Below are 214,311 nucleotides of genomic sequence, written 5' to 3'. Positions count from 1 at the left end.
GGTTTAAGCCATCCAAAACAGTACCACCTTTTCTCTGCCCCACCACCTTTTTTCTGCCCCACCGTTCTCCAAAGCCTTCCTGCTGAGTTTATCCCCTCCCCTCACATACACCCAGCACCCCTTCTGTCCCCCGTTTCTTCTCACAGGCACAGCCATCATGGGTGCTGCCACCTAGCACCCTTCATCTGGCAGACAGGGATCCTGGGGCTCAGAGAGGTGGTGGATCCCTCCCTGGCTTCCCACGCAGCCGTGGTGGCTTCATGGCGGACCAGCAATACAGAACCCCCGTGGGCAGCCCCGTTGTCTACAAAAAACAAACCACGTGCCATTCACAGGATCCCCATGAGAGGGCAGCTGCCAGCCTGAAACAGACACTGCACCCACCTCTCCCCTCTCCGTTTTTGTTAACGTGACCCTGGGGCTGGATCTGGGGCTTCCTGACTCCAGGGGTCCCCGTTTTCTCCAGCTCACCTCTCCCCACGTGGATGTCTTCACACACTCCTTCCCCCGCCTCCTTGCCTGGGAGGGGAGTTCAGCAGAGATTGAGAGGCGGAAGGGGAAAGGGGAACACTCTCCCTCCTCTTGGCCCCAGTCAGGATATGGCCGCTCTGGGCCCACCCCTGACCCGCTGGGTGGAAACAGGAAATATGTGAGACTTGGTGTGCGCTGGGTCTCTGTGCCTGGCTCCACGGCTGATAAGAAGCCATTGTGTGGCCGCCAGGGATGAGCTGCCCTGGATAGATGTGCTTCCCGGAGGAAGGAAGGAAGCCTTGCCGGCCTTTCCTGGGCGGGGGACACTGGGGAGGGAGGAGAGGGCCCCTGGCTGGCTGCACAGGCCCCCTGGGCGGCAGCCCCTCCCGTGCCAGCCTGTTTCCCCAACCACTTCCCCGTCCTCACTTCCTATGAGGAATGGCTGGAGACTGGAGGGCTCAGGCCCAGGCCAGGAAAGTGTCAGCTATGATTTAGCAACAAGAAAGATGGAAAAACAGGAACACTGCGGGGGTGGGGGTACCTGAGGGGACCGCTGAAAAGTGAGGCAAGAACAGGGTGTGAGGTGGTGCACACCTAAGGAACTCAGCAGTGAGTCTTCCAGGCATTCGCGGCTCCAGAGGAGGGGAGGGTGGGGACCTCCCCACAGTGCCCCCTGCCTCTCCTAACGATCCCTCTGCCCAGTATGGCCATCCATCAGCAGCCCTGGCTCCTCAAATGCAAGGGGCTACCTGCTGCCCTCAGGCAGCCAAGCTACAGGGACAATCAAGAGGGACAGCGCCTTTTGAAAGATCCTCTTGGCTCAGGGGAGGCTGTGCCTTCTGCTTTGGGGAGTGGCCACTGTGCCCTCTGCTGATACCAGAGAGTGGGCAGCGGGGAGAAGTCCAGCCACAGGGCTGCCTTCTTACCTATGGCCTGGAGCCCAGGGTCCCCCCCACGGGTGACTGCCTCAGCTCCCCTGGCTACCTGGGACAAGAGGCATTTCCTCCACCCCTCAGCTCCTCCTCTTCCTGCCCCAGCCCTGCGGGCCAAGAGGCCTTCCAATCAGACCTGGGCTGCTCCAGCTGTGTCCTGAGGAGCTGGACCAGCCACATCCCCTGGGGCCGGAATTGAAGCAGAACCAAGTGGCCATCCCAGCCTGAAACCACAGATTCCTGGCTCCGGGAGCGGCCAGGGCAGGCAGCTTCAGCCCAGGGGCTCAGCACTCTGGCTGTCCACAGGGCGGAATGGCGCTGCAAGTGGAGCTGATCCCCACGGGGGAGATCATCCGCGTGGTTCATCCCCACAGGCCCTGCAAGCTTGTAAGTGGGGCGCTCTGGGCTGGGAGGAAGGGTGGCACTGTCCAGCCAGGGCCTGGCAGCCCCTCAGGAAAGAGGTGAGCGCTGCGAGGGTTTGGGTCCTGGCGTAGAAACCAAAGGGGCAAGAAGGCGTAAGGGGAAAGGAAGGGATAGAGTGTGCGGGATTAAGGATCAGTAGAAGCACTTTCTAAAATGGAGATCAGGGTTTCAGTCGCTTCTCCAGCTTGCTGGTCGGGGACCTGGGCATGACAAGCTACTCAGGGCGAGGGACTAGTGCACGTAGAGCACCAGGCGCATAGTACAGGCTCAGCTGATGCCCCTCCTTTCTCGTTGGCCAAGGAACTGAGGTCTCCCGGCTCAGAGCAGTAGCATGGGCGCAGAGGCGGGTGAAGGGAGAGATAGTCAGACCTGGGGAAGAACTGCTCTGGCCTGGCGGGCAAGGGAGGGAGAGTCCGGTTCACTCTGGGGGTGAGGAGGGAGAACCCCCAACGGGCGCGCCCACCCACCCACTCTGCAGAGTGGACCGCTTCCTAGGTGGGAGGCGGATGCGTGTGTGCGCGCGCGCGCGCGACTACGACGACGCGCCTTGTCCCGGGAAGCGGTGAAGGAGCGCGCTGGGCACAAGTCTCCCCTGGCCGGGGCCGGAGCCTGGGCCGGCTGGGGCGGGGCGGGGCCGGAGGGCGCGCGCGCGCGCCGGAGTCTGGGCCTTGCCCGGGATGACGACAGGCGGCGGCCCGGCCCCCGGCGGGCCCTGGGCGGGGAGAGCGTGCCGGGGCCGCGGACTCCCGAGCTGGTCACGCCGCCCAGCCCGGCCCCCGCCAGCGCACCCCAACAGCCGAGCCGGTGGGTACGCTGGGCAGGGCGGGAAGCGGGCGCGTAGCTCCGGGAGGCCTCTGCTGGCTGGCGGGTTACGGGAAAAGGCAGGCGGCCAGCTCGGGGATACCGTACAGGAGGCGGGGGTCGCCGGCGGGGGAACGCTGGGACCAGGATCAGCTCGACCTGGCCCGTGTGGGATTCCCCCCAGGTCCCGGAGGCGCGGGGACCAGGCCTGGTGGGACTTGGATTACTTGCGGGGAACCTGAAGGCGGGGAAGAGCGACTGGGGTTTGGGCACCTAGCGCGCTCTTTCGGGCCCCTCCCGCAGCCCTGCTCTGCCTCTGGGTTCCGGAGAAGCCGCCGGAGACCCGCCCCTTTCCGTTCTCCGCCCCCAGGGCCCGGCAGCGCTGGTGGCCCCTTGCGTGCCTCTGCGCGCGCGTGCGGTGGGTGGGGGCTCCGAGATGAATGAGACAGGGAACGGTGGCTCCCCGCTTTATTCAGCTCCCGGCAAGCTCGGGCCGCCGGCTCACCCTCCCTGTCTCTGAGAGTCATTCATTCACTCGTTCATTCATTGATTCATGCGGGAGTCTAGGAAGGAGTTTGGGAGCCCCCACTGTACCTAGCAGGGTGTGCGCCTGGGGCAGTCTGACCAGCGATAAGCTGGGGGCTGTGTGTTGGGGATAGGCAGGGAGGGGTTCTGCAGAACTTGATACCTGAGCCGAGTCTCCCAGGACCACTGAGAGTCAGGGAGGTGGGCCAGGGCAGCTGCAGGTGCAAAGGCGTGGAGGCTTAGAGAGCCACGTGTGGCTGCTGGCAGAGGCACCGCGGCCCCGCCTGGCTGTGTGTGGCTTAGTAGAGGCCTGGGGAGAGTAGGGACTGGAATGCAGGGGCAGTGAGTTACACTGAGACCAGTGGGGCCTGCAGAGCAGCAGTGGGTGTGAACCACAGGCCTGGCGCATACAGGCTGCCCTATCAACCTTCACTCTCCGCACGGGAGATGTTCCTGGGCGGCGCTGCATTTGTAAATAGCACAGCCTGCTGTGGAAAGTGGACTGGTAGGAGGAAGGCGGGGTGCGGAGTGAGGGGCTGCGGTGCTGGTCCAGGAGAGAAGTGGTGGAGAAGCAGAAAGAGGTTTTAGCAGGTGGTGACTGCTTGGTGTGGGGCGGGGAGGGGGCAGGGCAGGCCTCTCCGTGCCCACGTGATGGCCAGCTGGAGGTGCCGCCTCCTCTTCATAGAGGACTCAGCCAGGAGAACAGGGTAGGAGGCCAAGTGCTCTTTTGCTTTTGCTGGCCCCCAGGCAGAGACGTCTAGCTGGCCAAAGGCCCCTGGTTCTGGAGTGAGGGCACAGCCCTTGACTGGGCCCTGCGAACCATCAGGGTAGACCCCCAAGTCCCCATCTTCTCCCCACTCCCCAAGGGTCCGTGAAGCCCAGAACAGTGCTTGGTGGGGCAGCCTGGTCCCAGGCCCAAGATTTGTTTGAGAAATATACATAAGTTGAGTACCTGCACTGTGCGTAGCACTGCGCCGCCAGTGAGACCTGCTGTGTCTCCCCTGCCCCAGGAGGCCCTCCGCTCAGAGCCTCAGAGCGGGGAGCAGCTGTCTGCCCCTCCCCCAGCCCGGCCCGCAGGCCCCTGACCCACAATAGCTAAAGGGCAATGGATGGCCCACGTGGGCTGGGTCCTCTCCATCCCCTGCGCTCACAGCAAACAGCCTCCCCAAGGCAGGGGCCGAGAGACCTGAGGCAGCCTAGGGAAGGAAGTCCGGGCCTGGAAGGAAGCCCCAGCACACAGCCAGCCCTTAGACCCTACCCCCAGGGCTAAGTCTCACAACGCCGAATGGACGGTGCGCCTTGGGGACCTGGGGTCCCAGCACCACTCCTCCATTTACAAGCCTTTAGACCTTGAACAATTCATTTCCTCTCCCCAGTCCCAGTTCCCGCTCCTAAGATGTAGTTATAATACAGACCTCCTGGCTTGGCCGGGGGCACTGTCCGCAGAAACCTTAGAGAGCGCTAAGAACGCACCGGGTGCCGGAGCTGCAGCCTGGGTCGCGGCGCCCTTCGCACCCGGGGCTCCCGGCATCGCTGCCCCCCGCCCCAGACACGCGCTTCGGTCCAGAGCCGCGGAGCCAGCCGGCCGGCGTGGGGCGGAGGGCCGAGGCCGCCCCGGGCAGCGGAGACGCCCCCTCCTTCCGCAGCCGGGCGGTGGCCGCGGGGGCGCCAGCGGGCATCCCGGGAATGCGGCGGCGCGGCTCGAGACTGGGGGAAGCCGGCTCGACCCCTCCGCACGCGGATTCCCCTCATTCCAGGAGCCTGACGCGGCGGCGGGCGGGGCGGGCACTGCGGTGCCGAGGCTCCGCCTCCCCTCCCGCCCCGGACCTGCAGAGCCCAGCGCCGGCTCCTCCACCGCGGAGGGCCGGGCTCCTGGCTGGGGGCCCTCTCGGCCCTGTCCCCCAAAGCCTCTAGGGCACTCCCTGCCCCTTCTAGATTTAAAACCTGGGGACACTGCGGAGGGTGCCCCCTCTGCCCTGAGCCTGCCTATGCCAGGAGGCGTGTAGCCTGCCGCACTCCCACCTGCCAGCTGCGCCTGGCGGCACCCGGTCCCTTCGCCCCCTCCGAAGGGCCCGGTTGCCCAGCTGCCGCCCCCTGCGGGGCCCCCGGGCCACGGGCGGGCGGGGCTGTTGTTCTCGAGGTAATGAGCCTTTCCCGAGAGGCTGCAGCCCGCACCTGCCGCAGCCCCAGCCCTCTCCGGGGAGCCCGAATCCGGGGGTGGAGGCCGGGGGGCACGCCGGAGCTTTGGGACCCGGCTCTACCTCTGCCCTCCCGGGCTAGCCAGTCTGCGCAGTCGTTTGCGCCTCGGGCTCCTTCCCCGCCAGGTCGGGGGCAGGTAGAGGACTTGAGAGCTGTTTTTAACTGGCAGACGCGTAGTGGGCCTGGCAGCCTCCAAGGCCCACCCCAAGCGTGTGTGCAGCGAGTACCCGCAAAGAGGGGGCCTGGGTTTGGAAGGTCCCGGCTGGTGCCTTAGCCTCTGTCGCGGGCCACCCTACAGCCCCGCTGGCAGGTACCGACCTCACCGTAGGGACCCAGGGCAGGTTCTGAGAAGGGGCCTTTCTCGAACTCCTGCCGGCCGTCCCTGTCCGCACCCACTCCAGCGAGAACGCGCCCCGCGGGCAAGGAAAGGGCCCGGCGAGGGGGGCGTGGGCGGCCGAGATGAGGGACTCCCGGGGCTGAGGACCCCAAGAAGCGCGAAAGGGCAGGAGCTCTGGGGCGCAAGGGTCCGAGCGCTTGGCGCGGGTTGGAGGCGGAGGGTGCGGGCCCCAAACGCTGGCTGTGGGCAGCGACTTCCCAAATGAGACCGGAACAGGCGCGGTAGGCCCTGCACTTGGCCGGGGCGCCCCGGGGGGGCAGTCCCAGCCCCTCGAGCGCGCCCTCCGTGCTATCCAGGGACCCGGCAGGGATTTCCTGGGGACGCAGACTCGGGGCCCGCCTCCCAGAGTGTGGACGGCGGGGACCGGGCCCGCGCCCAGGCTCCGCCCGCCCGGGCGCGCCGGCCGTATTTGGACATTTCGTTCTATTTTTAACTTTCCCGGGACTCGAGGTTGGGGTCGGAGTGGGGGAGGGAAATGCCGCTTCCTCCGGGACCTGCGGTCTTAGCCGTGGTCCCAGGCTGGCAAGCCGCGCGGTGTAGACACGGCCCGGAAGTGAGTTCCGGGTCGGTGTGGACGCGGCGGCCGCAGGGGTTCCGGGCCCCACCCTGGAACCGACGAAGTCCCTCCTGGAAAACCTGACTCAGGCGGAGCCCGGCCTGCGGGCCCCGCCCCACTCGCCCCCGCCCGCGCCCCCCGCAGCCCCCGCCTCACCCACCCCCAGCTTCAGAGGGACCCCGAAGTGCCGGCGCGGCGGGGCCGTGGCTGGGCGCGGGGTCCCGTGCTGCGGGGGCCTGTGGAGGGGGCGGTGCGGGGGGCGGGCCGGCCCCTCCCTCGCTGACGCCGCCGCCGCCGCCGCCGCCGCCGCCGAGCCCCGGAGCGAGAGCGCGGGCAGCGGAGAGGGCGCCAGGCCGGCCGGGCAGGATGCGCTACCGAGCGTCGGTGAGCGGGGGTGGCGGTGGGGCGGGGGTCCCAAGAGCCCCTCCCCGCCTCGTGGCGCCGCCCCGGCCCCGCCGGGAAGCGGGCGCGGCCCAGGAATTTCGGATGGAAAAGCGTCCCGGAAAGTTGCAGGCGCTGGGCGGGGTGGGGGTGGTGCGGGGGTGGGCGGTGAGGCCGAGGCCGGGAGGGCCGCGGGACGTTCGGACCCAGGGCCGGACAGGCAGCTTCTGGGGACCGCTGAGAACGCTGAGACCCTTCTCCCGAGGGCAAGGGGGCGGAGACTGCGGCCTGATTTGGCAGCGGCTTGGGGCAGGCCAGGAGCAGGGGTGAGGGCCGGTCTGGGATTGGCACGCCCGGCTGGGCCCCGGGGTGGCCCCCAGTTCCTGCGCGCCTGTGGTTGGAGGAGACCTGAGGGGCCCTGGGCTCAGCACCCACCTGTCCACCACCTTGCCATTTTTGGCCCCTTGTCACTGTTGGTGTCAGTTTCCTAGAGGACACTGTGGTGAGGGGCTCTCTGAGGCTGTCAGGCCCCACTCTCCCGCGGGACCCCTGGGGCCTCTGGGCTTTTTCTGGGGAAAGCCCCACTCCAGAGGCAGGACGGCCCGGGGAGGAGGTGGCTGGGGCGGGCAGCAGCTGCAGGGGAGGGAGCGGCCCCCTCTTTCCGGAGAGGGCGGCCCCCCTGCTGGAGTGGGTGCCGTGCCCAGCTGGGCCGGGAGGCCCTCTGGGGGAGTCCTCACGGAGGCGGGGGTTCTGGCCTGCTCCCTAGACTGTCTCCACCTTGGAGGCTCCGTGGGTGGGGGGTGGGGGAGGCGGCCCCGCCCTGGCCACAGAATTCACACTGAGCTGTTTGTCCTCCCAAGTACCTGTCACACGTGGCCCAGAGCTAAGGGACCTGAGGTCACCTGGTCTAACTCAACTCCTCCTCCTCCCCCCCTCCTCTCGAGGAGGAGGAAGCAGCCCCAGGGGAGGGGATTTGTCCAAGGTCAGCAGAGCATTCTTTGCGTCATCTGAAAGTGTCGCTCGCTTCTCAGGACCCTCCTTTCCCTCGCTAAGCCGGTGCCTCCTTGGAGTCTGTGGCCTCGCTCCGTGTCCGCTGGGCCCTGTGGTCTCTGTGCTGTGTCCTGTGTTCAGCCCCCCCGGGGCCCTGCAGGTGGGGGAGGAGAGGTGGCCTTGCCCTGCCCTGCTGGCTCTGAGCTCTCCCATGGCTGCTTCCCTGCAGGCCCTGGGCAGTGACGGGGTGCGGGTGACCATGGAGAGTGCACTGACCGCCCGGGACCGGGTGGGGGTGCAGGACTTCGTGCTCCTGGAGAACTTCACCAGCGAGGCGGCTTTTATGGAGAACCTGCGGCGGCGCTTCCGGGAGAACCTCATTTACGTGAGGCTCGAGCGGGGCGTGGGGTGGGTGCTGGCCCCCCCCCCCGGGGCAAACCTCTGACCTTGCTCTCCCAACCCCCAGACCTACATCGGCCCCGTCCTGGTCTCTGTCAACCCCTACCGGGACCTGCAGATTTACAGCCGGCAGCACATGGAGCGGTACCGGGGTGTCAGCTTCTACGAGGTGCCGCCCCACCTGTGAGTGACCCCACCCGCCCCCACTGTGCACACCTGTGAGGGTCTCCAGGCCCACCCAGCTCGACCTGGGCGTGGCCTCCAGCCTTAGTGACCCCCAGCTGAGAGGGGCTAGCCCCTAGAAGTGACCTGCATCTTCAGGGGTTACACCTGACTCCCACCCCCACGGGCACTCCAGCTGTTATGGGAGTGGCCCCCCAGTCCTACCTGTGGGGCTACCCCGTCTCCCTGAACTCCCTGACAAGCCCCTGTCGCAGGTTCGCCGTGGCCGACACTGTGTACCGGGCGCTGCGCACGGAGCGCAGGGACCAGGCAGTGATGATCTCTGGGGAGAGCGGGGCTGGCAAGACCGAGGCCACCAAGCGACTGCTGCAGTTCTACGCGGAGACATGCCCCGCCCCCGAGCGAGGGGGCGCCGTGCGGGACCGGCTGCTGCAGAGTAACCCTGTGCTGGAGGTGGGGTGTGGCTGTGGCACGGGGAGGGGGAGAGCCGAGCCGAGAGGGCGCCAGGCCTCCCTCACACCCGTGTCCACACCTAGGCCTTCGGGAATGCCAAGACCCTCCGGAACGATAACTCCAGCAGGTTTGGGAAGTACATGGATGTGCAATTCGACTTCAAGGTACCTATGGGCATGCCAGGGCCGATGGGGGGGACTGCCGCATGCAGGAGACGTGGTATTTCTTGAGCAACTACTGTGTACCGGACATGCTGCAGTGGAACCCAGCAGACAAAAATCCTGCCTCTGGGGTGCTAGACTGAGAGCAGAAACAGTTACAACTTAGATGGTGCCAGAAAATAACAGGAGGGATGGGGGGGGCAGTTGGAATTTTTAATAAGGCAGCTTGTGTAGGCCTTGCCCGGAAGGTAGCATTTTAATGAGGGTTGATGGAGACTGGCAGCCAGCTGTGTGGAGACCTGGAGGAGAATCCAGGCATTGGAACAGCTGGTGACAAGGCCCTGGGCAGGAGGGGACTTGGCAGGTTCCAAGGCCCAGCGACAGGAGAGCAGACGGCGGGGCGGGCCTGCGGGGTCTTTCCAAGGGGAAGGGGGCTTGGCGGAGGATTCTGGGCAGAAGCGTCTTGCTCACCTTTCCTCTCAGAAAGATCGCTCTTCTGTTGGGAGTAGATGGCGGGGGAACCAGGCCAGGCGAGGAACCGGTTGGGAGGCTGATGTAATAATGCAGGTGACAGCTGACAGGGCTCAGAGCAGTGTGCTGGCAGTGGAGGTGCTGCGTGTGGTTGGACTCCGGATGTGTTGGAGGTGAAGGCGGCACGGTTGGCCGTCTGATCAGATGTAGGCTCTGGAAGAAATAGGCTAGACTTCTTGGCTGAACACCTGCTAGATGGGTAGCACTGCCCTCAACCAAGACAGGAAAACGAGAACAGGAGCTGGTGTGAAGAGGGGGAGATCGGGAGTTCGGGTTCAGGCGTGGCAGGCATCCAAGCGGAGCTGCCAAGCGGATGGGGTTGAATCTCCCCATTTCGCAGGTGAAGTTGGTGAGGCCAGAGGGGGTGATGGGTATGAGCCCACACAGCAAGTGGCGGAGCTGAAATTCAAGCCTCTGTGCAGGGGAGGGGAGGGAAGACGGGTGTATTCCCCAGCCCCTGTGACCCGTCCCCTGTGCCTGCCATCCCCGCAGGGGGCCCCTGTGGGTGGCCACATCCTCAGCTACCTCCTGGAGAAGTCCCGTGTGGTTCACCAGAATCACGGCGAGCGCAACTTCCACATCTTCTACCAGCTGCTGGAGGGGGGCGAGGAGGAGACGCTGAGGAGGCTGGGCCTGGAGCGCAACCCCCAGAGCTACCTGTACCTGGTGAAGGTGCGTGGCTGGCCCAGGGGGCGGGGCCGCCCCGGGAGGGGGCCATGGTGCCAGGGCTGGCAACCCAACTGTGCCCTTCCTCTAGGGCCAGTGTGCCAAGGTGTCCTCCATCAATGACAAGAGCGACTGGAAGGTGGTCAGGAAGGCACTGACAGTCATCGACTTCACCGAGGAGGAGGTGGAGGTGAGGCCGCCTGGGGGACTGCGCTCCTTCTGCTCTTTGTGTGTGTGCTTATGTGTGCACGCATGTGTGCATGTGTGTATGTGTGCGTGTGTGCATGTGCGCATGTGTGTGTATGTGTGCGAGTGCATGTGTGTGTGCGTGAGTTGTGTCGTCTTTATTATCTCTGTGTCTTTTATTCTTCCCCTTCTACTCTCAAAAACCATTTCCCCTTTTGCTCTCCAACACTTTGCACCCCTGCCCGCCTCCGGCCGGCCATCCAGTTGCCCGCAGGCTCTCTCCCTCCCCAAGCCTCACGTGCCCTCCCTGCTCCCCTAGGAGCTGCTGAGCATCGTGGCCAGCGTCCTGCACTTGGGCAACATCCACTTCGCTGCCGACGAGGAGAGCAATGCCCAGGTCACCACCGAGAACCAGATCAAGTATCTTAGCAGGGTGAGCGGGTGTGCAGAGGGCGAGGGGAGGGGCCGATGGGGGAGGGGGCGTGTGTTCCCAGCCACACGCACCCCCCTCACACACCCCCCGCAGCTCCTCGGTGTGGAAGGCGCGACGCTGCGGGAAGCCCTGACACACAGGAAGATCATCGCCAAGGGGGAAGAGGTGAGGCGGAGCCTTTGCCCGAGTGTAGGGTCAGTGCAGCTCAGCCCTGCTCTGGCCCTGGTGGTCTTCTGCCCGGTGCTCTGCTCTGCCCTGGTGGTCTTCTGCCCAGTGCTCAAGGGACTTAGGGCAGGTAGCTCAGAGAGACACTGTGAGCTGGCCCAGGTCACACAGGAAGAGACAGAGTCAGGCTGAGACCCAGACTCCCACCTCCAGGAATGAGGCCTCTTGTGCCCCCACCAGCTGCCCCGTGGTGTGGCCACCCCCACCCCGTGTCCTGCTGCTGCTTTCCCTCCCCAGCCCCAGGCTCTCCGGCGCTGAGAGGGAGGGTGGGGTGCTTGGGGTTTGCTGGTCTTCTACCTGAGCCCGAAGGGAGGGGGCATGGAAGAGGTGTGTGTGGCATTGGTCTCCTTGCCTGTCCCCACGCCGACAGCTCCTGAGTCCGCTGAACCTGGAGCAGGCCGCGTATGCACGGGACGCTCTGGCCAAGGCTGTGTACAGCCGCACTTTTACCTGGCTGGTTGGGAAGATCAACAGGTCCCTGGCCTCCAAGGTGAGGGCTGCATGCACGCTGGCCCAGGGCAGGTTGGGGGGGGGGGGAGCTGGGAATAGGGTCAGCCCCGCACATTGGGACCCACGCCCTGGTTGACTGATGGGCCCTAGGACGCCGAGAGCCCCAGCTGGCGGAGCACCACGGTTCTTGGGCTCCTGGACATCTACGGCTTTGAAGTGTTTCAGCACAACAGGTCAGCGCCAGCCACACCCCTGCCGGTCCCTGCCTCGGTCCTCCCGCTCCTGCCCAGCGACTGCCCCGGCCAGCGTCAGTCCCACTCTGCCTCACCTCGGCTGCCCGGGGCCCAACTCCTGGCCCTCTGTCCCCCTTGAGCCTCTGCGGGTGGTTCTGTTTCCCTCCCAGCTTTGAGCAGTTCTGCATCAACTACTGCAACGAGAAGCTACAGCAGCTCTTCATCGAGCTCACACTCAAGTCGGAACAGGAGGAGTACGAGGCGGAGGGCATCGCGGTGCGTGCTGACCGAGGGAGCCTGGGTGGCGCAGGAGGCCGGGCCACGGGTCCCCCCCGGGAGCTGCAGGCCCCGCGATGAGGCTTCCCTTTCCCTCTTCACCTCAGTGGGAGCCTGTCCAGTATTTCAACAACAAAATCATCTGTGACCTGGTGGAGGAGAAGTTCAAGGGCATCATCTCCATCTTAGTGAGTCCTTTGTGCCCCCAAACCTCACCCTGGGGGTTGGGTGGGGCAGTGTTGCCCCCTTCCTCCCCTCCTACTTTTTTTTTTTTTCCCATTTTTATTTGAAAAGCAAAGAGATCTTCCACCTTCTGTTTCACTCCCCAAATGCCCACAACAGCCAGGGCTGGGCCAGGCTAAAGCTAGGAGTCCAAAACTCAGTTCAGCTCTCCCATGTGAGTGGCAGGGACCCGTATACATGAGCCGTCACCTGCTGCCTCCCGGCATGTGCATTAGTAGGAGGCTAGAGCAGAGGCAGAGTAGCCGGGACTCAAGTGGGGGTGTTCTGATATGGAGCGCGGTCTTCCGAAGCGGTGACTTAGCCGCTACACCAAAAGCCCATGCTGCCTTCCCTGTTCTGGGCAGGCAGCTCCACTGAGGGCTGAGTTCGGGGCTGGGCAGGGATGGGCAGGGCTGCATGTGCACGGTGAGGTTCCTTTCCCTTGCGCTGTGCCTCCCTGGAGTCTTCTAAGTGCCCCAGCCTCTCCCCTGCCCCCTAGGATGAGGAGTGTCTACGCCCTGGGGAGGCCACGGACCTGACCTTCCTGGAGAAGCTGGAGGACACGGTCAAGCAACACCCGCACTTCCTGACGTGAGCGGGGCGAGGGGGCCTGGGGTCCCTGTGCCCCGCGGTGGCCCCAGTGGGCTGCACTGAGGATAGCGGCTTGGAGCCGCAGCTCGCGGGCACCGGGAGTGGCGTGGCTTCCTCTCCTCTCTTTCCTGAGAATGAAACTCGCGCAGATGGTCTCTAGCTTCCTTATTTGGAAATCGCTTTTTATTGAATGACTCCCCTGAGCGGGGTGGGGGGGCAATGCAGAAACCAGCCCCTCCTGCCCAGCTGGGTCCTGCGCGTCGGGGGCGGGGCGTGTGCTGCCCTGGGGTGACCCTTGAAAGAGCTCCTCTCGGTATTTTCTCCATTGTCCTGAGACTCGGCGTCATGAAACCATTGCCCAGGGTCCTCCCACTTCAGGTGGTGGAGCGGGGACCGGGTCCCAGGGCTGCCACACACCGAAGCCCTGGGCATTTTTGGCTTGATAGTACATTAAAAACTTGTTGCTGATCGTAAAAGTCACACTACTCCTTAGAGAAAGGCTGGAATTGTGCAAAAGCCACTTAGAAGCCCGAAACCCAGAGGTCATTGCTGTTAACAATTCGAGGCATTTCCTTCCTGCCTTCTTCTATACCTTTTTTCCCGCATAGTCGAGCACTCATTGTGTATGAGGCTCGGGATGGTCTTATATCCTGAGTATTTTCCTGTATCATCAAACAGGAAAATTTCCTCAAAGCACTTCCTGCAGTGGATCTGACCCACAGATACGCCGCTGCCTTCCCCTAGCCTTGGGGGCCGTGGCCAGCTCCCAGGTCCCTGCTGAGGGACGACGCTGCCCCAGGCACCTCGGGGACCCAGTCTCTGCCTGTGTCTCTGGGTAGTGCTTGGAATGGCTCTCAAAAGGAGAAAACAGGAGAAAGGGTTTAAACATGCTTCACACTTGAGCAATCTCTAGGGGCAGATTCCATTGCTCTTTAAAGAGAGGAGACTTATTTTTTTACTTGAAAGGCATAGTTAGAGAGCAGTCTTCCATCTGCTGGTTCACTCCCCCAAATGGCTGCAATGGCCTGGGCTGGGGCAGGCCAGGAGCCAGGAGCTTCATCAGGTCTCCTTTGTGGGTGCAGGGGTCTCAGCACTTGGGCCATCTTCCCCTGCTTTCCCAGGCACATTAGCAGGGAGCTCGACCAGAAGTGGAGCAGCCGGGACTTGAACCAGTGCCCATAGGGGATGCCGGTGTCGCAGGCCACAGCTTTACCTAACTCTGCACCATGACGCCAGCCAAAGAATCCATTCTGAAAATGTAGTGGGGTGGTGACCAGCCTCAGTAGAATCCCGCAGAACCCAAGGCAGGGAAAGAAGCCCCATCCTTTGTGCCTGCCCGCGTCCCGGAGCTGGCCCTGTGCGATCCTGGGCGCATGATCCCTGCGCGGGGACCTGATAGCCCTGCCTGCCACGCAGACTGTGGGCTGTGGGACAGCCCTGGGCCACACGTGCTGCTTCAAGTGGCTGGTTCCTGTTCTCCAGCAGGCGAACCCACGGTTTCCTCTCTCTGTCACCCCCAGGCACAAGCTGGCTGACCAGCGGACCAGGAAATCCCTGGGCCGTGGGGAGTTCCGCCTGCTGCACTATGCCGGGGAGGTGACCTACAGCGTGACCGGTGAGGGTCCTGAGACTGCGTTCCCATGGGAGGCGGGGAGGGGGGCTCTCCCTCACCTCACGTCTGTCCTCGCCTGCCAGGGTTTCTGGATAAAAACAATGACCTTCTCTTCCGGAACTTGAAGGAGGTAAGGACACAGCGGGGCTCAGGTGTGGGGCTCCGTCCGCACCTCTGCCCAGGAAGCGGCCACCCTGACCCCTGCTCTGCCCTCACAGACCATGTGCAGCTCGAAGAATCCCATCATGAGCCAGTGCTTCGACAGGAATGAGCTCAGTGACAAGAAGCGCCCAGAGACGGTGTGGAGGCTGTGGGACCCCAGCGGGCGTGGGCGTGGGCGTGGGTGTGGGTGTGGCCAAGTGCCCGTGAGCACTCGGGGGCTGCCTGTGAGCTGCGTGTGCCCGTCCCTGCTGTGTGTGCCGGCACTTGCGTGTGGTCACCCACTCGGCAGCCGTTTGTAACCCACATTGCTGAGCCCTGCGGATACAAAAGGGAACAGGTGCTCTCATCGAAAAAGGCACAGTGTGCTTTGGGGACTTAAAAGAGGGAGCAGCCAGGGAGTGGAAGGGGTGAGAGGGTCTCCCCGGAGGAGGAGGTGTTTTACAGAACGTGGACCTATGGGAGGGCGCTGTAGGCAGCAGGAGGGCTCAGCAGCCAGGAGGTCGGTAGGAGAGCACTGTTGTTGAGGAGAGCGGCTAGGAAAGCGGGTGTGGTGCCAGGGCAGGGAGAGCTCTGGCGAGCTGGGGCAGAGGTGTGGCTGTCGGGCTTCACCCAAGGGGTTCGGGCTGGCCCTGGCCAGTGGGCAGTTAGTAAGGGGTGGAAGCCAGAGCATTGCAGGTTGGGACACGCCTGCCAGGGAGGGCACGGTCACACTGTGTTGCCCAGTGTCTGGCTTTGCTGGGCCCCGGCCTCCCCTGCTATCTACCCTAGCCATTCCACGGCACCCTCGTCCCCCTGGCCTTGAGATGTCCCTGCCGAGGGTACCTGTACACCTACCCCTGGCTTCCAGACCCCTCTCCGACTCCGCTGGTCTATAACGAGTGGGCCCTTGGCTGGCCATGGTCAGCCCTCCAAGCTCACTCCTTCTGTGTCCCTCATCCGGGGCAGGGATCACCCTCCACCACCGCCACCCCAAGCCAGGACTGGGTCTGCTCCCTGGCTTTTTACTTTCCCCTGTCTCCATCATCTGGCCCCTGGACATTGCCTGAGTACTTCCCAGTTCCCTCCTGCCAGCACCGTCCCCGGAGCCACTGCTCAGGTCCGCCCGCTCACTCTCCCCGAGCCAGCTGCCTGCCTGGTTTCCTGGCTTCCCACCTGCCTCTACCTCCCCACCCTGCACATTGGCGCCACAGATGTGTTCTGAAGTGCAGGTCTCTCTCCCTCACTCCCTCCAAATTCCTCACTGGAGGAGAACACCCGGTCTCCCTAGCGGGACTGTCCCTTGGTGCTGCCTCTCTGACAGCCTCCCAACCTGCATCCTTGCACTGCTTGTAGCTCCCTGTGTATATCAGTACATCAAGCTATTGCTGAGATTGTCCCTCTGCCTGTCCTCTCTGCTGTCCAGCTGTCTTCTTATCTTCAAGTCTCACCCAGGGTCGCTGTCCTGACAACCCTAATGCGCACCCCCTCTGCGTGCACCCAGGACCTCCAGGCATGCAGCCCTCTTAGTAATGGACCCTGAGGGATTGCAGACCGTTGCTGAGGCATCCGCCTCCCCCATGGAGATGCTCAGCAGCCCTGCAGGGCGGTGCCCAGAGAGCTTGGTTGGATGCACAGGTGCAGGGCCCGTGTTGAGGACCATGGCCCTGGAGACAGAGTGATTGCTAAAGGAGTTGTAGGATCAAGGCTCCAGGAGCCCCGAGCAGGACTTTCAGGCTTTTCTAAGCTGAGACCTCTGGCCCAGCCAGAGGGATGCAGGGGCAGAGACTGGCCCCTTCCTCTGTTCCCACAGAAAGGTGGGGGGCGGAGGGAAGGGCCGCTGCAGCATGGGGCCTCAGCCCCGCCAACCTTCCACTGGCCTTTGGCTTGCCCAGGTCGCCACCCAGTTCAAGCTGAGCCTCCTGCAGCTGGTGGAGATCCTGAAGTCCAAGGAGCCTGCCTACGTCCGCTGCATCAAGCCCAATGATGCCAAACAGCCCGGTAGGCCCCTCTCGCCCTGTGGCCTGGGGGACTGGCCATCGGTCAGTGCGAGCCCAGTGACCACCCCGCTACCCCTCCCCCAGGTCGCTTTGATGAGGTGCTGATCCGGCACCAGGTGAAGTACCTGGGGCTGATGGAGAACCTGCGCGTGCGCAGAGCCGGCTTTGCCTACCGTCGCAAATACGAGGTTTTCCTGCAGAGGTGCGGTGGGGCTCAGCTCACTGCCGGGAAGGGGGCAGTGTGGCGGGAGCCTCTTAAACCAGAGGAGGGAGGACGTGCGTTCTTGGGCCCTGAGCTGCCATGGGCCTACACTAGGGACCTGACCATGCTGCAGGCCTAAGGCCAGCGCTGGTGGAAAGAACCCCAGGCTGCTCCTAGGTCCTGCCCTCCTGGAGCACTGGGCTCGGATGCAAGAGACATGCATGCACCTGCCCATCACAGTGGCAGATGGTGCTGGGCCCTCAGGAGGCAGGAGGACAGGCTTCCCAGGAGCTCAGGGAGGACAACTGTGTGGGGATTCAGAGTTGGGGCCTGGCAAGTCATGCAGCGTGTGAATTCCATGTCTGTCACTCTCCAGTCCCTGGGCTTAGGCAGATGAGATTGTCTTTAAAGTGACCGCAGTGACAGGCCAACTTGGTGGGCCTTCTGTGAGCTTCGAACCAGTCAGCTGGGGCACCCGGCAGGTGCGCAGAGAGAGTAGGTTGGGGCTCTAGAGCGGAGCGGGCTGACTAAGTGGAGGCCGGGTGAAATCCTGCCGCTCCTGCCACCAGGTACAAGTCGCTGTGCCCAGAGACGTGGCCCACGTGGGCAGGACGGCCCCAGGATGGGGTGGCGGTGCTGGTCAGACACCTGGGCTACAAGCCGGAAGAGTACAAGATGGGCAGGTGAGTGATGTCCATGCCTGGTGTCTGGTCTTCATGCCAGAAAAGAATTTCAGATGGGAGAGAGAGCAGCAGCGAGCCAGGTAGCAGAGTTTAATGAAGGGACGACCCCTAAGAAGCCAGGCGGACGTCTCAGCCAAGAACTGAGAACTTGGTCTGCGTGCACAATGGGGTCTGTTTTGGAGACGTGGACCCACCATTCCTGCATCCCTCCCCTGCTTCTGGGACACCGCTGGGCGGAGAGCTTTTTAGGTGTTATTGGACCTAAACCCCAGCTAGGGACAGACGATTCCCCTGAGGTCCTCCCGGGGAGGGCTGAAAGCCACCTAAAGAGCAGGACTTTGTGCATGTTCAAGTGCTGTCTGCTTCCCAGCGTCTGCCCCCATCCCACCTCCCAGAATTCCCGTTTGTGTTCCTCAGCCCTCTCACACACACAGGCTCATGTCTGACTTCCCACCTGTCCCGGTGGGGACAGTCAGGGGCTAATTGCTGCTGCCCTCCCAGGACCAAGATCTTCATCCGCTTCCCCAAGACCCTTTTTGCTACAGAGGACGCCCTGGAGGTCCGGCGGCAGAGCCTGGGTGAGTGACACCCGCCCCTTCTGTCCCACTGGGGTCCGCTCTGGGGAGTCCTTGCATTTGGGCTGCCTCTCCAGGAGGTCCCCCCACCCACAGCCTCCTGCCAGCTGTGGCCCCAGTGCCCTCTGTACCTGCCCTGTCCATTCACCCTGCCCTAGCTCACCTGTCCTCGTCCGCGCCCCTCAGCCTGCTCTGAGACAGCCAGGCCCCCGAGCTCCGACTGACCGACTTTCCTTCCCCGCCACAGCCACGAAGATCCAGGCTGCCTGGCGGGGCTTTCACTGGCGACAGAAATTCCTCCGAGTGAAGCGTTCAGGTCTGGGGCTGTGGGGAGGGGGTCCAGGGTCCTGAGGAGGGACGGTGTCTGGGGCTAGAGGGTGCAGCGAAGAGCAGAGATAGAGATCAGCCAGCTGTGATCCCCACAGCCATCTGCATCCAGTCGTGGTGGCGTGGGACGCTGGGCCGGAGGAAGGCGGCCAAGAGGAAATGGGCAGCTCAGACTATCCGCCGGTGAGCACTGGGGGCCTTGGCAGGGCTGCAGAGGCCCAGTGGCAGGCTCCTCACCCCCAGCCTCGTGCAACCCTGCCCGCAGGCTCATCCGCGGCTTCATCTTGCGCCATGCCCCCCGTTGTCCCGAGAACGCCTTCTTCCTGGACCACGTGCGCACCTCCTTTCTGCTTAACCTGCGGCGGCAGCTGCCCCGGAATGTCCTGGACACCTCCTGGCCCACACCCCCACCTGCCCTGCGTGAGGTCTGTGGGCTCTCTCTGCTGAGTTAGGGTCCTCAAAGCCCTTGGCAGAGCAGTCTGATTGTCTTACAGCCCAGTGAGCAGACAGGGAGGGCTTGTGGGGCGGGGGGACCAGCAGTGGGCATCGACCAGAGGAAGGGCCTTCCGCGCTGAGCCGTGTTGCCTGGATGCAAGGGCCGGGGCTTCAGAGGGAAGGGAGCCAGGCTGTGCTCGTGTGCTCCAACCCCGCTCTCCCTGCAGGCCTCGGAGCTGCTCCGGGAGCTGTGCATGAAGAACATGGTGTGGAAGTACTGCCGGAGTATCAGCCCTGAGTGGAAGCAGCAGGTTCGGAGCTCAGCAGGCAGGGAACGGTGCTGGCCTGGGGCAGCGTCTCCCCCCGGCTGCAGCCTCACGGAGCCCAGCCCCTGCTGGGCCCTCTCTGCTTGGCTGGTGGAGCCCCAGGTCGGGAGGCTGCAGCTTCACTCCCATCGGCTGGCCACGTCTGCTACGGTCACGGACACAGGCGCGGGTGATTGACGTGCCTTGTCTTTGCCAAATCTGTGTTGGATGATGCTCAGGGCTCTCCCAGCACAGATGCACAGCCGCCTACAGGATCCCATGCTGGTGCTGAGTGTCGGGGGCCCCAGGGCCCAGCAGGATGGGGAATTGTTCCTAGAGTCAGGGCTGGCACCTCTGGGGAGCTCTCTGTCTTGGCCACAGGGGCATGCAGGGAAGCAGGAAGGGGAGGGGCTGATGGGAGCGACGGTGGCAGGGCTCAGCCTCCTGGTGCTGGGACCTGAGAGTAGGTGAGGGAGACTCCCTAGTGCCGGCTCCCCTTGGTGGTCACCCCGCTTCGGACACTCGCCCTGCTTGTCTCAGCTGCAGCAGAAGGCCGTGGCCAGCGAGATCTTCAAGGGCAAGAAGGACAATTACCCTCAGAGCGTCCCCAGGCTCTTCATCAGCACGCGGCTGGGTGAGCCCCTGGCTTTGCCGTGCTCCAGCCCTGCCCTCCTGTTTGCCTTCTCCCCAGCTCTGACTTCCTCTCCCCATCTGGGTTGCAGGTGCGGATGAGATCAGCCCCAAAGTGCTGCAGGCCCTGGGCTCCGAGCCCATCCAGGTGAGAGGTGGCCTGCATCCCCAGAGCTGGGTGGGGGTGAGGCGGGGCATGGCAGAGGCTGAGGGTGTGAGCCCTGGAGCTCCTCTGTGCCCCCACTGCCCCTCGCCCTGCCCTCTGCCCCCAGTATGCCGTGCCTGTCGTCAAATACGACCGCAAGGGCTACAAGCCGCGCTCCAGGCAGCTGCTGCTCACACCCAGCGCCGTGGTCATCGTGGAGGACGCCAAAGTCAAGCAGAGGATTGATTACGCCAACCTGACCGGTCAGCCAGAGTCCAGGGCTGCGCGGGGAGGGCCCCTGCTCTGACCTGTGCTCCCTGACCCCGGCCCCTCCCCCTCAGGCATCTCCGTCAGCAGCCTGAGTGACAGCCTGTTTGTGCTCCACGTGCAGCGGGAAGACAATAAGCAGAAGGTGCCCCTCTGGGATTGGGTGGTGGGCGGGGCCTCTAGCTGTGGGCGGGGCCTGAGCTCCCTCCCGTGTGGGCCCCTAGGGGGATGTGGTGCTGCAGAGTGACCACGTGATTGAGACACTGACCAAGACAGCCCTCAGTGCCGACCGCGTGAACCACGTCAACATCAACCAGGGCAGGTGAGGCGGGGAGGGCTGCTGAGTGGGCCGCGGTGCGAGCGGGGGCTCGCCCCGGGAAGAGGGCCTCACGCACTCCTCCCTCCAGCATCACCTTTGCCGGGGGCCCCGGCAGGGACGGCATCATCGACTTCACACCGGGCTCGGAGCTGCTCATCACCAAGGCCAAGAACGGCCACCTGGCTGTGGTGAGCGGGGCCATTTGAGCCCCACAGTGCCCAGGGCCCATGGGACGAGCCAGGGTTGTGGGAGGCTCCCTGCAGGGGGAGGAGGAGGAGGGCCAGAGCCTCCAGGGCTGAGGCCGCTGGACCCCCAGTGCGCAACTGCCTGTACCTGACCCAGCCGAGGAGCACCTGGCGTCTGCCCCCACTCACCACTGGGCTTCTCCCCTGACCTCACAGGTAGCCCCACGGCTGAACTCCCGGTGATGAAGGCGCCCGCTGGACCCCTCCTAACTCCCAGCGCTTTGCTTCCCCCTCTTCCCCTTCCCAGTTACCAAAGACTCGAGCTTCCAGACAGGGACCCAGGGACACCTCGGAGCCCACCTGCAGACTCCTGCCACCCGCTCAGCCCTCGCTTGCGGGAGCAGCAGGAGCCGGGCAACCACCCAGGAGCGGGCCGGGCCGGGCCACAGCAATAGGAACAGCAGGGCCAGAGCGCGCCGTGCCAGCCCCACTGCTGATGCCAAATATTTGAGAGAAGGGAATTTTTGCTGAGGTTTTCTCTAAGATATTTTAATGCTTTATAGGAAACTATTTTTTAAAAAAGCCATTTTCTCACCCCAAGACACACTGGATGTGTTCTCCCTGACTCAAACGGGGCAAGGAATGTAGGTGAGAGGTCGGTGGGCAGGCCCTGGGGCCCTCTTCCCTGGCCGGGCCACCCTCTCCACCACATGCCCTTGGCACCTTGTCTGTCTGTCTGTCTGCCCATGCACCTGCACCTTTTCCAGCCCACTCTGACCACCTGGGGGCTGAGGCCTTCCTCTCCTGCCTCCTCCCTTCCAACATCAGCATCCCGGCCGGAGGGCGTCTGTGGAGGACACGAGCAGCTGGTCTGGTGCCCTGGCGTGACACAGCAGGGGGTGGGAACCAGGAGAGGAAGGGACCTGCCCAAAGTCGCAGTGAGCAGCTGGGGCCCAGCCCGGCCTGCAGCCCTGTCCTCAGGAAACCACACTGCCGCTTCCAGACGGGGAGCCCCAGCACACCTGGCTCCCCGACCAGCAGTCACTCTGGGGCCACTGTAGGAGCAGCACTTCTGCCCGCGTCTGTGCCTTAGGATGACACACACCCCACCTACACACGGGGGCCCCAGTTCGAGGATGTGGGGCCCTTACTGGTCTCTGACCTTGGCTGGCCTGGGAACACGGGGAGGGGCTGCAGGGGCATCACCTCTTTCTGCCGCTTCCCCTCCACCCCAGAGGGCCTGGGGGCCGCCTAGCTGCCTCTGTCGGCTCCTGGGGTTCTTAGCCCACAGCTGACACATCTGCAATCCAGAGAAACACTAAATAAAGCAATATGTGTTTGCCAGTGTGGCCTCTCTGTGAATGTTTGGAAAGGCGGAGGGGCTCTAGAAAGCAGTTGCGTTATAATCTTTGCCTTGTCCCCACCAGGGCTCCCTGCAGGAGTGGCCGGGAGCTGCACTAGGGACTCGCACCTTCACTGACCGACCCCCCCCTGCCGGGGGTGCGCAGCCTGAGGACTGGGGGCCAGGAAGCATCACACACACCCCTGCCTCGCAGTTCTCTGCCCAGGGTGGGGTGTGTAGGCACCAAGGGTGCAGAGGCTGGTATTCGAGGTGGATCTCAAAAGGATCTTCCCCTGTCCAAATGCGATCCCTTCGTAAGGGACAGACCCGCTCCAGAATGGCTTGGGTGGGAAGGGGCACTTAGTGCCCACAGCACGGGGGGAGGACGCTGCCCCCTGGGCTCCGCCTTCACTGCGGTGGTTTCCTTCAGAAACGGGTTTTTCCCTTGTGGGGAGGTGGCAGCAACAACCACCCGCAGTTCCAGGCCTGCGTTCTAGAAAATGCCTCCTTCCCAGTCGTCTAAAAGTCTCGGAGTGTTGCCCAGTGTCCCAGCCTGGGTGAGGTGCTGTGCCCTGACTGGGTCCTCGCAGCTGGGAGGAGTGGCACATCCTGATCGCTTAGGCCTGGGCGGGCTGCCTGCCCTGTGGACAGCAGCCATGGAACCACGTATGCCCAGGGGCCACAGGTTCTTTCCCCCAGAAGAAAGGCAGAGTGTGGTCATTTTCATGTTTTTTTTTTGTTTGTTTTTTGTTTGTTTGTTTGTTTTTCTTATTTGAAAGACAGGGAAAGATCTATCTAGTAGTCTATTCCCCAAATGCCCACAACAGCTGGATTTGAGCCAGGCCAGACCCAAGAGCCAGGAACTCAGTCTGGGTCTCCCATTTAGACGGCAGCCACCCAAGTACTTAAGCCATCATCTGCTGCCTCCCAGGGTTCGAATCTAGCAGGGGGCTGGAATCAGAAGCAGAAGAGTGGCTGGTTCTGTGGCATAGCGGGTAAACCCGCCGCCTGTAGTGCTGGCATCCCACAGGGGCGCTGGTTCAAGTCCCGGCTGCTCCATTTCCAATCCAGCTCTCTGCTATGCCCTGGGAAAGTAATGGAAGATGGCCCAACTCCTGGGGCCCCTGCACCTGCATGGGAGACCTGGAAGAGGCTCCTGGCTCCTGGCTTCTGTTCTGGTGCAGCTCTGACTTTTGCAGCCAATTGGGAAGTGAACCAGTGAAATGGAAGACCTCTCTCTTTCTGCCTCTCCTTCTCTCTGTGTGTAACTCTGACTTTCAAATAAAGAAATCTTTATAAATAAATCTTAAAAAAAAAAAAAAAAAGCGGAGGAGTCAGAACTCCAACCAGACACTCTGGGACGCAGGCATCCTGACCACTGCACTCAGCCCCTCCCCCAGAAGCCAGAGCATCTTCCCCAGAACAAAGAGGCAGCAGAGCAAGCACCAACCACAGAGCCTCCCCCCTCCCCCCAGCAGGCGCTCAGGGTTTCAGAGTTGGCCAGGCTACCCTCCCAGGCCTCCAGAGCTGTCACCTTGGGGGCAGAATTGCCACGCAGTGTATGAGCACCCTGGGCTTGACTCCGGCCTGAGGGCATGGCCCAATTCTCATCCCTCCGCCTATAATCAGGGCAATGAAAGCCTCACAATCATTTCTTCCACACTATCAGTAGCGGGTAGATAAGATAGACACTGGGTCAGGTGCTGTTACCAGCTTTATAACCATACCAACACTCCTCTCTGCAGTGAGTTGAATGCGTGGGAGAGTTACGTCACAGTTGTAACTCAGGACTCTCTGAGAGGTGGCCAAGAACAGTTTGCACCCTCGGCTCCCAGCCTCCAGGGGAGACCCCAGATTGCAGGCAGCTGATCTTCGCTGTGGGGGAGAGCTCCTGCCAGGCTTTCCATCCATTCATTCCCTCACGGCTCAGTGCTGTGTGCTCTCTGCTAGGCACGTGGGGTATGGCAGAAACAGCAGAAAAGACCAAAGCTGTGCTGTCCTGGAGCTTGCAACGTATAGGAGAACAGAGACAACACATAAAATCAATCCGCAAAAGACATAAAATGCAAGTACCAGAGGGAGACACAGGGGTTGGCGTGGTGGTCCCGTGGGTTAAGCTGCCACTTGCAACCCTGGCATCCCATATAGTGTCAGTTGAAGTCCTAGCTGCTCTGCTTGTGATCCAGTTCCCTGCTGATGTGCCTGGGAAAGCAGCAGAAGATGGCCCAAGTGCTTGGGTCCTGCCACCCACAGGAGAGACTTGGATGGAGTTCCTGGCCCTGAGCTTCAGCCTGGCCCAGTCTTGGGTGTTGCAGGCATTTGGGGAGCGAGCCAGTAGATGGGCAATGTCTCTTGTCCCTCTCAGTCTCACTGCCTTTCAAAAAAAAAAAAAGTGTTTTTAGAATGAGCTAAGTGCTAGGAAAATAAAGCAGAGAAAGGGAGAGGGAGCAATGATATAGAGTTTGGGTTTGAATAGGCTTGGCAAGGAAGGCCTCAGGGAGGAGGTGACCTGGAGTGGGAGAGGGCACAACAGGGCTCTCTGGCGCACCAATGGTGCAGGCAGAGGAGCAGCGCGTGCACAGCCTTTGAGGAGTTGGGGGAGGGCTTGGAGGACATGGAGGTCAGGTCGTGGAGCCAGAGAAAAGGGAAGGGAGGTGTGAGTGCCCCTCACTTCGGGTGCTCCTGATGTCTCCAGCTCCAGTGAGGATGGGAGCAAGGGATTAGAAGGCATTGGCGGCCGGCGCCGTGGCTCAATAGGCTAATCCTCCGCACCCCAGGTTCTAGTCCTGGCTGGGGCACCGGATTCTGTCCCGGTCGCTCCTCTTCCTGTCCAGCTCTCTGCTGTGGCCCGGGAGTGCAGTGGAGGATGGCCCAAGTCCTTGGGCCCTGCATCCACATGGGAGACCAGGAGAAGCACCTGGCTCTTGGCTTCGGATCAGCGTGGTGCACCAGCCACAGCGGCCTTTGGAGGGTAAACCAATGGTAAAGGAAGATCTTTCTGTCTCTCTCTCTCACTATCCACTCTGCCTGTCCAAAAAAAAAAAAGAGAAAGAGAGAGAGAGAGAGAGAGAGAGAGAGAAGGCATTGGAACTGGCACGTGTGGCTTGGGGCTGCACAGGGGCTTGGCACTGCAGCGAGGCGACCACCCCATTGTTAGCTGCCCCACCGCTGTGGGCACAGATCACTCACTCTCCAGGGAAGGCCCAGGCTCCTGACTGCCCTCCCCAACCTCTCTGCACCTCAAGACGGCCTTGGAGTCCCCTCACATGTCCTCCAGAGCTCACCCCCAGTGTCTGCCTCCAAACTTTTCTTTTTTTCTAAAGATTTATTTATTTATTGGAAAGGCAGAGTTAGAATGGCCTCAGCAGAGTGGCTTGGACTCAGAACCAGGAGTCACAGGCCAGCACTTAACCCACTTTACCACAAAACCGGCCCCCACTGCCTGCTCTGTTTTCAAACGTGAAGGTTGGCGCAGGTGCTGTGGCGTAGTGGGCAAAACTGCTGCCTGCGGGGCCTGCGTCCTGTATGGGCACCGGTTCAAGTCCCGGCTGCTCCATTTCCTATCCAGCTCCTTGCTATGGCCTAGGAAAGCAGTGGAAGATGGCCCAAGTCCTTGGGCCCCTGCACCCCTGTGAGAGACCTGGAAGAAGTTCCAGGCTCCTGGCTTCATATTGGCCCAGCTCTGGCCTTTGCAGCCATTTAGGGAGTGAACCAGTGGATGGAAGACCTCTCTCTCTCTCTCTCTCTCTCTCTCTCTAACTCTGACTTTCAAATAAATAAATCTTTAAAATATAGAAATGAAAAGTGAATGTTGTGTGGCACAGTGGTGAAGGGTCCTGGCTATTTCTTCTACTTCAGCTTCCCGCTAGGGCACACCCTGGAGGGAGCAGCTGATGGCTCACGTCCTTGGATCCCTGCCACCCGTGGGAGGCCGGGAAGAAGTTTCAGGCTCCTAGCTTTGGCCTGGCTGAGCCCTGGCTGTTGCTGGCATTTGGGGAGTGAACCAGGGCTGGAAGATCTCTCTCTCTCTCTCTCTCTCTCTCTCTCTCTCTCTCTCTTCTGCCTTTCAAGTAAAATGAGAGTAAGTAAATTTTACAATAAATAGAAGGGTAAGTAGGAATAAGTAGCCTAACTCCAGAGCATTCTATTTGCATCTATCATGCAGCGCAGGTCAGTTTACGAGACACAGAACAGGCGAGCGGGCAGGTGGCTGCTGCTAAAATAAGCACCGCTGGCCCTTGGCCGGGAGAGCGATGAGTGGCGGCCGTGGTGTGTTTGTCTTCCGGACGGGGGCAGACTTCCACATCCACGCTGCTCCTCCTTCACGGAGCCCCCTCCACTCCCTCCCTGCCCCGCCCCTACACACACCAGGAGCTGAGAGACCATTTGCTATTTTTAAAAAGTGTTATTTGGGGTCAGAGTTGTGGCACAGTGGGTTAGGCTGTTGCCTGCAGTGCCAGCATCCCGTATGAGTACCAGTTTGAGTCCTGGCTGCTCCACTCCCAATCCAGCTCCCAGCTAATGCACCTGGGAAGGCAGCGGGAGATGACCCAAGTGCTTGGGGCCCTGTCACCCATGTGGGAGACTCAGAGGGAGTTCCTGGCTCCTGGCTTCGGCTTGGCCCAGCCCTAGTTGTTGCAGCCATTTGGGGAGTAACCAGCAGATGGAAAATCTTCAAATTCTTATTGAAAGGCAGAGTTATACAGAGAGAAAGACAGAAAAACAGAGAGAGAAAAACAGAGAGTGCTTCCAACCGCTGGTTCACTCCCCAAATGGCCGCAACGGCTGAAGCTGGGCCAATCAGGAGCCAGAAGCTTCTTCTGGGTCTCCCATGTGGGTGCAGGGGCCTAAGCACTTGGGCCATCTTCTGCTGCTTTCCCAGGCCCATTAGCAGGGAGCTGGATTGGAAGTAGAGCAGCCAGGACTCCAACCGGTGCCCACACGGGATGCTGGTGTTGCAGGAGGCAGCTTTACCAGCTATGCCACAACGCCAGCCTCTGGACTGGCTACTTTTTCACTAATTTTTTAAAAAGGAGTTTGTTCATTTGAAAGGCAGAGTTACAGAGAGAAGGAAAGAGAGAGAGATCTTCCATCTGCTGGTTCACTTCCCAAATAGCAGCAACGGTGGGGGCTGGCCAGGCCAAAGCCAGAGCCAGGAGCTTCCTCCAGGTCTCGCAAATGGGTGTAGGGACCCACACACTTGGGTTATCTTTTGCTGCTTTCCCAGGCCATTAGCAGGGAGCTGGATAGGAAGTGGAATAGCTGGGACTCCAACCAGCACACACATGAGATGCCAGCACTGCTTACCCACTGTGCCACGGCATTGGCTCCCAAATAAATAATTCCTAAAAACAAGACAAACTTCCTTCCCATAGCCATGTACCCCAGGAAGAGGGCATGGATGTCCAGCTGTGGCCCCTTGCAGGCAGTGTCTGCGTGCGATCCTGGCTCTGTCAGCCCAGCCACCCCGGTTAAGGAAGAGCAGGCATTCCTCTCTCCCACAGGGCCAGAACTCACTGGGATGGCTTCTGCTGCTGGCGCCCAGTGACATGCTGTGACTAAGCCAGGGTCACAGTGAGTCACCCCTAGCCGGGAAGGTGCCCTTGTCCCACTCCTCCCAGAGTAGTCCTGGGGCAAGTGAGGTGGATCCTGTCTACTTCACTAAACCACAATCCACGGCTGATTGCCTTTGTAAAAAATTTTAACTAGGGCCAATGTTGTGGCTTAGTGAGTTGATCTGCCCCCTGAGATACAGGCATCCAGTATGGGTGCCAGTTCTAGTCCCAGCTGCTCCACTTCCTATCCAGCTCCCAGCGAATGTACCTGGGAAAGCAGCAGAACATGGCCCAACTCCTTGAGCTCCCGCACCCACATGGGAGTCTTGGAAGAAGCTCCTGGCTCCTTGCTTCAGTCTGGCCCAGTCTTAGCCATTACAGCCCTTTGGGGGTGAACCAAGAGATGCAAATTTTTCTGTCTCTCTAATTGGCTTTTCAAATAAATAAATCTTTACATATTTTAATTAATTTATTTGAAAGAGTTACAGAGAGAGACAGAGGGCTATCTTCAATCTGCTGGTTCACGCCCCAAACGATTGCAACGGCCAGCACTGGACCACATCAAAGGCAAGAGCCAAGAGCTTCTTCTAGGCCTCCCAAGAAGGTAGCAGGAGCCCAAGCACTTGGGCCATCTTCTGCTGCTTTCCCTAGGCCATTTGCAGGGAGCAGGATCAGAAGTACAGCAGCTGGGACACAAACCGGCACCCACTCCAGATGCCAGCTTTGCAAGTGGCGGCTTTATTGCCTATGCCACGATGCGGGTCCCCAAATAAATCTTTAAAAATTTTAATTAATTTTTATTTGAAAGGCAGAGAGAGAGAGAGAGAGAGAGAGAGAGAGAAGAGAAAGCAATATTTCCCATCCACTGGTTCACTCCCCAAATGCCTGAATCAGCCAGGGCTTGGTCGGGCAGAAGCCAGGAGCTCAGAATCAGTTGGGGTCTGCCATGAGGGTGGAGGGATCCAACCACTTGAGTTTCCAGCTGCTGCATGCATGGTGGGCAACAGCAGGAAGCTGGAATTGGGAGCCAGTGTGTGTGGGGGGGGACTTGGGGGAAGATGCTGGGACACAGGGTGCATCTACCCGAGTCAGAAATCGGAGTCTGTGACAGAATGACCACACCTCTCATTCCAGGGTTTGGATCCTACTTCCTCATTCAGCAGCCGCGTATCTCCAGACAGGTTTCTTACACCCTCTGAGTTTCGGTTTCCTTATCTACAAAAGGGATCCTTGTGAAATACCGGCCCACAAGGTTGTGGAGGGGATGAAATGAGATGCCCATGTAAAGGCGGTTGGCGCCGTGCCTGGCAAGTAGTAATCCTTCGGTTATCTGAGCTGTTATCATGGGACACGAATGGGTACCTCCTGGACTAGGTGTCTGACCTTCGAGGAATTCCGGCACGAGCCATAAAGGAAAAATGACAGTACAACGGGTAATCGCTGTCATGAAAATGATAAGGACACAGCTGTGGTCTATGCAGAGAGGGAGTGTTGGCCCACGCTGCCCACCTCTAAACGGAGCGTTTTAACACCCGAAGACTGGAGGGCAGCAACAGCAAACTCTCGCTGGGCGCTGGGAGCTGTGCAGGGAGGGGCAGCCGGACTCAGGAGTGCTGGAGGGAGAGCAGGCTGCTCACGCGGATGCGGCCAAGAGGCCACCACACAGGCAGTGGCCGCGACTGAGGGGCGGGAGGAGCCCCAGCAGGTGGCCCGAGTGCCTCAATAGAGAGAAGAGCCCCATAGTCTGAATCTCCTACGTGGGCGCCAGGGGCCCATCCACTGGAACCATCATCTGCTGCCTCCTGGTGCGGGTATTAGCAGGGTGCTGGAATCAGGAGTGGAGCCGGGACTCGAACCCAGCACTACGGTACGAGATGTGGGCGCTTTAACCCCTGTGCCAAAGTCCCACCTGGAGAACCCCATCCTTTTACCAGGCTTGGCAGTCTCTGAACTCTTTGTCTTGAATGTCCTCCCCTGCCACGCGCTCACCCTTTAGCCCAAGTCACCTCTTCTGGGAAGCCCTCTTGGATTCCCTCATAGTCTGGCTAAGGAGACTGCTCTGGGTCTTTGTCATTTTCCTCACACCTGTGTCAGGGGCCGTCTCCTGGTTCCTCCTACTGGCCTGTGAATTATGTGAGAGCAAGACCCAGCCTGGTCACCTCGTGTGGTGTCAGAGGTTGCTGAATGAATCAGTGAAAACAGAATTCAGTGGGGAAGCTGGGCTAACTAGCAGAAAAAGACAACATGTTAGGGAGTCTTGTCAGGGACCACATCCATCTTTTCTACTCCAGGGCTAGGCCAGGCCAACGCCAAGAGCTTCATCCGGATCTCCCAGGTACGTGGGTGCTCATTTCCCTAGGCATTTAGCAGGGAGCTGGATCAGAGATGGAGCAGCCGGGATTTGAACCGGCGCCCCGGCGCCCCGGTGCCGGTGTCGCAGGCAGCGGCTCTACCCGCTACGCCACAAGGCCGGGCCACTCTACTTCAGCTCTGGATGCGAGTCGCTGTCTCCAAAGTCCTGGGCCTTGCGAGAACCTGAAGCCTGGTGCCGGGATCCCGGAGTCAACGGCGCAAACTCAAAACTCTGCGGACCACTGGGCGACGCCCCGCCCCTCAGCCCTACACCCCGCCTCTCCAACCTCCGCAGTCGGGGTCGGGGCCAGGCGGCGACGCCCAAGAAGCCGCATGCGCAGTGCGCGCGCGTGGGCTCCCTTGCCCTTCTCCCAATGGCGGGCGGTTGTCGCCTTCCCGGCAGCCTCCCTCGGGCTGGAGCGCGTCATTTCCGGTGGGGGGAGGCCCGCGGCAGCCGCCGCCATTTCGGGCGCTGCTGTGAGGCTGAGACCCTAGCCGGTCCGCTGGGCGGCGGGCGCCGGGGCTGGAGGGGCGCGCGCGGCGGCGGCGGCCCAGCGTGTAGGCGCGGAGGCGGCCATGGCAGGCAACTTCGACTCGGAGGAGCGGAGTAGCTGGTACTGGGGGCGGCTGAGCCGGCAGGAGGCGGTGACGCTGTTGCAGGGCCAGCGGCACGGGGTGTTCCTGGTGCGGGACTCGAGCACCAGCCCCGGGGACTATGTGCTCAGCGTCTCCGAGAACTCGCGCGTCTCCCACTACATCATCAACAGCAGCGGCCCGCGCCCGCCGGTGCCACCGTCGCCCGCCCAGCCTCCGCCCGGTGAGGGACAGACGGGACGGGAGGCCCCGGGCGGGGGGTGAGGGCCGCGGGGCTCCCAGCAGGGCCGGCTGCCCCCCTCGCAGGCTGACCCCGGACGAGGGCTGTGGGCAGCGGGCAGGGGGGCAGAGCCTGCCGCGCCGGGGTCGTTCCCGCCGGCGAGCCGGGAGTGCGTGGGGGAGGCGAGCGACTGATCCAGGCCTCTGGGTGTGCCGTGGGAGGACAGCCCAGGGGAAGGGGAACTGCTGCGGCCCCAGGGTGGGGCCGGCGCCCGGGCCAGGCGCAAGGGCAGGGCAGGGACAAAGAGCTGAGGGGGGCTGTTGGCACTGCGGGGGCATCCCTTGGCAGCGGCGCCCAGAATGAATCCGATAATCCTACAAGTGGCTTTTCGGCTTGAGCCATTTCCTGCAGTGCTGCAGAGTGGGGTTTGGCCGCACTCCCCTGGTGGCCTTTGGTAGGAAGTCACCGCACGCCGACTGGGAGGGATGGAGACACCCTCAGGAAGCCGATCAGCTTTTTCCTTTCTTGGGCATTTTTCCAAAATAGTTTTACCGGCCTCTTCCCTTACGGAGGACGAAGGTGGGGAAGCAAGCCTTCCAGGGCCAGCCCAGGATAAGTCCGTGCCTGGCTGGCCTTGACCGGGAGGTCCCAGTGTGTAGAGGCTTCTCCGCAGTTAGGGCCTTCTCGTTTTCAAAGTGTTTAGCGGGGGGAAGATTTTTCTTCCCCGCCCCCTCCCAAAAAGCAGACCAGAAATAAGCAGTGTAGACAATTGCCTCCCCGAAAGTGAACGGACCCTCATTTTTCTTGGACGTAAACATTGTCAGGCTTCGGCGTCAGGACCTCCCCTTGCTCAGCGGTTTGGGACAGGCCGGCATCTTCCGGATATTGGGGGCAGGTCTTCCAAGAGCATAAGTTACTTGCAGGGAGTCTTCCTATTGAGATGTGACGGTCTTCCTTACTCCATTGGAATTGTTCGGGGAGCATAAGACAATGTAGGCGCTTGTACCTGGGGTCGGCGAGGGCCAGGGAGATTCCGAGGCTGACAGTGTGTGTGTAGCAGCACCGAGAGTCCCTGTACCTTCTCCCAGCTCCCCCAGGCCAGCCTGATGAACGAGGAGGCTCCCAGGCAGCCCTCAGAGCCTTGCCGTTTTAGGATATCCTCATTCAGATTGACTCACCGTGACCAGAAATGGGGAGATGGACAGGCGGTCTTTCTGTCCTTAACACCTACCAGTTACAAAGAAAAAGGAGGCTGTGTCTCTAAAAGGCCACAAAGTATCCTTTCCCCGTCTGGCAGTTTCTAGCCTTAGAACACGTGCAGGAATACTGGTGGGAGGGCTTTGCCCCTGCGCTGCTCCCAGGGCATCTGCCTGGTGTCTAGGTCGTGCAGTTACACATGCAGTGACATGGCAGTTGTCACTGGCATTGCCTTCTCCCCCTTGTTCCTGCTGTGTACATTGTGTCTGCTGCAGAACTTGCAGATGGCAGCAGGCAGGTTAGTTTGGTGTTTCTTCACTCCTTGGTTCTATCTTTACGTTTACCTTGTTGAGCGCCACCTTTTCAAAACAGATAAGAGTTGAGATCTTTGAGCCGGGAGAGAAGGTGAAGACTGCTAGCGTTTGTGAATGGGGTGTGGAAGTTCAAGGGCGTTGCGCTCACCGCCTCAGATCCCATTTTCCGCTTAGGGCAGTTGAGTCAGGTGCTGATTTGAAAGATTGACTGAATCTGTTCTCCCTCTCTCCATCAGGCTTGTTTTTTCTTTGGAAGCCACTTGATTTCTTGGATTTAGAGTGGCCCGATGGTATTAATAGCTAATGTGTATTGACTGGTTATTGGGTGCCAGCTACTTTGCTGAGTGCTTGATGTGCTTTCTCTCATTTCCTGTCTAACAGTCTAGTGAGATGAGTGTTATGATCTCTGTTTGTGAAAGCAGCTCCATTTTACGGAGGAGGAAAGTGGGGCTAGATTGAGGTCACTCAGCTGGTCAATGACTGAGGCAGGCTTTGCAGCTCAGAGCTGACCCTTGACACTGCCCTTTCTGTCAAAGCTTCCTTCTGGGATCCCCGCCGTCCTCACCGTTCTGTGTCTGCCCTGGGCCCTGGGTTCTGTTTCAAAACCAGGAGGAAAGGGGACAAGAGGAAGGCTGGCTTCAGCACTCAGACAGTAGACTGCTGCGTGGGTCCACGAGCAGGAGGCCGGCGAAGACTTTCCGTGCACTCGGATGTGGACAGCTTTTTGCGTAGGCTCACGCAGTGTGTTGTGTGTGTGATGCACGGGTACCCTGTGGATGGCATAGCCAGGCCAGGATGTTCAGCCTTTTCCAGGGAGCCCATTTTTAACTTCCCTTAGGTGTTCAGCCCCCGCAGGCTTCCTATGCTGTCATGGCCCAGGAATGCCCTGGTGTGCCCTGGGGCCCTAGGAAGGGCTGGTCAGTCGACCTGTCACCTCTGTCAGGGCTGTTTCAGGATGGCCCTCTTGGGAAGACTGCCACGACTGCAGTTGAGCCTGCCTCTGGAAACACTGCGGGACGGCCAGACCTTGCCATGTGCGTGGCAGCGAGGAGAGCCGGCGCAAGCCTGGGCTCTGGAGTCTGGGTTGGAATCTCACTTACCTGCCACTTGTGTGGTTTGGACGACTTCTTCAGCTTCTGTATCAGTTTCCTCCTCTGTGAAAGAAGGAAGATGAAATGAGTTTAAGTGTATCTGATACTTAGGAATAAATGCCCAGCGAGTATTGCATACATTAGTCTCGTGGACCGCGCTGCGAGCTGTGGGGGAGTTGAAGCAGAGTGGGAACTCTGTCAGCCCTGAGAGCCCTGCAGGCCTGGGTGGCGTGGGCTGGGGAGCGCTGATGACAGCGTGTCCTGAGGAGTAGGGGCTGGGGTGCATCGGGAGCTGAGGGCCTTGGGTCAGTACACGGCAGTAGGACGGTCAGCTCTAATCTCAACCCAAAGCCTCCCACCTGTTGCCCTAGCGGATGAGGGAAGCATAAAAGCTTGCCTCATCTCGGAAGTGGGGAATAGAAGCTAGTGTGGTGATTGTGATGCCTCTCTTTCAAAAAAAAAAAAAAAATTTAAGCTTTAAAAAAGTGACAGGAGAGACAGAAAGAGAGCTCATCTGCTGCTGCATTCCCCAAATGGCTGCCACAGCCAAAGCTGGAGCGGGCTGAAGCCGGGAGTGAGGAACCTCCTCCTGGTCTCCCACGTGGTGGGGGTGCAGGGCCCAAGCACTTGGGCCATCTTCCCACTGCCTTCCCAGGCACGTTAGCAGGGAGCTGGATCACAAGCAGAGCAGTGAGTAGTTGGCCAGCAAAGGCATGCTCACCTTGTCAGCCCCCGTGACGCCTCTGTGAGGTAGTGCTGGGTTAAGCCCCTTCTCCTCAGAGAAGTGTGGGACTGACCATTGCTCATGCCAAGTAATTCACCTGTAGTAGGTTGTTGTTTTTTTTTTTTTTTTTTTTTTTAAGATTTATTCATTTATTTGAAAGGCAGAGCTACAGAAGAGCAGAGGCAGAGAGAAAGATTTTCCATCCGCTGGTTCATTCCCCAGATGGCTGCAGCGGTTGGAGCTGAGCCAATCTGAAGCCAGGAGCCAGGAGCTTCTTCTGGGTCTCCCACACGGGTGCAGGGGCCCAAGGACTTGGGCCATCTTCTACTGCTTTCCCAGGCCACAGCAGAGAGCTGGATAGGAAGTGGAGAAGCCAGGACTTGAACCAGTGCCCAAATGGGATGCTGGCACAGCAGGTGGCAGCTTTACCTGCTATGCCACAGCGCCGGCCCCTTCACCTGTAGCTTCTGTCTTTGATGTGCTTATTTCACTTTTGCAGTTCACACGCCTGGTTCTCATCTCTTTCTGTTCAGTGTAGAGCGCTTCTCCACCCTAGGTTCAGGAGATCTGCAGTGAGTTACTTGGAGGTTTTATACCAAAACTAAATGAGTAAATCAGACTCTTGGGAAAAGGAGGCAGGCTTATTTCCTGCAGGCCTTTCTTATACTCATGTGAATGACAGCCTTCCAAGTGAGGCCCTGGGTTTTTCAGACATGTTTGACTCCAGAACTTTTGAGAAGCTTCTGGAGATTCTGTGTGATCTCTGCTGCAAACAGTGCAGCGGAATCTGGATTCGGGCGTAAACCAAAATGTCTGAAGGCATTCAGATGGTTGAGAAGGGCTTTTTGTGTTTTAATTGAACACTATGATGTACCAGCCACTTTGAGGATCTTCACTAGTTGGGCCTTTGGCCCCACTTTACAGAGTGAGGGGCGGAGGCACAGAGGAATTGGGTAACAGCTCCTTTAGCCGATTAATGACTGCTAGAGCTCAGTCTGAACAAGACTCTTGCCTTAGGTTATCTTCTCAGGGCCTGCCGAGTCCTTTGTACTGGCCATGTGGTCATAGATGTTTACCTAAGCAACGCCTGTAAATAGTTTCGGCAGAGAGAGAGGAAGACAGAAGGTCGGGATGCGGATGCGGGAAAGAGGAAGTGCTGTGAGATCAAGGAGAGACCGATGATGGAGCCAGGAGTGATCTGGCCTGTTTCAGCCCACAAAGCCCTCAGGTGTCTTCATGAAATCATCGCGGAGTGGCATGCAAAAGTTGATGTAACCTGCGGGCTGAAACCCTTCCAAGTACTGGGCTGAGCAGGTCCAGAGAGACCAAAGGAGTAGCCGAGTGCTGCTGTTGACTTTGATTTCGGAACGTGTTCATTCAAAACTGCCATTCAGAATCCAGCACGGGTTTGATGTTGGAACAAGTTGAGTTTTTCCAGCATCCAGATGGCTGTGAGAATTCTCTTGTTGGTTCTGTTCTCTGGATGGCATGACTATATCTCCTTCCTTTCCGCCCTTCTGTTTCCTGCCGTTGGGTGTTTGTGGTTGGAAGGAGACGAAGCAGGGAAAGGAACATGTAGCTGAGGTGAGGTTTGGGTTTATCTGGGACTTATGTCTGTTCTGTTCCCCCTCTTGCCTTCTGGAGTTTGGCTCAGTGAAGCGTGGTTGCCCCGTGCAGCTAACTGTCCAACAGTACACATCAAAAGATTCTTTACTGGCCGGTGCCAGGGCTCACTAGGCTAATCCTCCGCCTTGCAGCGCCGGCACACCAGGTTCTAGTCCCGGTCGGGGCGCTGGATTCTGTCCCGGTTGCTCCTCTTCCTGTCCAGCTCTCTGCTGTGGCCCGGAAAGGCAGTGGAGGATGGCCCAAGTGCTTGGGCCCTGCACCTGCGCCTGGCTCCTGGCTTTGGATCGGTGTAGCGCTGTCCGTAGCGGCCATTTAAGGGGTGAACCAACGGAAGGAAGACCTTTCTCTCTGTCTCTCTCTCACTGTCTAACTCTGTCCAAAAAAAAAAAAAAAAAAAAAAAAAGATTCTTCCCTGGGATTATTATAGTGGCAGTAGAATAGAAGAATAACTTAGAGGTAAAGTGTGTCAAACGTTTGCCTTAGTGCTTTGTTTGTGTTGTATTGTCTGTGGGGAGTGCTAAACGCCCCCTTGCCCCCAGAGTCATAGCCCAGTTCACATCATGGGCATTCGGACAAGAAATGGTTAAGTCACTGCCTACCTTTGTGCCAGATGAGCTGCCAGTTTTCCTTACACTGATCTTTGGAGGTGACCTAAGTTAGTAGTCTTGTTCCTCTAGCCCCTTCCCCCCTCCCCACAGAAAAACAAAAACCATTTCACTTGGCTAGTACAGTAATAAAGGAACCAGAACAATGGGTGACAGGGAGTGGTTGCTTTCCTTCTTAGAGTGAAGAGAGTACCTTGGGTATGTTCAGGGGCCAGCATTGTGGCAAAGCCAGTAAAGCTGCAGCTGGCAACACCAGCACCCTGAGTGGGTGCCTGTTTGAGTCCAGGCTGCTCTGCTTCCCACCAGCTCCCTACTAATGGCCGGGGAAAACCAGCAAAAGATGACCCAAGTGTTTGGGCCCCCATCCTGTATGCGAGAGACCCAGATGAAACTTCTGGCTCCTGGCTTTGGCCTGGCCCAGTGCTGGCCATTGCGGCCATCTGGGAGTGAACCAGCGAATGGGAGATATCTTTCTGTCCCTCCCTCTTTCTGTAACTCTGACTTTCAAAATAAATAAATCTTAAAAAAATTAAGTCCGGGGTGGGTAGTCAGAGTGGCTTTGTTACTGTGATTTTTTGTATCTCGAGACACAGTTTAGTTAGTTTTTTTGTAGGAATATGCCTCCAGTGTGGCTGGAGGGATGTCTTTCTGACATGCCAGTTTGCTCCTTGCTCACCAGCCACATCTTGGGTGCCTCTGGGTCTCTATACTGTGAGCTTCTCAGAGCTGGGAACAGATTTTCATGTAGCTTCTTTGCCTCACTTCAGGTTTATATTCTTTAAGAATAATATCTAGGAGCAGACATTTGGAGCAGAGGTTAACATGCCACTTGGGGCCGGCGCCGTGGCTCACTAGGCTAATGCTCCGCCTGCGGCGCCGGCACACCAGGTTCTAGTCCCGGTCAGGGCGCCGGATTCTGTCCCGGTTGCCCCTCTTCCAGGCCAGCTTTCTGCTGTGGCCCAGGAGTGCAGTGGAGGATGGTCCAAGTACTTGGGCCCTGCACCCCATGGGAGACCAGGAGAAGCACCTGGCTCCTGCCATCGGATCAGCGCAGTGCACCGGCCGCAGCGGCCATTGGAGGGTGAACCAACGGCAAAGGAAGACCTTTCTCTCTGTCTCTCTCACTGTCCACTCTGCCTGTCCAAAAAAAAAAAAAAAAAAAAAAGCCACTTGGGATGTGTGTACCCCATATCAGAGGACATAGTGGGGAATCCCAGCTCCACTTGGAATTCCAGTTTTTGTTCATGTGCACCCTGGGATGCAGCAGTAAAAAGACAAGTACTTGGGTTATTATTGGGAACATCTGGGGAGGAAGCAACAAGTGAGGATTTCTGTGTCTCTCCCTTTGCCTTTCAAATAATTAAACTTTTTAAAAAAGATTTTATGTATTTGAGAGGTACAGTTACAGAGAGATAAGTCTTCCATCTGCTGGTTCACTCCCCAAATGACCACAACAGCTGGAGGTGAGCCCATCTGAAGCCAGGAGCCAGGACATTAAGCTGAGAGCTGAATTGGAAGAGGAGTAGCCAGGACACGCACCGGTGCCCATATGGGATCCTGGTGCCGTAGGCCGGGGCTTAGCTTACTACACCACGGCACTGGCCCCTCAGATAAATAAATCTTAAAAAAAAAAAAAATTTGGCAGGGGGGGAGCCGTTGGCATTGTGGCCTGCCAGGTAGTCACCGCCTGCATCCCATATGGGCACTGGTTAATGTCTCAGCTGCTCCACTTCCAAGCTAGCTCCCTGCTAATGGTCTGGGAAAAGCAGTGAAAGATGGCCCAAGTGTTCATTTTCTGCCATCCATGTGGGAGACCTGGCTGAAGCTCTTGGCTTTGGTCTGGCTTAGTGCTGGCTGCTGCAGCTATCTGGGGAATGAACCAGTGGATGGAAGGTCTCTGTTTCTCCCTCTCCCTCTGTCAAAATAAATTAATCTTTAAAGAATGTTCTTTTAAAAGAATAACACTGCACAACTACTATGATTTGACCACTACCGCATAGAAGACCATTAATAAAAACCATTTTGGCTATTATACCTTGGCATGTAGTTGGACAGACTAAGCAAGGGAGCCATTTTCTAAGCCTGAGTGCTCTGCTGGTGTGGGCTGGTCATCCCACCATCCTCCCAACAGCTTTCTTCCAGACAGGGCTAAGTAGGTGTCAGCTGCCACTGACCCTGTTCTTAACATAGCTGCACCATGGCCTGCAGGAACATCCTGAATTTGAATGAGCCTAGCTATGATAGAAAAGTCTCCTTGTCCATCGACTTGAGTAGGAATAATCCTCCATCCTTCCTCAGTGAAGAGGAACTCTAGAATATTGCACTGCCATGCTCTGGGGCGGTTATAACCAAATCAGCAGTGCAGTCCTGCACTTGGGACTGTTGCAGTCACATTGTGCTGTGTCCATGCAGGATTTGCCATCGATGGACAGTCCTAAGTCTGGGCAGCTCTTTCAGTGCCTTAAATTGTGAGACCATCAGCATTTCTGAGTCTGGACAGTTAACGTGTTTCAGTGTACAGCCTTGAGTTCCACAGATGGTCTGTTTGCAATACATACTTTTATATATATGTACACACACACATATTTGTCCTTCAGTTATGTCTTAGTCTCAATTTATTTGATGGGGGGTGAAAAGAGGAGGCAATCAGTCAGGACTCATTCTGCATTGAGGACTGGGACAGACTGAATCCAAGGAGCAGGAACTCCTGGGTCTCCTCGTCCCCAGAAGCATTATCTAGGAGTTGGATTGGGAGTGTAACGGCTGGGACTAAAACCAGTGCTCACGTGGCATGCCGGCCTCGTGGACAGCTGTTTGTGCCACTCTGCTACAATGCTGCCCCAGTGGACCGGATTTTAAATACATTTTCTGATCATTCTGGAAGAGCTGTTTATGCAATAACGAATAGAATAATTGTCTCTCTGGTTTTTTCTCAGAGTGCCAAGTTAGACTGGGCTACTCTTGTGTTCCAGTATTTTTTTTTAATTAAAGATTTTATTTATTTGAGAGATAGAATTAGAGAGAGAGGGAGAAACAGAGAAAGATCTTCCATCCGGTGGTTCTCTGTCCTAATGGCACAACGGCCGGAGCTGGGCTGATCTGAAGTCAGGAGCCAGGAGCTTCCTCCGGGTGCAGGGACCCAAGCACTTGGACCATCTTCTGCTGCTTTTCCAGGACACAGCAGAGCTGGATCAGAAGAGGAGCAGGTGGGACTCGAACTGGTGCCCATATGGGATGCCAGCACCACAGGCAGAGGCTTAGCCTACTACACCACAGTGCCATGTTCCTTTTAATAGCATTCATTGCCATGGCTTTAGCTGGGTATAACAAAGTCATCTTGCTGATAGGAATACAGTTGTTAGGAATGGATGTTGCCCATTTTCCATTAACAGAGGATGTCAACAAGTAACTTTCAAAGAAGTACAAATCATTAAATATGAAAAACACCAAATGATAAAAACTGATAATTAAAGAGATACCATTTCATGTTATTAAGTTGGCGATGGTTTTTAAAATACTGTTTTGGGGCCGGCGCCATGGCTCATTTGGCTAATCCTCCACCTGCGGTGCCAGCACCCCGGATTCTAGTCCCGGTTGCTCCTCTTCCAGTCCAGCTTTCTGCTGTGGCCCAGGATGGCAGCAGAGGATGGCCCAAGTGCTTGGGTCCCTGCACCTGCATGGGAGAATGGGGGGGAGGTACCCGGCTCCTTGCTTCGGATAAGCCCAGCACCGGTTGTGGTGGCCACTGGAGGAGTGAACCAATGGAAGGAAGACCTTTCTCCCTGTCTCTCTCAGTGTCTATAACTCTCTGTCTCTCTCTATGTCTAACTTTGCCTGGCAAAAATAAATAAATATTGTTTTGGCAAGTGTATGAGGGTTAATAACTCAAAAACTGCTGATCAGAGTGAAAACCTGTGCAAACTTTTTGGGGGACAGTTTTGCAACATAAGCCTTAAGGTCCTTAAACCTTGATCTGGTAATTATATTTCAAGTTTATCCTAAGGCACCGTGGCTCACTTGGTTAATCCTCTGCCTGTGGCACCAGGATCCCATGTGGGCGCCGGTTCTAGTCCCGGTTGCTTCTCTTCCAGGCCAGCTCTCTGCTGTAGCCCGGGAGTGCAGTGGAGGATGGCCCAAGTGCTTGGGCCCGGCACCTGCATGGGAGACCAGGAGGAAGCACCTGGCCCTTGCTTCGGATCAGCACAGCACCAGCTGTAGTGGCCATTTGGGAAGTGAACCAATGGCAAAGGAAGACCTTTCTCTCTGTCTCTTTCACTGTCTGTAACTCTACCTGTCAAAAAAAAAAAAAAGAATAGAAGCATTCATAGCAACATTGTTTGTAATAATGAAAAGTAGGACTACTTTATGGCCATTAAAAGTTATATTATTGGGGCTGGCACTGTGGTGTATCGGGTTTATGCCCTGGCCTGAAGTGCTAGCATCCCATATGGGTGCCGGTTCTAGTCCCAGCTGCTCTTCCGATCCAGCTCTCTGCAATGGCCTGGGATAACAGTAGAAGATGGCCCAAGTCCTTGGGCCCCTGCACCCACGTGGGAGACCCGGAAGAAGCTCCTGGTTTCGGATTAGCACAGCTCCGGCCATTGTGGCCATCTGGGGAGTGAACCAGTGGATGGAAGACCTCTCTCTGTCTCTACCTCTCTCTGTAACTCTGACTTTCAAATAAATAAAATAGGGGCTGGCGCCGTGGCTCACTTGGTTAATCCTCCGCCTGTAGCGCCAGCATGCCATATGGGTACAGGGTTCTGGTCCCAGTTGCTCCTCTTCCAGTCTAGCTCTCTGCTGTGGCCCGGGAAGGCAGTGGAGGATGGCCCAAGTGCTTGGGCACCTACATGCGCGTGGGAGACCAGGAGGAAGCACCTGGCTACTGGCTTCAGATCGGCGTAGTTCCGGCCATGGTGGCCATTTGTGGGGGGTGAACCAACGGAAGGAAGACCTTTTTCTCTGTCTCTCTCACTGTCTAACTCTATCTGTAAAAAATAAATAAATAAATAAAAATTTATTTGAAAGGCATAGTGACAGATTTTTTTGATCCACTGGAACTGGCCAAAGTCAGGAACTAGAAAGTCCATCTAGGTCTTCCCACACAGGTGCTGGGGCCAAAGTACCTGGGCCATCTTCCACTGCTTTCCCAGGTGCATTAGCAGGGAGCTGGATTGGAAGCAGAGCAGCCAGGACTTTACTGGCATACCAGTATGGGATGCTCGGATCCCAGTGCATCACAGTGCCAGCTGATACATGTGTATTTTGGTAAAAATTCATGGAATGGGCTTTTAGCCTAGAGTTTAGACACTGCTTAAGATGATCCATGTTCCAAATCAGTACCTGGGTGTGATATCTGGCTTTGCTAATGCAGGGGTACAGTGGTGGTGGCTCAAGTAGTTGGGGTTCCTGCCATCCACATGAGGGAGGTGGATAGTATTCCTGGCTCCAGGCTCATCCAGAGCCCAGCCCAGGCCATTGCAGGTATTTGGAGGAGTGAACCAGTGTGGAAGGGTTCTCCCAAAAAGGAAGCAAATGAGAAGACAAAAACTGGTAGATTATAACCCAAGATGCATGGTAAGAGGCGTTCTGTGGCAGGGTTAACATGGATTAACAAAACTCCCACAAACACCAATTTTCTTTTTTAAAAAATTATATTCAGTTTGAAAGAGAGGAAGCAAAGCTAGATCTGCCATCTGTTGGTTCACTTCCCAAATGGCTGCAACAGTCAGGGCTGGGCCAAGCCAGAGCCAGGAGCTACTTCTGGGTCTCCCATGTGGGTTCAGGGGACCCAGGACTTAGGTCATCTGCTTTCCCAGGTGCATTAGCAGGGAGCTGAATCAGAAGTAGAGCAGCTGGGACTCTAACCAGTGTCCATACAGGATCCGGGCATTACAGGTGGCGACTTAACCCAGTGAATATTTTTACTGGCCCCAAACCCAAATTTTCTGCAGAGCTGTTGCTTTATGAGGGAAACAAAAGTCTCACTGAGGAAGATGATTTTGGGGTGCTTAGTTTAGTAGAAGTTAAGGGTTTGCACTCCTCATTGGAAATTGCTTCTTATTTCAACTGATAAATGTTTATTACTAATTTTGACTTCTAGAATCTCAGGATAGAGAGGAAATACAATCTGAAGTATGCCGTGTATTTGTGTCTTAAGAAATTTTAAGCACTCCTAATAGGCCCTTTCTCTTGGGTCCTTTACTGTGTTATCAGAGGTTGAATATTTTAACACTGCTTTATTTCCCCAAGCATCTTGTTGATTTTTTTTTTTTTTTTGACAGGCAGAGTTAATGAGAGAGAGAGAGAGACAGAGAAAGGTCTTCCTTCTGATGGTTCACCCCCTAAATGGCCACTACAGCCAGCGCACTGCGCCGATCAGGAGCCAGGAGCCAGGTGCTTCCTCCTGGTCTCCCATGTGGGTGCAGGGCCCAAGCACTTGGGTCATCCTCCACTGCCTTCCCAGGCCACAGCAGAGAGCTGGACTGGAAGAGGAGCAACCGGGATAGAATCTGGTGCCCCAACCAGGACTAGCACCCGGGGTGCCAGCGCCGCAGGAAGAGGATTAGCCAAGCGAGCTGTGGCACTGGCCTTTTTTTTTTTTTTTTTTTTTTAAATTTTTTTTATGACCTGTTTGCTTTATAGGGAACAACCTGATTTCCGTGCTTTAAGTAAAGACCTTAGGGATTGTTTCTTAAGCAGTTGCTTTTTCATTTCTCTTTTTTTGGCTCCTTTGTTCATTTGTCTGATTAAATGTTTTCAGTTGTCAGAGATGAAACTGAGATTGACAGTCGTAGAAAAGGTAGAGGCAGGTGTCTGGTGCACAGGTTAAGATGCTGCTTTGGGGGCCTGGCAATGTGTTGTAATGGGTTAACTTGCTGCCTGCAATGTTGACATCCCATGTGGGCAACAGTTTGAGTCCCAGCTGATCCACTTCCCATCCAGCTCCCTGCTAATCCACCTGGGAAAGCAGTGGAAGATGCTGTAAGTCTTTGCGCCCTTGAATCCGTATGAGAGACCTGGATGGAGCTCCTGGGTTTGGCCTGGCTCAGCCCTGGCTGTTGCGGACATTTGGGGAGTGAACGAGCAAATGGACGATCTCGCTGGCTTGCTCTCCTTTCCCTCTCTAACTTTGCCTTTCAGATAAAGTAAAAAAAAAATTTTTAAAGATACTACTTGAGATACCTGCATGTAGGGGACCAACAGATAGAAGATACCTCTCTCGTCTTCTGCTTTTCAAAAATAAGTAAATTAATTAATAAAGATGGGGTGGGCATTTAGCTTAGCAGTTAGCATGGGAGCAAAGGTTGAGAAAACCACATCCCATATTGAAGTGCCTGAGTTCAGGCCAGCGCCGTGGCTCAATAGGCTAATCCTCCACCTTGCGGCGCCGGCACACCGGGTTCTAGTCCCGGTCGGGGCGCCGGATTCTGTCCCGGTTGCCCCTCTTCCAGGCCAGCTCTCTGCTATGGCCAGGGAGTGCAGTGGAGGATGGCCCAGGTGCTTGGGCCCTGCACCCCATGGGAGACCAGGAAAAGCACCTGGCTCCTGGCTCCTGCCATTGGATCAGCGCGGTGCGCCGGCTGCAGCGGTGGCCATTGGAGGGTGAACCAACGGCAAAGGAAGACCTTTCTCTCTCTGTCTCTCTCTCTCACTGTCCACTCTGCCTGTCAAAAAAAAAAAAAAAAAAAAAAAAAGAAGTGCCTGAGTTCAATGCCTGGTTCTGGCTTCTGATTCCAGTTTTGTGCTGATGCTGACCTTGGGAGTTAGCAGGTGATGGCTCAAAAGGTTGAATTCTGCCCTCCCCCTTTTTTTCTTTCTTAAAATTTATTTATTGAAAGGCAAAGTGACAGCAGGAAAAGCAAAAGCAGAGATCTTCCATTTGCTGATTCAGTCCCCCAAATGGCCACAACTGCCCAGGTGGGGCGGGCTGAAGACAGGAACCAGGAACTCCATCCTGGTCTCCCATGTGAGTGGCAGGGGCCCAAGTACTTGGGCTCTTGTCTGCTGCCTTGCCAGGTGCATTAGCAGAGAGCCAGAGTAGAAGCAGAGCAGCTGGGACTCACTGGTACTCCAGTACGGGATGCTAGCATTGCAAGCAGCAGCTTAACCTGCTGCACTGCAGTGCTGGTCCTTGGTTGGGTCCTTGCCGTCTCCGTGGGAGACCCTGATGGGAATTCCAAGCTTTAGCCTGGCCTAGCACAAATGCTTGCAGGCATTTGGGGAGGGAGTTAGCAGGGCTAGTAGCTTTGTGTGTCTGTTTCTTGAAAAAATAAATTTTTAAAATGTTTTTCTGGGCTGGGCATTTGACACTTCTTTTTTGTTTTGTTTTTGTTTTTTAAAGATTTATTTATTTGAAAGAGTTACACAGAGAGAGGAGAGGCAGAGAAAGAGAGAGAGGTCTTCCATCTGCTGGTTTACTCCCCAATTGGCCGCAATGGCCAGAGCTGTGCCATTCTGAAGCCAGGGGTCAGGAAATTCTTCCAGGTCTCCAACATGGGGGTAGGGGCCTAAGGACTTGGGCCATCTTCTATTGCTTTCCCAGGCTATAGCAGAGAGCTGCATCGGAAGTAGAGCAGCTGGGTCTTGAACCGTTGTCCATATGAGATGCCAGCACTGCAGGTGGCAGTTCACACACTGTGCCACAGTGCCGGCCCCAACACAGTGGTTAAAATATTGCTTGGGGTACCTGCTTCCCATGTTGTAGTGCGTGGGTTTGAGTCCTGGCTCCATTTCTGTTTGAACTTCCTGTTGATGCACAGCCTGGGAAACAGCAGGTGAGGGCTCCAATATTTGGTTCCCTGCTACCCACATACATACCCAGATTGATTTCCATGCTTACGGCTTCAGCCTGACCTCACCCTGACTATTGTGGGCATTTGAGGAATGAACCAGCAGATGGAAGATTTGTTTTTCTCTTTCTGCCTTTCAAGTAATTAAAAAAATTTTAAAATGTTTTTCTTCTTTTAAGTTATACATTCTGTACATTCTAGATATGAAGAACATAGACATATGAATTAAATGTGAATTGCCACTCCACCCCCGCCTCCCGGTAGTCATGGAGACCTGTGTATTAAAGAGGTCTTGCTGGGACAGGTGGTTAGGTGCAGTGGGTTCAGCCACTGATTGAGGTGCTCACACCCCATATGGGAGTGTCTTATTGGAGTCTAGGCCGCTCTGCTTTCATTCAGCTCCCTGCTGATGTGCCTGGGGAAAGGCCAGGGAAGCTGGAAAGTAGATGAAGTCCTCTGAGTGCCTGGACCCAGATGGAGTTTCTGGCTCCTGTCTGGCCTGGCCAACCCCTGGCTGTTGTGGGCATTTGGGTAATGAACCAGTGGATGGATCTCTCTCTGACTCTGTGATTCAAATAAATTTTTAATAAATCTTTAAAAAGATTTTTAAAAAAACTTAAAACCAAGGGATCGGTGCTGTGGTGTAACGGGTTAAGCCGCCACCTGCAGTGCCAGCATCCCATAAGGTTGCCGATTTGTGTCCCTGCTGCTCCACTTCTGATCCAGCTCTTTGCTATGGCCTGGGAAAGCAGTAGAAGATGGCCCAAGTCCTTGGACCCCTATACCCACGTGGGAGACCCAGAAGAAGCTACTGGCTCCTGGCTTCAGATCAGCCCAGCTTTGGCCGTTGAGGCCAATTGTGGGGTGAACCATTGGATGGAAGACCTCTCTCTCTCTCTCTGCCTCTCATCTCTGTGTAACTGATTTTCAAATAAATAAATCTTTAAAAAACAAACTTAAAACCTTATGCTACTTTGTGAATGGGTAGTAACAATATTCTGAGCCGGTGAATGAAAAGAAACACAAAAAGCCCCTGTGTTGCACTGCTTTTGTGTAGTGTGAGAGCGTGCGGTGACTGGCCTGGTTTTGCCGCCGCCTTTTCCTTCTCAGGCTGGTAGTGATTTATGGGCATCTTTCTTCCTAGGGGATGTTTCATCTTCAGAGTTTGATGTTGGTTTGCTAGGAAGTGAAGGGGTGTTTTTCTCTAGATTTTTTGCTGGTTAAATATTAAGTATGTGTGGGAATTGCTTGAAATCTGTTTCATCTTTAATACAGTACGTCTTTAACACCGTGCTCTGTTTTTTCCAGGGGTGAGCCCCTCCAGACTCCGAATAGGAGATCAAGAGTTTGATTCATTGCCTGCTTTACTGGAATTCTACAAAATACACTATTTGGACACTACAACATTGATAGAACCAGTTTCCAGACCCAGGCAGGGTAGTGGAGTGATTCTCAGGCAAGAGGAGGCAGAGTATGTGCGAGCCCTCTTTGACTTTAATGGGAATGATGAAGAAGATCTCCCCTTTAAGAAAGGAGACATCCTGAGAATCCGGGATAAGCCTGAAGAGCAGTGGTGGAATGCAGAGGACAGCGAAGGCAAGAGGGGGATGATTCCAGTCCCTTACGTCGAGAAGTATAGACCTGCCTCCGCCTCAGTATCGGCTCTGATTGGAGGTAACCAGGAGGGTTCCCACCCACAGCCACTGGGTGGGCCGGAGCCTGGGCCCTATGCCCAACCCAGCGTCAACACTCCGCTCCCTAACCTCCAGAATGGGCCCATTTATGCCAGGGTAATCCAGAAGCGAGTCCCTAATGCCTACGACAAGACAGCCTTGGCTTTGGAGGTACATAATGTGCGAAATGTAGAAAGAAGAGATCTGATGCAGGGTCTCCCTTTCAGACCTCTTAGAGCTTTGTAGGAATGCTGAATACAAGAACCGGCATTGTAATGTTGTAGATGTTGAACATTAAGTACTGATTTTGCCGTTTAATGTTGGGTTTTCTATTTTTTTGTAGAAAACCTGTTTTGCAATGAGTAAGCTTTAAAACTGTATAAATGAATGTTTTGATTGATCTACTAAACATACTTTGACTATTTTAATAACACCACCTGAATTCATAGGAATTAACCTGAATTAGTTTTTCTCATCCATATCCTAATCTGTTTCTTGCTTTCTGTTTGTCATTGTTTTAAAAGAAGGTGGGTTCACACATTTGAGTGTAATAAGTGGTCTCTCTCAACGCATTTAAAACATAATGTTTTACTTCAGGGGCCAGGAAGCTCCTTACCATTAACTGTGTGCATGGAGTAGGAATTAGAGAAGAGAGACACAGCACAGTTGTGAAGAGACCTGTACCAAGAAGTGTCAGTTCTAAGGGGCACGGGTTCTGTTCAATGCATTTTACAGGCAAGAAGCCAGTTCTTCCTGAGGGGCTAGTTTTTGCCTTTTGCTGGTGAATAGTTATTCTTGGTAGCCATTATTTTTCTGACTAACTGTTACGTTGTGTTAATTTATTTCTTTATTCCTTTCTTCAACATTCCGCTTTGTCTCTTCCCTCCTTCTTTCTTCCCTCCTTTTCTGAGTTATGTAGAGCTAGTGGTTGGGCACAAAGGCTAGTCCAGAGGTGGCATGCTATTCCATTTTGAGAACTTACTAATACGATGACGTGACTGTAAACAGATAGCTACGTTTCATAAACTCAGGCTGAAGTTATGTGAGCACAGATTAGCAGAGAAAGGTAAAAGTGTATTACTGTAAGCTGTAATCTCTGCGTATTTGTTTTCTTTGGGTCATTTTCGTACACTGAGGAGTAGGCACTGCCTTCTGTCTAAGTGGAAGCATTAATCCACAGAATGAGCTAGGATTTATTTGAACCAGTCTGACATTAGTGAATCTGAAATGTTTAGATCCTGATCCAGCAGATGCAAAGGAGGATTAGTTACGTTTTTTAGGTTTGACTGACATGGGTATTTTTTGAAGTCTGTGGTTTTTTCAGATCATGTTACAGCTTCAAAGTATCATGTCTCTGCTTTGATGTGCAGTGAATCATGTGTTGTCTAGGTCACCCTGCTTCTTACTCCCACTTAAGTTTGGGGCATATGGAAACAAGTTTCTAGCCTTGTGTTTTCAGCGAAGTTCAGCTGATGATAACATCTGTCACAGTGTGGTGCATAGCACCTTTATTACAGACCTTGCTAGCACTGCCTGGAGCTTGAAAGCAGCTTCCTGGAACAGGCCCGCCAATAGCCAGGGAGAATGGTTATCACACTGGTGCTGCTTCCATTCGTATTTGAGCTGCTCTCTCTGCTTTGAAACATAAGCCTTGTAAAATTAAAGACTTCAGTAAAAGACTAGTGTATGATTTCAGTAAGTTTTCTGTTTTCATTTGGATGTTGGTTTTAAACTGCATATGTTTATTCCTGAAGATAGCCTCTTTCAAGTAATAGTGCAAATAATAGCTTTAGAGGCCTTTTCTTGGGCACTTGAAAAAAAAAAAGGTATTAGTTTAGCACTGTAGAATTCTAGAGCTGGAAATTGAGGAAAACTAACTAATGTTTAGATGAATCGAGTAGGTTTTTCAAGCTGGTCAAGGTGGCGATGTGATAGGCCCGGATCTACCCTGGCACGGTTTAGCATACCCAGATTCAGTGTTTGTTCCTTCTCCTTCGTGACAATGCTGCTGCCCTCCTCACTGCAGGTGTTGTGTGCTTTCAGCACCAGCAGAGCCTCAACTGTGTCTAGTAAACAGGGTTCGCTCCCATCTCTGGTGTTTTATAGGAGTAGGTGTCTATTCCTTATTGTGATGACATTGGGAGATAAGATTAAAGACACTGGGGACCAGTGTTGTGGCATCCCAGCTGCTGCCGGGGGTGCCAGCATCCCACATGGACGTTAGTTTGATTCCCTGCTGCTCTGCTTCTGATCCAGCTCCCTGCTGATAGCCTGGGAAAAGCCATGGAAGATGGTCCAAGTGCCTGGCCCCTGTCACCCACGTGGGAGACCTGGAGGAAGCTGCTGGCTCCTTCTTCAGCCTAGCTTGCCCATGGCCGTTACAGCCCACTTGGGAAATGAACCAGCAGATAGAAGATCTCTGTCTCTCTCTCCAACTCTGACTTTCAAATAAAAAATAAATCTTAAAAAAAAGAGATGAAAAGACTGACCTTAGCCTTGTGATACGAAATGCATGTGTTGAGACTGATCAGTAGATTAATCACTCCCTCAGTCTATGTATATGTTTCATATATATGAACATTTGACCTGCCATAAAGCAAGATCTACTTTAAATTGATAAATTTAAGTCATTTGGTGTTACAGTTGGGCCGGCCTCCGAGTTCCCAGGAGGTACCTAGGGAAGGAAGAAGCTCAAGATGTGAGGCTCTGCGTTATCCTCTCTTGCTTTAACTGAAGCGACTCTGTTTTAACTGTGATACGTATTGAGGTCTCTATAAGATTTTCACTGGGGGGCCGCTGCTGTGGCTTGGTAGGTTAAACCTCCACCTGAGGCACCAGCATCCCATATCGGTGCCGGTTCCAGTCCAAGTTGCTCCTTTTCCAACCCAGCTCCCTGCTAATGTGCCTGGGAAAGCAGGAAGAAGGTCCAAGTGCCTGAGCCCCCTGCATCCACGTGGGAGACCTGGAAGAAGCTCTTGGCTCCTGGCTTTGGATCAGCCCAGCTCTGGCCATTGCAGCCATGTGAGGAGTAAAACAACGAATGGAAAACCTCTCTTTCTCTCTCTCCCTCTCTGTAACTCGGACTTTCAAATAAATAAATAAATCTTTTTTAAAAATTCAAATGAGAAAGGTTTCTTAAAGAAGTTTTTTCTTTGAAGAAAAACTTTAAATAAAATTTTAAAAGTGTTCAAGAGCTTCCTGCATTCATCTTACAGCAGGTGTTTCCTGCATGTTGTATTCATTATTCAAAAGACAGAGAGACAGAGAGCGAGACAAAGGCTTCTTCCTGCAGGTTCATTGTAAATGATCACAACAGCTGGGGCCGTGCAAGGCCAGACCCAGGAGCCAGGAGCTTCATCTGGATCCCACGCTGGGTGACAGGAGCCATCACCTGCTGCTTCCCAGGGTGTGCATTACTGGGAAGCTAGGGCTGGAAGCAGAGACAGAACTAAACCAGCACCTCTGCTCTGGGACGTGGGGTCCGGAGCTGCAGCCTAACCCGCTGTTCCAGAACCCCCACCCTGGAATATAAGTTATTAAATAATTTTTCTCTTCCCATGCGCTAGGTTTCTCCAGAGAGGTGAAGAATGTGGAAAGAAGGTATTAACTTAACCACCAAAGTCTGGGCCTTCCTCTACCACCATAGTTCATAGGGTTGATGGGTCAGCCGTGTTCTGAGGGATAGAATAGTGAATGGGACACACACCATCTGTTCCGTCCTGGTGTCTCCTGATGAAGACAGACATGAAATAAGTGCAGATAGTCTAGTGTTTTCAAAGGGAAAATCTTTAAAGATGCAGAGGCATTTTTCATAGTTTGATCTTAGATTCTTTTTGTTTTATGGCTCCTTAGGAGTGAGTATCATCATAAATTGCTTTATAGATTGATTTTATTTATTTGATAGGCAGAGTTACAGAGTTGGAGAGAGAGAGAGAGCGCTTTATCTGGCTGAAGCCAGGGGCCAGGATCTCCATCCAGGTCTGCCACGTGGGTAGCAGAGGCCCGAGTCATGCGCCATCTTCTGCTGCTTTCCAGATGCATTAGCAGGGAGCTGCATCAGAAGAAGGGCCAGGACTCGAACTGTTGCTCATGGGATGCTGGTGTCTTAGGCCTCCACTGCTCCTCAACTCTGGCCCCAAGATAAATCTTGTATATGCAGGTGTTAAATTAATTTTATACCTCTATAAACTGTCCAGCCAGCTTTTCATTAGTTGTGCTAATTCATCCTGGCATTTTGCCTTTGATAGATAAGAGTTGAGAGTAACCTGGGAAAATCTTGAATATTCTTGAGCCTAGGCCTGTTCATGTTACACATAGGGATGGTGTGAACCTGCTTTGGGTCCTTGGTGATACACATCAATGATGACATCAACTCCACATTCCCCATGTGGAACTCTTTGAAATCTAAGGTTTGGCCTTAAAAAAAAAATTGATTTATTTATTTGAAATAGTTACACAGAGGAAAGCCAGAGAGAGAGAGGTCTTCCATCCAATGGTTCATTCCCATGAATGGGTGCAATGGCCGGAGCTGTGCCAATCTGAAGCCAGGAGCCAGGAGCTTCTTCCAGGTCTCCCATGCAAGTGCAGGGGCCCAAGCACTTGGGCCATCTTCCACTGCTTTCCCAGGCCACAGCAGAGAGCTGGATCAGAAGAGGAGCACCGAGTCGAACTGGCACCCATATGGGATGCAGGCGCTTCAGGCCAGGGCATTAACACGCTGCTCCACAGCACCAGAGGTTTGGCCTTTCGTTAAAGAGGAGGGAGAATGAGATTGAAAAACAAGAGAATATGAGCCACAAGTCCTGGATATATCCTGTTTATCTTTTTCTGGAATTGTAGCTGTAGATTTTTATACCGTTCATTGAGACAGCTGACTGCTTTCCTTCTTTCTTCTGTTCTCTTTGGACATCTTCATTGCACAGCATGAATCTCAGTAGGGAGGAACTGTGGAAGTAGCAGAGTTAGGGCACTGATTCTAGTCCCGGCTGCTCTTCTTCCAGTCCAGCTCTCTGCTGTGGCCTGGGAAATCAATAGAAGATGGCCCAAGTGCTTAGATCCCTTAACCCGCATGGGAGACCAGGAAGAAGCTCCTGGCTCCTGGCTTCGGATTGGCGCAGCTCCGGCTGTTGCAGCCATTTGGAGAGTGAACCAGTGGAAGGAAGACCTCTCTCTCTTTCTCTCCCTTTCACTGTCTGTAACTCTACCTCACAAATAAAATAAAATATTAAAAAAAAAAGCAGTTAGCTTTCAAATGTTGAAGGCAAGCCCTTGGGCATCTTCACAGATGACTTGTTGATTGTTTATTTATTGATTTATTTTCATCTACTTGAAAAGCAGAGTGACCAAGAAAGAGAGAGAGACATTCCTTGTGTTGGTTCGTGCTCCAAGTGGCTGTAACAGTGGGGGTTGGGCCAAGAGGAAACCAGGAGCCAGGAATTCTATCCTGGTTCTCCCAAATGTGTGGCAGGGACTTAAGTACATTAGCCATCATCTACTTCTGCACAGGCATATTGGCAGAGAGCTGGATCAGAAGCAGAGTAGCCAGGACTCAAGACTGCACTCCAGTATGAACTGTGGGTGTTCGAAGTGGTGGCCTAACTCTACTCCACAAGGCCTGCTCCCACAGATGCTTTTTTATTTTATTTTAAGAGTTTTTTAATTTGGAAGGTACAGTTAGAGAGGGGGAGAGAAGGAGAGATTTCATCTTCTGGGTCACTTCCCAAATAGCTGCAAGTGGGCAGGGCTGGGCCAGACTGAAACCAGGATCCTGGAGTTTGTTCTGGGTCTCCCACGTGGGTTCAAGGGCCCAAGGACCTGGGCCATCTTCCGCTGCTTTTCCAGTTTCATTATCAGGAAGCTGGATTGGAAGTGGAGCAGCCAGGACTTAAACTGACGCTATTCATAGGGAATGCCAGCACTGCAGGCGGTGGCTTAACCTGCTACACCACAGTGCTGGCCCCAACAATTCCATTTATTAAAATGGTATGATTTATGTATCTATATCCTAATAACATCAATAAATGTAATTTACTTCAATGTTTAATGATTGTAATAACTAATGAGATATGTACCTCTGTTAGACACTATATGGTTTCTCATACCTTGGGATTGTATTGGACATTGTTACTTTCTTTTTTTGAAAGATTTAATTAATTAAAAGAGTAACAGAGAGACAGAGATCTTTCATCTGTTGTTTCCCCAGATGGTTGCAACAGCCAGGTCTGGACCAGGCTCAAGTCAGGAGCCAGAAACTCCATCTAGGTCATGGGTGGATGGGGTCCAAATACTTGGGCCATTTCCAGTGCCTTCCCAAACATGTTACTAGGGAGCTATATTGGAAGTGGAGCTGTCGGGACTTAAACCAGTGCTCTTCTATGGGATGCTCATGTTGTAAGCAGTAGCTTAACTCTCTCTACCACTATGTCATCCCTTTTCCAGGATACAGTGGGATGCTTTTTCTGTTCACCTGAAAACCTACCAGTTAAATCTCAGATTTCTATAGCTTTTTTTTCTTTTAATTTTTAAAAATTCATTTTATAGGCCTGCACCACGGCTCACTTGGCTAATTCTCCACTTGCGGCACCAGCACTCCAGGTTCTAATCCCGGCTGGGGCACTGGATTCTGTCCCAGTTGCTCCTTTTCCAGTCCAGCTCTCTGCTGTGGCCCGGGAGTGCAGTGGAGGATGGCCCAAGTGCTTGGACCCTGCACCCGCATGGGAGACCGGGGGAAGCGCCTGGCTCCTGGCTTCGGATCAGCACAGTGCGCCGGCCGTAGCAGCCATTTGGGGGGTGAACCAACAGAAAAGGAAGACCTTTCTCTCTCTCTCTCTCACTCTCTCACTGTCTAATTCTGCCTGTCCAAAAAGAAAATTCATTTTATTTGTTTGAAAGGCAGAAAAGGAGATCTCCCATCTGCTGGTGCACTCCCCATATACCTGTGGTACCCAGACTGAGCTGAGGTGAAACCAGAAGCCAGGAACTCCATCTGGTCTCCTCTTTGGGTGGCAGAGACCCAAGTACTGAGCCATCTCCTGCTGCTTTCCAGAGTTTGCATTAGCAGGAAGCTGGGAGTGGAGGTGGAGCCAGGACTCAAACCTAGACACTTTGATATGGGATGTGGGCATACCAAATGATGTCTTAACCACTACCCAAGCCTACCCCCATAGCATTTTTTGTTTTTTACAATTTTATTTATTTATTTGAGAAATAGAGTTACAGAGAGAGAAAGAGAGGCAAGAGAGAGAGGCAGAGACAGAGAAATGTCTTTCATCCTCTGTTTCACTCCCCAAATGACCACAACAGCTGGAGCTGAGCCGATCCAAAGCCAGGAGCCAGGGCTTCTTCTGGGTCTCCCATGCGGGTGCAGGGGCCCAAGCACTTGGCCCATCTTGCCAGGCCATAGCAGAGAGCTGGATAGGAAGAAGAGCAGCTGAGACTAGAACTGGCACCCATATGGGATGCCTTCACTGCAGGTGGAGGCTTAATCCACTCTGCCACAGTGCTGGCCACACACACATTCATACACACCCATTAGCATTTTACCATTACAAACTATGTCTATTTCAGTCTGTCTCTAAAATTAATCACTAAGGCTGAATTACTCTCTCTTGTTACCACTTTAAAGTCTGTAGGTGGGAGCCAGCTTTGTGGTATAGCAGGTTCAGGCACTACTTGCAGTACTGGCATCTCATATACACACTAGGTCAAGTTCCTGCTGCTTCACTTTCAATCCAGCTCCCTGTTAATGTGCCCGGGAAAGCAGAAGATAGTTCAAATACTTGGGTCCTTGCCACCCATAGTGGAGACCCTAATGGAGTTCCAGGCTCCTGGCTTGGGACCATTTGGGGAGTGACCCAGCAGCTGGAATAATCTCTTTCTGTAATTGTCTTTCAAATAAGTAAATTAAAAACAAAATGTAAATGGCACCTAAATATTACCCATTTCTTAGGTCAGAGGTCTGCAGACTTCTTTGTAAAGACCTTTCAAGGCCGTATGGTGTCTGTCACAGTCACTCAACTCTGCTGTGGTACCAAGAAGGTCATTTTAGATAAAACAACAAATGAGTGTGCTCTGTTCCAATAAAACTTTGCCAAAACAACAAGCTAGGTGGGCTCACGGGCCGTGGTCTGGTGACCCTTGTCTTAGATTGCTGTCGTTTCCTTCGCTTTTCCTTCCTTTACTAAATGGTTTTGAAAATGTTTAGAGAGAGAACCCTTGTACTGCTTCTCTGTGCTTGCTTTGGCCTGGCTGCATGCAGTTGTGTGTGCCTCCCGCTCTGAGCTTGCTGGAATCCCGCAGCAAGGCTGGGCCAAAGGAGTGCTGGCAGTGGTTGATGTCTTTCCTGTCAGAAGGGACAGACTCTAGAAGAGCAGTCACCTGGGGCTAACCAGCAAAGGAGTGCCCACCGTCCCGTGGGCTTCTGGGTCGTGAATTCCAGAACTTGCTGCCATTTGCCCTCCACTTTCTTTCTCAATATCCTTGGAAGTCAGTGGTGAAGATCAGCTGGTAAGTTTTGCTCCTGAAGTAATTCTAGATTGGAGTACAGGGTCATGATTGAGCTTGGAACTGTGCTGAGCTAGGGAGTAAATCAGTGCTCATTAAGTTCCTGGGAGCAGAGAAGCCCGAGTAACCTCCCTGAGTCGCCGTGACTCCGTGACTCTTGCGCAGCCTGCTCCCAGGCTGTGTTACCGGAGTGGGAGCTGAGGACCACACACGACACCACAGTAGTTCCCCGTCAGTCTCTTCGCGGGGTGGTGGTGAGGCCTGCCTCATAAAAGCAAACTTAACTATCCGGTGGTACTTTCAGTCCTTTATGAAGTCTTTATTGTTCACTGCAGAGTAGGATTTTCCATTCCTGCTTTTAAGGTGGATTTTCAAATCAGTAGTGTTAAGGACTGCTATTGGCACTCATTCTCTGATTGGTACACTCACTTGTCTCTAATGCTTGTCTTTTCTGGGGCAGGCATTCTGCTTTGCTTTCTCTGTCGTTGAAGTATACCAGGTTTCCTGTCGAGATGGATCCTGCTTACCTCTGCGGTCTGGGCTTAAGGATTGCTCTGTAGTTAGTTGTTGCCTAGCAGGAGAGGAGCACTAATTCTGTCTTTGTTTCTAAATTCGAGAACGGCACTTAGCTTAGTGGAGCAAGCTGTTCTTAGACTGCCCTGTTTCCTCTACTCTTCCACTCTCCTCCTCCTCCAAGAGCTGACAGCCACCCTTTGTTGCAGGCAGTGAAGGCTAGCATCCTGCTGCATCAGCCCGGTCCCCGCGTCTGGTCGTGCAGCCTGTCAGAGATGTTTGTTCCTGACTCTGGGGGTCACCGTGTGCTTTCAACGTTTCAGGAGAAAGACCCATAGGGGTTCACTATATGGGATTATTTAAATTTTTTTTGAAAGATTTTATTTATTTGAGAGGTAGAGTTACAGAGAGACAAAGAGACAGAAAGATCTTCCATCTGCTGTTCACTCAGATGGCTGCAATGGTCAGAGCTGAGCTGATCTGAAATGAGGAACCAGGAGCCTCTTAAGGATGTCCTGTGCAGGTGCAGGGACCCAAGCACCTGGACCATCTTCCACTGCTCTCCCAGGCCATAACAGAGAGCTGGATCAGAAGAGGAGCAGCTGGGACTCAAACTGGCACACATATGGGATGCTGGTGCCACAGGTGGAGGCTTAGCCCACTACAGCATAACGTTGGCCCTAGATTATTTAATTTAAAAAATTTATTTATTTATTTATTTTTGTTTATATGAGAGGCAGAAGAAGAGAAACAGAGGAAGGCAGAGATCTTCGATTCACTGGTTTACTCCTTAAATGCTTGCTACAGTCAGAGCTAGACCAGTCTAAAGCCAGGAGCCCTGAGGAAAATCTAGGTCTCCCACATGGGTGGCCCAAGCACTGCAGCCATTACCTGCTGCCTCCCAGTGTGCATAATAGCAGGAAGCTGGAATTGGAAATAGATGTGGGACTCAGATCCAGGCACTCTGATCTGGGATGCTGGTGTCCCGTGCAGTATCTCTGTACTTACTTATAATCTCTGAGGATTATTTAATTTTAATAAAGCCTTCCTTGAAGTATTTGTATTTCAAGGCCACTTGAGCAGGGTAGTTAGCCCAATTGTCTGCTTTATTTTATACATTTAACAATCATAGTAATTTCTGTTTCATTTTTATTCATTATTTTTGCAATAAGGAAAACATACTTTTTTTTAAGAAGTATATACAAGTTTAGTAATTAGAGCTTTTTTTAAAAAGATTTATTTATTTATTTGAAAGAGTTACACAGAGAGAAGGAGAGGCAGAAAGAGAAGTCTTCCATCCGCTGGTTCACTCCCCAATTGGCCACAATGGCCAGAGCTGTGCCGATCCAGGGCTAGGAGCTAGGAGCTTCTTCCAGGTCTCCCACACAGGTACAGGGGCCCAAGGACTTGGGTCATCTTCCACTGCTTTCTCAGGCCATAGCAGAGAGCTGGATGGGAAGTGGAGCAGCCAGGACTCGAACTGGCACCCATATGGGATTCCAGCGCTACAGGCGGCAGCTTTACTCGCTATGCCACAATGCCGGCCCCAGAAAACATACTTTTTAATTAAATAATAGTAAACCTTTCTGAGGTTTAATTTATATTTATATATATAGAGAGGTATATATATTTATATATTTGAGGTTTAATTTATATACATTTTTTGTTTTAGAGAAAATTAATTAACTTTGAAGAAGAACCCAAGAGTGCAAGCACTTAGACATAGCTATAGTTTATGAGATATAAGAATATCCTCCACTTAATACACTAAAACAAAGTAAATCTTTGAGGACAGGTTTTACTATTAACTCTCATAATCCAACTCTTTGAAGACAGAGGAAATTAGTGCACAGTGACTCCTGTTGTTAATCTAACAATTAACACTCTTAGGTATGACGTCAGTGATCACCTGAGGCTCTTGACATGAGCTGCCTAGGCTGTGGAAACCTTGTGAATTCACATACTCCTTCAGTATTTAGACAAGGCCATAAGCAAAGTGAAAGTTCTCCCTTGAGAGAAAAGTACATCCTTCTTCAATGACCACTTCTTTCCACTGGGGTCCTACCCACAGAGGTCTTTCATGTAATACACTTTGGTGGCAAAGCCTTTCTGACTTTTGGACCTCTTTACCAAGAACCTAAACAGTTATTTTAAAAGTTTTTAAAAAAGAAAAGCTGGGGGCCGGCGCCGCAGCTCACTAGGCTAATCCTCTGCCTTGCAGCGCTGGCACACCGGGTTTTAGTCCCGGTCGGGGCGCCGGATTCTGTCCCGGTTGCCCCTCTTCCAGGCCAGCTCTCTGCTGTGGCCAGGGAGTGCAGTGGAGGATGGCCCAGGTGCTTGTGCCCTGCACCCCATGGGAGACCAGGAGAAGCACCTGGCTCCTGCCATCGGATCAGCACGGTGCGCCAGCCGCAGCGCGCTGGCCGCGGCGGCCATTGGAGGGTGAACCAACGGCAAAGGAAGACCTTTCTCTCTGTCTCTCTCTCTCACTGTCCACTCTGCCTGTCAAAAAAAAAAAAGAAAGAAAAGAAAAGCTGGGGCCAGTGCTGTGGCGTAGTGGATAAAGCCGCTGCCTGTTGTACTGGCATCCCGTAAGGGTGCTGGTTCAAGGTCCACTTCTGATACAGCTAGAATGTGCCTGGGAAAGCAGCTAAAGATGTTTGTGCCCCTGTACCCATGTGGGAAACCCAGAAGAAGCTCCTGGCTCTTGGCTCCAGCCTTTGCAGCCATTTAGGGAATGAACCAATGAATGGAAGAGCTCTCTCTGTCCCCTACCCTATAACTCTGCCTTTCCAAAAAAAAAAAAAAAAAAAAAAAAAAGCTCTGTATTTCAGAATGTGAAGTGGTTCTGCTGAGCTCTAAGCTGTCCAGCGTTTTAATTTACTTGTAATTCCTTTCCATGGGAACTCTGCCTCTTTCTCCTTTAGAATCTGAAGGGGAGAAGGACTGGGGGCGGATGAGCAGTCTCCCCTGCTTCTTGAGAAGCAGCTGAGGTTCTGTGGTGCTGGGAACGGCAAGGGCTGGGTGGTCCACATTGCAGCCTGCCCTCCCAGCTCTGTGGGGTGCTGCCGGAGACTGCACTGTGACTACTCAAGAGTAAAAATAACATGGAGACAAAAGAGGTTTAAACTTTTATTTTTGGGGCCAGCATGGTGGCATAGCAGGTAAAGCCACCACCTGCAATGCTGACATCTCATGCATGCTGGTTGTTGTCCCAGCTGCTCCACTTCTAATCCAGCTCCCTGCTATGGCCTGGGAAAGCAGTAGAAGATGGCCCAAGTCCTTGGGGCCCAGCACCCGTGTGGGAGACCTGGAAGAAGCTCCTGGCATAGGCCTGGCCCAGCCCCAGCTGTTGTGGCCATTTGTGGCATGTATGGAAGATCTCTCTATGTCTCTCCCTTTCTCTCTGTAACTCTTCATTCAAATGAATAAATCTTTAAAAAATAAAGAAAATAAAGTTTGATTTTGCTATCAGGTAGAAAAAAGACTTGTCCTAAAGAATCATCTACAGGCCGGCACCGCGGCTCACTAGGCTAATCCTCCGCCTAGCGGCGCCGGCACACCGGGTTCTAGTCCCGGTCGGGGCGCCGGATTCTGTCCCGGTTGCCCCTCTTCCAGGCCAGCCCTCTGCTGTGGCCAGGGAGTGCAGTGGAGGATGGCCCAGGTGCTTGGGCCCTGCACCCCATGGGAGACCAGGAAAAGCACCTGGCTCCTGGCTCCTGCCATCGGATCAGCGCGGTGCGCCGGCCGCAGCGCGCCGACCCTGGCGGCCATTGGAGGGTGAACCAACGGCAAAGGAAGACCTTTCTCTCTGTCTCTCTCTCTCACTGTCCACTCTGCCTGTCCAAAAAAAAAAAAAAATAATAAATAAAAAAAAAAAAAAAAAAAAAAAGAATCATCTACAGAACACTTAGAGAAGCTAAGTAAAATAAAACACACATTCTTTCCTTTTCACTTTATTTATTTATTTATTTATTTATTTTTTTGACAGGCAGAGTGGACAGTGAGAGAGAGAGACAGAGAGAAAGGTCTTCCTTTGCCGTTGGTTCACCCTCCAATGGCCGCCGCGGCCGGCGCGCTGCTGCCGGCGCACCGCGCTGATCCGATGGCAGGAGCCAGGAGCCAGGTGCTTTTCCTGGTCTCCCATGGGGTGCAGGGCCCAAGCACCTGGGCCATCCTCCACTGCACTCCCTGGCCACAGCAGAGGGCTGGCCTGGAAGAGGGGCAACCGGGACAGAATCCGGCGCCCCGACCGGGACTAGAACCCGGTGTGCCGGCGCCGCTAGGCGGAGGATTAGCCTAGTGAGCCGCGGCGCCGGCCTCACTTTATTTTTTAAAAACAGTCTTTTTTTTTTATTTGAAAGTTACAAAGGGAGAGGGAAACAGATCTTTTATCTGCTGATTCACTCCCCCAGATGCCCATGATGGCTGAAGCTGAGCTGAGTAAGAGCCTCTGCTGCCCTCCAAGGTGCATTCACAGAGAGCTGGATTGGAAGTGGAGCAGGCAGGACTTGAACTGGTGCCTGTATGGAATGTTGATGTTGCAGGTGGTGACTTTGCGTGCTAGGCCACAGCACCGGCCCCTTCCTTTCTTTTTCTTTTTCTTTCTTTCTTTTTTTTTTTTTTTTGTAATGCTTTTTACTTTTCAATAAACATGATTCCCTAGCCTATGGTGTTGGCCTGATAACTAGGGACTGGCTCTTCCCCATCCTTACCCGCCTTGGAGCCAGTGCCATCCCTCTCCCCCTCTTTATAAGTTTTTAAAAAAACTGAGATGGGGCCGGCACTGTGGCATAGTGGGTAAAGCCACCATCTGCAGTGCTAGCATCCCATATGGGTGCCAGTTCAAGTCCTGGCTGCTCCACTTCTGATCCAGCTCTCTGCTATGGCCTGGGAAAACAGTAGAAGATGGCCCCAGTCCTTGGGCCCCTGCACTCGCATGGGAGACCCGGAAAAGGCTCCTGGCTTCAGATTGACACAGCTCCGGCCGTTGCAGCCAACTGGGGAGTGACCCAGTGGTTGGAAGACCTCTCTCTCTTTCTCTCTCTCTCTCTCTCTCTCTCTCTCTCTCTCTCTCTCTCTGCCTCTCTCTGCCTCTCCTTCTTTCTATGTGTAACTCTGACTTTCAAATAAATAAATAAATCTTTAAAAAAATAGGGCCGGCGCCGCGGCTCACTAGGCTAATCCTCCGCCTAGCGGCGCCGGCACACCGGGTTCTAGTCCCGGTTGGGGCGCCGGATTCTGTCCCGGTTGCCCCTCTTCCAGGCCAGCTCTCTGCTGTGGCCAGGGAGTGCAGTGGAGGATGGCCCAGGTGCTTGTGCCCTGCACCCCATGGGAGACCAGGATAAGTACCTGGCTCCTGGCTCTTGGCTCCTGCCATCGGATCAGCACGGTGCCGGCCGCGGCGGCCATTGGAGGGTGAACCAACGGCAAAGGAAGACCTTTCTCTCTGTCTCTCTCTCTCACTGTCCACTCTGCCTGTCAAAAAATAATAAATAAATAAATAAATAAATAAATAAAAATAAAAAATAGCAACTTAGAATAAGCTCCCATCTACAGGTTCATTCCCCAAATGACTGCAACAGTTGGGACTGGATTAGGACTGAAGCCAGAAGCCAGGGACTTAATTCAGATCTCCCATGTTAAATGGCAGGCACGAATCACTTGAGCTATCCATGCTGCTTCCCAGGGTCTGTGTTAATAGGAAGCTGGAGTCAAGAGCCAAAGCTAGGAATCAAAGCCGGGTACTATCATATGGGATACGGGTGTCTTAACTGTTAGGCCAGACATCCAGCCGCCTTTTTACCTTTTAATTGAGGAATAGAATCCTTTGGCAAAGTATACAAGTAAAGGAAAGGCAGAGAGAGAGATATTCCGCTGGTTCATTCCTCAGTTGGCCGCGATGGCCGGAGCTGTGCTGATCCAAAGCCAGGAGCCAGGAGCTTCTTCCTGGTCTCCCACGTGGATGCAGAGGCCCAAGGACTTGGGTCATCTTCTACTGCTTTCCCAGGCCATGGCAGAGAGCTGGATTGGTAGTGGAGCAGCCAGGACTCAAACCAGTGCCCATATGGGATGCCGGCACTGCAGGCAGCAGCTTTACCTGCTACGCCACAGTGCTGGCCCCCTTCTGTCCTATTATTAAAAATACAGTTCAGTGAGTTTATATGGATGTATACCTGTGACAGTGAAAACCATCCAGATGAGAGAATAGGACATTTCTAGCACTCCAGAATGTTTCCTCATGTCCCTTGTGTGTATTTTCATATGGATGAAATAATGGAATTCAAATATGGCAGACAGAAAGCATGTTAAGGACTGAGGTTGTCAGGTGAACTTCTTCAGAGAAATCTGGAAGGAGCCTAAGTGACAGTTTAGATTTTGATAGGAGCAAACACTTGCTCTCAAATATTTTTTTCTTTCTCTCTTTTTTTTAAAGATTGATTTAGTTTTTTGAAAGATAGAGTTACATAGAGAGAGATCTACCATCCAGTGGTTCACTGCCCAAATGGCTGTAATGGCCAAGGGCTGTGCCAGGCTGGAGCCAGGAGCTTCTTCATTGTCTCCCACATGGGTGCAGAGGCCCAGGGACTTGGGCCATCTGCTGCTGCTTCCCAGGCACATTAGCAGGAAACTGGATTGGAAGTGGAGTGCCTGGGACTCAAACCAGTGCCCATATGGGATGCTGGCACGGTGGGCCCCACTTAACCTGTTGCACCGCAGCGCCAGCCCCTTTTCTCTAATGAAGGTTGGAGACTTCAGTTGTCTTGAATGCAGTTACCAGATATCATGCACAATGGGTGTGTGTGTGTGAGAGAGAAGGAGGGAGTGTCAGAGGTCATCACAGGGACTGTTATTAAGCCTAGCTTTTTGCAACACTAAGATTTTTTAAAAGGGAATTAGTGAGATAAAGTCTGCAAACAAGGGTTGGAGGTAAAGGAGTAAATCTTTTAGATTATCTTTGTTAATAAGCAAAACTTTACTTTGATGTCTTATCTTTGTCATACTTCCCTGCTTGGATGTCAGGAGCTTTGATTTGGAAACTTGCTGGGAATGAATGGAACCCTGCTGCTGAAGGCCTGCTTGCCAGAGTGAGCATGCGCATAGCCTCCCCTCTCCTCTCTGCAAGCTGCTGCTGTATCTCATCCTCTTATTTTATTTCTTGTTTCCCCGTTTTCCCTATTTCTATGTGGTGGACCCCTTTTCTCAGCATCCTGTGATCCTGTGAGCACTTGAGGCCTCTGGTTTTCAGATGGTTCTTTAGGAAACTGCAGACAGGCCAGTAGGCAGGCTGTTTCCTCTGTGAGTGAGATCAAACTGGTTCTTGGGGCCAGCATTGTGGCTTAACAGGTTAAGCTGCTGCCTGCAACTCTGGCATCTCACATGGGTGCTGCAAGTGGAGCAACCAGCTCAAACCGGCACCCAAATGGGATGCCTGCACTGCAGACTGTGGCTCAGCCTGCTGTGCCACAGAGCTAGTCCCCAACATTTATTTCTTAATATCAGCTAATATTCAGTCCCTGTCTAATTTTATGTGACTCTCAAATGTGTTTTTCCAACCGGTTTGCTTAAATCAAAAAACAAGTTTGCAGGGCTGGTGCTGTGGCATAGAAGGTTGAGCCTCTGCCCTGATTGCCTGGCATCCATATGGGTGCCCATTCAAGTGCCAGCTGCTCCACTTCTGATCCAGCTCCCTGATAGTGTGCCTGGGAAAACAGTGGAAGACGACCCAAGTGCTTGGGTCCTTGCACCGATGTGGGAGACCCGGAGGAAGCTCCTGGCTCCTGGCTTCATCTTGAACCAGCCCCAGCCATTGTAGCCATTTAGGGAAAGAATCAGCAGATGGAAGATATCGCTTGCTCGCTCGCTCCCTTCCTTCCTCCTTCCCTCCCTCCCTCTATCTATAACCCTGCCCTTTTTAAAATTAATTTTCACAATGATTTATTTGAAAAGCAGAGAGCTGGATTGAAAGTAGAGCAGTCAGAACCCAAACCAGCACTCATATGGGATGCTGCCCTCACAGGTGATGGCTTTACCCGTTGTGCCACAACACTGGCCCCATAATTCTGCCTTTGAAATAAATAAAATAAATTTTTAAAAAACAAAACAAAACACTTGTTCTAGAGGAGGTCCTGGGCCCGGACTTGAGTTGGCTTTGGCTAGTAGTTGGCTTGGAGACATGCTTAGAGACCCACTAGGACCCTCTGATCATAATTGGAAAGTTGCTGGTATGGTAAAAAGAACAGGAGTAGGCTTTGAAGCCATCATTTTGGGCTCAAATCCCAGCCCTCGCTGACTGTAACCTCAGGTATATCATGTTAGTGCTCTGAACCTGTGTTTCTCATCTGTAAAATTAAAACGATTCTCTCCCTGCAAGGTTATTATGAGGATTAGAAAATAATTTATATCCAGTGTCTTTATTGTACTCTGTTATAAAAAGTTTGACAAGTAGTTATTGATTTAATAAAGTGAACAGTTAATGCTTAGAATGCCCACAGCTCAACAGGTTGATAATCAGGGAGTGGTCATGGGGTTCTCAGGCCAGTGATGTCTGGGCCTTATCAGGGTTCATTGTTTTCCCTAAGGGACTAACCATGTTTTCAGTTTCCTAGCAGGAAGCTGTATTTATATTTTGTATTTGATGTGGCAACAAGAGACCTTTTATAAACTGAGGCAAAAATACAATAGTTGGGGTTTTTGTTCATTTGTTTTTTGGTGTTTGTTTTTTTGTCCTCTCATTGGATACTGAGCAGATGTCAGTTGACCTTGGGGGAGCAGCAAGTCCTGCCAGTGGATGGTGGAATGGGGCAGGAGTTAGGAGGCAGTGGCCTATCAAGTAGCTTTTTTATAAGGAGGAGTGAGATCTGTAGGGCTCTGATGGCATTGGGAAGGGGCTTGTCTTGGTTGGAGGATAGTAGGAACACTTCATTTCTGGGGCCAAGTCAAGCGTGTTGGCCATGATCTCCTTCTACTGAAGGAGCCCTAGCAGGCCAGGCTGGGTGTGAGAGAGTGGGCTGGCAGATGGTGCTGCCACTCCGTGCCAGGGAGGGGACAAGGCTGCCCTAAGAAGCTGAGGGTAGTGGCTACAGAGAAAAGGCATGTTAGCTCATTACGCTGGTGTTGCTCATCCAGAGGCACTTGAGATTGCTGCAGAGTGTAATTTCCTGGGATCCTGTCTACTTTCTGTAATTCTCTGTGTTTTCCTTCACTGCTTAAAACACCTCTTCCTTCTGCCTACATTAACCACAAGTAATCAGCCTGGGGGCTGGGGCTGGGAGGTAGGGAGTAGCTGTTTCTGCAACAGCAGCCCTAGAGCAATCGTGTGGGCAGGGTGTGCCTAGCCAGAGAATGGAGTTGTTTAGCTTGCCTTCTTTACCGGAAATAAAGTGCTCTCCTTATTCTCCTCCTGCAGGTCGGTGAGCTGGTAAAGGTTACGAAGATTAATGTGAGTGGTCAGTGGGAAGGGGAGTGTAATGGCAAACGAGGTCACTTCCCATTCACACATGTCCGTCTGCTGGATCAACAGAATCCTGATGAGGACTTCAGCTGAGTATAGCGCAACAGTTTTGCTGACAGATGGGAACAATCTTTTTTTTTCCAACTGCCATCTATACAATTTTGTTACAGGTGTCAAAAGCAGTCTAGTTTATATAAGCATTCTGTTATTACCTGTGATCTTTCTTAGACTGAACTACTCCATTCCTAGCCTTATTTACCATATTCAGGGTACGAAACTGGAGGGCTTATGTGTTAACTTCTGAATTGGCAATTGTAGGTGGTAGCAGCCATCCATGCCTGTGTGTGTTGGAAGGGATAGGGGTATTGCCTCCTTTCTCTCAGGCAGCGCAGATCAACCTGTGGAAAATGATGGACAGCGAGGAGTGTTCACACTGCTTACCCTGGTTTATTCAGCAGTCTCTGCTCATTCTGAAACCATACTGTCAAACGGCAGGAGCCTGTTGCCTTCCACCCCCATGAAGTAATCATGCACCGTGTGAATAGTGCCCAGTGGGATTGCGTTTTCATTCATGGACCGTGACCATTGTGTGACTCATTCTGACATTTCAGATCTGAGAACTCTGAGAACACTACTGGAGGCATTTGTCTTCCTTCCTAGTCAATGCTTCATACTTTTTCTTGGGATTCCTTCAGCTCCTGTCATTCTTTTTCTGACTACAGATAGGTTAATTCTCAAGATGAGTGTGCTTTTTCCTTCCCAAGGAGAAGCAGGGTGCGCAGAGCACTCGAGGCGGCGCGTAGCTGTAAGCCAGCGTTGGACTCACTGAGCGCACAGCCAGTCTCCTGGCCCTCTGCCTTCCCTCAAGGGCTCCTGGTGTGCTCACTCTGCTGCAGCAGCTACATAGGCTCCCGGCTGGTGGAAAGCAGGGCCGTTTATCCTGAGTGGCAGTATTCTATTCAGATTGGAACTCTCAAGTTCTGCTTGGAGTAGAAGGACCAATTACTTAGAATATTCCATGGAAGGTTTGGGGGCCAAATTCTGCCCTCTGCATTGTGTGCAGCTTATGTAAACATGAAGTTAGAGCTACATGAATTTGGGGGTAGGGTTAGCGCTTTGAAAAATGTTTGAACCAATCATGAATTACTTATGTATTATTCATTTCACATGGCCAGAATACTTCTTGAAATACGTCACATTATAAACTGCCTTCATTTTCGACTCTTTTTGTTTTTGTTCAGGTTTGGTTTATAGACTTTTAAATATGGAATGGTTTAATGGGGTCAGATGCTCCAAAGAACAGACTATGAGACCAAAAATGATTCAGGCTACTTAGACTGCCACGTGAAACATTAAAAGTTAGTTCCCAGTCTATAAAGGCACTTCCTGGTCTGTGGTGTGGTGTGACCAGTAGAAACACCTTATACTTTGCTTTGGACCTCATTTTAGAAAAATCATGTACCTTTCTAATTGTCCTGTGTAGGTTAGTATGATGAATTTGCATTTTTTGAACAAACACAAAATGATGGTGACCCAGTGGCCAGCACATTGTCTGGAACACAGCCAGTGTCAGGTGTTGGTGTGAGTGGATGAAGGGGATGCGGAAGCTCATTACATGGCACAGGGAAGCCAGCGGGCACAGGATCACACGCAGTACCACAAGGAGACTAATGAGATAGATGACGCTAATTTATTTTTACCTCACACTAAGGTAATGCTTGATAAAGACATTCATATTCAGCTGTTAAAGCGTTAGCACAGTGCTATGCACACGGTGGGTGCTCAGTAATGTCGAGGGAACAGATTTGCAATACTAGACATAATTCCATCTGACTACTTTGTTAAATTTTCATTTAGAGCATAAATACTGTAAAATCTAAATACACATTAAGTCTTGTTTTCATGAAAGTATGGCATCTAAAATATTTGTAGAAAAACTTTGTCACAACTGATTTGAATGTTTGTATTTTCTTTTGTCTTTGGTATTGGCCTGTAATATCCTTTTCATCGTATGTGATATTAGTGGGACACGCAACTCTACCCAAATCATGAGACTTTCTCAATGATCAGTTGTACGGAGCCATTACATGAACTCTTGGGTTGGATTTGGCTGTGTGTGGCGGTTATTGGACCTCGAGAAATCAAAGGACTTCTTATTAGTATCTTCCCCCAAAAGCAGATGCTAGACTCCTGTTCAAGTGCATATGTACATTGCCACAGAGCAAAGTAAACTGAAATTGGCTGCTATATTTTATATAATCACTTCTGCAAAGCCCATTTTTTTGGATACTAATATTTGACATGGTTAATTCTTATTAATTTGTTGGGATTGTTTATTGTTAATAATGCAAATAGATAATTTTTAATTATCCACAAGTAATATTTCACTATTAATGGTTTGAAATGGGTGACAAGCAAACCAATTTGAAATAAAATATGAACATGTGCCATTGTATTATAACACTATACACTTTCTTGACAGTTAAATTTTAAAAAGTTTTTTTTTGTAGCATGTATTGTATATGTTTATAGTATATGTAGTAAATAAAAATATGGCCAAATGCTTGGCTTGGTGATCTTTTGGAGAGAATAATCTTTCAATATTTTTCACAAAAGAGCCGACACTTTATGCCTAGGGACCAGACAGTTTGTGCGCTCAGCAGCCTGTGAGCAGTCATAATCAGATGGAGAAACGACTATACACAGTCTGTGGATGCGCATTAAAGATGGGATTAATCGTTGGTAATATTTTATAGGGTCTCCAGACGTCATGAAACACTGATTTGGGAGAAGCATAAGAAGAATCCTGAAGATCTGGAAGCTGGAGTAGTGGGGACAGATAATATCAGACTTACGCAGAAGTGGGTCTGGGTGGTATTGACACAATGAGGATGAGGTAGGGGCATGTTACACAGCAGGTGTTCAGATGTTAGCATAGGCAGCCAGTATGATTTCTCCATTTTCATGTAGGGAGCACTTGCTCAGGTAGATAGCATAGGAAGTGTGAAATAAAAAATAGATTAAACATCACTGTATGTTCTTGCTGTGCTAGCCCAATGCTTACGAAGAGACGTACACACTAGTTTGAATATATATTCCCAAAAGGAACAAGTTCTGCCAGTTACTTGCACAGTATTCTGCTTTGGACTCACTGGCCATCACTATGTCAATTCAGAGTTACACGAAGGAAATTTTTCTTAAGGGATCCAACTTTGCCATATACAAGCTTAACAACAAGATGATTTAAGTGCATCTCAATGGGATTTATCAATAAAGAATTAACTGCCAGGGTGGCTGTGGTGCATCGACTTATGCTTCTGTCTCATTTCAGAGTGCTGGGGTTCAGGTCCCACCTCTGCTTTCAGTCCCGCTTACAGCTGATGCCCTGGGAGGCAGCAGATGATGGCTCAAGTACTTGGGTTCCTACAGCCCCCACGGGAGATTCAGATTACCTTCCTGGCTTGTCACTTCAGCCTGGCCCAACTGCAGCTGTTATGGGCATTTGGGGAGTGAAACAGTGAGGAGATAGATGATTCTCTCTCTCTCTCTCTCTCTCTCTCTCTCTCTCTCTCTCTCTCTCCTACCTTAAAATGGACAGAAATGTAAAAATAAATGGCCAGTGCTGTGGCATAGGGGATTGGGCCTCTGCCTGTGGTACTGCCATCCCATGAAGGCACTGGTTCAAGTCTTGGCTGCTCTACTTCCCCTCCAGCTCCCTGCTCATGCGTCTGGGAAGTCACTGGAGGATGGTCTGGGTACTTGGGCCCCTGAGTCCATGTAGGAGACTGGGAGGAAACTCCTGGCTCCTGGCTCCGGCCTGGCCCAGCCGTGTCCGTCGCAGCCATTTGGGGAGTGAACCAGCAGATGGATGATCTCTCTCCTCTCTCTGTCTTGCCTGCTTTTCAAATAAATAAATCTTTTAAAAAACAAACTGCCAAAATCCTGTTTTAGCGAGATTTTAATGTTGGTTTCTGTATAATCTGAGGTGGTTATTCCGAGTTCCAAGCTAAGATTTTGTGATCTTCACCTTCAGATGAAGTTTCTGCGGAGGGCGCCTCCAAATACGAAAATAGTTAGGAGCGGGAAGCGAAGAAGGCGGCGCTCTCTTGCCATTCTCGTGCGGAAGACGAGGTAGGGCAGTGAGAGCCCTGCTGGAGCTGCTTCAGGGATGCAGGGGGAAGTGAATGCAAGGTACGTGCACACCCAGATGGCTGTTGTCCAAAGGGACGTTCTGTGTCTGGTCATCCTGATGTACTTGGATTTCAGACCTGTACTGAATCCTAGCAAAGTGGGCACTTTAGTGTTGACTAAGCAGGCAAGCCGGGGTGGGTTGAGCTTTTCTGTCCTGCTTCAGAATGGGGGTTTTAGACATGGTAGCTTTCTAGATGGAAAAGAGAGTTGCGGGAGGGTATTAAACCCATGGAGGTGCATTGCTTCAGGACACTCCATGTTCTTTTTGGTTCCCTGGCTTCATTCCAAGGGGGTCGTGGCTGCTGCAAGGTTCCGCTCAGCAGCCAAGGAGCTGGGCAAGTGGAGTCCCGAAGTGAGGTCTCAGGTGGGCTGCAGCGTGCGCCTTGGTGCTGGGAGCCGTCTGCAGAGAGGAGAGAAGGCGGTGCGGGGTAGGTAGGGTGCAGGAATGCTGCTGGATACCTCTGGGCTACCCTAGGGTTGTGTGTAGCCCAGGTGGAGCTGCTTGAGTCGCTCTGGCCTTTGTGTGCATTTCTCTACTGCTTGGGTGCTGCTTTACACTTCTCCCAGGCCTCCACAGGTGCCCAAGGTCCCGTAGCTGGGTGCCCTCTCCAAGCCTTGACTGCCTGGGCAGATGTTAACACAGTGTCCAGACATTGCCCTACAGGGGGGTTACAGCAACCCGGACTCCATCAATTTCTAACCAGTTGTATTGAGATAGTATCACATGAATCAGAAGATAAACCTCAGTGCCAGAGAAAGGTGCTGCTTGAAACATGAAGTGTTTTGTCATCATCAACAGAGAGTTCAACAGCCAGCGCCGCAGCTCACTAGGTTAATCCTCTGCCTGCAGCACCGGCACACCGGGTTCTAATCCCGGTCAGGGCGCCGGTTCTGTCCCTGGTGCTCCTCTTCCAGTCCAGCTCTCTGCTGTGGCCCAGGAAGGCAGTGGAGGATGGCCCAAGTGCTTGGGCCCTGCACCCACATGGGAGACTGGGGCGGCGGGGGGAAGTACCTGGCTCCTGGCTTTGGATCGGCACAGCGCCGGCCATAGCAGCCATTTGGGGGGTGAACCAACGGAAGGAAGACCTTTCTCTCTGTCTCTCCCTTTCACTGTCTAACTCTGCCTGTCAAAAAAAAAAGTTCAACTCTGTATTTTGTGGCACTTTACCTGTTGGGGCTAACAGAGTGCTTCAGCAGCTTAAGAATTTTATTTTATTTTTTTTAATAGTTTTTTTTTTAAGATTTTTTATTTATTTATTTGACAGGTAGAGTTCCAGACAGTGAGAGGGAGAGACAGAAAGGTCTTCTTTCCATTGGTTCACCCCCCAAATGGCCGCTATGGCCAGCACACTGTGCCAATCCGAAGCCTGGAGCCAGGTGCTTCTCCTGGTCTCCCATGGGGTGCAGGGCCCAAGCATTTGGGCCATCCTCCACTGCCTTCCCGGGCCACAGTAGAGAGCTGGACTGCAAGAGGAGCAACCGGGACCAGAACCCGGCACCTATATGGGATTCCGGTGCTGCAGGCGGAGGATTAACCAAGTGAGCCACAGCGCCGGCCCAGCTTAAGAATTTTAAACAAATTATGGTATTTTTATTTATTTATTTGGAAGGCAAAGCAAAAGAGATAGATGTTCCATCTGCTCTTTCCTTCCCCAAATGCCCATGTGAGTGGCTGGGGCAGCCACTGTCTGCTACCTCTGAGGACGCACATTAGCAGGAAGCTGGGTCAGCAGCAGAGACAGGACTCCGTCACAGGCATTCTGATGTGGAATGCCAGTGTTCCAAGCAGTGGCTTAATCCTGTGTATAACACCTGGCCCAAATCACAGATCTAAGCATGGTAAGAATGTAGAAAGAGGGGCCTGGCCCTGTGGCATAGTGGGCTAAGCATCTGCTTGTGGTGCTAGCATCCCATTCAGGCACCGGTTCTAGTCCCAGCTGCTCCATTTCCAATCCAGCTCTGCTATGGCCTGGGAAAGCAGTAGTAGATGGCCCACATCCTTGGGCCCCTACACTTGTGCGGGAGACCTGGATGAAGCTCCTGGCTCCTGGCTTCAGATTAGCCCAGCTCCGGCCTCTGCTTCCACTTGGGGAGTGAACCAGTGGCTAGAGGACCTCTCTCTTTGTCTTCCCTTCTCTGTGTCAGTAACTACCTCTCGAGTAAATACATACTTTTTAAAAGATTTTTACTTATTTGACAGGGTTACAGTGAGAGAGACAGAGAGAAAGGTCTTTGATCTACTGGTTCACTCCCCAAATGGATGCAGCGGCCAAAGCTGGGTGGATACGAGCCCAGGAGCTGAGAGCATCCTCCCGGTCTCCCATGCAGGTGCAGGGCCCAAGCACTTGGGCCATCTTCTACTTTCCCAGGCCAGAGCAGAGAGCTGGATTGGAAGAGGAGCAGCCTGGACCAGAACTGGTGCCCATGTGGGATGCCAGCACCACAGGCAGAGGATTAATCACAGTGCTGGCCCCAAATAAATAAAAAAATGTAGAAAGAATGGCAAGGGTTCTATCTGGGGCAGGCAGTTGATAGTGGCTAAGATTCTGCTTGGTTTACCTGCCCATGTTGGAGTACATAGGTTCAAGTTTTCTCTGCTTCCAAGTCCAGCTTCCTGCTAATGTGCACCCTAAGGAGGCAGCAGGCCCAAAGAACTTCGGTTCCTGGTTAAGGAGTTATTCAGCAAATGGAAAATCTCTGTCTCTGCCTTTCCAACAAACATTTTAAAAAGAAAGAAAACTCGTATCTTCAACCGCCACTGGGGCCTCTGGTGACTTCAGAGTAAGCATTTGACCAGGCTTGGAGCATCACTGGTATGAACCAGTGTGGTTTGTATTTCTCCTGTGTCATGTACCATTGCATGTGGCAGTGAAAACTCACTGTGTCTGGCATCGTGGTTGGCTGCCTGTTCTACACACCTCCCCCATGTCTAGCTCACCACAACGTGTCAGCCCCACCTGCAAACATTCTTTTAATGTTGATTTTCATCTACTCGAAAGGCAGAGCAACACAGAGATCTTGCATCCATTAGTTCATTCCCCAAAGGCCCGCAACAGCAGGGCCTGGGCAGACTGAAGCCAGGAGCCAGCTCCATCCAGGTTGCCCACGCGGGCCGTCTGCTCCTCCCATCAGGAAGCTGAATTGGGAGCCGAGCAGCAAGGACTTGAAATGGCACTCTCATAGGAGACGCAGGTGCCCCAAGTGACGACTTAACCCCTGCACCACCGTAGCTGTACCCTTGTCACGTTTTTATACCTCCCACTGCCATCCAGGCAGCCAGCATGTCACCCACGGACTGCATCCTGGTCATCCACGTCCCCCAGGGTGGGCTTGATCAGGGCACTCCCCTGCTGAAAGCCTTTCATAGCTCCCTCGCACGGTCCTGGGGTACAGTCCATCCGCAGCATGGCCGACACAGCTGCCTGACTCCCTTCAGCAGTCTTGCTCTCTCTGCTTCTGGCAAGCCTCTCCCATGGTGGGAACTCTGCTGCTCTCCCCCACCAGCTCGTCTTGCTCATTGTGGCTTACGTGTCCCTCTGAGGTGCCTTCCCTGAACCCCTGAGTCCCAGTGCTTGTCTCAGATGGTGCGTGTGTGATTCCTCCCAGCTCTTCCACTGAGTTAGGAGTCTGCTCCGGCGAGGCAGGAGCAGCCTCTGAATGCTGTCACTGCATCCACAGAGCCTGGCTCCCAGCAGACAGGAAATGTTTGTTGAATGAATCATGTTTTCCTCAGCAGATGTGATGCTGGGGAATATGGACCCAGCCAGTTAATTCCGCTGCTTGGTCTTGTGTCTGCTCGAAGTCCTGGTTCATTGTAGTGTTGCTCAGCGTGAAGCTGGTGTAGGAAGGTCTTGCTGTCGCAGCAGCATGGCGTGCAGAGTCTGGGTGCTTCCCAGGACTGTGATGCTGTGTTCCTTTCCCTTCCCTGCAAAAAGAGAGGTGACCTGATCTCTTAGAGGGAAGCTGTGTTCATACAAACAAAGTAATTCCCTAGTTGGATCTTAGTTTTTAGTTTTTAGCTTTAATTAAAAAAAATTTTTTTTAAATGTACTTGTTTGAAAGAAGAGTTACACAGAGCAAGAGAGAGAGAGAGAGAGGTCTTCATCCAATGGTTCACTTCCCAATTGGCCAATCTGAAGCCAAGAGCCAGGAGCCAGGAACTTCTTCCAGTCTCGCACATGAGTGCAGGGGCCCAAGGACTTGGGCCATCTTCCACTGTTTTCCCAGGCCATAGCAGAGAGCTGGATTGGAAGTGGAGCAGCCGGGTCTCGAACCAGCAGCCATATGGAATGCCAGCACTTCAGACCAGGGCATTAACCCGCTGTGCCACAGTGCCCGCTCCCAAGCTTTGATTTTTAAAAAAAAGTTTATTTATTGGAAAGGCAGAATAGAGAAGAGAGAGACAGAGATCTTCCATTCTCTGGCTCACTCCCCCAAAAGGCCAGAAGAGCCGGGGCTGGGCTAGGCCAAAGCCAGGAGCTTCATCTGAGTCTCCCACGGGGAGGAGGGCCCAGGATTTAGGACTTCTGCTGCTGCTTTCCCAGGCGCACTGACGGGGAGCTGGGTGGAGTGGAGCAGCCAGGACTTGAATTGGTGCCCCCATGGGATTCAGCCACTGCAAGTAGCACCCTAACCCACTACACCACAACGCTAGCCACTAGCGTTTTTAGATTAAAATTAATTCATTTTTATTTGAAAGAGGAGATCCAACTGCTGGTTCAGTCCTGAAATACCCACAATAGGCAGGTCTAGGCCAGGACAAAGCCAGGGTCCTGCCTTTGGGTGGCAGGAAACTTAGTACTTTGTGCCATCACCTCCCAGGATGTGCACCAGTAGGAAGGTGGAGCTAAGACTTGAACCCTGGGGCTCTCATATGGAATGCAGGATTGCAAGTTGCATCCCCCCCCCCCTTTTTCTTTTTTTTTGAGATGTATTTGAAAGGCAGAGTGAGAGAAGAGACACAGATCTTCCATCTGCTGTTTCACTCCCCAAATTCCAGCAACAGCCAGGATTCAGGAATTCCCTTCACTTGAGTGACAGGTGTCCACGCATTTGGGCCATCTTCACATGCATATTGACGGGAAGCTGGGTCAGAAGCAGAGCAGCCAGAACTCGAACCTGCACTCACATAAGGGATGCTGACCTCTGAAGTGGCAGCTTAACCCACTGTGCCACAGCACTGGACCCTCAAGCAGTGTCTCAACTGCTGTGCAAAATGCTCACCCTGAGTGTTCAGCTTGAGACACACTGTCAGGCTGAATGAGACCCATTATCAAAGATGTCAAGATTAAGTCCAGAGGCCAGCATTGTGGCATAGCGGGAAAAGCCACCTCCTGAAACACCAACATCCCATGTGGGCACCGGTTCGAGTCCCACCTGCTCTACATCCAATCCAGCTACCTTCTAATGGGCCTAGGAGAGCAGTGGAAGATGGCCCAAATGGTTGGGCCCCTGCATCCATATGGGAGACCCAGAGGAAGCTCCAGGCTCTGGACTGGCCCAGCTCTGGCCTTTGCAGCCATTTTGGGAGTAAACTAGTGGATGGAGGATCTCTCTCTGGCTTTCCTTCCGTCTATTTCTGTAACTCTGCCTTTCAAATAAATAAATCTTGTAAAAAAAAAGAGATAATGTCCAAATTATTCTGTTCTAGAATGCTTTTGTAATGGAAGTACCCTACTATGTGCCAAACACTATTCAAAATCATCACTTCTTTGCTATCATTTAGTCCTTTTGGTATTACATACCCCAATGGCAGCTACTGAAGGCAGTAGCCACCAGGCAGGGGCCTCGTGAGTTGTCTTTGTGCCTAGCAGTTAGGGCGTGAACGCGTCGTCATGTCAGAGTTTGCAGTAGAGTTGGCCTGAATCTGGGGTCCATATCCATCCAGAGCCTTAAGATAAAACACGCACAAAGGAAAAAGCCAGATCCTGACTCCAAAAGAGCAATGCAACAAGAGAAAAGAGATTTATTGAAGTTCTTTGGCCACATTTTTTCCTCCTTCTAGAATCAAATGTTTTCTCTACTTTCACTTTTTCTTCTGGATAAAAATGTGCCCCAGTTTCTCGCTTCCCTTGCTAGGCATGCCTGTGGGATTAGGTTTATGTCTGGACCAGCTTTTAGCTTCTTGTTCCTTAGCAAGCCATAAGATCAAGGGCAGTCTTTTTTGTTGTCATGGTAACTTGCATTTACATAGCGAGAACTGAGGGAAAACATTTGTTGTTTGGAATGACTTGTGGTAAATTTCATCATAGGGGAAACATAACACACCAGCTTGCTGGGCTAGCAGCTAGGATTTGGAACGACAGAAGGGACTTTTCCTGTTGGTGAGACCAATTTTAGTAAGTCCCAGTTGTTCCCAGAAAAAAGGAATGAATGTGATATTATTTCATTGTTATTGATCACATTTCCAGGAGCAATCAGGATTTTCTTCAACAAAGCTTATTCATCCAGAAGCTTTTCACGCTAGGGCATCCAGGATAGACAGAGTGGGTGGGGCAGAGAGTGCTTGCCCAAACCCATGATCTCTCCTTTCTGTTCACACCATGCAACTACATTTCCCAGCATCCCTTGCTCTTGCACACGACCATGTGACTGAGTGGCAGCCAAAGGTCTGTGTGCTGAAGTGCAGGCACTACTGGGGCCAGGCTGGTAGAAATTCCCCCGAGGGTTCTCCGTGCCCTTCCCTTCCTTATGGCTGGAAGGGAGATGACACCTAGGGCAGCCTTCATCCACTCCAGCCCTCAAAAACCACCTGCAGAAGGGCCTCTCCAGCGCAGGGACTGGTTTAGTAGCAAGAAATCAACAGCTGTTGCAAGCTTTAAAGTCTTTTTTTTTTTATTATTATTAAACACCTAAGAGTAATTGTGTATTTTTTTTTTTTTGACAGGCAGAGTGGACAGTGAGAGAAAGAGACAGAGAGAAAGGTCTTCCTTTTGCCGTTGGTTCACCCTCCAATGGCCGCCGCGGCCGGCACGCTGCGACCAGCGCACCGCGCTGATCCGAAGGTAGGAGCCAGGTACTTCTCCTGGTCTCCCATGGGGTGCAGGGCCCAAGCACTTGGGCCATCCTCCACTGCCCTCCCTGGCCACAGCAGAGAGCTGGCCTGGAAGAGGGGCAACCGGGACAGAATCCGGCGCCCCGACCGGGGCTAGAACCCGGTGTGCCGGCGCCGCTAGGTGGAGGATTAGCCTATTGAGCCGCGGCGCCAGCCAGTAATTGTGTATTAATTATAGAGTTCAACCAATAGTTTTAAGTAGAACATAAAAAATACTAAAAGGGTAAAGTATTAAGTTTTTTTTTTCTTTTTTTGGTTTGTTATATAGTTTTTTTTATTTAATAAATGTGAATTTACAAAGTGCAACTTTTGTATGGTTGTGGCTCCCCCCACCAACCTCCCTCCCTCCCGAGGCCCTCCTAAAGTCTTTTTAAAAATTTATTTTTTTAAAAGATTTATTTTACTTGTTTGAAAAAGTTACAGAGAGAAGTAGAGCGAGAGCGAGAGAGAGAGAGGTCTTCCATCCACTGGTTCACTCTTCAAATGACCGCAATAGCCAGAGCTGTGCTGACCTGAAGCCAGGAGCCAGGAACTTCTTCCGGGTCTCCCACACAGGTGCAGGGGCCCAAGGACTTGGGCCATCTTCCACTGCTTTCCCAGGCCATAGCAGAGAGCTGGATCAGAAGTGGAGTAGCAGGGACTGTTAGGAAACTGGCGAAGTTTTATCTACGACGCGATCTATACCCTGATTTACATCCTAGGCCCTAGCCACCTCCCCGCCACAGCCATTGCTGGAAGCCAGGTGGCCACATGGCCCAACCACTGTTGTCAAGCTCCACCCCCATCCTAATGGGATTCGCTGCTCCTGCTTCCCTGCCCGCCCTCTGGCAAAGTTTTAAAAGGACCTGTTCCTGAACACATGGCTCCCTCTAGCCTCCTCCTCTCTCACTCCCCTCTCTCCTCTTCCTTCTTCCTTCTTCGTCCCTCCCCTCCAGTCTGCTGCGTTTCCCCCAGTAAACCCTTTCCCTTACTCTGGTATTTGGTGTGTTTTGTGACGGCCTAACTGGGACTTGAACCGGCACGCATTTGGGATGCTGGCATTGCAGGCTGGGATTTAACCTGCTGGACCACAGTGCCAGCACTAAGCTTTAAAGTCTTGTAGCTACAGCATGAAGCCGAGTCCTGCCAATGCAAGAGATTTGAACTGGGTGGGTGAGAAGTTCACCAGCTGGCAGGTTGTTAGGGCCACCTGAGGCTAAAGCTTTGCAGAGTCAGTGAGATGTTTGGGCACCTTAAGTAACCAATGAATAATTCTGCTGTAAGTATGCTATGTAAATATGACTCATGCAATATATGAGGTTGAAATTTAACTGGCTATCCTGGGGTTTAGTCTTGTTTTTTAAAATCTAATTTATATGAAAGACAGATTTTCCATTTGGTGATTCACTCCCCAAATGCCCACAACAACCAAGACTGGACCAAGCTGAAGCCAGGATCTAGAAATTCCATCCAGGTCTCCCACACAGATGGCAGTGGCCTAAGTACTCAAGCTATCACCTGCTGCCCACAGGCTACGCCTTGGCAGGAAGGTGGATGGGAAGTGGAGCTGAGACTTGAACCAGGCATTCTGATAGGAAAAGTGGGCATCCCAAGCAGCATTTTTTTTTTAATGTGTATATACATGGGGCCGGCTCTGTGGTGCAGTAGGTTAATCCTCTGCCTGCAGTGCTGGCATCCCGTACGGGTGCCGGTTCTAGTCCCGACTGCTCCTCTTCCAATCCAGCTCTCTGCTGTGGCCTGGGAAAGCGGTAGAAGATGGCCCAAGTGCTTGGCCCCTGCACCTGCATGGGAGACCAGAAGAAGCACCTGCTCATGGCTGCAGATCGGTGCAGCTCCGGCCATTGCGGCCAATTGGGGAGTGAACCAGCAGATGGAAGACCTCTCTCTCTGTCTCTCCCTCTCACTATTTATAACTCTACCTCTCAAATAAATAAATAAAGTCTTTTTTTAAGACTTATTTTCTATTTGAAAGTCAGAGTTACACAGAGAGAGGAGAGGTAGAGAGAGAGTGAGGTCTTCCATCTGCTTGTTCACTCCTTAGGCCAGAGCTGAGCCTATCTGAAGCCAGGAGCCAGGAGTTTCCTCCGGGTCTCCCACATGGGTGCAGGGGCCCAAGAGTCTGGGTCATCATCTCCTGCTTTCCCAGACCATAGCAGAGAGCTGGATCGGAAGAGGCACAGCTGGGACCTGAGCGGGCACCCATATGGGGTGGCAATGCTGCAGCACATCTTAACTGCTGCACCAATGCCTGCCCTGTGGTATCCCGTGTTTTTATTTGATAAATCTAGCAACTATCCCTGACCTGATCCTTGATAAAATTATTTAGCACCAGCATTGTGGCAAAGCAGATTAATCCTCTGCTTATAACACTAACATCTCAGATGGGTAGCATTTCAAGACCTGGCTGCTCTACTTCCAATCCAGCTCCCTGCTAATGCACCTGGGAAAGCAGAAGAAGGTGGCCCAAGTGCTTGGGTCCCTGCAACTACGCAGAAGACCTGGAAAAAATTCTGAGGTCCTGGCTTGGGCCTGGTCCAGCTCTGGCCACTGTGGCTATTTGGAGAGTGAACCAGCAGGTGGAAGATCTCTGTCTTTCTCTCCTCTCTGTAAATCAGGCTTTTAAATACATAAAAAATAAATTAAAAAAAAAAAACATTTATTTTGAAAGTCTGATTGACAGAATTCTTCTGTGTGCTGGTACATGCCCCAAATGACCTTGTTAGCAGGGGCTGAGCCAGGCTGAATCCAGGAGCCAGGAACTCCATCAGGGTCTCTCACGTGTGCAGCAGGAACCCAAGTCCTAGAGCCATCATCCACGGCTGCCCAGGCACATGAGCGGGAAGTTGGGTTGGAAGCTGGGCCCTGACCCAGGCGCTTCAATACGGGATGTATGTGTCCCCAGCGGGAGCTTTACCCACCGTCACAAGCCTGCCGTTGCCTTCCCTTTTCCTGTCTGCTCCTCATCCAGGTTCCTTATCTCAATGTCGCTTATCAATTGGCCAAGCCATAAAGCTGGATATCACCTTTTACTGCCCTCATTCATCACCATATCTAGTCACTTGCCAAGTCCCGACTCCTGTTCATCCATAATCAGTGCACTTCTCCCCCGCCACGCTGTCAGCTCAGTGCACATGGCCGGCATCTCGCATCTGGAGGACCTCAGCAGCCGCCTACCTGGCCTTGCCTCTAGTTCTCGTCCCTCCAGTCCACCCTCCACTTTGCAGCTCTTGTGAGCTTTCTGCAGTTCAGTATTCTAGGTTAGATTCTTTCCACAGCAGCTACATAAACTCCCTGCAAAGCGATGCAGAGCTCTTGATGATCTTTAAAAAAAATAATTTAGGAGCTAGCACTCTGATGTGGAGGGTAGGGTTACCATCTGCAGTGCCAGCATCCCATATGGATGCCGGTTCTAGTCCCAGTTGCTCCTCTTCCAATCCAGCTCTCTGCTATGGCCTGGGAGAGCAGTGGAGGATGGCCCAAGTCCTTGGGCTCCTGCACCTGTGCGGAAGACCTGTAGCTCCTGACTTTGGATCAGCCCAGCTTCAGCCTTTGCTTCCATTTGGGGAGTGAACCAGCGGCTAGAGGACCTCTCTCTTGTCAGAAACTACCTCTCAAGTAAATAAATAAGTATTTTTTTAAGGATTTGTATTTATTTGATAAAATTACAATGAGAGGGAGAGACAGAGAAAGGTTTTCTCATGCGGGTGCTTTTTCCAGGGGCTGGCGCTGTGGCATAGTGGGTAAAGTCACCTCCAGCACTGCCGGCATATGCATGCCGGTTAGAGTCCCGGCTGCTCCACTTCCAATCCTGCTCTCTGCTATGGCCTAGGAAAGCAGTGGAGGATGGCCCAAGTTCTTGGGCATTTGCACCCACGTGGGAGACCCAGAAGAAGCTCCTGGCTTCTGGCTTTGGATCGGCCCAGTTTTGGCCTTTGTGGCCATCTGGGGAGTGAACTAGCAGATAGAAGACTTCTCTCTCCCTGTCTCTCCCCTGCTCTGTAACTCTATCTCTCAAATAAATAACTAAATAAGTCCTTAAAATTATTTAAAGATTATTTAATAAAAATAAATAATAATCAAAGTGAGGCCTTTGGAAGGAGACGGGATTGCATCAGCTCTTCGGGGTGCAGCCGCGTGATTGAGTCCTGGGGACTCTCTAAGGCCAGGGAGGAACTGCACAAACATGATCAGAGCCTGTGCCCCTGCCTCCTGCCGTGTGCCGTGCCACCTGTGCACAGCCTGCTTTTCTGCCACTGAGAAGGCAGTGCATTTGCTTTTTATTACTAAAAAGAAGTATCTGAGGCTAACTTTATCAGAAAGAAAACAAGTTTAGGGGTCGGCGCTCTGGCATAGCAGACAAAGCCGCCGCCTGCAGTGCGGGCATCCCCTATGGGCACCAGTTCAAGTCCTGGCTGCTCCACTTCCAATCCAGCTCTCTGCTGTGGCCTGGGAAAGCAGTAGAAGGTGGCCCAAGTGCTTGGGTGTCTGCACCCGTGTGGGAAGATCCTGCAGAAGCTCCTGGCTCCTGGCTTCACTCCGGTCGTTGCAGCCATTTGGAGAGTGAACCAGAGGATGGAAGACCTCTCTTTCTCTGCCTCTGTCTCTCTTTAACTCTGCCCTTCAAATAAATAAATAAATCTTTAAAAAAGAAGACAAAACAAATTTAGGGGCCAGCTTTGTGAAGTAGTATGTAAAGCTGTCACCTGCAAAGCCAGTATCCCATATGGGTGCCAACTTGAGTCCCGGCTGCTCCACTTCCAATCCAGCTCCCTGTTAATATGCCTGGGAAGCCAGCAGAGATGGGCACATGGGAGACCCGGAGGAAGCTCCGGGCTCCTGGCTTTGGCCTGGCACAGCTCTGGTGTTCACAGCCATTTGGGGAGTGAACCACAGATGGGAAACCTCTCTATCTCACTCTTTCTTTCCCTTTCAAAAATTAATTAATTTGGGGGCCAGCACTGTGGCATTGCCAGTTAAGTGGCAACATATAATGCTGGCATAGCATATGGGCACTGGTTTGTTTGAGTCCCGGCTGCTCCACTTCCAGTTCAGCTCCCTGCTAATGTGCCTGGGAAAGCTCTCTCTCTCTCTCTCTCTCTCTCTCTCTCTGCCCTTCAAATAAATAAAATAAACCTTAAAAAAAAAAAGGCAGAGAGAGAGAGAGAGAGACAGAGAGATCTTCCATCTGCTGGTTGACTCCCCAAATGTCTGCAACACCTAGGGCTGAGCCAGGCCGAAGCCAGGAGCCCAGCACCACATCCGTGTCTCCCACGTGGCTTTCAGGGGCACAGGTACTTGAGACAGCACCTGTTGCATCCCCAGGAGCACATTAGCAGGAAGCTGATCTAAAGCAGAGTAGCTGAGATTAGAACCGTGGCACCCCAAGGTGGGGTGTGGGTGCTCTAAGCAGCATTCTAACAGCCACGCCCATTGCCCCCTCCCAAAGCAACTTCCTGATGTCTCCTGAGGCTTTCGAGAGACTGCAGGACATGTGTGCCTTCCTTCTGGGGTGGTGGACGCTCTGAGGGGGTGCCCATGGCAGTAAACTACCCCAGAGAAACAGCTGAGGGTTGTCCAGATCCAAACCTTCTCCAACACTGGAGGAAAGGGACGAAGGAAGGCTCTCTCTCTCTCTCTCTCTCTCTCTCTCTCTCCTTCTTCCTGTGTATCCCTGCCTTCCAAGTAAGTAAATAACTCTTTCGAAAAATTGATTCAATTATTTGGAAGACAGAACGACAGAGGAGCCAGGAGCCTAAAACTCCATCCAGGTCTCCCACATGGGAGTAGGGGCCCGAGCACTTGCGCCATCTTCATTGTTTTCCCATGCGTGTTAGGAGGAAGCTGGATCAGAAGCAATGCAGCCAGAAGTCCAATTAGTGCTCCAGGTGTGGGATGCCAGCATCCCAAGTGGCAGGTTAACCGGCTGTGCCACAATGCTGGCCCCATGGTTGTATTTCTAATACCCATCCCTGAGTGCTGCACGGTAGGTACCAGTACCCAGGGGAGATATATATATATATATATATATATATATATATATAATTTTAAGTATTAATTTCAGTTTTATTTTTGCAGTGGCTAATTTTTCTTCCATCCTTAAAGGCTAAGTTCTGTGCCCGGGCCTTGGTGGAGACCACAGGGCATCACTGCAGGTCAAGATCAGGATGGTGGTGCTGGGTCCTTCTGAGCTTCATGAAAGCCATTTCTGATGACCTTGCTGTGAAAGGGACAACTCACAGAATAACGGAGCTTCACCTACAGCATGTGCGTGGAAGACGCTTGCCTTGGAGATGTCCCTGTCGGCTGCGGCTTCCACTGCGTTTCCAATGACAAACTTCCCTGTTTGTATTTTTATTTTTTATTTGAAAGGCAGAGTTATAAAGAGGGGATCCTCCATCTGCTGTCACGCTCCCCAAATGGCCACAGTGACTGGGGCTGGGCCAGGCCGAAGCCAGGAGCCAGGAGCTTCCTCCAGGTCTCCCACGTGAGTGCAAGGGACCAAGCATCTGGGACACCCTCTGTTGCCTTCCCAGACACATTAACAGGAAGCTGGATCAGAATTGGGCAGCTGGAACCTGAACTGACACCCATCTGGGATGCCAGCGCCACAGGCTGCAGCTTAACCCGCTGTGCCACAGCTCTGGCCCCTAAACTTCTTGGTTTTTTTTTTGTTTGTTTTGTTTTGTTTGTTTTTGGCTTTTTTTTTTTTTTTTTTTTTTTGACAGATAGAGATAGTGAGAGAGAGAGACTGAGAGAAAGGTCTTCTTTCCGTTGGTTCACCCCCCAAATGGTTGCCACGGCAGGCGCTGTGCTGATCCGAAGCCAGGAGCCAGGTGCCTCCTCCTGGTCTCCCACGCGGGTGCAGGGCCCAAGCACTTGGGCCATCCTCCACTGCCCTCCCGGGCCACAGCAGAGAGCTGGACTGGAAGAGGAGCAACCGGACTAGAATCCGGCACCCAAACCGGGACTATTAGCCAAGTGAGCCATGGCATCGGCCCCCTTAGCTTTTTTTTTTTTTTTTTTTTTTTAAGATTTATTTATTTATTATTTGAAAGGCAGAGTTACAGAGAGGCAGAGGCAGAGGCAGACAGAGAGAGAGAGAGATGTCTTCCATCCACTGGTTCACTCCCCAGTTGGCCACAACGGCTGGAGCTGTGCCCATCCGAAGTCAGGAGACAGGAGCTTCTTCCGGGTCTCCCACACAGGTGCAGGGGCCCAAAGACTTGAGCCATCTTCTACTGCTTTCCCAGGCTATAGCAGAGAGCTGGATCGGAAGTGGAGCAGCCAGGACTCAAACTGGTGCTCATATGGGATGCTGGCACTGCAGGCGGCGGCCTTACCTGCTATGCCACAGTGCTGGCCCCTAAACTTCTTGTTTTTAAAGATTTATTATTGGCCGGCGCTGCAGCTCACTTGGCTAATCCTCTGCCTGCGGCGTCGGCACCCCAGGTTCTGGGGGGTGAACCAACGGAAAAGGAAGACCTTTCTCTCTGTCTCTCTCTCTCTCTCTCACTGTCTAACTCTGCCTGTCAAAAAAAAAAAAAAGATTTATTATTACTATTATTATTTGAAAGGCAGAGTTAGAGAGAGAGAGAAAGTTTCCATCTGCTGGTTCACTCCCAGATGGTTGCAACAGCCAGGGCTGGACCAGACTGAAGCCAGGAGCCTGAAACTCCATCTGACTCTCATGTGGGTGACAGGAGTCTGAGGACTTGGGCCATTTTTCGCTGCTTTCCTAGGTGCATTAGCAGGGAGCTAGATTGGAAGCAGGTTATTCAAACTTAACGGACGTGGCCTTGGTTACACATCAAATAGTAAATAGGCTGCATGTGTCCATTGTTCCTTCTTTTCTTTGTCGTCTTGGAAGCAAAGATGAAAGAGCCATGGTATATATTTTGAACAAAAATATGAAAAAAAATGGGCTAGGTGGGCTAGCACTCATCAAAAGGCAAGCAGGAGTGGTGGGTGGTAATAATCCTAAAGACTTCAGAAAGTTACTGTATCAGTTATACTTTTCTGCAAAAGTAACCATGCCAATCCTCAGTGGCTTGAAATAACAATTGTCTCTTATTCTGCAGGTCAGCAAATTGGATTGGTTTCTGTTAGGCGGTTCTTCTGCCTTTGTCAGCTGTTAGCTGGCTGGAGATGGCTGGTCTTGAATAGCCCTGAGCTGAGATTTTTTTTTTTAAGATTTATTTATTTACTTGAAAGTCAGCGATGCACAGAGAGAAGAGAGGGAGGGAGAAAGGTCTTCCATCCGCTGGTTCACTCCCCAAATGACAGCAATGGCCAGAGCTGTGCTGATCCGGAGCCAGGAGCTTCTTCGGGATCTTCCCATGTGGGTGCAGAGGCCCAACCACTTGGGCCTTCTTCTACTGCTTTCCCAGGCCATAGCAGAGAGCTGGATTGGAGATGGAGCAGCCGGGACTTGAACCGGCGCCCATATGGAATACCAGCACTGCAGGCAGCAGCTTTACCTGCTATGCCACAGCGCCGGCCCCAAGCTGAGAGATTGTATTTCTGCTTCATGTAGTCTCCCATCCTCAAGCAGCGTAGTCTGGTTCTTGTGGTGATCGGCAGGATTCCAAGAGAGCAGGTGGAATCACACAGGGCCTCTTAAGGCCTAGGCCTGGGACATAAATGGCACTGTAGTCTACTGATCAAAGGAAGTGAATGGGTGGCCCAGAATTAGGGAGTGAGGGAGAGAATGCCATCTCTGGATGGTGGGGGCTGCAGATTCATATTGCAAATGGATTTAGATTGAGGGAGACTGAGACCATGGCCATTCTGGCAATCTGCATCGATATTCCATAGTATTCAGAGGAACCGCCTAAAATGTATGACAGCCGGGGCAGGTGCTGGCCTGGCAGTTAAGTCCCACATCAGAGTCCCTAATTTCAATTCCTGGCTCCACCGTTGAACTCCAGCTTCCTAGCACTGAGCATCTTGGAAGGCAGTGGAGATGGCTCGAGCAATTGGGCTCCTGTCACCTTGAGGGAGACCTGGGTTCAGGGCCCAGTGCCCACTTTTGGTCCCTCTGTCATTGTGAGCATTTGAGGAGTAAACCAGTGGACGAGAGCTCTGTCTCTGTGTCTCTTTGTCTCTGCCTCTCAAATAAATAAATAATTATTTTTTAAAAAAACATGTAAAGAAGCACCGATTACTGAGAAAGGTCCTTGTTGGATGAGTCAACCCCCAAGTACTCATTGTTTTCCTTCATTGGATTTTGCTTGCACGTCAAGCTGTGGCGTGGGCAGGCATGGCCGGTAGTCCCCATCAAGGCCCACGTGTGGACCAGGGCCGCGGGCACAGGCTGACAAGGAGAGCACGTGAATGGAACGGCTCTGAGAGCAGCTGCCAGGGGGCAGAGACTGTGTCCCCGCCTTGAGCTGGGATCGGTAGCATCACGGGAGTGCCCACTGTGAAGGAGAGCTGGGCGTTGAGTCTCGCTGACCATACTGCTCCTGGGCCACGTGCAGCCCCGTCCCTTCTCAGGAGCTCAAGTCTCACTCGCACTCTCTCCTCCAGGATGCCGGCCTGGCCCCCGGCTTTGTCTACCTGCAGGGCCACCATCTTTTCTTTTCTTTTTGTTTCTTCTCTTTTAAAAGATGTATTTATCTGACCATCAGAGTTACAGAGAGAGAAGGAGAGACAGAAACAGAGATCTTCCATCTGCTGGTTCAGTCCCCAAATGGCCGCATTTGCCAGGGCTGGGCCAGGCTGAAGCCAGGAGCCAGGAGCTACTTCTGGGTCCCCCACATGGGTGCAGGGGCCCAAATACTTGGGTCGTTTTCCCAGGTGCATTAGCAGTGAGCTGGATCGGAAGTAGAACAGCCCGTACAGGAGCTGGCACCCATACAGGATGGCACTGTCGCAGGCGGTGGCTTCCCTTGCTTCTTGGCACAAGGCGAGCCCCAGGGCCATCGTTTCTAGTTCAGACAAGGGATGGCCACGCAGCTGGCCCTCAGGGCAGCTGTATTAGGAGTCTCACAAAAATTTCCCATGGGCCAGCAGGACCCTGATAATCCATGCTCGTATCCCATATGAGCACCGGTTCGAGTCCCGACTGCTCCTCTTCTGATCCAGCTCTCTGCTATGGCCTGGGAAAGCAGTAGAAGGCCCAAGTGCTTGGGCCCCTGCACCCACGTGGGAAGATCCCGAAGAAGCTCCTGGCTCCTGGCTTTGCTCTGGCTGTTGCAGCCATTTGGAGAGTGAACCAATGGATGGAAGACCTCTCTCTCTCCCTCTCTCTCTCTAACTCTGACGTTCAAATAAATAAATCTTTAAAAAAAGAAAAAGAAATATGAAACTGCACAGAATGCACAAAGCAAGAAAGGCTATGCACAAGACAGACACAGCTCTTAGAACTGGATCACAGTTAACAACTGAAGGAGAGAGAAATGGGAGCAAGAAAACCCCAGGAAGCCTCTGAGAAGCTAACATGTCTGCAGGGAGTGCAGGAGCGCACTAAGGGCCAACAGAGAAGCCAGACCAGTGAGGCCTGCAGAAGACTCACTTCTGTGAAAGGAAAATGAGATAGAAAATAGATTAGTGGTTGCCTCGGGCTGGGAGCAGGCTGGGTACTGATTGTGCATTGGGACAAAGTTTCATTTTAGTATGATGGAAGTATCCCAAGGTTGGATTGTGGTGTTGGTGTACCACTCTGTAAATATACTAAAAGCCATTGAATTGTATATTGAACTTGGGCTTAAAATGGATGGATTTTATGGTGTAGAAGTTGTATTGCAACAAAAGATATTTTTAAGATGTCATTCATCGCTTGTCCGTGTTAGCATCACTGGAGGCAAACAATACATCGTGGGCCCCTGGAGGGAGGGCACAGGAGGCTCACAGCACGCACCCCACTCCCCCACCCCCCCACCCCCGGCATCCTGGCCAGAAGACCTTGCCCCTGGCTTTATTGATGCACAGGAAACATGAAACCAGGGAGGAAGTTAAATATGTCACAAGGAAGCAAAGAACTGCATCCAGAATGGGAAATGTTCTGTAAGTCAAGTGGCTCTGAATTCTCCCAAATACATCGCATGAAAAGGAACAGCAAGTGGTTACTGATAAGAGAACTTTAGAGTTCTTGCAACTGATGCACTGTGGGCATCTGGTTTTTTTTCCTCTTTTCCTCTAAAAAACTTGTTTCTTTTTTTGATTGATTTATTTATTTAAAAACAGAGATACGGAGAGAGACCTTCCATCCACTGGTTCACTCCAGATGGCCGCAATGGCCAGAGCTGGGCCAGGCCGAAGCCAGGAGCCAGGAGCCTTTTCTGGTTCTCCCACATGGGTGCAGAGGCCCTAGCACTTGGGCCATCTACTGCTTTCCAACATGCAATAGCATGGAGCTGGATCGGAAGTGGAGCAGTTGGGACTTGAACTGGTGTCCATATGGGATGCTGGCACTGCTGGTGGTAGAGTTACCCACTATGCCACAGTGCTGGCCCTCTTTCATTAATTTTTTAAAAAATATTTATTTATTTGAAAGTCAGAGTTACACGGATAAAGAAGGAGAGGCAGAGAGAGAGAGAGAGAGAGAGAGAGGTCTTCCATCTGCTGGTTCACTCCCCAGATGGCCATGATGGCCGGAGCTGCACTGATCCAAAGCCAGGAGCCAGGAGCTTCTTCTGGGTTTCCCACGCAGATTCTGGGGCCCAATAACTGGGCAATCTTCCACTGCTTTCTCAGGCCATAGAAGAAAGCTGGATTGGAAGTAGAGCAGCCAGGACTTGAACCGGTGCCCATATGGGGCACCGGCACTGCAGGCACCATGTTCACCCCATATGCCACAGTGCCGGCCCCATGTGCTTCATTTTTCAAAAATAAATTTTATTGCATATAATTTAGATTTGAAACCATGATGTCGGGGCAGCATTGGGCACAATAGATTAAGCCACCTGTATTGCTAGAATCCAGTGTGAACACTGGGTTCCAGTCCCAGTGCTCCGTGCCAGTGCACCTGGGAAAACAGAGAGAGACGGCCAGGACGTGGGCCTCCCACTTTGCCCACGTGGGAGGCCTGGTGCAGTTCCTGGTTCCTGGCTTCTGCCTGGCCCAATCCTGGCCATTGCAGCCACTGGGGAGGGGACCAGAGGATGGAAGGTATCTCTCTCTGCCTCTCTATATACCTTTCACATAAACAAATGAGTCTTAAGAACAAACAAACAAACAAAGGTGATGCTTCAGGATACACAAAGTGAGGAGCTTACTCTAGCGACAGCAAATCCCTCATCCCGCACTGTCTCGCTTCTGTGGCGAGAGCAGCTCACATCTCCCCGTGAGTGTGGATCCCACAGACAGCACAGTGCGACTCCCTGTGGTCTTCATCGTGCACTGAGGCATCAGGTGATTCTTAAAGGGGCAGTCGCCTGGCTAGAGGATGATTAGAACTAAGAAAGTTCACATCAGCAGAAGTCTACATCCTTCAGAGATAAACCCCACAGAGGGATCTCATTTATGATATCAATAGTGTCCGAAATACCTAGGAACAAAACCAACTAGAAATGTTCAAGCCCCCTGTGAATCCAACCGTACAAAGGTACTTAACATCGCATGAAACAAAATTTGAGAAACATCGGAGAAATGTGTTCCTGAGTGGGAAGGCTCATTTTTGAAGAACATTTATTTGAAAAGCAGAGAGACAGAGATAGAGAGATCTTTTCTCCATTGGTTCACTCCTCTAATGCCTGTAACAGCCAGGGCTGGGCCAGGCCAAAGGCGGGAGCCAGGATCTCCATCAGGGACCCAAGTACTTGCTCTGCTGCCTCCCAGGGTGCCTGTTAGCAGGAAGCTGGGTCAGAAGCAGAGCAGGGACCTAATTCTGTGCACTAATTAATCTAGGAGTGTAAATAAATTCAGGCCAACCCCAATCAAAATCAAAATGGATATTGAGAGGATTTTTCCAGTTGATTCTAAAGTTCATCGGGAAAGTTGAGAGTAAAACATGAAGTTGTGCTTAAAAGGTAGTATGCACACATAGTTAGAACAGTTTCAAGGCCAGGGATGGCATTGAGGCTTAGCAGGTTAAGCCACCAGCCGGACCTACCACCAGGATTTTTCAGGTCTGTTCATAATCCCAGAGTCTATGTATAAAAAATGGGTTTGTTTATATTTTTGATGCCCTTTCAACAACTCCTGTCCCTTTTGGTTCTGTTTATTGAGAGAACAGGCAGCACAGCCCAACAATCAAGCTGGGTTTCAGATTTCTGCCTTCTCAGCAGTTTCTTAGGAAGAAGGCGCCTTTGGACAGACACGCTGTCCGTGAGCTCCCTGGTGGAAGACTCAGCATCTCACGCTCTCCTTTTTTTTTTTTTTTTTTTTTTTTTTTTGTTTTTTTTTGGACAGGCAGAGTGGACAGTGAGAGAGAGAGACAGAGAGAAAGGTCTTCCTTTGCCATTGGTTCACCCTCCAATGGCCGGTGCGGCCAGCGCACTGCGCTGATCCGATGGCAGGAGCCAGGAGCCAGGTGCTTCTCCTGGTCTCCCATGGGGTGCAGGGCCCAAGCACCTGGGCCATCCTCCACTGCACTCCCGGGCCACAGCAGAGAGCTGGCCTGGAAGAGGGGCAACCGGGACAGAATCTGGCACCCCAACTGGGACTAGAACCCGGTGTGCCGGCGCTGCAAGGCAGAGGATTAGCCTATTGAGCTGCAGCGCCAGCCCTCGGCTCTCCTCTTGATCTGCACGTGTGCCGTAGCCCTGAGGTCAGCCTGGCAGTACGGCTGGCTTTGCAGAGTGGCGTGGGTGTTGTGAATATGGACCAAAGCCATCATTGGGCCACTCCTGTTGGCCATCACCTCTGCCTCCCAGGGCAGCCATTAGCAGGAAGCTGGAGTCACGAGCCCAAGATCACATACGGGCACTCCAGTGTAGGGCTCAGATACCTTCAGTGCTAGGCTGGACAGCTGCGTCCACGCTGGATCTGCTCATGGCAGGGAATGGAGAGAAATGGGCCTGCGCTGGGGCACAGCAAGTTAAACTACAGTCTCAGTACTGCTTTGAGTCCTGGCTGCTGCACTTGCAATCCAACTCCTGCTAATGGGACTGGGAAAACAGTGGAAGGAGACCCAAGTACTCTCCCCGCCTGGGAGACCCCGGATGGATTTCCAGGCTCCTGGTTTCTGGGTGGCCCTGTCCTGGCCATTGCAGCCATTTGCAGATGGAAGAACCTATCTGTCCCTCTAGAAATAAGCAGCAAAAACAGAGACAGTAAAATGGATTCACCTGAAAAAAAGAAAAAAAAAAAGGTGATGAGAAGACAAAGTAAAAATACAGAGTGGTGTCGACAATGGTGGAAAAGTTAAAGTTGGGGCCGGCACTGTGTCGTAGTGGGAAAAGCTACCGCCTGCGATGCTGGTGTTGGCATCTCATATGCACGCTGGTTCGAGTCCCAGCTGCCCTACTTCCCATCCAGGTCTGTGCCTGGGAAAGCAGTAGAAGATGGCCCAAGTCCCTGGGCTCCTGCACCCAATTGGGAGACCAAGAGGAAACTCCTGGCTCCTGGCTTCGGTCTGGCTCAGCCCTGGCCATTGTGGTGATTTGGGAGTAAACCAGCAGATGGAAGTTCGCTCTCTCCCTCTCCCTCTCCCTGTCCCCTCTCTCTCCCTCTCTATAACTCTGCCTTTCAAATATGCAAATCTTAAAAAAAAAAAAGACTTTAAAAATCTAATGTATCTCTCACTTTCACAGTTCTGCTCTTCTTCCACAATTTCCCCCATTTAGCCTGGATTTACCTTTGTAAAATGCATCTTCCATCCACTGATTCACTCCCCAGATGGCAACAGCAGCCAGGGCTGTGCCAGGCTGAAGTCAGGGGCCAGGAGCTCCACCCAGGTCTCCCTTGTGCTTGTCCAAGCACTTAAGCCATCTTCCACTGCTTTTCCAGATGCATTAGCAGGGAACTGGATCAGAACTGAAGCAAGTGGGCCTTGAACCAGTGCTCATATGGGATGCCGGTGTCACAGGCAATGGCTGAAGCCACTGCAGCATAAAGCCAGGCCTTTTTTCCTACTATTTTATTTCTGTCTTGACAGACAGAGTTAGACAGTGTGAGAGAGAGAGACAGAGAGAAAGGTTTTCCTTCCATTGCTTCACCCCCCAAATGGCTGCCACGGCTGGTGCGCTGCACTGATCCGAAGCCAGGAGCCAGGTGCTTCTCCTGGTCTCCCATGGGGTGCAGGGCCCAAGCACTTGGGCCATCCTCCACTGCGCTCCCGGGCCACAGCAGAGAGCTGGCCTGGAAGAGGAAGAACCGGCACAGAATCCGGTGCCCCAACCGGGACTAGAACCTGGGGTACCGGTACCGCAGGCAGAGGATTAGCCTAGTGAGCCACAGTGCCAGCCTGTTTTGTTTCTCTATGATCTAATCTTTGTTACCTTCTGCTAGCTTTGGGTTTAGTTCTTTTTCTAGTTTTTTATGCATCTAGTGACGTTGTTGAAATCTCTTGCCTTTCAAAGACATCTGAGGAGCAGAGAGACCTACAGACTGAGTTCCCATCTGTGGACTCTCTCCCCAAATTCCCAAAATGGGATCCAGTCCCAAGCTTGCAGCTGGAAATTCAAGGCAGGACCCCGGTACGGATGGAGGAACTCAACTATTTGAACCTCCCAGGGTATGCGTTAGCAGGAAGCTGACATTGCTTGTGGAGCCTCGACTTGACCCCAGGCACTCTGATATATGATGTAAGTGTCCCAATGTCATTGTTTTAGCTGCTCTGCCAAATGCTTGCCCTCTCCTCCTCTTCCTTCTCCTTTTATAGATTTATTTATTTATTTGAAAGGCAGAATTACAGAGATGGAGAGACAGATATCTTTCATCTGCTGGTTCACTCTCCACATGGCTGCAATAGCCAGGTCTGGGCCAGGCCAAAGCCCGGAGTGAGGAGCTTCATCTGGGTCTCCCACGTGGGTGCAGGGGCAGAAGCATTTGGGCCATCTCCTGCTGCTTTCCCAGACTCATTAGCAGGGAGCTGGATCAAAAGTGGATTGGGGGGTGTGACACTGTGGTGTAGTGGGTAAAGCTGCCTCCTGCAGTGCCGGCGTCCCATATGGGTACCAGTTCTAGTCCTGGCTGCTCCTTTTCTTATCGAGTTCTATGCTATGACCTGGGAAAGCAGTAGAAGATGGCCCAAGTCCTTGGGTCCCTGCATCTGTATGGGAGACCTGGAAGAAGCTCCTGGCTCCTGGCTTTGGATTGGCTCAGCTCTGGCCATTGCGCCATTTGGGGAGTGAACCAGCAAATGGAAGACCTTTGTCTCTGTCTCTACCTCTTACTGTCTGTAACTCTACTTCTGAAATAAATAAATAACATCTTAAAAAAAAAAAAAGTGGAGCAGCAGAAACTTGAACTGGAGCTACAGTGCTGGCTCCCCTTTCTTCTTTTCTTAATGTTGATTTTTTCACAAAGATTTATTTATTTGAAAGTCAGAGTTACACAGAGAGAAAAAGAGAGGCAGAGAGAGAAAGAGAGAGAGAGAGAATGGTCTTCCATCTGCTGGTTCACTCCACAATTGGCTGCAATGGCCAAAGCTGAGCCGATCCAAAGCCAGGAGCCAGGAGTTTCTTCTGGATCTCCCACATGGGTGCAGGGGCCCAAGCACTTGGACTATCGTCTACTGCTTTCCCAGGCCATAGCAGAGAGCTGGATAAGAAGTGGAGCAGCAGGGACTTGAACTGGTTACCATTTGGGATGCTGGCACTTGCAGGCTACAGCTTAACTTGCTATGCCACAGTGCTGGCTCCCGTCTCTTTTCTAATGTTTATTTAAAAAAAAAAAAGATTTATTTATTTATTTGAAAGAGTTACACAGAGAGAGAAGGAGGGAGGGAGGGAGAGAGAGAGAGACAAAGAAAGAGAGAGAGGTCTTCCATCTGCTGGTTCATTCCACAATTGGATGCAATGGCCAGAGCTGAACTGATCCAAAGCCAGGAGCCAGGAGCTTCTTCTGGGTCTGCCAGGACTCGAACCATCGTCCACATGGGATGCTGGCACTGCAGGCAGCAGTTTCACCTGCTACACCACAGCCTTGGCCCCAGTGTTCATTAACTTTTACATTTTTTTTTATTGGGAAGGTAAAGTGACAGAGATACTTAGTAACACAGGTGGTAAGGCTGTGATGGGCTGAATGGGGGATGCAGTGGGGCCCAGCCAGTCTCCCTTGCAGACTCTTCTACCCCTACCCAGCTTTTTTTTTTTTTTTTTTTGACAGGCAGAGTGGACAGTGAGAGAGAGAGACAGAGAGAGAAAGGTCTTCCTTTGCCGTTGGTTCACCCTCCAATGGCCGCCGCTGCAGCCGGCGCACCGCGCTGATCCGATGGCAGGAGCCAGGAGCCAGGTACTTTTCCTGGTCTCCCATGGGGTGCAGGGCCCAAGCACCTGGGCCATCCTCCACTGCACTCCCTGGCCATAGCAGAGAGCTGGCCTGGAAGAGGGGCAACCGGGACAGAATCCGGCGCCCCAACCGGGACTAGAACCCTGTGTGCCGGCGCCGCAAGGTGGAGGATTAGCCTATTGAGCCACGGCGCCGGCTCTTTTTTTTTTTTTTTTTTTTTTGACAGGCAGAGTAGACTGTGAGAGAGAGAGAGAGAGAGAGAGAGAGAGAGAGAGGTCTTCCTTTTCCATTGGTTCACCCCCCAAATGGCCCCTTCAGCCGGTGAGCTGCGGCTGGCGCGCCACGCTGATCTGGAGCCAGGAGCCAGGTGCTTCCTCTGGTCTCCCATGGGGTGCAGGGCCCAAGGACTTGGGCCATCCTCCACTGCACTCCCTGGCCACAGCAGAGAACTGGACTGGAAGAGAGGCAACCGGGACAGAATCCAGTGCCCCATCCGGGACTAGAACCTGGTGTGCCGGCGCTGCTAGGTGGAGGATTAGCCTAGTGAGCCGCGGTGCCTGCTCTACCCAGCTCTTACCTGTGGGCGTTCTCCAGTGGGTTGTGTTCGGTCCTCCTCTCCTCACATACCCCGTAGGCGGCTTCCACGGCGGCCTGTGTTCTATTTGGAATGCCAGGCCCCTTTCCCAACTCCCTGCTGATGTACCCTGCCTGGCTGATCCTTGGGGACCCCAGAACCAACAGGTGCTTAAAGCAGGGTGGGAACCCTTTCTCCTGCCAAGGGCCATGAGGATATTTACAAGACCACCTGTGGGCCATACAAAATTTCAACTTACAAAGTGCACCTGCTATAGATTTGTTGCATTTCAAGTCCCACCTGAAGTTGCTTTGGCAAGGCCAGAGCAAATGGCCTGCAGGCCTGGTGTTCCCTAGGGAACTCAAGTCTGTCTCAACTCTTCCTAGTACTGCTCTGTCTGTGCAATTGCCTCTCATCCTTTGACTAGGGGTGGGAAGATGCACAGTCTTCATTTTTTCCCCTTAATGAGCTTTGTATTCTATCTGACCACTTATAAACTCTCGTGGCTGCTTTCTGTACCTTTTGCCTAGATTACTGCAATAGTCTGATGATGTATCCTCTTACTCACTGCTACGCAATACTTACTAATCTTTCTAAAGTATAACTAAAATGGTGTCCCACTGCACACAAAGTCACCAAAAGTGGCCCCCTTGCACGCACAGAATAAGAAGCAAAGTTCCAAGCATGCCATCCCAGGCCTTTGGTAACTTAGTAAGAATCTACTTCTGGCCGGCGCCGCGGCTCACTAGGCTAATCCTCCGCCTAGCGGCGCCGGCACACCGGGTTCTAGTCCCGGTCAGGGCGCCGGATTCTGTCCCGGTTGCCCCTCTTCCAGGCCAGCCCTCTGCTGTGGCCCGGGAGTGCAGTGGAGGATGGCCCAGGTGCTTGGGCCCTGCACCCCATGGGAGACCAGGAAAAGCACCTGGCTCCTGGCTCCTGCCATCGGATCAGCGCGGTGCGCCGGCTGCAGCGGCGGCCATTGGAGGGTGAACCAACGGCAAAAGGAAGACCTTTCTCTCTGTCTCTCTCTCTCACTGTCCACTCTGCCTGTCAAAAAAAAAAAAAAAAAAAAAAAATCTACTTCTTATCCCAAATCTGCAGACCCCACTACACAGTGTATTTTTTTTTTTTAAGACTCAAAATTGGGAGAGTCAGCATTGTAGTGCAGCAGGTAAAAACCTCAACCCATCTCGCCATGACGGTTCTACTCCCAGCTGCTCCACTTCCTTCAATCCAGCTCCCTGCTAATGCGCCTGGGAAAGCAGTGCAAGAGGGCTCAAGTATTTGGGACCCTGCATTCCTGAGGGGAAGACCTGGCTGGAGTTCTAAGCTCCTGGCTACTGCCTGGCCCAGCCCTGGCCATGGCGCCGTTTGGGGAGTGAACCAGGGGACGGAAGATCTGTTTCTCTTTCTCTTCATAACTCTGCCTTTCAAAGAAACCCATACATCTTTTTTTTTTTTTAATTTAAATTTAAATAATTTATTTGAAAGGCAGAGTGACACAGAAAGCGGGTGAGTGTCTGTGTGTGTGGGGGATTTTCCATCTGTTGGTTCACTCCCCAAAGGGCTGCAAAGCCAGGAGCCCAGGACACCAGGGGGTCTTTGGGTGCAGGTGGTGGGGCCTGAGTACTCAGGTGCTAATCCGCCGCCCCCAGTGCATGTTGCTGGTCCCTCAGCTCCGGTATTTATGGGGTACAGCGTGCTGGGAATCCACGGGGAGGGAGCGACACGGCCATGGTCCTTGCCTTTGAGAAGGCATTTCCATTTCCGGCTGTTGCCTCTCAGTGGTGCCCTTGGTCTTGGCTCAACTCTCCCGCACGGCGGATTCCAGACCAGGCTCTTTCAACAGAGTCCCTGCTCCTGTCCATGGTGGGCTTAGCGGGGAAGTAACACTACAGAGAAGAAAAGGATGACCGTGCAGGCAGGCGAAATGGAGGCGAGAACCTGCGGCCCCCACGCCGCCCCCGCTCCCTGCCAATGACGGCAGGGCCCAGTGTTTTACCCACGGGTTCCAAAGAGCCCGAAGAATGCCCAGGACTGGGCTTGACCGAGAAAATGGGACACGGTAGGAAAGAGCAACTTGAGGTCGGCGAGGAAGGCCTGCCATTACCAGAACCGTTACAGCTTTTCGCTTTCTCTTGCGCAAGCCCGGCCTCCGACCGCGGTCGGGGGCCCGTCTCCAGCCCCCGAGGCTCCCTCGGGGCCAGCTCGCTCTCCCCGCAGTCGCAGTTCCCGCCTCGGTGCTCGGGAGCCCGCCGCGCGGACGGAGGAGGGGCGTCTGGCTGGTTCCAGCCCCTTCGAGCGCCGAGCACCAGGACCCGCCCCCCGCGCCAGTTGCCAGGGAGCGGTTGCCATAGAGCTGAGCAGTTGTCCGCGTGCGCAGGCGGAAGTCCCGGATTGAGGCGCCGCCATTTTTGCTGCCCGGACGCGGAGCGAGAGGCTGAGAGAGTCGGAGACGCTATCCGCTTCCATCCGACGCGCAGACCCCGCCGGAGCCGCTGCCGCTATGGATGATCGGGAGGATCTGGTGTACCAGGCGAAGCTGGCCGAGCAGGCTGAGCGATACGACGGTGAGTTGGGGGGGCAACGAGGGGCTGGAATTCTCGGACCCTGCCGCCGCCCACAGAGGCCGGGAATGGGAGACAAAATGGCGGCATCGTCTCCGATCCTGGCCGGGGGACGTGGATTCAGGGAGTAGGAAATGGCTTGTGGGCTCCTGGAGCGATGAGGGGCTCCAGACCCAGGAATTTGACCCCTTCGGCGTCCTTAGCTATAGTCTTCGGCGAGTCGGGAGGCAGAGGCGACAGGGTGGAGGAGTTGATTGTAAAATGGCGGCTGGGGGGAGGGCGAGTCCCCGGGCGGGGGAAGGGGAGGAGATGGCGGGTGCTGTCTCCCGGCGAGCTATCCCCAGGGGAGCTTCTGGGACGGCCTTGGGATGTGGAGAACAATTGGGTGGGGTGATGGGGGGAGAAACACCCGCCACACGGGAGAGCGTGAAGACCGGGAGCCGTAGCGCGGGCGCCTTTCATGGAAATATGGCGGGTGGGGGCGGTGGCTTTTCCCCGGAGGCCCAGCGTGGGGCGGCGGCTGTGGAGCCTCACAAAGGAGAACCTTTGCGAGCGGAGGGCTTCTGCAGGCTGGTGCTGGGGGCCCGTCGCGGGTGGGGGTGGGGGAAGGGGGAGAGGGAATCTCTGCAGTTCATCCTTGGGCGGGGACTGGCTGCGGTGCTGGGATCGGGTTTCCCTCCCGGAGGCCGGCGCACCTTGGGCTGGGGGCGTCTGGGGCTTTTCACCCTCGCCTTTTTCTGTGGAGGTCCAGAAAAACGACGCTCCGCTCCCTTCCCTCGGACTGACCTGGGAGAGCTCGAAGTTCCTGTAATCTCTCTGGCACCTTCAGCACTGGGCTCTGGTGGACACAACGGTGAACAAGAGACAAGGAGACCGTGACTCTTGGTAGTGCAGCCTTGGCAGTGCGTGTGCCTCAGTCTATCAGTGCAAATGGTGGCTTTTCTCTCTACCTGTATCATGTGAAACGGAAAGACTTGTTGAAAAATAAAGTTGTCCAAATAACGTTGAAGCAACTGTGTTTTGGTTGACTCCCCAGGTTTGGAATGCGTGTTCATACTTTGGGGTTCTTAATCTATTCAGGCTCTGATTTGTGGCTTGGGTTTTTGGATTGTGAATGTAGGTGATGATATGTAGTGTTTTAATTGTTCCATTTTAAAGCAGTCATTTTGTGGGAAAATTTTAATGGTCGTCTTTGTTCATAGCTCCTTGGACCCTTCAGGGTTCTTCAATAATTCTTTGGAACTTTATCAAAATGTGCATTGTCCCTTATCTAGATAGTCTTGGGCCATGCATTTTTAATCCCCTGCTCCCCACCCATTTTGGATCTAGGTACCCACATCCTGTCAACTGCAGTATTACAGAAATGAGAAGCCGTATATGTGATTCCCGTGGCTTTCATAGTTTTGTGGGGTAGGGTGGGGTGAGATGGTTGGAATCAAGGGCTGTTGGTCCTTGATGACTTAAGTTACATATTTTTCAAATGCTATGAAGGGCCTTTGCTTGCTTTGAATGCCAATTTGGTCATGTGAATAACCACAAGGCAAATCCTAGAGTATCATCGGAAATTTGGATTTAGGGATTTTAAAATTAGGAGAGAAAGCTTCTAACCCTCAAATTTACAAAAGATATCGAACTATATTTTGTCTTTTGTATTGAGTAGGGTTCCTGTTAAGAGGGGGAAGGGAATAAGATGGGGAAGTACAGCTCAAGGTCAGCTTTGCCTTTATTTCAACGTGTTTAAAAATCACACACACCGTGTGCTCGTGGTGCAGCTCTTTCTCTCCCCTCGTGCTCTAAATAGGTTCCCTTCTTAGTCTGTGTCCTTGGGAGGAAACTTGAAATTATACTCGAATGCATTCTGTTGTGTTGGGATTTAGGCTGAGTAAATTGGTGTGATAACCAAAAAGGATAGGGGGGAAGGTTTTTTATTTCGAAATCTGTTTTTAAAATCAATTTGGAAGCTTATGATTGTAGTTTGTGAATAAATGACAGGTTAGTGATCATCTTGAGTTTGAGTGCTGAGAATTTTTGACCAAACCCCTGTTATTCAGAGGAAGGCCCTTTAGAAAAAGCGTTATGGTTACTGGTTTTTTAAGTGTCCCTTTCAGGAACTAAAAGGGGAAGGAAGTAGAGTCTTATTGGATGAGGAGATATTCCTGTGATTAGGGCATAAGCTGGGGATTCAGTGGAAAGGGAGAAGAAGACTGTCACCAGGAATCAGTCTCTACCTTTGTCCACTCATTTGTTAAGTGCAATAATGGAGTTTTGTTTGTGGTGACAAAAAATGATCCTGGAGTCAGATCACCAAACAAGATTTGTCAGGTGTGGGGATTGTAGAAGATAGAATACACTGAAATGGTTTGCTTTTTAATATTTATAATAAATGTTTGCTTTCCAAAGGCCTTTCTCTTTTTTCTGTTATTGCTGGGTGCTTAACTTTTATTTTGTGTACTGTATTGAACCTAGGAACTAAACTTTGTATCTCCATTTAACTCTGTTCTGGGGAACTGGGATCAGTTTAGGTGGACTATTTAATGGTACTGGAGTAAGAGAGCTAAGATGTCCTGAGGAGCAGGACAGTTTTGGGTTGCCCATAGGAAGTTGTAGTTGAGACTAGGACTGCTTACTTTGAAGGTTGTGTTTATTATCACTGAATTAAGCCAGTCCAACTGAGCATGTCTGATGCATCTTACAGACCCATGTACATGAACCACATAGGACAGAAGAGAAGAGGCTACAGAGGGGAAGAAGTGAATGCTTTCCCCATCTTGGGAGGGAGCTGCGGTGGGATATCAACAAAGCAGTGTTTGGGCATGTGGGATGGTTGCTCGTTGTATCTTTTCCTAATCTTCCTGTCAGGAGTCACTCCATTAGGTGGTAGGGAAAAGTTTTGATAGTTCCTTTTAGTTTTGTCTGTAAATACAGCATATCCAATAATTCACGTTTTGTGAGTCACTTAAGAACCGTTGTTTTAAAACACCATGGCCTCATCTCTAGCTTATTCTGCTAGTGAAGGGTGGGGAGCATGTTTTGAATTAACTCCTTAGTACATGTTTTGTGGGGGGGGGGGAATAAAATAAACGTTATTAATGAGTTAAATGTATTTGTATTAAATGCCAATGCTTTGACTGTAGGCTAGTAATAGTTTTTTTTTTATTGCTATATGTTAGTTAGTAGTCTTTATTGATAAAATTTTCCCCCTACCTTGTAGAATTGGGCAGTGCACTTTTTTTTTTTTAAAGACTTATTTGTTTGAAAGACAGAGTTAGAGGAGAGAGAGATCTGGTTCACTCCGTAAATGTCCCTGATGGCCAGGGCTGGGCCAGGCCTAAGACCCGAGCTAGGGGCTTCTTTGGGGCTTCCCACGTGGGTGACAGGGGCCCAGTGACTGGGGCCATCATCCACGGCTTTCCCACACTCATTAGCAGGGAGCTGGATCAGAAGTGGAGCAGCCTGTACTGAACTAGCGACCACATGAGATGCCTGCAGTGAAGATGGCAGCTTAAACCTCAGTGTCACAGCACTGGCCCTGGGTAATGTACTTTTTTTTTTTTTTTTTTAAATTCTGAGTTACCAAGAGAGGAGAGGCAAAGAGATAGAGAGAGGTTTTCCATCCGCTGGTTCACTCCCAACTTGGCCGCAGCAGCCAGAGCTGTGCTGATCCAAGCCGGGAGCCAGGAGCAGCTTCTGGGTCTCCCACATGGATGCAGGGACCCAAGAAACTTGGGCCATCCTCTACTGCTATCCCAGGCCACAGCAGAGAGCTGGATCGGAAGAGTAGCAGCTGGGACCCGAACTGGCGCCCATATGGGATGATGGCATGCAGACGGCGCTTTACCTGCTATGCCACCTTGCTACCGCTCCCCTGTATTTTTTTTTTTTTTTTGACAGGTAGAGTTATAGACAGAGAGAGAAAGGTCTTTCTTCCGTTGGTTCACCCCCCCAAATGGTCACTACGGCCAGCGCGCTGTGCCGATCCGAAGCCAGGAGCCTCCTCCTGGTCTCCCATGCAGGTGCAGGGGCCCAAGCACTTGGGCCAACCTCCACTGCCCTCCTGGGCCACAGCAGAGAGCTGCACTGGAAGAGGAGCAACCGGGACTAGAACTCAGTGCCTGCAGGTGGAGGATTAACCAAGTGAGCCACGGCGCCGGCCCCTCCCATATTGTATTTTTAAAGGTTCCTTCCACAGGTATCTTCTTTCAGCCTGTGCTCTTTGTATACTTTAGACTTTGGGAACAGTGTTGTGTATATTGGTCACTTCAGTGTATTCTGTTACCTTACGTGACTTTTTAAAATTAACTGATGATTTGAAAGGCAAAGTTGGAAAGAGGTCTTCCACCTACGTAACTTTTTAAAATTAATTGATTATTTGAAAGGCAAAGTTGGAAAGAGGTTTTCCACCTGTTGGTTCACTCCGCAGATGGCCACAATGGCTGGAGCTCCGCTGATCCGAAGGCAGGAGCTAGGAGCCTCTTCTGGGTCTCCCATGTGGTCTCCCAGGTCATAGCAGAGAGCTGGATTGGAAGTGGAGCAGCCAGGACTCAAACTAGAGCCCATATGGATTGCCAGCACTGCAGGTGGTGGGTTCACCTGTGACGCCACAGCACCGCCTCCATACTTAACTTTAAAAAAAAAACACACAATGAAATCATGAATTATTGCACATTTCAGATAATAGATACATTCTTTTTTTTTAAGATGTATTTATTTGAAAGAGTTAAAGGCAGAGGCAGAAAGAGGTCTTCCATCCACTGATTTACTCCCCATATGGTGGCAACAGCCAGAGCTATGCTGATCCTAAGCCAGGAGCTTCTTCCAGGTCTCCCACAAGGGTGCAGGGGCACAAGGACTTGGGCCATCTTTTAGTGCTTTCCCAGGCCATAGCAGAGAGCTAGATGGGAGGTAGAGCAGCCAGGACTCAAACCAGCACCCATATGGGATGCTGGCACTGCAGGCAGCATCTTTACCTGCTACACCACAGCACCGGCCCTGATAGATAAATTCTTACTATTGTGAATGTTGTTTAGGGCCTCTTTTCCCCCTTCATATAAAATGTTCTTTGAACACTGATATGGTGAAGAATACGGCTAGTGTTAAACTGCCAATTTTGGAGTCAGTCAGTACAGGTAGACACAGTGAAAAGCAACCCAAGCAAGCTTTTCTTTTCTTTTTTCTTTTTCTTTTCTTTTCTTTTTCTTTTTTTTTTTTTTGGCTAGGCAGAGTGGACAGTGAGAGAGACAGAGAGAAAGGTCTTCCTTTTGCCGTTGGTTCACCCTCCAATGGCCGCTGTGGCTGGTGTGCTGCGGCCGGCGCACCGCGCTGATCCGAAGGCAGGAGCCAGGTGCTGCTTCTCCTGGTCTCCCATGGGGTGCAGGGCCCAAGCACTTGGGCCATCCTCCTGCACTCCCTGGCCACAGCAGAGAGCTGGCCTGGAAGAGGGGCAACCAGGACAGAATCCGGCGCCCCGACCGGGACTAGAACCCGGTGTGCCGGTGCCGCAGGCGGAGGATTAGCCTAGTGAGCCCCGGCGCCGGCTTTTTTTTTTTTTTAAGATTTACCTATTTCAAAGGCAGAGAGCACTTTTCCACCTGCTGGTTCACTTCCCAAATGGCTGCAGTGGCCAAGGCTGGGCCCAGGACAGAATCAGGAGCTACTTCTTCTTCTTCTTTTTTTTTTTTTTTTTTTTGACAGGCAGAGTGGACAGTGAGAGAGAGAGAGACAGAGACAAAGGTCTTCCTTTGCCGTTGGTTCACCCTCCAATGGCCGCCGCTGCAGCCGGCGCACCGCGCTGATCCGATGGCAGGAGCCAGGAGCCAGGTGCTTTTCCTGGTCTCCCATGGGGTGCAGGGCCCAAGCACCTGGGCCATCCTCCACTGCACTCCCTGGCCATAGCAGAGAGCTGGCCTGGAAGAGGGGCAACCGGGACAGAATCCGGTGCCCCAACTGGGACTAGAACCCGGTGTGCCGGCGCCGCAAGGTGGAGGATTAGCCTATTGAGCCACAGCGCCAGCAGGAGCTACTTCTTAGTCTCCCATGTGGGTGCAGGGGCCTAAAGACTTGGGCCATCTTCTGTTTTCCCAGGTACTTTTATCAGGGAGCTGGCTCAAGTGGAGCAGGCAAGAATCGTACCAGCACCCTTAATGGGATGCAAGCTTTGCATACTGCAGCTTTACTTGCTACACAGGCCCCATACAGTCGCCCTTTTTTTTTTTTTTATAAGATTTATTCATTTGAAAGGCAGAGTTACTAAGAGACAAGGAGAGACAGAGAGGGAGATATTCCATCCTCTGAGTTGCTCCCCAAATGTCCGCAACGGCTAGGCCAGGGCTGTGGCAGCCTAAAGCCAGAAGCTTCTTCTGGGTCTCCCATGTAATTGCAGGTGCCCAAGGACTTAGGCCATCTTCTGCTGCTTTTCTAGGCACATTAGCACGGAGCTGGATTGGAAGAGGAGCAGCAGGATATGAACCAGTGCCTGTATGGGATGCCAGCACTGCAGATAGCAGCTTAACCTGTTACGCCACAGTGCCGGCCCTTGTAGTCACACTTTTTTTTTTTTATTTATCTGAAAGGCAGAGAGAGAGAGAGAAAGGTCTTCCATCTGCTGATTCGCTGCCCAGATGACTGCAAAGGCCAAAGCTGCACCGATCCGAAGCCAGGAGCCAGGTCGTCTTCTGGTCTCCCCATGTGGGTACAGGGGCCCATCTTCCACTGGTTTCCCAGGCTACAGCAGGGAGCTGGATTGGAAGTGGAGCAGCCAGGACTTGAACCAGCACCCATATGGGATGCCAGCACTGCAGGTGGTGGCTTTACCTGCTATGCCACAGTGCCGGCCTCTGCAGTCACTCTTAACAGACCTATGTGTAACAAAGTAAGGTGCTGTTTTATGGGGGAGTAGTATGATGTTGTTTTGGGTGACAAGTGTTATTACTTATTTATTCGAGAGATCTGCTGTCTTCTGGTTCACTCTCCAAATGCCTGCAACAGCTGGGGCTGGGCCAGAGCCAGGTGGAAGCCATGAACCCAGAATTCCATCCTGGTCTCCTTCATGGGTGCCAGGGACTCAGGTACTTGAGTCATCAGTGACTACCTCCTGGGTGCATTAACAGGGACCTGGGTCAGAAACAGCAGCTAGGATTCCTACCAGAACCCGGATATGGGATGTTGGTATCTCAAGCAGTAGCTCAACCCATTGGACCATAATGCCTGTCCTTGCATACTAGTATATGAAGCAGTTACTTCATATAGTAGTATCTTGATGTTTGTGGCTTTGGTACTATGTCACTTTTCTAAAGAAAACTGATGTGTTTTTTCAGAAACAAAGTTCCATCTTAAGGCCCAGTGAGTGAAGTTAGAATGAGGGATTTTATTTAGGCAGTCTTAATGTGTTTATAGGGTTGGTGTTTTGGCATGCAAGTTAGGTTACCACTTGCAATGTAGGTTAGAGTCCTGCCTTTCCTTCCAATCCAGTTGCCTGCTAATGCTCCTGGAAAGGCTGTGGATGGTGGCCCAAGTGCTTGGATCCCAGCCACACATGTGAGACACCTGGATGGAGTTCTGTGCTCTTGGCTCCTGGGTTGACCCAGCCCTAACTGTTGTCACTTGGGGTGTGACCCAGCAGAGGAAGATTTCTCTGCTCCCTCCTCTTCCTCCTCTCCTTCTCTCTCCTCCCCTTCCCTTCCCTCCCTTTCTCCCCTCTCTACCTTGCAAAGAATGTGTGTTCACATACAGGTTCCGCAACTCAGCTTTCTTAGGGTGCTTATCATAGTATCTACTGGAATATGGCTGATGCCATGCATTTCTTTGCTCAAGTACTTTTTAAAAATATATGCTATTTCACACTGTGCTTGCTATTTTTTATAAAGATTTATTTATTTGAAATTCAAAGTTAGAGAGAGAGGTCTTCCATCCACTGTTTCACTCCCCAGTTGGCTGCAATGGCAGGAGCTGTGCTGATCCTGAGCCAGGAGCCTGGAGCTTCTTCCGGGTCTCCCATGCGGTGCAGGGGCCCAAGGACTGGGGCCATCCTCTACTGCTTTCCCAGGCCATAGCAGAGAGCTGGATTAGAAGTGGAACAGCCGGGACTCAAACCAGTGCCCATAAGGGATGCCAGCACTGCAGGCGGTGGCTTTACCCAGTATACCACAGCGCTAGCCCCACAATTTTTTTTTTAAAGGTTTATTTGAGAGGAAGAGTTAAAGACAGAGGGAGAGATGGAGAGGTGTTCCATCTGCTGGTTAACTTTCCAAATGATTGCAATGACTGGAGCTGGACTGACCTGGATCCAGGAGCTTCTTCCAGGTCTCCCATGTAGGTGCAGGACCCCAAGTACTTGGGCCATCTTCCGTTGTTTTCCCAGCCATCAGCAGAGAGCTGGATTGGAGGTGGAGCAGCTGGAACTCAAACCAGCGCCGATGTGGGATCCTGGCCATGCAGGTGTAGGCTTAACCTACTATGCCACAGTGCTGGCCCTTCCTCAAGTACTTTTGAAATAGCTACTGCCCCATCTTCTAACAGATACCTTTAAGTTAATAATGGGTAGTCATAAAACTTTTAAGAGGAGCAAAGGTTGCCAGATTCACAAATGTTCTAAGTAGTATGGATACCTGTCAGATAGGATCAATTAAGAGATAATCAGGAGCCATAATAAAAACATTATTTTTATTGAAGTGGTCAGTTAACAGCGTGATAGAGTTAAGTACTGGTATATCTATATTGACAACCGGAGTTGCCAACATAATTTTATGGTTGAGCTCATTAACAAAACGTCCAGGTTAGTCATGCCCCAGGCACAATTTTAGAAGGTCATTCAGATGTACTAAATTCATGGCAAAAGATTGGGTTTTTGTAATTTGACCACCTCAGGATTTCTTGAAGCAGTGGTAATTCATAATTGTGCTGGAACAGCTATCATAAATTGGGATTGTCCTGCACAGTGAACTGCTTTTTATGGCCATGCTACTTAAGGCCATTTGCTACTATGAGATTTCTTACATAAATTTATATGAAAGTTTCCAAAACTGTGTCCATCACTCTACTACAGGGATAATTGAGGTCTGAGTCCCCAGAGGATTGATCTTTTTTTTTTTTTTAAGATTTATTTATTTATTTGAAAGAGTTATACAGAGAGGAGAGGAGAGGCAGAGAGAGAGAGATAGGTCTTCTATCCAATGATTGACTCCCCAATTGGCCACAAAGGCTGGAGCTGCACCGATCCGAAGCCAGGAGCCAGGAGCTTCTAACCGGTCTCCCACACGGGTGCAGGGGCCCAAGGACTTGGGCCATCTCTTACTGCTTTCCTGGGCCATAGCAGAGAGCTGGATCAGAAGTGGAGCAGCTGGATCTTGAACTGGTGCCCATATGGGATGCTGGCGCTTCAGGCAAGGGCATTAGCCCGCTGCGCCACAGCACCGGCCCCTGATTTTATTCTTTATCAAATAAAGTTAGCATTTGCCAGAACATACTATAAATCAATGAGTGAAAGATTTCCTTCTCTCAACCCTGTCTCCGCCATAGAGGGAATGGGAAAAGTCAGGGATGTGGTGGTTGCTGAAAATAGAGCTCAATGGCATACCAGCTAGTCACTTTGATAGTGTCAACACCAAGCACGCTGGTTTTGTTGTTTCTGTATTGAGCTGCTTGTATTTAAAGATGTAGAAGGCTTAGGTGTTGGCATGTATACTAAGCTTAGAAAATTTTCCTCATTTTTCTTTTTAATATTTAGTTATTTATGAGAGACAGTGAGAAACACAGCTCCCATCATCTGCTGGTTTACTCCCTAAACACCTGTAACAGCCAGGATTGGGCAAAGTTGGAGCTGGGAACTCAGTCCGGTCTCTCCTACATTGGTGGCAAGTACTCAGTTACTTGAATCTCTTCCCTACCTCCCAGGGTTTGCTTAATCCAGCTAGCTCAGATATATACACTGAGTTCTGAAAATTTGATAAGGGTTTCTTAGTTCTTCAAAGACTTGGGAAAAAAAACAAATGAATAAAAATGTGAATGATTAATGTAACCTTTCTACTGAATTATGTCAATGTAAGAGCTGCTTCTGGTTGTTGTTTTTTTTTTTTTTTTTTGCCTCAGCATCCCAAAACAAAAGTTTGAGGTTTTCTTTTTCACTTTTTTTTTGGGGGGGGGGGACAGCCAGAGTTAGACAGAGAGAAAGGTCTTCCTTCTGTTGGTTCACCCCCCAAATGGCTGCTACTGCCGGCGCTCTGCGCCGATCCGAAGCCAGGAGCCAGGTGCTTCCTCCTGGTCTCCCATGTGGGTGCAGGACAGAAGGACTTGGGCCATCTTCCACTGCACTCCCGGGCCACAGCAGAGAGCTGGACTGGAAGAGGAGCAACCGGGACAGAATCCGGCGCCCCAACTGGGACTAGAACCCGGGGTGCCTGCATCACAGTTGGAGGATTAGCCTAGTGAGCTGTGGAGCCGGCCTGTCTTTTTTAAATCTGTAAAAATTGTGCGAAGAGATTTAGACTTTCCTCTCTTCCCCTTACTTTCCCCAGTCTCTCATTTTCTACCTCTGCTTTTACTGGGCCTAATGGCTTTTTGTTCTATATAGCTAAACATATCTGCCTGAGAGTGTCCTATTACATTCTAGAAGAGAAATGTTTTGAGGGAATAAGAAGGATTCTTTTCCTTCTTCCTCTCCATATTGAGACTGATGGGAAAAATACTTTTCTGCAGACAAAATTATACAATCTGTGTGAAAGATCATTTAAAAAAATTGTTTTTAACCTAGCAGAAGTTGACTGGGAAGGAATTTTTAAGTTTTTTAGAAGTGATGCATATACATACATAAAATTATTATTTCCTCTTTCTAGAGAATGTATTTAATTGTGGAGAAGAACCTCCTTTTAGTTTGTACACAAAGAAGAAAAATGTGCATACTTCAGTGTTAAGATTACTGTGTTTAGGGCCAGTGTATGGCTCAGTGGGTTAAGCTGCCGCCTGGAAATGTGGTATCTCATATGAATGCTGGTTCAGGGCCTTAATTGCTCCAACTTACAATTCAGCTCCCTGCTCATGTTCTCGGGAAAGCAGTGGAAAATGGTCCAAGTACTTGGGCCCTTGCCACCTATGTCGCACGAAATTGTATGAAGTTCCGAGCTCCTGGTTTTGACCTGGCCCAGCTGTGGCTGTTGGTGGCCATTTGGTGAGTGAACTAGAAGATGAGATATCTCTTTGGCTGTCCCTCTCTCTCTGTCACTCTGCCTTTCAGATAAGTAAATAAATATTAAAGGAAAAAATTGTGTTTTGAAAAGCCTTACTATTCAAAGTTTTAAAAGTTCTAAACTCCTTTAATAGACATGTGGAGTGCCAAGTAAGTACCAGGCAGTATTCTAGGCACTTGAGATTCATCAGTGAATAAAGCAGACAAAAGATGTCTTCAAGCATTTTTTCTAGTGAAAATATAAGTGCTTTCAGAATTCTTAGTGTAAGAAGAGTTAATCTGACTTGGTAACAATGATGGCGTCTTCTCTGTGCAGGGTACTATACCAGGTGCTCGTTGGTTGACTACTGTTATAGTAACTGAAAAACCTATAAAACTACTTCATTGGCTGACACTAAAGCTATTGAACAAAAATGCCATCCACTATTTACTTTTTTTTTTTTTTTTTTTGGGGGGGACAGGCAGAGTGGACAGAGAGAGACAGAGAGAAAGGTCCTCCTTTGCTGTTGGTTCACCCTTCAATGGCCGCCGCGGCCGGTGCGCTGCGGCTGGCGCACTGCGCTGATCCGAAGCCGGGAGACCAATCCAGGAGCCAGGTGTTTCTCCTGGTCTCCCATGGGGTGCAGGGCCCAAGCTCTTGGGCCATCCTCCTGCACTCCCTGGCCACAGCAGAGAGCTGGCCTGGAAGAGGGCAACCAGGAAAGAATCCGGCACCCCAACCGGGACTAGAACCCGGTGTGCCGGCGGCACAAGGTGGAGGATTAGTCTTTTGAGCCGCGGCGCCGGCCTCCACTATTTACTTCTTATGTTAGGTCCTTACTGTTCGCTCAGTCCTCAAGACAAACCTGCAAAGTAGGTATACCCATTGTACAGATAAGTTCCTTTTTTTTCCCCCCTAAAGATAGAGAGGTTGTCTGTTAGTTGACTCCTACAGTGGCCAGGGCTAGGCCAGGTTGAATCCAGGAGTCTGGAACACCATCCAGGTCTCCAGTGTGCGTGGCAGGGGCTTAAATAATTAGACTATCTTCTGCCCTCCCAGATGCATTAGGGAGCTGAATTGGAGTGGAGCAGCCAGGATTCCAAAGGATGCTCATGGGATGTAGGCATTGAAAGTGATGGCTTAACCTGACATGCTGCAGCAACACTCCCACCCCCACGCCGCTCTCCATGCTTAAAGCTTTCTTCCATTTTTTGAAAGGTAGAGTGGCACAGTGATTGGTCTTCCATCCAGTGGATCACTCAGAATGGCAGCAAACAGCCAAGTCTGGGTCAGGAACCAGAAACTCCATCTTGGTCTCCTACATGAATAGTAAGGGGCTCAAGCCTTTTGGCCACCACCTGCTGACTCTCCCGGTGCATTAGTAGAGAGTTGGATCAGAAGCAGAGTGTAAGAGTACGATATTGTAAAAATCTGACTGAACTCTTTGAAATTCTGTTTCTTATATTTTAATTTTATAGTTTAAAAAGTTGCTTTGAGGGGCTGGTGCTGTGGCCTAGTAGGCTAAGCTGCCACTTGTGGCACTGGCATCCCACGTGGGTGTCAGTTCATATCCTGGCTGTTGCAATTCTGATCCAGCTGTCCTGCTTTTGGCCTGGGAAAGGAGTGGAAGATAGCCCAAGTGCTTGGGCCCCTGCACCCACATGGGAGATGTGGAAGAAGCTCCTGGCTTCAGGTCAGCCCAGCTGTGACCATTGCAGCCATTTGAGGAGTGAACCAGTGGGTGGAAGACCTTTCTCTGTCTCTCCCTCTCTGTAACTTTACCTTTCAAATAAATAAAATTTCTTTAACAAAAATTTGCTTTGAATGGTCTTATGGCTGAATTTCTGAGTGATACTATCTTTCATATATATAGAAGACAGTAGTATGTAGGTTGAGTATATTTTCTGGTAGACAAGAGATAATGGAACTGGAACTGTTACTAAATTGGGAGGAGGGGTCAGGTCAGTCAGTCTAGTCCAGGTTTAAAGATTTATTTATTTGAAAGTCAAGAGTTACACAGAGAGAGAGGTCTTCCATCTGCTAGTTCACTCCCCAGTTGGCCGCAACAGCTGGAGCTGTGCAGATCCAAAACCCAGGAATCAGGAGCTTCCTCCGGGTCTCCCACGTGGGTGCATGGGCCCAAGGACTTGGACCATCTTCTGCTTTCCCAGGCAATAGCAGAAAACTGGATTGGAAGTGGGGCAGCTGGGTCTCTAAAACCAGCGCCCATATGGGATGCTGGCACTGCAGGTGGTGGCTTTATCCAGTATGCCACAGTGCTGGCCCCTGAAAATAATTTTATATGATGACTGTACAAACTACAACATTTTATGCTTGCAGGTTAGAGGGGCTGTGAAGCAAATCTGAATTCAGCTTTGAATTTAGTCTGTAGCTTTGGGTTCTACTTGAGTCCACTCAGCCACTGGTTCATTTACTAGTGAAACTTCCCTTCTGCAAAGATGCATCTATAGTCTTATTTGTTGAATGTTCAGTGATAGCAAATTGCCAGTAAAAGTCATTTTTGGCCTGCCAAAATGTCGATTTCATACGGCTCAACATAATGTTAAGTAGTTGTTGGGACACCTTCAGAAAGGCATCAAAAGGTTATAGGAAGTGCCATGGTTATAGAAGGACTGTATGTAACTTTTTGAGATTGGTTTTAATTTTTGTATTACCTGTTTTGCTTTGTCTTTTTCTTTCAGGGATTCAAGAGTTGCTCTTTATTGTAATTCTTTCAATGCTAGTACTTCTGTCATTTTGGAGAACAGGTGGTATATCAAATACTGTTTTTTGTTTCCAAGCAAATTGAAGGGGGCTGCGTCTTAGAATACCAGCATCCCACATCAGAATACTTTTTCAAGTCCTGGCTGTGTTTCTGATCCAGCTTCCTGCTAATGCACCTGGGAAGGCAGCAGAACACAGCCAAGTACTTGAGTCTCTGCCACCTGTATAGGAGACCAGAATGGAGTTACTGGCTTCTGGTTTCCAGCTGACCTAGGTCTGGCCACTTGGAGAGTGAACCAACCAATGGAAGGTCTCCCTCACTTTGTCTCTCCCTGTCATTCTGCATTTCAAATAAATAAATAAATAACATCTGTTTGAAAAGTGGAATTTATTCTTTTTTGCTGTTTGTCAGGAAAAGGGAATGAAAATGAAGGGCCACACTGCCTGTTTTCAGGAGATTTTGTTTGAATGGTCTACTTCATAGTTGGTAAAATGCAGTGTAATAAAATGGATTTAAGGTGTTTGATAATATGTTGTATGCTTCTTTAACTGTGACTCATGAAGTCCCATTTGTTAATGTGTAATTTTTCTTACTGCTCTGTATTTTATTAAAGAATTGCTGTTCTTTCCCCTTCCCTGTTGTAAGATACTTTTTTTCTAGCTTTGATATCAGATCAGGTCTTGGCTTATTTTCCCTAGCTTTTTTCACATGACTATTAAATATGTTCAGATTTACTCTTTCAGATGAAGGAATATGGAAATTAAATATTGTTGAGCATAAGAAAAATAACACACTAACTTTTTTTTTTTTTTTTTTTTTTTTGAAGATCGTCTATTTATCTGAAAGGCAGAGCGAAAGGCAGAGCTACAGACAGAGGGAGAGACAGATCTTCCATCCACTGGTTCACTCCCCAAATGGCTTCAATGGCTGGGGCTGGTCCTGACTGAAGTCAGAAGCCTGAAACTCCATCCTGATCTCCTGCTTGGGCCACAGTGGCCCAAGTACTTGGGCCATCCTCTGGCTGCTTTACCAGGTGCATTAGCAGGGAACTGGAAGTGCAGTACCTGGGACTTGAACTAGCACTCCTGTGCGATGCTGACATTGCAGGCTCCGTAACCTACTGTAGCATAATGTCAGCCCTTGCTATCTTGTTTTAGAGGTGCACTGCATGTTTTACATAGTGACTTTTTTTTTTTTTTTTTTTTAAGATTTTATTTGAAAGGCAGGGTTATGGAGAGGCAGAAGCTCTCAGCTTTAGTGCTACCCACCTCTGGCCATTATGACCATTTGAGGAGTGAACCAGTGGATGGAGGCTATCTCTCGGTGTTTCATCCCCTCCCCTGAGTCCATGCTGTTTGTAATTCTGCCTTTCAAATAAGTACATTAAAAAAAATTTTTTTTTAAAAACTGTCAAGCAGCAAGGGCATTGTTGGTTGTAGTCAACAGGGAAAGTTTGAGTTGCAGTTGGAATATCCAAAGGAATTAAGATTTGGATGGTGGAAGAGGGAGGTCTTTGGGATGTATTTATCAAAGGCACTGACAGAATTACACATTTGAGACCTCAAAATGTAACATATGGGTTAGAAAGGAAAAAATGGAGCCAGATAATTCAAAACCAAGTTTGGTATTTTTCTTTTTTGACAGGCAGAGTTAGACAGTGAGAGAGAGACAGAGAGAAAGGTCTTCTTTTTCCCTTGGTTCACCCCCCAAATGGCTGCCACGGCCGGCACGCTGTGCTGATCCAAAGCCAAGAGCCAGGTGCTTCCTCCTGGTCTCCCATGCAGGTGCAGGGCCCAAGGACCTGGCCCATCTTCTACTGTACTCCTGGGCCACAGCATAGAGCTGGACTGGAAGAGGAGCAACCGGGACAGAATCCAGTGCCGCAGGCGGAGGATTAGCCTAGTGAGCCGTGGCGCCGGCCCCGTACTCTTTATTAGCTCTTTACTACATCAAGCACACTGTTAACACTCCTGAGTGCTTATAACCTTTTGGAATTCTGTTTTTTAATCTTGGAAGTCAGGCAAAAAAGGAAAAGAGATTAAACATATGATTGAATTCCTGTTATATGCCAGGGTATTTACTAACTCTGATAACACACTGAGGAGTGGGTAATCCATGTTACCTAGGAGGAAACAAACTCACAGAGGTCAAGTGACATACTTAGAATATAACATATAAATAAACAAGCAGGAACAAAAATCTAGGGACCAATGTTGGTGGTGGTGTATTGGGTAAAGCCAGTGCCAGCATCCTATATAGGTCCCAGCTGCTAATGGCCTGGGGAAAGCAGTAGAAGATGGCCCAAGTGTTTGGGCCCCTGCCACCCATATGAGAGACTGGGATGATACTCCTGGGTTTGGCCTGGCTTAGCCCCACCTGTTGTGATCATTTGGGAATGAACCAGCAGATGAAAGGTCTCTGTCTTTTGATATCTCCTTTTCTGTAATTCTGTCTAATCAATAAGTAAACGATTTAAAAAAAATGAGAATCTAGTCTGAATCTGACTCCAAAACATGTTTCCTGTGCTGTGTTATTTTTTTATGCTGTGTTTCCTGTAGTGTGTACCCTTGATCTCTACCTAGGAAAAGGACAAATGGTGTATAGATACTAAAATAAGAATGAGGCCAGCTAATCCTCCGCCTGCGGCGCCAGCATTCCAAGTTCTGGTCCCGGTTGGGGCGCTGGTTCTGTGCCGGTTGCTCCTCTTCCAGTCCAGCTCTCTGCTGTGGCCTGGAAGTGCAGTGGAGGATGGCCCAAGTGCTTGGGCCTGCACCTGCATGGGAGACCAGGAGGAAGCACCTGGCTCCTGGCTTCGGATCGGCGCAGCTCGCCGGCCATAGTGGCCATTTGGGGGTGAACCAACAGAAGGATGACCTTTCTCTTTGTCTCTCTCTCACTGTCTAACTCTGCCTGTCAAAAAAAAAAAAAAAAAAGAATGAAAATGTTACTAGAAAAGGATAGCTTCAAGGATCCTTCCCAGATCTTTCATTTTCTGTAATTTAAAGAAAAAGTTTATTTGAAGGGCCTGTGCTGTGTTGTATTGATTGGATAACTGCAGTGCTGCCATTCCATATGGGGGGCTGGTTCAATTCAAGTGCTGGCTGCTCCACTTCTGATGCATCGAAGATGGTCCAAGTATTTGGGCTCCTGCTACCCACGTGAGAGACCTAGATGGAATTTGAGGCTTCAGCCTGACTCAGCTCTGGCCATTATGGCCATTTGTGGAGTAAACCAGTGATGGAAGAGATTCTCTTTCCATTTGTCTGGTCTCTCTGTGTAAACTCTGCTTAACTCTTTAAAAAAATTTATTTGAAAGAAAGAGTGACAGGGAGGGACAGACATACAAGAAAGAGGTCTTCAGTTTACTGGTTTACTCCCCACAGGCCTACAACAGCCAGGCTTGGGTCAGTCTGAAGCCAGGAACCTGAACTCCTACTGGGTCTCCTAGCATGGATGGCGGGGACCCAAGTACCTAAGCCATCTGTTGTCTTCTTTGGTGGGCATCAGCAAGAAGCTGGGTCAGAAGCTGAGGTGAGACTCCATTCCAGGCACTCTGAGAAGATACATAGACATCCCAATTGGCAGCTTAACCACCTGTGCTGTTTACAGCAGCTTGATTCTTTGATAATACTGAACATAAAGTAATGTCTGTTTGGTTTTTGAGGCATGGAGGGAGCCAGCTCCTTCCCAAATGTCCAAATTGGTCCGGGGGCTGAAGCTGGGAGCCTGGAACTCAGTGCAGGTCTCCCACATAGTTGACAAGAACCCAGCTACTTGAGTCATCACCTGTACCTCTTAGGACTTGCACTGGTAGGAGACTGGAATCAAGAGCTTTGAGTCAGGAGTTGAACCCAGGCACTGTTGAGTTTTAACTGCTAGACCAAATGCTTGCCCCTCAATTTGTTTAACTTAAAGATTTTTAGTGTGTGTGTGTGTGTTTTAAGATTTATTTCTTTGAAAGGCAGTTACATGGGTGGGAGAGAGAGCTTCCATCTGCTGTTTTTCCCCCAGATGGCCACAACAGCCAGACTCAATGTGGATCTCCCATGTGGCTTCAGGGGCCCAAGTACTCCAGGTGCATTATTAGGGAGCTAGAATGGAAGTAGAGCAGTTGGGACTTGAACCAGCAGTCATATGGGATGTTGGCATTGCAGGCAGCAGTTTAACCCGCTATGCTACAAAGCCAGCCCCTGAGTAACAGAGACAGAGGGATCTTTTGTCTGCTAGTTCAATCTACGAATGGCTACAGTGGCCAGATCTGGGCCAGGCTGAAGCCAGCAGCCAAGAACTCTGTCCTGTTCTATTACATGGGTTGCAAGGTCCCAGAAGTTATCATTTGCTGCTTTCCCAAGGGAGCTGGGTTGGAAGCTGAGCACCAGGGATTCAAACTGGGCCTCTAATGTGGGAAGCCCGCTGTGTGCTAATATTTCCTTTTTTCCCGGAAAAAGGATTGATTTATTTAAGATTAAGATTCATTTAAGAGGGAGAGACATCTATCTACAGGTTCACTCTAATGCCTGCAACACCTAGCTGGGACTGAGTCAGACTGAGGCCAGGAACCAGGAACTCCACCAAGGAACCCAATTGTTTGGGCCATTGTCTGTTGCGTTTCCCAGGTGCATTAACTGGAAGTCAAGAAACTGGCACTCTGATGTGGGGTGTGGTTGTCTGTCCCCGGTGGCAGCTTAACCCACTGTACCACAACATTTGTCTCATACTTTTTCCCAAGTGAAGGTTCACATGGTAACTTGGCTTAGAATATAGTACTTTGGAAATTTTTTCCACAAGTGTGCATCCTTGAACACAATAAAAATAATTTGAAATGTTTTGATTGTAGTTTTGATAGACATTAACCACAGACAGAATTTGTGGTTTGCTTTTTTTCATAATTTATAATTTTTTCATAATTTATACCCATATCCATACCTTTTTAAATGTCTGATTTGACAACATGTCTTTTTTGTGTGGTTTTATTGGCTTTTGTGGGGACATGTTGATTGAGACATTATAGATTCCCCAGTCTCTTGTTTCATAGGCAGGGCAGGTATGTGAGCTGTTTCGGCTAGTAGAACGTGAGCAGAAATGGATCGGGTAATTATGTGCAGAGGATGGTGATCTTTTGCTGATTCTTTTGGCTCTTCCCTTCGCTTTTTTGACCAGGGAATCCTCAAGTGCCAGGTGGTACAGATACAAATGGTAGACTGTCACTTAAATATGTAATCCAGAAATGAATCTTTGTTGTCGTGCTGCTACGATTTTAGGAATAATTGTGTTCCCAGGCACTTATGGTAATAGAGAATTGCTGTTTGCAATTCAGGACTGTTGATTGGTTAGAAAAGGTATAATGTTCATTATCTTTGTGCTGTCTATTAAGTGTTGCTAAGTAGATTGCATCCAGATTTCTGCCTTCTGTAGAGTTATTCCAAAATTATGTGCTTCTCCAGTAATGAATAAAATTATTCTTTGGCTGGTACATTAAGTATGTGCATGCCATATGAAGAGTGTTTTGATTTTTGCGGCATGCCTCAGAATATGAGAGAATTATAAAAGGTCATAACACTTGGTCCCCCTGTGTAATATAAATTCTCTGGAGGGGTTTCTTTTCATTGCTTAATTTTTAAACTACATCTCTTTGGAAAAAGTATTGCAATTTTTTTTAAAGATTTATTTATTTATTTGAAAGAGTTACACAGAGAGAGGAGAGACCGGGGGTGGGGGTGGGGTTCTTTCCATCCGCTGGTTGACTTCCCAGTTGGCCGCAACGGCCAGAGCTGTGCCGATCTGAAGCCAGGAGCCAGGAGCTTCTTCTGGGTCTCCCACGTGGGTGCAGGGGCCCAAGGACTTGGGCCATCTGCTGTTTTCCCAGGCCACAGCAGAGTGGTGGATCAGAAGTAGAGCAGCCAGGTCTCCAGCTGGCGCCCATTTGGGATGCCAGTGCTTCAGGCCAGGGCGTTAACCTGTTGTGCCACAGCGCCAGCCCCAGTATTGCAATTTTTAAAAAAACATTTATTTGAGAGGCAGAGTTACTGAGAAGCAGAGGAAGAGGCAGGGAGGGAGATCTTCTATCTGCTGGTTCATTTCCCAAATGGCTGCAATGACCAGAGGTGAACTGATCCAAAGCTGGGAGCCAAGAGCTTCTTCCTGGTCTCCCATGTGGGTGCAGGGGCCCAAGGACTTGGGCCATGTTCTTCTTCTTCTTCTTCTTTTTTAATTAATTTATTTGACAGGTAGAGTTATAGACACAGAGAGAGAGGTCTTCCTTCCGTTGGTTCACTCCTCAAATGGCCGCTGTGGCCAGCGCTGCGCCATTCCGAAGCTTCCTCCTGGTCTCCCATGCAGGTGCAGGGGCCCAAGGACTTGGGCCATCCTCCACTGCCCTCCTGGGCCACAGCAGAAAGCTGGACTGGAAGAGAAGCAACGGGGACTAGAACCTGGCGCCCATATGGTATGCTGGCCCCCATGTTCTTCTTTACCAGGCCATTTAAGAGAGCTGACCAGGAGAGGAGCAGCCTGGACTTGAACTGGTGCTTGTATTGGATGCTGGCACTGCAGGTGGCGGCTTTGCCAGTCACAAAATATTGCAGTTTTGAGACATTGATCAGAGAGGGTTCTCTTACCATCCTGACCGTTTTGATCTTGCCTGTTAGTTTTTGGACCTTGTTTGGCTTTCTCCCAGTACTGTTTTTGGCACTGTCTGGTTTTCTTTTATTTGGGGTCACCTCTGTTTCCCCCAAAAAGGGATAGACATGAGACTGGTGCTATGGCATGGTAGGTTAAGCTTCTGCCTGCAATGCCGTCATCCCACATGGTCACCATGGGCAACAGTTGGAGTCCTGGCTGCTCCACTTCCTATCAGCTCCCTGCTAATGTGCCTGGGAAGGCAATGGAGGATGGTCCAAGTGTTTGGGCCTCTGTACCCACGAGGGAGACCCAGAGGAAGCTCCTGGCTTCAGATGGGCCGCGTTTGGGCCATTGCAGCCATTTGGAGTGTGAACCAGTAGATAGAAGACCTCTTTCTATTTCTCCCTCTGTCTGTAACTCTGTCTCTTAAATAAATGAATCATAAAAGGGAGGAGGAGGGGACAGACACTAGGTTTTCCTTGGCTCCTCTGTATATCCCAGAGACATGTGTTTTGTAAATATAGTACAAGAACCACTTCTTTATACAGACAGGGATTCCAAGCTTTCAGAGTTAACAGGGTTTCTCTGATAATAAGACAAACATTTTTAAAATTTAGACTATTGTAAATCTCTTCCCTACATCACCTTTTATTATCAAAGGGTAAAATAACATTTTTTTGTCATAAATTACACAGCAGCTGGTGAAATGCTTTAAGGTACTTATCCTCTTTTCCTTGCTGTTTACTTATATTGCAGAAGGACTTTCTGTGATTTTTTTTTCTCTTTTACAGTATCTGTGTTTTCAGGTTTAGTTATTTTGTGATGCAGCTACATAAAGTACTAATCATGAAATTAAAGAAAAAGAAAATTTGAGAGGGTGGTAGATCCAGCGATGAACCTACTTTATTTTTTAAAAGAAGTGCTGTGATTTAATAGAATTATTAAGTTTATCTTTATCTCAAGAATCCTTCTCCATTTGTTAATCCAGGTCTGTGCATATAAAATATATTCTGATAGATTCAGTACTAATAATTTCCGATAGCTGTGCCTAATAACTAATAAGTGGTTCAGGGTGATTTTTGCTGAAATGACTTTTATAACTACAAGAGATTGATTTTATAGTGTTTTTTAGATTTGTTTGAATGAGTTACACAGAGAGAAGAGGAGGCAGAGAGTGAGTGAGAGAGAGGTCTTCCATCTGCTGGTTCACTCCCTAGTTGGCCACAATGTCTGGAGCTGAGCTGATCTCCAGCCAGGAGGTATTTTTGTGTCTCCCACGAGGGTGCAGCACAGGAGCCCAAGGACTTGGGCCATTTTCTACTGCTTTCCCAGGCCATAGCAGAGAGCTGGATCGGAAGTGGAGCAGCTGGGACTCCATATGGGATGCTGGTACTGCAGGCAGCAGCTTTTACCTGCTACGCCAATGCGCTGGCCCCATTTTAGTTTCACAATTTTTAGATACAGTCTGCCTTTTTCCCTGGCTTTTTTCTAATGACTGTTCTGGGTCGACCCAGTTGACTGCCATCATTTAGAAAACTTCATGCAAGCCAGAAATAGCTTTATTGTCTTAGATCTCTTTCATATTGCATCTTTTGAGAAGATTGTTTCTTTTCCAGTCCCTCCCTTATCAACTGAAGACGTCTGCTGTCATCATCACGACTTCTGTCATCTGGATTATATTTGGTTGAGAAGAGCCCACAGTTATTTTGATCATTTTTATTATTATTTTTGGGTAAATTCAAGAGAGAATGTGTATCAGCTGCTAGTTCACCCTTCAAATGTCCATAATGGCCAGGACTGAGGTGAGATTGAGGTTGTGAGTCAGGAACTCAGTCCAGGTCTGCCATGTGGATGGAGGGGACACAGTTGCTTGAGCCATCAACTGCCCTTTCTCAGGACTGACCTGCATTAGCAGGAAACTCAAATTGGGAGCTGGAGCCAGGTATTCAACCCCAAGTGCTGTGTCGTCATATTCACTAGAGGCCAAACACCCACTTCTTAATATTTTGTAGGTTCTATTTCCATTTTATTTGAAAAGCAGAGAACCAAAGAGACCTTCCATCCTCTGCTTTACTTATCAAATGCCTGCAGAATCCAGGAGCTGGTCACTCATTCTGGGTGTCCTGTGTGGGTGGCAGGGATCCAGCTACCTGAGCAATCACTTGCTGCCTTTCAAGGGTGTGCATTAGCAGGAAGCTGGAATTGGCAGTGGAGTCTGGGCTTGAACCTAGAATCTCTGATGTGAGAGGTGAGCCCCTTAAGCAGCATCTTAACTTCTGCGCCAAATGGGCGTTTTAACATCTTTTTAAGTAGACAGAGGGGCTGGGCCAGGCTGAAGCCAGGAGCTTCATCCCTGTGTCCCATGTGAGTGGCAGAGGGCCAAACGCTTGGGCTATCTTCCACTGCTCTTCGCAGGCCATTAGCAGGGAGCTGGAAGGGAAGTGGAGCAGCTGGGTCAGGAACTGGCACCCCAAAGTGATGCTGGTGTCACAGACAGTGGCTTTACCTCCCATGCCACTAAGTGGGGGTGGGGCCCAGGGGCTCTTCATTGGGAATCAAATCTTTTTTTTTGTATAAAGTGATACTTTCCTGCCTCTCTTTTAGGTTGGATAATAAGCTTTTTTCTTACCCCCCCTCCCCTTTATTCAGTCTTGTCTATAGCAGACAAATCAGTAAGACTTTTAGATTACAGTGTTACAGGTTCTCAGTGCCTTTAATTGCCTTACTAGGAAATCGTTTTCGTTATCTTTTAGTTATTTCATGTGTAGGATTCTAGATCATATAACGTTAGCTATTAAATATAATCCGCCTCTATGCTATAATCTTACTAATTAAAATACTGTTCTGTACAGGCACTTGGGTAAACTTTGGTGACATAGACACACACTAACTTAGATAATACACACATAAACTAATGAACAGACATTAGCCCTTCAAAATTATTCTTTTAGGGATTTTTACAGGCAGGTTTTACTACATTTTCCATTAAAGAAAATAGCCTGCAGAAATAGGGTCTGTTGAAACTGCCGCCAAAAGTATTATAGCGATCCTTAAGTAGGTTTCACTAACCTTGGACATAACTCAGTTAAACCCACTAAAAAATACATATCAATCTTTCCAACACAGTAGATCTTAGTCTCCCAATCTTTCTAGTGTTTGTGTGCTTATTGCTTATTGTGTCATTAGATATTGTGCTATTCTGGGAAGTACAGATATGAATATACACTTGAGACCTTTTTAGGAATGTAATACTTGATGGGAAGACAAATACTGATCCTCAATACAGAGAAACGGGGAAGCACAGGAAGGCTTCATATACCAAGAGATTTGAATTTGATTCAGAGGAATGCATAGTTTCCCAGGTAAAGGGGAAAGGTCATTGACGAGTTTTGACAACCCTCTTGTGAAGCAAACCTAAGACTTCCAGAATCTTGAGTGACAATTAAGGCAATGTGTGATGCTGTCCACTTTGCTGCCCTTGGTGTGCTTACCTGTAGTGTTTCTTCTTATTTTTTTTTTGACAGGCAGAGTAAGACAGAAACAGAGAAAGAGGTCTTCCTTTTTCTGTTGGTTCACCCCCCAAGTGGCTGCTATGGCCGGTGCGCTGCGCCGATCTGAAGCCAGGAGCCAGGCACTTCCTCCTGGTCTCCCATGCGGGTGCAGGGCCCAAGCACTTGGGCCATCCTCCACTGCACTTCCAGGCCACAGCAGAGAGCTGGACTGGAAGAGGAGCAACCGGCACAGAATCTGGTGCCCCAACCAGGACTAGAACCCGGGGTGCCGGCGCCTCAGGCGGAGGATTAGCCTAGTGAGCCGCGATGCTGGACCTCTTACTATTTTTTTTTTTTAATTTATTTATTTGAAAGGCAGAGTTAGAGAGGCAGAGAGAGAGAGAGGTCTTCTATCCACTGGTTCACATCTATTCTTATAGACCAAATAAGGGGATTGTCACACAGACGAACTGAAATGAACGCTCAAATGTGAGGCGTAGTGATTAAATTTAAATCACAGTTCTGGAGACATTGCCTGGGTTGTATTTGATTGATGTGGAGCAGATTTAACCTTCATATTCTTTCATCTCCTTGTATTAAATGAGGGTAATTCTAGAACAAATTTCAAAGGTATTTTGGGAAGATTAAATGCATTAATATATGGAAAGCATGTAGAACAAATGCCTAGTGTGGGTTGTTTTGTGAATGAATTTGTTGGGCAGATGTGTAATTAGTTCAATGAGCAAAACCCAGAACCAAAGCCAAAGCAAAAATAAAAACATTACTCTACTGGCATTAACAACCAGGGTGTCCCAGATATAAATTTGTTCTGCTTAATGAACATCTACCCAGGCTTTTCCCACAAATGAAGGAAAAGTGATCTGGAACCAAATAAGCTTAGTGTTTTTATTAATATGCTCTTTGACTTGGATATATGTTTTCAAGTTTATACAAAAGTGGTAGGTATTTTTTTAAACATTTATTTATTTTGTTTGAAAGGCAGAGTTGCAGAGGGGCAGAGAGAGAGTGAGAGAGGTGTTTTCCATCTGCTGGTTCATTACCCAAAAGGCTGCAACAGCCGGAGTTGGGACAGTCTGAAGCCAGGAGCCTGGAACTTGTTCTGGGTCTCCCATGCAGGTATAGGGGCTCAAGGACTTGCACCATCTTCTGCTGCTTTCCCAGGCCATAGCAGAGAGCTAGATTGGAAGTGGAGCAGCCAGGACTCAAACCAGCGCCCATATGGGATGCCTGCATTGCAGGCAGCGGCTTTACCCAATATGCCACAACACTGGCCCACAAAATGCAAGTTTTTAGTCAGCCATTCATTGTCTATGAACTATCAGAAGTCCAGAAAGTGTACCAAACTGACTGTATCCACAAGTGATTTGATCACTAATTGGAGTTCCTCGATCAGAAGTTAAAACCACAACTGCTGTAAATATATATGACAGCCTTTTCCTCCCCTAGAAATGTTTAGATATGTTGATAAAAGTGCTTGTTGCAAAGCTGATGGTATGAAGTGCTGCTTATATTGAAAATTTTTAAAGATACTTACTTGGAAGTGTAGAGAGAGAGCGAGCGCGCAAGAAGAACAGGATCTTCCATTTGCTGGTTAATTCCCCAAGTGGCCAGAATGGCTGGGATTGGGCCAGGCTAAAGCTAGGAAATCCAACCAGGTCTCCCACATGGATGGCAGGAACCCAAGCACTTGGGCCATCTTGTTTCGCTTTCTCAGGCACATTAGCAGGGATCTGGATTGGAAGTGGAGCAGCCAGAGCACGAACTGGCTACCATATGGGATGCCTGCAGCTTGGCATCACAGGCAGTAGTTTAACCTGCTGTGCCACAACACGAGCTCCATGTTGAGCAATTTTATGTGAATATAGTGGTTGTCAATCCTCTATTGGCAGGTTTTAAGGGTTTGGCTAGCATAAAGTTTTAGATAAATTTTTGGACATTACGTATTTTTGCTTTCGAGAGGCAGAGAGTGTTCATATTGACAGCCTTTTCCTCAAGTGCCTGCAGTGCTGGGGGCTGACTAGGTGGGAACTCAATTGAAGTCTCTCATGTAGGTGGCAGACACACATCTACTGGAGCCAGGACTTGAACCTGAGCTCTTCATTATAGAATGCAGTTATCCCAACTGGTACCTTAGTCACTAGGCTGACATTGCCTAATACTGCTCCAGTATTATGTTTCTGTTGCTAGTATGAAAAGGGTAATAATGACATTAATGTTACGATGAGAACACTTCATTAGGATCATACTTGGTGCAGTTTGGTACAAAGCATTGGTTATATATATTTGAGGGGAATTAAAATTTTTTTCTCCTGCTCTATAGGAAAGGCATAGAGATGGATAGAGATCTTTCATCTGTGGCTCATTCTGACATTCATTTGCATTAGGAAGCTATCTCTTAGAGTTGGCCTTGTGGTATAGCAGGTAAAGCTGCCACTTACGGTGCTGGAATCCCATATGTGTACCAGTTTGAGTCCTGGCTCTTCTACCTCTGATTCAGCTGCCTGCTAATGGCTTGGGCAAAGCCACAGATGATGTCCCAAGTGTTTTGTCTCCTGCTGCTCATGCGGGAGATCTTTATGGAGCTCCTGGCTTCAGCTTAGCCCAGTACTGGCTGTTAGGACCCTATGAGAAGTGAACCAGCAGATGGAAGATCTTAATCTCACTGTCGCTTTCTGGCTGACTTTGAAAATAAATAAAATAAATGTTTTAAAAAAGGAAAAGGCTATCTCCTGACAGCTTATGCTCTCCCATAATCTAGTAAGTAATTAAGTTTCTTGATTTCCTTAGAGGGCTGAAAGGAATAGTTGGGATTTTACAAATGGTGGGTATCAGTAATCAAAAGACTTCAAAAGTATCTGAATAAGAATCATCCTGGAGGCCGGCGCCGCGGCTCACTAGGCTAATCCTCCGCCTAGCGGCGCCGGCACACCAGGTTCTAGTCCCGGTCGGGGCGCCGGATTCTGTCCCGGTTGCCCCTCTTCCAGGCCAGCCCTCTGCTGTGGCCAGGGAGTGCAGTGGAGGATGGCCCAGGTGCTTGGGCCCTGCACCCCATGGGAGACCAGGAAAAGCACCTGGCTCCTGGCTCCTGCCATCGGATCAGCGCGGTGCGCCGGTCGCAGCGCGCCGGCCGCGGCGGCCATTGGAGGGTGAACCAACGGCAAAGGAAGACCTTTCTGTCTGTCTGTCTCTCTCACTGTCCACTCTGCCTGTCAAAAAAAAAAAAAAGAATCATCCTGGAGAACATACTCAAATGAAAAGATGCTCAATACCAGTAGTTATTGGGTAAATAAAAATCAAAAACACTATGATAGCACCTCACTCATACCCTTTAGAATAACTAGATTTTTGTTGGGGTGGGGTGGGCTCCTTCTTTCAAAAATAGAAAGATTGGGCCAGTGTTGGTACAGGGGTTTAAGCCGCTGCCTGCAACTCTATGACGCGTGGTTTGAGTCCTGGCTATTCGCTTCCATTCCAGCTACCTGTTAGTGTGCCTGGCAAAACAGGAGGATGACCCAAAATACTTGGGCTATTACCGCTGGTTCACTCCCCAGATAGCTGCTATGGCCGGAGCTGGGCTGATCAGAAGCCAGGAGCCAAAGAGCTTCTTCTGGGTCTCCCTTGTGGATGCAGGGGCCCAAGGTCTTGGGCCATCTTCTACTGCTTTCCCAGGCCATAGTAAAGAGCCAGATCGGAAGTGGAGCAGCTGGGATTTGAACAGTTGCCCATATGGGATGATGGCACTGCAGGTGGCAGCTTTACCCACTATGCCACAGCGCTGGCCCTGAGCTTTATTTATTTGAAAGGCAGAAAGAGAGCAAACTTCCATCCGCTGGTTCACTCCCCAAGTGGCCACAGCAGCTTGGGCTGGGCCAGGTTTGGGCCATCTGCTGCTTTTCAGGCCTATTATTAGGGAGCTGGATTGGAAATGGAGCGGCCAAGACTAGAACCAGAGCTCATGGGATGCCAGTGTTGCAGGCAGAGGCTTAATCTTCTATACCACAGGATTAGCTCTTGAAATGAATCTCTATTTTTAAAGATTTATTTTATATATTTGAAAGTCAGAGTTACGCAGAGAGAGAGAGAGAGGGGTCTTCCATTCGTTGGTTCACTCCCCAGATGGCTGCAACGGCCAGGGCTGCGCTGATCCGAAGCCGGGAGCCAGGAGCTTCTTCCGGGTCTCCCACGCGGATGCAGGGGCCCAAGGGCCTGGTCCATCTTTTCCTGCTTTCCCAGGCCACAGCAGAGAGCTGGATCAGAAGAGGAGTAGCTAGGACTAGAAATGGCGCCCATATGGGATGCCGGCACTTCAGGCCAGGGCTTTAAAAACCCACTGCGCCACAGCGCCGGCCCCTGAAATAAACCTTTAATAATAATGAGACCATTCAAAGATTGATGAGGATAAGGGAGAAATTAGAATGCTCCTACATTACTGGTGGAATATAAAAAATGGTGCAGACCCTGCAGAAAAAGTTTGTTATGTCCTTCCTCAAAAATTTGTCATGGCCTTGAAGTTGTACTCTAAGATAAATACTCCAGACCAGTGAAAACATACATCCACACATGTTGTAGCATTCATAATAGCCAGAAAGTAGGAACCCAATGTTTGCTGAGTTCACGTGAGTGGATAAATAAAATGTATACTTCAATTTATAGTAAATGTCCAGAATGGGCAAATTTAGAGACATAAGTAGACTGGCGCTTGGGAGTAAGAGTTGGGATTGGAGGTAAATGAGAAGTGACTAGTAATGGATTTTTGGGCTTTTCTTTTTGAGTGATGAAAATGCTCTAAGAATTACGGTAATGGTTGCAGAATGCTATTAAAATACCAAGAAACATTGAATTGTATACTTTAAATAGGTGTATTGTTAGGGTATGCAAATTATGTATCAATAAAGCTGTTATTCAATAAAAGGATAGCTGCTGCTTCTGTAGTTTTGCAACACATCCTTTGTTCATTATTTTCTGGATGTCTAAACGAAGGCAATTGTAGTTAGATGGAATAGTTGACTGTCATTAAGTGTTTTTTGTTTGTTTGTTTGTTTGTTTGTTTTACAGGCAGAGTGGACAGTGAGAGAGAGAGACAGAGAGAAAGGTCTTCCTTTTGCCGTTGGTTCACCCTCCAATGGCCGCCGCATCGCGCTGATCCGAAGCTAGGAGCCAGGTGCTTCATCTGGTCTCCCATGCAGGTGCAGGGCCCAAGGATCTGGGCCATCCTCCACTGCACTCCCTGGCCACAGCAGAGAGCTGGCCTGGAAGAGGGGCAACCGGGACAGAATCCGGCGCCCTGACCGGAACTAGAACCCGGTGTGCTGGCGCCGCTAGGCGGAGGATTAGCCTAGTGAGCCGCGGCGCCGGCCATTAAGTGTTTTAAATATATTTTGCCCCTCCTGTTATGAAAGTATTGAATGTTCAATGTTGAAAATTTGTAAAGCACAGCAAAGTGAAGGAAAATGTAAATTATTTGCAAGGGTCAGCTTTCTGCTAATGTATACCCCTTGAGAGGCAGCAGATGGCTCAGTAATTGAGTCCCTGCCCACCATGTGACATCCAGATTGAGTTCTGGACTCCTGGCTTTGGTCTGGCCCAGCTCTGGCTGATGCAGGCATTTGGGTGTGAATCAGGTGATGGAAGACCTTGGGCTCTCTGCCTTTCAAATAAAATGAAAAATTTAAAAATGATCTGGAGGGGCTTGCGTTATGGTAGTTTCTCACATCAGAGCGCTGGTTTGAGTCCTGACTGTCCTAATTCTGATCCATCTGCCCACTAATGTATCTGGAAAAGCGTTGGAGGATGACTCAATTACATTGACCCCTGCTGCCCATGTGTGAGACCTGCGTGGAGTTGCTGGCTGGACCTGCCCCAGCTGTTAGACATTTGGGGGTGGGGGTGACGCTGTGGCATTTTAAAAAACCATCTGGAGGGGCTGATGCTGTGGCACTGCAGGTGAAGCTTATTGCCAGCATCCAATAATGGTGCTAGTTCCAGTCTCAGCTGCTGCAGTTCCAATCCAGCTCCCTACTAGTGTGCCTGGGAAAGCAGTGGAGGGTGGTGCAAGTGCTTGAGCCCTTGCGTCTGCAGGGAGACCTGGATGGAACTCCTGGCTCCTGGCTTTGGCCTGGCCCAGCCTCCACTGATATGGCCATTTGGGAATTTCGGGGAGTGAACCTCCCTAACTCTGCCTTTCAAATAAATCTTTTTTTTAAATTATTTAAAGATTTATTTATTTGAAAGAGTTACACAGGGAGAGAAGGAAAGAGAGGTGGGGGGTGTTCCATTTGCTGGTTCACTCCCGAATTGGCCTCAATGGCCGGAGCTGTGCCAATCTGGAGCAAGGAGCTTCCTCCTGGTCTCCCACGCGGGTGCAGGGGCCCAAGGACGTGGGCCATCTTCTACTGCTTTCCCAGGCCATAGCAGAGCTGGATGGGAAGTGGAGCAGCCAGGACTCAAATTTATGCCCAGATGGGATGCCAGCACTGCAGGGGGGCAGCTTTACCACTACACTACAGCGCTGGCCTCTCAAATAAACCTTAAAAATATATATCTGGAATAGTACCCAGACATGTCACTTTAATTTTTGGTTAATACTAGATAATTGTGTTTATTTTTATCATGCATGATATTGTAAAACCCTACAGTTAAAATAATTAGTACTGTTTCGGCTGTATCTCAGTTACCTTATGAATTTCTTTGTTGTGACTAATTAGAAAATCTTACCACAGGTTCACCTCTGAGGTGTTAAATTCGGTTTTTGAAACTAGTATGGAAGTGAGAATTTATTCCGTTTTCTTTAAATTTACCCTTTGTTCCATGATCACCGTTTGAAAAGAAAACAAAATTTGTTTCAAATGAACATTTTCAGACTCCAGCAAATAAATTTGAGTTCTTACTCATACTCAGTATTTCTAAAAATGCTTTAGAAGTACATGTTAGACGGTCATTTTTACTGAGGTATGATTTATATAGAATAAAATACATACTTAATACAGGGGCAGCTCAGTTAATTTCGTGACTACCACAGTAGATAGAACAATTTGCATGGCCTCCAAATTTCCATTGCATTTTTTCTGGGATTGGATATAAATGGAGTCATATTTTACTACTTTCTCCCATTTAGCCTGATGTTTTTTAGATTAATCCATGTTGCTTCTGTAAATTTCTTTGTATAGATGTGTACCACAATGTATTCATCCCCCACATTGGTTGTTTCCACTTTTTGACAATTAGGAATAAGGTTGTTATCAATGGGTATAAAAGTCTGAAGATAAACTTTTATTTCTCTTGAGTAAAACCTAGCACTGGGATGGTTGAGTCACACACTATTTATAAAGGAAACTGCAGGGGCCGGCGCCACGGCTCAATAGGCTAATCCACCGCCTTGTGGCACCAGCACACCGGGTTCTAGTCCTGGTCGGGGCGCCGGATTCTGTCCCAATTGCCCCTCTTCCAGGCCAGCTCTCTGCTATGGCCCAAATGCTTGGGCCCTGCACCCCATGGGAGACCAGGAGAAGCACCTGGCTCCTAGCTTCGGATTGGAGCGGAGCGCCGGCCGTGGCGGCCATTGGAGGGGTGAACCAATGGCAAAGGAAGACCTTTCTGTCTCTCTCTCTGTCCACTCTGTCAAAAAAAATTTTTTTATTTATTTATTTGAGAGGTAGAGTTACAGAGGAGGGGGGAGAGAGGTCTTGCATTGCTGGTTTACTCCTCAGTTGGCCACAATGGCTGGAGCTGAGCTGATCCGGAGCCAGGAGCTTCTTCCAGGTCTCCCACGTGGGTGCAGGGACCTGAGAACTTGAGCCTTCTTCCACTGCTGTCCTAGGCCATAGCAGAGCGCTGGATTGGAAGTAGAGCAGCCAGGACTCGAACTGGTGCCCATATGGCACTGTAGGTGGTGGCTTTACCTGCTATGCCACAGCGCCAGCCCAGACAGCCTTAATTTTTTTTTTTTTTTTTTTTTTTTACAGGCAGAGTGGACAGTGAGAGAGAGAGAGAAAGGTCTTCCTTTGCCGTTGGTTCACCCTCCAATGGCCGGCGCGCTGCGGCCGGCGCACCGCGCTGATCCGATGGCAGGAGCCAGGAGCCAGGTGCTTTTCCTGGTCTCCCATGGGGTGCAGGGCCCAAGCACCTGGGCCATCCTCCACTGCACTCCCTGGCCACAGCAGAGGGCTGGCCTGGAAGAGGGGCAACCGGGACAGAATCCGGCGCCCCGACCAGGACTAGAACCCGGTGTGCCGGCGCCGCTAGGTGGAGGATTAGCCTAGTGAGCCGCGGCGCCGGCCGACAGCCTTAATTTTTAAAGAGATGTCACAACACCTTAGTACTTAATTTTCTGGTATATCCGAAGGGGTGATTTTTTTTTTTTAAAGATTTATTTCAAAAGCTGTGTGAGGGGAGATTATCTGCTGGTTCACTTTCAAAATGCCCACAACAACTGGGTTTGTGCCATGTACAAACCAGGAGCCCAGAACTGCACCTGGGTCTCCCATGAGGGTTTCTGGGACCCAACTACTTGAGCCATGATCCATTGCTTCCCAGGGTGCAGGTTAGCAGAAAACTGAACTTGGAAGCAGAGGTGGGACTCAAACTCGGGCACTCTGATGTGGTATGTGGTTGTCCCACTTAGTGTCTGGAAACTAGATTGGAAGTAGAGCAGGGACTCAACTCCAGGCAGTCTGAATGATGTAGGCATTGCAGGTGGCATCTTAACCAAAACCCAAGATGCTTGTTGCTGAAGGGGTGAGTTTTGGAACATTTTATTGGGGTTAAACAGATTTTGGTTTAAAATGAAGCTTCTTGGGTGTCATCCTCAAGAGTTCTGTCTGAATCAGTAAAATTGGAGAACAGTGTGGTAAAGATGCTATTGTCTTTACTAAAAAAATAGTTTTAGTGAATGTATTGATTCACTTAGTATTTACAGAGCTATATTTCTGGTTTCTGAAAGCTCTTTGTCTTCAGATACTGTGGTATTTCTTTTTGTAATCAGACTGATGTCTTGGACCCTTTTCTGTGCTTGCCATCTAGTGGTAACAAACAGTAACTGTCTAAAAGTGTTAACAGTGAATGGATTCTTAGTTCCATTAAAGCCCTTCTAATGGAGGAGGAATAGAAACAACCAAAAGTTTGCACTTATGACTAACTGTATGCTCAATGTATTTATGGAGTATTAATGAATCCCCCCTTTCTCCTGTGACTTTGGGAAATACAACTCAATTGTCAGTACATTAAAAAAAATTTATTTATTTGTTTGAAAGAGAGAAGGAGAGGCAGAGAGAGGTCTTCCATCTGCTGGTTCACTCCCCAGTTGGCTACAACTGCAGGAGCTGTGCTGACCTGAAGCCAGGAGCATCTTCCAGGTCTCACACATGGGCACAGGGGCCCAAAGTGCTTGGGCCATCCTCTGCTGCTTTCCCAGGAACATTAGCAGGGAGCTGAATCGGAAGTGGAGCAGCCGGGACTTGAACCGGTGACCATATGGGATACTAGCACTGCAGGTGGTGGCTTTAACCCACTTTAGACAGTGCTAGCCCCCTAAAATAGACCTTTAAATAAAACCTGTCATCAAAACTATAGCATGGAAGACAAAGAGCCTTTTTTTTTTTTTTTTTTTTTTTTTTTTTTTTTTTTTTTTTTTTTGGACAGGCAGAGTGGACTGTTAGAGAGACAGAAAGGTCTTCCTTTGCCGTTGGTTCACCCTCCAATGGCCGCTGCAGCCGGCGCACCGCTCCAATCCGAAGCTAGGAGCCAGGTGCTTCTCCTGGTCTCCCATGGGGTGCAGGGCCCAAGCACTTGGGCCATCCTCCACTGCACCCCCGGGCCACAGCAGAGAGCTGGCCTGGAAGAGGGGCAACTGGGACAGAATCCGGCGCCCCGACCGGGACTAGAACCCGGTGTGCCGGTGCCACAAGGCGGTGGATTAGCCTATTGAGCCGCGGTGCCAGCGTCAAAGAGCCAATATTAAAGAGATCTATAATATAAGTTATAAAGGAATAAAAATGACCTCCTATAATGCCCAATATATTTAGTGCGAAATTACTTAAAATCCGTGCAGTTTTTCATTATATGCATTTCCCATAAATTATTGAAAGATCCCTTTTATGGTTTGGAGACATCTCTCTCATAAATGCATAACCATACGTTTCCCATTAAAAAAAATAACTGGAAGTTTAAGATTAAAAATTTAAATTCTAAAATGTATTGTCTGGTGGGCAATACATGTGGGAGATCTGGAAAAAGCTCCAGTCTCCTGGCTCCAGATTGGCCCAGCTCTGGCCGTTGCGGCCATTTGGGGAGTAAACCAGCGAGCGGATGGAAAGCTAGCTTGTTCTCTCTCTCTACCTCTACCTCTCTGTAACTCTGCCTTTCAAATCTTGAAAAAATGTTTATTTTTATTTATTTGAAAGGTGAGGGAGAGAGAAAAGAAGCTCATTCATCTGCTGGTTTACTTCCCAAATACCTCCAACAGTCAGACCAAAGGCAGGAGCCAGGACCTCCAATTGCTTGCATGGGTGGTAGGGACCCAAATATTTGAATCATCATCTACTGCCTCCTAGGGTGTGCGTTTGCAGAAATCTGGATCAAAAGTGGAGCCAAGACAGTGTGGGTTATAGCTGTCCCAAGGGGCAGCTGAGCCTAACCCACTCTGTCTATCCTTGAAGTTACTTTGTTGAAAGTCTTACCTTTGTTTTCCATTAGACTGTCAGGGTGATAAAGTCTTTACTGTGAAAGGGATATGTTGAGTTTGTAAGATGCAGAGGCCGGCGCTGTGTTGCCAGCATCCCATATGGGCGCCAGCTCGAGACCCGGCTGCTCCTCTTCCTATCCAGCTCTCTGCTGTGGCCTGGGATAGCAGTGTCCTTGGGCCCCTGCACCCACGTGGGAGACCCAGAAGAAGCTCCTGGAGTTGGATTGGCACAGCTCTGGCTGTTGGTGGCCATCTGGGGAGTGAACCAGCGGATGGAAGACCTTTCTGTCTCTACCTCTTTCAAATAAATAAAATCTTAAAAGTTTAAGGTCTGACATTTGCTTTTCCTTTATAGAAATGGTGGAATCAATGAAGAAAGTAGCAGGGATGGATGTGGAGCTGACAGTTGAAGAAAGAAACCTCTTATCTGTTGCATATAAAAATGTGATTGGAGCTAGAAGAGCTTCCTGGAGAATAATCAGCAGCATTGAACAGAAAGAAGAAAACAAGGGAGGAGAAGAGAAGCTAAAAATGATTCGGGAGTATCGGCAAATGGTGAGAATGTTGTAGATTTATATCTTTTCATCTTTTACTCATCTGCATTAGAAACTACAAGCTGCACAGTATTCAGGGTCCCATGGAAAACGCAGAGGGTGTTTTGCGCACTATGCAACTGCAGGAAAAAAATTTTATTTAAAATGTTTTTTATTGTGAAAACTCTACAATTGAAAATAACGTTCAGGGCAGTTTCACAAATGTTTGTAGGCCACACAATTTGATAGGTAACTGTAGGTGCAAAGATAATAGTTATTACCCTTATGGAGATTTAGTTTAATCATTGTTTCTGTTAAGGTCTATTTTTTAATTGATAGGTAGAGAAAGAGGGAGAGACACACATTCTATCCACAGGTTCAGTCCCCAAATGACTGCAACAGCCAGGTCTGGACCAGGCTGAAGCTAAAAGCCAGAAACTCCATTCTGGTTTCCCTTATAGGTGGCAGCGGCCTAATTACTTGGGCCATCTTCTGGGGCCTTCTCAGATGCATTAGCAGAAAGTTGGATGGGAAGTGAAGTAGCTGGGACTGGAATTGACACTCATACTGCATTGTAAACATCTCCCTTAGTAGTTTTTTAAAAATAGAAAGTACCAGAATAGTTGATTTGGTAAGAAGTTATTTCAGATGTTCCGTAAGTGTGTATGCATAAAATATATAAAATACTTACTGTAGGTCTTTGAAATGCATAGAGAAAGTTCCCCAGCTGCTGGTTCACTCCCTAAATGCCCACAACAGCCAGCTAGGTCAGGCTGAAGTCAAGATCCAAAACCTCATTGTGGTTCTGTGGATAGTGAGGACTCAAGTACTTCAGCCATCACATGCTGCCCAAAGTCTATATTAGCAGAAGGCTGGAATCTGGAGTGAATCTGGACTTGAACCTAGGCACTATGATACAAGATGTAAGATGTGAGTTACCCAAGTGGCATTTTAACCATTTGCTGTCTCCAGACTCTGGCCCTACTGTAGGATTTGTTAAAAATAGTTTGATAGCCATTAACTAGTGCAGTGACTCTAAACCAGAGGCAATTTTGTCCCTCAGGATAGTCTGAGCTTTTGAGGAGGAAGGGTTTGGAGTAGTAGTTACATCCAATAAAGGGAGGTTTTAGAGAATGAAATCTTCAAGGGTAATCTCTGCTTGAAAAAACACAAAAGGAGGTGGCTTATTCTGAAATGAGCAAATTTTACTCTGGATAAGGGTAGGACTACAGAATATAAAAAGACAACTTATTACAGTGGAATGAAGGGTTCAGTGCTGTAGAGGTTCAACAGCGTCACTGTGAATAGAAAATGGGAGAGCAAGTGAACATGTGCATTTTCAGCTTTTTGCATTGATAGCATGGCAGTTACATTGAATACATTTTTGATGAGGTAACTGGTTATGGATTTCTTTTTTTTTTTTTTTTTATTATTATTTTTTTTTTTGACAGGCAGAGTGGACAGTGAGAGAGAGAGACAGAGAGAAAGGTCTTCCTTTGCCGTTGATTCACCCTCCAATGGCCGCCGCGGCCAGCGCGATGCGGCCGGCGCACCGCGCTGATCCGATGGCAGGAGCCAGGAGCCAGGTGCTTTTCCTGGTCTCCCATGGGGTGCAGGGCCCAAGCACCTGGGCCATCCTCCACTGCACTCCCTGGCCACAGCAGAGGGCTGGCCTGGAAGAGGGGCAACCGGGACAGAATCCGGTGCCCCGACCGGGACTAGAACCCGGTGTGCCGGCGCCGCAAGGCGGAGGATTAGCCTAGTGAGCCGCGGCGCCGGCTCTGGTTATGGATTTCTGCAGCTTAACTTTTTTTAAAAAAATTCATCTAAGTGCCCAATACTCATTAGCAATGCTGTAACTGTACTGTGAGGGTGTGTGCCTGCATATGTGTATAATACTATATAAAATTTCTAGACTTAATCTCTTTTTCCCCCCTCCAGGTTGAGACTGAGCTAAAGTTAATTTGTTGTGACATTCTGGATGTACTGGACAAACACCTCATTCCAGCAGCTAACACTGGCGAGTCCAAGGTTTTCTATTATAAAATGTAGGTTCTCTATTAGAAGAGAAAATGTGAGGTTAAAAGTTGACCCTCTTAGAATCATGACTTTCTATGTGGATTTTTGATTTTTTTTGTATTTGAAAGGGAGGAGGGTGGGAGACAGAGATTGATTGATCTTCTATCTAGTTCACTTACCAAATGGCTAAACAGCCAGAGCTGGGTCAGGCCCACACCAGGAGCCTGGACCTCCTTCTGCATTGTGCATCCCTCTTCCTTTGATGTAAAAGATCCCAAGTGCTTGGGGGACCATCTTCCATCGCCTTTCTAGGAGCATTAGCAGGAAACTGGATCAGAAGAGCAGCTTCCAGGATTTGAACTGGCCCGAAGAATATTTAATGTTAGAAGGATTCTTACAGGGGACAGAATGAGTTTCAACTTAATTTTTTTTAGTGCTCATCTGCAAATTCATTGCTAAAAAATGTAAGAATATAAATGTATTAGCTTTCACAGGTTCTACAGTGCTATTTTTCACAGTATAATAGATAGAAATTTTGTCCTGACTAGTAAACTGTTTTACTTGCTTGTTATCAGGTAATTTGAAATCTTTATGGGAAAAACTGTAAGTCAGTCATTCCTAAAGTGCCTTTAAAAATCTTCAAGTATGTCTAACAATATGTCTTTGTCACTTATCTTAAGTAACATAGGAAAAAGTTATTTTCTTTAAAAACCATTGTTCCTAATTCTGCTTTTTGCCTCGCTTTGTGTTGTTGTAGGAAAGGGGACTACCACAGGTATCTGGCCGAGTTTGCCACAGGAAATGACAGGAAGGAGGCTGCAGAGAACAGCCTAGTGGCTTATAAAGCTGCTAGTGATATTGCAATGACAGAACTTCCACCCACGCATCCCATTCGTTTAGGACTCGCTCTCAATTTTTCTGTATTCTACTATGAAATCCTTAATTCCCCTGACCGTGCCTGCAGGTAAGTCATGAAAGAGAACAGAAAATTTAAGGTTTATTTATTTGAAGGAATTACACAGAGAGAGTTCACTCCCCAAATGGTCGCAACGGCTGGAGCTGTGCCAGTGATAAGCCAGGAGCTTGTTCTGGGTCTCCCACCTGGGAGTCTTTGGGCCATCTTCCACTGCTTTCCCAGGCCACAGCAGAGAGCTGGATCGGAAGTGGAGCAGCTGGGACTCGAACGGGCACCCATATGGGATGCCGGCACTGCAGGCAGTGGCTTTACCTGTTACGCCACCGTGCCGGCCTTGAGAACAGAACTTCTGAGTGCAGACGTGAGAAAGGTACAAAGGAAGATAGGATTGCCTTTTTGGATTTGTCTATACAATATTGAAAATGCTTTGAATAGTAATAAAGGTAGGCCCATCTCAACCCACTGGTATACGCATTAGGATAATTACATTTATGGGAAGTTGTTATTGGTAAATTGAAAATTTTATCTGACATGTGGAACTTCGTCCACATTTCCCACATGGGTGGCAAGGGCCCAAGCACTTAGGCCATCCTCTGCTGCCTTGCTAAACCCATTACCAGGGAGCTGGATTGGAAGTGAAACATCTAGGACTTGTAACACTAAGTGTACAGTTTAGTGACATTAAGTATGTCCACAGTATTTTGTAACTCACCACTCTTAATTCAAAATTTTTTTTGTTCCAGCCACCCCAAATAGATTGTAACTTACCAGTTCTTCATTTTGCCCTTCTACCAGCCCCTGGTAACTTCTATTACTTTCTATGAATTTGTCTCATTTAGGTATCTCACATAAGTGGAGTAATAATAGTGCTTATCCTTTTTTGTCTGCCTCATTTAACAGTTTCAAGGTTCATGGCTGAATGACTTTGGTTGGTAGTTGAATTTGTTTCCACCGTTTGCCCTGTTGTGAATATGCTGCCATGCACATTTTGTGCTAAGTATCTGAGGCCCTGTTTTAAACTTCACCTAGGAGTAGAATTACAGGGACTTGATAATTCTTTTTGAGTAATCAGCCCAACTGTTTTCTACAAGGATTGTGCCATTTTACCTTCTGTCAGCAATGAGTGCATGAAGGTTCCATTTTCACCAACACCTGTTTAAAAAAAAAAAGTAAAAGATCGATTCATTTATTAGAAAAGCAGAGTTATATCTGAGAAGAGACAGGGAGATACTCCATCTGCTAATTCACCCCCACCCCCCACCCCCAATGGCCGTAAGGGCAAGTAATGAGCTAAGCTGAAGCCAGGAACTTCTTCCAGGCCTCCCATATGGGTGCAGGGGCCCAAGCACTTGGCCATCCCTCTATTGCTTTCCCAGACACATTAGCAGGTTGCTGTAACAGAAGTGGAGCAACCGCCAGGACTTTAAACCGGTGTACACTGAATGTTGACATTGCAGGCGGGGTTTAACACACAGTCTTGAAGTGCCAGTCCCTAATCTATCAGTTTAACAATAAATATTATAGCAGCAAATGAAACTGTTGAAAAGATTGGAGAAAGTGGACTAGTAGATGGAATGTTCTACAAAAGGAGAGGTGAATATAAACTGGATTCAGTTCAATGCAACCTAATATTATTTAATTTGAAGTAGCTATAGTTAATAATGATTGAGTCTTTTTGATTGTCCAGTCTTGCTGACACACACCCGATTCCAGCTTACCTTCATGCCTTATCTGAAGTTTGTACGATTAGTTCAAGTTTTACTTCTTCATTATTTGCTCTTGGGTTCCTGCGCAATCTTTTCTAGAATAGCACTACATTCCTAACTTCAGTCCTCCATCCCTAGATGTTTAAGTTCATTGGGGACTTGGATGGTCTTTTGTTTCCTTGTTACTGATACCATTATTTGGTATGCGTAGCTTTCAGTAAATATGGCTGCTTTATTTAATTTGTATTCAATGGCTTATATGATCAAACATCCCTGAATTCTGTTTGGCCTTTTTTTGGCCCCAAAGCTAACTGTTGACTTGGTTTACGATGGAATTTGGCATATGCTGTTAGGTCTCATAATAAGTAGTGCTTCAAATGTTTTTATTCCCAGTTAATTTTCTCCAGTTAGATCTACACTCTGTAGGGGAAAATTGCTAACTCACATAATTTTTAGTTCTGTTTTTATGATATAATTATTTAAATACTTCCAGGTTGGCGAAAGCAGCTTTTGATGATGCAATTGCAGAACTGGATACGCTGAGTGAAGAAAGCTATAAGGACTCTACACTTATCATGCAGTTGTTACGTGATAATCTGACACTATGGACTTCAGACATGCAGGGGGATGGTAAGCAAATGCTGAAGTTAAACATGCTTTCAGTTAGAATCTAGTCAGACCCACATCCTGACCTCTAAAATGTCAAATTTTAAATAGCTGTTTTTGCAGAAGAAATGTTACCAAAGTGCAAATTCTCCATTTGGGCTATAAAATTATAAGGCAAAGGAGATTTTATGTTTAATATCCAAAGACTCCAAAACTGTAATGTTAAAATTCTTACTTAACACTGTTCTAGAGAATAGTTCATCCAGTAATTGCATTTAAAATGGGATGTTATCAGTAGATATTTAATTTTTCTTTGTGGAACTCTTCCTTGAGAAGGAACTACTTTTACCCTCTTGGAGGCTACAGTGACGTGGAATATTCTGAGGTCCTCATTTGAGATTTCTGGTGCAGTCCAGTGTTTGGAGAGGTTTTTAGTTGGAGATGGGTTGCTACTTGACAAAATTGGTGATTTTTGGAGATTAAAAATCAATGACAGATTTAGGTGTCTACATTTAAAATAAACATTAAACAATTTTTGTCCAAAGCTGATCATTTGAAGGAAGTGGACAGGAGGACAAACCTAAGTATGAATTGACCACTATGATACAGTTTTACCAAGTTGGGTGGGTGGGGGTTGTAGGTTCTTGGTGAAAAAGTTGTTTGTCAGTTTTAGCTATAGGCTTTTCAGAATGTTACCCAAACTGAATTGTATATTGCATTTTCTAAGGCTAGCTTTTGTTGGTTAAACCAGAAATTTTTTTAAAAAAATTTGTTTACTTCAAAGAGGTAGACCTTCATTGCTGGGATAGCCACAACATCTGGGGCCAGGAGCTTCCTCCAAGTCTCCCATGTAGGTGCAGGGGCCATCCTCCGCTGCTTATCAGGGAGCTGGATCAGAAGTGGAGCAGCTAGAGCTCAAACTGGTACTCATGAGATGCTGACACTGCAGGTGGCAGCTTACCCGCTTTGCCACAGTGGCAGCCTCAAATTTTTATTTGAAAGAGGGGAATGATTGAGCTTCTGTCTGCAGATTCACTCTTCATATGCCAGCATTAGCCAGGACTGGGCCAGTCTGAAGCTAGGAACTGTGATCTCTAGTACTTGAGCCATTATTTGTTGCCTCCCAGGGTGTGCATCATCGGAAAGCTGAATTAGAAGCAGAGGTGGGACTTGATCCCAAGGCAGGGTTGTTGTTGTTGTTGTTTTTTTTTTTTTTTTTTTTTTTTTTTGACAGGCAGAGTTAGAAAGGTCTTCCTTCCGTTGGTTCACCCCTCAAATGGCTGCTACGGCCGGCTGTGCCGATCCAAAGCCAGGAGCTTCCTCCTGGTCTCCCATGCAGGTGCAGGGGCTAAGGACTTGGGCCATCCTCCACTGCCATGGCAGTCTTGACAGGAACACAGGTGTCCTGAGCAGTGACTTAATCCACTGCACTACCCTACCTGTTGCAGGGATGCTGTCTTCCACCTGCTGGTTCACGCCCCAGATGGCTGCAGCAGCCAATGCTGGGCCAGGCTGAAGCCAAGAGCTTCATCTGGGTCTCTTACATGGGCGCAGAGGCCTAAACACTTGGGCCATCTTCCACTTTCCCATACTAGTGGGGAGCTGGATCAGAAGTGGAACAGCTGGGTTCACAAACCAGCAGAGATGGTGATCCTAGCTGCTGTGCCAGTCCTGGAGTTTTTCTGTGCCTTTACAGATAACTCTCAGAGTGGGTATTAAGGTATGTATGTTGTCAGACCCTCCGCTCTGGAATTGAGTCATGTTTATGGCTGATTTTAGATTATGGTTACAAGTGTGAGAATTAGGTGACAGCTTTTTTCCCACTAGCATTGATTCAGGATTGGCACAAGACCCATGGCACACATGACTTAGGTAACAGACTTCTGTGCAGTTCTTTTCTACACAGCTATCAACTGCTGAGGCTCAAAAGCACTGTACCATTTCTCAACAGGTTCCTTTTAACTTGAAAATTCTATTAATGACTTTTGAGAAAAATGTTAAACTGCTGTGGACTCTTCACAAGTCCCTCTCAGTTCTAATCTCATAAGGGTAGCATGTGGAGGGTTTGATAAGTAGTGGTTGTGTGTGTGTGTGGTTTTTTTTTTTTTTTTTTTTTTTGATCATTATTAGAGCAACAGGGACAGATCTTCCATCTGTTTCATCTCCCAGATAACCACAGTTGGGCCAGGTTGAAACCAGTAACTCCAGCCTGGTCTCGTTTTCCAGGGACCCAATCGTCTGCTTTCCCAGGGGTATTAACAGGGAACTGTGTTGGAAGTAGAGCAGCTGGGACTCAAACCAGCACTCCAGAATGTGATGCCAGCATCATCAGTGCTGGCTCAAATGGAACATTGTTTTGGTGAAGTTTTTTAGTCACTTTTGTTATTCAGGTAATCTGTTGACAAATTCACAGATATGTACAGGTACTAAGAAATTTTCATTCCTTGAAGAAGTTAATATAATAAATTGAGTTTTTTTGCTTACATTTAGTGAGATAACAGTCATGGAATTGGGAGCTTTCCAGGATGTTACTTGTATTAAGTTTAAAGATCAAATTATTTTGGTACTGGCTAATTAAAGTAGTATATTTCAAAAGGAAAGATTCACTTTGAAGCGTTTTGTAACTATAGAGTATGTTAATGTCTATTGGAATCACTGCATTTTTCTCATCAAGTGATTTCAGTCCTTTTACCTCACTCCAAAATCTAGAACAATAGCCAAGAATGCCCCCAGTACGTACCTGTCAAGAGGAATTTGTTCCATCCTCTTTAAGAGTCAAAGGAAGGCTTGGTCTGATGATTTTGTGTGTGTGTGTGTGTGTGTGATGTTTATACAAAGTTAACAAGACCATATATATATATATCACTAATGTTTTCCTGTCTTGCTCTTATTTTTCTTACAATGTTACTTTCATGTGATTGTTCTCCTTCACTCTCTCCTTTGCAATATAGATTCCTAAAGGAAAATTCAACTCTTCCTTTCCTAAAACTGTTTTGTAAGTCATTATCATAGCACAGTGAATTCTGCTTTTAGTTTTTGATTCTTCACTAATCATGCCTGCATATTATCAGTTGCTTAAACAGTTATGGCCTGCTACCCCTGGTTGGGTGTGACTCCTGATATTTTTTATGCCAGAATTACTTGGAGCTTTTGGAAAATCTAATGGTTGCTTACGAGTGAATTCAAGTGTGTTCTAGTGTTGTATGTATGTTAACTATATTTTCGTGGTGTGTTGCTGTTAAGAGTGAAGTTCTCTGTGTTGTAAAGTTTGCAAACATTGGTCTTTGGATACCAACTGAGTGTCCATTAGTTCTTTCCTCAATAAATGGTTGTCTTTGCATATGTCTTAATTTTTACAGAGTCACTTAAAAACAGACTAAAAGGAGGTCTTTTAAAGGCACAGGGGAGGGAGAATTTTTTTCCATCCTCAGGGTCAGTCAACGAATGGCTGCAACAGCCAGTACTGGGCCAGGCCAGGAACTCCATCCTGGTTTCTCACATGGGTGGCGAGGGCCCATGTACTTGGGCTATCCTCTGCTGACTTCCCAGCACAAGTGGAGCATCCAGGGATTTGGAAGGGCACTCCAGTATGGGATGCCAGCATATTGTAAGCAGGCTGTTAACCTGCTGTACTGCAACACTGGCCCCCTAGAGTCACATTAATTTCAGACATTTTTGTCACAAGGGATTTTAAAGTGATTAAAAGTGTTATTTAACGATAATCAAATTGAGGTCCTTAAAACTATAAAAGCTATTATTCTCCGTGTAAGATCTTCACATTTGCAGGCAGGCAGTCTTAGCACATTGCCTGTGATTGTCAGGCTGATTTTCCACTTACTGATAGGAAACTAGTAGCTAGGAATTTTAAGTGATTATAAGTACGAAAGAATAACTTTTGAGCCTGCATGCTTCCTTATTATGGCTGACTTTTTAAAGGCATAGTAATAGGTAGGTGACCCTCCAGGGAAGAGGCTGGCTTTCTATCGCATGTCATCATAGCGCAGTTGAGATCCCACAGGCTATCTTGTTCAAGAGGAAAAGAGAAATAGCATGAGAACTGGTCCAAATGCCCTTCTTTAATAACCTCAGGGGATCTGGTTTACTTTGCGCATGCTGTTTCACTCCTGGTTAAAGTTCGATGTGACCTGACCAGTGTACAAAATGTAAAATACTCATTTACCACAGAATTACACCCCCTCCCAAAAAAAAGGAAAAATACTACTTTGGAGTATTTTTCCACTTGGTCCACATTATGTTGAAGCCTAATATTGAGCTTGTGGGTAAAGTAGATTGGAGGGGGAGGCGAAAACACACTTGATTGAAGGTGAGGTTATTGAGAAAGAGTATTTTGACCTGATACAAAAGCTTGAAAACCATTTTAAGAAAAGCGTTACTTTGGCTGTCTAAAGAGCTTCTGTAGCATAAACACAGTGAGTTTTACTGTGCCTCAGTTTCTTTCATTCTGATTGGCCACATCAGTTCTGCGGTCCAGCAGCTCTTTCTGGCTTAGGCGTCTCAGGTGTCAAGAATGGTAGAAGTCCTTTGCCTGTCTGTGTTTAATACCAGTTAAAGCAAATTTAGTGAGTCTTTATGCTTGGAGTGACAACCATGTGACTGCTAATTACCTGTCTGTGTGCTTTACAGGTGAAGAGCAGAATAAAGAAGCGCTGCAGGATGTGGAAGATGAAAATCAGTGAGACATAAAAGCCAACGAGAAACCAGCTCTGACCGCCCCACCCCTCCCCATCCCACCCCTTGGAAATTCCCCATTGTCACTGAGAACCACCAAATCTGACTTTTACATTTGGTCTCAGAATTTAGGTTCCTGCCCCCCCCCTTCCCCCCTTTTTTTTAAACAGTTTTCAAAAGTTCTTAAAGGCAAGAGTGAATTTCTGTGGATTTTACTGGTCCCAGCTTTTAGGTTCTTTAAGACACTAACAGGACTGCGTAGAGGCCTTTTCAGCATTACTGTATTGTCTCCGTGCCAGATGTGGGGAGGTCACCCTTAGAAATGGAAATTACACGTGAAAGTCACTAGACTTCTAGGTAATGCAGCTGAGAGGTTAAGCACACAATAGAGGCATATGTGGGATCATTTTTCCTTTTCCTACTTGTTTAAATCGGCTTTATACCAATGTTTAAAGTTAATTGGATGTTAGCTTGAGGTGGTTAAAGATTGTTTGGGAGAGTTTGTTGTAATGGTTTTGCTGTAAAAGTGTTTCAAACTCTGCTGAAGTGTTGCTGACAAGCATGGTGCTGGTAACAGTTCAACAATCCGTGGCTGCTCATTCTTGCCTACTTTTCTCTCCCTCTGAAGCAGGTTAGCATTGAAGGTGGTATGGAAAAGCCTGCATGCGTGTTCAATTCTTTGTTTCTTCTCCTTTCCTCTCCCCTGCCCCCCCTTCCCTCCTTCGCTCGCTCAACCTCTTTTGTTCAGTATGTGTAACTTGAAGCTAATTTGTACTACTGGATATCTGACTGGAGCCACAGATACAGAATCTGTATTGTTCTTACTGAAACACAGCATGGAATTAACATTAAACTTAAATAAAACAAACCTAAATTAAAAATGCCAAATATTATCACGCCTCCATCCTTTATAGTTCTAAAATAAAATCTCAAGTCCAAATGCATTGGCAGTATTGTTTGCCTGAATATGAGGGACCCCGCCCCCCTTTTCTTCAGTAAATCATTCAGCCTTTCTCAAAGGTGTATGTTTTATCATTTGGATATGAAGAACACTAATCTCAATTGATTACACGTCCTGCCTTCCAGACCAGATAGCAACATATTTATTTAAATCATTGAAGTACTACATGCATATTTAACACAAGTATAACTGTGGGTCGCTTTATAGCATGGGGCTCTGTGTTGTACAGTAACATAAGGCATCAAGTGGGTCATAATCATCCTTTGTAGGCCAAGGTACGACTACACACTGCTTGCCTGCAACGGGCAGAAGCAGAGGAGCATAATTAAACCTTGTCTCAGTGACAGGTGCCATCATGAAGACAGTGGCACCGCAGTCCCGCTGCCCAGGAGCATCTCGGTGCAGTGTCGTCTCCAGGTAGTTCAGGTATCTGTATGTCACTTTATGGAGGGCATTTAGATTTGAGTAGTGATAAACACTTGATATATCAAAAGTCAGTGTACTAGTTTTAGACAAGTAGTTTCTAGCCCTGCTGTTCTGATTGGTTCCACAGTGAATATCCTTGCAATGGTTTCTGCCAGATACTTGCATGTGTATTTGTAAGATACAGTTCTAGATTGACATATGCCAGGAAATACACATTTTTCAGTGAGTAAATGCTTGTTATAGTTGAGTCTTTCCTAAAAAAAAGGGATTGACACTACATGTATATTCCAGGTTAAGCTCTTAGCACAAAGACTTAGCAAGTTAACGGCCTAGTAGTATCTGGGTAGTGTGTAGCTCAAGCATGTGTCAACAAGTAGAATAAGTCAGGTTTTGTGAGTTGCTGTTTCATGTGATAGCTGAAGACCATTACATACAATTCACCCTGTCCACATGGAGCAACCTCCAAGAGGTTTTCAGGGTGATGGGGATCTGTTGCCATTATAAGGTGGACAGATAACCTGCTGCATTTAAAGCGTAAATGAAGGAATTTATAGCACTACATTTCTTAAACCACTCATCGGATGCAGGGTTCTGTGGGCCGTAAACCACACTGAAACTAGTGCCCGAATGCAGGAGTTTGAAGAGTTCATATAAAAAGAGCCATGTTTTTACTTAACAGTCTGGCTTGTGGAGGTTTATGTGAATTTGCTTTTGAAAGAATTCTTTAGTTGGCCTTGTAGATTTAACAGTCAAGCCACAAGGATTCCTTGACCTTTTTCAAAAAGGAGCAATCATAAGTAGAAGCAGTGAAGGTAATGTGGAAGGGTAGAAGTGATGGGTGTGGGTTTTTAGATCTGGAAGATAATGGAGACTAGAAAGCTAGCTTAGCCCCGTGGGGATAGCACCATGCCCAACGCCAACATCTGGGGGCTGGAAGAGAGTAAGTCATATGCCCAGGCACTGGCAAAAACCTTTCAGGATCAACTACCTTCAGTGGAAACTTTACAACTAAAATGCAGTTGATTTGTCTTGAAAAATGTTCTTAGCCTGAGGGTGTTTTCTTAAACATTAGGAACAACAACAAAGGGGTCTGTACCAGTACTTGTGTTCTGGGGTGGATGACCAGAAAGAATATTTGCAAATTGACATTTTGTTGCATGCAGGAGAATGAGGACGAACTTTTAGTTCCGTCAGCGAAAGGAGAAATAGTGGAACAAACATCTGGCTTTGCTCCTGCCCCAGATGCCAACCTAAGACACTACTGATGCTAGAGCAGAGGCTGCTGCTGACACCTGGGGATAAAGACCTATTACGTGTTGACAGCTGTCGCTGCTTCGCCAAGAACTCTGGTAGATAACGAGTCATTAAAGGAACTTGTGAGCATCTTTGAAGGAAGTGGTGATGTCCACATCCAGCCTGGCTCAGGAAAATGAAGTCCTTTCATAATTGATACTTGGCACTAACAAATACTGTCTTATCAAAACATGTTTTGTTGAAGTACTAATGTGATATGTGATCATCTACAGTTACATCTTAATACCTGTGAGGACAATGTTTTACAACTGATAAAACTTTTTTGATAGGCAGAGTTAGAAAGGTCTTTTGGTTCACCCCCGCAAATGGCCACTACGGCGGGCACGCTGTGCCCATCCAAAGCCAGGAGCCAGGTGCTTCTGGTCTCCCATGGGGTGCAGTGCCCAAGCACCTGGGCCATCCTCCCCTGCTTTCCCCGGGCCACAGCAGAGCTAGACTGGAAGAGGAGCAACCGGGACTAGACCCCAGGGTGCCGGTGCCACTAGGCGGAGGATTAGCCTAGTGAGCCATGGTGCCAGCTGATAAGGGTGTTTTCAACACTTAGGAACACCCTAATTTGGAAGTACAGGTGTGCATTTGTCTATGTAACAAGTCTTCCAATTTAAAAGTTTACTTGGCTAAGTTAGAGCCTCCATCCATATACATGACCACTGACCTGTCAAGTTGCCTCAGTGTTAGAGACCCTTAGGGTCAAACTTGCATGTAGCACTTTCGGAAGTATCTCTGAAACAGGCCTGGTGCTGTCGGTTAGCGCTGCGGGGAGGATCCTAGTTCCCTGTGCTAGGCTGTAGACACTGGGCTGCTGTGTATAAGGGAGGGTCAGGACATTTTCTGTGCGAGTCCCTTTGTGGCATTGGTGTCTCACAGTGGAAGTAATTGCACAACTTGGGCAACTCCTGTCAAGCTGTCATTTACCAGTTTGCAGTCCTGCAACACCTAGCACTACCTTGGCACACGTTTCTGTCTCTTCTCGCTTGTTTGCAGGCCTCCCACAAAGACCTTTTCTCTGCCCTGTTGTTTTGGTGTGGTAGGTTTGGGTAAGGCTTATTTCAGTGCCTAAGTTTTCCTTCCAATAATAGCACATTTGTTGCTATGGTAACAGGCCACAATAAATACCAAACAACATTTATTCTCGATTTCAGGAATGAATCGCCTTTTAAAAATCTTTTAAAACTTGATCCTGTTACTAAGGAGACACAAATCAAAACGAGATGCCTATTTCATCTGCTGTAGTCTGCAGAGAGACTATGGTGAGGGCATGGGAAAGCGTTCTTACATGTACATGGTTCATGTGTGACCTACAGACAGATGTTTTCATGAAGGAACACACTGGGCAGCACTCCTACCAAGAAACAGGTGCTCACACCTCTACCCCTCCCCTCGTTACCTTCTCTCCCCAAAAGGAGACTAGCATTTTGTCACCAGCAGTTTGCCCGATTTTGAACTTGAGCGGCATTTTTTCTCTTGTCACCATCACGCGTGTGGGATTAATCCATGTCCATAGTAAGTTTCCATGGGTATATGGTGCATGTTGTATTAGTGTAGGTGGGTGTTGGGTTGCTGCAAGTGTTAAACATATTGTGGACATGTGTTTTGGTATACACACATGCATTTATGTTGTATGTATCTAAGAAGTGTAGCATACCACATTGCACACTTACATGTGTGTGTAGAGACACACACCTCTAGGGTCAGGGGGGATGCCTATGTTCAGCTTTGGAAGATACCACAAGAAATCTTCCAAGTGGTCACACCATTCTAAAGCTGCACTAGCAGCAGAGGAGCGCTCCAGCCGCCCCTCACCGGCATCTGGCACAGTCCACCCGAGTTCCGCCATTTCGGCGACTGGAAGTGGATTTAAATCAGGACTGCATTTCCCCGCTGAAGGATGTTCCAGCACCTCAATACACTACACAGTCGGGTGGCCTCTTGTTCAGTGCCTGCCTGTGCCTGCATTTCTGCTGGGTTGTCATTTTCTTAGTTGTAGGCGATATCACCTAGGTAATGTGTGTGTCTGAGCGGTATTAGAGTTACTACGGCCTTTTCTAACTCTGTCCTGCTTTTACACTGGGCTCTCTCCCCATGAACACAGGGCCTTCATTGCTCCAGTTTATCCACTGTTTTCCTTGGAGTGGTAAAGTGACTGTGTGTCTTATTTGTGAAATGATTGCCTGCCCCAAGGTCGTGAATCACTTTCTAGAAACCGTGAGTTACTTGTCATATTTAAGCCCAGAGGCATGTGGGATGTGTTTGTGTGTGCTGTCAGGGAGATGTTAGTATTTCTGCCTGTGGTCATCAGATGCCCTAGTGTGACACTGACTCCTCCTCGGGGCAGTGCCACTCAGATAAAGAATAATTCAGCATCTGCTACTCCAGGTTTGTTGTTTTTCAAGACTATTTGTTATTATTCATTCTTGCATTTTCCACACATAGTTGAATAGTTGCTCACTTTCAGTAACAACAGCAACAATGGAAACCTGGGATTTTTATGAAGATTTCATGACATCTAAGGCATGGCGGGGAGAAGTCACATCCCTGACACAATCATATCCATGAATACAGCACATCCATTTATTTAGATCTTTACTATAATTTTCATAGCTTTTATACAACCTTTTGCTGTTGGATTTCACTTCTAAGTATTTGATTTTTCTGATGTTAAAGCACTTGATTTTCACATTCAAAACAATGTTAAAGATATATTGATGATTGTACATTGACCTTAAATTCAGTGACCTTATTAAAGATTAGAACAACAGTTTGAGGTTGCCTCTGAGGGAGTTTTTGTAGAGGATTACCCTTTGCATGTGCTTCTAAGTATTTACAAAATTCATTCATTTCAGCAAGTCAGGCGTAACCTGAACGCTCAGCCGTGGCACATCCTAACCGTGTGCTGTGCTGCTGTTTCAAGGGGCGAAGCCGGCCCTCTGCCAGCCTAGAAAGGCGGCTGCACAGAGTGTCAGATGAGAACGTGCGTAGTCTGTCACGTGCAAAACAGAAACCCATGCACACGGTGTGTGCGTGTCCATCCTTAGACTCCTGCAGGGTACAGCTTTTCATTGAAAAAACCAAGTGCTTCAGTGAGGCCTGACATTCAGCACTCACGTACGTACGCAGTCCCCACCGCGGTCGAGCGAGCTTGTCTTTCCCCCCGAGAGCTGCCTTGTCATGCTTTGTACTTCCCTCCATTTTGTTCCCCTCTCTTCCTCCTCCCTCTGTCCCTGGAGCAGCCACTAATGTGCTGTTATTTTGCTTTAGTTTGCATTGTTCAGCATTTTGTATAAGTGGGATCAAATACTTACTCCCTTTTGGGAAAGTCTGTCTGGCTTAGCTCAGGGTCATGTTCCGTGATCCACCCACGTGTGTGTGACGTCCCAGTTCCCCGGCTGCTGAGAATCACTCCATTGTGTGATGCACAGTTCGTTTATTCCCCTGTTGATGGACATTGGGTTTATTTCTAGTGTTTGTCCATTACAAATAAAGCTGTGAAATATTTGTGTACAAGTCTGATATGGACCTGTTTTTTTGTCTGCAGATTAAGAAGTTGAATGTTTGGATAGTATGGTCAGCGTACATTTAGGATTGTAAGACACTGTCAGGGTGGGATCAAGTCCTGTGCCCGCATCTGATCCAGCTCCCTGCTGCTGGGCCTTCTGCTGCTGCTTTTTGATGCCAAGTGCTTGGGTCCTTGCACTCAGGAGGGAGACCCAGAGAGTTCTGGGTCCCTGACTGCTGTAGTATTTGGGGAGTGAACCAGCTGATGGCATCAACCAGTCTGTCTGCCTTTAAAATAATAAAGCTTAGGCCGGCGCCGCGGCTCACTAGGATAATCCTCCGCCTTGCGGTGCCGGCACACCGGGTTCTAGTCCCGGTCGGGGTGCCGGATTCTGTCCCGGTTGCTCCTCTTCCAGGCCAGCTCTCTGCTGTGGCCAGGGAGTGCAGTGGAGGATGGCCCAGGTGCTTGGGCCCTGCACCCCATGGGAGACCAGAAGTACCTGGCTCCTGCCATCGGATCAGCGCGGTGCGCCGGCCGCAGCGGCCATTGGAGGGTGAACCAACGGCAAAGGAAGACCTTTCTCTCTCTCTCACTGTCCACTCTGCCTGTCAAAAAAAAAAATAAAAAATAAAAATTAAAAAAAATAATAATAAAGCTTGCGGGTCTGGTGTTGTAGCACAGTGAGTTAAGCTGCTGCCTGTGACCCCAGTATCCCATGTGGGTGGGTACTGGTTTGCCTCACTGCTGAACCAGCTCCCTGCCAATGTCCCCAGGAAAACAGCAGTGCATGGTCCAAGTGCGGGGGCTCCTGCACCCACGTGGGAGACCCAGAGGATGCTCCTGGCTCCCGGCTCCAACCTGGCCCACCCTATTTGTAGCAATTTGGGGAGTGAACCAGTGGGTGGACGCTCTCTCTCCCCTCTTGAACTCTGCCTTTCAAACACATCTTGAGAAAATAACTGCTTAAAAATAGAAACTGGCTGGCGCCGCAGCTCACTAGGCTAATCCTCCACCTAGTGGCGCCGGCACACTGGGTTCTAGTCCCGGTCGGGGCACTGGTTCTGTCCTGGTTGCCCCTCTTCCAGGCCAGCTCTCTGCTGTGGCCAGGGAGTGCAGTGGAGGATGGCCCAAGTCCTTGGGCCCTGCACCCCATGGGAGACCAGGAGAAGTACCTGGCTCCTGGCTTCGGATCAGCGCGGTGCGCTGGCTGCAGCGCGCCAGCCATTGGAGAGTGAACCAACGGCAAAGGAAGACCTTTCTCTCTCTCTCTCTCTCTCTCTCTCTCTCACTGTCCACTCTGTAAAAAAAAAAACAAAAACAAAAACAAAACAAAAAAAAACACGGAAACTGTTGAACCTGTACAAAGCGGGGCCAGTTTACGTTTGCTCAGCAGTGGGCGGGAGTGCCGTTTCTCCACATCCTCCGGCGGCTGGCTCAGCCGAGCGTCACGTCCTGCTGTTCTAACAGGCGTGCGGTGGAATCTGTGCTTGTGCGCAGCACCCTTAGGTGTGCCATTTGCCACCTGTGTATCTTGTCAGGAGCAGTCTAGTAGTTGAGTTCTGACTGGTGAATGAGGGGTATCGTTTTCAATCATTTACCTTGTTCATTTCAGCAGTATCTGCAATGTTCACGCCACAGGTCTCACGTATTTCATCATGCTGGAGTTGCCACTGGGGATGCCCGTATTCCACACTGAGCGCCTGGTTCAACTCCTGGATACTGTTTCCCGTCCAGCTCCCCGCCGTTGCAGACCCTGGACGGCAGCAGGTAGTGGCTCACGACTGAGTCTGCCTCCTGTGGGAGACCCAGAGGGTCCGAGTCCTTGGCTGTTCCAGGCACCTGCTGGTTCACCCTCCAATGCCTGGAACAGCTGGGGCTGGACTGGTGTTGAAGGTGGAGACGCCCACCGCTGAGCCACCACCCCTGCCTCTCAGGAGCCACATTAGCAGGAGCGTGGAGCCGACCAGGAATCCAACCTGGGCGTTCCCATCAGAAACCAAGTTCATAACCACTCACCTAAGGGCCTGGCCCTAAAGGCTTATTTTTGTGTTTTAATTCTGATGGTTCACACTAATATAGGAATGTATTTTTTTATTTTCATTTTATTTGGAAGATGGACAAAGACTTTAACTCCCCCAGCACTCATGACAGCTGGGGCTGGGCCAGAGCCAGGAGTAGGGCACTCCATCCAGTCCTCTGTGGGTGGCAGGGACCCACGTACTTAAGCCGTCACCTGCTGCCTCGCAGGGTGCACACTAGCAGGAAGCTGCAATGGGAAGTGGAGCTGAGACTCAAATGCAGGCCCTCCAGTATAGGATGTGGCTTCCTACCTAGCGGGCCAAATGCCCGCTACGGTTTATTTCTGTGCATTGTTCTTTTAGAAGTTTTTAAAATATTTTATTTATTTGAAAGGCAGACTTACAGAGAAGCAGAGGCAGACAGATCTTTCATCTGCTGGTTCACTCCCCAGATGGCCGCAATGGTCAGAGCTGGGCCAATACAAAGCTACGAGCTTCGGCCAGTGCCGCGGCTCACTACGCTAATCCTCTGCCTGCGGCGCTGGCACCCCGGGTTCTAGTCCCAGTTGGGGTGCCGGTTCTGTCCCGGTTGCTCCTCTTCCAGGCCAGCTCTCTGTTGTGGCCCGGGAGTGCAGTGGAGGATGGCCCATGTCCTTGGGCCCTGTACCCACATGGGAGACCGGGAGGAAGCACCTGGCTCCTGGCTTCAGATCAGTGCAGTGCGCCATTTGGGGAGTGAACCAATGGAAGGAAGACCTTTTTTTTTTTTTTTTTTTTTTGACAGGCAGAGTGGACAGTGAGAGAGAGAGAGACAGAGAGAAAGGTCTTCCTTTGCCGTTGGTTCACCCTCCAATGGCCGCCGCGGCCAGTGTGCTGCGGCCGGCGCACCACGCTGATCCGATGGCAGGAGCCAGGAGCCAGGTGCTTTTCCTGGTCTCCCATGGGGTGCAGGGCCCAAGCACCTGGGCCATCCTCCACTGCACTCCCGGGCCACAGCAGAGGGCTGGCCTGGAAGAGGGGCAACCGGGACAGAATCCGGCACCCCGACCGGGACTAGAACCCGCCGGTGTGCCAGCGCTGCTAGGCGGAGGATTAGCCTAGTGAGCCGCGGCGCCGGCTGGAAGACCTTTATTTCTAACTCTGCCTGTCAAAAAAAAAAAAAAAAAAAAAAAAAAAAAAAGCAGAGTTAGAGATCAATGTTACATCTGCAGGATTCCTCCCCAAATGGCTACTTCTTCCTGTTCTGCCGTGGGGAGGTGGGGCGGGGGAGAGGCCCAAGCACTTGGGCCATATTCTCTGCTTTCCCAGGTGCATTTGCAGGGAGCTGGATGAAAAATAGAGCAGCCAGAACATGAATCGGCACCCAAATGGGATGCCGGCACCACAGGCACCCATTATACCACAGCACCAATCCCTGGATTGTATTTTTTTTTAAAGATGTTATTTGAGAGGCAGAGTTAGAGACAGGAGATGTAGAGACAGAGAGGTCTTCTAGCGTTTGGTTCACTCCCCAAATGGCCACAACAGCTGGAGCAGGGCCGATCCAAAGCCAGGATCCAGGAGCTTCTTCCAGGTCTCCCATGTGAGTGCAGGGGCCCAAGGACTTGGGCCATCTTCCACTGCTTTCCCAGGCCATTAGCAGGGAGCTGGATTGGAAGCGGAGCAGCCGGGACTGGAGCCAGTGCCCATAGCCAGGTGGAGCCAGGTGCCAGCACTGCAGATTGTATTTTTTCCTTTAATGAGTCTCTCCCGTCCACTTGGGCACCTAAGTGTGACTGCTGTCCCTGTGGCTGTGTCAGGGTCTCCAGCGCACAGCCCTGTTGTGGTCCACCTGCGGGTGACTGGCAACAAGATACCTCAGTTTCCCCTTTCACACTAGGCCATGTGGTCAAGCATTTTATTTGTACCACATGTGTGGTAAACCCCTCAATACTCATTTTTTTATAATAAAAAGTCATTTAGTAAGATTATACGAGGCATAAAACAGTCTCACACATTCACCTGAGGGATCCCCTGTCTGTAGATGCAGACTGCCATCCGGCATCATTGTCCTTCTTCCTAAACAACTTTTTTTTTTTTTTAAATGATTTATTTGCAAGGCAGAGTGACAGAGAAGGAGAGATCTGCCATCCACTAGTGTAGTCCCTGAACAGCCACAGTAGCCCGGGTTGGGCCCAGCCGAAGCCAGGATCCTGGAACTCTGGGGTCCCACGCGGGTGCAGGGGTCTAGGCACGTGGGCCATCCTCTGCTGCTTTCCCAGGTGTGTTCGTAGGGAGCCGGATCAGCAGTGGGGCAGCCGGGACCCGAGCTTGTCCTGCATGCCCGGGAAGTTTTGCCTGGGTGCCAGACTGTTGGGTGTGGGGTATCTCTCTTCACCTCTCAATCGTCCCGAGCTTTCTCTGGGCCACGGTCAAACTACTTGGAAATCCTTTGATCTGTCTGGGTTTTGCTTTTATCACTTGTTAGGCAAGTCTGGAGTAGTGCTCAGTTAAAGCCAGTGTTCCCCACTACAGAGCCAAGATCTTTCTACCCAAAATCCCTTGGGGGTGATTTGGGGGGGGGGCAGATCTTGAAATTTTTGTATTTCCTCTGGCCACAGAGAGGAGCTGCTGTTCCCGACCTGCATGAACGCTGGCCCGGCCCTTCTCGCGTTTCCAGGCCACCTCACTCTCAGGCACACGTCGGCTGGGGGCCCCTCTGCTCTTCCACCTCGGGTTGCCCTGCTCTCCTGTGCCCTGGCCCAGCAGCCCTGCCAGCAGGACCCTGGGAGCCTGGCACACATGGGGCTCCTGCTCTGCCCTTGGTCGTCCGAGTGCGGCACAGCCCTGCACTCGGCCTGCAGCTCGGTCCTCTCAGGCCAGAGGGTCAACGTGATCCCCGTCATTCTAGCTTGGACAGGAGCGGACTCCAGAGGCCTGCCGCCCCAGCTGCTCACTGTGAGCATTAAACAAGTGGCCGCGCCCGCTACACTCCGGGAAGGGGGACGTCCCAGACAGCCTCTCTCCAGGGAGCGCCTCAGCTGGGCTCTGGACTCTGTGGCAGAACCCACCTCTCTGCTCCTGAATGCAGGCCCAGGGCAGGGACAGACCCCGGCCGTCTCATGGTGCGTAACCAGTGGCCCGGCACTGCTGCCTGCTCCATTTCAGTGAAGAAATTGCCCTCCCAAATAAAGATCCCTTAAGGGGCCGGGTAAAGCTGCCACCTGCAGTGCCAGCAGCCCACGTGGGCTTGGCTGCTCCACTTCCGATCCAGCTCCCTGCTAATGCGCCTGGGAAAGCAGCGAAAGATGGCCCAAGTGCTTGGGCCCCTGCACCCACGTGGGAGACACACATGAAGCTTCTGGGTCCTGGCTTTGGCCTGGCCCAGACCCGGCTGTGGCTGCCATTTGGGGCGTGACCCAGCGGGTGGAAGCTCTGTCTGTGTCTCCCCGTCGGCCCCTCTGCCTGCCTCTCCGTAACTCCATCTTTCAATAAATAAATGTTTAAAGGAAAAAAAAAATGATAGAAGTTCCAACAGGCTTGAAGGTAACTCACTAGAAGTGACCCAATCCTAAGGTGACAGATGGACAGAATGGACCCTGGGACACGTGTGGGGTGGAGGGAGCATCACAAGGTCCAATGGGTGCGCACGTGGAATTCCACAAGGAGGCGGCGCGTACAGCTTCGAGGTAGGACAGTTCCCTCACGTTTCGTGGAGGACACATCGACAACGACGCCCATGGAAAACGAAGCCCAGTGAGTAGAACACCAGCACCTCGGCCATCCTATGCCCAGACTGAAACCCGAAGGCAGGAACACGTCGGGAAAGCAGCCTGCACACACGCCGGCGAGCCGCTCTCGGGCAGTGCAACTCGCGTTACCCACTTTTCCAGTCTTACTTACTAAAAAGCTAAGTACCTGAAAGGCACCAAGGTACAGAAACCGCACGTCTGGTTCACTTCCCCAGATGCCTCCAATACCCAGGGCTGTGCCAGGCTAAAACCTGCTGAGGAGCCAGGAAGTCGATCCGGGTCTCCCACTGGGCAGCAGAGCCCCAAGCACTCGGGCCATCTTCTGCCGATTTCCCAGGCGCACTAGCAAGGAGCTGGATTGGAAGTGGAGCAGCCGGGACTCAAACCAGTGCCTGTGTGGGATGTTGGTGTCACAGGCAGTGGCTTAAACCTGCTATGCTATAACACCGATTCCTTGTTGCAAAATTTTAAAATATATGTATTTATTATTTCAAAAAAAAAGCTCTATTTGCTTGAAAGGCAGAGTTACATGGGGAGAGGGAGAATTATCTTTCGTCCTCTGGTTCACTCCTCAAATGGCTGCAAGAGCCAGGGCCGGGCCAGGCCGAAGCCAGGAGCCAGGAGCCGCAATCAGTGTCCCACGTGGGTGGCGGGGGCTCGGCACTGAGTTCCCAGGTGCGTTCGCAGGGAGCCGGGCTGGAAGCCGCGGTGCAGGACTCTGGGATGTGGGATGTGGGGGTCCCAGGCTCCGGCTGAACCTGCTACGCCACAGCACTGGCCTTTTCCAAGTTCACCTCTTCACTCTTCCCCACAGCTCTGATGTGACACGTACGGCCACTTAGCGTGAGTACAGTAACTAAGATGGAGAGCTCACCGGGGTTCCGCAGCAGGTGTGAGCGGGAAGAGACGCACGGGGAACCCGAGGACGCCGAGATGACCTGCGCACAGAGCAGCAGGAGGAACGCAAACAGAGCCCGGCTGCCCCAGGACGCGACGCCGCCGTACGTCTGGCGTTTCCCGGGTGCCACAGAATGAGAAGACAAAGGGGAAGAGAAACTCGCAATAAAAAAATGACCCAAACGTCCCAAATCCGAGGGGAAAGAAAGATAGGGATTTACGTATACAAGCAGCTCAGTGACTACAAACAGGATGAGTCCCAACAGGCTCTGAAAGGGCGAGAAGAAATCGCGTGCGTGGACCCTCCATTGCAAGAGCAGCCACTTCCGCCTCAGAAGGTAGCGTGGCGACACGGCTAGAATCCAGAGGGGGAAAGCCCACCCACGAAAGGCAAGAGCTGCCCTTCAAGAATGATGAGACGGGGCCGGCGCTGGGGCATAGCAGGCAAAGCTTGGCCTGTGACACCAGCATCGCTTATGGGCACTGGTTCAAGTCCTGGCTGCTCCACTTGCTATCCAGTTCCCTGCTAATGGCCTGAGAAAGCAGTGGAAGAAGGCCCAAGTGCTTGAGCCCCTGCCACCCGTGTAGGAGACTCTGTTGAAGCTCCTAGCACCCGTCTCCTGGCTTTGGCTTTGGCTTAGCCCCAGTGTTGTGGCTGAGTGAATCAGCAGATGGAAGACCTGTCTCTCATTCATTCTCCCTGTGTATTTCTGCCTTTCATAGTAAGAAAAATAAATACTGATGGGGACAGGCTGGGTTAGTATTGTGCACAGGGGGTTACACCATTGCTGGAGACGCCCGCATCCCTTGCCTCTGATCCAGTTTCCTGCTGACGTGTGCTCTGGGAGGCAGTGGAGCATCGATGGCTCCAGTGCATGGGCCCCTGCCACCCCGTGGGACCTGGATGGAGTTCCTGCCTCCTGGCTTTGTTACGGAACAGCCTGGGCCATTGCAGGCATTTGGGAGATGAAACAGAAGATGAAGCTCTCGGTCTTTGTTATTCTTCCTTTCAGATAACTGGGGCTGGCGCTGACTGTGGCACCGTAGGTTAAGCAGCCCTCTGCAGCACCAGCAACCCCTATGGGCGCTGGTTTGAGTCCTGGCCACTCTGCTTCTGATCCAGCTCCCTGCTAATGTCCTAGGAAAGCAGTGGAGAGTGGTCCAAGTGCTTGGGGTCCTGCCTCCCACGTTGGAGACCTGGATGAAGCTTTGGCTTGGCACAGCTCAGGCAGTTGTGGCCAACTGGGGAGTGAACAAGCGTATCGAAGACCTCTGTCTTTTCTCCAAATAAATAAATCTTTAAAAAAAGACAGAAGTGACATTTCCAGACAAAGGAAACAGGATTCATAACCAGCAGGCCCGCCCTACAAGAAGAGGTCCATGGAGACTTCAGGCTGAAATGAAAGGGCATCAGACAGGAATTCAGACAAAAGCAACTATAAAGAACACTGGCAAAGATACCCTCACGGGTAAATAGACCACCACCAGTGTTATGTACCGGGCACGTGGTGTTTCAGAATTTTCATTTTATACGCAGGAGAGACAGTGCACCATTTCCCACCTGCTGGTTCGCTCCCTAACCGCCTGCAGCAGCCAGGACTGGGTCAGGCTGGAGGCAGGAGTCTAACTCCGTGTGTGCTCCCCATGGGGGTGGCGGGGCGCCCAGCACTACAGCCATCGCGGCGGACTCCCGGGGCACGTGCTAGCAGGAAGCCAGAACGGCATCAGACCTCAACCCAGGCGCTGCGGTCTCCGAGCTGCACCTTAGCCACTGGTTTTGACCTGAATGGCTCCGTCAGGGTCTCCCACAGTGGTGGCAGGGCTCGACCACTGCCCGAGCCATCATCCGCTGCCGCCCAGATGCCTCAGCAGAGGCCTGGATTGGAAGCAGAGCGCCCAAGACACGGCCCAGCACTCTGAAAGGGGACATGGCCTCCCAAGCAGCAGCTTTGCCCGCTCTGCCACGATACTGGCCCCCCCGCCAAGGTGCGGCTTTGAGCCTCCTCCCTAGATCATTTAGCTAGTCAAGTGCACAGAGCAGAAGCTGGAAATACAGTAGTGAGCAGACAGTATGTACACGTGTGACCTGTGGCAGGAAACGGAGGAGGGACACAGGTGTTTAGGAGCAGAATGTTTGTCTACAGTTGGAAGCAATATTACTCACACCAGGTTGTTACCAGTTCATGATGTTAACTGTAATACTCAAGGTAACCACTAGAAAAAGAACATACAGAAGGGTTTGGCACTGTGGTGGGCTAACTTAGTGGGCTAAGCCTCTGCCTGTGGCTCCAGCATCCCATATGGGCACCAGTTCGAGTCCCGGCTGCTCCTCTTCCGATCCAGCTCTCTGCTGTGGTCTAGGAAGGTAGTGGAAGATGACCCAAGTGCTTGGGCCCCTGCACCCATGTGGGAGACCCATAAGACACTCCTGGCTTTAGATTGGCTCAGCCCCAGCTGTTGCAGCCGTTTGGGGAGTGAACCAGTGGATGGAAGACCTGTCTCTACTTCTCTCTGCAGCTCTTTCAAATAAATAAATCTTTAAAAATTACACACACACATACACACACACACAGAAGATGAGGGAATAAAAATATGAAAAAAAGTAATAGTAGAAATGAAAAAAAAGATTTAAGACAGAAAAGAGATGAAGTACATCGTTATCAATAATCACATTAAATGTCAATGTGGTAGATAATATTAAAAAGGTTGAGACTGGCCAACTGCATTAAAAAACACACAGATCCATTTATATGCATACAAGAGACTCACTGTTGACATAAGGACACAAAAAAGGTTGAAACAATGAAAAATGATATTCTGTGTGCATTATTAGGACAGACACAATGAATGTTAGTATTCTTAGAGAACATGAACATCAAATCAAAAAGTTGGGGCTGACATTCTACTGCAGTGGTCTAGTGCAATGGGTTGTGCTACTGCCTTCAAGGCTGGCAGCATATGGGGGTGCTGGTTTGAGTCCCAGCTACTCTGTTTCTGATCCAGCTCCCTGCTAATGTGCCTGGGAAGACTGGATGATGGCCCAAGTTGGGCCCCTGCCACCCCTGTGGGAGACTCAGGTGGAGCTCCTGGCTCCTGGCTTTGTCCTGACCCAGCCCCAGCTGTTGTGGCCACTGGGAGAGTGAACCAGCGTAGGAGATCCTTCTCCATCTCTCCCCCCCAAACCTCCTGTTGCTCTACCTTCCAAATAAATGAAACTTAAAGTCTACAAGTTACAAGGAAGGACATTACGTAGTAAAAAATGTTCAATACTGCCAGACAATATAACAAACATGATGCATATAAATAGGATTCCCAAAGTTCATAGTTCATGAAGCAGAAACTGACAGAACTGAAAGGAAAACTGAACTACTTAAACACACACACACACACACACACACAAAACGCGGAAATGGAATTAAAAGTTTGAGAACAAAAATTTTGAAACCTGTGCGTTGGAGGCATCTTCCTAAACTTCATGGAAACACATACCATAAAAACGTCTAGACATGATTTCAAAAGTGCTCTGCACCAGAGCCACTTGTCCGGGCCCGAGCAGTAGGTGCAGCTGTCAGGATGCTGCCTGGGGCACCTGCCTCCCATGCTGGAGCCGAGTCCAAGTCCTGGCTCCGCATCCCATTCCCGCCCAGTGCACCATGGGAGCAGAGCGACAGCTCCGTTTCCCTCCCGTCACCCACGTCACCCACGTGGCAGACCCAGACTGAGATCCTGACTCCCGAATCCAGCCTGGTCCAACCCCGGCTGTTACAAGTATTTGGGTGAGTAAATCAGCAGATAGAAAATCTGTTTCTTTCTGCCTTTATTTTTTATTTTTATTTGACAGGTAGAGTTGTAGACAGAGACAGAGAGAAAGGGCTTCCCTCGTTGGTTCACCCCCCAAGTGGCTGCTACGGCCGGCGCTGTGCCAATCCGAAGCCAGGAGCCAGGTGCTTCCTCCCGGTCTCCCATGCGGGTGCAGGGCCCAAGCACTTGGGCCATCCTCCACTGCCTTCCTGGGCCACAGCAGAGAGCTGGACTGGAAGAGGTGCAACCGGGACAGAATCCGGCGCCCCAACCAGGACTAGAACCCGGTGCCCATATGGGATGCCAGCACTGCAGGCGGAGGATTAACCAAGTGACCCACGGCTCCAGCCCCCTGCCTTTATTTTTAATTTATTTTATTTATTTGAAAGAGTTACAGAGAGAGGTAGAACCAGAGAGAGAGAGAGAGAGAGAGAGAGAGAGAGAGAGAGAGGTCTTCCATCCGCTGGTCCACGCCCCAACTGGCCATGACAGCTGGAGTTGCTGGCCCTGCAGTTTGTTTGTTTGTTTTTTTTTACAGGCAGAGTGGACAATGAGAGAGAGAGAGACAGAGAGAAAGGTCTTCCTTTGCCGTTGGTTCACCCTCCAATGGCCGCTGCGGCCGGCGCACCGCTCCGATCCGAAGCTAGGAGCCAGGTGCTTCTCCTGGTCTCCCATGGGGTGCAGGGCCCAAGCACTTTGGCCATCTTCCACTGCACTCCCTGGCCACAACAGAGAGCTGGCCTGGAAGAGGGGCAACCGGGACAGAATCCGGCACCCTGACCGGGACTAGAACCCGGTGTGCCGGCGTCGCTAGGGAGTTCTCCGTTTATGTCTCTCCTTCTCTGCCTTTCAAATAAAATGAAGATGAACAAATAAAAGAAAATCAATACAATCACATGAACAAAACGAAAGAAAAACCACACGATTATCTTAACTGATGCAACAACAGTTGACAAAATTCAACATCCTTCAATAAAAGCAGTAACCTAGAAATAGAAATTCAGTACAACAAATGGTGTGTGTGTGTATGACACTTTAAAAAATTTGCAGAAAACAGGATTCAAAGTTTATTTTGATGCAAAATTTGGAATGCATGCCTATGTGGGATCTCCAAAAATGCATGGGAAAATGGGCGTTTTCAATATGCTATGCATGAATTTAAAAATATCTTACACCAAAATAAACTCGTCATCTAATTTTCCCCACACGTTTTTGGACTATGTGCACACACCACACCAAGTAGTACTCATGATGAACCCCGGGGGCTAGCATGCTCTGCTGAAAGAGTTTCCTCCAAGGTCAGAACAAGACAGAGATGGCTTTTTTTTTTTTTTTTGACAGGCAGAGTGGACAGTGAGAGAGACAGAGAGAAAGGTCTTCCTTTGCCGTTGGTTCACCCTCCAATGGCCGCCGCACAGCGCTGATCCGAAGCCAGGAGCCAGGTGCTTCTCCTGGTCTCCCATGGGGTGCAGGGCCCAAGCACTTGGGCCATCCTCCACTGCACTCCCGGGCCACAGCAGAGAGCTGGCCTGGAAGAGGGGCAACCGGGACAGAATCTGGCGCCCCAACCGGGACTAGAACCCAGCGTGCCAGCGCCGCAAGGCGGAGGATTAGCCTAGTGAGCCACGGCGCCGGCCCAGAGCTGGCTTCCTTCAGTCCTTCTATGCAATGCCCAGTTGGAAGTGCTGGCCAGAGCAAGTCCTCAAGAAAGCAAGCGTTCAAACTGGAGAGAGAGGGGCAATTGCCTCTGGACGTAGAGGACATGATCTCATCTGCGGAAAACCCGAGGATTCCCCCCCAAATTGTTACAGCAAGAAGCCAATTCACAAAATTGCACGATACAAAAATCAACGCATACAAATTCTATTTCTGTACACTAGCCACAGATGTTCCAGAACTAGAGAATTATATTCACAATAGCATCAAAAGAGTAAGTCCTAAGGAATAGTGAACTGAGGAGGTGAAGAGCTTGTACATGTAAACTACAGAGCATTTCTGAAATAAATTAAAGACATAAATAAATGGAAGACACCTGTGTTCACAGCCAGGCAGATGTAAATTAACATAATAGTATTTGGGGCCGGCACTGTGGCGCAGCAGGTTAAAGCCCCAGCCTGCAGCGCTGACATCCCATATGCGTGCCAGTTCCAGTCCCCGCTGCTCCACTTCTGATCCAGCTCTCTGCTGTGGCCTGGGAAAGCAGTGGAGGATGGCCCAAGTGCTTGGGCGTCTGCACCCGCGTGGGAGACCAGGATAAAGGCTCCTGCCTCCCGGCTTTGGATTGGCCCAGGTCCGGCCATTGTGGACATCTGGAGAGTGAACCAGAAGATGGAAGACCTTTCTCTCTCTGCCTCTGCCTCTCTGTAACTCTTTCAAATACATACATATATTTTAAAGATACTAGTATTTGATTTTCCAAAGTAGTCTATGGATCCAATGTAACCCTTCAATATTCTAATGGCCTGTCTGATTATTTTCTTTCCAGAAATAGGGAATTCCAGCCTACAATTCATATGGAATTTCAAACCAGCTTGAATAATTACTTCTCCAACATTTTCCCCCTATATTTAAAAAATATTTATATCTCTTTCAAATAAATAAAGAGGGAAAAGGAGAGACAGATCTGCCATCCACTGGTTCACTCCCCAAATGGCAGCAATGGCCAGGGCTGGGACCGACTGAAGCCAGGAGCCAGCAGCTTCCTCCAGGTCTCCCACATGAATGGCAGAGGCCCAAGCACTTGGGCCATCTTTTGCTGCTTTCCCCCCAGGCCATTAGCAGGGAGATGGATCGGAAGTGGAGCAACCAGGATGTGAAAGGTGCCCACGTAGGATGGTGGCATCACAGGCGGTGGCTTAACCTGCTATGCCACAACGTCAGTCCCTCAAAATTGTTTTCTTTCTTTGTTATTATTATTATTATTATTTTTTGACAGGCAGAGTGGAGAGTGAGAGAGAGACAGAGAGAAAAGTCTTCCTTTTTGCCGTTGGTTCACCCTCCAATGGCCGCCACGGCCAGTGCGCTGCGGCTGGTGCACCGCGCTGATCCGAAGGCAGGAGCCAGGTGCTTCTCCTGGTCTCCCATGGGTGCAGGGCCCAAGGACCTGGGCCATCCTCCACTGCCTTCCTGGGCCACAGCAGAGAGCTGGCCTGGAAGAGGGGCAACTGGGACAGAATCCGGCGCCCTGACTGGGACTAGAACCCGGTGTGCCGGCACCGCTAGGTGGAGGATTAGCCTATTGAGCCGCAGCGCTGGCCCAAAATTGTTTTCATTTCCCATTAAAAAAAAAAAAAAAAAAAAAAAGGCAGCACAGTACTCAACTCCGTGTGGGGTCAGCGCTGTCACACAGCGGGCAAAGCCGTCGCCCACATCCCATATGGGTGAAGGTTTGAGTCCTGGCTGTTCCACTTCCAATCCAGCTCCCGCTGATGGCCTGGGAAAAGCCATGGAAGATGGCTCAGGCACTTGGGCCCCTGGCACCTACATGGGAGACCCAGAAGAAGCTTCTGGCTTCAGCCTGGCTCAGCCCTGGCCAGTGCTGCTACCTGGCGAGTGAACCAGCAGACGAAGATCTGTCTCTCCCTCTTTCTCTGTAACTGTTTCAAATAAATTAAACTTTACAAAATACATGATAAAATAAAACTGACAGGCAAAGCATAGGCACACAGACCAATGGGACAGGATGGAGAGCCCAGAAACACAGCCTCACATCTTTGGTCAGCTGATTTTCCAAACAAGTCCCAAGTCCACTAATGGAGAAGAAAACAATCTTTTCAACAGAAAGTATTTGGAAAACGGATATCCACATGCAAAAGAACCGAGATGAATCCTTAGCACACCCCATACCACACAGAACATCAAGTCAGTGGGTCACAAACATTCAGAGATAAAGCTCTCATGAGGGCCGGCGCCGCGGCTCACTAGGCTAATCCTCCACCTAGCGGCGCCGGCACACCGGGTTCTAGTCCCGGTCGGGGTGCCGGATTCTGTCCCGGTTGCCCCTCTTCCAGGCCAGCCCTCTGCTGTGGCCAGGGAGTGCAGTGGAGGATGGCCCAGGTGCTTGGGCCCTGCACCCCATGGGAGACCAGGAAAAGCACCTGGCTCCTGGCTCCTGCCATCGGATCAGCGCGGTGCGCCGGCCGCAGCGCGCCAACCGCGGCGGCCATTGGAGGGTGAACCAACGGCAAAGGAAGACCTTTCTCTCTATCTCTCTCTCTCACTGTCCACTCTGCCTGTCCAAAAAAAAAAAAAAAAAAGCTCTCATGAGGACACGTGGAGCAAAACCTTTATGACATTGGATCTGGCAATGGCTTCTTGGATGCGACATGCAAAGCACAGGCAACAAAAGAAAACGGATGAATCAGCCTTAACATCAAGAGCTCTTGTGTGTCAAAGTACTCTGTCAAGACGGTGCAGGCGCCGGCACTGTGGCACAGCGAGTTACGCAGCTGCCTGCGATGCCAGCATCCATGTGGTGCCATTTGGAGCTCTATAAAGCCCCGCCTGCAACCCAGCATCAGGTCCCGGACAGAGCTTCAGGCTCCTGGCTTTGGCTGGGCCGGCCCTGGCTGTTGTGGCCATTTGGGGAGTGAACCAGCAGACAGAAGCTCACGCTCACTCTCTCTCACTCATTAAGATTTATTTACTTGAAAGGCAGAGTTGGAGAAAGAATCTCCCATCTGCTGGCTCACTTCCCAAATGGCCGTGGCGGGGCCGGTCCAAAGCCAGGAGCTGGGAGCTTCTTCTGGGTCTCCCAGGTGAGTAAGGGGCCCAAGACTTGGGTCATCTTCCACTGCCTTCCCAGGCACATTAGCAGGGACCTGGATTGGAAGTGGAGCAGTGGGGACTTAAACCGGTGTCCACAGGAGATGCCTGTGCCGCAGGCGGCAGCTTAGCAGCTTAACCTGCTATGCCATAGCACCTGCCCCTAGGACGGCCATTTTTAAGAACACCACACTAGGGCAGGTGTTGGGGCACAGTGGGTTAAACCACTGCTGCTTGGGGTGCCCACATCCCATACCGGAGTGCTGGTTTGAGCCCCACCCAGCACCTCTGCTTCTGAGCCAGCTTCCTGCTAACGCATCCCCGGAGACAGCAGGGGATGGCTCGAGTGCTTGGGCCTCTGACACCCACGTGGGAGACCCAGATGGAGTTCCCAGCCCGGCTGTTGCTAGCATTTAGGGAGCAAACCAGTAGATGAGGGATCTCTGTTTTTGTTTACTTGAGAAGCAGAATAACAAGCACAAAAGCCTAAACCCGAAATTAGAGAATGGCAAGTATCGGTGAGGATGCGTATAAAGTGGAAGTCTCGCGCACTGCTGGCGGGAATGCATGGTGACGTGGAAGACAGTGACACAGGTCCTGCACCGTCACACAGAAGCATCGCGTGTCTCGGCAGTTCCGCTTCTGCGTGTCTATCGGAAAGGATTGGAAGCAGGGGCGCAGATGCTGACAAGTCCGTGTGTGCAGCAGCAGGATTGCTGATCGCCCACGGCGCAGACCGTCTGCACGGTCGTCAGCAGATGAACGGACCGACACGAGCCGTATGTGCGTGGAACAGCGCATGATGCCGCGTCAAAAGCAAACTCTGGTGCAGGCTACCGCACGGAGGGACCTTGCAAATATGCTGGCCAGTCCGAGCCAGGCAGGAGGACATTCTATCTACATGAGCCAGCTCTACGAGGCAAATCCGCAGCCACGCAAAGTAGAACAGGGCGACAGGGGGCAGGGGAAAGGGAACGCGGAGTCACTGGAAGGGCACAGAGCTGGTCGGCCGATTAAAGTCTGGGAGTGCACAGCCCCGCGGGGACGGCTCCACTGCCTGGCCAGGCTCCTAGAGAGGTGCAAGTGGGCGCAGTGCTTGGCCTAGCAGTGAGGATTCCGGCTGGGAAGCCTGCACCTGCACCTCCCTGTGCACATGCTGGGAGGCGGCAGGTGGTGGCTCCGGTTGTTGTGCCCCCATCACCCCCGAGAGGCCGCGACAGAGTTCTCTGCTCGCAGGCTCAGCCCATCCCAGCCGTTGTAGGTATCTGGGGAGCGAACCCATGGATTGGGGGGGGTTTCCATCTGCTGTTTCGCTCCCCAGATGCCCCCAACAGCCTAGGCTGGGCCAAGCCAAGGTCAAGACCAGGAACTCCATCCAGGTCTCCCAGGTGAATGGCAGGAATCCCAGGATCTGCATCAGCAGGGGTTGAACCTAGGTCCTGACGTGGGGCGCAGGTCTCCCAACAGGCGTGCTGAGCACTGGGCGAGCTGCCCTCTGTCTTTGCTTTCACCTGGCTCCCGCCCAGGGCTGCGGGGTACCAGTCTCTCCCTGGGCTGGCTGCTACTTCCTCCTCTCTCTCGCTCAGGGACTTCCTAACCAAGTACGTGGGATCCTGCATGCCCTGCTGGTAGCCACAGTTCCGCCGTGTGATGTCACCCCTGCCCTCTGACCCAGGGAGGGAGTGGCAACTCCAGTGAGTCATTTCTTTCCCGAGAGGCAAGGGAAGAGACGCAGGAACGAGCCCAAGGGGGAGGCCATCCGCACTCAGAGCCGTGGCCGCCATTCCGCATCCTCCCCCGACGCTGCGGTCTCCCAATGCTTGTCCACACCGCTAAAATCGGATTCAACCTCAACAAGGAAACCTGCCTTGGTGACAACACGGACGGCCCCAGAGGATGGGATGCAGAGTGAAAAAGGCAGCCACGGCCGGGCGAGCCCCAGCACTGCCCAATGCTGCTTACACGCTGCACAACTGCCAGACCCACGGGAGTGCGGAGGCCTACCAGTGGTTGCCAGGGGCTGGCCATCATGGGGTCGTCCAATGGGGGCAAAGCTCCCTCAGGCCAGCCCATCAACCCTGGAGAGGGCTACACCACGCGGGGTCTGTGGCTCACCAGCCCAAGCGTGCACAACTCACGCTGTGTTCCTACCACAATCCACTCCCCACCCCACCCCCCAATAAAAAAAAAAAAGACCAAAGGGACGCAGGGGGCCCCGGCAGTGGGGGCCCGTCCATCCCCTCAGTGGCAGGGGAGGGGGGCATGGTGGGTGCAGGGGTGTCCCAGCTCCTGGAGCTGTGCGTGGCTCATGCCCATCCTTGTGCGCCAACTAGCACCTGGGCGAAGCAGGAGTGCATGGGCAGAGTGGGTGTGGAAGGCGCAGGGCAGCGAGCAGGAGTCCGAGCTGTCTGGTCTCGCAGTCCCAAGCTGCCCATCAGGAAGTAAACTCGGGTGGGGAAGCCACCCAAGTGCCCCCAGCGCCACATCACCTCCAGGTCCTGCCCCGCGGGCCCCTGAGGCAGAGGTGACCACTGACTCTCAGTCCAGACGGACAGCAGGGCCCAGGGGGTGAGCCCCGGGCGGTCCTTCCCGGCACAGCAGAGTGACAGTCCTGGGACCTGGGCACTTCCCACCAGGCCTGACCACTACCCGCTTCTGCCAACAGTGCAGCCCAGAAGTGAGGTGCCACGAGGCTTAGACAGCAGAACCCTTAACATCCTCGGGTGAGCCTTGTGCCTGTTTCCCCATCTGTCGAACGGGGACTGGACCAGTACCTCACGGCTGGGAGGATTAAATGAGGTCATACCCACGGGACACCCAGAGCAGTCCGCCTCAGTGCGGGGTTGTTGCCCCCAAGAGTGCGATTCCGGCACCTTCTCTCTGGTCCTGGCAGAGTCCCTGCAGTACTTGGGGGCTCTCCTTCCTGCACACACGGTGCAGAGCTGGGAATGGAAGCGACACCCTCCTGTGGGACAGGGCTATCCTAACTCCTAGGCCACACAGCCACCCCTTCCCGGAGCTTGCCTTTAACAGCCACCCCTGGATGTCGAGCCCTGTTTCTTTTTTTGGGGGGGGTGTTACTGCAGTCAGACAGACAACGGTGGCCCCCACTCTCCTAACAGCTAGCAGAGAACACACACACACACACACACTGACGACACACGGTGCAGACCGAGGGGTGCCGTGGTATTGGAGCCCCAGGCCGGGCTCTCGGTCACAAATGACAAACACCCCACCGCTGGGAGTGGAAGGCCCGGAAGGCCCCCCGGGGCCTGGACCCCAGGCCTCCAAACAGGGCCTGGTCCCCGCCCCAGACACTGCCCAGCGGCACTGCCACCAGGAATAAAGTCATGACTGAACCCGAGCTAACAAGAACCAGATGGTCCGCGGCTAAAGCTGATGACACGAGGCCACGAGGCCACCCTGCCTGGCCACGGCCTGCCCTGCGCACACGTGGCCATAGCACCCTCCCCGCCCCCTCTCCGACGTGGGGTACCCAAGCCCCGTGTTAGGACGTCCAACCTGCACCCGACTGAGAACACAGCACAGCACCCCGCACCCCTGCCCGCTTTTGAGGCCCCTCCTCTGCCTCCCCAAAGACGAACGAGGACAGCCAGACGCCCGGGAGCCGGCGGCCGTCAAGGGATGGCCTCGCCCCAACCGCGCCCCCTTGTGTTGTCCACTCAAGCCGCGGCGGGTCGCTTCCCCGCGCCCCACCGGCCTCCCAGCTGCCCCCAAGCCACTGCCCGGGCCCCTTGCTGCGCTGGCCGAGCCGCCCGCCCCCCAAACTCCCCACCTCCTCAGCTCACAGCCGCCCCGACCTCCCGCCCACCTGCAGGGGTCACGTCGGGAACGGAACGCCCAAAGGCACTCACTCACTCACTTTAAGGAGAAACGCGTAGACGCGGCTCACGGTGCTGCAGGGCCGGCCAGGCGGCGGTGCGGTGGGCGCCGAGAGACCCCAGGGCCGGCTGCCTGGCCCTCTCGCGTTTATAACCAACTTTTCTGCCGCCCACGCCCCCCGGAGCACAAGGCCCTCCCACGAGGCCCACCTGGTGTTGAGAATTCGCACCAGGACTATGGGAACCAAGCTCGTGATACATGGGGGGCCTTGGAGGAGAGTCGACCTGCCGGCCACGGCCCCCTAGTTCCTTTAGGCCGCGTCCTTGGTCGTCATGTAGCATCATTATTGCGTTGGCTATTGACGCTGTCGCTGATTCTACCCCGCGTGCCTGGCATTAGTCCTAACGCCGCACAGCCGTTGGGCTGCACGAGCGGCACGGGGCATACCGGCCCAGGTGAGGCCCGATTTGAATTTCGGGCTTGCAGCGGGCCGGCCGCGTGGCTCTGCGCGAGGAGTCTCATTGCCCTCTTGGGGCCCCGTTTCCCCATCTGGAACTTGGCGGTCTCCGTCAAGCGGGGGTCTCGGTGACAATGCGCTTCCCACTCCCACCGCTCCACATCCATGAGAAGGAGGCTCCCAAGCCAACATCGCCGTACGACGTGTCCGTTTACTTTGGGTTATATGTCATTATAAACATTAACAAAGAAGACTTAAAAAGGACACCCTGGGGAAAGGAGGACGAAAGTATAAAAGTTGTGTCGTGGGGCCGCCGCGTGTTTCTGCGGCCGTCACACGGTGGCAAGACGGTGTGAAGCAGTGCACGCGAGTCCATGCAGCGGGAGGTTCGTCGTGTCGCGGAGGAATAAAGGGCAGGGCATGCACGGCCCGGGGAGGTGCAGCTCCTCGCTCTCGCCACTAGAGGTCAGGAGGTTACCGCTTCAGGGCTGGAAGACGGGCCCGTCGGGGATTGGCTAGTGGCGGCGGTGGGCGGGGCGGAACCCAGGGCCGGAGGGGGCTGCAGCGCTCCGGCGACCCCCCTCCCCCGCCGCGTTACTGACAACAGACTTTGGAATGACTTTTTTTTTTTTTTTTTTTGCATCAGACTTCCCGTCTTTGTGGGGCTGACGGGCCAGGGGGAGGAAAGATGCCTGTTTGGGGTCAAAGCAGAGCCAGTTGTTTTCAGGCTCCCTCGAGGAGGGGGGGGCTCCTGCCTGAGCGCCCCACAGGGCACCTGCAGACACGCGCGCATGTGTACAGCCTTGGGGAGGCCGCGGGCCCTGGACTGGGTGCCCAGAGTCCTGCTCCAGCCGGGCCCCTCAGCACGACCCCCTCTCCCCTTGGGCCCCCAGAAGCCCCCTGTTCTAGCTGTGTGGACAAAGGAGCTGCCGCCTTGCCCCCCGGGCCACAGGGTCAAAGGCTGGGTAAGGGCAGAGTTCAAGGCCTGGCCAGGGGGCTGGTTTCTGAGCCAGCAAAGGGACAAGGTTCCTTGTCTCAACACACCACAGAGCTCCCCGACAGACAGGGGCCCGGGTCCTCTGCCCCTGGGATGACAAGCCCCGCTGTGTGAAGGGTCCCTGGGTCAGAACACATGGCCCCCTTAACCCAGGGCAAAGGCTCTGGAAGACGGGGCCCCAAGGCTCCTCCTGGGGTCCCTGTGAGCCCAGAAGGGGCTGATGGGCACTTGCGGGATTTGAGCCACCACCCCGGCCACGCTCGGCGATGTGCTTGGTGTCTGCAGCAGGTGGGCAGCTAGTGGGACCCCCGTGTGAGCCCAGCACCCCACTTCCCCAACCGCCGTGACGGGCGCCGCTGCGGATCCCGGCCTCGGGCAGGTCACCTTCCTCCGTGGGCCTCTGTTCCCGCTGCCCAGCTGTGGGCTCACTGTGACGGGGCAGCGGCCTTGACACCCCTCCATCCTGCATCTGTCCTTCCAGTGTGGGGGGCCCTGGGCAGCCGGGTTGGGGGCTTCCGGCCTAGCCCACCCCCTGAGCTGGGGCTCCCTCTCCAGTATTCCCAGGCTTCAGGAGGGCCAGCAGGCCATGGGCAGACACTGGGGGGCTCGATCCCCAGCCTGAGCCAGACGTAGAGGTCAAAGGGCAGAGGGGGAAGCCACAGAACCACGAGCCTCCTCCGCACGCCTGAGGACACCCTCCTGTCTTAGCCGCCCCAGCCTCCCGCCCCAAGGAGCCAGCAGGAGCGCGGGGCCTGGGCTGACCTGCCCCTACCCCTGCCCGCAGCCCTAACACATCTGCCCCCAAGCAGGACCCTGGGGCTCCCGGCTCCATCACCTTCCCCCAAGGGCCCCCGCCCGCCCCGCCCTTTCCCCCAGCAGAACCTCCCCCTCCAGGAAGCCTTCCCTCCCCTCTGCCAGGTGGCACTGCTCGTCCCCTGCTGCAGTGGTCTGCAGGGGCTCCCTGAGGGCAGGCCGTGGGGGTGGCAGATGTGAAGCGCTGTCAGCCGGCCCGTGTTCCCTGCCGTGTCCTGGCCCCCAGCCCGCAGGCCCCTCTCCACCAGCCCAGCAACGCCAGAGAGAGGCGCATGCCTTCCAGCCCGTTTGCCTACCCCCGGGAGTCGGCGTCCTTGGCAGTACCGTCTCCCGCCCGCCCGGCCTGCCCTCCCAGTGCGCCCCGCTCCGTCCTCTCAGCGTGTGCCTTGCTGCTGACCTCTGCATGGTTCCGTGCCCGCTGGCCGGCCCCGTCCCCTCCCCCGAGCAGGTGCTGAGGCTGAGGCCGGCTCTACCCTGCCTGGCCCTCTGTGGCCTCCAAGGGGCTCTGGGTCCGAGCAGGTGTCCTGGATCTCCCCCCGCGTGGGGGCTGCAGCCCTTGGTGGCAGCCGAGGAAGCCCAGGGCGCAGCGGGCGCGGGGCCGGGGCGGTCAGTCGCTGAGCACGGCCCCTGGGAGCTGGCTGGTGAGCGTGTGCCAGCGCTCGATGCGCTTGTCTTTGTTCTTCAGGCAGTCGAACCAGTGCTTCAGCCGCTCGCCCTTGGCATTGATGCCGAGAACCACGCCACCTGCAGGGGGCGGCAAGGGCAGCCAGCGGCACAGGCACGGTGGCAGGTACTTCCCTGCCGCTGGGCTCTGAGCGTGGGCAGCGTGTGCCCTCCCTCCACCACTGTCCCCACCGGCCGGGGCGCAGGGGGCTCGGGCCGGCCCCAAGTGCTGACCGCCAGGGTGGCTGCGTGGCCCCCCGGTGCTCCTTCCCTCTCGGGGTCTGTCTGCCCCTTTGAGGGCCCTCGTGCTGCCCAGGGCAGCTGGTTCCTGACCCTGACTCTCCCCAGAGGCCAGGGAGGAGGGTCCGTGGCCGGTTTAGGGCTTCAGGCCTCAGCTGAGCCCAGGGCAGGCAAATGGCCACCCGGCGTGCCCGTCATGCCTCCTTACCAATGAAGTCGTTGGACTTTCCGATGTCATAATCCCAGACGGTGACCTCCAAAGTCTTCTTGGCCAGGTCCCCGTGCTTAATCTCGTAACAGAACTCCTGCTGACCAGAGGGCGGGTGATGGGGGATGGGGTGGGTGGGGCGTGTGCCGGGCGGTGGGCGGGTCCTCACCCATGCCTCCCACTTGCACATGAGGGCCCCGGGGGTCCCCGCACCCTCCTCCACCTGCTCCTTCTCTATGTTCCCGCATTCGCTGCCCACTTGGCCGTCCCCGACCACTCTCGGGCCTGGCTGGGCTGACCGCCTCCTCCTCTGGGACCCTCTCCCTGGCTTCGGGGCCCTCCACTCCGGGAGCATCCTCCAGCCACCTCTGCCTGGCCTGGAGCGGCCGGGGTGGCTCTGGCTCGGCCGAGGCCCTCTGGTGCCCTCCCCACCTGCTCCAGGGAGACGGGGATGCACCCACGTGTGCACCTCCCGCTGTACCACCCCCAGGCTGAGGACCTTCCAGGAACAGGGGCATCTAGATCCCCCCACTGAGCACCCCTCTTTCTCACATCTGCTCCTCCCCAACCCTGCGACCTCAGCAAGGAGCCCGATCGCCTCCACACTTGCCTTTCCTGCCCTACACCCACATGGCCACACCCTACCCGTGGCCCCCAGCCCCCCATCTGGCTCCCACAGTGGCCTGGGTGGTGCTCTGCGCCCTTGCACCTCATTGAACTCCGGGTTCAGGGTCTTCTTCTTGACGGCCGTCTTGTGTTTGGATCTCTTGTCCACATCTGGCTTCAGGTATCTGGAACCATGAGGGAGGCCAGGCAGAGGGTCGGGGGGAGTCCTGGGAGCGGACAGGCCGGGCAGGGCTGCGCAGAGCAGTCCGCCCTTGGGGAAGCGTGCCCGGGCTCCTCCTGTCCCAGCACTGCAGTGGCCGGGGTAGGGGCCAGCCGGACTTCTGCTCCTGCGCCCGCTCCCCACAGCCCCTAGGAGGCAGGGTCTCTCTCGTTTCTGGGTGTCTAATTCTTACAAGGTTCACGAGTCCCACCGGAAGAACGTTTTTAGCAGAGTTGGGCCCTGGCTCAAACCTCCTTCAAAAACAGATTTGGGGCCAATGCTCTGCCTCAGTGCTGGCATTCCATATGGGCACTGGTTCTAGTCCCGGCTGCTCCACTTCCGATCCAGCTCCCCACTAATGTGCCTGGGAAAGCAGTGGAAGATGGCCCAAGTCCTGGGACCCCTGCACCCACGTGGGAGACCCAGAAGAAGCTCCTGGCTCCTGGCTTTGGCCTGGCCCAGCCCCAGCTGTTGTGGCCATTGTGAATCAACAGATGGTTCTCTCTCATTCTGCCTTCCAATTGAATAAACAAATCTTAGAAAAGAAACACAGGTGGCTGGGGGGTGCTTGGCTTGGTGGTTAGGACACCGCGCCCCATATCTGAGTGCCCGGGTTTGATTCCCGGCTTGGCTCCCGGCTCTAGATCCCTGCTCCCACAGAGCCTGGGAGCAGCAAGTGATGGCTCAAGTGGTTGGGTCCTGCCACTGTCACGGGAGACCTGATGAAGTTCCTGGCTCCCAGCTTCAGCCTCCGCCCAGTCCCGAGCATCAGAAACAGCAGATGGAAGCTCTCTCTCTGCTTTCCATGTAAGTAAGTAACTGTAAGGCACACTTGGCTCTCTGCGTCCTCAGCGGAGTGGGTCCAGGGCACCCCTCCGCCATGGGCACCCAAGTCGAGGCTGTTCCACTCCCTCCCGTGACCAGCACGGGCTTTGCAGAACGCCTGTGGGATGCTCCTCCCTATACTCGCCAGCATGCCGGGATCGGTGATGGTAAGTGCCGTGTCAGTCATTGCTAAGCCACACTCGATTGGAATACTGACAAGAAAAGCCATCTGTTGGCCAGCGCCATGGCTCAATAGGCTAATCCTCCACCTTCGGCACTGGCACCCCGGGTTCTAGTCCCGGTTGGGGCGCCAGATTCTGTCCCGGTTGCCCCTCTTCCAGGCCAGCTCTCTGCTGTGGCCAGGGAGTGCAGTGGAGGATGGCCCAAGTGCTTGGGCCCTGCACCCCATGGGAGACCAGGAGAAGCACCTGGCTCCTGGCTTTGGATCGGCGCAGCATGCTGGCCGCAATGCGCTGGCCGTGACGGCCACTTTGGGGGTGAACCAACAGAAAAAGGAAGACCTTTTTCTCTGTATCTCTCTCTCACTATCTCACTGTCTACTCTGCCTGTCAAAAAATAAATAATTTTAAAAAGCCGTCTGTATGCCGTCAGTCCAGATGTAAGTCTTTTGAGTATCTGATACATTTTTTTAAAAATTTATTTTCATTTACTCAAGAGGCAAGAAACAGAGACTCCCATCTGTTGAGTCACCCCTCAAACACCCAGGCCCACGGTGGGAGCTGGGAACTCCACTGGGTCTGCGTCACCTGTTGCCTCCCAGGTGTGCACGACGAGCAGGAAGCTGGATCGGGGGTGGGGCCAGGACCCGAGCCCAGCACTCACCATGGGAGTGACCTCAGCTGCGAGGGGAAACACCGGCCCTCCTCAGGGTTTGCGAGCTGCGATTGGGTGAATCTGCAGCTCAGCCCACAGTTTGCACAAACAGCAGTGCCGTGCACAGTGCTGGCGGGCTCTGCAAGTCTGGGAGCTGTCGGCGTGTGCTTTGCAAGCGCACGGCACGCCATCACACGTGTGTGCCACGTCTTATTAGCCTGTTCATCTGCTGACGGCCGGCGGCTGTTTCCAGTTTGTTACTGCCGTGAGCAGCAGCTTCCCACCCGAGCCTGGGGGCCTGAGGCGCACACGGGACAACCAGCACACGTGGGGCGTGCACCCCCACCTGACGGCACACACAGCGCCTCCTGGGTGAGTCCAGACAGCTGCCGCGGCCCCTCTCTCTCCAGCGCTGCACACAGCAGATCGCACGGTCTTGCTGTTGTTGAGGCTGGGCCCTGTTCACTGCTGATCACATGGAAACCGGCAGCGCCAGCACCATTGTCGGGCAGCCTCCCCTGGCGCCTGCTGTCATCAGACTTTTAAAGCTAGCAGCCTTTCTTTTTTTTTTTTTATTTTTTTTTTTTTTTTTTTTTTTATTTTTTTTTTTTTTTATTTTTGACAGGCAGAGTGGACAGTGAGAGAGAGAGACAGAGAGAGAAAGGTCTTCCTTTGCCGTTGGTTCACCCTCCAATGGCCGCCGCAGCAGCCGGCGCACCGCGCTGATCCGATGGCAGGAGCCAGGATCCAGGTGCTTTTCCTGGTCTCCCATGGGGTGCAGGGCCCAAGCACCTGGGCCATCCTCCACTGCACTCCCTGGCCACAGCAGAGGGCTGGCCTGGAAGAGGGGCAACCGGGACAGAATCCGGCGCCCCAACCGGGACTAGAACCCGGTGTGCCGGCGCCGCAAAGTGGAGGATTAGCCTATTGAGCCACGGCGCCGGCTTTAGCCTTTCTTTCTTTGGAAGGCAGAGTGATAGAGAGGCAGAGATGGAGAGATCTTCCAGCTGCTGGTTCACTCCCCAGATGGCTGCAATGGCCAGGGCTGGGCCAGGAGCTCCACCTGGATGTCCCAGGTGGGCCAAGCACTCGGGTCATCTCCTGCTGCTTTCCCAGGTGCATTAGCAAGGAGCCAGAGGGGAAGCGGAGCAGCGGAGACTTGAACTAGCGCTCTGACGTCGGATGCCAGCATCCCAAGTGGAGACTTAACCCAGTGGGCCACAACGCCGGCCCCTCTAACAGCTCTAGGGGATGTGATTCACAGGGTGTGCAGCACATCACAGGGGACCCCAGAACACGTTCACTGACCACAGCAGAATCCCAGCCCCCTGGGCAGGCGCTTGCCTGCTGCCCCCCACCTGCCCCAGCCCTTGGCAACCCCTCATCTACTTCCCGTCTCCCCGGATCTGCCTGTTCTGGACACACACAGGATGCGCAGTTGGGCGTCTGCCATCTTCCATCTGGAGCCACGTCTCCAGGGCCCGTTCTTATCAGAGCAGGTATTAGAATGCCGTTCCTTTTGACGGCTGTATAGTATTCCAGCGCACACGACACCCACTCAGCAGTGGCCAAGCCCTTGTGCGTTGCTTCCACCCGGGGGGCAGTGGGAGGTACCCCCCTGAGTGTGCACTCACTTCCTAAGTGACTGCCGACTGCTTCCCAAAGCGTCTGGGCTCCTCTGCATAGACCTTTACAAGTGACAGGAGCGTGACAGCGGCCGAGAGGCAGAGCCCAAGTAGTGCTCCCTGCAATAGACGACCCTGTGGCCTCAGTCTCCCGGGCTTCCACAATGCTCTCTCCTGCTTCCGAGTCCTGACCCCTCTATCCCCCGCCCCTCTCCCACCTCCTTCTCTTGAGCCAAATCCTGCTCTCCTCAGTCTGGCCCTTCCACAGGGTCCCTGGGAACCCACCTGTGTCCACCCACCTCTGGCACCTGTCACCCTCTCAAATGCCACCTGCCCCCCCACAAACAACAGCTCAGGGCACAGCCCAGCCCCCAGTGGTGTCACCCCCGTGCCACCGTCAGTCCCCACTGGAGGGTGGGGGGCTCTGATGTGCCCCTGTGGTCCAACACAGGGCCTGCATGCGTGAGCAGCTGCGGGGTCCTCGTGGAGTTCCTTCGCGGCACCTCTGGGCCTCCCTGGCCCTGGCTGTGTCCCCTGGCCCCTCTCCCACCTGCGCACGGCCCTCCGGGGTGCTGGGGTTGCGGGAAGGCCTGGCCACGGTGCCAGGAGATAACTACTCCCTGCCTGCGTGCTCTGCAAAGACATCCACCTTCTGCAAGCCTTCGTGTCCTCACCTGTGCAATGGGCTTGCCACCCTCGCCCCGGTGTTGTCAAAGGAGCACCTAAGAGAGGGCACCGAGGTGGACGCCACGCCCACTACCTGCCAGGGTCCCGGATGCGGCGGGCCGGGGCCGTACACTCACATTTTCACATAGGGGTCCGAGTAGCCGTTGGCGTCCATGGCGGCCAGGTGTGCGCAGCGCACGATGCCCACGAGCAGGCCCTGCTTCTGCGAGCTGTACTTGAGGGAGATGAGGATGCGGCCGCGCTCCTCCAGGGACTTGTCTTCTGTCTTGTCCACCTGTCAGGCGGGGCAGGCGCTGGGCTGTCCTCCCCTGCTCCTCCCTGGCCTCGCTGCCCACTGTGTGGAAGCCCCTGCCCGGCCCTGACCCCCGCTCCTCCGGCCCAGGGGCCTCAGACCGCCCTGCACAGCTGCCCCGCTGGGAAATTTCGGCCCGACTGGACGCACGGACGTGGGCTGGGAGTGGACTTCACCCTCGTGAGTGGCGGACCTGACAGCACGCGGCAGTGAGACGGAACTCCAGCCTCAAGTCTGGATGAGCTCAGCTGGCCGCCTCGGGCGCCCGCCCGCATCTCAGCTGCGCTGCCTCCGACAGCAGAGACGGCGCTGCGACAGCTGCCACTCAGCCACGAGCCTCAAACGGCTACTCGCTGACCCCTTACAGAACCCTGCTGCGGTGCCTCTCAGCATCTGCCCGGCCCTCCCGGCAGTCCACGCGTACTCTGCAAGGTTCTGTGCGCCATCAGCCCCTGACCCCCTCCAGGGCTGGGCTCAGCTGGAGGGGACCGGCCTGGCCTTCCTCCCGCCATCGCACAGCGGTGTGGTGGCTGCCTGCTTCCCCACACGTCTGTCCTGGACCAAACCAGGAAGGGTTCGGTGAAGCCACCAGGGACTCACTTCAGTGCCAGGCAGAGCAAGCCGTGGGCAGAGGGGCGCTGCGGGGAGCGCACGCGACAGCCGGCTCTGTAATTCCCACACTGTGGGTGGGTGAAGGCCTAGCCCAGGGGAGGCTTCCAAGGGAGCCCAGAGCAAGGGGGGGGGGCAGGGTCAACTCCGGGTTCAACCTCATGCCAGCAGCTCCAGCCTGCACAGTTCAGAGGCGGGCCTGTCTGCCCGGGCCACCTGGGACAGTGAGCATGCACCCTGGCCCCAGCCCCTGGACGGTGCTTCCTGGAGCCCCAGCAGAGTGCCAGGCTTGGCCCCTTGGGGAGAAGCCCGAAGCCAGAGCTGTGACTCCCTCCCTCCCACACCTCAGCAGCTGCCCAGTGCCCGCCCCAGGGTGAGGGCTCTGCCTCCCACCTCCTCAGGCACCGCCCACCCGGGCCCCTCCACTCTGCCTACCACCGTGCCCCGCCTGGCATACAAACAGGGGCCACCGCCCCCACAGCCCTGGAGCCAGAAGGCAGCCTCGTAGCCTGACACAGCGACAGGCGGCCGTCACCGTGGGAAACTGCACGCTTGTGCCAGTGACACTAAATGGCAAACGGGGTACTTTGGAATTTCGCGAAGATTGAGTTCCAAGAAAGGCACATGCGACGTGGTGCAAAAAACACCTAAGTCCACACGTGGCTTTCCTCAAGGCTCGTCATGGGGGGAGGGGTGCTCTCAGCAGGTGTTCCGGGGCTGGGCTGGGATTCTCTGGGGTTGTTTCATATAAAAACCATCACGTGTGCCCTTGCACATAACTCACACACGTGTGCACTCACACCCACGCTGCACACTCTGTGGTTGTTTACCCCAGCGATCCAAACCCAGAAACACAACTCTACCAGGAGCCGATGCTGCCTTTCGCGGGTGACACAGATCACCGGGAAAAACCGGGCTACCTGTGGCTGGTGACTAATGAGACACGAAAGGTTGCACCCATCACACAGTGTCTGTGCGTGGGAGGGACGTGACAGGCGAATAAAAGGTGAGCAAGTTACGCAGGATGACAGAGGCGGATGCCGGGGGCAGCGCAGGCCGCAGGCTGACTGGTTCCCAGGGCTGCACCTGCGATCCAGGGCCTGAGGGCTCCAGGCTCCCTGGGGCTGGCCACATACACTCAGGTGGTGGCAGGTGTGTCCTAGTGGCCTGCTCAGGCCCCAGGGGGAATGTGCCACTGCCCACTCCTGAACCAGGGGCAGCAAGGCGTGGAGAGCAGAGAGGGAGGGAGGGAGGGAGGGAGAGAGGGAGGCCAGGCCAAACAGACTAACATCTGGACAGCTAACTCTGTCCTCAGGCAGGGGCGGTTTCTGGGAAAGAACTATTTCCTGTCTCCCGGGGTGGCTCCCAGGCCCCGCTCGCCTCACTCGCTCCAGCTGTACGTCCGTGCATCTGACCCTGGCCGCCTCGGTCCGCAGCTGCCTCAGCCTTCCCCAAACCTGGGCACTGCCCTTCCCCCCGGGGGAGCTGCCCTGTGGGCACATCCCATCCCATCTGGCTCCTGTCTCTGCAGCCGGGCCTGAGCCACGCTTGCTCGATCGCTCGCTCGCTTGCTCGGCTGCTTGCTGCCTTCCCGGCCTCTCCCCTGCAGCTGTCATTTGCGTCAATTCCGCTTCTGTGTGTCGCCCCACTGTCACCTGGGGGAGACGTCGGGGCCCTCCCAGCCTCCCCTTCACCTCTCTGAGCTCACCGCCCCCCACCCCACTCCCTCTGCTCCATTCTGAGGCCCGGAGCAGGCAGCTGGTTCCGTCTGTCTCCCCCGCACCTGCAACCTGCCAGGTGCGCAGCAGGTGCGCCCTGGGCGGCGCCCGCTCACCGGCAGCTGCTTCTCCAGGCAGATGCTGAACGTCTTGGTGTGGTTGGGCTTCAGCTTCTTCAGGGGCACGCGCGTCTCCCCGATGAACTCGTTGTGGCGGAATTTGTCCTCGTCACACACGGAGATCCTGGGGGGCAAGGGGCATGGCCGGGGCCTCAGAAGCACTGGGCGCCCCCAGTCTGCTTCCAGGGATCTGTGGGTGTGGCCGGGGGCTGGGGAGGGGGGGAGGGAGTGGGCGGCTGGGGCCCCACCCACCGCAGGGTCTTCCGGATCATGTCCTCGTCTGTGATCCCGTAGTAAGTGAGGGTCTCGTTCCACGTGGGGTTCAGCGTGTTACGCAGGGTCTTGGTTCTGAGCTTATTGGCCTGCAAAGAGGAAGCGGGTTCTGAGCCGGGACCAGCGCAGGAGCCCGGTGGGGATGATACGCTGGCCCCAGGGCGGCCACGTCCAGTGCCTGGAGCCTGTGGATGCGTGGCCTGACACCTGGGTGTGTGTGTGGGGGGAATGGGCGTGCAGGTGGAACGGAGGGCGCTGATTGGCTAACTGTAAATGGGGCCGGCCCAGGGCAGTCGCAAGACCCAGGGCAGGTCAGGGGCAGGCGTGGCTGGCTTTGCAGATGCAGGAAGGGGCCACCAGCCGCGCAGCCAGGGTGGCTTCTAGGAGGAGGGCAGCCCTGCCAACACTGCGAGCGACTTGGTTGTTTGTTACAGCAGCCGCAGGAAGCGGTTCCCGTGATCCTCGCACTTTACCTGCCCCGCTCCATCAGACCCTCAGCTCCCGGTCTGCTGTGCCCTGATGGCCGCCGGCCACCAGCGCAGCCTCTGAGGTCACGAACCCCAGCTCGAGGGACCCCAACAGGGCACACAGTCTCTGAGCCCATGCACCCCACGTCAAAGGAGTACTCACGCGTCTCCTGGCACTGCTTAGAGCAAGACCGCACTTCATACAACGCTGCCCTGGGTTGGGGGCTGCGGGTGGGGTTTCCAAAGCCCACTCCCGGGCCCATGAGTCTTGCTCGGAGCTCGGTCCCTGAGCTCCTGTCTTGGGCCTACTTCCCTGGGATACCCGCCCTTGGCACCTGCAGCCCTGAGCCGTGCTGGCCACAGGAGGACACTGAGGCCCAGGCAGGGACCACCGGTGTCCAGGTGTGGGGGATGGGACCCAGCCCTGCCTTCCCTACAGTAGGAGTAATGGCCCCTCCTGGACAGGTGGGTCAACTCAGGCCCCGCCCCCTGGTAGGAAAATAGAATACTGAGCAGGAAGACGCACACAAGGACGAATCAAGCCTGCTCTTCCATGCTAAGGCTCACCTCGGTGCTCTGGTTTGACAGCAATTTTTTTCTCTTCCTCCCTAGACGCACCTGTTGTGCCAGTACCCTAAGCACTGCCTGGGTCGGGTGCATGGGAACAGGAGTCTGTGGGCAAATACACGGGCAGCTGCTGCCCGTCATCTCCTTTATGGAGACACAGAGCAGCCCATCAGCTCGTCAAAGGCGCTGACGAGGCCTGCAATAAAGGGCCTCATTTAGCCAGGTCTTCCCATGTTATCTGAGCCCAGATCCCTTTGTTTGTACATGATATTAACCTCCAGCTGTGAGTGTGTCTAGGAAACCCTCCTGGGGACTCTGGGGGTTTCTTCAACCCAGCAGGCGTATAATTCTGACTCACAAGGCCCTAGGGTGTGAGACGGGCAGGAGCTGGGCGCCCACCAGCTTGCTTGGGCCCTTCAAGAGAACGGGAGCCCCAGGCTCAGCAGGGAGGGCGGCCCTGGGAAACAACCCTCTCACCTTGCTGGCTCCCGGCAACAGGTGCAGCTTCACGTAGGGGTCGGCCAGCCCATTGTGGTCCATCGGCTTCAGGCCCTGAGCAGGGACAGCAGACGGTGTGAGCTGGGGAGTGGGGGGTGCAGGGCAGCCAGGGCCTGGGCCAGCCGAGGCCCTCTGCCCCTCCTGGCTGAGTTCACTGCCCTCTTTCCCGAAGCATCCGGGCCACACCCTCAGGTCAGGGAGGGCCCGCCCGCCCGCCCCTGCCGCCAGACACGCAGGCCAAGGCCTCTAGTCCCCCGCCTTGCTGGTGACCCTCCTTGCTCCAAAGAGGCCCGCACTGTCCTGCTCTGGTCGGGGGCTTCCCTCCTCCGGGATCCGCCCCCTTTGCAGACACAGCCTCTGACTCTATGTCACCGACTCCTCATCCTCTACTCATCCACGCGCTTCCCGGGGGTCACAGGAAACCGCCGCGGGGCCAGGCTCCACGGCCAGCCCTCCGCGACTGCAGGGCTCCCGCAGCCGGCGGCCGCGGAGGCTCCGTCCACAAGGTGGCGCCCTCCCCAGCTTTGCTTCCAGCTCCTTCGCCAATCGTGCCGAGAATGCCCCACCGGGAGCCCACCGACCCACGCCCGGCCAGGCGGGGGGCCGAGCTGACCTCAGGCTCCTCCTCCTGGGGCCTGCATTTTCCCTTCCCGCACGGCTCCCCCTGGGGCCTGACTCAGACCAACCGCAAGTTTACTACACAACGGGGATCGGCTGCTCCCACCAGGCGCGCCCCCCCCCCCCCGCCCCGGGCCGCCGAGGCTCCGCCCCCCCACCCTCTGGTAAGGCGAGGAGGCTGCCCCCGCTCGCGCCTGCGCTCAGCCCTCGGCTGTGGGTACTTCGCAGCTGGGCGAGTGGGTGGGTTGCTCAAGGCCCTAAGCCTCGTCCGTCTCATCTGTAAAAGGGGTTGATAATCAGCTTTCCCCGGGCCTGAGGGGAGCAGACAGCACAGCCGCGGGGCGGGCAGGCGGGAGTTTGCCCTTCCCTCCGTGCCAGGCCCCTGGGACTGTGACCCAGCGCCTGCAGGCCGCTGCCGCTGCACGTTTGTCCGTGGCTGTGCAACGTGTTTGCAGGGGGTCAGGTGTCCGGCTTTCCTCTCACACAGCTCTGGGCCTCCAGAACGCCCGGCGTGTCTACCCCTGCCTCGGTGGCCTCGCCTGCGGACCTCCGAGGTGGGGAGTGACGCCTGCTCCGTCCTACCGGTCCCTGGACTGTCCTGGGGCCTCTGCCCCTCCCACCAGCAGGTCTCTGGGGGGCCTCGGGGGCCGCACACTTGGCTCAGAAGCTGAAAGCGACCGTGGGTGCAGCCAGAGGCCCGGGCACTATTCTGTCACCAACTTCCGGGCCCACACGGGTGGCCTCCCTGGCCCCCCGGGGATCCACCTGCTGCCTATGGGGTGCAGACAGGGCCTGCTCCCAGCGAAGGTCGGGGGCGTGACGGGAAGCCCCTCAGAGGGATCCCCCCAGCTTACAGTGTCTGCCAGAGGCAGGACCCGGCTCTGGGGCGGGCTCCCACAGGCCGGGGCGGCGGAGGAAGTGGGAGGGGTCTCTAGCTCTGCCAAGTGTTCAGGGGCGGGGTCTTCCAGACTCACCAGGGCCAGCCTGCAACAGCAGCCGTCCCGCGGGGAGGAAGCTCTGCCCCGGCACAGCCCGCGGGGCCTGGAGGGCTTCCCTGCTGCCCTACTGCAGGGTGCCACATGGGGGGGCTCCCAGAGTGCTCGGATTCCTGGGGACCCACAGCGGAGGGGTCTGTCATGTGCAGCCCTGGGCTCACCGGGTGGGGTCTGTGTCCCTGGCACTGAGCTGACAATGGGGCTGGGTTTGTGTTTTACAGACAGGCGGGGGTCCCGCGCGGGGTTTTCCTGGCTTTTTTGCACGTGTGTGTAGGGGGTGCGTGTATGGCCGTGACTGACCCTACTGCACACACAGCAAAGCCCGAGGTGGCCAAGTCAGGGCCCAGCCTCCCCCAAACACCCCCATCTCGCTCCTACCCCAGGGACCCAGCCCATCCATGCCTGCACTGCCTCTTCTATGAACCTGGGGGTTCACAGAGAAGGTTCCAGAGGGTGGGGACACCACTGTGGCTCTGGGGCCACCCATCCCCCGCTGTGGTGCCTGCTGGGCCCCACAGTCAGCAGAGGCATATGTGTATACCCACAGGTACCTGCCTAGACCTGGGGTGCCCACACGGAGACACACACACACACACGTGCACACATGTGCGCACACACGTCAGGCTGGGGAGGGCAGGCAGCTACACACAGGGTGGGGGGGTCCTGGGGTCTGGGATGGAGGAGGAGGGGTGGGCTCTGGCCAGAGTGGCCTGACAGCCTGGGTAACTTCTCTAAGGCAGGGAGGAGCCACAGAAGGGGCCTACCCCCCCCGGGGGGGGGCCCAGAGGAGAGGGGAGGGTGGGGACACAGCAGGCAGGTGGCTGTGGCCTGTGGTGGACCGCACTCCCCCGCCTGCTGTGGCCCACGTGGGGTGGCCCGTCCTGCTGGGGGTGCTCAGAGCCAGGGGCTGCCCCTCAGCTGGCGGGTAGGGCCAGGGAAGGCGTGGGTCGGGAAGGCTGGGGTGGGTCAGGGCCCAGGCAGCTCTGTGGGGAGCCCGGCCCATCCCCAGCCCCGCCAGGGGCTCTCCTAGGCCTTGCAGGCCCTTACCTTTCGAGAAAACATCAACTTGGGCACCTTCCTCCCGGAGGGAGCCATGAGGTAGGGGACGGAGGGAACAGCACGGGTGAGAACAGAGCTGGCTTGGGGAGGGGCTCCACAGACACCCGGCACCCAGGGAGCGAGGCCAGGAGGCCGGACCCCTGCCTGGGGTGGTCTCAGCCTCCTCCGCGGCCCCAGCGTCCAGGGCAGGAGTTCGGAGTGGCCTACTCCTCGGAGTCCGGGCGGCCGAGGTGCTGGGCGCTTGGGTGGGAGAGACCCCCAGCAGCAGCCGCAGCCTCCGTCCATGCCTGCCCTGCGGGATCCACAGCCCCCACCCCCACCCTGCTCACACCCTCCGGCCCCTCCTCCCTCTGCTCTCTGAACACCCGCCTGGCAGGGATTTTAGTTCTCCCTGCCCTGCCCCGGTGCAGCCCAGTGGGACAGAGGCAGGGCTGGGCTTCCAGCCGGCGGCACAGGGGCGCAGGGGTGTGGGGGTGCGGGCGCGGGCCTACCTTGGCCTTGCTGATGGTGCAGTGCAGGGCGTTGCTCTCCTGGTCGTACAGCAGGCTGAAGTCCAGCGTGCCCAGGGCGGCTGCCGACAAAGAGGCCCGGGGTCACGCAGCGGCAGGGGAAGCCGCACCGGCCCCTGCCTGCCCAAATGGGCCTTTTTTTTTTTTCCCCCAACAAGAGACAAAATATTGTTTAGAGAAATCAGTGCAGGCCAAAGTCATCCTTAGTAATTCTCAGGGGATTTAAACACGCAGACTCTAGGAATGCAGGCAGCGACTCCAATCAGACACAGCATCGGGACCCAGCCCGCCTCCCCCTCCACCCCAGGTTCTGGCCCAGGTTCTGGCCACAGGGCCACCTGAAGAAGCCGAGCAGCCCTCCAGGTTCCAGTCACCGAGACGGCTCACAGACGGCCGCTACAGCCCTGAGACCCGCTGGTCACATTTCAGTTACCCCTATGGGCTCCCATTCAAATCCCGGCTGCCCCACTTCCCATCCAGCTCCCTGCTATGGCCTGGGAAAGCAGTGGAAGATGGCCCAAGTGCTTGGGCCCCTGCACCCACGCGGGAGACCTGGAAGAAGCTCCTGGCTCCTGGCTTCCCCCTGGCCCTGCCCTGGCTATTGAGGATTGAGGTTACTGGGGGAATGAACCAGCGGATGGAAAATCCCCCTGCTTCTATTCTGCCTTTCAAATAAATTAATAAATCTTTTTAAAAATAAAGTAAAAATTACCCAAAAGGATTTCTTTATGGAGATGAATGCCCCAGATCTCTCAGCCTTGGCATACTTCCTGCTCACTGAAGTCACAGGCACATTTTAACGTCCCTGGTGATGGCATCATCAGTGCTTGTCATTTTTTTTTTTTTTAAAGATTTATTTTATTTGAAAGGCAGAATGAGAGAGAGAGGGCTTCTATCTGCTGGTTCACTCCCCAAATGGCTGCAACAGCCACGGCTGTGCCAGGCCAAGGCTTGGAGCCTGGAACTCCATCCAGGTCTCCCACATGGGTTCAGGGGCCCAGGTACTTGGGTCATCCCTCGCTGCTTTCCCAGGCACATTAGCAGGGAGCTGGATCGGAAGTGGAGCAGCCGGGACTTGAACTGCTGCCCACACGGGGTACCGCTGTCCCGGCTTGGGGGTGGGGCGGTGCTTAACCTGCTGCGCCATGGCTCCGGCCCCGTCAGCGCTGCTCTAACCTGAGCAGCCTGTGAGTACTAACACACAACCACCGCAAATTTACAAAACTGAAATCTACACACGTGAACCACACCGCGTCCTACAGGTAACAGGTAGAAGTATAAAGGTGGGCCACCAGCAAGGGCAGAATGCGTCTCCATGGCAACCGCCGCCCACTGAGCACCTACTGTTTGCCGGTGCCACCCAGCCCTGGGAGCGGTGTCATTGGCCCATTTTCCACAGGAGGAGCTGAGGCCTGGAGGTGAGGCTCAGGGGGCCACCCCCACTACCCAGCCTCCTGCCCCAGCCCCTGCGCTGCACTGCCTATGGCTGGCACAGGGTGGTACGCACGTGTGCCAGGCTCTGGCTACAGGAGCTCCTGTCCTCCCTGGGCAACTGCCCTCAATTTCCCTCAGGCCTGAGTGGCCAGCAGAGACGGGGCAGAGAGGCTGCAGGCCCTGGCCAGGCCAACCGCCGAGCCACTGGAAGGCTCCCTCGGGGCTCGGCCTCTGGGGGGGCCGTGGGCCAGCAGCGAGGAGCAGCTGGGTCCCCGTGCTGCTTCCCCGTCTCTCAGAGGCAGCAGCCACTCTCAGGGGCCAGGAGGAGGGTGCAGCAGGAACGGGTGCAGCTGCCACCCTCAGGAGCCAGCACACGCCACAGCTGTGGCCTTCCACGCCGAAGAGGCTCTCGGCACCAGGCCAGGACGGACCCTGGAGAGCAAAAGGCACATCCCCTTATGCCTTCCGAAGCCAGGTCCTGCTTCCAGGCCCTGAGCTGGTGAACAGTCTCATGCACACATGTGTTGTATGCTCAGGATACGTACGGGGCAGGGTCCCTCTCCCCATGGTGAGTACTGCTTACGGGAAAGAATGGATGAAAAGAACCCACATGGTGGAGTCCACTGAGACAGGAGCCACGGAGGTCCTCAAGGGATGCCTGGCCTCCACTTGGATGAGAGCTATCAAGGAAGGCTTCCTGGAGGAGCCATGATGGAGAAGTAGGAGTTGGCCAGGGGCACGGGGGGGGGGGGGCTTTGTGGCTGGAGAGATGCTGGGCTGAGGGGTGAGGTGCCTGTTCTTTAGGCAAGGGCTGGAGCTGGGCTCCTAGCATGGGGCTTGGTCCTCCGGTGGCTACTGGCCAAACCCCGCCACAGCATCTACTGCAAAGGCAGAGCTGGGGAGATGGCACCCGACCACACGGGCCCTTGCAGGAGGAGAGCACCTGCCCCGGGCGGGCCAGTGTTCCGTGCAGCCGCCCGCTCTTCCCAGGTGAGGACAAGAGTCGTGGTTCTCGTGCACCCCCTGCCAGGCTCACGGCCCCGCCTTTGCCTGTGGCAGCGCTGGACAGCATCCCTGTGTGTGACCTGAGCGTCTCCCACGTCTCTGTGCCCCGTCTGCCGAGTCCCGGCGCACGGGAAGCCCTCGGAGGTAATTATAGACGGCGCAGTCCCACTTTGGCAGCTTTTCTAGAAAACTGGACTTGCCCCCCCGAGACCCGTTCTGGAACAAAACTGCTCAAACAGGATCGCTCCCTTCCCCACCTGGGGAGCTCACGCAGTGTCACTCAATGCTGCTGCCTGTCACTGCTACCGCAAGACAAGGGGAAGGCTGGGGGGTCCCTCCGCTGGCAGCCCCAGGCGGCCCGGTTCTGACTTTTTTTTTCAAGTTTAATTTATTTATTGGAAAGGCAGAGTTACAGAGAGGCAGAGAGAGAGAGAGAGAGAGAGAGAGAGAGAGAGAGAGAGATTGATCTTCCTTCTGCTGGCTCACTCCCCAAATGGCTGCAGTGGCCAGAGCTGGGCTGATCCAAAGCCAGGAACCAGGAGCTTCTTCCAGATCTCCCGATGGGTGCAGACTGCTTTCCCAGGCCATAGCAGAGAGCTGGATGGGAAGTGGAGCAGCTGGGATTCGAACCGGCGCCTATATGGGATGCTGGCACTGCAGGCGGCGGCTTTACCTGCTACGCCACAGTGCCAGCCCCTTAATAAAAGTTTTAAAAGAAAGAGTCGGGCCGGCGCTGTGGCGCAGCGGGTAAAGCCACCACCTGTGACGCCAGCAGCCCATACTGCGCCCCGGCCATGCCCTCCCGCCCCATGCTCTGTGTGCTCAGGCTGTGTGCTCACCAGTAGTTCACAGGAGTGCAACGTGGGCGCCAACACACCCACGCTTTCTGTGTTTTGCAGCCCCAGAGAAGGACAAGCGGGAGAGACAGAGGGCTGCCTGCTCCCTGGGGCCTCCTGGCTGCAGAAGGGGGAGGCGCTGCTTGCGACAGAGACTCTGTGCGACAAGGGCCTGGACATGGCCCAGCAGAAGCCACTGCTGCCAGCCCTTCCCGGGGACCCCGAGCCTGGGTGGCCCTCCGACAGCCTGAAGCCCTCTGAACCCAGTGACAGCTCTGTAAGAAGTGACAGTTAAGCCACAGCCTGCGACACTGGCATCCCAAATCTGAGCGCTGGTTCCAGTCCCAGCTGCTCTGCTTCTGATCCAGCTCCCTGCTAACGCACCTGGGAAAGCAGAAGATGGCCCAGGTGCTTGGGCCCCTGCACCCGCGTGGGAGACCCCAAAGAAGCTCCTGGCTCCTGGCTGCAGCCTGGCCCAGCCTCGCCTGTTGCAGCCATTTGGGGAGTGAGCCAGCTGATGGAAGAGCTCTGTCTCTCCTTCCCTCTCTGTCACTCTGCTTCTCAAATAAATAAAGAAACGAAAGAAAGAAAGGACAGCGTCTAAACGGAAGCGTGGCGTGGCGGCAGTTTTGGGAAGCCCACCAGTGGTGAGGCTCTCTTAGGGAGCGAATGGTCCCTAGGCTTCATTCCCTAGAGGAGACGCGCGGCTCAGAGAGGGAAGGTGACCTGGCTGGGCGGGCCCAGCACAGCTGCCCAGAGTCCGGGTCTCTTCACTGCCTGAGTTTCTGCCTTAAAGCTCAGTGGATCCCCACAGGGCCCCAGGGTTTAGCTAAAGTCTTAGCAGAACACAAAAAGGAAACCGGAGAGAGAAGGCAGAGCCCCTGGAGGGGGCGGGGCTGGCCTGTGGGGGGAAGGCACCTAGGCTGTGAGTGCCGTCGCCCCCGCCCCCCGTTTACATTTGCAGAAATGGTGAGGGTCGGGCACTAAGGGGCCTCTGCCCCTCAGATCCTCCCTGGCTAATTTGAGGCGGTCAGCTTGTGCTAGTGGGCTTCTCTGAGGCCTAACGCCTGGGCGTGGCTCTCTTGACCCACACACCACTGGGACAGGAAATGTGTCCTAAATAGAGAGAGAACTACTTACCCAAAATTTCACTTATTTTTATTTAAAAGCCGGGGGGGGGGGACCTTCCATCTGCTGGTTCCTCTCCACAGTGCCCGCGATAGCCAGGAGCCCGTAACTCCATCCGGGTCTCCTGCATGGCGGCAGAGCCCTCGGCACTCCGCGTCATCTGCAGCCTCCCAGGATCCCTTGCAGGGAGCTGGACTGGAAGTGGAGGTGCCAGGACTGGAGCCAGCACTGTCACATGGGCTGTGGGTGTCCCAAGCCGTGGCCTGACCTGCTGTGCCACAACGCCCACCCCCAAGTGCATTCCTAACCACAGCACCAAACACCTGCCCCTGGGCCGACTTTTTCTGAAGAAAAATGTCAGCCTTCCACATACTAAAAACTAAAAACAAACAAACAAAAAACACACAAGCAAACAACTGCGGCAGGAACCACGGACAGCGACGCAGTCTGCATTGAACCTGATCCACAGGTGGGGACAGTGGGCACGGAGCAAGGCAGGGACAGGGGAGGAGAGGAAGGGGGGGTCATTGGCCAGGACAGGGCCGGCTGGCGGCTCTGCAGCCCTCTGCTTTCGGTTGCTGAGAACTCCCTGTCCCTCCCAGACCCACTGCGGCCCGGTGGCAGCACGGCCTTGGCCATGTGATTTCCCCCGATTCCAGCTGCTGGGCCGTGGCACCCCTGGTGCGGCTGGCCTCTACATACCGCCCTGCCCTGCCCCCCCTCCTGCACCTCGCCCTCCCCTTTGGGTTTCGAGTGCACTGGGCGGTCAGAGGTGGGTCCAGCACCGAGCTGGACATGTTGGGAGAGTGCACACAAATATCATGGTGGGTCTGGGCAGCACACGACTGAAGGCGAGCGAGGAAGGGGCACACAGCCAGCAGGCCTGGCACCTTGGCGGCACACCCAGCCACGAGTCCCGACTTTGCCCTTGCTCCAGGTCTCGGGGCTGAATTATGCAGGCTTAGGTTGATGCATGAATCTTATGGGAACTTCTGGGAAAGGTTTCCCGGATCTTAAACTGCGAAATGGAGTAGGAAACTGGTCCTCAAATCTAGGTGACACCTGGACCCACAGCAGCCACCTTGAGCCGTGAGGATTCTGCTGGGTTCATGGAGGCACAGGCATCACGAGGACCCTGGTTTGCGCCTGGGTGTCTCTCACCCACAAATGCACGGGAGCAGGAGATTGACGCTGGTTTCCAGCCTCGGAGGGAAAGAGTGTGGCCGAGTGGGAAGACAGAAGCATTGCCAGGGACGGTGGCGAGGGGTCTGGAGTGGCAGGACCATCACTGTGCTCGCGGCCCAAGCCACGGGCTCTGGTCTCCGGTTTCTCCCAACTCAAAGCCTCTGAGCCATGGCAGCTTCGGAGGCTGGAGCAGTAGCCGCAGGTGGTGGTGGGTGTCTCTAGCAATGGAGCTCTGCCCCTTGGGCGGGCCGGGGTGGGGAGGGGCAGGGGCACCAGTGTTTGCTGCCTGTGCCCTTCCCACCCTCCCAGGAGCTCTGCTGGGAACACTAGGCTCGTGCCTTGAGGTGACTTAATAAAGGATGGGCTTTGGAGGGGAAACAGAAAGGCGGAGTAAATCAACAGCACTTGTCTCCCGGCCTGGGACAACACAGCAACCGCCCTCATTTCTTTTTGTTAGAACAGAGATAATCCAATAATTAGGGCAGCAAATAGCATAACCCTGGCTCAAGCCGTAATGAACCATCTGGCTTGAATCATTTAGGCTTATTCAGGGATCTGGCTGTCAAGAGCCCAGAGCAGGGCACACGGCCTGGGGCAGCGGGTGGAGGGCAGACCTGCCCCCAACCTGTTCCCCCCAGGGGCAGGAGCCCAGGTTCCTGCGCTCAAAGCCAGGATGGGGTCCAGGCCTTGAAAGGCGGCACGGGGCGGGGGGGGGGGGGGTTGGGGAGGGAGGGAGGGCACATCGGCTCTGGCTGTTCCCGAGCCTCTTGTCAGTGTTTCTTTAGCGAGTCCTGGTGACATGGGTGTGGCCAGCCCACAGCTTAAGCTCACCAGGCTGTGCCCACCAGAGTCCACCCCCTGCCAGGACACCCCGCCCAGCCCTCTGCCTGCTGCTAACCCTGGGGCGACAGACAGGTGGCGGGGCTGCTGGCCCGAGCCCCTGGCTGTCTGAGGGCTCTGGGACTTGTTGGCCGTGGCATGCAGGGGCCCTCTGTGGCAGGAGGAGTGTGGCCTGAGGCTCAGGGAAGCCCTGCCCCACCTGCCCGCTCCCTTGGCCCAGGAGTGGCTTCTCCAGAGGTGACTTGGGATTCAGGGCGGCCAGGAGCTGACTTGTCCCCTGGAGGGCCTGCTCAGAGGCCAGCAAGGGAGGGGGCCAGGCGCGGGGTGGTGGTCGGGGTGCGGGGTGATGAACTCTGCCCCAGTCTCCCAGGCTGGCAGGAAAGTGGGGGAAATGATTACTCCCCCACCCCCATGCCCCGGGGCAGGGCTCCACCTGCCAGGCCTGTGGTCCAGGCCTAGACAGAGTGCTCAGCCCCCCCCCCCCCCGCGGTGGTGGGGCCTCCCCAGGCAGGGAGGCAAGTGCCAGCACTGTGGGTGGCACCGGTAACCTCCACTTGGGCAAATTATGGACTGGGGGGAACTCCAGGCCTGGAGCCAGGTGAGGGCCCCAAGCAGGCTATACAGACCCAGGGCCGGGTTTGACGCTGGGTTTCCGGGTCTCAGGGATGCAGCTGGGGCCACAGCTGGGTGGGGAGCCCCTCGCACCGTGTCCCTAGCCCCACCTGGTGCACAGCGACTCCCCATGAGACCGTGACCTCCTGCCTCGGTTTTGCCCACCAGCCCCGGGGCCGGCCGGGCCTTGGCCCCGCGGATCCGGGGCCCACGCCTGTTCCCTGGGGGCTCAGGGCGGGGAGGAGGGGGCGCGGGTGTAACAGGTGGGCAAAGGTCGCCGGTCCGGCCAGCACCGCGGCGGGGTCCACGCAGCGACAGGAGGGACCGCCAAGGTTTTTCCGAAGGACAACCGGCCCCGCGGTCTTCCCGGTCCTCGGCCCGCGCGCCAGAAAAGCCGCCGCGCACTGAGGGCTGCTGGGCCCACCGGGAGGCCCGGGCTCCCCGCCCCAGCCCGGACCCTGGGCCGCGGGGCCTGTCCGGAGCGGCTCGCGCGCGGGGAGCCACCGTGCGGCCGGCAGCAACTGGTGTCTCCCCGGGGCGCAGCTCCGCCCTTCCCGGGAACAAAAGCCGCCGCCCGCGCCCGAGCTCCCCGCAGGCGGGCCGAGAGGGGGCGCGGCCCCGGAACGGGACGCCCCCAGGGGGCGCCCCCAAACTTCCCACCTCACCGGCCCCGGCAAGGAGGTGTCGGGCGGGTGTGCAGGGTGCGCGGAGCGCACGGGGCAGGCGCGGGGGCCGCGGGCTGGGCGCGGGGCGCGCGGGAGGGCGAGGGCATCGCGCGGGGGCCCCGGGGGACGCGCGAGGCCGCGGCGCGCGCCCCGCGAGGGGAGGGGGCCGGCGCCGGCGACTTGGAAACTTACTGCAGTCGTCCGACTCGTAGCCGTCGGCGTCCGGCTCGTCCTCGGGGGGCTTGGCGGGCGGCCGCGCCGGGCTGGGGCCGGGGCCGGGGCCCGGGCTGGCGCCGTAGGCTCCGAAGAGCTGGTCCACGTCCTCGTCGTCGTCGCGGGCGCCGTCGGAGGGGCTGCGGCGGCCCGCGCTGGCCGCGGCCGGGCGCGCGGGGGTGTCCGGGGGCGCCTCGGCGCGCGGCCCGGCGGCCGGGGGCAGCCCCCGCGGGAAGCGGGGGAAGTAGTCCGAGATCTGCTTGATGGGCCGGATGGGGCCGGGGCACACGTCGATGGCCATATGCTCCTGGATGCTGATGGTCGCCTTCTCACCGCGCCGCCGGAGGGTCATGCAGGCAGCGCCGCCCCGCCCGGGCGCGGCCCGGCCCGGCGCGACCCCAGCCCGCGGGCGGCTCAGCAGGCCCGGCGGGGCGCGGCGGGGGCTGCGGGCGCGGCCGGCGGCGCCCCCGGACGGCCTTGACGCGGCTCCTGCCTGCTCGGCGGCGGCCGGCGCGAGTGAGTGCAGGGGCCGGCAGGCAGGGGGCGGGCCCAGCCCGCGTCACCCGGTAGCAACCAAGCAGGGTGAGTGCGCGGGCTGTGCGGGAGGCGCGGAGCGGAGCGAGCCGGGCGGCGCCACCCGCGCCCGCACTCGCGCTCACACCGGCGCGCACGCCGGCCCGGGACCCTGCGCGCGCACACGGCGGGCGAGCGGCCAGGGTCCGCGGCGCCTCTGGTTTGCGGTGGCTCTTGGGGCCGGCTGAGCAGGGACCGCGGGCCACGCAGCTCCGCGTTCCTGCGCGGGCCGGCACACGCTGTCACTCTCAGGACACACGCAGGTGTGTGCAGGGAGCGCTGAGCACGCACAAGCGTGTGCAGAGACAGTGACAGTTCCACTCACGCCTGCAGGGTGCGCGTGCACACACAGGCATGCTAGATTCTGTGGCACAGAAGCCCCCCCCACCTCCCCCTCCCCCTCATGGGACACAGAAACACCCGTGCAGATGCTCAGGGGACCCTGGACACATCTCCCCGTCTAACCTTGCCCACTGCACTCCTGGTAGCACAGGGCCCAGCTGCTCCCACACCAGCAGGAAGTGCCAGGCACACGCAGCTGGGCACTCTCAGGTCACCTGCCCGCTGGGCCTTTGGCAGTGCCTCCCTTGCTCACTGAGTGGCTTGCAGGACCCAGGGGCACTGGGTGGCCTATCAGGAGGGGGTGAGGTGAGGGTGGGCCTGGGCAGTGAGAAAGGAGGCAAGGCGCAAAGGCAGGGGCACAGGTGCCCGCCTGCTTAGGCCTAGGTGAGGCCAGGGAACTAAGTCCATCCCAGCAGCCCAGCCCAGGCTGCCGTCTGGCTGGGAACTGAGCTCCACCGGCCGACGGCTGCTGACACAGGTGCGTCCCTGGAATCCTGCTCTCCTACCAGGAACGCTTGTCTTCCTGTGAGTCTGAACGAGGACCCTGAGCCTGGGTCGCCCCTCTGCCACCCGCCTCGCCGCGGGGTGGGGAGCCGACAGAAGAGAGGCCAGGCCTTGCTTGCGGCTGCATCATTCCGGCAGCTCTGAACCTGTGTACCCCTCCGGGCAATGGGGTTAATTCTAACTCCACAGGAACCTCACAAGGTCAGCTTTCTCTTCCCCTTGCCGTAAGAGCCAAGGCCCTGGTGATTAGTGAGGACCTAGCGTCGGGTTGAGTTCTGAGCTGGTGGTGGTGGCCGCCACGCACCTGGGGAAGCCCGGAGCATGCGCAGTGGTCGTCTCATTGATTGCTGTCGCACCCCAGCGCGGAGGGCAGGCACGTTGCTCCCATTTTGCAGGTGAGAGAATTAAAGGCTCAGATACAGGCACCTGTGCAGGCGGAGTGCCGGCTGGTGGCAGAGCCGGGATGAGAATCCAGCGATGAGTCTGTGTGGTGTGCTGTCCTGCGGAAGGGCAGCTCATATATAACGCACATTTGTTTATCACGATTCCGAGGCCACGGAGTCCAACGCTAAGGCACCGGCAGGTTTGGCGTCTGGGGAGGGCTGCTCTCTGCTTCCAGGATAGCGCCTTGCTGCTGCCTCCTCTGGAGGGGAGGTCGCTGGGTCCTCGCCTGGCGGAGGGGGAAGGGAAAAGTGGAACCAAACTCCCTGTGACAGGTGCTTCTATCCATCAATCCACTCATGAAGGCGGAGCCTCCCCACACAGCAGCAGGTGTCCTGACTTTGCTTTTTTGCATTTGTTGGAGAGACAGAGATGGATGCAGAGATAGGGAGAAAGAGGGAGAGAGAGAGTGCTTCATACTCTGGGGTTCACTCCCCAAATGACCACAGCTGAGCTGGGGTCAAAGCTGGGAGCCAGAACATGACCCAGGTCTCCCACGTGGGTGGCAGAGACTGATTACTGCTGCCTCCCAGGATCCACATTAGCAGGAAGCTGGAGCCAGGAGCTGGGCACTGAGTCGCAGTAGCCCGCTGTGGGATGCCAGTGTCTCTACTGCCAGACCTGCAGAGCTGTCCCGGGGCTCCTCGGACAGGGTCCACCCTCACTGGGGAGGGGAAACAGGGGACCTGCCCAGCCCCAGCCCTGGCAAGTGTGGCCAATTAGGAAGTGAACCAGCAGGTGGAAGACCTGTATCTGTCCCTCCCTGTCTGTCACTCTGCCCTTCAAATAAGTAAACATCCTAATAGAAAGAGATGGGTGACTGCAGACACCGTGTGGATATCGTTTGCCCAGCACAGGTTCTCTTGCCTTCCTGCTGCAAGCTGTCATCACATGCCCTGCACCTGCCTCAGTTTCCCTACCTGTGAGATGTTGTGCTTCCCTTCTTGTCTGGGGCTGGGAGGGGTGCGGAGCAGCGGATCTGCCAGCTGTCAGGTGTAGGGAGCTTCAAGCCCCAACAGTCATGTCATCTGTAGTCCCCCACGCTGCAGTGGGCAGCCGGGGTTGGTGCTGGGGGTGTGGCTCTGCCCTGGTTCACTGCCTCCCCCTCACCTCTCCTCCACAGGCCTCTGAGCACCTGCACTCCCTACAGTCCCCCACAGTGAGGCACATGTGGGTGGCCGGGGCTCCGGGGCCACCGGGATGGCCCTCAGTGCTCGTCGCAGCCCCTCGCCCCTGCTGGCTCGGAGTCCGCGCGGGCCGACACCGGAGGTGTCTTAACAAGCAGCCCCAGATTATTTTTATGAAGGCTGAGAATTGCTGGCTCGGGAGGTGCTAATGGTTTCACACAGTGACTCGCAGCCTGTGGGCTGTGTCCCCACCGCTAACAGGTGTGTCACACACACCCACCCATTACAGCTTGCAGAATTTAGTGGTTCTTTTTGGAAGGGTGCATTTTTTTATTGTTGATTTTTGATCACTGCATTGCTTATCAATTCTTTTTTAAACAATTTTTTAAAAGATTTTGGCCGGCGCCGCGGCTCAATAGGCTAATCCTCCGCCTAGCGGCGCCGGCACACCGGGTTCTAGTCCCGGTCGGGGCGCCGGATTCTGTCCCGGTTGCCCCTCTTCCAGGCCAGCCCTCTGCTGTGGCCAGGGAGTGCAGTGGAGGATGGCCCAGGTGCTTGGGCCCTGCACCCCATGGGAGACCAGGAAAAGCACCTGGCTCCTGGCTCCTGCCATCGGATCAGCGCGGTGCGCCGGCCGCAGCGCGCCGGCCGCGGCGGCCATTGGAGGGTGAACCAACGGCAAAGGAAGACCTTTCTCTCTGTCTCTCTCTCTCACTGTCCACTCTGCCTGTCAAAAAAAAAAATAAAAAAAAAAAGATTTTATTTATTTGAGAGGTAGAGTTACAGACAGAGAGAGGGAGAGACAGAGAGAAAGGTCTTCTATCCATTGGTTCACCCCACAAATGGCCACCACGGCCGGAGTTGCGCCAATCTGAAGCCAGGAGCCAGGAGCTTCTTCCCGATCTCCCATAAAGGTGCAGGGGCGCAAGCACTTGGGCCATCTTCCACTGCTTTCCCAGGCCACAGCAGAGAACTGGACTGGAAGAGAAGCAGCTGAGACTAGAACCAGCGCCCATATAGGATGCCAGTGCTGCAGGTGGAGGATTAACCTAGTGTGCCATGGCCCCTGCTTATCAGTTCTTAACTCTGGGGAACTAAGGTGGGGAGTGGGGTGGAGTTTCCAGTGGGGTTTGGCGAAGCCGCCCTGGGGTGCCTGATACGCCCTCCTCTGGGTAGGATGAGCTCCTGTTGTCTGAAAATCGCCAGCTGCTCCCTTTCCTTCCAGCAGGTCACCTCTAGGCAGTACTTGGCTCCGTGCCCACAGCTGGCACCTCTGGCTGGTGTCCACGCGCCCCCTGGCCCCAGCTTCCCCTGGCAGCAGCTTGTCTGTGTTGGTGGGAATTGGTAACTCAGGCAAGGGGCTCCTGGAGCAAGTGCACGCAGTGTGCTCCTGGAAGGAGAGGCCGTGCTGCCTCCTGTGTGTTCCTCTCTCCATGAATCCCCACTTCAACAAACGCCTGCTGAGCACCACCCTGGACAGGCCACGGCCTGCAGGGGCTGGCTGGTGAACAGAGCCCAGTTTCCTTGAGCATCCAGGTGATGGGGGGCGAATCAGGAGGGACCTAGGAACCCTCCCCTGCCTCTTTTGCACACGGGGGCCCTAGCAGTGAGGCGTGACGGAGCGCGGATGGGTGCAAGTCACCTTAGGTGTTGGCGCCGTAGCTTGTGGCTGCTCCAGGCACACTTGATGTCTTAAGTGATAATGAAAAATGGAGCTCTTTCTGCTCATTTCTTACGCTCTTTCTCATAAACACATTACACTTGCCACACTACATTTACGAGCTCTGGGCCCGGCGGCGGGAGGCTAACGCTTACCTAATGATGTCGCTTTGCACACGTCTGCTCTGCAGCTGTGCTGACGGCCCCTCCTGGGAGAGCCGTGGAGCCGTCTGCAGACCACAGGTGTGGGGCCCCTGCACCTCACCCACCCCTTAGCTTTCCAGATGGCAAAACTGGGGCCCACGCCCGGGCGTCTGGATGCCTGGCTCACATGGTTGCTGAGGCTGCACAGAGCTGGGAGGCAGGGCTGGGCTCTCTCCCCCAACCCTGGCCAATGTCTGGGCCGCTGCACTGGAAAGGGGTGAGGAGGGGCGACTCACCTGGCACCAGGTGGCCTCTGGCAGGACATCAGGTGCCACGGAAGCTTAATGCTGAGTGGGTGGATAGGTGGGGGAGGGGAGCGCCAGAAATGACCTCTGGGAGGACAAGGGTATAGCTCTCAGCCCGGTGGCAGTACCACTGATGAGCCCTCTACCTCCAGAGCCTGGGACTGTGGGAGCCCAAGAGGTGGGTTCCAGGGGTCTGCAGGCCCAGGCAGACGCTCAGCAATGTACGGATCAGGCTGGGCAGGCACTCTAGCAGTTCTGAAACCCGAGGCCGGCAGCCACGAGTGTTCCTTTAGACAGCTTTGAATTCAATATGCAATTTAAAGGCATCAGTGCAAGTGGTGGCTTCCAATTACAACTTGTAAAATTTATAAAATATTTCAGATGTACAAAAAGACCTACAGTATTGTGGAAGAATGCCTGCTCCACTCCTACCAGCCAGCTCAGAAATAAATGAGTACAGGTTCCTCCAGAAGCTGAACCTGGGGGCTGGCATTGTGGCATAGCAGGTAAAGCCATTGCCTTTGAGCCTGGCTTCCTATATGGATGCTGGTTTGTGTCCTGGCTGCTCCACTTCTGATCCACCTCCCTGCTAACGCATCGGGGAAGGCAGTGGAGGATAACCCAAGTCCTTGGGTCCCTGCCACCCATGTGTGAGACCTGGATGAAGCTCCAGGCTTCTGACTTTGGTCTGGCCCAGCCCTGGCCATTGCAGCCACCTCGGGAGTGAACCAGTGGATAGAAGATCTTTTTCTCTCTGTCTCTCCCTCTCTAATTGACTTTATTTTTTTTAAAATTTATTATTATTTTTTTTTGACAGGCAGAGTGGACAGTGAGAGAGAGAGAGACAAAGAGAAAGGTCTTCCTTTTGCCATTGGTTCACCTTCCAATGGCTGCCACGGCCAGCACGCTGCGGCCGGTGCACCGCGCTGATCCGAAGGCAGAAGCCAGGTGCTTCTCCTGGTCTCCCATGGGGTGCAGGACCCAAGCACTTGGGCCATCCTTCACTGCACTCCCTGGCCACAGCAGAGAGCTGGCCTGGAAGGGGGGCAACCGGGACAGAATCCGGCGCCCCGACCGGGACTAGAACCCGGTGTGCCGGCGCCACAAGGTGGAGGATTAGCCTAGTGAGCCACGGTGCCGGCCTCTAATTGACTTTCAAAATAAATACATCTCTCTCTATTTTTAAAAAGACTTATTTATTTATTTGAAAGGCAGAATTACAGAGGCAGAGGCAGAGAGAGAGAGTTCTTCCACCTGCTGTTTCACTCCCCAAATGGCTGAAATGGTGGAGCCGTGCTGATCCAAAGCCAGGAGCTTCTTCTGGGTCTCCCACATTGGGTGCAGGGGCCCAAGCACTTGGGCCATCTTCTATTGCTTTCCCAGGTGATAGCAGAGAGCTGGGTTGGAAGTGGGGCAGTTGGGTCTCGAACTAGTGCCCCTGTGGGATGCTGGCACTGCAGACTGGGGCTTTGACCCACTGTGCCACAGCACCAGTCCCAGTAAATACATCTCTTAAAAGAAAAGAGTTAAACCTGGAATCACCGTGCGACCCAGCAATTCCACTCACAGGTGTGCATCCAAAGGAACTGAAAGTAGGGGCTCCAGTTCCTGATGCAGCTGCCGCCACTGCAGGCTTATTCACAACCAAGGTGAACTCAACCCACGTTTCCATCAACAGGAGAAGGGGTAAACACAGGAGGTCTATCTGTACAACGGGAGTTACTAAGCCGTGAAAAGGAATGATGCTCTAATGTATTCTGCAACCTGGAGGAACCCTGGAAACATGTGAGGTGAGACAGCACACAACAGTACAACTACTTGGGGCTGGTGCTGCGGTGGAGTGGATAAAGCTGCCACCTGCAAAACCTAGACCCTCCAGGTGACAGGCAGAACCCAACTCCCTGATCCACCAGCGCCGCCTCCTGGGCATTGGAGCCAAGCTGAGTAACTACCCCAGGCGCCCCCCCCCCGCCCCCGACGTGGGACGTGGGGCGTGGGACGTGGATGTGGGCGTCTCCGCTGCGGGGCCCTGTGCCTGCCCCTTCACTTTTAGTCGCTGAGTACGAGGCCACAATGTAACTGCTCCACAACTTCCCTCCCTCTCTCCTACCTTGGGGCGTTTAGGTTGATTTCTGCTCTTGCAGTTACGAAAATACCCCATACCCCAGCCGCTGGCCCTGCTTCCTGGCCCACTCGTGGGAGGGCTTCTTCAGTTTCCTGCACAGAGAACTGCTCGGCTGCAGGGTCAGGCAGCGCCAGCTTCTCCCCCGGTGGGCAGCAGCATCCCCAGTGCCGGCAGCTGGGAGAGCGGCCGTTCCTCGCATCCTCACCAGCACTGGGCATTGCCACACTTGATTTTCGCTTGTCTGAAAGGTGTGAAGTGATAGCTGCTTGTGCTTTAATTTGCTCTCCTTGCCAAGCACTTGCTGTTTCATGGCTGCCGCTGGGGGTGGGCAGGTGCTGTCAATGCATAAAAGTAGCAAATTGAGAGCAGAAGAGCTTCTATCAGTAAGGGCTAGTAAGTATCCCCAGCCACTAAACAGGAGACGGCAGCTCCGTGTGCACTAACACAGAAGACGGAGTGATGTGCTCATGCACTAAGACCTCACTTCTCACATTTATAAAAAAAGCAAGGGGCAAATGTGTTCCTTTTTTTTTTTTTTTTTTTACAGGCAGAGTGGACAGGGAGAGAGAGAGAGAGAGAGAGAGAGAAAGGTCTTCCTTTGCCGTTGGTTCACCCTCCAATGGCCGCTGCGGCCGGCGCGCTGTGGCCGGCGCACCGCCCTGATCCCAAGGCAGGAGCCAGGTGCTTCTCCTGGTCTCCCATGGGGTGCGGGGCCCAAGCACTTGGGCCATCCTCCACTGCACTCCCGGGCCACAGCAGAGAGCTGGCCTGGAAGAGGGGCAACTGGGACAGAATCTGGTGCCCCGACCGGGACTAGAACCCGGTGTGCTGGCGCCGCAAGGCAGAGGATTAGCCTATTGAGCCATGGTGCCGGCCTCCATTTGTGTTTAATAAAAGGATACCTATACATATATACACACATTTTTACTTATTTTTTTAGAAAAAGATTTATTTATTTATTTGAAAGGTGGATTTAGAGAGAGGGAGAGGCAGAGGTAGAGAGAGATCTTCCATCTGCTGGTTCACTCCCAAAATGGCTGCAGTAACCAGGGCTGGGTCAGGCCAAAGCCAGGAGCCTGGAGCTCCACCCAGGTCTCCCACATGAGTGGCCGGAACCCAAGTTCTGGACCATCTTCAGCTGACTTCCCAGGTTGTTCCTACTCAGGAAACTGGCTCCGAAGTGGAGGAGCCTACCCTCACTCTGGCACTTTGGTATGGGATGTGGGTGCACCTGCTGCACCCCGGCCCGCTCCCACGCGTGTGATTTTAGATACACAAACACCTCGATATCAGGAGTGCAGCTGACATGGAGTATGTGGATTAGGGGGGATTTTTCTGCCCTGTGTGTTTTCCCACGTACGTGTGTTGCCTGTCAAGGATGAAGTCCTAGAACAGGCAGATCCACAGAGACAGGAAGGGCAGGCCTGAGGGTGGGGGTGGGTGCAGAGTTCTGGCCTGGATGATGAAGTTCTGGGATGGGGAGCAGGCTGGTTAAACACACAGTGGCTGTCCCAAGGTCACCGGACTGCATGCTGAAACCCGGGCACACGGCACACGTTGTTATGTCAATTTTACAATACACTTCAGTAGGAAAAATATAACCCCACAATGAAAAAATTATCTTTATAATTGCACCATTTGAAAAACACCCTGGTGAGCGCAGGCCCAAGTCCTGGGGTCCCTGCTCCCAGCGTGGGACACCCGAGCTTGGAGCTCCTGGCTCCTGACTCGGGCCTGGCCCAGCCCTGGTTGCTGCAGGCATCTGGCGAGTGAACCGGATGATGGAAGACCTCGCTGTCTCTTTTAAAAAAAGTTTTGTCTTAAAAAGAAACAATCGTTCAAGATCTTGTCACCGTCTCAATCGCAGCCCGAGGCGGGTGTTCATCATGGCGCTGCACGCAGGCAGCAGAGGGGGCGCCCGGGGCGGGGGACGCTGGATCCACCAGGCAGGACTCTTCTACGGAGGGGCCCGGGCTCCCAGGGCGCTATCCCGGTCCCCAAGGCCCCGGCCTGGCCTCTGCCCACCTCCTGCACGCAAACAGCCCGGCGCGGGGGCCTGGCAGCGCCCCGCCCCGCCGAGCTCCCCCAGCCCCCACACGCCCTCCGCGGCTCTCTGACCCCACGCCTTGGCGACCCCTGCCTCTGCACGCGAAGCTTCCGAGGACTCGGGTCTCGCCGGTGCCCGCGCTGGCCTCCTCCGTGGTGGTGCAGCCCCCGGAGGCCGCGCCCACCGGCTCACTAGCCACGCCCACCCGCAGCCCTGGAGGTCCCGCCCACCGTCTCCCCCAAGCCACACACTCCGTCAGAGCCCCGCAGTCGCCTTCCTGGCACCTGCAGCCCACGCCAAGGGTGCGGGCAGGCGGGGGTGCGGGGGGCAGGGCCCAGAGAAGGGGTGCTAGGTCCACGGGCTGGGTGGCTGCGTTGACGTTCCCCTGCTGCGGCTGACCCAGGGAAGCCCCTCCCTTAAGTCCTCTCTGACGCTTCCCTGCACACACAGAGCCCTGGGTCCCAGGGTCCCAGGGGCAGTTTGAAGATCATGGGCACCCCGGGATAACCCAAAGGTCAGCTATCAGGCGAGACCCCGCCATGGGCCTGCCGTGTCCCTGGCTGAGGAGCTGGGACCCCCACTGCGGGTGCTTTGTATTTTTCTTTAGAGGGGTTGGCTCACAAGATGCCTTAAGTACGGGGTGAGCGCTGTCCTCAGTAAGTTGTGTGGTGGGAGTGGAAGGGCAGGTGGACCCCACACGGAATTCCCAGGTTGGTGAGGGTCAGTGAGGTTAGGAGGAGGCAGAACCAGTGGCCCCAGCCCTCACCAGCCAGTGTGCTGGGCCCTAGTGCCCTCCCCGTCCCCTTCCAGGCCAAGGCTACCATTGCACTTGGGCTGAAGATGGCCCAGCCTGCTGCAGGCCCGTGTCGGGTGTGGGGCTTCCCTGAGGTTCACTTAACACCCAAGGGCACCTGCCAGCTGTGAGCCAGCCCTCTCCTCCCTCACACAGCGCAGTGGCCGCGGTCCCCTCCCCCAGCCTTCCTCAGAGAGCCCAGGGTCAGGGTCTGGCTCAGGGGGCTCAGGTTTGACCTTGGTTCTGAAACCTGTAGGCTTGGAGAGCCAGTGGAGGGGCCGGGTACAGGGGCGCAGGTGGCCCGGCTGCCTTGCTGGGGCCTGGCTGCAGCTGGGGTGTGATGGCGGCAGGACGTGGCCCCACGTCCTCACTGTGTCCGTCCTTTGGGCTTGAGCTGGAGTCATCCACCTGCCTCCTAGCTGAGTGCAGGGGGTGCTTCGCTGGGGCTGCACTTGGAGCCCCACTGACGGATGATGGGGTCCAGCCTGCCCCGCCTCCTGGCACGGGCAATCCCAGGCCCGGGCCTCTGCTCCGCCACCCGCCTCACCCACTTGGCACCTGCTCAGGCGTTACTTCCTCCACGATGCTGTTAGGTAGGAAGTCAGAAATGAGACTGGGGGGGGGGAGGGGCTAAGGGAAACAAAGTATCTGGGGGAGCTCACCTGGGAAGTGGCCCAGGATCTTACTCTGCAAATCCTGCCCTGACCCCATAACTTCCCAGGTGTCTCAGCCCTCCCCCAAGGAAAGCTCCCCAGGAGAATCCTCTCCCCCAGCACCTACTGGGTCACCTGGCCTGCTGACAGGGAGCACTAAGACCCTTATATCCCTCCTCCAGGGCAGGCGCCCTGGGGGGAGGCAGGAGGCTCCTCTACCACCGCCCGGTGGCCCCCAGTCTCATAGCCCCGGTAGTGGGTAGTGAAACCTTGGGAGGAATTTCACCTAATTCACGCTCAACTCTTTGTCCTGGAGGAGGAGGAAGGGGGGGAGGAGAAGGAGGAGGAAGGGGGCTGAAGGAGGAGGGGGGGGAGAAACAGTAGGAAGGACTGGACCCCGTGCCCTTACAAGCCCCAGTCTGAGTACAGACTGCCTGCTCAGCTCTCAGCTCTGCCGAGCCGCCCGCCTGGCCTGCCAGGTGTATCCTCTCTATTTAACCATGTGACCTTGCTCTCCCCAGTCTGAGTGGCGGGGCACTCTCTCCCGGATTCTGTCCCATCCATTCTGATGGATGCCCTACCCCAACACAGCTTGTGACCTTGCTCACCACTGCTCTCTGTCTCACGTCTGAATTCTTGCACCAAGAACCTACCCCACCATCTTGCTAACAGTATCGCACAGCGGGCTTTCCACAATGGTCCCTGGGGTGGCTGTGGCTGCGCCACCCTTCTGGGCTTGTCACACGTGCTATTGTCACAGCAGGCTTCCCACGGGCACAGTGCATCCTTACAAATACAGGAACGGGGCCGGCGCCGTGGCTCACTAGGCTAATCCTCCGCCTAGCGGCGCCGGCACACCGGGTTCTAGTCCCGGTCGGGGCGCCGGATTCTGTCCCGGTTGCCCCTCTTCCAGGCCAGCCCTCTGCTGTGGCCAGGGAGTGCAGTGGAGGATGGCCCAGGTGCTTGGGCCCTGCACCCCATGGGAGACCAGGAAAAGCACCTGGCTCCTGGCTCCTGCCATCGGATCAGCGCGCTGCCCCGGCCGCAGCGCGCCGGCCGCGGCGGCCATTGGAGGGTGAACCAACGGCAAAGGAAGACCTTTCTCTCTGTCTCTCTCTCTCACTGTCCACTCTGCCTGTCAAAATAAAAAAAATAAAAAATAAAAAATAAAAAAAACAAATACAGGAACGGAGGCCCAGGGAGGTGCCCTGCCCTGGCCAGGGTCACACCATGACTTGGAGACCAGGGGTCCTGGCTCTGTGCAGCCCCCTGTCCAGGGCGGGGCGGAGGTGGTGGTGAGGAGGGGACTCCTACCCTCTCCTGCCATCTGGGTTCTCTGGCCACAGCTTCTGGCTCAGAGTTTGAAGACCACCCACAGTGAGGCCAACAGGGTGGTAATTCCTCTGCTGTGGCCCTGCGCTTGGGGTGGCTGCACCTCAAGCCCCTCCCACAGGCCTGGGCAGAGGGCACTGGGGGCCAGAAGAATCTACCTCCTTTCTTTCGTTCCACCTGCACCTCAGCCCAGCCTGCCCCCCGGGCCTTGGCACTCGCTGGCCCCACCTCCTGGAATGTCCTTGCACCCAGTCACGCTCACCTTCCAGGTCTCAGTTGAAGACCACCTGCTAGAGAGCCCCCGGGAGCCCCCGGGAGGCGGCTGCGCATGGGTCCTGCTCTGTGGGGGCAGGGAGCCGGCAGCAGTGCCCGGCCAGAGGCTGAAGGGAGGAGTGTGAGCACCCAGGCAGCCGAGGGGGAGACCACTCGCTCACAGGCCAGCCGGGTCCAGCCCGCTCCTCCCAGCCTGGGTGCACCCCCACTCCCGGCAGGCAGGCAGGCGGGCGGGCGGGCGGCCTTGGAGACGGCAGTGAGCAGCAGCGGGAGGAGGGAGGAGAGAGTGCAGGGTCATCTGTCAGCGAGAACGTGGAGCGCCTGGTAAAGTAGGCGCCATTCTGAGCCCTCTCCCAGTGTCTGCCTGGGCAGGCTGCTCCCGTGGGGCTGGGGACAGCAGAGGCAGCCCCAGGGTTCCCCTGGAGGGACAGCACCGCCATGCCCATCCCCTCCCCTTCCCGGGGTCACACAGAGGCCGCTGCTGCTCCCCCCTCTCGGCGCGGCCCCACCCACCGCAAGGCCAGCCACCAGTACATTTTAATGATTTTGAATTTCAACACACAACGGTACAGGGACTTAAAGCGGCAAACCCCCAAGCATTCCCACCAAAATGAACATTTCATCCTTTTTTTAGAGAGGCTTTTTTTTTTCAACTTACAAAAAAGTGAGCTACAGCATGAAAAACTGCATCAAAGGCAGGTGCACAGCCCAGGGAATGAAGTAAAGGAAGCCGGCCTAACGGGCAGGCCAGGCCCCCGGCCCAGCCCTGCAGCTCCCCTCGCATTCACCAGCCGCTCGGCAGTGCCTCTGTACTCTGACGGTCACCGTATCACCGCTGAAGCTTTCCTGTTAAAAGGTATAAATGCAGGGGGCAGGCGTTTGACCTGGCTGTCACGACCACGGGTCACTTCGGAGCACCTGGGTTCAACCTCTGGCTCTGGCTCCTGACTCCAGCCTCCTGCCGGTGCAGACCCTGGGAGGCAGCAGTGATGGCTCAGGTACTTGGGTTCCCGCCACCATGGGGGACACCTGGGTTGAGCTCCTGGCTCCCAGCTTCAGTCCTGGCCCAGCCCTGGCTGTTACAGGCACCTGGGGAGTGAACCAGTGAGTGGGAGATTTCTCTCTCCACCTGTTTCTGTATATAAATACAAACACAATGAAACACTCTAGCTAAACATTTCCCATCTTGCGTCCCCACACTGGGCGACTTCCCTGCGTGACTGCACCACGTTTGTGTCAGATACACATTCTGTGTGGAATGAAACTTCACGAATGTCAGCAATGCTGTATATGTTATTCTGCATGCTGCTTTTTCATTCAAGTCTAAACGCTTTTTATAAAACAGCATTATTGAGGCATAATTTTTTTTTTTTTTTTTTTTTTTTTTTTTTTTTTTTTTTTTTTTTTTTGACAGGCAGAGTGGACAGTGAGAGAGAGAGACAGAGAGAAAGGTCTTCCTTTGCCGTTGGTTCACCCTCCAATGGCTGCCGCGGCCGGCGCGCTGCGGCCGGCGCACCGCGCTGATCCGATGGCAGGAGCCAGGAGCCAGGTGCTTTTCCTGGTCTCCCATGGGGTGCAGGGCCCAAGCACCTGGGCCATCCTCCACTGCACTCCCGGGCCACAGCAGAGGGCTGGCCTGGAAGAGGGGCAACCGGGACAGAATCCGGCGCCCCAACCGGGACTAGAACCCGGTGTGCCGGCGCCGCTAGGCGGAGGATTAGCCTAGTGAGCCGCGGCGCCGGCCCGAGGCATAATTTATACACCAGACCATTCAGTCACTTCAAGTGTGCAATTTAATGATTTTTTAGTAAATTCACAGAGCTGTGCAGCCACAGCACAGCCCAGGTTTAGAACATTCCCATCACTCCTGAAAAGTGGAAATGTTCTTCTCTCCTTTTCCTCTACGTGTTTTGGGTATACATTTAAATATATATTTCTGTTTTATTTGAAAGGCAGAGAGAGAGAAAGAGGCGGTTGGACAGAGATCGTCCATCCTCTGGTTCATTCCCCAAATGCCTGCAGCAGCCAGGGTCAGGCCAGGAGCCTGGAACTCTGGGGTCTCCCATGTGGCTGGCAGGCATCAAGCACGTGAGCCACCAGCTGCTGCCCCCCAGGGTGCCATAGGCAGGAAGCTGGACTTGGAAGTGGAGCCAGGTCTTGACCCCAAGCACTCCGATCTCAGCTACGGGATGTGGGTGGCCCATGTGGGTCTTCACCGTCACGCCAAACGCCCGCCGGATACACACTTTAGTAACTACTGCTGGTAAAGCTCCTACTATGTGCCAGGCACCGCTCTGAGGGAGTTAGATATGTGACCTCCACCAATCCTCACAGCAACGGATGACACTGGGGACAGAGGATGAAAAGCTGCCCAAGGGCCCCCCTGGCAGAAACCGACAGGGCATGGTGGGAGCCTGCGGGCAGACCCCAGAGAGTCAGAGCTTCCCACCCCCCGAGCCCTCGGGCCGCCCTGTCCAGATCCCACAGCGAGGGCAGAGCTGAGGTCACAGCGGCCAAGTGCTGGGCTCAGAGGCACCGGGACGGGTAGTGGCAGGGCTGGCATCTGCCCATGCCTGGCTGCCCCGTGCCAGTCTCCCCTGCTGTGTTCACTGCAGAAAAGGAAAGGGGGAGAGAAGGGAGGCGGCGGAGCTGTGTAGGGAGAGTGAGGAGGGCAGGACGCACTCACGGCCCTGTGTGCTCACGCAGGCAGCCACCTGTGCACAGGTGCACACCCACACAGGTGCACACACAGCTGGGGTCTGCAGGGCCCTCGCTGCTCGGGGTGAGGACGGTGTCACTGTGTCTGCACACAGGTGCCTGGGGTGTGGCTGCGTGATGTGAACTGCTCCTGGGGTGTGTGTGGTGTGGGACAGGGGTGCTCAGCTTTTGCAGGCCAGGCCTGGGAGAAGTCTCGTGAGGGGCAGGCCTTTCCCTGAAGGGCACTTGGTGGGTGCTCACGTCCCTCCTCTGCCCTGGTGCTCTGGTGCCTGGCAGCAGAGCTGGGTGTGATAGCCAGGCACTGCCTGGCCTTTGCTGGCCAGAGCAGACTCCCCCCAGGTGTCTTCTCCCCAGCCTGGGTGTTTCTGGCCCTTCCCTGGACCTCTGCAGACCTAGAAGCCATGGCAGCCGCTGAGAGCGTGCCGTGTGCAGACACTAGTCCCCGAGGGGGTATAGGACGGCGGCTCCTGGCAGGCGGGCTGCAGCAGGCAGCCGTCCACTCCGCAGCCGCATCCCTGAGGCAGGCCACTCATGAAGCCAAGAGGTGTTTGGGCTCGCGGATTTAGAAGTTCACAGAGCGAGATCAGAGGACCCTACTGGGCTGGCATCGGTGCAGGCAGAGGCTGGGGTGGCAGGCAGGGAGGAATGACCCAGGCCAGCCAGCTCAGGTCCCACACGCACCCCCTGGGCATCTGCAGCTGGGACACGCCCCTGATGACCTAAGGACCCCATTGCACCTGCCTCCTGAACTGTACAATGGCACCAGGTCTCCCCCAGCCCAGCACAGTTAATTTATGGCTCTGAGGAGAGGGGGTGCCAAATCGTGTCCAAACTATAGCACAGGTAAACTGAGGCCCGGAGTCTTCTGCTGGGTCCCAAAGGCCTGCAAGAGGTGGGCTCTGCATTCAGACCACCTCGGACTCTGCACAGACCTGGCGCAGGAACAGCACAGCCCCTGCCCCACCACCGCGGCCCCTGGAGCCCGGAGCCCGGTGTCCACAGCACCCCCTCCAGACTTGGTCCTGCCCAGGTGGTCTGCAAAAGTGGACACACTGGCAGGTCCATGGGGAAGCGTCTACCTGTGCGGGACACAATGGGATAAGCAGAGGACACGGTGGACAGTTATTCCCAGGTAGGTTCTTTAATGTAAAAAAGCCAGCCATTTACTTATTTGTATGCTTTGTTTGAGACATGAGTGATCTTACTCAAGGTCATTATTTTTCCATCAGTCAGACGGGAACGCGAGTGGCCCGTGCCTACCCTCCAGTCTGGGCCGGGTCGCCCCTGAAGCCCGAGCGTCTCCACACACCCCTCAGGCCGCCTATCTCGGCCTGGGCCTGGGACTTCCTTCCCCGTGGTCTCTGCTCCTGAGCCGCCTGTTGTGTTCACCAGAACAGCCGGGCGGAGGAAATCCTGTCCAGGGTGTTCTCGATCTTCACGCTCCCAGCTCGCACTCTGGACTGAGTTAACAAAATAGAAGAAAACTCTCTTTCTTATCTCCCAAACTTCAAGGCAACTTTGGCGCCGGGAACTCAGCCAGTTCTGGGGAAGTGAAGGGATCAAAGGCCTTTCAGCAGCACAAAATAAAAATAAAAAAAATCTCCAAGATGCAGCCCGGCTCTGAGTTCAGAGCAAAGATTTGCTGACTCCTGTTTATCTCCTGGCCCCCATAAAGGCGTCCACTCTCCCGCGGCATGGGCAGCAGGTTCAAAAGGAAGCCGGAGGGCTGTCTGGGACTGAGCCCTTCAGGCATGGGCTGTGGCTCCTAGGCCCTGGGACCGTTCAGCGCAGGGACAGAGAGGTCTCGGTAGTCCGCCAGCACCGAGTGATCAGATCCAGTTTATAAGATGCCCACACACTGATCTGCGGAAAGGGGCATTCGAATCCCTCCTGGAAAAATTAACGGGCCCCAAACAGGCAAGGAAAGGATGGTCTCCAGCTAGCCGGACGCCTCCGAGTGTGGCCGGCACCCCAAGCAGAGGGCCTGGAGTCAGGTGGGGCGCCCTGGCGTGAGCAGGGCCACGCATGGCCGCAAGCTTGCCTTTGGGAGCGGCTCCTCCATGATGGGAGCTGCAGCTCCCCACCTCCCCCACCCGCCCCAAGCTGCTGTCAGCACCCAGGCCAGCTGCCCTGCGCTCCCTGTGGTCATGCCCAGTGGGCAGGGACTGAGAGGGTTAGGAGACACTGGGCATGTCCATTGGGAGCCTGGGCCTCAGAGAGGTGAGGATACTTGCCTAAGGTCGCACAGCTGGTCAGTACTGCTTTCTGCCCCCGACCCCCCAGCTGGGGGCACATCCTGCTGCGGGGGGCTGTTGGGGCCACGCCTGCCAGGGGCTGACCTCACGGCGGCGGCAGCGGCGGGCGGCACAAGGCTTTCATTTCTCTTCCCCAGCTCCACCGCCGCCGCCAATCCCCACCGTGATCACGGTGTTTCCTTCGTCAAGCAGGGCGTGAGGAAAATCGCTCCATGCCTGGAATCATTTATCGTCTTGTTATTCCCATTAGCGGGCCCTGCTTGAGCCTATTCCACGCTGAGCTGCGGGAACTCCTAGCGTGGAAATCCCCGGGCCGGCCAGGAAAGGCTGCTTCCTGCCCCAGGACTGGCGGCCGGAGGTGCTGCCTGCAGGCCTGGGGGTGGGCGGGCCACGGGGGACGGCAGGAGGGCGCCGGGGATGGACAGCAGCAGAATCCGGTGGGGGTGGGGTGGCGCAGTGGCGTGCCACGGGGCTCTGCTAGGCTGCTGGGACCTGCAGCTGGAGGAGGCCGGTGCAAAGGCAGGCACAGTCCTCGGCGGGAAGGAGAAGGGCACCAGGAGGCCAGGGGACTCTCAGGCAGGCCTGAGCCGAGCCTCAGGGTAGGGTGGGGGAGCCCCATGGCTGAGGTTAGTCCTGGCCCTGCCTCTGTGTCATCCCAGGCAAGGTGTTTGAGGTCTCCCAGCCTCCGTGTCCCCTCGTGCCCAGGGGGGTGATGCCGCCCACCCCCTGGGGCTCTGAGAGTTAACTGAGATCAGAGTGTAAAGGCCGGACTCCGGCAAGCATGGGGGAGCCAGATCCCGGCTCTGGAGGGCGACAGCCGTGCCCAGCTCACCTGGGAACTTTGCTTCCTTCCCAGCACCGCGCCCCACTTCCTGGGCAACCAGTGCATCCTGGGAGACCCTGGAGTGCTGGTCACCCTGGCTGTGGCCTCCCTGTCCCTCAGACACAAAAGGGGCTTCCCGAGTCCATGTTGGTGTCCTGGGGAGTGGGGCCTTGGCGAGGGGTTTTGCAGACTCCCGGGGCTCTCTGCATTGCCTCTGGCTGATTCCGAGTCGAGGTGGACAGAAGGGTCCCTCTGTCCGCAGGTGTGGACAGGTGAGGCTCAGGTGCACACTCAGCCTTGTCTGCCTGCACAGCCACCTCCACGAGACACCAGGTGTGCAGGGGACACCGTGGCTGCGGGGGGTGGGGTGAGGGGGCACCTGTCCCTGCAGTGCAACCCCACCCACCAAAGGCAGCCATTTGGCTTCCCTCGGGCCCCGCCCACCACTGAGCGCTCTCCTCTCCTCTGAAGCCCGCGCACTCCCGATGGCTCTTTCGAGGCCTCGGCCCCTGCATCAGCCTTTGGAGGTGTTCTCCTGACCACAGGCAGCTCCTCCCCAAGAGGAATGACACAGCAGGAGTGTCCACATGGAACCGGCTGAGCTGCAAAGACTCCAAGAGTTGGGAAAGGGCACCGTGGCCTGGCTGGCTTGGGGTCCCCACCTGCAGTCTGCTGATTTCTCTCCTGGGTGGGCCTGGCTCAGCTCTCAGGGGCTGCCGGCCTGTGAGGGTCCCTTCCCCAGGTCACACCTTTGTGGGGCAGGTGACTAGGCCTGTGCTCCACCCCCCACCATGGCCTGGAGCTGCTCCAGCGTCTCAGGTAAGAGGGAAACTGAGGCCCATGCTGGCCCCCACTGAGGCCCCCTGGGGGCAGCCAGGGGGAAGGGATGTGAATGGGTCTGAGCTGGGTGCTGCAGGCACACCTGGGCTGGCTCATGACATCTGTGGTACCAGGGCTGCTTTATCCCCACAAGGGCTGTGGCAGTGGCTTGCATGGCTGTGACGCGTGGGGCTCCAGGTGCAAGGCGGCAGGAGACACCGCGTGAGCTTTGGTGGGTTGGTGGGGGGCCTGAGGCAGGCCCTTGGAGCCAGGATCCTGCCCCAGACCCTCACCCCTCCCTCAGCCCAGCAGCCAGACCTGTCAATCCCACCCCGCCCCAGCCATGGCTGCACCTAGAAGCCTGGCTTGGTCCCCAGCGACCAAGCTCCTCCCGGGATGTCTGGCTGCTCTGGATGGAATGAGCCCAGCTGGGGACCCCACAGCTGCAGGGGAGTGCAGGTTGGGGTTCCTGACCTGCCGGGCTTCCCTTAGTGATGGAGAAGAGATAGGGTTGGCACCTGGCAGTGTTTCCATCTATTTGTCCACCCATCTATCCATCCTTCTGTCCACCCGTCTAGCCTCTCAGACGCCCTTCAGTACCCCGGTCTAACCAGAACATCCATCCATCTCTCTGTAGACCTCCCAGTGCTCCATTGGCCTGTCCATTCACCCGTCATCCATCGTCCATCCCCCATTCAACCATTCACCTTCCGTGCATCCATTCCGGCACCAGCCTACCCACCCACTCATTCCTCCACCCACCCAGACACCCAGCCAGCCAGCCAGCCAGCCAGCACAGTTTCTTGATAGCTAACCAGGGATGCGTGAGTCAGGCTCAGCTTCTTTAAGGAGCCGGTGGGGGAGGTGGGCTCTCGGGAACTCAGCACTGACCGCATCTGGACAAAGAGCAGGGGCGGGGGTGGTGGAGACTCGTCTGGGCAGGCCCCTGCCTTGGGGACGGGGTTGCCCACCCAGCGTTGTGCTCCCCCATCCCCTGGGGAGCCTGTGCAGAAGAGGAGACGCAGTGGGAAGGAGGAGGGTGACAGGCAGCTGCTCAAAGGTACAGTCAGACTTCAAATGTCCCCAAAGAGCATCTGCCGGGAGGCAGGGCCAAGTACATGGAATTATTCCTCCCGTAATTGGCACTGGAGAAGCTGCAGACATCCGGGGTCTGGATCAGAGCGCCCAGAGCTCAGCCTGTCCACTGAAGATGTGGGGACAGCCTCTGGGACCCCGCCCACTGTTCTCCCTGTCCTGGGCACTGACACGGGGCAGTGGGAGTACGCCCTCCTTTGAGCTCAGCACCAGACAGCTTGGGGGCAGGGCCAAACCCTGACCCTATGCACAGCCTTGTGCCAGCTGCTGAGGCCGGGAGTGGGACGAGGTCTCCCCGAGGGTCCTTCTCCTGGCAGGCTCGGGGCTGGGCCAGGGCCAGTTTTCCCTCTACCCCATCCCTGTCCAGAGCCTTGGCCAGCACTGCATGAACAGACTGTCATGATATTCTGTAAATGGGTGAATCGGAATATCCTGGTGTGCACACGCATGTGTATGACGTCTTGTATGTGCACACATGTGTATGTCCTGGTGTGCGCACTCATGTATGACAGCTGGTATATGCACACATGTGTATGACAGCTGGTGTGTGCACACGTGTATGACAGCTGGTATATGCACACATGTGTATGATGTCCTGGTGTGCACACATGTGTATGATGTCCTGGTGTGTGCACACATGTATGACAGCTGGTATATGCACACATGTGCATGCTATTCTGGTGTGCACACTCGTGTATGACATCTGGTGTGTGCACACGTGTATGATGTCCTGGTGTGCACACATGTATGACAGCTGGTGTGTGCACACGTGTGCATATTCTGGTGTGGGTACTTGTGTATGACATCTGGTGTGTGCACACGTGTATGATGTCCTGGTATGTGCACACACAGATGGCATACATACATACAAGTGTGTAAAATGTCCTGGCGTGTGCACATGTGTACGATGTCCACCTCCTGGGGCAAGAGCCAATTCCACTGCACTTCCAGCTGGCACCTGGGGCACCTGACTCCTCACTGGTGCTGTAGGCATTCTCGCCCTCCATGGCAGGTGCGGTGCGGGGAAGGTGCAGCCTGGGGTGGAGGTCGCCCGAGCAGGGTGTCAGGCACAGCCTCAGCCCTTTCTGCTGGGGACCCCACTGGGGGGGGGCAATCCCTGCTTCCTTCTCCCGCCTTCAGTGCACTGGCCAGGGCTGGTGTAACAAGAGCCAGACCAACGAGAGAAACGCACGCACACTTCTTCCACACCACTTTTCTGTGGTGTGGAGTCTTCATAAGGAAATGAAGTCCCAAAGAAATAGCCCGACTGGTGGCTGTTGACGGGGGTCTGATGGAGAGTGGGAGGCTGGGGACAGAGGTGACCGGGACGGGGGCATTGCGCAGCGGGTCTGTGCAGACGTCTCCGTACCCCCCCCCCCCCCCGTCTGCACAGCCGAGCTGTTCCTTTCCTCTGGGAACAGGGTGGGCGCCTCTCACGTGAGGGTCTGCCCGCCTGCTTCAGGTGCAGGTCAGAGTGCTTTCTGGGGGCGGGCGTTTGCCCAGCGGTGAAGATGCTGCCTGGGATGCCCGCAGCCCCTGTCTGAGCGGGATCGAGTCCCGGCTCGGCTCCGATTTCAGCTTCCTGTAGTGCGCACTCAGGGAGGCAGCAGGGGATGGCCGGCCCACGTGGATGCAGCCCTGACACCCACACGGGAGACCTGGATGCAGCTCCTGCCTCCTGACTTCTGCCGGGTCCAGCCAGGCTGGTTAGGGCCTTTGGGACATAAAGCAGCGGAGGAGAATCCTGTTTTTCTCTTTGCCACTCATGTAAAAAGAATCATCGTCATCTGCTTTCTTTCTTTTTCTTTCTACAGGCAGAGTTAGACAGTGAGATAGAGAGAGAGAGAGAGGTCTTCCTTTTCTGTTGGTTCATCCCCAAAGTGGCTGCTACGGCCGGTGCACTGCGCTGATCCAAAGGCAGGAGCCAGGTGCTTCCTCCTGGTCTCCCATGCGGGTGCAGGGCCCAAGCACTTGGGCCATCCTCTACTGCCTTCCCAGGCCACAGCAGAGAGCTGGACTGGAATTGGAGCAACCGGGACTAGAACCCGGTACCCATATGGGATGCCGGCGCTGCAGGCGGAGGATTAGCCAAGTGAGCCACGGCGCTGCCCAATCATCTGCTCTCTGCATGTGCTGTTCTGCAAATTCGCTCAGCACCGCACGGTGCCGTACTTGGGGGCATGAACTCAGCTGCCACACGGAAAGCAGGCCTGAAAATAAACATGTCACTCGTCCTCCATGAACTTCCTGAAGCCCCCTTACACTTGGTCATCCATTTTCTTTTTCTTTTCTTTTGAAAGATTTACTTGTTTGAAAGGCAGAGTTACAGAAAGGAGAGAGAGAGATCTTCCGTCTGCTGGTTCATTCCCCAAATGGCAGCAACGGCCAGGGCTGGGCCAGGCTGAAGCCAGAAGCTTGGAATTCCTTGGGGTCTCCCACGCGGGTGCAGGGGCCCAAGGATGTGGGCCATTGTCCACTGCTTTCCCAGGTGCACCAGCAGGGAGCTGGACGGGAAGTGGCGCAGCCGGGACTCCCCGGCGTCATGAGCAGCAGCTTCATGTGCCACGCCGCCAGCCCCGCACCCGTTTTCACAGCAGCAGTGTTCACAAAAGCTAAACGGTGGAGACGCCCAACACGCCCGTCAACAGAGGCACAGATAAACAGACGTGGTCCATCACCCCACAGAACCGGGACTAGAACCCGGTGTGCCGGCACCACAAGGTGGAGGATTAGCCTAGTGAGCCGCAGCGCCGGCCCAGGAGTGCAATTCTGACCCGGCTCCAGCACCAGTGACCTGGGCCTCACCACGCTCAGTCACAGCAGCTGGACACACACGACCCCTCTCAGGGTCAGGGAAAGGGATGCGAGACGGAGCCGGGGCAGGGCATCGGGCGTTGCTGCGGTGACGGTCACACCACGCTGTGACGGAGCTGGTGTCACAGAGCTGTGTGCTTACAAAGGGCTCGCGTGCCAAGTTTCCTGTCACGCGTATTTTACCACAATTTAAAGCAAAGGCCAGGAAGGGGCCCGTGGCAGGGCCTCGGGAGGGGAGCTGGGGACCTCTCAGAATGTGGGGGCCACGTTCTGTGGCCTGGCTCGCATAGGCCTCCATGGGGAAGAAGGTCAGTGCACAGCCAGGCCCCGATGCTGCTGCACCTGGAAGCTCCTGGTAGCCCTCTGAGCCACACCCACCTCTGCACCTGCCCACCTGTGGCCTCACTGCACCCTCCCAGTCCTGGAGGAGGGAGGCCGAGGTCAGCACCCGGCACC

The 214,311-nt window shown here is 53.3% G+C and overlaps 3 protein-coding genes across 13 annotated transcripts; 2 read left to right on the top strand and 1 right to left on the bottom strand.

Moving 5' to 3' along the window:
* The first annotated feature begins 1,523 nt into the window (after positions 1–1,523).
* On the top strand, positions 1,524–21,851 carry MYO1C (myosin IC). Of its 4 annotated transcripts, XM_051824558.2 has the most exons (33): positions 6,543–6,688; positions 7,546–7,667; positions 7,905–8,060; positions 8,142–8,257; positions 8,512–8,710; positions 8,794–8,874; positions 9,895–10,074; positions 10,160–10,258; positions 10,574–10,687; positions 10,781–10,852; positions 11,283–11,402; positions 11,513–11,595; positions 11,766–11,871; positions 11,979–12,059; positions 12,593–12,684; positions 14,205–14,299; positions 14,380–14,426; positions 14,515–14,595; positions 16,330–16,435; positions 16,519–16,636; positions 17,206–17,319; positions 17,821–17,897; positions 18,142–18,210; positions 18,320–18,404; positions 18,487–18,646; positions 18,884–18,967; positions 19,502–19,595; positions 19,684–19,739; positions 19,864–19,999; positions 20,078–20,148; positions 20,228–20,325; positions 20,411–20,510; positions 20,724–21,851. In XM_051824558.2, the coding sequence occupies exons 3-33, from the start codon at positions 7,935–7,937 to the stop codon at positions 20,748–20,750; spliced, it is 3,087 nt and encodes a 1,028-aa protein (XP_051680518.1). In that variant the 5' UTR covers positions 6,543–6,688; positions 7,546–7,667; positions 7,905–7,934; the 3' UTR covers positions 20,751–21,851. The 4 variants fall into 4 exon arrangements, with proteins under 4 accessions (XP_051680515.1, XP_051680517.1, XP_051680516.1 ...); XM_051824555.2 differs by lacking the exons at positions 6,543–6,688; positions 7,546–7,667 and adding an exon at positions 1,524–1,790; XM_051824557.2 differs by lacking the exons at positions 6,543–6,688; positions 7,546–7,667 and adding an exon at positions 2,493–2,630.
* An 8,324-nt stretch (positions 21,852–30,175) lies between these two features.
* Positions 30,176–142,833, top strand: LOC100358813 (14-3-3 protein epsilon). 7 transcript variants are annotated; one of them, XM_051824563.2, is made up of 8 exons: positions 30,201–30,573; positions 46,228–46,593; positions 131,832–132,031; positions 133,951–134,057; positions 134,786–134,992; positions 137,144–137,280; positions 140,208–140,251; positions 141,901–142,833. In XM_051824563.2, the coding sequence occupies exons 1-7, from the start codon at positions 30,333–30,335 to the stop codon at positions 140,213–140,215; spliced, it is 1,266 nt and encodes a 421-aa protein (XP_051680523.1). In that variant the 5' UTR covers positions 30,201–30,332; the 3' UTR covers positions 140,216–140,251; positions 141,901–142,833. The 7 variants fall into 7 exon arrangements, with proteins under 7 accessions (XP_002718935.1, XP_017204398.1, XP_008269158.1 ...); XM_051824562.2 differs by lacking the exon at positions 140,208–140,251 and having other exon boundaries at positions 30,203–30,573; XM_070061174.1 differs by lacking the exons at positions 30,201–30,573; positions 46,228–46,593 and adding an exon at positions 96,391–96,787.
* DOC2B (double C2 domain beta) lies at positions 142,249–191,476 on the bottom strand. 2 transcript variants are annotated; one of them, XM_070061173.1, is made up of 12 exons: positions 190,993–191,476; positions 183,078–183,157; positions 182,575–182,601; positions 179,894–179,968; positions 178,362–178,471; positions 178,107–178,233; positions 175,488–175,645; positions 171,284–171,365; positions 170,575–170,671; positions 167,237–170,207; positions 149,741–149,936; positions 142,249–148,747 (listed from the first exon to the last, which is right to left on the bottom strand). In XM_070061173.1, exons 1-10 carry the CDS (start codon positions 191,363–191,365, stop codon positions 170,071–170,073), a joined length of 1,266 nt encoding a protein of 421 aa, XP_069917274.1. In that variant the 5' UTR covers positions 191,366–191,476; the 3' UTR covers positions 142,249–148,747; positions 149,741–149,936; positions 167,237–170,070. The 2 variants fall into 2 exon arrangements, with proteins under 2 accessions (XP_069917274.1, XP_051680526.1); XM_051824566.2 differs by lacking the exon at positions 182,575–182,601 and having other exon boundaries at positions 190,993–191,474.
* Positions 191,477–214,311: the final 22,835 nt, after the last annotated feature.

This window comes from Oryctolagus cuniculus, chromosome 17 (assembly GCF_964237555.1).
Source record: "Oryctolagus cuniculus chromosome 17, mOryCun1.1, whole genome shotgun sequence".
Taxonomy (NCBI): Eukaryota; Metazoa; Chordata; class Mammalia; order Lagomorpha; family Leporidae; genus Oryctolagus; species Oryctolagus cuniculus.
This window is presented reverse-complemented; position numbering and strand designations above follow the sequence as displayed.

What these genes read in the sequence shown, in the direction of transcription:
- MYO1C (XM_051824555.2), top strand. Translation starts at nt 1,716, where the DNA reads ATGGCGCTGCAAGTGGAGCTGATCCCCACGGGGGAGATCATCCGCGTG. An exon ending in ACAGGTCCCTGGCCTCCAAG is followed by an intron (nt 11,403 to 11,512) that starts GTGAGGGCTGCA and finishes GATGGGCCCTAG; the next exon opens with GACGCCGAGAGCCCCAGCTG. An exon ending in GAAGAGTACAAGATGGGCAG is followed by an intron (nt 17,320 to 17,820) that starts GTGAGTGATGTC and finishes CTGCCCTCCCAG; the next exon opens with GACCAAGATCTTCATCCGCT.
- LOC100358813 (XM_051824562.2), top strand. Translation starts at nt 30,333, where the DNA reads ATGGCAGGCAACTTCGACTCGGAGGAGCGGAGTAGCTGGTACTGGGGG. An exon ending in AGTATCGGCTCTGATTGGAG is followed by an intron (nt 46,594 to 131,831) that starts GTAACCAGGAGG and finishes TTTCCTTTATAG; the next exon opens with AAATGGTGGAATCAATGAAG. An exon ending in AAGGTTTTCTATTATAAAAT is followed by an intron (nt 134,058 to 134,785) that starts GTAGGTTCTCTA and finishes GTGTTGTTGTAG; the next exon opens with GAAAGGGGACTACCACAGGT.
- DOC2B (XM_070061173.1), bottom strand. Translation starts at nt 191,365, where the DNA reads ATGACCCTCCGGCGGCGCGGTGAGAAGGCGACCATCAGCATCCAGGAG. An exon ending in CTACGAGTCGGACGACTGCA is followed by an intron (nt 183,158 to 190,992) that starts GTAAGTTTCCAA and finishes CTTTGTCGGCAG; the next exon opens with CCGCCCTGGGCACGCTGGAC. An exon ending in AAAGTCCAACGACTTCATTG is followed by an intron (nt 170,208 to 170,574) that starts GTAAGGAGGCAT and finishes CGCCCCCTGCAG; the next exon opens with GTGGCGTGGTTCTCGGCATC.